This window comes from Aptenodytes patagonicus, chromosome 4 (assembly GCF_965638725.1).
Source record: "Aptenodytes patagonicus chromosome 4, bAptPat1.pri.cur, whole genome shotgun sequence".
NCBI classification, from domain to species: domain Eukaryota; kingdom Metazoa; phylum Chordata; class Aves; order Sphenisciformes; family Spheniscidae; genus Aptenodytes; species Aptenodytes patagonicus.
In genome coordinates, this window is record NC_134952.1 from 81,680,454 (window position 1) to 81,952,119 (window position 271,666).

General features: G+C 41.1%; 1 protein-coding gene across 1 annotated transcript; it reads left to right on the plus strand.

Moving 5' to 3' along the window:
- Window positions 1-111,641: 111,641 nt before the first annotated feature.
- Window positions 111,642-219,808, plus strand: NDST4 (N-deacetylase and N-sulfotransferase 4). The gene is made up of 15 exons (XM_076337314.1): window positions 111,642-112,195; window positions 128,137-129,381; window positions 159,186-159,273; window positions 164,367-164,521; window positions 173,589-173,774; window positions 175,491-175,619; window positions 200,105-200,287; window positions 202,005-202,101; window positions 203,238-203,361; window positions 204,962-205,136; window positions 206,253-206,423; window positions 208,350-208,459; window positions 213,684-213,786; window positions 214,078-214,613; window positions 219,474-219,808. Exons 2-14 carry the CDS (start codon window positions 128,401-128,403, stop codon window positions 214,195-214,197), a joined length of 2,622 nt encoding a protein of 873 aa, XP_076193429.1. The 5' UTR covers window positions 111,642-112,195; window positions 128,137-128,400; the 3' UTR covers window positions 214,198-214,613; window positions 219,474-219,808.
- The last annotated feature ends 51,858 nt before the right edge of the window (window positions 219,809-271,666 follow it).

Genomic DNA, 271,666 nt, shown 5'->3' on the forward strand with positions numbered 1-271,666 from the left:
GCAAAAATTTCACATCTAAGCATTTCACTGATTTTGATAGAATTTTACGTTTTTAAACATTGCATTGTTAAATGACTTTACCACTTACACTTCAGGCTGCTGAGTTCACTCCCACCAAAAAGCTCTTTGGTCTGCTTTATCAGTTTGAATGACCACTTGGAAATATTTTGTGATATATCATGCACTGCACATTGTTTCTGAAATACAATACATCTGTTAGGTTACTTGCAAGATTTTCTCTTTTTCTTAGTACCGCAGTTTGCTTTAGATTTCTGAAATTACTGTCTCAATCCTGGAAACAGTGACTACTGATCTGTATTCCTAAACTTGCAGTGTTTCTCTAAACCTTCTAAAATCAATGTAAAGACTCAATTTAAGAGGATGTTGTATTAATTCCTAACACTCACTAAGCTCATTGCACTACTGATACATAAAGTAACGAAAGGCTTAGACCTTGTTTCTTCTATTTTTTTCTTTATTAATTATTCTTATTTATTACACAGATTTTTATGTAGTCTAAAGTACAGCTGGGAGAGACACTTCCTATTTATTTCTGGTTAAGTTTTTCCTATTATCTTCAGCCTTAGGTAATGGCCACTGATGTCAGTAGAAGACTCGCTTAACTACAACAAGCACTGGATTTGTTCCCCAATTACCAAAGGCCATTAGTTCAGTTGCATCATTTTATGGAAAAGGCTCTATTCACTTTATACGTGCTGCAAAAGCCAGCTGGCCCCAGTTCTGTAAAATAAAGGTTGTTTGTCTGAAATGTACCTTCTCCATTTATCATTACTCAAGGTGCTTGAGAACAGTTTAAATATTTACTTTTAATAACAAGAATTGCTAGCCATATTAAATTACTCTTGAGAAATAGTTCAAAGAGTCGTTTTACCTGAAAAGAAATATTGAAAATGTTTCTGCAGTAATACAGCAAGCACACATTTTCAAATTATTAGTACCAAAGGCACATTTAGCTGCAACGCCTGAAATTCATTAGGACACACACTGAACGATACAGCATTTTCAGCTTGACCAAATACCTTATTGCATCTGCTCATATTTTTAAAATACCTGGGCAACCTAATGGTACATAAATATTGCTCTCAGCTAGTTCTCTTTTTCAGGAAAAAATGTAAATGTATTTCTCATTAAACTAATGAAGGCAGTACTTAAGCGTATTTGAAGGATTGCCAAAATGCCAATACCAGCGTTGAAACAAAATAATTTGTCAATGGCATGACACAAGGGCATGGCTGTTATTAGTAATGATAAATTGGTAGAAAGTCCTTTAGCTATATCCAAAGTCCCAGTAAAGACTGATTATAGAAACACCATATGGCCCTCTCCTTCAAGTCGTATCGGGGTTGTATTGTTTGATTAATATTTTGTTTTTTATAAATAGAACCTTTTGGGCAAAGTCAACTGAGCCTGAGAATCAAAGCCTACCTACTTCTACCTAAAACTTCCTTATGATTATTTGGCAAATTAAAATTATTTTCTGGAAATATTCCAGTCATTACTCCAAGAAAAGGCCGATATTTAACAAAAGTTGGGACAATCAGTTCCGTGTTGACAGATTTGATTTCCTGTATGCAAAACAGCAAACAACTGCCCCCTAAAGTCAAAACTTCAGTGAAATATTGTGGGGTTTTGGAATTGCAAATCACTCTGTGTCATTGCTTTTGTGCAGGGGTGTATGGTTCAGGAAGATTATCTCTACTGTGTGACTCTATGTGCTCTCACTGTCTAGAGGATCCTATTTAAAACACCTAAAGACCACCACCTTGAGCCCGTTCGTAGAAACCTGAGAGACTAAATTACATTTTCTAATGACCTAGCTTACAGCCAATGAATCATAAAATGGTCTTGATTGAGCAAAACTTCACTGGAACTGGGAGAAAAGAAAAACACAGTAACAATTCAATTTGTGAAACCAGAAACCTCCCTGAAGAGACGAGCCACCTTGCTACCTCCCCAGGAGGTAGCAAATGTTCTTGCAGGTACCCCACTTCTTTTTGACTGACAGCAGCTGAATTACTGTATATCTGGGTTTCCTGAGGCCACCCCAGCTTCAGGAGGTCTGTGTCCTGTCAGCTTCCCCCGTCACTGCTGATCGGCCAGTACTATTCACTAACTCATTTTACCATTAGCTACTTACAGTAACAGTATTTGTCTCCCCTTATTTGCTATTAGCTACTCCTATTAACAGCACTTCTTGCATATTTTTCCTGCTGTTTGGGTTATCTGGTAACTTTTAGTACTGTGCTAGTCACAGAAGCCAACGCACTGGCTGCATCTGCAGGCCAATCTCAGACATCTCGCCCTGCCCAGTTCTCCTTTTTGCTACACCCCCGTCCACACTCTTCCACCTCACCACCCCAGCTATTACTAAAGCACTTGCTTTATAAAATTTTCAGCAACATACAGCTCTACACAGAAGAGAGATATCCTGAATAAGCCTTTTCCCTTTAAAACAAGAAAAAAACCCTTTCTGCAAGAAACGTACTTTGAACACAGTTTCACATTGCATTTTTTAAGGTGATTGCTCACACAGTTACCAATTTCACCTTTTTCTCAGTTAGGAATTGGTCCTAGCTGCTTCTAAAAGAAGTGGCCTTAATATTGCAACCTACATGAGGAGATCAGCCATTTTATATCCTCTCAACCATTTCCAGGTAAATCTCTCTATTCTGCAGTGGATGACTTCACAGTTCCTATTCCGGCTAGCATCTCTTCCTCTGGAGACCATCTCCCCTACACTTCAGACCAGCAGGCTTGCAATGGTATAAAGTGGCAATTTAACCATAGTGACTGTCTAAAAAGGGCTTTTAACTAGGTTAGTATAATGAATGCACCCACTCAATTGAAAGTGTTGAAGTTGCATAGCAAAGAAATCTTTGCCCTCCCACTTAAAAGTTAAAAAAAAAAAAAAAAAAATTCTACTTTTTCACCAAACAGAATGTTTGGTTGGTGTTAATTAGCATTTCCATAACTTTTTCTTTAAAAAAAGCCCCTACGTTTTATCAGTCTCATTGATTTGATTTACTTGAATTCTGTTGCTGTTTATGTTTATTCCTAAAACTGAATATCAGAGATAAAAATATGGCTGGCACACAGCAAAAATGCATATCTACTTAGTATCACTTTCACTCAGGCCACCTGAAAGAACTTGCTTTCACGGTGATGATGAGTTTATGCTATTAGAAAACAAAATTGTTAATAAACAAAATTTGAATGTTTAAGAGAGCAAACTTCCACAACTTCCACAAGATCTTCGAATAAACACGGGATTTACTACTAACTGTAATAAAAATGGGTACCATTCACACTTGGAAAAGTAAGTGCAAAACTAAATTTTATTTCCTACTAGCACTTGATAACACAGCCCTACTCATATTCTGTACACTGGGTGCAATTTCAACCCTGACGAAGGCTGAAGTTTTCCATTCACCACTTACATAATAAATAATCCCTATGGCAGAAGATTACCAGGAGGACTGCAGGAAGTACATTTTTAGTTTTCCTTTTTCTGCAATAGTAGATAAACTTCTGAAAGAGGAGGAGGAGGAAGAGAAGAGTTACCTAAACGGGATTTGTCAACCACAGTAATTATGAAAGTGCTCAAGCACATAATTTGGGCCCCAGGTAAAGAGTACAAATTACAGTTACAAGGAAAATGAAAAATCATAACTAAAATTTGTGTGTCTATAGCACATGTTTATTACTTAATATATGTATCTTGTAGTAAGTCAAAATATTGAGATATCACTTAGAAAATTTACTGCGAAAAACAGTTCCTATTTGGACTGAATGATACCGATTATGTTTCCCCTTGGATATATTTCGCCCAGTCATAAAAGAAATCACATAAAAGAAATTGAATATAGTTTAAAAAGAACCTATTTTGAGAACTAATTTAATAAAAAATAGCCACGTCACAGTAAAATGTCTGTTACTGAAATAATGCATGGCATACCAGTATATAAGATTCTAGCTTTGTACAAATACATAGTACCACAAAGAGAAACAAAATCATTCTCTTAAATCATCTAAATGCCAATTAAATCCTAACTTTAAAATCCTTTCTTAAATGATGAAAATACACCAGAGACAGGTAGACACACTGACCTGAAGAAAAATCCAAAGTTATTAATGAAAATACACTGATTTACACATAGCATCGCAAACCCATTCCCCTGCTCTATACTAACATCCTCAGTATAAACATTTCTTGTTTGGTAGGAGGATGTTATTAAACTAGATTGGTATTGACAGCTCTCTACACAGCAAGTTATTATAGGCGAGTTATAGTGACAGTTTTTGTTGGATTGACTGTCATTATAAACTGTCTTTATTTGGTTGATTAAAACTGTCTGAGTCTCTCACTCCACCACATTTTTCCATATTGTTCTCTATCTCAGGTTAAATATTTTCAAATAATTTAAGCAATTTTTCCCCAATAGCAAAAATTTATCTTTTCTCATTTTAAAAAAAGTCAGTATAAGAATGAGGTTTTGTTTTGTTTTTAAATTGTTTCAAAAACAAGGGACACGGATATCACCTTGTTTGCCAGGATTTTCTGCAACTTAATTCACATTTGTAAGAACTTGCAGAAATACACATAACTATGTCATACAGAAAATGACAAAGGTGGGAACAAACTGGAAAAAATACTTGTCAGCCGTATTTACAAGTCCTACCGTCTTCCTGAAAATTTGCATTAACACCTTGTCAGAAATGTAACATTGAAAGATCTTTGAAAAATTCAGTCTTCCCTGCAGAAAATGCTCTGTCTTCTTGCATTATTTACAGATATCACATGAAGTTATTAAAGGAGAACAACTCAAATAGTGGGAATTTCATTCTTTCATAAATTTTATTACTATTATTTTTCCACTTGTTTTTCCACACACACTATTGATTTATGATTCAGTGTAACCGCATAAAAATTTCTGCAATTACATGTTGAGGAACTGTTCTTGTACAAAACTGTGCATATGGAATTTACTTAAAATATGTAACCCAGAAGATGTGATTGAAGCAAAAAGTATGAGATGCTATTAATGTTATAGAACATGTATCATGGATACAGCCAGCAATTCTGTGAGCTACCCTTGGGCCAAGCCAAGGCTGGCATAATGCAAGTCTAAAAAGCAGCATTCCTCCCCCCCCCCCCCCCCCCCCCCCCCCGGAGAGTTTATAACTAAAGATTTGTACATGTAGAAACATATTATCAAGTCGTAAAATTTTCTGTGACCAGAAGTTTTAAACTGAGTTATTGCAATGTCGTTTGCTTGAATAATGAATAATATCCCCACTCAAGATCTGCACCGCTGTCTTTCAGGAGACAGTTACTATAACTGTGCCGTGGCAGAAGATTGCAGGTGATGGAACTCTGAGAAACCCTCATCTATTCATCTTGCTTCATCTTGCAAAAGACCTGTAGTGTAATATTCCCTGGCTATACTCAGTAAAACAGAAGATTTTTAATTAAATCCAAACATAACAAGCACTAAGAGAGTTTGCATTTGCCTTTTCTCCTTTTAAGCTTTCCCAGGAAAGTTTTCACACTGAGCTGCAGAGCTAAGTTTTCACAGGTCACCACTGAGCAAAGGGTGTTGTACATTCCCAGTAATCAGAAATTCAGATTAGTTGGTGGGATTTCAGTTCACAGATAGAAATCTGCCAATTGCCCTAAAGAAGTTTCTGCAAACCCCTGATTGTTTACACAAGTGGTACCAGTGAAGTCAATGACTGGTTTTGCATGAGTAAGGCCACATTTTTTTTAAGTGGGAGGACCCCACAAACAATTCTTTCCTGACTGCACAGATCCTCTGTGGATCAGTACATCAAAGACTGATACTTTGGCAGGATTTAGACCATTTGATTAGTGATAGAAGTAGGCTGTAGCACTCCAAGGACAAGGGCTTGAGTTCAGAATCAGCTAACATAAGGGAGATCCTGCATTGCACGTTGTTTTGCAGAGTGTTGGGTAAGAGCTATGGAGCTGCACACTGATGTCCAGAAAATGGGTCATTAAAAAAAACAAACAAACAAAACCCCCAAACAAACAAATAAACCCCACAGCAACAAGACCTGTATATTCATGCCACCAATAAAAAGGAAGCATTCAGAGGTTAATCATTTAAGAGCAGATACGTCGCTGAATTGCTGTGAATCTGTTATGTCTCCGATACCCAGCAGAGTAAGTTAAAAAGCCAATTTCGCCACCATAACACTTAGTCAACTTTTTTTCATATCCAGTATATAAAGAAGAGATAGTATTGCGTCTTAAGTAGAAATAATTGTGATAGAAACCCTGTACTTGAACATTTGTGAATATCTTTTCTTGGACACACTTCAGGGTCTGAAGGCAAAATTGTGGACAACGAAGAGTCCAGCAGATGTGCAATCTGTAGACCAGAGTTCAATTCCGTGAAAATCTGAAGTTTACTGAAAATCAGCAATGGCTTCATATAGGGATTTTGGGAAATACTATCTGATATTCATTTGCCTCTTGAGGTACATTTGAAATTATGATCTGTCTCCCCTTATGTTGGCTTCCCTCCCCCCCCCCCCCCTTTCTTTTTCTCGTAAGTGGGAAATCTGTATTTTTCTTGTGAAGTCCATAAAGCGCGCTAGTCATAGGGACCAGATAAATAGAGGGATGAGAAGAGGGTATCATTCCACACCAGCAGAAATTTGCAGTTCCTGAAAAATAAGAAATAGAGCCTTGCCCTTAAGCTAACAGCATTTTCAATAAACCACATACTAGGCATTTACTGAAGACTTCTGATATGCATAAATACTCGTGACAATTCAGCTCTCCTGCCTGACAACCATTTTGCCTGAGGGAGAGCTTATTAGATACAATATATATATATCTTTTTTTTTTTAGATAGTTTATCTTATAAAAAAAGGTAGAGCCTATTCAGACCCACGCCCTTCTCCACCCAAATGTCTCTACAAACGGCAACTGGATGGAACAAATGAGAGCGTATAGCATATATTGTTAGCATTTGATGGATGTACACTGGCTTAAGTGAAATGGATTTGTGGTCTCAGGAACTTTCCAGCTGGCAAGAATCCAAGCTGTAAAAAGCCATGACCACAACAAGCACTAAGTAGCATTCTCAGCAAGAGGGGAAAGGCTAAGGAGGCTGCAGTCCCTTCAGGCTATGGCAGGTATGTGCTTGCTGCGCAGCACAGTTAAGATAGCATGCTCATTACTGCTGAACACACGTTTTAATTGTTTAAATAAAACCACGAGCTTTTATTTCTTCGGTGCCAAACTTTATCTGCACTTTTGTTTTCAGTGTTGCACGTTGCAGGTACTTCCCGTAAAGCCCGTGCTGGATTTTCAGGATATCCTACCAAGGCAGTCCTGCCAGAGTTGGATTCTAAAACATGTGAGGCTAGCATGAACATTAGAGTGTGAAACCTCCCGAGGAGCTCAGTGTTCAGCTACGGTGAACTCATAAGAAAGGGAAGTGAAGATAAGAGAGAAGATCTAACCCTGAGTTCAGAATCAGAGCTGGAATGGTCTAATACACGATATTGAGAAATCGCTACGACCCCAAGTTCCACAAGCAGGAGGCTGATTCCACTACAAACAGAATGATAAAAAAAGGCAGAAAAAGGCAAATGAAATGACTGACCGCTGTGCATGAGATGACCTTATGCACCTGTAGCTGCTGTAGCTATTGTACAAGGAACTTCAGAAATATAGAAGAGAGACAGATATTTTGATAAGTAAAACATAAAGGTTTGCAGTTTGATACAGAACAGGTACTAATTCTAACAATTACAGGTGCAGAGAGAACATTGCAGCTACCTATCAGAATTACTTAGCAGTTAAGACATGTTTGTTTTTATGCTTGATACATATTTTTTAATTTTAAAGCAAAAGGTAATAAAATGACCTGAAAAAATGCCTGGGAATTAGAGCAAAACAGACATCTTTAATTACAAATATATACTCAAAACTCATTTGATACATTAGGCAGAGGTGCATTATGTCCATCTCTTAAAGGATGCAATTCATTATATTTCTTGATATGAAAAGAGCTATGATACTAACACCAAGAACGGCAGAAAAAGCCCATTGCTAAATTGGGGCAGATTGTGGCAGATATGTTTTGAGCTTTGTAAAGTTAATGTCCAAAAAAAAAAAAGAGAGAAAAAGAAAAAAACAACAATCTTGTCAGAAGGAATACTAATATGATGAATGATAATTATACAAGCCATTACGACCAAGTAAAAACATTCTTTTAACGGAGGATTGGTAAGTATGCTTCTTGAAGCTCAAAAAACCAGATTAAACTTTTATGACATCATAGGTTTTTTAACATGGCACTGAGTAAAAGCAAAAAAAATAAAATAAAATGAAGTGAAAGGAAAAACAATGCTTGATCTTTGGTCACTGTCCCAAATTGAAAGCATAATTAATCAGCAGACTGATTATTTGAACAGTTCATACAAGGAAAAACCAACCAACCAAACAAACAAAAAAAACCAACAGGTTTTAATTGGATGATATTTTCTTTGCTTAAATTTCTTTGCCACTGGTTTTAGATCTGAATTATTTTACCCAAGACTAATTCTTACATTTTACAACGTAGAAAAAGAGATCGTTGTTCCTTTGCAGCTGAATCTCTAACTTGTAAACCGATTGACAGCTACAAATACAACAACAGAGAGGTACGTTACTATATATGAAGTGAGAGAGATCAACGCAGAAGGATGGGAGTGGAAGCTGCTGATATGGAGCTTAGATTTAATAGGACAGCAATCAGAGGTTGGTGTCCTTCGCAAACAATTCACGCAGGTCCTAAAAGCGTCTCATCATTTGGGCACAAGTTCTTAACAGTCCACCTTTTGTTTCAAAACGGCATGCAAAAACCTGCTTTTCCAGGAAGGCTGCACTACAGCCAGGGACAGCAACGTTATCAAAGAAAATCTAAAAAGAAGTGACCTGGCATCGTAGCTAAAAGCCGCAACTGGGAATGTCTGAAAGCAGAAGTACGCTCCTTGCTTTAAAGAGGGGCAGTGGGGGAATGCTTTGGAAAGTGCCATGCGATGCCATGCCTTGGGCAATGAAGGTGCGATAACACTGCCTGCTTAGGAGCTAATTGGCAAGGAATCATATTTTTAAAAGTATTCTTTAACCATGACCTCCTTGAACAAACCCGGAGGTATTTTCTAGCCTGCACATTGCAGTGCGCTTTATTTTCTCACCCCAAAACACAAGCAGCTGTATTTGTTTTAAACTGTGACAACTGTCATTGAAACAGAGGCTCAAGAATAGATACATCAGCTTTTTCCACCTTGGAAAGCTGACGGACCGCTACTTCAAATGGGTTCAATTTATCTGTCAGAACGTGATACAGATATTTTAACATTATTTATTAAATTGCAACCTGATATTTTATCACCTCTACCAGCTGGTGAGTCTGTTACAGATTCATTCTCTATGTTGGACTGATAGAAGAGAAAAATGCTAAGAATTATAAAATTAATTGTGACCTCAGCAGCCCGACTGCTGCTGATGTAATAAAAGAGAGGAGAGAGTTGGAGTGGCAAGCAGAGGAAAACAAGAAACATAAAATTAAATCTGTAAGATACCAGTGCTAATGAAAAAACTTTCAATGTACATTTTTGAAAGAGATCGACATAAAAATATCCATAAAAGATAATGCTATCTGTTGTTATAAATGAAAGTATGATATTCCCCTATGTTCCTGAAACACATCTGTATCGGGATACCTCACACAGCAGGCTGAAAGCAGTTTCAATGCTATTTCTCAATATACAGGGGGGGGGTTAAATTATTTTAAAACCTCCAAGTTCTTTGAGTTTATTACATGTTAATATCCCAATTTAAAAAATGTGGAAATTAGGTTCCCGTGCTTAGTCCCCATGTGATAAAAGTACCCATGTACATTTTTTAAAAAGCATTAACTGTCCAGCTCCAGGTGAGTAAGTTTGAAGAATTTTGCTTTAGGTGACCCAGTGAATCTCAGCCTTCAGGCACACAAGCCCCAGCCTCCAATACATTAATATTTACAGTATATTTCAAATTTAGTTGTATTAAACCACTTACAGTTAGTCCTGAACATTACCCATGATATTTGCTTATATTCAGAGATTAGCCTGAAGTAATAAATCTGTCATAAGGCATGTTGCTAGAAGAGAGCTCCTTTATGATACTACTAAGAAAATTTTATAGTCAAAAGATTCTCCCATATGTCATGACTGGGAGGTTTTTATGTTTGCTTCCTCCTATCATATTGCACCCCTCCAGAGCTGATTTTTTGACTAGATTAATAGCAACATCATCCTTTGTGGAAAATGTGGTATATCAAAGACATTATATAGATGATCAAGGCCTGAAGACAGTTTCTAAATATCTCTTTCATAAGAGATTAACTGCAATGGAGTTTCTTGGGTTTGTTTTTTGTTTATTTTTAAAAACAACAGATTTATTACATAAAGCAACATCACAGCTAAATAAATAAAGAAAAAACTTACAAGAAGTAGATTTGAAATCATGTTTTATCGTTGCAGACTGAAGGAAACAAAAGAGGTAACTAGATTTGAGAATACCTGTGGACCTTACTCCTGTCTGATAATAGATCCTGCACACCAGCTGAGACACGCACCCTCTGAACATGTCATAAGAGGTGATGCAATACATAATCTAAAGGACAGTCCTAGAGTTTCATGCATAGCCATTAGAATCACACTTCCTAATATTCAACTAGTTAGCGCTTTTTTTTTTTTTAAAGATAGTTATCTTTAATTTAGCTAGCTTTAAGACTCCTATCTGTAATCAGAAGAAAAGCGTTCCTGTCCATTCCAGCAGAATAGCCTCAGAAAGGGTCAGCAGCAGAGCTCAACCGCTGGCCCTGAATTTCGAGTGGCATTTGTCAAGCTCCTTTTTTTTGCTGTTTATCACAATCAGTGGTACAGATGTCAATGGGTGTAATTACTGGCAAGTTCTGTCTCTGTTCCAGGACATATGTCTCTAAGTGGCTCGTTGCCAATATCGCAGCACAGCTGAGGATCCTCTGTTGCCACTCATGCTATGGGGCAATCAGCATGCAGTTGTAAGAGGGTGAAGGATGGATAGCATATGACAGGAGGAAGGGAAGGGTTAGGACTGTGAATGCAATGCCGTACTCCTGGCAGCCTCCCGAATCATCTCTCAGACTCTGAGGTTGGGTTTTTCCTACCAGAGAGAACAGACGTTGTTTTGGATAAAGTGATTTACCTCCAGTCACCAACAAGATCTACGTGGAAGGAAGGTAACTGCATTCAACCGTGTGAAAATGAGCATCCCACAAGGTCTAGTTGTAAGTGCGTGTGGAAACTGTCAATTAAACCTGGGGAGTCTATTTACGGAAAGGCAGCAGGATGGAAAAGCGCTGACAGGGACAGTCTCTTCACTTTTTTTGTCTCTTTGCTGGTTAGCTGCAAAATGTTCCCGTTAAGGTGAGGCAACCTTGTCAAAGTGATATATTTATTACAAAAGAGTTCATCCATTAGAAGAATACATAGATGAGGCACCATGATTAGTGGCAGCAAAGAAACAATGATTTCTATTTATCTACTAGCTTTTAAGATATAATGGAAACGTGCCAAATTCGATGAGATTTTTCTGCCAGGATGCTGGACACAAACCTGCAATCCTGATTTAAGGCTGGACTGGGTTTTGGATGACAAGTCCAACCAGTGCCAGTAGGCAGATAGGAATGGCACTGCAAATCATTTCCCTGGCTCTCATTTGAAGTGAAAGTGAAATTACGGCTAAGAGCACATGGGGCACAGTGACCTCAATATCCACTCGCCGGGGCAAAACCACTGTGAAATGTAGGATGCAGCTTTTTGAAATACCTAATGATAAATCCACCTCTAGTCACATGAATAGCAGTAAGAATTTTGCCAATTGCTTCTATGGGAAACACTAGGTTAATACAGAGCATTTTGAATATTCTTTTCCTCCTGGATAAAGGAACATTTATCTCAAGAAGAACTGAAATCAGTTTTAAGAAAAGACCTTTCAAAGGAGTATATATCTGGAATTCAGAAAGCGGTTCTCTACTTCTATGCACAAGAGCTTAAAAGAAAACATAAAAGAAAACATAAAGATCTTTATGAAGCTTTCTTTGTTTTGTGCTTTCATTTTATCTGTCTTTCCAGTGAATGACTTGGCCTCCTCACACTATTTTTTTGCCAGACTGTTTTGAAGATTTTGATTATGACATACCATGATTTGACAAATATAAAAACTTTAATCCATACTGGAAATGAAAAAAACTGACGATTTATTTACACTCCCAAGAGCTTAATTTTAAAAAATTTACTAAGTCATTTTACCTAGCCTTAGTTTCTAACCTGAGACAAAACCAGAACTGTTGGATCACAATAAGAAAACCTGCTTTCGTATTAAGCAAACATACTGAAAGAATGAATATTTTAAAAATTGAGCAAACCCTGACATGGGCTTATTACTGCTTTTGCTGAAGAGTTTGATCAGCTGTAGAATTCCAAGTCTTATTAGAGCAACGTTTTGTAACTTTTTATTTAGAAAAAGTAATTGATGTTCCAATGACTTTTTGCATTTTTACTCCCTATTCCTAACCCAACAGAGGCAAAAATTATTTTCCAGGCATATGATAATGACAAGGTGGGAAAAAGTGAGACTAAAATTTCAAATTAGTCTCCTAAATGAGTCCTCATATTTCATTCCTGTATAAGTAATTAAGGTTTCAGCTGCACTCAGGTTTTTTTTCCCCAGGTATTCCATTATAAATTCTGTACCTAATTAATAAGTGCTTTAAAAAGCTGAATTAATTAATATTAGAAGCTTGCATTGAAGAACCAGTGAAAGGATATGCGTACCAACACATCATATAAATCAACTCTAGATGTTTCCAAGTATAGGATTCATAGCTGTGGATATGGAGAAAATAGTAAACTTTGCCGAAACTCTGTTTTTAACTTAAGTGTGAACCCCAGTGATTGACTGCAGGTATGTCACATGTTCTTATTTACTGGTCTGATCCCATAACAGTATCTCAAAACAAAATCAGAGAATTATTACAATGATTAACAGAGCATGCTGCAGTGGCAGGTAGAACTGTTGCTATACAACCAGATACAGTATGGCCTCAAACCTCTCACCAGCCTACATATATCTACTTCAAGACAGCTTTTTTGAGAGAGAGAGAGAGAGAGAGAGAGAGAGAGAGAAGGCAAAGTGTTAGAATATTCAGCAGAAAATGCTGGTGATTCATTTACATGAAGCAGAGGGGGAATAGGGAGAGCTTGGGGGGGGACAGCCATAACAAGCATGGAGAGATAAAAGCATAAGGGGGGAAAGACAGAGCTAGACTATAAAACGTCTCATGTACATTGGAGGAGGGGGGGGAGAAAAAAAAAAAATCTTTATTTGGTGTTTGGCTGTCAGCGAAATCATAAAAACTCAGCTATATAATCTATAATAAGATGGTCCATCTTTTTGTTATGGCTCTGCTGACAGGTATAGCAGATTCAAATCTTTCCTTACAACAAACTGGGAAGACTTTTACAGCTATGCTCTCCTTTCTTCCTCTTTTTAATTTGACACCCTTTCTTCCCCTTTTTACTTTGACATCCTTTCTTCCCTTTCTCCAGTTAGAGCTGCCACCGTCATTAAAAATGACTCGCTTGTCTAAGCGACATCTGTTCAACTATGGAAGAAGAGCGGCCAGCGTCACCCGCCATTCGGTCCTCCAGCCCTCCCACCAGCCTGACCGCAACACCCATGAGCCCAGGCAGGCGCAGCAGCCCCCTCTGGTGCAGTGCACTGGTGGGTCTCCCCTCTCCTAACAGCCCCAAGCTCAAGCCTTCCATTACTTTTCATTACTGCCTAATGATGTATCCGACATTAACATGGAGGACTTTTCCTCTTTGCTTTTCTTGGATGTGAAAATAACATAAAATAAACATTAAAAAAAAACAGTCTGGTGACCTGTTATTTTATTTAGTACGTATATGCATATCCATCCCCAACAGTCATTTAGAAATCCATCAAAAATTATGAAGTAACTAATATCTGGATGCTAAAATCTTCCACACATTTGTAGAAGACTGAAGTTGTTTTTTCACCCCCTCTTTCAAGAACGGGGCAATCAGTCATACTCTGGACTAAACTAATCAAGTATCTGACTTCAATCCGTCCCTGAGGATTTCATGCTTCATTATGATGCTGGTAAGAGAATTACTCTTCACTCTGCACTGCCAAGGGGGACTGGACTGCGTGGCGTGCAGTCAATGACAAGAACCGTCATATTTGTATGTCGCATCAGACATGCTTTTATCAGACTTTCTACATTAAGCAGGGCAGGGCAAATGAGTGCTTTTAGAAAGGATGACTAAAGGAAATCTGATCAAATACTGTAACAAGGAAAGATGGTATTTACCAATAAAATTTCTTCCGCAGTGCTATATGCACATCTCACTGAAACACATAGCTAGAAAACCTCTTACTAAATGTTTTGGAAACTACGGGTTTAGATTTGAGTACTGTTTCTCAGGCTGTATCCCATGGCCACACGTGGTCAGTAGAACAGAGGCAAACTGAAACAGCAGCAAAATAAGTGTTTTTCAATAGACGCATTCCCACGTATGCTGACAAAACAAACAAAATGTGAGAAATAAGACTGATAAGGACAGTTTAGCCTTAATTTTTTTGAGTTACAAGTGAATTCAATGTATAAAAAAGGTTGCGTAATCTTTGTAAATACAAAAAAGTTTGAGGAACATTACTGAATGTTGTTGACAGAATTTTCTCTACTGACTCTTAATTTATGGAAAGTGGAGCAAAACAGACATGTTGTAACTGAGTAAAAGGGAGAAAGAGCAACATAGCAGTAACAATCATATGCAATCCTTTGAAAGCACCTGGTCACCAAACAGTGCTTATTTTGTATAAAATTAATTATCAGCAAGAGGAACTATTAGGAATGTTGCTACAAGCTACTGTCAGCCTTTGGGTCAGGGTCTCTGATTAGGTTACATATGTTGTTTTAAACACTTGCAGCTGGAAGAAAGATGGGAAATGCATTCCCATAGCCTGGATAAAGGAATGAACCACTTTGTCCTTTTCTTGAATGAAGGCCCCCTTACTGTCTTACGCGACTCAAGAATTATTTGCCCAGTTTGCAGATTCAGAAAAAGCTTCAGGACAGAATTTTTCCAGTGAGGAGAATGCGTGTCAAAAATACCCTCAATCTAATCCTACATGAGCTAATTTACAATCTATTAAAGCTTTTATAATAGGCCCCATTTACCACAGTATTTGAACAATATTCGGATTAAACTAAAACTATAAATTAAAAAAATAACACTCAATTCCCCCCTAGGTAATGATAACATAGTTGAGATTTTTTTTTTTTTAATGAAGCTGTCTCAGATGTTTTAATATTGCTATACCTAAGTGATAACCATATTACAAGATGGATACAAAGAGCATGAGATTGTAAAAATATTTAGCAAGATGTTCATTACATTTTGGTGTAAATCATTCCACAAGTGGCAGTTAAGTAGAGTGTAGTTTAACCAATGAAGTAAAAGGTAGCATTTAATTTGTTACTTCTAAGTTCTCACTTTTTTTTTAATTATAGTTTTCATAAAATCCATTCTACACGACTACTTCACATGTAAGAGAGTAGCACGTACTTTATTATGCCTGATGTGTACAGATATAAAACATCTGTTCCTGACAGAAATAACAATTGCTGATCTAAATTGTGATGTAGTTAATGAAAACAGCTGGGAATGGTGGCAGGGACAGGGAGAGAAAGAAGAGGGTGGTAGAACACTTCCATCCAAATGCTACACAGATCAACTTTAACCTGATTTAACAAGGTATGTATATATCGACGATGGTTAGGTGACCATCGTCATGGATTACTTTTCAAGAGAGTCAAAAAAAGGTGATTTTGAAAAGGAGAATTAGAAAAACTCTGTTTTGGTGACAGCTAATCTATACAAGTGTTTCAGACAGGAGCAACCTCACTGAAGAGAGATGGAAAGGTACATATGGGACAAGTAGGCAGGGTGAATAGAAAAAAATTGCTCGAGTTTGAAGTAAGAGGAAACAGTCACTACATGTGAAATCTGAGCTTGGATGCTGAAAATCTCTCTCTAAACATTATGTGGAAACTTTAAATTAAATATTAGCTTAGAAAACAAAATCTGATTCACACAGCTGAAAGATTCCCAATGAACTTTACTTTTACTACATCAGTCATCATTCAGTCTGGGATAACTTTTTGGACAAGCAAAGCTGTTGTCAATAAGTTCTAAGATGATAAAAGTAGCATTTTTTTTTTTTTAAAAAGAGGTATCTGTAACTGTATGTACAAATTAACAACTACACACACAAGATATACAAGATGGAACATGTTTTAAAATAGGATCGTTGACAAAAAATTAGAATACTTCCACACACTTGCAATTGTTTTTCCATACGTTAGGTGATATCATGCCCTTCATGTTGGTGCAAACTGGGTAGTACATAATTACTGTCAGTGCTAGTTTCTGTTAGAATGTAGTCTGTGGAGAGCACTACTTGCACTACCTTCACATCTTCAGAGCCCAGCCTGATATGAAGAAAGTTCTAATTAAGTTCACCATCACTTTGAAAACAAGGGCAAGAGTTGCAAAACAGTGATGAAGGCATCAGAAAATGCTCGAGATATGACTGAAGTCAAAGCACAATATCTCCTTACATAAGAGATTTAAACTAGCAGGCAGGTTGAATACATCTTTTTCTCCTGGGAATAAAAAGTTTCTCCTTAGGTACACACATGGTAACACTTGGAAAAAAGGAGCTAAATACTGCATCTTCAGGAAAGTCAATGGGGATTAGACTTCTGTGAGACTCTGCTGCTTTTACTATTTTATCTATAATGGCTATTTGTAGGTTCACAAGATCAATTACTTCCACACAACTGAAACATTTTATGGAAGAAACAGATTTCTAGGTAGAGATACGCTAATAAAGAAAATGAAAGAAAGACTTCAAGAAACATTTGAAACAATACTCGGCTAATGCACAAACTGGCATAAATACATTCACTGTAACAGAGCAACACTAACTGAAAGCTAAGAGCTCAACCAAAGTGACTAACTTGAAAATATACATAAGAGAAGTGACCCAAGGAGCTAGAGATAAATACAATGCCCCTGCCAACCAGAACATGACTGTTCAAAGGTGTAAAAGCATTGCCGAATGCAATCTGGGCTTGATGAGCTGGCAAGTCCATTGGCAAGGCTACTTCTGACTTCAGCGGAGGATTCTTCAGGTATGAACACAATCAGCAAATTAAAAAAAAAAGTTTCAATACATCTAAATTAGGCATAAGCCACATCATGAACAGTGTAAGTCTGTTAGTGCTATGACTAGCACATGTCAAGTGTTAACCATTTACTAGCGCGATAGGTCAAGGCATTCACAGCTATATCCTTTCTACGATGCATGTTTGTTGTCCGAGAAGCCCAATATCCCAATATGATTTTAACTGGTGTGTAAAATACAAGCAATATTCCTACCTTACAAGACATCTCATAAATAAAATATTATCCTGTTACAAATGGCACACTTGAGAGCAAATCTTTCATTGCAGGAAACTTCAAATGCTTCACCCAGACACCTGAAACAATAAATGATGCCCCTTAGGTAAGCTTACGACATAAAAGGTTGGTTGACCTGCCTTGTGAACCATGCTGTTTGTAACGTGTAACCATCTCTGACTGTTTGGGGTCAATAACACAAAAACATGGAAATAAGCCTAGTCAATTTAATTTTTTTTTTACAAATTGAAATGGCAGACTATTTGCACTTGCTCTTCACTCTCCTCTACTTATCTTGACTGCTGTGATGCTAAAAAGAGTACATTGCAGTAAAAACAAATGAGTCAATCATTTACAGATGGCAGTCGATTAATATATCTAGAAGATATGCCGACCAGTTGAGGATGTGTACTTTCTCACCATTGCTAGAGAAGGCTATACAGATTGTTAATTACCTTACTTACTGTAATAATAGCAATAAGTGACAAGAACAACCTGCTAACAGCATCCATTAAAATTAAAACCTTGGTAAAACTGTTTTGAAGTGTATATGGAATTGACAAAAATTAATATGCAATTATTCAGATCTAAAACAGACTATACCACTATTGTGACATTTGACCACAGAACTTTCCTTCTGCAAAGATTTTATAGTGGTGCAATAGAAGCCAGTTATCCAACCACAAAATTTCTGTTCTGTTATTCAAATGCTATGTCATTAGAAGTTGTTGTTGCGATGCTAGTTCACCTAGCAATTATAACTATGTAAGAAAATAAGCAATGCAATGGAATAAAATCAATCACTGGAGGACTGCTTTACATTTTATATTGGTATGAAAGAATATAGGCAAGAAAAAAAACCCAGATGCTAAACAAAATAACTCAGAGAAAGAAATTGTAAAGGCCATTACACAGTGATGTAGACTGTGAATCTGACTTAAAATTGGTAGGAGACTTATTCAATTATCAAACTGTTCAAAGTGAAGCTAAGAATAGCTGTAGGAAGATAATTACATTCTCACGGTTTAGTGCTGCCATTTGATTATTTGAAACATCCTTTAAACTTTGAAAACGGACGCAATATAAGAACAAAAACACTTATCTTGTGTTCAAGTCAAAAGCGCTTTTCAAATATTACATGCTGTATAGTTTAAAATTTATGTAACAGTTAAAGATCTTATTGAGCTGGAAAATAGAGAGACTTTTCTTTTCCAATTTGTTCTTCGGTTATTTTCCAGCCGAGTAATATAATCCTGCTTTAAAACTTATAGCCAGTAAAACCAGTTGACTGTTCACAAGTTTCCAGCAGTACAAATTGACAGTAATATTTGATAAAATATGTGGACCTCTGAAAGAAAGTTGGTTGGACAATTTTTAAAATGTAAATTGTGTAACTTCATACATATTACTGTAATATTTTCCTATAACTGCTCTTTACCTCACAACCATATTGTTATATATTTACATGTGTTTATAGACTACAAAAAAAGGTATTGGTTTAAGTGGAGAAATAAATAGCGCACACACAAAAAAAAGTCCACGTTAGAACAATTATACCCATAAAGAAAGAGGAAAGTAAAGGAAAATGAAGTCATAAATTAATTGTAAATAAGCATAAAACTTATACTGTGTATCACTCATAGGTAGTTAGCATCATATGATAAAATGATTAATACATTGTAAATAGCTTTAAATTTTATTTGTCCTTTGCATACAATTTTGATAAACTGACATAGGAAAATATAACAGCTCCAAGCAGTGTAAGATCCATCTTTGTTGAAATGTTTTGTTTCAAAAGCAGAACATTTCAGAGATGCATCAGTTTTGCCAAAGCTTCAAACATGATGATATCTAAGGTCCAAGGCGAACACTCCCTGGTTACTCCTGACTAGAGAGACTCAAACTGAAAGCTTGACCTTTCAGACTAGTAATAGATATTTCACCAATTCCATTTCACAAAAATATATACATGTTTTTATTTCATTCTCAGACAGAATGCTTGTGAAAGATGGCTGATGTTCTCTAAACATCAGCAGTGAGTCATTTTAACAAGGACCTTTTCATATTCTTTAACTTTCAAAACAACTATCAAATAGTAGGATGGCACTATTTGTTATTTGGTTTTTGACTGATTTTTTATTTTTGTTTTTTAATAAAAAATAGCTGTAAGTTATTTTATATGGTTATGTTTTCATTTTAAATAATGACTGTCCTCCAATTTCTAGAGGCACCCAGTCGTATAACTAGAAGAAACATCTTCTCTCATCAGCTATCCAGGTAATCAATTAGAAAGTTGTAAAACGCAAGTAAAATTGAAAATTTTAGCCATTGTTCTCATATGAGGATCAAACCATTCTCACTTACTGTGTAATCTAATCATGTCAGCTTCCCAGAGACTAAAATGAAGGTTGTTAGAACATGCGAATTCATGAGACACATTGCACCCTGGCACTAGAAAAATACTGTTTAAAGTATTCTGGGCCTTTCACTACCTATCTGCTCAATTCTTCAGCCATTTCAAGCTTACCCTTGTATATTAAGTTGATCAGCAATACGTTTTTATGTCACCCTTTTTGCTTATTCACAACCCAGTGATACAGATGTGATCGCTGAGATGCTGCAGTTCTCTACACCCAGGAAGCAGCTGGCAGATATTCTTCATGGGATTTCCATTATTGCAACAAAACAAGGCAAAGCCCACCTACCCGCAATCAAAGCACAGTACAAGTCTGACTGTGAAGACTGCCAGCCCACTGTTAGAAGCAAGCCCAGGGAGTCAGTCAGTCTTTCATGTCAGAAAAATAAAACCCTATTTCCAATATCAGTAAGAAGTCTCTGAAACAGTAAGGGTTTATTAAGTAACCGACCCAAGTTGGGTTTTGAAGCTTCTACAAAATAGCTACTCAAGAAAGATGAACTGGAACTTGTATTTATCTTTGAAGTTGACAAAGTCTTTACCAGCTTTTAAAGGAGCTTCCATGTGGAAGAAAACATTGAGAAAATACAGGTTTTAAATACTAAAAAGATGAGGCATATATTGTACCTCATTCTAAGCAATCTAGAAGTTATAGTACAACTTCATTTCTTCAGTGAAGATAGGAAATTTTATCAGCTGTAAGGAAAATGCAAGGTCCTAAGCACAATCTCAGAACAAATGGATTCAGGCAAAAAAAGTCTGCAAATATTTATGGAGATGAAGAACAGGCTACTAGTAGAGAGAAAACAAATGTTTACACAGAATGGATGGAAAAGTTTGCAATTACTGTCATGTCTTTTTTTTTTTTGTCTTATGCCTTCACTGACTATTTTTTTAGGTCTATCAAATTTCAGGAGGCTTTTGTTACTCTACTTTGACTCAGTTTTAATTTGTTAGATACATCCTTGCAGATGTAAACAGTGAGTTAAGTTGTGAAAGAAGATGTTTTATTGCAAATGCAGTATTTCTGGATCTGAGGCACAGATCTCCTCCTATCCATGATACAAATCCATATAGATACATGTATATATGTATATTATATATGCACAAATGCATGCATATATTTGTATATACACATAAAAATATACATTTTTAATATAATATTACACGTACACACGCGCATATATATTCTGAAGAGAAAAATCTCACTTGACCCATAGCTAAAATAATTTATTATCAAAACGTTTGAGAAGAGATTGTGGGACATGAGGAAACAGCATTAGCAAACAGTTATTGATTTAAAGTGATACTATTTGATAAAGCACTGCCCCTTTGAAAGTAAACTTTTATTGCTCTGCCAGTAAGCTGCCATATACTGAATTCATTTGGAATAAACACAAACCATTTTAGACCATCACTGTGAAAGACTAAGGCGATATGGCACACATCGATTAGGAACCCACCTACAGCTCTGCTGCTATTGCTTAAATGTCATTCTGTGAACTAGCTGAGATTCACTAACAAGCATGTTTTCCACCTATATGAAACAATTAAATATGATACTATTAGCAGCATCAATTAAGGTAGATAAAGTAATAGTCTAATTGAATGCTTGAGGAGGCTAATGGTTTTGCTTTCACTTTATAATGGATTGCACTCTGTATTCATGTGCTATAAAGCCAGACATGGAATCAATAGTTTCTTCTGCTTAGAAAGCCTCCCTCCCTGGAGCATAATAGACATCTAATTTAAGACTCATTGCTCAGGCCTTCTTCTCTTAATCAAGAAATAATATATCACAAAAAAAAAAAAAGTACTTTTTTAGAGGCATAATTTCCCCATCATTGCATTTTAAGAAAGTTTTAAGTAACTTCCTCAGCTTTAATTCCACGGAAGCAAAAGGTCCATTTATCTTAGGACATATTCCGATTCTCACTTGGTGAAGGAGAATCTCCTGATCAGCTCAACAGCAGAAATGTGTCCGTATTTGGAGCCTTGTGTTCTCAGGGGGGCTCTTTAGAGACTGCGGAAGGCACTACACTAACAGAGTTTGCATATTTAAAATTAAACAAACTGTGAGAAAAAAATTAATTTGGATCATCTCATTGTTTTTCTTGTTGAAGTCAAGCTCACAGCAGTGGAAAAAGTAATCTTCATTTTGTATTATCAGTAACTAGGATGGTGATGCATACTGAAGATAACATCATGTTGCAGCACCAAACACAGGAAAGTGCCAGGCTTCTCGGCATTTCCCGTAAACTTGGCAGGAGTAATTTCCTAGAACAAGAAGAGAAGCACAGAGATCCCAGTCTTTCAGGAAACAATTTTTTTTTTTTTTTTTTTTTTTTTGAGGATGACTAAGGTGAACAAATTTTGTAGCAGTGCAAGCACTTTTAATGTCTCTGACTTTTTCCTTTCAGATCAGAAACAATAGTACTTATTTATACTAGGCCACCAACCAGCCCTCTTAAAAATATACCTTATACTTGCTTGGCAGAAATTGTATTGTTGGCAATATTTGTGGTTCTTAAAAAAACAAACTAACAAAAAAAGAGCTTTGCAATCAAAACAGGACTAAGACATCAGAAAGACATTAAGACTATTATTTAATACATTAAATACATTAAGATGAACCTTTTTTGGGGCAACGAGATAAATCCACATTTTCAAGTTACAGTGATATTACTTCTGTATATTGCTGTTCATTACCCAGTACAGACAGGTAAAATAAATGTTACATAGTTAAGTGCTCCTGGTCAAAGGAGGATATGAAGGCCTAAGAAATATCTGTACTATGGGGTTTTTTTCTTCTATTCTTTTTTATCTTGCCCATTAAGTTGGGCTTTTTTCTGAGCCAAGGTCCTACTAGCTTCACTAAGAGTTTGTCCTTAGTAACAAGAGATCAATAGGACATAACGAAATCTAAAATACCTGCACTTCTCTACACCCACCTAGAAGCCATCTGACACTCAAAACAGCTTACTGAAAACAGGATTATACAGACTTGTGCTGATGTCTGTCTGTGGTCACGTGTGTCATGACCAAAAGCTGAAAGAAAGATATGGATGTTACTGCTCAAGATATATAATGCAAAGATCAGGTTAAAAATTGTTTCAAGCATTGTTCACATCAGCAGTTGACTTCGCAGCGACTAACAGCAATACAAGATGCTCAGCTGAGTTTCTAACTGCACATGCACTGCTTTTGATAAAAGTCTGTCCAGCAAGTCTGAAGCATCAGGATCAAAACATGTGAACACACGTTACACAATTAAATCTTCACCTCTTCACTGTCACAAAAGACATGTCTTTCCTACAACAGTGCAGAGTTGTGTTAAAATGCTGCCAGGACTCATAGAGTTCTTGTCTTCTTGAACAGCGTGCCCCATTGAACGTCGCTGTAAACCACTTTGCTGTTTCAGCTGTTACCTTCCTAGTATTTCAAAATACACTGAACCAGTGTCTTCTTCAGATGAGCGTACCTAGAAAAATCTGCATCAAGAGCCTAATTTTTCCTTTTTTTTATGAACCAAAGGATCTTCTTAAGCTTCTCTCACCTAGAATAAGCTTGAAGTCCATATCTGAGACCTAAACATGCTCACTTCAACATCTACACTACCTTCTAGAGCAAATTCAGATCAAACTTCTTTTAAAATAATGTTAAATTTGTACCGCTTTGGTTCCTACTCTACTCTTTCCATGGCCTAATTTTAATCTTGCCCAAGATGTATGCACAATCTGGAAGTATCTATTCCTTCCCATCTCCTCATTGCAGATACTATACATATCAGCACCTTTAAACATTCCACATCTCTCATGTGCTAGAGGTACCTTTCCCATTTAACACATTTTTGGTTTCTATTTTATGAAAAGGCACATGGCAAACTACACATTACATAAAAATACGTAGGGGTCGCAATGAAAATGTACAGCTTTTATTATTATTATCTTTAAGAATTGAGAGAAATCTTTTTCCTGAGTTTAAAACTTTTTTCCCCCCTAGGTTTCAAAGGTTTGGATCTTTGGAATCAGTTATTTCTTGACACGACTGATGTAACTTAGGTATCTCTTTGTCCCTACGTTAACATGTTTCTGCTCTAATGGATATGAGCAATAAGAAAAAAGGTTCTTCAGTTATTCATATTACCCAGAGTTAAAAGAAATAAATGGTTATATACTAAGCATTGAGTGGGAGAGAAAGCCTGAAAGCTCCAGTAGGGGTAGAAGCATAGAAGACAGAGGACCTCCTTTAGTCCACGTTTCCTGTTAAGTAACTCAACCCAGAAACTCATACATTGCCCACCTTCCTCTAGATGGTGCTTTTTCTCTGTAGCTTCTCCAAAATTAACTAGTGGAAGTACTGATAAATACTACAACACAGCCTGGAAGCATGAGGGTCTCTTCCTCCTGAGTCCCTGCAGAGCTCAAAGAGCACGTAACCATGGACATAAGAAAGAAATCTTGTGTCCTGTGGCCCAGCGCTCGATGAGGAGCTTTCTCCTTACGAATAAACGTGAGAAGAAAGCTGACCTCATTGTATGGCCCATTAGAGATAAGAAGTTGTGTTTTACCATTCACATCAAGGCTGCATATGCATTTTAAATTATTAAATTTTAATATAAGAAAAACTGAGAAATCCTGCACGTGATCTAAAAACAGTCCACCTAAAGACATGAAAGACACTAAAAAAAATAAATATCAGAATACACAAAATGGAGACATTACAGAAAGAGAACATATGACTAAAGTGAGAATAAAACAACGGTATGGGGAAGGGGTAAGAATAATCTTTGAATAGAAATTGAATCAGATCTGGGATCTGAATTTAAACAAGCCTCAGATTATGATTACAGGGAGATCTGAAGTCAGCTACTGACAAAGCAGCAGGATGCACCCGACCCGGAGCAAAGCTTAAGGGGCACGACTGGGAATTCAAAATGTGCAGGCAGGGCGCTAACTTTAGAAAAGCACACAGAGGTAGACAATGAGTTAAATAACAGAATTCACCTAGAGATGAACCATTACAATTGACAAAAGCCAAGACAAGGATAGTATAAGGACAGAAGGGAGGGGAAAAGTGCTATAGATTATATCACTTTGCCAGAGTTATCTCCGGCACCACAATGCGCATCTGTGGCCAAAAAAAGTACTTCAGCTCAAACTGAGATGTGAGCAAAGTAATGGGCAATACAGCCATGAGAGACAAATGGACTCCATGCTAAGCTTATTATCTGTTAGAGAAATGTAGGAGCTGCAGAGCAACATTCAGACCTTAAAATCATACACAACAGATCTCAGATATTTTGTGAATGACAACAGAATTTCACAGAGGGTCATGTTGAGCAAAAGGTAGCCACAATAAAATTTCAACCCTGAAATCAATGCAAAAGAGAGCTCTCTGACCCAAAATGCGTCAAGATACTGAATGCATCACAGAAAAATGTAACCACTTCAATATCATTTAGAGCTCACATTTTCGAGAAGGACAGTAGATATTTTCTATTGATTGCTGGAAAACAGGTCGTCAAGAAAGAATCCGCATAAGTAACAAAGAAAAACCTTCCAGGGGACGGTCGGAGTAGGACTTTTTTTAAAAACGAGTCAAGAAAGAAATACTGGCCTTAGCTACATTTAACTGAAAAGATACTTGTATTAACAGAGAGTAGCCAAACAGTCTAAATGGTTGGTGGTGAGGTCTCAAAATACTAAGCAAATAATGGAAAAAAATGATTTGCATTTAGTACTGAAATTAGAGAGTACCACTACTGAAGAACGGTTTTTCAAAACTGCTGATCCTGCATTCAACAGAAAAATCAGGCAAACATGCTTGCAATACTTGAAACTGATGGTGAAGGTATGAAATTTGTTAAAGACAAAAAAACCACCAAAGACAAATACAGTGTGCTTTAAGATACTGTCCATTCCTCAGAGTGACAATATCGTGGGTCTCTAATATGACTCACTCATTACAAATATCTGTGGTACCCCGAGGGGACCATTCACACTCCAGTGAGGTATAAGCATATGGAGGAGCAGAAAACAGCTCCTCCTGTTTCTAGGTGGACGGCTCGAAGGCATGGTAAGGAGGGCCCTCAGACAAGTGTTGCACAGTCACAGCTGGATAAAACAGACGAGTCCCAGAGCATACGTCTTTCAGAGCAGGGAAAGATGTAATACCTCCAAGCAGCCACTGATAACGCGAGGGACTCCAAGCTGTTTCAGGGACTGAATGCTGTCAGCGAGCTCAGGTAGTGGTTATAAATATTCTAAATCATGTTATATAATGTCATTTATTCACTGTTATTATGGCAAAATTTGACTGGAAAACTGTACATTTGAGACTAACGTTATACATTTCAGAGACAGTTGGAACAAACACTGAATGAAGGAGATCTCTCAAGTACCTGGTCCCAGAGCGATTCCTAAAGACTCTTCAACCATATGTCTTTTCCAGGTACACAATGCAATATAGACTTGAAATATGTATTATTAAAGCAGCCCCTTCAAATGACTCCCTTTCCTACTCTGAGCTGAGGAGTCCGCACTTCTGCGTTATCAACAGTTCTCCCGAGGAATTCCCAGCTGCAGAGAAGCATGCCCATTCCACCACCACCTCGCTCTAAAAAGGTTCCACCTGACTGTTATATTAAACCAAGAGATTTAGCTAACAAATTCAATTATAGGCAATGCAAATAAATAACTTCTAACACAGTAAGAAGTAAACTAATCCAGAAACTTAACTGTGAATATTTTTCCATATATAAAAATTCTGCTTTTATTTCATAACCTAGAGACTCTGTTTCTGAGACAAAGAATGGTTAAAAAGAGTTTTTAAGTGTCAATACAGAGCAGGTTGGCAACACTTTTTCCATGTGTATTTATACACATTTCTAATACAAACATGTAGTAAACCCAGGAAAGTGCATACTGCTTTTTTGGGGTATATAAATGTGTAAATACATATTTCTTACCAACGCTAAGATTGACGTGCATTGAAATATAATGCTATCCTCTCCAGCCAGTAACAGAGTATAAATTGCAACATTACTTCAAGAAACATCCTGCTTAGTTGCTGCGTTTGTTTAGCTCTCTCTTCACTTAGGTATTTTTTTAATTCCAAATTAATCAAAGCAAACCTTTGGCGCTTCTTTCACAACCAAATATTTGCACAGATTTAGAACTCTTCTGTGAGATTTGGACTCCCTAAGCTCTGTACAGTCTTTAGGCAGACACATTACTTACGGATGATCCAAGAACTCATTTAAAAGTACTTCTCTTCACTGAAAAATAAGGTGCCTGTTACCAGGAGGGAAGTGCGGACATTCACACAGGAGGACAAAGAAGTCAGATTAAAAAACCTGGCCTTGTGAGCCCAGTTATTACATTTCTGGTTTGCACATTCTGAGAATGGATACTCGCAACACTACATTCAATTTTAAAGAATATGAATGCTTTTGTGTCAGTGCAGTGAACTCTCCAGAATTAGAATGAGAGAAAAGAGGTACAAGCAGAACTATTTTACTGCCATTTAGCTCTTACCATAGGTGCCCAAGTTCCAAAATTAGACCTTCAAAGCCAGTCTCTCCCCAGCTACTTTCTGAAGTTCTTCAGCACATAAGATGTTTTTCAGTAAGTTCCCAAGGCTTACCGAGACCTACTTTAATTTCTGCAGTCATGCTCTAAACCTAGGATTATCTTCCTTTCTTAGTCCTTTCTCTGCCTATCCATGGCCTCCAGACACGTCCTATTAAGCCACTATAAATCAAAGGTAAAGGAGATTTTTTTTTCTCTCTGCCTACAGCCCCCATTGTTCTCTGCACCCAGCACAACAGTATACAAGCAAAACCACCCATCCATAATATGAAAGTGTACACTTGTATTTCTCCTCTTTGAGGACATTTCAGTTCACCTCTCACTCTCTGCAGACACAGTATGAAAGGGAGGTTTGGTTTGCTTTTCCGCTCATGCTACCCCTATTTAACCGGAAACAATTTGACATTGACTGTGTCAGATAAGGGAGTAAGGCATTCAAGACTGCCAAAATGAGAGGGTAGGATGCTCGGTGGGAAGAGGCTAGCGGTGACTTCCTGGTGTGCCCGAATGAAGCGTCTGACCGGGAAACTCCAGGACAGCTGTGGGCTGGGACAATTCTCTCCTTCAGCCCTTCTTTGACTAAATGCAGATATAAATAGATAGGTGCATTTAAAACAAAGTTAATTGCCACTGAATATACAGAGGAAAAGTTCATATACTGATATGAAATAGCTTGTATATTTTGAAATTTGAGTTCAACAACAAAGTTCGGGAGTAGGAAAAAGCAACAACAGGAATTAAACTGCTCACTTATCCTCTCCAAAGATACTGAAGATAATTGACAATAAAGTGAAAGACAATAACTTATGTGAATTATTTTTTTTTTTAAAGGATGCTTAACACTTTGCCTGAAAGAGTCACAGAGTTTACTATTTTATTTAAGTGACAGACATAAATGACACGGAGAATAGAAACATCAGAAGGAGAAGAAAAAAATCATACTTTATTTAACCACTTAGATTTTACTCATACGAATGCTACCCAGTATTTTCTCTTCTGTGAGTTTCATCACAAATTTTATTAGCTTAGATGGATCAAAAGGATGGTTTGAGACATTGGCATAAAATCTGAAGTACGCTGTCAAAGTTGAAACCATTTCTCAAAAGTCATATGTTTTGCTACCATTGGAGGTGTCTTAACAGCCAGGTTAGCTTTTGTGAATATAGTTTTTCCTGATCAACAGTTACTCTGGACTCTAGGGGGACTGATCTCTATTTTCTGACTGTACAAAGACCAAAATGGAAAGGAGGAACTTAACTGAACAGTAGTTGAACACAGGAATAACACGGACAAGGACATAAAACCACTGCACAGACCTTAAAAATTACAAGGTTCTAAAATAACAGTGTGGATTTATTCAATTCCCAGCTGGATGCATGTTTGTTTGGGGTTTGTTTGTTTGGTTGGTTGGTTTTTAAATCTGTTGAACGGAAGAGGTGCACACATTGACAAACTTCTTACATGTGTCCATGAGAAGAGAAATGGATTTTAAACTACTGGAAGCTACAGTCATTCCCTCAGTTTTCCTAGAGCTAGGACTTAAAACAGAGTCAAAGCATCTTAAGAATTCAAAAAATCTTAAGAATTAAAAAAAAAAGTCTTAAGTTCTGAAGATACGCATGAAGGACATAAGTATTGTCATACATAAGACATCAATGCCCAATTGAACTTCTTTTCCAATGGCCTTTGAAGAGCAATCTCAGATCATGAGTTCTTACAGGCTCAAAACATTGCCTCCTGAAGCTTTAATTTCTAATAACACCACCCTGTCTCTGTGCTGGACGTTCACCTATTGATACAATGAGCGCTCATCATGTCACACAGTTTCTTGAGCTGTGTTGTTAAGTGTAAAATCCAAATGACAGCTTTAAAATCAATAACAATGTTAAAGGCAGAAGAGACATTTCTGAACAGCAATCAAAATTAGAGGTATCTGGCCCTCTGCTACAGCATGTAAAGCAGACTGGGAAATAGTTGTAACTGAAAGTGATCAATGGATTGCAGAATCTTTTTCCAGTCCTTCTAAAAATAAGTATTAAAGTGAAAAACTTGTTCTGTTTCCCATTACCTTGTGTCAACTGAAAGTTTCCTGTTACTTTTTTTGTGTTGTAGGAGATAACAGGAAGCACTAGCTAGCACTGATTTTATTTTAATGCATTTTTTCACCTGCTTCTTACTTTCCAGAATGTTTATCTTTCAGGCAGAAGTACATCATATCTGGTTCCCGAAAGAGTCTGCAGTTTCTACTCAGATTTTGTCTTTATGCCTGCCTTGTACTTATCTAATATGGACACACTCAAAAGCAGGGCGGACGTGTTACTGAATGAGATACCGGATTTGGATTTTTAAAAAACTCACGTTCAAGTGCTGACTCAAACCAGGAGCGCGGTGTATCAGAGCTCTCTGCCTGCGCAGCGGAGGCTGGGACTCTGACCTCATACTGCTGTTGCAAGAGAGCAATAAATATCCAAGCAGCTATGAAATTATCTGCAACAAGAAAACCCTCAGCAACTTCCTGGGAACAACACCCCAACCAGTAAGAATATTCTTTCTAAAGCACTTCAGAACTAGATCTGTAACATCAGGTTTATGGAGAAAGAGCACAGGAAATCAAGGTTTAAGCCCCCATTCTATTTTTGTCCTACAGTGCATAAATACTTATTTTTACTCATTTGGCTTTTGATGGTTTTAGTTCTTTTAAGATGATTTGATTAATAAGGTTTGGGGGTTTGGGGGGGGGGGGGGGGGGTGTCCCCAGTGTAGAATGGGAAAATGTTTGAAAACCTGAAGTTTAACAGAATAGGCAAAGTATTTCCTAGCCCTGTAGAGCATAGCTGTTTCGAAGAACTTATATTTCAATCTTTTGGAGCAATTTATTTCTACCGGTTCAATACAGTTGACTGAAATGTTGGTAAGCCTTCTTAATCCCCTCTAGCACAACTTTGTAGGAAAACGCTCTGTTCTTCCACAGCGCTGTGCTGTGGTAACCCAGCACACCCTATATAATTATTTGAGGTCTTTCAAGAACATTACTTCCTTTTCATTTCTTTTGGTGTAAAACTCTGAAAAGATTTTATATAATTGTGCCCATTTTCTGAAGGTTCTATTTTCTGACAATTTCTGCAAGCCATTTGTACATCTTTTTGGTTTTGATCCAGAGGGAAATCAGGTAATACAGTTACACACAGTTCTCACTCAGGTATAAATTTCAGGATCAAAATTGTACAGATTTATTGCATATCACCTTTCTGCTACTGTTTTCACCCTTCTGTTGTGAAAGATGGGGGATTCTTTTCCCACTTGTTAAACTGCATTGTTTATTCGTTCTGGCTATTTTCATTAACGGCATATTGATTTGAAACACGAAATCCAGATTTTTGCCTTATTTAAAGCTTCTGGTCAGAAGACTGTCCTCCTCTTCCTCCTAGGCTGACTTCTCTGTGTGAGTAGTAGTTTCCACAAAACTAGCAATTTCCTCCTCAATCTTCAAGTGTGTAGAAAATAAGAAAAGACAGCTCCTCCACTGTAGTGTACTTGCACATGTTATTTTGCTTTTATATTAGAGAAAATACTGGCATTTTATGAGTATAACCTGCAGCTCAAGTAACCCATACTTCTGTGAAAGCTCTTGGAAATTAAAGCCCTCAGGTATGCGCTCTGAAAGATCGAGGTACATCCCCAACTATTTCAGACAAAAAGAGAGGAAAAAGGAGAACTAGCTAAAAGAATCGGCTAATATAGAAAGCTATGGAGGATCAGTGCAAACAAGGTATTAGGGAAGAAGCTATGAAAGATCAGACAGAGGAGCTATTAGGCAGTGAGGTCTCTTGAACTAACCCTTCATATATTTGCTCTATAAACAACCCTCACTACAGCTGAATTGCAGTTCCTTGTCCATGGGTGATATATACAAAATATAATATACAATATATTGTATATAACACAGAACATTAGGTCACACAAACATACATGGGGTAGGTCTGTACTGGTTTTGCCTTCCGGTCCACCAATCCAGCCTAACAGTAGCTCTGATCTGCGGCTGCAGTATACCAGAAAGTCTCGGTTACAGCTTACAACAGATGTGTAGTGCAGCCCTATCTTTTCTGAGGGTTTGTTGTTAGTTCCCACACACACACACTTGAATCTAAAATCAGCGCAGTTTGAAGATTTCTGATTTCTCAAGGGTATAAAAAAATTGCCATAACCATGCTGCGAGAACGCTAAGAAGTTGGGTAAGAGGTTTAGCTAGGTTGAAGATTTGAAGGGAGCATATCTGCGACAAAGGAATTTCAGAAGTTGGACACTGGAAAGGAGCACCCAAGAGAGGTCAATCAAGTCTCTGCTATGAGCCTCAGTCACAGGCAAATATCTGATCTGACTGACAGCAACAGAGAAAGAAGCCAACGCTGTACATTGCAGAAAATGAATAGATTTCTTCTGAAGTCTTGTTAAACGTCATGTGGCATAATTCTTATTCTGAAATTTATTTGAATCTCAAACCGGCAATTCCAGCTGCAGTGACTTCTACCCATCAATTTTCCCTTTTCTACGCACAGAAACTTCAGCAGCTGGAGAGGGCACACCTGGGAGACCTACAGCAACAACAGCTCCCGTGAATCACTCTCCTGGTTTCCAAACGGGCACTTTTGTGCCCTGCACTGCAAGCACTGTAATCAAACCTCATGGTAGATTTCTTCAGGACTACATCATTCCTTAGAACTCCTCCTTAAAAATTTATTCTTTGCTGTGATGCTGCCCACCAAATCCCCAAAACAGTTAGATGGCATGCACAGCGTGTTTCCCACCCTGCTAATCAATAGCATTTTATTCCTTGTGCCTCCTTGCCTGTTTCATACGTTCTCTGTAGCACCTTCAGCGTAGAAACAAAGCTTTGTTCTCAGTATAGAACACCAGATGCTAACAAGAAAGGTACACATTTTTCCTTGAAAACAGATTTTCATGTTTATGAGATGTTCACTAATATTTCATTATCTCTGTTACAAAATAACTACAGTAAGCAACATGAAAACATACTCATCTAAAAAGAATAATCTGAAAGTGAAGGTTCCATTGTAAAGGTAAGAAGATAAAGAAACTAGAGGTTGTGACCATATGAATCTTACAGTTTAGAGCACTAAATTATGGTTTTTATTGGAATAGAGTTTTCACTTGAATACCTTGACCAGCTACTAAAAGAGCCCACCAGAATTTGACATGAAGTGTAAGTAACTCTCTACCAAAAAAAGTCAGTGAGAAATGCTTTAAGACTCATGAACGTGACTGAGAATTACACATAGTACAAGAGAGACCCAGCAGGGGAAGGCAAGGCCTGAGTTCAGCCAAGCCAGCACAAGGAACAGCACACACACACAATCCTTGCGGCTAGTGTAAACCGGACCTAGGTCCTACCTACCGGAGAAGCAAGCACCGAAGGCTTGCAGGTGTAAAGAGAACATTCACAGCAAAACAAGACACTCTGTGTGAAATCCAGGGAGCTGCCGTTACTTCAGGAAGAAAAAAAACCAACTTGTGCATCTTTGCCCTTATGACACCAAAACTGTTTGTGAAGATTGTCACCGTGACAGTCACAGCTCTGCAAAACCGTCTCCCAAGCAGTCAGGCACCGTGAACAGCAAAGTGACATCATCTCAAAACTCCCAGGGGAACTGACAAAAGAACGAGGAGCGACGAAAACACAGAGGGCACTGATTTAAAGCCCTGCCGTGATCAAAACTAAACTAATCATCTTATTGCTGCCTGACAACAGTGACGTTGAAGTCTCAGGGGAATGCACAGACCTAGCCTAATCACTTACCACCCACACATCACACCGGATACCTCGGAAATTACTAGAGCGTTGTTATTCTGTATGCTGCTTATACATTTTTAAAATCTTGAGAGGTTAACGTTTTGTTGTTGTTTGGCCTTGAGAGGAAGATGCAGGGAACTGCATCTTTAGGAATCTTTCCAGTGAAAAGCAGCACTACATTGTGTAAGAATTCATATCGCGTCATGCTGAGCATTTAAATCCAGGACACAAAGCCATTCTAGTTCAGAGGGGAAAAAAAAAAAGCTGTGGGCTAAGACTGAACAAAAGAAAACTTATTTTCTGGATTACAGAAATAAGAAACTCGACGCAGCAGTTCTCATCGGTCATATGAACGACAGCAGTAAAGTTGTCATTCCTATTCAAATATACCCCTAACCTAGACAAAGTAAAGAAGTGACAGCATAGGCATGGAGACACTTAGTACTTAGCTGTCACTCAAAATGACACCTTAAGATGCTAGCAAGAAAACAAGTACATTGGCGCGCACATTTTCATAGACAGCTTGGAAATTCTGAGAAATTAAGCAGCCCAAAATCCATATAACCTTGGCAAATAAAAACCAAGTTTTTCTGTAGCATATTAGTTTTAAGAAAGGAAAGAAAAAAAAAAAATGAAGTCAGCACAACATAAATGTTGGCCTGCTAAAATTTGGGACCTTAAATTATGTTCAACTACAATTATTATATGGAACAGGTAAAGTGTTCAAATTTCAGTTCCAGTTACTTGTTAAAATCTTTTTTGGTATACTGATAGAAAAAGAGTCTGTTGTACATTAAATATTTCTTTTCTTGTGTTGAAACAAGAAAACAGGTAATTAAAATGCATTTTCTTAACTCATCATTTATTTGGGTTTTTTATTGATTACAATATTGGTAATATCCTTCCTCTGCAACATTTATCACAATATTATTCTTAGCTCAATATTCTGCATCTCCAAACTACCTTCTGTTGCCTCCCTCACTAATCTTAGTTCTAGCATATTGTCTCAGATCCATATTGTAAAGAGAAATGTTTCAAGGAGCATGCTTTGGATTTTCAGTGGAGGAAAAAAAAAAAATCATCTTCAGTAGCCAGTTATCAGAAATAGGAATAAAAGACTAAAAGTACCAGGGAAAGAACAGTGACAGAAGAAAAACTCCTTGCAGTATAATTTTAAAATATCAATATAATTGAAAAGAAAAACTAATCAAGATAAAGCAGTGGAAAAGAGAAAACACGAGTAGTCAGAGAGCAGAGGGCGAAGAGATATTTGAAATAAATTGAGGGGGAAAAAAATGACAACTTTTAGCTCATTTTTTTTTCCCTATTCAACACTAACCCGAATTGCCTGTAGAAGTCACTGTAGGACTACTCCAGCAGACAGCTACTTTGTCTTTTGGAGTCAAAAAAGGGTCAAACAATACATTTTAGTTCCTTACAAGACTGTGGAGGTAAAAAAAAAAAAGTTTTTTTGTCAAAGTATGGGAGAACATCAGAGATGGCCTCTGGAGCTACTCAGCAGGGAGCGATGCTAAATATTCAACGAACTTGGAAGAGAGAGCAGGCAGAGAATAGGAGGGGCTGCTACACACAGCCTGCAAACTTCAGCACAGGAAAGAGGACATGTTTTTTGTCAGACTAAGTTGGCAAATGGAGAAGGTCTCACACATATAAGTTGATTTTTAGTCCGCAGCTGATGGAAAAAGAGACTCACTTAACAGGACGCAGGACCATTTCCACTTCATTGGACAGGAATGGTCCTCCCCATGGTTCCCTTCCTTCTCCCAGTCTCTGCCCCAGCGCCTCCCTCTCCCTTCACCCATTGCTGCCTGCGTGCACACACATTTCTGTGCCGGACAGTGGCTATTACAGGTGAGGTAAATTATGCCTCGGGACTGGGAAATGCTCCCAGTCCCCACATGAGAGCACAGGCTGCTCGTCACCCCCACTGCAGTGGGCAGCACCAAAGGCTCTTCCCTTCCAGCACAGCCCAGTTTCCTCAGACAGTTCGGCGGGGGAGGTGGGAGACACGGTGCATGCCTCACTGGGACCCACACACCAGATGTGACCAGAGTGAGCTGGAGTAGCTGACACATGCCCAACATCCATTCCCAATCCCAAACTATAGTGTATAGTGTCACTCAGCAAGAAGAAATTTTAATTAGAGCTATATCCCACATTAAAAAGATGAATTAATCTTTTGTGGCTTAAAGAATTATTTATTAACTGACTATAACTTATACTGGGCTTTATGCTAGTTTTGTTTTAGTTTACTTGACATGACTGATGATCAGCCATTATTTCTGAATTTGCTCCATTGATCTCCTTTAACATATTGAGCTCAGAATCATATTCGACCTGCTTTAGTGTATCTAAATTATTTCAGGTTTAATTTGTTTGCAGAGACTTCTTGTTAACTTATGACAAAACTCAAGATAAAAAGACTCCAGCCTGGATTTCTGAACAGCAACAAAAATATTTGATAGATATTCTTCGGAAAAGTCATGTTTCACTAGTGTCACGTCCATTTATTTTCCATAAAAGATGCTGCCATTAGTGTAACCAAGAAATTAACAAGTAAAACCCTGTCAGGAGAAGGCACTGCAAATCCAGCATTCAGAGCTTCTGTAATTCACCAAGTAGCAGAACATGAAGACATGTATTTGAGCTACGTATTTCTACCAGGGTAGTTTCTGAGTAAAAATCCCATGCAAGTCCCCAAGTAAATATTTGAGATGCAGATGGCATATGAACTGAATTTCTGATGTGAATTCAGATTTGACAGTGGCTGCCAACTTAAGCTGAAAGTTGTGCAAACAGAAATTAGTTTTAGAACCTCATTAGAGCATTATCTCGTTCTATCTGCAAACTTAACATACAGCGTCCAATTGTTCTTGCATTAGAAAGCTTGCAGGGAGCCTCACTGCTTTTTTGGTGTTTGTACAGCATTTTTTTTCAATGTGATTCCTGACACATTAATATAAATAATAAATACAGTTTTGATGAGTGGCATGTAACCAATATACCTTTCCTACAGCGTTAAAAAAAAAAATCCATCGCATTAAAAAGTGAGAGTCAATCACAAGGAGAGAGTATTAAGATTACTTTTTTCCAAAGAAGATAAACCTGACTTGAACAGCAAATGTGACCTCTGGGTTTCATTTTCTGTGTTAAATAATCTACTCTCAGTAAAGTTGCTTTGTTTCTGTAGCAAGAAAATATTTCCTTATACACAAGTGGGTGTTATTTTTGTTTTATTTCTACCTCTGCTGAGTGCAACTGAAGGCAGAATTTAAGAATTTGGTCTATAAACTCCTTAAGAAAGCTTGTCAATAATAACCGTTGATAAATTAAGGTAAAATGAGAACTAACACTGCTATAAAAGCTGACTCCATGAATACTCCTTCATTAAAAAGTATTGTAGTAGGCCTGGCTAAATGCATCCTTTGACTACTTTGAACTTATCATTCTTAAGACACGAGCTGCATGTCATCTGTGAAGCATCTTGTAATTTGAAAATTTCATTTGATAATCATTTCTGTCTCCACTATTAACTCTAATGAATTTTTCTCATTAATTTTTCAACAGGCACTACTTATTTTATGAAGCTGATATAAGCTAAAGGATAGCAACATCAGGCCGTTCCTTATCCAGGTTTGAAGAAATCCACACTCTGAAAGGCAATGTGTACACACTAGATTCAGTCCAAAGCCTGGGAACACTGTCAGATTTCGTATCTCAAATCTGTTATGAATAAAGCAATAGATACTGCACAGAAATTACTTTAAAAATATCATTTAGTCCTGCGGCCACCTCCGTCAAAGTGGCATGCAACACTTACAGGTGCGGTACAGAGGTTTGAAAGCCCCGTTATAAATATAAACTCATCTGACTGAGATCTCACTGGATTGCCTGTTGCAATAAGAATATCAGGTGGTAAAGAAAGAGTACTTTCTCCTTTCTTTCGTAGAAGTTGTTGCTGTTATTTTTTCCCCTGATGCTTTCTGTGTGGACTATTACAACATCTTCCTTGTCAACAGCATTTCTGAAAAGCTGGCTGGGACAGTGATTAACAATCCCTGATGCGTTTCTTAATTGGAGCATACGCAACCTTTTTCTGTCGCTCATCCCATGTCTATTTCCAGAGGCAATCGATACCCATTTCCAACAAGAATAGCAAGATCTACTCCTGCAAACTTCCAGACGCACTGGGAACACATTGATCCCTGGCTGCATCTCAAGCTCTCTCTCTCTGTGTTCACAGATGCATATGGACATGCGTGAGCAAGACCTGGCCTCGTTTCAAGCTCACTGAAAGCTGAGTAAATCCAGTTAATATTACAGTGAGAACATGCTAAAACACCATGCTTATACCAGCTTATCATTTAGACTCTGCACTGCTCTAACAGCAGCTTTGACATTTCTCAGCAGCCTGTAGCACAGGCAAGCCTGTATCAAGCAGCGAGAGACTGCCTATATACTGTTCCCCCATCAGAGAAACGTGGGTGCAGATAGCGGGGTGCAGTACCCAGGCACAGCCCGCTCGAGCGGCTCGAGACTCCCTGACACCCGAGCACAGGGAGCGGACGCTCCTCAGCGGCCTGGCTCCACGTGCAGCCTGAAACAAGGCACAGTTCTCACTTTCAGGTTTCCTTTGGGGAAAAAGCTTCTGCAGGATACGTTTCCCTTCAGCTTGAATCCAGCCTCTGATCCTGCAGAAAGCTCCAGCTGTCTGCAGAAACAGTACTGGGGAACTAGCACAAAACCAAAGAGAAACTAAGAATAAAGTCTTGCTAGAATGTTATTACTGCTGGAACTGAAGACAACAGCATTTCCTCCGATACACGCAAGCACGTTAAGGTAGTGCTGTCCTTCCTCTTATCCCTGACAGATGCATGAGATTCAACAGGAAAAAATTAAGTTAGTTATGATGTCTCAGCAGAAGACACATTTAAATGCTTAGGTGAAAAGACCAACTAGCTCTTTATCTCTCACAGGTTTGAACTGTCTCCTGGTAGTTAAAAACACATACATAAATTTTGTAATTTCATTTCAGTTAATAGAACTGTCATCAATTAGTCACCCATGTCACGAGAATGGGGAACAGTGGCAAAAGGCTGAAGCGGACCAAAACCACAACTACTAGCAATACCACTGACGAGAGGCTGAATTTTCAGGAAAGAGTAAACAATGGACTATGGCTGCACACTGAAAACAATAGAAATGTGTAAACTTCTATAAATCAGATGCTGCTAACAGCTTCAGAGCTTTTTATAGCAAAAAAACGTGTTAATGGGAGTTTTAAGCATATAAAATGGAGCCTGAGAGCAGCATATTTGAATTGGAAAGGCAAAAAAAAAAATCATCAAGCTTCCTATAACTAGTTATGATTTCTCATTATACAAATGTGCCTTGAAGAGTCACATTACCGCAGGGTTATTACACTCAATAACTACTGACCCCTGGGTCACAAATTAAAATCAACCAGATCTACAACTCTATTTAAATTATAATACACCTCTCATTTTATGGAGGAATCTCATCATGAAGATCATAATTGCAAATTGCCCACCACACACATTAGGCAGAAGTTAGATTTATTTTAAATTAAAAAGTAGCATTTCTTATACCCCACCAGCATACTATAAGGGTGATTAAAACATTTTGGAAAGCTGTAGTGTTAGTTTGCCTTCAACTTCTCTGTTGTAGAAAAACAAGCTACTTATTTGAATTAACATTCTTGATACATTTTATAAGTTGATGATACCTCTTTTTTTGGCTTGTCTTCTCTCAGGGTTATCAGAAACAGTTAAATTTATCCATGCTACCATAGAATATCAAAAGAAATTTAAAAGTCTATTGTTAAAAATGGATTTGAAAAAAATATTTTGATCAGGTTAGGAGTCATTAAAGTTTATGCTGCAAGGAAAGTAACATATGCATCCAAATAGGTAATTATTCATAAAAAGATATATTAATGGCACTGACAAAATGTAAACTGTTTGATAATCCAAAGTGGTTGCAGGACAGGTAGAATGTTTCCAAAGTATCTTGCTTCTTTAAAGTACTACTCAAACTTATTTTTTTACCTCTCCCATGCATGCCACACAATATAGGCAACAGCACCTATGTCCAAAGCTGCAAAGCCAGTACCGTTTTCCTGCTGGGACGTGGGCATTTGTCGTCTCGTCACATACCCTGGTTTCCAGTGAAAAGAAAACCACAACACCCAGTGGGTAACCAGAGCTCTGGGACTCCAGACGACAAAACAGTGAGCACCTGCCTCCCAGGTTAAGCAGAGATGCTGTGGTCCAACGTTGTCATTGTGGTATTGAAACATGCAAGTCAGTCATCTAGCTTCCCACCCAAGTGGGATCGGTTATGTCAAACAGATTTATATACTGGACATTTGTTTTATTTCCATTTTTCGTGGACTTTGCCAGGAGGATATTTATTCTTGAAAGGATTCATTCAGTAAAGATTTATATGATTATTTCTCGTTAGAGTTTGTTTCATGCAACTTTCGAGTGCCTCTGTATATTTAATAGTTCACAATGGTCTGAACATTGCTGTCCACAAGACTTGGCAGTAACATAGAATAGAATATTTCAAAGAATAGAATATTTCAGTTGGAAGGGACCTACAACGATCATCTAGCCCAACTGCAATATGTATCATCCATCATTTTTATCCCACAAGAACTTAAAATGTTTGACTGACTTTATGTACAAGGATTGCTTAATCCACTGAAATACAGTCCACAATAGCTAAATTAATTAAGGCTAGAATTGAAGACTAGGGATAAAAATTTGAGAGAACGTTGTCCTTGTTTAGAGCATGTAACATTTGTTAAAGGACACAAAATCTAACTATGGAAGAGCACTTAAAAAAAAAAAAAGGGCAGAAAAGTAAGCAGTAAAAATAAGACATGAAACTGCAGCAATATAATCTAGACCCAGTCTCAAAGCATTGGAAGTGAATCAGCACCTGACAATTTCTGTGGATTATACGTTTAATTTTTAGCGATCCAGTGATACGTTTTGCTAACAATGCACATAAATGTAGCAGAGCACAAAATTATTTTTTGAACATTTAAATCTTCAGGAAATTATTTCCATCTATATTTTACCAAGACAGAAAAACATCTATGCAACACAGTAGTTCTACCCCTCAGAGTGTGCAGAGTGTGTTCAATTTGTCTAATGCCATGTAACAACAATTTTTATTTATATCAGTGATAGAAATGTCAAGGAAGCATCACATCCTTGTCTAAATTCTCATGGTGTAAAATCAGGATGAGGTACAAACAAATCCAACATTCTACATAAATCATAAATATTGAAACATCAGCCAAGCATTTTAAGTGCAGTTCAACTATCTGGATGAAATTCTGTTCTCAAACTACTGAAGTCATTCTGAACAAATGCTAATGGAGAATGAATCATCACGAACTGTTAGCTTAATCCCTTTTTGGACAGAGAATTTTTTGTGAATTGCCCCTGTATTGTCTTGGACAAAGTACAGAATAACTTTTAGGGCAACGCTTTCTGATTATGGGATACTAGTAAATTTTTCACTTTGAGCAGTCACCATTTAAAAGGCTAAAAACTGACAGGAGATGAACAGAAACTCTGAAAGAATGAGGCCTACAGATGTTTCTAGAAGTTTTGTTACATCTAATGTGGGGTCAAGATAGGGGAAAAAAGTATACAGAAGTGTCTATTTGAAGAGAATGGACCTAGGCAGAATTCAACCTATGGGTAAATGACAATGTGAAAAGTGGAAAGGGAAGCAAGGTCCTCTGAAGGTGAAGTTAAAACGTTTGTTGTGAAAGAAAATTGGGAGCCTGCAGAGGAATACAAAGAGAAGTTAAAAACAGTCAAAGCCACCAGCAGTACACAATCTTTTGGCAGTATTTTCAAATCATACATGAATTTGTTACAAAAATGGGACATTAAGTTTTGAAAGCCTGCTCAGGGAGCAATAGAGCAGAGCACACATCTTAAAGATGCTTTGGAGAAAGAATCTGTAATGGTTAGAGGCACCTGAAAAGACTAAGTTAAAGCAACATAAGAGAACCTGATAACTGAGGTTATATATGCTCAAATCACAGACAGTTCACCAGAGAAGGAAGCAAGTGACAATGTCCCTTGGAGAAAAGGGCAGAGGCAGAGCAACCCCTTTTAGTCATTTTGAGCTTGATCTAACGGCAAAGAGATGGATAATGGGATAGATAGATCAAGACGTTAGTTCCGAAAGAAAACAATTCTGGAAGAGACCTATATCTAAGGGGTGTTCGCATGAAGGAAATTATGTGAACACACCGTAGCAATTCTTTAAGGGTTTCCCAGAGCTATGATTACAACTCCTTTCACAGGCAGCTACACCTGCCTACAAAACATCATATTTGGAGAAATTGAAAGGATCTGAGTTCTGTATTTCCTTTCCAGACAGCTCTCTCCCTCATATACCTCTCCAGCTATGACAGAAATAAGGAAGCAAGGGCATAGACATCTTATTATACGCTCCCCAGAGCATGCACAATGGCACCAGACCTTTTTTCTTATTGTTCAAATTCAGTAAATGCCAAGCATTCTGCAGACTGCGGTAGACAGTTTCACCTGAAAGACTATATTTTGCATGAGTTTTGAAAGCTAGCTGTTGACCTCCGAAGGTGTGTTTTCATATGGATGTCAAAACAGCACAAATACTCTTCACTCAGCAAGTTACCAAAGATTCTCAAGGATGTATTTTCAAGAGCTCAAACCATCCTGATAACCACAGTGTTGATTACAGTGATCTCTGTTTTCTTATTTAATTTCCTGTAGTTTTGGTTTTGTTTTTTTTAAATCCAGTTCTTCAAACTTGCACATTCAAAGTAGAGATTTTTACAAAATTTCAGTGAGAGTTGTTGGAATTTTTAAAGTCAAAGTTATTTACTTACATAAGTAAACACCTAAATTCATGTTTCAGTAAGGTAAATGCTTTAGCTGAACACACAGACCAGATTTCCTAAATGTGTTTCCTGTGCAAATATTCAACATAAGCAAGTCCACACAGACTAAGTCGGTTTCTCTGCTAGGCTTTATCCATGCTCAATGATTGAACCATGGATAACTGAGGTGGAGTTTCAAGAGTACAAGGTAATAACAAGAATGATTCTATTTTGCTGCATTTTTGCTCTTCATAATTTCCATTGTTGAATCAGCTAGACTACTAACCCAGACAAATACTTTGGTTGGCTGGATGTACCCCATGCCAATCAAATATTTAGGTTTCCATTATGTTCTTAGGTAGAAATGTTTTACAGCATATAACCAACCTTGCAGGCAACTGACTAGAAAGGCTAAATTAGTATCAATTTTATGGTCAAAGACTATCATTGCTATGATACTATCACTACCCAATGCTTCGGAGTTCTGTAGATTTATGTTATTTACATCAATATTCATTACGCAATGCAAAGTTCACACTAAGAACACATAAGGCAACTAAAATATTAGATATTTTGCTGTTTCTAACCTAGTCTAATGAGAAAAGTGGAACTTTAACAGTATTCATGATAAAATGTCTTGTCAGTAACAACCTGGCCATCAAATTCAGTTTTATTTTCTCTAGAGAAGTTGTAGTGAGCTGTTTCATTATACTGAAATTGTTTTGTCAGCACACTGTTTAAAAGAGCAATAGGGCTGTGCTGTACAAAAATATGGACGCTGCTTACTCTAACTTATTAAAAAAAGAGAAATCATATAACCTATTGATCTTTTCAAAGTGTTCAGTACTATAAATATGTCAAAACTCCTGAAATCTCCATATTAAAGAATTTGAGAAGGTATCATGTGAGTACAACACATTCAGTAGGATCAAATTACAATGAAGAGCCTTTAAAGCTACTTTTTACAATGTCATTCAATGAAAACCTAATAAAAGAGATTTTATCTTTCCACGATTATTAGATCATTACATATAACAAATGTAATGGTGTTTAACCCTATTGTAAATGAAATGTACTTTTTCAATGGTCAAAGCCATCTTTTGCCTTCAACCTCCTCTTCAAACCACCACGTGCTTTTGACTGAGCTAAGCTGTGATTTCATCTAGGAATAATTGAGAGGAAAAAATGCTCTCTTCACAATCGAAAAATAAGCAAGTTTTTACGTCAACACTGTATTTGATCCTATAAATATCATTGTGGAAACTTAGCTTTGAAATCAAGGACACCAAACCTTGACACAATTAACACACCATTTTTCTGAGTTAAACATTGATTCTCAAATACATTACTCTCAGATTCCCTTAGTATAACACAGCGGAGAATCTGGGCCAGCGTTTCTTGAGCTGATTGACAAGATTTAGCCCTACCCTATGCGAAGTCATTCTTTGAGCTGAGGAAAAAAAAGTGCATAATTTTCTCTTAGTGCATAAGTTCTGCAATACATATGCTTGAATCAACTCCCTGGTCAGCAAAAGAGAACTGTTTCCCAAAGGGCCAGGATTTCCCCCACTCCCCCCCACCTCCCTGCTGATCTAGCTACAGTCCTTAACTTTTTTTTTTTTAACCTCTCTAGTCTTTATAATAATCACAAAGGGTCATAACAATAGAGTAATATTGCTTGTCACAGCTTTAGTGAAAAGCTAAAAAATCCAGAAAAATTCTGTTAGTATTTGAGAGCTGAAGCCCATGTATTTATGGGTTCTTTTGTCAAATATGAGGCTGTTATTAACATCTTTCCCACTTATTCTGCTTGCAGTATTCTCTTAGATAATTTTTTATCAGCTTGTACTTATATTACCTATCTTGTAATGTTACCTAATCTATAAATAATTAGATCTCAAATAAAGGTCAGTGATATCATCTTTTTCCTCCTGAAAAGCAAACCAAGGGTATAGAAGACTGATGTGGCTTCTCCAGAGCCACCTAGTCAGTGGTAGACAAAAACAAAATCAGGTCTCCAGAGGTCCAGTGGACTGCTACACTTGCAAGCTTTTTCATACATCAGATATACCTAAAGTATGTCTGTGGGTTTAGAGAGATTAAAGGAGTCATCTTTGACTCATGTAATTTTCAGATTAAATGGAGTGTATGAATTAAATGGAACACCTAAAAACATTTTGAACATCTAATATGAAGCAGTGATTTCAAACTCATAGATAGAAAAATTGTAGGTGAATTTTTGTGCCCAGTTAGGCATAGACTTAGCTGAAGATACTAGATTTGTAACTCAACAAGGCACAGTGATGCATACTCTTAAACATTTCTTAAAAATATTTCACTTCCTTTCAAATACCAATCAACAGTCTTCTTTATTCCTCCTGTTCTTTGCTTCTTTTGAATATTCAGAAGGACATATACCTTTCCGGTTCCCTGCACTTACCTTGACCCTCTTCAAATCCAACTGAAAATGCCACTTAAAGTATAAGCAGGCCAGGTCCTTAGAGCATTCAATGTTCATTTACTGCTTGAATTTAAAACTAGCCTTCTCATTTGCAAATTTTTAATGAAATTAGTACTTTTTTCTTTGGATACCGAACTGTTAATGAATTAGCTTAGTTAAAGCTTCCTCTATAAAGTTAACAATTCACGAATACAAAAAAAAAAAAAAACAAAACAGGATCATAGTAATTTCTTAATCCAAAATTTCTAAATATGCAAGTATTTTTCTCCCTCCAGATTCATGACTCATTTGTTTTGATGCATGGTCTAAAATACTCTCCTCAGAAACTCCTCCTAGTTTGTTTCCAACTTTTATTTCTGTATCAGAACTCCAACAGCACGGAAGTTACACTACACAACAAAACACATCTCTGCAAGAAACTGAGCATGTTGGCCACTGTCCAGCACTAAAACACTTGCTTGACTCCAAGCCTGGATAGAACTTCAGCTCCCGCAGTGGAATAAAAGCTTTCCCTGACAACATCCGCAGGGCCAGCATGCTCGGGAACAGGTCACCTCTCAGATATGCCAACAGTGGGGAACTTGATGAAACAACCTCCAGGTTGAAACAACCTATACAGGACCATTACACAAACCCTTCTGTAGGGTACCAATACTCAAAGTCCGCCTCCATTAAGAATTTCACTTTGTGCTGTCTTTCTCTCCCCAAATAACTGTCACCTAAAGCGACACAAGGGGGTCTAAAATGCATTTACCTATGGCTCAGAGATCTTTGAACTCCTTCTCCTGAAACGGTTTAAAAGAAGCAAGCCCTAGAGCAAATGTGGATCGAGTAAGGCAAAAAAGGTCTGAAAGCAGCTGTCAAATGATATAACAGAATTCCAGCAGGAAATTATGTATTTCAAGTATTTCATAGAGTTGTTAAAAAAAATTTCCAGCAGGTCATCTACAGAAAATGCTGCTATATTAGTACCAGAATGGTTGCAGAATACATTGATTGCAACTAATTACTATCTCATTTTAAGTTTTCCTTTTTCTCATTTCAAATTCCCTTGTTCATTTATCTCTAATCCTATTGTATGCATTGATATGAATTATTCAATTGCAGTGAAAAATTATGTTTTCCAAGGTTCATTTTATTATTTCAGCCTTTCCTTAAAATATTGAGACTTCTGTTTTTCAGCATACTTCAGACTGAAAACACTAAATTGCTTGAAAATTTCCCTTCTATTTTTCCAGCTCATGAAATAAGAAAATTATCATTGGGGAAAAACCAAGAACATTTCCTCAACCTGCAAATACTGTGAAAAAAATCAGTGTAGAAAGAAACAATTTCAAAATAGAACCTATATGGTTTTCTGTCATGATCAAAATACTAGATTAGGAATGTATAGCCATCCAAGAGGTCACGTTACCGGAAGTTAAAATGAAAGCCAATGACAATTTGCATTCATATGTTATCTTTGCTATTAAATGGCCCATCATGCTGTATTAAGTTAAGAGGCTCACATACAAAACATTGCTTGATGTAGTACTGTGAGTAGTTATACTATAGAATGCAACCATTTGATCTTACATAGCTTATAGGGCATATGACAGTGAAGTGCTATCACCACCTGAGGTGAAAATTCACCTCACTTTCCTTAACAAACCAACCTGATTTACATCTTTTTTTTTTTTTTGCTAGAGCCATGTAAGAATGACAGGATCTGACCTACTCTGAACTTTCCCGCTGAGGGACAGAGTGCCATTTTTTCTTACTGCAACTTTCATCTAAGAGATGAAGAAATGGCCACTAGGGATGTCAGTTTGATGGCATGCCCTGGAATGATTTGAGATGGGAAGCTCCATTTCCGAGATGAACAGGCAGTTTCTACTTAATGGCCGAGGCTAGCTACAGGAAGTGGGTTATTAGCACAATAAAAATCACGAACGGTTCACAACCATATTCCGAAGTCAGAAATAGCATCCGGATTTATGAGCTACAAATATTCTTGGAGTCAGAAGAAACCTAGCATCCTTTGACTCCGTCCCTGTTGCTGTACCTTCTGTTCTGGGAAAATATGTAATAGAAAAAATGCATATTCAAGTGTAAGTGCGTATGCAAAGGATGGAGTTGCCCTTTCTTTTCATGAAGGGTTTACAGATTGGTATCTACGTCATAGATAAGTGACATCCTAAATTATTAGCCAATACATCTGCCACCATATTCTGGCAATTTGCCACATCCCAAAGTTGCAAGTACATACATCCACCTCAAGAAAAGCTCTTGAAAATAACAGGTTACGCTATGAAAATCGGCATATACAGGCTCACTTCCCTAGAAGTTTAGCTCAAGTTGATTTAGGGCCACCTGAATTTCCTGTCAGATCCCTCACTGATGAGAATTGCCAAATTAAGCTCTTCCCTTCAATTGTCACAAGAGTGCCTTATTTCATCTCCAGCACTGATTGCTCCCTTAAAGTACACCACAGAAATATTTGCTATGCACATCAAGCAGGAAGATGAAAGAGTGTAAATCATAGATCTAGGGTGATTATCCAAAAATCAGACTGCTGAGAAATGAAGCATAATATCAGTTAAAGTGTCACTAAACCAGAGTTATGAGTATAGTCAGGTAAAATACTTGATAATTGCTTATAATTTTCAGTGTTTGGAAAACAATTTCCTGGCCAGATGTTTTCACATTGTATTAGATGTTTCGCTCCCTGTCAAGTGTTGTACATTTTCTCTAGTTTATGATTCAAGGTGTTAATCATATTCAGTCTTTCAAGATGACTACCTGGTAACATTAACATACAAATGTACAGTGATTATCTCTGCTTTTCAGAATTCTTTGCCTTTTGCACAAGGAAAAAAATAATAAAAGAAATAAATCAGTCTCCTTCAACTTGCATGATGCCTATTTCAAAAATGAAATTACTATGAATTCAGAGTCTATGAAAATTAAGTATTAATCAACAAAGTACAGAAAACTTTCACCCAAGCTTGAAAGTAGCAACACAGAGTTACTGTCTTACGATAGGCCAGAGTTTATAGGCATAACTACCTCATAAAACATACGCATTCCTTACTTGTAGTCTCCAGTGCTTTCATATCGTATTGGTAAGACCTACAAGTGCTGAGTATCTACAGCCATTTCTGAGGCATATACAGCAATTTACAGTATACAATCATAAAAAATTAGGATACTATTTCAGAATGGAGAGGAAACTACTATCAAATTTCCAGCCTTCTATTGTGAAACTGTAAAAATTACGTAGTAAAATTGGGTCAAGTTCAACACTACCTGAATCTAAAAAAATGGATGTTATTTACTGTCTTTATCAAATTCCTTTTTATGATAAGAATACATCTCCAGTTTACACTAATTTAACAGAAGTTCCATGAATTATCTAAATTTGTTCCTAGTGGCACTAATAGATAGCCATTCTTGTATGTCTGAATTGATTATGTCCTGCTGTGTAAAGAAAACGGGGAACATCACGGCAACAATACTGTGTAGAGTCATTGCTATACATGTGCTTATGCAAGATTTGCATAAGATTAGTGACTGGCATTTGGAAGGTGCTGGAGAGCAAAAAGACAAGCCCTTTGAACTACTTTCCCTTCCAAAAATTTTGGTACAGCAATGAGTTTGGGCTCCTCTGCAGGCTCTCCAGGTGCCCACGTTCATATGATAGACTATAGTCTGTGCAAAGGGAATTGAACCCTTGTTTGTTATATTTCTTAATGAGTTCATTAAATAAACTTTAGTTTACATATTACATTGTCCTGTAAATTTGAGATATCCAAACTGCCCGTGACAGGTATTCAGAGGGATAGAGCACAACTCTCCTTCATTCTCCCCAGGAATCAGTGGTGGACACAAGAGACCACAATCTAGGCAGGAATACCTGACCTAGATTTACACACACACACCACTAGAAATAATGTGGCCTAATGCCTTGGCTAATTCTTGGTGCTATGCTCTGTCCATTACTCTTGCTTCTATTTTTCTGTTGGGCCTTCCATCTTACAGCATCAAGGTTGGATGATTTTTAAAAAAAAAAAAAAAAAAATCCGATTAGTCTTTCAATCACTTCAGTTCATTTTTATTTCTTTATTCTTTGCTCTCATAGTTGATACTGCCCCGGTCCTTTTGACCCCTCCACATTTCTGGCACTGAAAGATAGTCTTTTCAAAGAATACAGGAGAAAAAGCCAAAGGGAAACATCAATGCATTCACATTTTCCTCTGTTTTTCTGTCACTAAACTCATACATATTTGTACTGCAGACCAACAAACAGCTTCTCTTATCAGGCAGGAGCCAGGATCACCTATTTCAGAGTTTGGTAAATATTATCAGAACACCTGTATTCAAAAACAGAACTGATAAATCATCAAAAGCAGCAAATGAAGGGAAATGTTTCTCTAGGTTCATAAGAAAAAATATAAACGGGAAAGTTTGTATCAATTTCATTATAAATGGGTTCCAGCATTTTGCCAGTATTTTATTAGTTCTTATTTCACCATGATGAAAGTGCATGTACTCTTCCTCATTTTTAGCAGTTAATATATAGTTTGCTTCTTCACATTGAAAGGTATCTTTCTTTGCAAGCAATGCCAAGTTGATTGCTAAGCTGGACTTCAAGCTCCAATGTCACTGATGACTCCAGCATTTTCATAGAGTGCAGTGCCAACAGAATCATCTACAGGCTTCACACCAAACCTGTGCCTAAATCACTGTTTATTCTGTTCTCCAGTTCCAGGCTGGTTCTGATAAACGTTAAGGGTAAATTCCTGGCACTCCTGGACATTTGCTATTAATTTGCATGAAAACAGGGTTTCACTTTAAATTTCGTGCCTCAGAGCCCCATTAAACGTAGAATAAGCTACTGAAAGAAATCCCATAAAGACAGTAAAAAGCCAAAAGAATGAATCCTGCATTTTATTTAAGCCACAGGCAAAAGGATTACGAACTTCATTGGGGCAAGGTCTGCGCAGAGTAGGAATGACAATTAACTTGGGCAGAGGATTTGTATTTAATAGACCCTGTGATGATTGTCTAATGTCTTTAAGCTAATGCTTATAAAACGCTTTTGCATTTAGTATTAATTTTACTTTTTTCTATATTCATTCTATACATTATCTACACAGATTTTATTTTTCATTTCTTCAATTTTTCAGTTTAGCTAAAAAAAAAATAAAGTCTATGTAGAAGTAACACCAAGCTTTGCCCCCACTGATTCACCCAAATCCCTCAAGCATTTAAGCAAACTTGTTCATTTCTGAAGGGTTATTGGGTCACAGCATATTCTTCCTCTGCATATGGGCTTTTAAACTTTATCTGTTGGCTACTAGTGTGGTCTACTGATTTATGATCGTAAAAGGCTGCATTTTCAAGGTAAGATATTAACTTTTGTTTGGTTATAGCGCTTGTAGATTGAAAAGGGGAACCAAATGCACGGTGCTCTAAGGGCACAAGCTCCCATTACTACCTTTCATAAAACTTGTTTACTGTTCCTGGGTGAGATACTACAGGTAAACTGGCATCAAAGGAGAAGATTGAAAGATTTTGGGGGGTTTTTTTAAGATGATTCAAAAGAAGAACCACTGACCTAGTATATATTCCTCATTCTCTATCTCTCATGTTCTAAACTATGTATCTTTGATTCCATATGACTTTTCTTTAGTTATAAAAGTGATATCGTAACAAAATTGCAGGAAAATAATCTTTAATTAGCTCCATTTTAAAGGAATAAATATTTCAGCACAGAATTTGACTTAGAATTTCAAGCTCATTAATCTATATTTACACCTGTTGTTATTCAAGGTATTATTCTGTTAAAACTTTAGTGATTATTTAGAAAAAATGAAGCAAAGTGAATGTTATTTACGGAAAATGAGGTATCATTCAACATTAGCTACGAAAAAATCCCAACAAATGTAACTGTTTGAGACGTAATGAATGCATTTTGTGTCTATTTTTATTGTAGGACTACGTGATTAACGAGCTGTCATAGTCTTAAGGCATTCATTGACGTGTCTCTGTAAGCTTGTTCAGATAATAAGCCTTAAGAGATGAATGAAGCATGTCCTACCAGATCTGCTGTGATGATTTCCTTGTACTATAACTGGGGGACATAAAGGATCTTGGCTATTCTTAAAAAATATCTGTCTCCTCATAAATCAAATCCTGCCTTACACAGTGCAAGTGCCATTATGAAGAAGAGAAGCACATGATACTAACCCACACATAGGATCAAATAATCTGGATTCTTCAGTTGCGTGGACTTCCCCAGGTGAAGGGAAGTTTGCCAAACATAAGATGTAGCCAGCCCCAGAGAACTGGTCCACAGGGCATAGTGTGCCATAACCTTCACACCACAGATAAATCCATAGAAAGCATGGAAAAACTTGCCTTAGCCTGATTAACCATTTTCTATGATCTTTGCAAACAGAACTTCTGTCAGGACACAACATACCCCACCAATCATTATCCTTTCATGTGGGCTTACCTAGGAAAGCATCTTTGCCTAATTTGGGGGGCGGGGGGTGTTTGGTTGTGGGTTTTTTTAATAATAGCAGAATTACAGTGACTTTAGCTCTGAACAGGGCTCCTGAGTTTACTTACATCTTACTGTATATAACACAAATTACTTTCTTGAGAAGTGTCCAGATTTGTTCAGATACTCAGGTAACACACATTTGAAAGCGATAGGTACAAGTTTGTTTCCTATGTTATCAGTACAAACTCTCAGTAAGAGAGCAAACAGCAAGGACTGAATAAATAGGGCAAGTATCCCTCACCCAAGCAGCCAAAAATAGGAAGAGAAAGCAATCTGCGCTTAGTGAGGGTCTTCCCTCTTGAAAAAAAACTGAATTGTGGCTTCCCCGACTCCTGAGATATTGCATCTAAAGCCACAGGGATAGAAGGCACTGCCCACCGGTCTTTGCTCTATGAAGTTATTTGACGAACTCCTGAAACGTACCTGCCGATGTTAGGAAATTATTTGGATGGCTTTAAACAATTGCAGAGCTAGACAGACTGAGAGCTAAAAAATGTACCCTGATGGTCCCTCTATATCTACTGAAAAAAGTAGAAACTCAGTGCAGCAGAGAAGCCATCCCAGCATCTTTAATGACAGCTTTGGGTTATTCATCACTAACAACCAGCATCAAATGCAAAATTGCCGATTAGAAGTGAAGTCCTATCACCTTCTGGGTTTCTTTTTGGTGCTGTCAAGAGCAGAGCTTTCTATTGTCTGAACAAAAAGGATAGCTTACAATACAAGCTGTAAGATTTCACATCACTGTCATATGGAATGAATTTACAGGGAACCATTTCTGGACTGCAGTATATTGCTAGGAAGTTGCCAGGAAACAAAGTATTCCTCCTTTTTTCTTTTATGTTTCTCTAACCTGATTTTCCTTTCCATGTTTCTGTTCATCAGATGCAATGGCTTGTCCATCTTATTTTGTGCTATAGTATTTTGACAGATCTAAAGGTTTTTGATAGTCAGCCAGCAACTAGGTTTGCTAGGTTTCAACTGCAAAAAAAAAAAAACCCAACATTTCTTACAACTTGTCTGGTTTTGTTCTATTTCTTTTATTTGCAAAGCATAAAACAAAGACCAAAACTAGATGAAGATAAATTTCACAGTTCCCTCCAACAGAGCAAGTCATGATGCTTTCTGCAAGTTCTTAAATACCCAGAGCACAGGATTTGGGGGGTGGTTGTTGTTGTTTGGGTTTTTTAAAAGCAAGAAATATAATCCAAAGGATTCATTTGAACAAAGATGTTTTCAAAACTGAAACAGTTATTGTAAGGTCATCTGCAGAGAATCCTGATGAAAGATCATAAAGAATTGAAGTACTTATCTTTACAGAGCATAGGACGAGGGAAACTGGATGCAATGATTGCAGATTTCTTGACTGAAATCTAGGCCAGGAAGAGAAAATTTGAATCTACTAATTTGACTGCTATTTCTGCAACATAATGACCATATGACGACGTTTAGTAAACAGCAAAGTCTGTCTATACAAACTGAAGGAGAACATTTATAATACCTGAAGTAATAAATAGAGGACAGGGGAAATCTCTTGCTATTCATTTTTAAGCTAATTGGCAGGAATGAGCTTTACTAGAAACATTTTTGCAGTAACAGGTATGGTTCTGTACATAATTTATTACGATGCAAGGAAATGCACGTCTAAGTTTACAGCAAGAATTAGGTTCAATATTATTGGATAACTAATGTGACATTGACAAAGTAGCTTGTTGTATGCATGCATGCATACATTACTTAGCAAAAATGAAATATATTTGTCCTCTCCTGATAACCAGCTGTGCAATAAATCACAGAAGCGATTTGTATAATTCTGCGAACTAGAATTTAAGGACTGACAGCATTAAATCAGGTAATTTCTAGCTCCCAGTATCCATGCAATTTTTCTGAACTGGCCATCACCCCTATTGTGGGTTAACCGTGGTAGGCAGCTAAGCCTTACACAGCTGCTCGCTCACTTCCCCCTACCCGGCAGGAGCGGGGAGAAAATTGGGAGGGCATAAGTGAGAGAACTCTTAGGTTGAGATAGACAGCTTAATAAGTAAAAGAGAAAAAGACGACAAAACAAAGGAAAAGCAAGTGACGCAAAAAGCAATCACTCACCACCAGCTAACTGCTGCCTGGCCAGTCCCTGAACAACAGCAAACCCTGGCAAACTCCTCACCCCAACCCCAGTGTTACTGCTGAGCATTGTATTGCGTTGATGTGATATTGTATGGCGTATCCCTTTGGTCACCTTGGGTCAGCTCTCCTGGCTGTGTCCTCTCCCAGCCTTTTGTCCTCCCCACCGCCCCCCCTTGATGCTGTGTAAACACCGTTCAGCAATAGCTAAAGCATTGGTGTGTTATCAACACTTTTTTTGGACACAAATCCAAAACATAGCCCCATACAGGTTACTATGAAGAAAATTAACTCTACCCCAGCCAAAACCAGTACAACCCCACACACATACGTGATGGTAACACCTATCGAGCAAGGTGTTTGGGGTTCTGAAATCCGAATGAGCAAAGACCTCCCAGAACAAGAGAGACAGTCTCAAAAAAATCAACCTCTCCTTTACTCAAGAATTTTGGCTGAATCCTTGTATACTAATCCGCTCACACTAAGGTCACACAATGTGCCTGCAATGCCAGATTTCAGGTGGGATTTTTTTTGGTAGGGGAGAAATAACGTTTTGTAGTCCAAAAAAGAAAACACTATTTGGCATTGTTTTTTTCCAAAATGTTGCCTGCTCCGTAAAAAGCTCATCAATAGGAGACCTTAATATTTGAAGTCAGGTCTCTTAAGATGACTGTCATTTACGGGCATGTACTCAAAGCCTCAAAAAAGAAAGAACACCTTTATTTTAACCACTGAGTTATTAGAGAGGGAAAACTTGTACTGATTGAGGTCATAAGTATTTTGAAATATTTGGACAAATGAAACTGCTCCTAATTTAATATTTTTCAGGAAGTCAATTGCAAGAGCAAAAACAGATATTTGTTCACTGAAAGTGACACAGAAAGACGATGGGAACAGAAGCTGTAGCAAAAAATGTTTGCCAGTGTTCTTTTATTGCCTGTAAAGGAAGTCATTTTCTAAATTAAGAGGAGCTCTGTAGAAGACACATCCAGGAAGGAGTTGAATCTGGTCTATGAAATTTGTTTAGCCACCGCTTCATAAACAGTCAAAAGTCCAAACAGGGTGGTTTCTTGGGTAATCATTTCCACCAGCTAGGTAGCTGGGACACTACCTTCCCCTGGCAGGGATAGACCAGTGCTCACGATGGATGGTCTCTGTCACTCAGGTTCAGCCTCCTCCTAAAAGTGAGTCCTACCTTACTGAAGGAACGCCTTATTTTTAATTCTGAAAGATATCAAAGGTGTATGAGCAAAGAGGAAAAAAAAGTACAAACTAACAAAAGCATGATTCTGACCTATTTCTTTGATGTATGTGCAGTAGCAGTAGTTGTCTTCTATCAAGTCTTTGGGGTACCATCCTGAAAATATCATGTTTCTATAAAAAATACTCTGAATCAGGATTCTTATCTAAGCCTACAGGAAGATAAAATCCCATTTTAGAAACCTGAATTTAAATACTTATTGTGTAGAATTCTGCAAGACAATAACTCAGTATTTTCTACGGCATCTGCTCTTTTTTTTTTTTTTTAAAAAAAAGGAAAGTACATAAAAACACTGCTTGCTTTCTGTAATTTACAGATGACTGTTTTAAGTAGGTTGCCTTTCAGCATCAAAGTCTTTGCCAAACTGAAAAAGTAGCAAGGTGCTGGAGTCTTACAAAGTAAAAATAAGAGCAAAACATTTGCTAGGGAACAAAACAAGCTGCAGCAGTTCAAGAAGGTAAAAGAAGGTGAACCTGGCTGGGAAGGACACCACCAGACCACTGCTTCTGTCACTCTTTAGAGCAGGGTGAATCAGGAGGGTGGCTCTTTGGCCTGGTCACCAGAATCACTTCTCAACCACTACAGATGTGCTACATGCAAGGCCCATACATTAGACCATTAGGATGAGAATAAATGAAGGCCGGAGAACATCAGTGAGCTACTATATCAAGCTGCCTGGAAGAGTCGTGTTGTTTTTCTTTGAGCGAGATCACATGGCGTCTGTTCATAAAAAAGCAAAAGTTTTCGAGTGTTTGTGGTTGCTGTGCTCCACTCCACTTCAGCTCTGCTGTACACCCATGCTATCCAGAAGGTATACTTTTTTTTTTACCCCTCGGTATAACCTTTTTTACAGAGCTAAGTTTATCACATGTTGTACCTTCTTAAACTAACATAAAAAAAACCACTGAAACCTCAAGTTTTGTTTCTGGTCCCATGTGCCCGAGCACAGGAAACCCAGGGTTTGGAGCCAAACAGGAAGCGGTGCTTTGTACAACACAATGAGCCGCGCGGCTTCGCACACCCCTGCGCCATGGATAATTAAGTAGCCGGCAGTAATTGAAAAGATCCCTGCTTCTTTCATGGTAAGTACCTTGCATTACTGGTTGATGTATTGTAGCTACTGACACATGACAGAATAATTTGTCTTTTATTCAACTCCAGCACTGAATTATTGGAAGTTGGAGTTGTCTGTGGCCTAGAGGGAGACATTGTGCCAGAGTTTCATTTGCTGTTATTGAAGACAAGAGGTTTATAAAAGTTAATGAAATACAGCCAGCAAAGAGACTGTAGAGGGTCTGAATCTCAGAAGCAGCAGCATACAGATGCCTATTGTTATTACACAGGGCAGCAAAAATGCATCAGTCTTTCCAAGCTATGATACCATAGAAAATATTTAACATTTTCATTGGAACTGCTACTTTTCTATCATTTGACTAACTGCAATAGCTGTTAAATTTCCTCTCTTTTTTTATATTTTAAGTCATGCGTAGCAATCTTATACAACAGAGACACTGAAATGAAAGCAACGGACCAAAGTTATTAAATATTTTCATGCCTTTAAGAGACTGTCTCAAGCAGTCCACAACTGCAATTAGCACACTTCAAAATCTTCAGTAAAGATGTGTCCTGCACCAGCCAGCTGTTAGGTAGATGGTCTTTACTTAATGAGCCAGTTGCATATGTACTCTGACTACAAAAAGTGCAAATCGTTTCTGAAAAAATACTTTTTGACAGTTAAAAATTTAATCCTATGTGAGGCATAGAAACTCACATAATCCTAGTATAAGATGAAAAGCATTTTGACAGAAAAAAAATTAACATTACTTTAGAGCTCTGTAACAGTTGAGCCATCACTAAAGGACTTAACACCTGTTTACATGGCTTGGTTGTGGGGGTTTAAAATAAATCTCACTAATACTTTGTGAAAAATCATGATGCTATGTGCTTTCTGGGATATAGAAAGAGACTAAAATGTCAAGAAAAGCATCAAGTTTTCTAAGATGCACTATTTACCGATAATGGCTAAATAACTTTCCCTCATTACTAAAGAACATTATTCTATAGCAAAATATCCATAGATATCTGCATAAGCAAGTCTGATGAACTTTTTTTTTTTTTTAAAGCAGTAACATTTTCCACCAGTATAACTTGAGGAAAGGAATTGTTCACACTTTTTTCTTTTAAATGAAACAAAGAAAAAAACATTGATCTTGAATGTCCCTTTTATTACAGCAACTCCTTTAGCTTTGTCATAAACCTCCAAGGTTACTAGTGCTCTGGAACCAAATTACACTGTACATTGCAACCAGTGTTATTCTGGCTGCTGAACTGTTTTCTGAACCTGGCATGGAAAGATCAGGTTGGCTCCAGAATAGTTTCTCAATGTCTTTCCTATAAAAACCTAGAAGCCTGTCTCTATAATATTGAAGCTGCTGCTTCCACGACTGAGCAGTGACTGAAGTTGTCAGGGAAGATCCTTTGCTATAGTGCACAACATTAAACTCCTTTTTTCTTCACTGAGCTCTGTCTCCATAAGTCTTCCTCATGCTCTGCCTCTTCTACACTCATCGTAGCAGAGCTACTGCTGGAACACCACCTAAACCCTTTTCCATCCCCTGCATACAGGGCAGCTGATTTCCTAGCGCACAGGGAAGTTGCATGTTACAGTAACTCTGGCTCTGCTTTCCTGATCATCTCAGTGGAAGAGATAAATGAATAAATAGAAACAAAAGGACAGGTGTAAATTGAGAAGAAAAGTACCCCTGACAGGAAGCCAAAGGGGACAACAGAAGAATAACTGTTAGAAAGAGCTAAAAGAAGGTGAGAGGAAGGGAGAGTGTACCTCTCAGAGGGGAGGGGAAGGAAGTGGCTGAGCAGCAGTGCAGGTAAAGCCTTCCTGTTGCTTTTGATTTCTGTTCAGTTATGAGCAAAGTTTCTCTGTTGTTAAAAAACAAGATCCCTTAAACTACTACAGAATAATGTCCTACCCACGTAATCCCTTGAAATTCTCATTCATCCTTTGGTGACCGCTTAATTCTACTGCGGTCAGGTACTACCGTTACAGCATCATCCAGTCAAAAAACCTTGACTCTAGTTCTCTGCCTTTGTTACCAATACCAACAGCTTGATACTTTCAAATATATTATGGGTCCCTTTCTGTCTACAGTTTTTCTTCAGCATTAATAGCAGCAAGTATCAAGCGTTACGGGTTTTAACTTGAAGGCTACTGTATGTCATAGTAGGCATACTCTTACCTTTAAAAAAATTGGAGGCTGTTCCTCACCTGATAACATTAGGCCTTAAGTCAGGATGAAAATTTTCATTGCAAAGACCTTCCAAGGCAAAAAGCTTTTTAGAACTTGCAAGATTTGCAACAAGTTAACAGTACATTAAGAGCAGATAGAAGTGAAAATCATTCTACTGAAAACTGACTTGACTTAGGAGCAAATAAAATTTGAAGAACAACTTTACTCAGAATTTGACATTCTATGAACTATTTTCTTTCATAGTTATGCTGCATTGCAGATTCCCATAGTACTTAACAGCTACTCTTTCCTCTGTTAAGATGTAATCCTATTCCCTCCAAGTAAAAAGTAAAAAAGATTTTTTTTTTTCCCCCAGAATAAGTAGGATTGGACCTTTGCAATCATATCACCAAGAGTTAACAATGTATATTAAGCACTCTTGTTAGAAATAGTTTTGTCAGTGTGTCAGTTTATAAAAGACTAAAAGCTATATAAATGCATGGAAATGATTGTGTTAAACATTTTAATACTCTATATACTCCATTTTCACTATATTGAAGAGTGCTGCATGCGTATTTGCCATAAGAATAAGTGTTCTGCGTGAAGATGCTTGCTAGTTCTGCACTGGTGGAGAAACATCCTCAGTGAGTCAAACAGGTTTCTGAAAAAATGCTTCTCCTTCAAGTTTAAAGCGTTTGCTTTTTCATTCCTGTTCATCCTTCAGTCCTTTGACACACCATGTCTATAAACTAGCTGCTTGTATACTGCTCTCTAATCTCGTTCAAGCATTTAAGTTCGGTTTAGGGGAGTTTTTAGGGGGTTTTTTTGTTTGTTTTTTGGGTTTTTTTGTTTTGTTGGTGGTTTGGTTTTTTTTTTGCTTCTACCATCCCAGTTTTGGCTTATTTATTCCAAATTGTGTAGGTTTTTCTTTCTCGCATTTTCCCCATTTGTTCCATCCATGGAACCAGGCTGTCTTCACATTTTCCATGTGAAATGCTACAACAGAAGCACTGAAATCATGGGAGACTCCTGCACATTCCTTAGGTGTGGAAGCTTTTCTACAGTTGTACAGAATTTTGTTTGCCCTAAATAATACTTTATTAAAAATTCTGTAGGTTAGAACATGCTCAGAGCTGATGTGATACTCAACATTTTTTTTCTGTTAAGCCAAGCACAAATAAACATTGAAATGCTTTTCAGATTATTGAAAAAAATCTGATGGTCTTCAGTGAGCAAAACTCACCTTTCAGAACATTACCATGAAAAAAAATCTTCCAGGATTCCCTCCTTAGCTTTATTTTATCATTAGGAAAAACCTGTTTCTATAGCAGTCTGTTGATTTTTTTATTATTATTATTATTTTGGGAAGGTCCTCCAAAGAAGAATAAACAAGCAAGTCTGAATTCAAACTCAGATGCTTAAAGTCTAGTAAGCAAGCATTTGTGAAGCAGAAGTAGGGTAATTTCCAAACAATAGAAAATGGTTCAGGTGCTTCTAACAAATGCCCATGATTGTGTCTTTAGCCATATGTTTAAAGAATTTCACTTATTCACTGCAGAAAGACAGAACACAGCTTTTCTGTTCTTCTAAAAGTTACGTAGAAAACCATGGTATACACGTAAGTTTGAATATATGTCATCAACCAGACACTATACACTGAATCAATAGCAGTTTCTCAGTCTTGCACAAGGGATAAGGTTAATCCTATGTTCCTCATTTAATCTCATACTAAATGCTATGCTGATGTGTAACCATGGACATTAATAGCAAAACCAGAACAAACCTTACAGGCAAGATAGCAAAATAGGCGATTAAAAAAAAAAACAAAAATGATGCTTTTATTTGATCACCCCAGACTCTGGGGCTGCCAAGTAGTTTGCCCATTTCCACCTCTTCCCCCTCCCCTTATAGGGTGCTGTTTACCTCTAAGAGAAACGTTTAATTTCTCATCACTGTACACAACAATGGAAGTGCAAGTGTTTTACTGGAGAACTTACTACTCTCTGTGGCTAATACTGACTGACACTTCTCAGTGCTCGCTGCTGATGATAGTCTTGCAAAAGCTAAACTAGTTGGAGTGTAATAGTCCATGCTCAACAAGCGCCGCAGGCCAGTATTTCAACTGGAATTTCCAGCTAGAACAGCCTGTCATTTTCAAGAAAGATAACATTTTTCTCTTCACCTTTGTGCTGGTTTTGGCTGGGATAGAGTTGATTTTCTTCACAGAAGCTAGTATGGGGCTGTGTTTTGGATTGGTGCTGGAAACAGCGTTGATAACACAGGGATGTTTTCGTTACTGCTGAGCAGTGCTGACACAGAGTCAAGGCCTTTTCTGCTCCTCACCCCACCCCACCAGCGAGCAGGCTGGGGGGGCACAAGAAGCTGGGAGGGGACACAGCCGGGACAGCTGACCCCAACGGACCCAAGGGATATCCCACACCATATGGCGTCATGCTCAGCACATAAAGCTGGGGGAAGAAGAAGGAAGGGGGAGACGTTCAGAGAGATGGCATTTTGTCTTCCCAAGTAACCATTATGTGTGACGGAGCCCTGCTTTCCTGGAGATGGCTGCACACCTGCCTGCCGGTGGGAAGCAGTGAAGGAATTCCTTGCTTTGCTTTGCTTGCGTGGCTTTTGCTTTACCTATTAAACTGTCTTCATCTCAACTCAACTCCACAAGTTTTCTCACTTTTACTCTTCTGAGTCTCTCCTGCATTCCACCGGGGGAGTGGCCGTGTGGGGCTTAGCTGCTGGCTGGGGTTAAACCATGGGTTTCTCCCCCACCCTAGCAGACTTTGTTTTGTCCATAGTGAAACAGTTATTTTTATTCAGCTATCATCAGATTTCCATACACATGCACAAGGGACTGGAGTTTGATGGTGTATGGTAAAGGTCACCTGGCTACAGATTAAACTAGTTTTTATGTCTACAAGCATTCACCTAAATTCAGAAAAGCAGAGAGATTTTTTTTTTTTTGGTTTGTTTGATCAGAAGCTTTAAGTCTACTTCCACTAATTTCCCAAAGCACTAAGCTTTTTTAAAAAATTCATGTGCACTGGACATATGACATCTCAAGGTTAATCAACATTATTTGCAATTGATTCTCCCAGGGAAAAGAGGGAGGCTCTTATAGTAAAAAATTGTGTATGATCAGCATCATCAGGCAGAGTTGCATTTAAGTTGCACAGGTAACATGCTAGTTGATACTTCCCAGCTAGATATGAGTGTCAATGTTTCAAATAGGTGAGCAATCCAGTTCACCTACAGTTCAACATCTGTGTAACTGACTTGAGTGCTGAAAAAAATTCAACGTGTGGAATGCAGCCTGAGTAATGCTGCAAAGCAATGGATATTCACAGTTCACTGCTTCTCTCGTTTCTTCTTTCTCCCATTCCTTCCCTCACCCTTTCCCTGCCCTCACACCTCCACTCATTTCACCCTCCCACAAGTACAGGAAAAGCCACACCTGTTAATTCTTTACGAGGAATATGGTGACTCAATATACAGCCTCAGTGTCTCTCTTCCCATTTTTGGAAAGTCAGAGAAAACAGTATTTTAAAAAGCATAGGAACTCAAGACAAAGCATAGGCTCACTTTGAAACCAAAAGATCTTTTGCTACGTTTGACTGAAGTTTTACAAGGTAGAACATAGCTCAGGGTAAAACAAAGTACAAAATGCTTCCCCCCTGCCCTAGGTAGGCAGGTAGCTCATGTTTTAACTTGTAACTTAGAGACGGAGAATGTTCAGTCTAGATGAGTAACTACGAATAAACTTGAAAATTAGAATAATCTGTTTCCAGTTTCTTTAGAAATTTTACATCCTTGTTGCTTACTGTGGATTTTTTTTTTCTGGTTCATGCTGAAGTTTGGGAATACGGCAAGAGTAAGAAGATAAAACCTAACTAATCAGAGCTACCTAAAAAAAAAATCAAAAGAAAAAAATCAGGAATTAATTTGGTGTTTGGAATAATGTATAGCAAGATCTCTGAACTAAAGGGTCTCTGAAGGTAAAGAAGTTGACATCTACGTCAGAAATCAAACAGCCAGCAACACTTTTCTTGGTTTTTCTGCACTGGTTTTTGAATGCTTCCACACCCGCTCTCTGAAGCGGACACTAGCCTTGTAAAAAACAGGCTTTTCTGCAGTTCACTCCTGCATTAATTATCTAAGAAACGTTTCTGATTTTCATTAAGCTTTCTTAGAGCAACTGAGTGGACAGTGCCTGGAGAATTTCATTAAGACATTGGCATAAGGGAAAAAACAACTGACGTTTAATATTCAACCAAAACTAGATTTCTCATTTGTGGCATACATTTGTCAGATGTCTGACAAAACACAGCAGGAGAGAAAAGTTTTCAGAAAGAAGGCTTAAAAAACAATGCTTTTTTCCCTTCTATGCTGATTTTTAAAATCCCATGCATATACTATAGGCTTACAGTTATCTCTAAGAACTCTTCCTATGGCTACACATTTGTGCCTGAAACAGCTTTCATTCATAATTGAGCGCAGCCAGCCTTACTGGAAACTATGTTACCTCTTATCTAACTGATAACAAACAAGATACCAGGTTTCCCTTAAAATTAAAGCAGGCTCATATCTTCATTTGATGAAGGCTTGCGTGCAGAGGCTGGCAGATGACCTTACCTGAGACCCAGCACTGCAAGAGTTAGCTACTATCCTGTCATCAAGGAAAAGACAACCAGGGTTACTCCTGCAGAGGATTCTGACTACATTAGCTAGGAGCAGTTCTGCAGGGGGGGAAAAAAAAAAAAAAAAAAAAAAAGATGGTGTTCAAGATCCAGTGGCTATCCTATACATATTTTAGATTGCTTAATATGCATTTACTCTAGTGTTACTCCAGCCTTTCTGTAGACACAATAAGCTGGAGGAATACGGTTGTACATTACAATCCAAATTATATCAGGAACATGTTTTTAGAATGATCTCTAGGTTATCCTTGCTTATTGCAATCACTGGAACAGGTATATCATCTGTTTAATCAGACTAACGAGTCCTTAAATCTTTTCCTCCCAGCTCTTCTGTATCAGATACATGGTCTGAAAGAGAAGCCCATGATTCCCTTCTGGAAGGGTTTCCCTTATGGGACAGTTGACTGAGGATTCCTTCAGATTCCTGTCCACTCTGAAGTCGATAAAAGGATGGGAGGTGACAGAGCTGCACCACATAGTCCTTCGGCGTTAGCACATAAGAATAAACTGCCTGGTGTAATCAAAGCCTTACTTGCCTTACCTGCCTCTGATCTGCAGCTAGGGCCTCTAAAGCTGGCCAGAACCGAGAAGGATGCACACCAGCAACCAAAAAATACCTTCTGACTCTCTGCATGGTATACAAGGCTCAGTACTGCCTCTTCTAGAAGCACATTGTGTAGCCTCACTCTTTCAATCTGAAGTGTGATATTTACAGAACTAGCATCTTTATTATTAGATCATTTAAGCAAAGGTACTGACACCAGCCTAGGACTATCAGACAACACACTGCACCCTTTCACAGCATGTAACATACTTCATTTTTTGGGCATCTAGAACATTAAAGTGTGTTTGTCCTTCTTTAATAATTTATTATTTGCTGTTGTGTTATTTGCAAAATCTAAGAGAATTATTTATTGGGCAAACTTTAATGTAAATGAGGAACTCGCAGCACAAACATTTTAGAACAGCTGAGGTTGCAGACAGAGTAAACTATCCCATCATTGAGCAGAATTTGCTTCCTGAAGATGAAGCAACTGAAAGAAAAAAAAAAAATTGTGTAGCAAGCATGCTTGGAAAAGAAGATTTTGGAAGAAACATTAGCTTCTACCAGCTCCCACTAATAGGACTGCAAAGTAGTCCATACACATTTGCAGAAAAGCCATGAAGAAAACTGTTCTTTAAGCTTTTCATTAAGTGCTATACCTAGTTTAATTGAAAGTGAGTCTTCTACACTATAATGGACATTAAATTTTCAGTTACTGTAGCTTTTAGACTGCATGTCAGAGGAGAGCACTCTCATGATAGACATTCTGTACAGCATTGTGTGCATTTATTTTTTATATTAAGCCACTGACAAACACCAATGCACGAGTTTCTAGCCAAATTCACAAGCTAACAATGAAATATATCTCCCTACACAATAGAAACAATTGTCATTTTCTGTTCCACTGGGGCAAATAAGGAAAATCTTTAGGTTCAATCTTAAATAAGATGGGAAACACTCAAAGTTATATGATATGCCCTTCTCTGGTACGGGTATTGTTTAGGCAATGGGGTCAAAGAGCTGTCGGTTCCCATCAGTAGAGTATTTCTTTTCCAGAGAAAAACAGCCTGCTGCAGTCTACTTGAACCGTCTCCTCTCACCAGGAGAAAGAAGGCAGGGTCAGAAGGAGACAAAAGTTTCTTCTAGCAGCTTTCCCAGGCAAGGATTTGGAACATTTTATCATCACCCATCATTGGTTCAGTTCAGTCAATACTTTATATTCTGGCTCTCCAGAATTGTATCCAAAAGGGAGTAATATGTTTTCTTTAGATAAAGATTCATTTTGCTATATCAAACCCGAGGCCTCGTCCCAACTGTGCGTAGATCTGAGGCAGAACACAAAGCAGGGTTTGTAATAGGATCTGACCATGGGGAAACCAAGCTGCTTTCAATGAGACCTGTTAAATTTGAGAGGCTGTGAGCCTGAGCAGCCCAAATCTTAAAGGCTCCTCCCCAGCATCTTTTAAACTGATTTACAAGTCTGACTTGAAAATTCCCTGACATGTATTTACAAAGAAGGTGGTAAGCCTTTATGGAATGTGAAATGGCATTACAGAACCCAGGGCTCAGATACTTCAAGGCTCCAAGATAGTGGTTTGTTGACATGAAAAGAAGTTTCTTGTACTAAAAGCTTTAAAAGCTTGCTGTAAATTTTTGTATTAATTCCTTCCCCCCCACACCATACACACTTCAGTGACTCAGCCTGCAACAGTTACTTTGTACTTTATTGTAACATCAACTTTTTTTGGAAAGAAAAATATTTTCACAGCCATCATACAAAATATTATGTCTTCCTCACTACCAATACCAAAAGCTCATTCTGTCTATGCTTACAAAGGCTAGTTTTCATTTCCTTTTTTCCTCATTGTTTGTAGTTACGGCATTTGACCTAATTCTTATCACATTGGCTTGAGGCAATGTAAAAAAAAGTATTCCTAAGCAGACATTTGTATGCCAGTTTACAGAAAACGCAGAACCTCCCGCAAATAACTTAAAAATATTGGCCTTAACTAAAGACAGATATGTACCTAAGAGGAAGGGACAGGCAAAAAGTAGATATGATGTTACTCAGTTGAGACAGATGCAATTTGGTGGTTTTATGCTGGTAAAACAAACATGCATTTTAGAGTAATTCAGAAGCCAGCTGCAAAAGTAATCAAGACAGCCCAAAGCTGCTCCGGAATTATCTAAAATAACAAGAAGAGCTTAAAAGCAATGTATCTAAGAGGTCAATAGTTATTCAACATCATGAGCCTCATCCTTTCTCAAGAACTTTTTTTTTTTGTTTAGGTATGAAAGTCTCTCTAAGAAAATATGTCAATATAACTGTGCAAGTTTACATGATAGAAACCAGGATGACACTAATAAAGAAACCAGGACAAGGTAATTCTTGAAGTTGCCCAGAGCCCCGTGCCCCTACAGCAGCAAAGATCAGCCTGTGAATGTATGGGGCTGCTTTTATTTTAGGTTCATCTGAAAGACCTGACTGACATTCGTAAGCATTTCATCTCTTGCCTTCACGACGGCCCAAGCATTCCGGTATTAAAGTTGAAGATGCCAAACCGAACTTGGGCAGATATACCAGGATATTACATAGTACTGCAGATTAAAAAAAAAAAAAAAAAAAAAAAAAGAAAAAGTCCTTTCAGGCACTTTCTTCAAATATATTTAATACATATACTGAGTATGTACTTCAGGGACCACAGGTACCTGAAAAATAGATGGCGGGCTGCCCCATTACTAGAAGATATACAAGAAGCCTGTGTTAACTGTGAGGCAGAGGGAGAACCAACTAGACCGTTCAAATGTGCAAATTAATGTCATCCTCTCGATACATTTAATACCTCATACATGGATAGCTACATTTCTGATATAGCCACGTGCTATTAAGAGATGCGTTGGAACAAAAAAGAAGGAGCCCACAGCTTCAGGCCAAAACCAAAAATCCTCCTTTGGCCCACAGGGAAGCTGACAGCACCACAGAGAGGTGAGACCGTACCAACACAGACATCCCCAAGAGACCCTGACTTGCTGTCCCCACAGCCCAGGCTGCCTGGTAGCTGTGAAAGCCCCCACACTGTGGTACTGCAGGGCTGTATCCAGCACAGCCCACGGGAGAGGCTCCAGTGCCCACAGCAGAGAGCAATCATCGCAACCCCATAGCAACCCATAACACCTCTTCCCATGAACTTTAACAAAACTCATATACCAGGCCAATAAAACACACGTACCTCCAGCATTATGAAAGGTCCTGTTCATCCTCGTCTCTCCTCTGATCAACTCACACCACATTTCCCCTAAGAAAGCTACCCCCCCTCCTCCTAGCCCTTTTGGAACAGCCCCTCCTAATTGCCTGACGTCCCACAACCGGGCAGGCAACAAGTTACCACAGCTGGGGTAGGTAATCCTTAGGCTCCTCAGCAGCCCTTGCCCAGACTGCTGCTCCTCCTTGTTATAGGGAGGGGAGAACAAAACCACCATGTGATGAGAGCTGCATTATTTGCATTTCAAACACTACCTTAAAGCTCTCTGTTTCCAAAATTACTTGATCTGGAACAGTCAATGTGCAAAGTCTTCTGCAAACGTGCAGGATCTTTACAACATCTTTCATATCGATAAATGCTGCTCCTTGCCTGTCCTTTAGGACTGTTTTGCAGGGAGAAACAGCCCTGGTGCTGAATGCTGATGCTTGCATGAGGATTGCCAATGCTGAGTTCATTCAGCTGGTCTGCACACAACAGGCACCATCTTTGGTGGGGTTTGTCCAGCCATCTGTCTGTCTGTACAGCTCAGGTCACATGCCTCTTTACCGCAAAACACGTAAGTTGCACCAGCAGAATACTCCAATAAAATATTAACAAGAACGGCATAGTCAATTTAAAATGCTTCTTACACTATCCTCTATTCAAGGACTTGCATCTAAATGTTTGTGTGACAAGGGGATATTACTCTCTCTGTGAACGTGTATAACTCCTGTAATACTAAGAATACGCTCCATGGTGTCACACTGACACATTCATTGACTATCCATCAGCACGAAAAGGAACTGACTCAGGAGATCGAAACAGAATGCAAATATAAGAATTTTCTAGCTGTTAGGAAAGAATAAACATCCCAGAGATAATCCCTCTACCACCCTCTGTCCTTCTATGAGAGTTCACCTGGGATGTAGTGCAAAGTCACATAACAGTTTTTGTAAGTGACTTGCCATTTTCATATGTGGTAAAAAGCCAGAGACTTATTTTAGATTAAAGCAGGAAAACAGGGGAGGGTCAGAAGGGTGCTCAGATGACTGTCCCAAAAATGGACTAGCTGGATATGAATATTTTTATCAACCTCTGAAGTTAAAAAACTGACCAGAATCATGGAATCATTTAGGTTGGAAAAGAGCCTTAAGATCATCAAGTCCAACCGTTAACCTAGCGCTGCCAAGTCCACCACTAAACCATGTCCCTAAGCACCTCATCTACACATCTTTTAAATACCTCCAGGGATGGCAGCTCAACCACTCCCCTGGGCAGCCTGTTCCAATGCTTGACAACCCTTTTGGGGAAGAAATTTTTCCTAATATCCAATCTAAACCTCCCCTGGTGCAACTTGAGGCCATTTCCTCTTGTCTTATCACTTGTTCCTTGGGAGCAGAGACCAACACCCACCTCGCTACAACCTCCTTTCAGGGAGTTGTAGAGAACAATAAGGTCTCCCCTGAGCCTCCTTTTCTCCAGGCTAAGCAACCCCAGTTCCCTCAGCCGCTCCTCATCAGACTTGTTCTCCAGACCCCTCACCAGCCTCGTTGCCCTTCTCTAGACACGCTCCAGCACCTCAATGTCCTTCTTGTAGTGAGGGGCCCAAAACTGAACACGGTATTCAAGGTGGGGCCTCACCAGTGCCGAGTACAGGGGCACAATCACTTCCCTACTCCTGCTGGCCACACTATTTCTGATACAGGCCAGGATGCCATTGGGCTTCTTGGCCACCTGGGCACACTGCCGGCTCATGTTCAGCCGGCTGTCAACCAGCACCCCCAGATCCTTTTCCGCCAGGCAGCTTTCCAGCCACTCTTCCCCAAGCCTGTAGCACTGCATGGGGTTGTTGTGGCCGAAGTGCAGGACCCGGCACTTGGCATTGCTGAATCTCATACAGTTGGCCTCAGCCCATCGATCCAGCCTGTCCCGATCCCTCTGTAGAGCCTTCCTACCCTCAAGCAGATCAACGCTCCCGCCCAACTTGGTGTCATCTGCAAACTTACTGAGGGTGCACTCGATCCCCTCGTCCAGACCATTGATAATGATATTAAACAGAACTGGCCCCAATACTGAGCCCTGGGGAACATGAAACAGGCCAAAGTCTGCCCTCTGGAAGTCCAAGGGAGTAGTTCTGCTGACCCCTCCTCCTTACTTCTCCAAGAGTCGAAAATTCTATCATTTTGTGATCGCTATACCCAAGACGGCCTCCAACCATCACATCACCCACAAGTCCTTCTCTGTTCACAAACAACAGGTCCAGCGGGCGCCTTCCCTAGTCGGCTCGCTCACCAGCTGTCTCAGGAAGTTATTGTCCACACACTCCAGGAACCTCCTGGACTGTTTCCTCTCTGCTGTGTTGTATTTCCAGCAGACATCTGGTAAGTTCAAGTCCCTCAGCAATCGTGAGACTTCTCCCAGCTGCTTATACAAAATTTCATCTGTCTCTTCATCCTGGTTGGGCGGTGTATAACAGACTCCCACCGTGATATCTGCCTTGTTGACCTTTCCCCTGATTCTTACCCATAAACAGTCAACTATTTCATCACCATCGTCAAGCTCTACACAGTCAAAACACTCCCTAACATATAGGGCTACCCCACCACCTCTCCTTCCTCGCCTATCCCTTCTGAAGAGTTTATAGCCATCCACTGCAGTGCTCCAGTTGTGCGAGTCATCCCACCATGTTTCCATGATGGCAACTATATCATAGTTTTCCTGCTACACAATGGCTTCCAACTCCTCCTGTTTGTTGCCCATGCTGAGTGCACTGGTGTAGATGCACTTCAGTAGGGCTATTGATCCTGCCACCTTTTTTGTGGGAGAAGCCCTAATTCCTATGTGACTGTTTTCAGGCGCTTCTGTGGTTTCTTAACACTTCAACAACCCTTGCATCTTTGCTGCCATGTGGATCTCCATCCCCTGCCTCCACTGAGATGGCTAGGGTGCTGCATGCTTTAGTACAGGGACATTTCAAATGTGCTCCAGTGTACTCAGCACATTGTGGAGCAGACCAAAGGACCTCGCTAGCACACCATCCCTCAGACATTGGCATGCTGCCCACAGGCTTATCTCTCGTGAGCCTAGTTTTATCCCTTTCTCCCTTCAAATCTAGTTTAAAGCTCTTTCAGTGAGCCCTGCTAACTCCTGTGCAAAGATCCTTTTCCCCCTTTGAGACAGGTGTACCCCATCTGTCACCAGCAGGCCTGGTGTTCTGTAGACTGACCCATGATCAAAAAAACCCAAAATTTTGCCGGTGACACCAGTCTCAGAGTCAGCTATTGATCTGCTGGGTCTTGTTGTTTCTTCCCTCATCATTCCCTGCAACTGGAAGGATAGAGAACACTACTTGTGCTCCTGATCCCTTAACCAGTTGTCCCAAGGCCCTGAAGTGTCTCTTGCTTGCCCTCAGACTTCTTATCGCAACTTCATCACTGCCTACATGAAAAATCAGTAATGGATAATAATCCAAGGGCCATACCAGGGCAGGAAGTTTCCTCATCACATCTTTAGCCTGGGCCCCTGAGAGGCAGCAGACTTCCCTAAGAAGTGGTTCTTGTCAGCATATTGGACCTTCTGTTCCCCTCAGGAGAGAGTCTTCTATGACAATAACTCACATTTTTTTCTTTATGGAAGCAGTTTTGACACGGTGCATAGGCCAACTTAACCTTGGCAACACCTCCAACCTAGATAAACCATCGTCCTCGTTATTGTTTGGTTCCACTTGCAGATCCTCATACCTATTATACAAGGGCATCTGGGAAGGTGGGGTAGTCACAGAGGAGACGTGCCTGCTGCGCTGGGCAGGAACTTCTCACCATTGCCCCTATCCCTTAAGTCACCGTGTTCTGCCGGGTGGAGGGAGGACAGGGAATCCCCCGTATCACGCGTCCTGTCTGCCTGACAGCCTGTCCCAGGGAAGGTAGGGTACAGTTCTCTCGCTCTCCCTGATACTCCTCAACCTACTCACCTCCTCAGAGGAGTTCCTCTCCCTGGGCACACCTCCCACAGGCGTGCTCACTGCTGCCGTCCAGTCCTTGGCATGAGAGCAGGGCACATCCCGCGGCCTGACACCTGGGCGGCAGCGTGTTCCCACCGGAGCTCTGCCTGGGAAGCTGCATCAGTCGCAGAGTTTAGAGAGGACATGGTTTTCCGCCGGGTGGATACCATCGCTCCCTGGTCGAGCCGGCAGTTATGGAGCCCTTCCTGCGCGAACCGCCGCCCCACAGCCTGTTTGCCCGCCCTAGTCGCTCCCGCTCCCCAGGGATTTCTTTTATACGCGGGGGTGGGGGCTAGGCTGCCGTCGCTCCTGGTCCCGCCCAGGTCTCCTCAGCCGCGGTCGCGCGAGCAGCGGGCTCCTGGCGGCTCTCTCCTGAGGCTTCCCCAGCTCGGGAACCCCCCTGCACACCGTGCTAAAGCGCTCCGCTGCCCGTCGTGCCGCTACCGGAGCCCCTCGCCTCGGCGACTGAACGCCAGTGTCGGTTGCAGCCGCCTTTAAACCTCCCGCCGTCGCTCCCGGCCCCGCCCAGGTCTCCTCAGCCGCTGTCGCACGAGCAGCGGGCTCCTGGCGCCTCTTTCCTGAGGCTTCCCCGGCTCAGGAATCGCCCTGCACACCGCGCTACAGCGCTCCGCTGCCCGTCGCGTCGGAGCCCCTCGCCTCGGCGACTGAACGCCAGTGTCGGTTGCAGCCGCCTTTAAATCTCCCGCCGTCGCTCCCGGCCCCGCCCAGGTCTCCTCAGCCCAGGTCTCCTCAGCCCAGGTCTCCTCAGCCGCTGTCGCGGGGGCTGTCGGCGGGTCTCTCCGCTCCCCTTGAGGCTTCCCCGGTTCAGGAGCAGACACACTCCGCCGATCGTACCGGCACCGGAGCTGCTCGCCTCGGCAACGAGTCACGCTACAGGTATAATGACAGGCGAAACCCTTTGAACCTGAAAAGATAAAGCCACAGTGATTACTTCTAAATATACAGCAATGCGGCCCACTTACTTTTACGAAATGTTACAAAACTAAAAAGGTCAGTGACATACTAAAAGAAGCAACATGGGGACAGGTCAAAAATTAACGAAAGTTATTTTGGAAAGGCGAACAATTATAAAACAGAAACAATAGCAATGATAGAGACACTGATGAACTTGGGGGAACTGTTTATCTGATCTCTCACTTTCTGATAATCTGAATCAAAACCCTGATGACCTGTACCTGTTTGCCAGTACCTGTTTTTATTCTACACAATCTTGGCTACCTACGCCCAACTCTTAATATGCTTCTCATTCTGAAAAGCAGCATCAGAATTTACATTTACTGTTGTCCTCAGAAGACTGAAGTGACTTTCATCATTCCCTAGTTCCTTTATGAAATGTTCAGATTTGCTCATTTTACGAAGATTGTATATAAGAAGTACACTTTCTCCTCCAATGGGACAGATATTTTTATCTAACTCTTCCACTGATACCTATCTCTGAAATGTTTTATTCTAGAGATGTCATTTTCCAGGTTGCGCTGAATTTTTTTTTAGGCAAGTTTTCTGTCACTCCTAAAACTTTGTCGTAGTTCCTTGCCAATACCCAGCTTCTGAAAACCAGGCATTTCTATATTGCCATTGTTGGTCATACCAATCTTCAGTCTTGAATTTGTCAGAGTATGGTACATACTTGGGTACCTGACTTTGCTCAGTCACCTACATCCCAAACACCACAAGTATCTTAATGGACTTGTGCAAAGACACAGAACTGAGCAGAACTCGAGAGCAGGATCCATTTTGGCAAAACCCCCAAATGACCCAGCTGTCAGGGCCTGGCATCTTAAGCCGAGGGAACGGGTTTGCCAGAAGGGTGCCCCATGCCAGCCCGCAGTTTCCCTTTAGTGATGACAATGGCTGTTTTTTTCTCTGACTTCCCTTGTATCTAGGGTATTTATGAATTTGCCCTATCTGGAATACTTTTTTTTTTTCCCCCAAGCATTCTGTCTTTGTGAATTATCTGGTGTGGTGGGCATGCTGACACTGGCTGAGTCTTTGAGATCGTAATTTTGTATCTTGGGCAATATCACCGTTCAAACTGTTTCAGCTTTATTAAATCCCAGCTATATATTTAAAATCATATTTCCTAGATTGTTATGCCATAATGTCATCAGTAATAACAATATTTTGAATCTTACTATCTGTAACCTTACCCATATAACCTGGAGGTAACAATCGTCTCAAAGTGTGGTAAGTGGGGACTGATTGCAAAAGGATTCATAATCCACTCTGAGAAAAACGAAAAGTCTTCATGCAGCAAAAAGTCTCATAGCTTTAATAGGGAAAGATTGCAGGATTTAATAGTGTTTTGCACCCTGCAAAACTTGTTTTCTACTCTGTGTTTTGCAGTGCTTTGCACATTGAGGAAAAGCAAAATTATTACCTGTTTCCATAAGTTCCATCTTGAAAATCAGTAATAGGAAGACTAAACAGGATTAAATAGGGCAAAATAAACCTGAGAGAACTGTGTTATGTGAAGGTGAGAAAAATTAGGCCCAGTTTTGAAGGAAAGATTTACCAAACTTTCAATCAATGCTTTTCACAGCAATTACTAGCATAGTTTTTATGAACAACTTTAAGATTAGTTTACCTCAAAAGGACCGTCCCATTTCTTTGGAGATAAAGCTGATGGGATTAAGAATAAATCCACTGCTGTGAATAATACATCATATGATGAGTTATATCGGTTGAGTCTGAGTAACCTCTCTGTTAGAGGTAAATTTAGCACAGGAAATACTGCCTACCCACTTTGCAGAATGGAGTTCAGTTACATTAAATTTAATGTGTTACAGCAGAAAACATCAGGCATGGCTTTTCCAGCAAAAAAAATGAAAAAGAAGATTGCAAGTTATGAATGTTTCACATAAGTCAAGTTAATTCTAGCATTAAGAACTAGCTTTTCGTTGGTATGATGTACAATAGTTAGATTTCAGCCTGCAGCACATTAGGTATTCATATATGCAAGAAAATACTCCATTAGTCAGATCCTAGTAGGCCTCTTGCTTATTCCTATGTTAGAGTATTTTTAACAGCATATTTCTAAGTACAGTTTTCTCTCAGCCTTCAGAACGTCACAATTTGCAAGAAAAGCAGTTTAGGGGTTAACAATAATTGGAGGAAAAGGTACACCCATTGTAGTTCTTTAAGGTGAAACAAATTCGCCACATTTATCATATGTTGGTGCTGAAACCTTATTTAGGTGCCTCATTATATAATTCATAATCTATATAATATATAAATTTATAATTTATAGTTATATATAAGTATATAAAATATATAAATTTGTAATTCATAATATATAATTATATAATCAATTTTTAGCTTCTGAAAGGAAGAGTTCATTTACATTATGACTAGGTACCTCAGAAATTTGAAAATTAGCCTGATCTATTTTGACTCACATTATTTATGGTATTAATAGATGGCAGCATGTATCTCCTGTGATATGAAATATAAGGAAGGATCTAGCACACGTGAAAGTGATTTTGTTTAATTCATACAAGTCTGTAGGTCTCGGGAATGGGTTTAAGATTTTCTTCATCTACTTTTATATTGCTTCTTCCCATTTTATTGTATTACTGTGCTCAAGGGGCCACAGCCCAGTGAAAAGTGGTTCTGTTTTGTTCATGGCATTTGAGGCTTAGGGCCAAATGGAGCTACACAGGTGTAAATAAAGAGCGGGTTTTTCTTCCCAGTGTCCCTCATACATGACTTGATGCTTAACCCATAAATAAGAGTAAGGAAAAAGCAGACTGAGTTCCTGCCGTATTTAATTCCCCCAGTGACTACTCTATTGTTTAATTACATTTATATAATTGCAGAACCCGGGGAAAAGTCTTAAATTTAGTCCGTTTGACTGGAGTTTGTGCTCTTAAATTTAGATCACTGACTTGTTAAATACGTCCTGTAGTTCAATGGCCAGGAACTGACTGACTGTTAATCTATTGGACATTATAATTATTCCTGTCATTTAGTTTACAGCTTATACTTTGAACAGATCACTTCAGAACGATACCTGCTCAGAGACTTTTTTGTTGACCAAGTATATCGTTTAGAAGGTCTACAATATTACTGATATATGAACCAGCAATTAAGTTCTGACAATATACATACTGGAAGCCGTTGACTTATCTTCAGCAGTGGCAGCAGAAGCATGCCAAGCTGTAAGTCTGTGGCACTGCAGAGCCGCAAACCACTTGCATGTTCCTGCAGACACTGAAGGATTAGTATGAAGCAGCTTGCTAAGATTGGTTCTTTCCTCAGGTTTCTCTCAGTCAAATAATGCATCACGTATTAGGTTGCTTTCAGTATGTAGCCTTTGTAACAAAACCCCTTTATCTTCGTTTTCAACAAGTTCATGAAAAACAGCATGGAAATGGTCAGGGTTTTAATTTTGTTCCAGTGTTCGTCAATATGGTTAACGCAGCCACATTTGTTGTTGAACTCAGCACAACCGAGATGGAGTTTCCACCCTTAACGCTGATAAACTGTGTCATGGTGGTAAATAGGACGCACAGCATAAATTGACTCCCTCTTGCACATCTAGGAACCTAGGGGCATCCTCTGCATAACAGATGCTCATAAATATTAGAGGAAGTCTTCTCCATTAGCGTTATCACACTGAGTGGTATTTCTGCTGCTGCTGAAGAGATGGTGCTTTTAACCTTTTTATTGAAGTTTTGCTCAGAGGTTTCCCATTGTGTATCCTATGTCCTTTGTCATTCACCAATACTTTGGTGTATGAACTAACCATAAGATCCTGGAGGACATAAATCGGTCCCACAGGTCTTCCGCTCTTCTGTCGTTCTACTTTTCTAATGGGATCGTCTCTTCTGGAGTCCCGAGTCCAGGCAGGCACAAGAAACTTCAAGTAATTTCAAACCAGAAGCACTAAAATCTTCCAAGAAACCTACTCGTTTGAGAATTTGCATCAATTACTACCGCCTAAAACAAGATAAAAGGGGGAAGAAAAGGCAAACATACACAATGATCCTTTTCCTTGGACGGATTGAATAGTAAATGTCCGTTTATTTTCCCCAAAGGAAAAAAGGATATCAGAAGAAACAGGCTTTTTTAGTTTTTGCCTCATAACTACATAGGAGTTTTCAGTTTCAGAGAACCGCTACTGTTTTTATTGAAAAAAAGAACTTTAAACCCCATCATTCTACGTCACTGAGCAATGTATCCTTGTGCCAGGTTCTGCCAAAACAAAAGAAGGAAAATATTCTTGTATTTTAGAATTTGCTCATTATACATAATTATGAGATAGCAGACTCTGAACTTGAGCTATAGAGGAAGCAGAAATGGCTTCAACACCACCCACTGCAGCAATTTTGCTCCATGGGTATTAATGTAGACAACATGAAAAAATATTTAAAGGTTCAGAACTGAACTTCTTTTCTTGCCAAAAGAAGTAATTTAACTGTGAGAGCAATTCATCACGTTTTCAAAACTGGATCCTGGTCTCTATGCCAACAGGATGCACTTTGCTTTTTTAAATGTAAACTCCAGCCAGTCTCTATTGAACAGGTACCTGGACTGCCTGGCATAAAAGCATATTAACTGGCTGTAATGCAAGACATCTTCATCTTCATGCAAACTGTTAATATTTAATTTAGGCATACATGGTGAGCAAATATGTAAGTGTATTAATTCCTTTGCAGTCTTCTGATGTATACAGCAGCTGTGTGATTTGATTTGAATTGATTTTGCTGCTAACTCTGGTGACCTCCAATAAAAAAATGGTTGCATTCACCACAAAGTGATTTATGATGGCAGGACTCTCTATTATATAAATACTTTCCAATGCATTAGTCAGAAATCCACTATCTTACTTCATTAAACCAACAAATATAATCAATTCTTATCTGATTTACAGTTTTTTATGCAAGGAAAAAAGACTCTACCTTTATGCCAAATGGAGTTAAAATGTAGATCATGTAATACAAAATGTCTCTGCCTCAGTGTGTAAGTGCCACTAATCAAAATCAGAGTCCGCGTTCAACGTTTTAGCTCTGATCAAACTCTGGGTTGCACATTACAAGAATTAAATGCAGTACTTCAGCACTTACAGCTAAACATGCATATGCATGTTTTGTTAATAAATAGTGCTGAGCATTAACACTGCCATTTTGTAGTTAGCCACCTAGTTTAATCACAATGGAAAACTAAAGGCATGGCCTAAATATGAGCATTGTACAAATGACGTTAGGAGACTAGTCTTTACTAGCAATACATTAGTAACTTGCCTCTTATTTCAAAACATCCTGAAGCACTTTACTATCTGTCTGCACATGCTTGTGCATGCAGATACGTGCATGTTAAAAGTATTATACACAGGAATCACTTCAATCATATCTGAAATGCAGATATAGACCTTGCTTCCTGTACATATGGAGACAGAGGATAACACATTGTCAGAAGTAATGCATTTTTTTATTTAAAAGGATAGATGTGCTACTGAATCTATGGCTCTTTATTGCAACACAGAGTCAATAAAAAGAGCTCTCCTCCAACTACTGTGCGATCCATCGATAATTCTGCCAGGACCACTAAACACTGCTTTGCCTATAGCGTCCCTCTGGCCCGTTTATTTGGATAATAATTTTGAAGTAAAGCTTGGGGGGGGGGAGGGTGTTATTTGGTCATTTTTTCAACACTGACCCTAGCCCCTTGTGTTTAAAGTGTGGGGAACAATGAAGGTTTTAAAAACCTAAAGCAGAAAATGGAAATGAGTCTATGTTTTCTGAGCCTGAGTGATTTACTTATTGAGATACTGTAAAGAGGTGAGTAGGAGAGGGATAGTTCCCTAACGTGTCCTCTTCCTTTGGTAGCTATGCTTTACAAAGAAATGAGGGAAATCATCTCAGCCCTCTGGAGATGACCTCCAGGTTCATCAGTGGAAGGGGGCACTTTCTTGAGGAGTAGCTTCAACATGACTAAACTCAGCATCTCCTGTACTTTGGATAGCTCTCAGTAACTGTGCACCGGCCAGTCTTATTTCAGGGGACTTCTTCTTTAGTATGTTGGCTGTGTTGAATTCCTTTAGACAGTCAGCCAAATACCGTGTTACTGGAGTACTCAGCTCATGCTCACATCTCTCTGAGATACACAGCACAGGCACATCTTTGCTGTAACCTTGCACTGTCTAGAAAGCCTAGACAACCTGCGTAAGTTCTGAATGCTAATGCAAGGGCCCACTACCCAAACACAAGGCATTGTAGAATCTAAGTCCTTTTTAAGATTCAATGCAAAGATGAATGATTAATAGCAAATCCAAGTCATGCTCGAGATTCTGCTGATGCACATACACCCCCCACTCTCCCATACTGAGCATGGCCCCAATGTAGGAAAGGGTCCTGCCTGCTGCTGTGAGGGGTCTACATTTCTGTAACATTAATTGCATATATGCAAAGAGTACAGCACGTAAAAACGTGTCTAAGTCTAGTACAGTGAGCAGCTGCTGGCTGCGTGCATACCCATATCAGGCTCAGCAGGAATCACCTACTTGACTTTCAGCAACAAAAAACATTCAGCCATCAACATCTGAGCTAAAGGAACAGCTCACGTAACTATCACTATAACTTCGAGTTCCATGGTGGTTTTTTTTCTGTAATGGACTGCAGGACCCTATATAGATACCTGAAATACCACGGGACAGACACAGGAATTAATCTGTCTCTCTTTCAGCCCCTCAAGCTACAGCAGTAACTCTGCTAGCTGTCAAGAAATAACAAGCCCCTCTCCCTCTGAAGCAAAACATCTGATCTTGATCACAAAGTCCGTGCCCTACACTACTAATAGAAAATCCAGGAATATTTGATAGCTGGGAAGGAACAAAACCAGAACCCTTTGTGGTATTTAAGAACTGTGCCTTCAGTTTCTGTTCTCTCTTCCTATGATGCAACAACAGGAGGGAAAGGATAAAAATACTTGTATCAAAGGATTTTTCTTTTCAGAAAGGGTGCATTATTGTTCTTACTAAAGGAATTCCAAGTGTTTTCGATTCATCTGGACAGTTCAAGGATATGTACACCTACCACACCTATCGACTTTTCCCAGCTGATATATTTTTATCAGCTGGTAAAATGTTGGTATATCTTCCAGGAGTTCCTAAACACTAAAATTATGTTTCTGGAATTAGAGTTTCTTTAATACATACTAGAAGAGGCTCCTTGCTGATGTTCCACTCATTGCAAGGTACCTGCAGAACTCCAGTGCAATATACTATGAAACTATCTTCATAAAGATACAGTTAAGAAAGACACCAGATGAATACATGGACAAAACCTGACTTACAAAACCAGAGTCCCTTGTAAGAAGATATTTCTCCTAGGCAAAGAGATTATTCAGCCTCATGCATTGTCAGAGGATTTGCCTGTAAGATTGTATTATTTTTAGGTTAATTTCATGTACAACAGAGTGTATCGTACATAGGTCAAAATTATTCGTTTCATCTTTTCTTATGTGTGTCTCTGTCCTTTTGACACCCATTGAGCCATGGCTGAGCATTCTGCAATGTCACACAGCAGGCATTGAGGTGGGACAGAGATCAATGACACTCCCTTGATTACAAGGCACTTGAGGAGTGGATCAGGTAAGAGTGCAGTTTTGTAAGGACTGACATCTGCAGAGATATCAAGTCAGAACAGGAATTTACTCTTAATTTGGCATCCACAACTTTGCAATTTAGTCCTATTGCTGAATGGTTAAAACAAAAAGCAATGACATAAATAGTCCCCAAAACTCTTTAAGCTGAGGCTGACCAGCTGTTTCAAACATAGCTGCTCATGGGCAGAGGGTAAAGAAAACGGGAGAGTTTTTTAACTGCCACAAAAAGCCTTGATTGTTGTTCATCTGGCTTTATTTTTCGCTGATGAAAATCTGTACTTGGGAGTAACAAGCACTGCACGAGCTAAGTACATGACGCTTGGCTGCCATTGTAACAGCAATGGTGGACAGAATTTAGATAGACATGGGTCGCACAAACCCTGTTTTGACAGAGTCCATTTTTGGCTATGCATGTACTGCAAAATGGAACTTGCAAAAAATAAATCTTCAAAAGATCTTGTTGGTTATAGAAAAAAGTAAGAGTTTGTATATGTTTTCAATAAGAGAAAGGCTTACTTCAAAGGTCTCACCCATCTCATCACTGACAGCCCAGTAATAGGTATCTTTAGGTATCTTTACCCCTGCCTAATCTTTTCAGGGTGGGTAAGCCACTTAGCATGTACTTAAAACACCCTAGCAAAATAATGCAATAAAAAGGGTAGTAAAGAAGTTTGACATCGGTTGCAAAAAAGCAAGTATTCATTGTGGGACTATGTGGGTAGCTTACATTAGCAGGTACAGTACTATTACAGAGAAAGAAATGGGGTTTTGAAATTATAATCCACATGCCTTCTTCAAAGCAAATAGTCAGGGGTACAAAGAAAATACCCCAATGAATAATGAACCTCCTATTAGTGCAGTGTGCCTTGTGTTTAGATGTTTGGCTAAAAAGATGAAACGATCCCCTCCTTTGGTGGAGTTGTTTTAGCACAGTGCTTAAAAAATCACACAGAAGAAACTTCTTGGTGGTCTAATAGTAAGTTGTAGGTAAGCCTTGTTTAAATGATATTTTGCTATGTGAAATATATGTTTCTAAGTACTGTCTGTAGATTTTTCTTTCAAATGTCTTTTCTCCACCTTTTCTATTTTCTACAAATGATTTTGTCCTCAGAATGAAGTGAAACCATTTATCTATTAGTTTCAGGCTTATCACATGAAATTAAGCACCAGAATGCTCAGTAATTAGAAATCACCTCACCCTGGAAAATGGGATAATGACAGAGTCCTTGAAATCAAGGAAGGTTAAAGCTGCGTGTTTATAATAACGTTTCTATAAACCCAAGACAAGATGTTGATTAGGATATTATATCAGCTACATAACAATTAAAAGTTATATTTAATCCTGTAGGGAGAGTTTATTTTGAGCATTGCATGACCTCACAAACGTATCCAGCAAATAAACCCCCTACTTTGATGCCAAAGATAACAAATACTGTACTTTGTTCAAACTTGTCCTATGTCCACACACTTCTCACAGTTAATCGTTCAGGGACATTAACTACATGTGAGGTGTTTCTGAAAATAAATAACAGTCTGCAGAAAATCAACGAGCCCAGAGTTTTTTTCTAATAGGAATGTATAAAGGAGCAATATGTCAGCCAAAGCACAGACAAAAGTTCCCAATATAATAGCTACAAATTGTATGTAGGTCAGTTTTGGATCTATTGATTATTAAAACAAATAGATCTGTTCTCCCCTTGTCCTATCTGACTGAGAGGCTGCCTAACACACTTTTAACAACCAAAGACTACTTCAAGATTTAGAGGAATCTGGGCAACCTCATCTCTAGCATCTTTTTCCAGGAAACCTGACATACATAATCCTCAGTAGTGAAAAAGTAAAGACAAAGATTTCTATTCTCTAGAGCATCAGATAATGGCTATTTCCTACCAAAATATAATTATCCACGTCAGCCTTAGACTGTTAATCTAGATTCTATACAGAAGTCATCAGCGGGACTTCTATTTAGTTATTACTGAATAACATGATATAAAAAGTAGTCACAAAGAGCTAAAAAAAAAAAAAAAAAGCCACCAAATTTATACATTTTGCTTCCCAGTCTTCAGAATGGGTTGCTCGTGGCCTTTGTGCAGTGAGGAAGACCTTGAGAAACACAGTTACTCTTCCTGACCAGGGACCTGATAGTACTTGCCTATCTCCAGAACGATTGCCCGGAGAAGGAGAAAGATAAGTCATGACTCCATATGCCTCTGCCCATTGCAAAAGGACAGAACACAACGTAGGACTGGGAACCCTTCGTGCATAAAAATCATCTTGCTAAAACACAATTTCTTGTTGCCTGACTGGGGCATTACTAGGACAAGGAAGGGAAAAACATTGATCTTTTTTCTTCATTAATTTCCTTAAGGTTAGCTTCTGTCACAGCCCTTCCTGGGGAGTCTGCACAGAAAGAAAATTGCCCAAAATGGAGGAAGGAGGAATTGAAACTTCCCTGCATACCAACATTCAGAGGAGGCCTGGGATACCAAAAGGGCACACTAATTCCCGATTCCAGCTGTGTGCATCCTTTTAAAGGATTCTAGCTCTAGACACACAGCTACTTCTTTGACTATCAAAGGAAGAAATTTTTTCCGACATGCTTCCAAATGTCACGCCTTGTCCAAGTACTCAGAATATTATTTTTCTCCAACAGTTTGTAGACAATTAGTAGTATATATGAGTATATATATTTCTTGCAACTGTAGTGCCTGAGTTCTGCAAGGCTATATTCCCGTCAGTGCATCAAATTAATATACCCCATGCACCCTGCTTAACTTCATTTGACCAGTAGGCTTCAGCAGCAAGAACTGTTTTATTCTACATTACTCTGGAAGGATGCAACTTAGCTGATGTCAGAGGGTTTTCATGAATAGTCCAGAATGTTCAAACTAAGAGAAAGTTAGCGACCTGCCAAATCGTCTAAACTCCTTCACCTTCATACTGCTGAAGACACGAGACTTTCCATATGCTCAAAGTAAAGCACGTGCTTTTCTGAATCAAAAGCTGACTTGAATTACATCTGGCCTTTTTACTTTTGGCTTAAAACCATCTATTTGCAGCCTTGCAATACTTAAAGGGGGCTTATAAGAAAGATAGGGACAGACTTTTTAGTAGGGCCTGTAGCAATAGAACAAGGGGCAATGGTTTTAAACTAAAAGAATGTAAATTCAGACTAGATATAAGGAAGAAATTTTTTATGCTGAGGGTGGTGAAACACTGGCACAGGTTGCCCAGAGAGGTGGTGGGTGCCCCATCCCTGGAAACATTCCAGGCCAGGTTGGACGGGGCTCTGAGCAACCTGATCTAGTTGATGATGTCCCTGCTTATTACAGGGGGGTTGGACTAGATGACCTTTAAAGGTCTCTTCCAACCCAAACTACTCTATGATTCTGTGATCTTCCCGAGTGGCTTACTGAGGCAGCAAATTGTCCATATGAAGAATGTTGCTTCCAGTAATCACAGACTACTTCTCTTCCTGTTATTTTATACAGCACTAAAGACAACTTTCATCTGGAGCATCTCTCGAAGTTTTTTCCTTCAAGTCAGATCCCAAAGAAGTAATAGTTCTAGGTAAGAAAACCTGTCATTCTTGCCAACTATAACAATAGCAATTCTACATTTTCCTGAACAACAGAATGTTTGTTACCAGTTTTCCACATCTGGAGCCAACCCATCTAGATAAGAAAAACAAAAAAGTTGAACAGTGTTCTTCATAAGAGTGTTATATTTTTTTCCTGCCCTTGATCTGTTCCTTTAGATCAGCTCTCGTCTCTTTGTTTCCTTTTAGTATTAAGTCCACAATTTCTGCAGACAAGAGTGTGAAGCTAATCGGAGGTGGTGGCAGCTTTTTGTTAGTATGTGGGTATGATTCCACTGCAATAGAGAGGTCACTTCAGAGCCTCCTGCAAAGCCATCCTTCTAAATATCCCATCAGATCTTCCCCTTCTTTGGCTCCAAGTTTTACATAGCATACATGGCTAAGCAGAAACTGTTCTTGATCTTTTTCTCATGAATTCTCATTATTAAGAAATTACAGCATTTGGAAATACGGTGGTTTAAGTTCTGTTTTTAACATAAGTTTTGTATTTATTTCATGATTTTGCTTTCATACAAGAATTCTTGGATCAGACCCTCCTTTGTTTTGATCTCACAAACAGTAAGGTTCTCCAAAATGATATACACAACTTCACATTTACCACTGAGCAAGAGTGTTCACACAGGCAGTACCTAATGCAATGTAAACCTACACTCTGATTTCTGTTTGTGTCCCTGCAATTAAACCTTAAATGCACCTTTAAAATGTTAGGAAAGGTCAGATTTGCTTAAAATTTGTTGCATGCTATTTATAATTAGTTAAAGATTTTGGGGGAGGTGGAGTTGTTTTAGTATTCTTCAGGACCTACAAGCACTTGGGTTTTTGCAACAAGAGCTGTTTTCTTGGTCAATAACTGAAATATAAAATTGTGAGGGGGGAAAAAAATCTGACCTTGTAATTTGACAATGTAATTTTAGTCACTGTAAATCAGATCTACCTTCCATTACATCCACACAGCACTGTCAGCATGTACACGAATAGGAAGATGAGTTCTGAATCATTCTGAGAAGTCAAAGTCCACAGATTTGTACTAGATCTTCCTTTGCCCTGGTTGTCTTTTGTCTTTAAATTTGCTTTCATAAAGAATCTGTGAACTATAGAATTTGATATATTATTTTTCACTTGTGGCTGCATTCAACTTTTAAAGTCAATGCCCTGATCTAATTTTTGTGGTTGTGATTCATTTCTGTGACTGAAAAGAAAATCACCAGAGAATTGTATTGTATTGCCCCATCTCTTCATGAGCAAAGATAGCGCTGCTCTAAAAAGTTCAAAAGTTAAAAGCACCAAGGTTTTGAGTTTAAATAGTCCATATCGGCCAGTCAAGGACTTCTTTCTGGCAATGATGTGGGGGTGTCTGGTTATCAAGGCAACAGAGGCTACCAGCCCGCTAATGCCACCTCCTCCCACCCTGTCATCCATGCCACTGTTGGGGAGCCTCTCCCCGTGCGCACAGCTGTGGGACCGGCCACCCAGAGCGTCGAGCTGGCCCCAAACCCTGCAGCCAATCCCCCAACACAGAAATAGCTGGGAGAAAAATGTACTAATGCCTAGGAAAAACTTTAAGTTTTGGACAATCAATTCAGCAAATGGACAAGCATCCTGATGTGTAGACGCCATTCCAAAGGACGTCCAACCGAGCAGCGAATAAACAGTGCGTAGTCTGAGGTTTTATAAAGCTTGCCCATAATTTTTAGGGGTCTGCAAAATTAGTTGGCATATACACACATTTCCCTGAAACTTAAACATACATTAATTACACAAACTAAGCATGATTCAGATTTAAATAAATAAATAAATAGCTAACAAAGCAAATATCCTCCAGAAAGAAAGATTTTCAAACTGAAATGCTGTTGTGTTGAATTTCAAGCCAAAATATATGCCCTGGGGTAAGCAAAATCCAGCTCCTGAAAGTCAGGCTAGTGTGGCAGTAGCCTAGGCAATAAGGTTACAGTTCTGATTGGTACAGGAATCAAAAAGACCACTTGGTACGATTTAGAAGGTATTTCAACTGCTTTTGAGCTCCCCTAGGAAAACCAAGCTATTTCCACAGATAAACTAGCCCAGCTTTAAACCTCTAAAAGAACCTGCCTGACATTATTTCTCCATCCTGATCGAAAAGTCTCTGGGTTACATTTGCAAATTATATTAATTTTTGTAATTAAACATTATAGCAAGTCATTTCTTTGTAAACTTGGCAGAACTTTTAACTCTGAGGGCATGTAAAGCATTAGAACCAACAAACAAGAGAAGGGTTGAGTCAACAACCTTAAATGCTGCCAATCTATAAATTACCAAACCTGTTAGATGAGAACATACTATAGACTGATCTTTATGAAAAATGCTGGATGATAATTCTTTCCAGCTCAGCATAACTCCGTTATTATGCCTTGTTTATGATTTTTAAGCCAGGGCTCATCTGTGCTTCTAAAGTGAATGTAACTCAGCACTTGCAGCTAGAGATAGGGAAACTTTCTACATTGTGCCTGCTTCTGTGCCAGAGAGTAAATAACCAAACGTTCCTTTCTCAAACATACTGTGCAGAAGGTTATATTGTTTAAACAACAGCTTTAGACCCAGACAGATAAAATCAAAATAAAACACATTTGTTATTTTTTTCCTCTTAGCCTTAGTATCTGGGTAATAATAAGATTCATTCTCTCAAATGAGTCAAAGCAGCAGGCTTGTTCCTTGTGTTTTTTCTGCTTTTGTTGGGTGGTAAGTTGGCAGCATCAATTGTATTAGTGTTTCTGTCAGCACCCACATTAAATATGTTTTTTTGTGGGAGAAATCACATTCCAGCCTACTCTGGACATCTAAATTTGTATCTTTCATCACATCCAGATTGAAATCCAGCTACCACCTGGATTCCTGTAGGGTTTACTTAGTGAAATGCTCAGAATATTTCTGTTCCAAATATCAAATTAAAAATTAACTGAAGTTTATATTTAGGCAGAACAGCCAGTAAACCACAGGCACGTTCCTCTTTTGCTTCTATGTTTCTGCTTTTTTGTAGTGTTAGAGCAGATTCCCATAATCCAAATCAGAATTTGGTACATCCCATGCTTTTTTGGTACTACTTTAAGCTGGGTTTACTTGTTTACAAGTTTAGAATGCCTTAATGGTACTGCAGTCTTCTGCACTGTTTTCCATGTCCTGTGAAATTTAGAAAAGGATACAGGAATTTCAACAGGGTCTTCTGGGATTTTCCCATGTATTGACTGGAAAGCTTGGGACTAGAATTCCAGCTGAGGGTTAAATTTCCTGATGTCCATACAGTCTCTGTTCTGGCTTATTGTCTCATTCTAGGGAAAAATAAACTGGCTTTATGGGCAGAGGGCCTCACGGAAGAGACACGGGTTCCTGCTTGATCTCTGCCCCTCAAACCTCTGTGAGTGTTCCTGGATACAGCCGGTTCTACAAACCAGAAACCACACACAGTTTAGACGTAGCCCTATGGTCTGTGCAGAAAAGTATTCAAAAAATGCAGATCTGGATCAGAAAATATGTGGGCTTCATTTCTGCAGGAATCTAGACAACAACCTTACAAGAAAATCCCTCATCAATAAATTTTCAGTACTGCCTTGTTCTTGGTTGGGAGGAAACTGAAGGGGGACTCCATCTATCAGGCTGCTGCATTCTTTCCCTTCTAGGTAAGAGTGAAGTCAGTAACCACACTTCCAGAAATGCAGATTTTTTTCTATTTAAGTTATTCATATGCTTCAGGATGATTCTTGTTTCTAATTTTACTCAGAAGATCTGACTTGTTTTATTTTTCTTGTCTTTCATTATTACAACTAGAACATAAACATCACAAAACTAATTCAAGCAGCATTTTGGGCAGGGTACTTGTTTTTTCTTCTGGCAAATAGTAGTGGTTTCTGCTGAAATGGAGTGACACTGAAACAATGTCATCTAATCACTTTGAAAAATACTGTATATCTTCCTTTAGAGTACAACCATGTTTATGGATCTACAAGCAACAGGAACCATTATGACTAAATTATATTAACTCCTGTATAACATGTTAATTTGGTACTGAGATCAATAGCTTCAGTAAAGTGCACCTTTGCAAAAATAATCAGATTCAGAGACATTAAACAATGGGGAAGTTACTTTATCATTCTGCAAGTGAGTAAAAAAAAAATATTATTACTTGGAGTCTTAAAAGTATGTTCAGTAGTTTGTATTTGAGTTTTGTGAGCTCCAGATTTTAGCCATAGTTCTTGCTTTGGCTTTGTATCGTTTAATAAAGAACACTGGGGGATCAGATTTCATCTTTTCCTATAGGTAACTAGTTATGCTCAGACCCTGCTTTTTGGGCTTTAGGAAGCAAATATATACCATATACACCAATACAGCAGTCTGAGATCTGTATTTTGCATTTCACAATAGGCCATTACTGATTTTTATTCTGCCGTATTCAAGATTTCTATTTCATTGCAGATACCATTTATTCTTCAACTTGAGCAAAGTTCTCTCATTTATCTGATATGGCCACAATCATTAACCACAATTATATAAAAACTCCCAAATCAACTCCAAAAGGAAAATACTGCTGCATATGGTTTGTGGCTGATTTTCTTTTTAAGTTTTTTGTAAGACATGACACTGTCAAAACTCTCCGATTCAGGCCAGGCAAAGCCATGACAGGATTGAAACTAAGTTGTAAATTCTGTTCTTGTGAAACTCTACAACGCTATTAAAATTCTAGCTGAAAGGCAATATTAAGCACATGCTTAATTTTAAACATTTAAGTAGATCTGTTCTGCTGAACTGAGGTCTAAAGCTCCCTACTTATAATGGACAACATAATTTAACTTTAAACTCAGAATCACTATGAATGAGCTAATGCAGAAATCAATGGTAAAACCTAATGGAAAGTGAGAACATTTGAAGTTTCATTTTTTTCTTTTGTTGCCTTTGAATATAATTATGCCCTTTTAGTACTGTTTTTCCTCAGTCCTCTCCGCCTACTATGTCATAATTATAAACCCACATTTTAGAACACTAATTAAGAACATATTCACAGCAAGAATAGTGGATGGGTGGACACAGAGAAAGTGTTCAAGCACCAGAGAGCAAATTAATACCCATAAAAAAAGAAACAAAAACAGGAGGGAGGAAAGGAACGGGGGAGAAAAAAAGATAGCTTGCTCTGTGCCAGTAAGTAAAAGTAAACTGAAAATTACATTCTCAGATGTATACCTATAGCCTTTTCTGTCAGCATTGTACCACTATTACTGTCATGTGATTGAACGTTATATATATTTCTTGAGGTTTAGAAAATTTTATGTAAGCATCTAGGAAAAAAATTAAGCAACCCCTCTGAGCTTCACCCATAAAAGTGCTGTAGTATCTGTTTTTGCAGTATAATAGGGTATTAAAGTATCCCTGGAAATGCCTGTTTACCTGCTAAATGAATGTGTGCAGCCCTAAGTGTACATACAAATCCTCCAGGAGCAGCTTTTCAGGTGTCATTTTAGCTGACGTTCGATAACAGCACAGTGTGGCTGGGCAGAAGCCCAGTTGCATTGTGGAGGCTGAACAGATGCAGGAGACTGACTACAATTTTCCTGTCGTAAGGTCAAGAACCAAAATGTCTAGTGTAAAAAAAAATTATTGTAGATAGCCAATACATCTTAATCATTGTAAACAACACAGCTACTTTTAAGTAATTCTGATGAAAAAAAGTAGTCTTTTGATTATCCTGAAGAAGAGCTTGCTTGCTCTTCTTGCTCTGAAGTTTTATTCATGTACACAGGTATTTGTATTCAGGTATGTTGATTTGCTAACATGGGATGAGACTGCTGCATCGTGTGGTTATTAATATCTGGTTAATGGAAATATTAAAATGTGATGAACACACACGCTATCCACTTCTCAGGAAATAAAGAACAACCCCATTTGATCCTATTTGATTTCAAGTCCTTTCTTAGCCTGTTCAAAAATATGACATACCATATTTTAGACACCCATGTAATCCAGGGGATTTCAGCTCAGTCATTGTTTCACATGAGATTTAGAGGTGGAAACCAGCATTTTGTTAAAATTTAAGTGCTTGGGAAAATACCTAAAAGCAAAGAATCATATGTAATGTAGAAACAGTGGCTCCCTGTTCATACTCAACAAAGTCAAGTAACAGGCACTGTAAAAACATTATTGTTATTTGAAATGCTTTTGAAGTCTCCAAAACAATTTCATAGTGACCCTTACAAATTTATTAGCTCTAACAAGATGAAATGGAAGGTCAATACTTAGCGGATTATGTGTGAGAGATTATTAATATCACCTGGGTAATTTTTATCCATTTTTAGGGACCTACGTATAAGAGAGATTATGGGAGGCAGTGCCACCAGAGAATACACATGCAAAGGGCAGCATGCTGTAAAAGGTGCTAAAATGTGCCCTGAAAAAGCATTGAAGGTTTGGGTTAGCAGCTTGCCTAAATGCTAGAGCTGTGAGCTATCAGGAAACCCTTCCACCTAGTTCTCTGTGTCTAAGGTTGCTTTAAAATACTGGTGGAGCTTAAATAACAAAATCAGTTGAGCTGGAGCTGTGTCCTTAGCTGGAATTAAAGCTAGAGGTCCTCTTACACAGAAACAGTTTTACTTTAGCCCCATTTTCTCCTAGAAAAACTGATGAGTAAATTCCCTTTAGGGCAATGACATCTATAGGTTGAGCAGAGTAATAGACCTTGCTGTGTACTATTCTAGCTAAACAGTCCAGTAGTAAGCTTCCCAAGGAATGCCAAACCAAACAGAAGAGACCCTTGTAATGAAAATACAACCCTCCTTACTGCCACTCGGCATTTTCCATACCGCACTGATACGTTCATGTTCATTTTACAAGAACTGAGACTGTCTTCAGCAAGTGATGGTTTTGAGTCCCAGAAGTTTTGATGCCCAGTTTGTGAGATGTCGTAGAGGCCTTTCAAAAGTGCTGGGTGTCCATTTCCTGAAAACCAGCTACTTGGAAAATGCTTTAAGTTGAGGAGCCAGAACCACAAGTGTCTTAAAACTTGAGGAAGCTACACTTTATTTAGTTTCTAATGGGGAATGCCAAATACAAAGTTTTTGCAATCTTTACTAACAAGTACATTTTTATTGCAGTTATATTGGCAGTAAACTTTTTTTTTATGCTAAGCCCGGCTCTGGAGAGCACGTGACACATAGAAATTAGCAAAACAAACAACCTTGATTTACTCCATACGTAAGCTCTACCAAGTACCGTGGTGAGTTACACAATGGAGAAAACGCAGCATGACTCTCTAATATTTCCAGGCTCTTTGCAGGAGGAACTCAATTTGAAGTTAGATATTTGGTATTCAGTCTTGTGGATAAAATGTTTAATTCCTCAGCTTCGGATTATTCGTGAGCAACCAATTTCCAACATGAAGAACATTTTGATCAAACATTTGGCGCTCTCCGGATTGGTTTGGTTGCTCCCTGACTGTATGCAAGTTCTTAGAAAACCAGAGCCCTGATGCTTGCATTCACAATTCCGAATTTAATTGCTGTAACTGTACTGCAATTGTTGCTTTAAACGGTCTGTTTTGACTAATGCTCATTGCCTAGCTCATAATCCCACAAAATGAACTTAACACAGTTGGCTCAAATACAAAATAGCTCAGTGATGGAGGGTGAGGAACATAAAATACCCTCCATCAATTTTGATGGCAGGTTTCTACAATAAAAGTAAAAGTCCAAGGGTCATATTCACCAGGTCTGGCACACGAAATCACATCCGGCAGCTCCAAGCACAGATTAATCTCCGAGAGGAGGTTCACTTGTAACTGTACTCCCTCCACTTTCCCATTTACCCTGTTTCCTACTTGCGAGCGCGTGCTTTGCTCAGACAAGGAACATACCCAACTGATGTGTCCTCTGGCAGCTTTCAATGCAACTGCTCCTTCTCGCATCTGGACAGCAGCAGCTTCTCAGCTTAATGTTTTTCAACACTGTTTCTACCTTTTTCCCTTCTACCTTTCCCTCCATTTTGAGACTTCCAGTATGAATACGACTTCGGGTAGCTGGTGGAAAGGTGAAGTATCATTAAATAGTTTTGCTGTACGACAATAAACCACAATTCTCTCACCCATAACTCTTCAAACATGCAAGTAAAGTAGAATAATTTGGAATCAGGATCCTTTCTTTTTCTTTTCTTTTTTTCCTCGCTCTCCATTGTGCTTTATTGATAGGTGAAAGGGTAATTTAGTCTCAAGAGTGTTCTATGTCCACCCCAACTATTTAATTTCAATAAATAACCTTGCTGTGAATACACTTTAATTAGTGATTTCATACTTGGAATTGCACAGTTGTAATACAGTAGGCGTAAGGATCTATTGAAACAGTATAAAAAAGGCATAATTATTTTCAAAAGCTCTGTTGGAATAATGCAGGTAAAAAATTCCCCTGCTGGTGTCTGTTCTCTGTGTCCAATGTATCATTAGCACTTCACATTCTCTCTGTATTTATAAAGGGGTAGATGCTTGGACTTGAGGTTATGCAGGATGCCCCCACAGTCCTGGAGATTTTTCATTCTTTCTTTGCTGTTGCTTGCTGAGATCATTGTAATGAAGACAAGATTTTGACTTCATTCAATAATTTTGGTCTAATTGACTGAAAGATATTACAAAGAAAAATAAGAACAAAACCATGAGATTCAGAAGGATTTTCATAACTCTATGGGCCTGGCCTGGGATCTTCTCATGCAACGTGGAGTAAAATAAAGGAGGGGCCTAGGAGCAAAAAATCAAAACCTTGTCGTAGGTGTTACTGTTGAAGGCAGGCTGGCAGAGGAAGAGTTCTGAGGAGCGGTGAAAGAAAAATTTTTAAGAACCATAAGCTCATTTCAGAACCGAATCCAAACTCACAAACAAGATGCTGGGCTTCAGCCTAGAGGAACACGGTACAAAATTAAAGGGGGTGATAATATATAATGTGATTAATTCAGGCATTAGTTACATTTACTAGGAATGCTGCTTAATTAATTTGGCCGTTGCTCTCAGGACACACACTGTGGCACAGAACAAAAAGAATGATAAAGGCCGAATGGATTTTTAAACACTGCATTAAGCTGCATTTGATGTGTGAGTTCCCTTGAAGGGCCTCTTTTTTTTTTGTCTGTGTGCAAAATTATCATGTTTAAGAAAACTACCAGAAATTCACTGGCACGTCAATGAAAACAAGAAAGTGTTCTTAAATTGTAGCAATTTACACCTACTTACAGTTAAGTGACTATAGTTAAGGAACACGTACATATAAGCTGTCATATCTGTTCCCTTCAACTCCCTCATAATGTCGATGCGGACATTTTGGCAAGTTTTCTGACCTGCACATAGTCTGAACGAGTAGGCTGCCTTCAGCTGTCGTACGTGCTGGCATCTGAGCCAGGCTTTTCAGCCCAGGGAAGAGGAACCCGTCAGCAGAGGACGAGGGGAAAGAGCAGCAGGGTCTCGGCGACACTCAGTCTCTCTGCAAAGAAGAGAGCGACGTGGTTTTCCCAGGCCGCTCCTCGTTTCTGGGAAAAGGATGACGGTGGGAACAAGCCGCAAGAGCGTATCTTTGCGTTTCCCATCTCCCTTTGTTTTTTGTTCTCTCCGATCTAGGATTTAAGAGAGGAAGTAGCCGCAAAACTTGGATCCCATCTGTGTCTAAGTTCAGACCCTTCTCTGACACAAATACTGTAGTCTCAATCGGCTATTGAGCATGACGGTGGTTGAGAGGGGGAAATCTGCGGTCTGTGCAGCTACGCTTGCAGCTGTTGCGCTATGGAGGGAGCGTGACAGTCCTCAGGCTCTGCTCAGCAATGGGCTTGGAGTGGCAGCTGCCACTTAATGTAGTGTGGTAGCATCACGTATAATGCAGCTGACTGTAGTGATGTTTTAGCCCGTGGCATGGTTGTTTTGTCACAGAGAGATTGTGTTGATAGCTCTAGTGAAGTACCTAACAATAGTCAACGGGGAGAGAAAAGCTTATGGTCTCAAAACAAATTCGTAGGAAAAGCAGTGAAATGGGAGTGTTGATACTCCATTTGAAATTTTACTGGTTCAGAAAATGAGACTTTTAAAACCTTGTAAAATTACAGATTACAAAAGCAATTTACTGAATCTGCCATGCCTTTAAATGTGTGTCTCACTGAAAAGGCTTCACAATGTCTCTGCTTACACATCCTGTTGCAATGCAGACCCGGCACGTGCTTTTTTCATCCCTCATTTGTATTCCATTATTTCACAATTTCTCCTGACCAGTTCTTAAATCTTAAACACCAGCATCTCCAAATGAGGGGAGCCCAGCTTCCAGGGAGAAGGAGCTTACTTGTACGTAGCCTCCTCAGGCAAGCACAGCAGCATCCCTCCCTGTGGCAGCATATTGCTGCTAATTAATTACCTATACATTGCTCTAGGCAGGAAGGAGCTTTCATCAAGAGCACCAAACAAGTAGTAGTTTTGTTTCCAGAGAAACCTCAAGGTATAATTATATACAGAGGGTGTCATGAGATCACCTGTCTGAATTCATCATTATTAAGGGCTTTGGAAGAGAGGAAGGGAGGTTGGAATATGAGGACTGAGAGTTCAGAAAGCAATCGGGTCACCTGAAATACAGCAGCCCTACAACCTGGGGTTAAAAACAGGGGAAAAGGCTAAAATTAAAAAGGAGTCCCATGCATGAATGTTTAGTCAGTGATGGAAGAAATTAAGACTGAGGTGTATATGTCTGGGCTTTTCTACGGGGTGCTCGGGAAGAAATCCGAGAAACCTACATAAACTTGAAAGGAACGTGTAATAACGTAACAAGACAGTAGAGAGTTTAAGGACTGCAGAGGGGTGGATGAAGAGATAACATATGAAGGTCACTACGCAAGGACCTCACAAATTCCGTACTGTATGCATTCTTGACAAAGTTTTAAAAGGGGAGAGAAGTATATTGATGTTACAAAGTGGAACAGAGTCTGGTCTGTTTTGTGCAGATAAAGCTTACAAAATGTTGTGTATCACTGAGGAAAACAAAGCACAAAAGAAAGTTCTTCTGGGAAAAATAAAGAGTGAAATCAAGAAATAAACAGGAAATAACAACATTTATCTACACCTGCTGCCTTGCAGTTGCTGGAAATTGAACATCTTGGATGCGTCTATCTGCACCGGGCAAATAATTGCTGTTTACCGTCCTAGGGTTTCGTCTGGAAAGCATGGGGAGATCAAAATCCCTGGGGCATATCCTTCTATTTCATAAAGTATAGTCAACGAAGCTGTGATCACTTAGAACACCTGATGATATGCCTCCCCTAGTAACCAAACCTCTACTTTTCCCAGATACGGCAATCTTAAAAATAGAAGAGCAGGGAAATTGTCCATTCCATTTATACTGCTGAAATCTGAGTTAGAACAGATACCTCTTATCCCCCAGGAAAATGGTTTCTGTTCATATCTTAGTAAGGGATTCACCCTTGGGAAGCGTGCGCGCTCCACAAAGCTGTACAAGAAAAGGCAGAGGGACACGCTGCCTTTTTTCCACCTCCCACTCTCTTCTTCATTTGGCTCACTGTGCGTATTAGGAGTAAAAAAGAGAGGCCAGGTTTTACTCCTGCCTGACTTTTTCAGTTTTCCAGAGATGAGCAAATACCCAAGATTGCACACCGATCTTAGTTCAAAGCACGCTCTGGTCCTATGTTAAAATTACTCCCCTTCTCCTTGCACTTTATCAGTTGAAGAAGTAGATGATGGTCCTGTGTGGTTAAACGCAAGGAAAGCAGGTTGGTGAGGCGCTCTCTACATTAGCACCGCTATACCATTCGGGTCTCCAAATTAGGATGCAGAAGAAGAATGCAGTCTCTGCCTTAGCCAAATGTAAAGGGAACGTTTTTGCATATTTTTGATATGTGATCTTATCAGCAGACAGCTTTTTCTTCTCAGTAAAATAAATCCTTGTAATTCCACAGTACAGAAATCTGACAGTACAGAAAGTAATCTTTATGATGGCTAAAAGTCTTTGCACAGCATATATTGCAGCTTACGATAATTATTTATTACTGGTGTTACCATTACTGAGTGTTTAATGCAGTTGTGGCCAGTGGGCAGAAAATAAGCAATACCTGGTGACAACAGCAAGAATGCACTTCTTCACATGGCAAGTAACTTTTTAAAGTTCCTGTCAGGCTGTAATATTTTTCCCCTCCATGCAAGAGTATTAAAATAAAAACTTTGGATATATAAATCAGAGCAGGGTGAGTTCTCTCCTGTGCCAAGAGGGAGCCGAATGAATCCTGTAGATGTTAAAGCTGAAAGGGGGCTCCTAGATCATCTTGTTCTGCCTCCCTTCCCATTGCTATTAACAACTGCTAGTGTCACAAGAGCAGAATCTTAAATAGCAAAAGTATGGAAAAGAAATACTGGGTGCTCTCCTCCGGCTGCTCATCAGTGCATTAACGTTTTCTACAAAATATTTACTACAGCTTTATTTTTCTATACCTTTCTATTTTCTCACATACCGTATCTAATATTCACATCATCACCTCTGCAGTGATGGTGAACTTTTTCTAGATAAGTTATTCCATTGTAAGACTGACCTTCCCTTAAGAATGCCTTTTTCTCCTAATGCATAAAATTAATTTTCTTTTTTCTAGTTTCAGTCCATTACATCTTCTAAGTACTCAATAATTCCTCACCGTCTTTATTGTCACTATAGTTAGATATTTATAGACAAGTACGTCCCTTCCTTATTGCTTCAATATGGAGGCATGGAAGTGACAGCCATATGATAAATAGCAAATCTACTTGATAAACTGAGGGATCACATGGGAGACAACTTTCAAAGGCATAAAGAGGAATTAACAATCCCAAGTGCAAGCACATGTGTATGCACACAGGTGTGTAAAAGAGGAAGGAAAAAGAGAAAGGCTTTTCAGCATGACTAATGTTCCTCCGTGAGGAATGACTCTTTGAAAGTGTTTTGAGAGCAGTGAGATGGATCTATCAGTATGCAATTTTATTTGTTTTCACTTCACAGAAACAATCAACCTGGAGATGAAATAAGGCATATGAGGTGATCTTGTCCACCTCTTTGGCATTACGCATTGCATAATAATGCTTCATGTTTTCTGCATTTAGCTGCACAAGCCTTAAACAAGAGGATTTCCTTGCTTGTCTGCGTTAGAGCCTGAGCCCATGGTTAAGCCCCAGGGCTCTAGGAGAGCGGGTCGACGTGAGCCAGCAGAGTGCCGCCATGACCAAAGCTATGCCATGCCTCCTTACCTGGCTGAACCAGGACCAGACATGCACAGGTGTTCATTATGAGCTTCATCCCCTTTCCCTCTAAGTCTTCTTCAGCTCCAGCGCTCAAGTCTTTTACCATCATTTCCCCTTATGTGGAATTCATCATTTCACATGTGACTCTCCTTCCTTCTGTTTTAATGCTATCTTTATTTTCCCTAAAAGGGTTATTGGAAATGTGTCTTTGAAAGGAATCTTTCACGGCAATTTTATGCTCATAGCTGACTGCGTTTCCTGGTTTTCCAAAGGGTGCTCTTTCTTTCCCATATTTCTTATCTCACCAATATGCTTATTAAAGCTTTTGAATATCTTTAGACCATTTGCCTAGTATTGACTTTCTGCATTCTGAATACCAGAGTACTTGCCTAGCGCTCTTGTGCTATATCATCTGAATGCAGGCTATTTTTTTCCTATTATGCAAATTTTTTTTTTACTGAGAGTTTGATCTGGTTTCATGTATATTAAAGGATATAACAGCTATTACAGTTATCAGTAGCTGCAACTTGCTTATATCCTGAAACAAATAATGTTAATGCTGGTGGTATAAGCTTAGTAAAAGATATTATACGTTAGAAGTGTTGGAAAAACTTTTTGTTTCGGTTGGCCCAGTGGGCTGGGAGGAAATGGCTAGTTGATTCCTCAGACTGACTGATTTAAATATTCCTGAATATCAAGTTTTACCCACTATTAAAACTTTACAGAATGGTGTCACATTGGTTTTCAGTTTAGTTCAGGCCTGGTTTTTGCAAAAAAAGGCTCTTTTTGCTACGGTTCAAAGCACCATAAAGTAGGTGCAGAGACAGTAGCATAGCAACCACAAAAAAGTAAGTTTAAACACTGAGAAAATGAGCTTTTTGCTTTCTAATAGCAGAACTTTCATGTTCATATCTTCTTGCTGGGTTTGAAACACCTGTTTCTATTTCAGCTGACTTTGCTTCATTCTTTCAGTACAGAAAGCTGCATGGCAGTCTTGAATTACAATTAAGCAAGCCTGTTTTCTGTGAATATTCTCTGGTCATCAACAAACGGCAAGCAGAATTTTGAATGGTGAGGAATTAATTTAGGTTTTAAATTAAATTAGCATTTCCTTGAAATTGAAGTGTTTTTTGGTATGAAAAAGAATTGGTTCCCACAATGGGCATGAGAATAAACCTACTTTTGGCTGCTGACTCAGGAAAATTTTAGTGATCACATCAAATAAATCCAAGCAATAACCACTGTGATTTTTTAAATCCGTTTTAAGGCTATGTGCCCTGTCTGGACAGCTGAGGGACTGAGAGTTCAGTGTTTTGGCACGTCATTGACTTTTCCTCTTTACCTGAACTGAGTTTGAGGCTGTGACTCATCTCGGATTTGCATCTTTGTTTTACAAGTTCTTGGTGTCTGGAAAAGTGGATGTGAAATGCTGACTTAAACAGCATCTCCTGCTGGTAACATCTCCTCTGCATGCCTGTGTAGCCACATAACAAGAAAAGTAGTGGAGAATAATCAGTGAAGACTCTTAAGCTGTTTCTTTTTTGAATCTTTGCTGAGTTAATCTTGACTCCTTTTCTATTCTCTATTATATTTTTAATTAGAATAATTTTTCCTGCTGATATATTAACTGCAACAGACACAGAAGATCTTTGAATCGTAGAAAGTATACCACACCAGGTACACCCTCAAACTGTGATTTATCCTGAAATGAAACTATTTCTACCAAACTGGAATCTCACTATCCCCACACTGCAGTTAATGATGAGTGATCTTTTGGTCAGATTTATCTGTATTTTCACCTGTTCTCCCTTCCGAGCTGTCAGCCTCCCAAACATACACTAGACAGCTTCTAAACCTATACTAGAAAAAAAAGTTCCAAATGCATCATTGCAGATTTTGCAATTGTGTTGGCTTTCCAATACATTTCAAGTATTCTGATGTATCTGTGGTCAAATTATGTGATTTTCGGCCACCTCTGTGCTCCTTGTTAACATGGGAATGCATGGGGCAGAAGAGATGTGCTCATGAAAGCTGGATCTCTGTCAGACGTATTGCGGTGCCTATGAAAGGCAAAGATTAGGATAAAAAGGCAGGAAAGACTGAACAGACCTGCTGGTTGTTAACATGATGGCTTCACTTGTCTATGACCTGGAGGGCTTCCAACCACCAGCGTTTTGAATGAGAGGCTGAAGAGCTGACAGCTTGCTGTACTTGACCCCGCGCAATTTCCCTACCGCCTGGAGGGTCCCAGCTGGGGCGAAGGGTGCTCAGGGCCCCCCCGGGGCGATCACACCCCGACGTCCCCTGTGCCAGTGGGGCCAGAGCTGCAACACAAGGGTGGGGGGACAGGTGGTTTTCTTCTTCTGGCAGGGCCACGAGGCAGGACAGAGAGCTTCTGCAATGCCCCCAAATGAGTGTTCGCCTCCAGACTTGTGCAGAATGAAAATAATTCCCTATTCTTATACCATAAATACAAATATTACACTTTCTCTCCAATTTTTCCAGCCCTGATTTTCCACGAAAAGCAAGTCAAAATGAGAAGTTCTTAAAGAGACTTTTACCCCACCATTGCAAAGTGAATATGTGCTATGACTTTAAAAAAAAAAAAAAAAAACACAACAACAAAAAAACCCCAAAATATATAACTTCAGTGACTCTTTTGCATGAGTAAACTTCTAGGACACACTTTACTATGTAGTTTTCTTCCATTACTAACCCAATCTCTCTTTAAGTTTTCCTCTTCCAACTATAACTCTGTTGGCAGCATTTCAGTTCTTGTAGAAGTAGTGCTATAATATTGCACACCAGGCTGTGCAAAGCCTTTAAAATTATGGAGCTTTAGAATGGACCTAAAATTCTTATGTCCATGTTACAGCAGGATTATCCAAAGCCTAGAGGTTATGCAAATTGGCTATAGTTATGCAGAGCAGAGCTCTGAAGAAAATACTAATATCCTTACTCCGCAACTCATTCATATCTAATGGAAGATAGATCCACTGCCATAATTAGTGCTCTTATTTATGACTTACATAATTTTCCAATACATGCTATTGACACGTCTTCATTTTCCATATATGTTTTGTGTTGGAGTGTCATTACTGATGGCTTATTAGCAGTAAAATAACAACAATAAAAAGAACAACAGTGCTGGAGAATTATTGATTATTGAATAATATGCTGTTAAATGTGCAGTGTTCATGTTTTTTCACAAGTGTATTAGAGCAAGTAGTTGTTCTATAGTTAAAGCTGGAGTTTCCCATTATAAGATTTATTTATTTTTCAAATTAAATCTATCTTGGAAAGATGTATGCTTTGATTAGCTGGAATTTACTAAAATCTGCCTTCTGTCAAAAAAAGGAACAATTTCATATGTTTATATAGTCTTTGGGATTTTCTCATAGATCATTACATTTTCCACACAACTCTTGGAAGAGGGAGAAAGGAAAGAGGATCAGAAAGTGATCAACCCAGCCTAAAGTAGGAAGGGAAAGGTTGACTAGAGTCCATTAAAGCAGAATCCGAGACAGAAAAAAAAGCAGACCCTTTTTGATTCTTGTCTCATTTAGCAAATCAGGAGTAAAGAAAGAAGGAAAAAGGAAATTGGGAGATTTTGTACGTCAGGAAGCTCTTTGTTCTTTTTCTCTCCCATGGCTAAATGCTAGAGCTACCTGTTGCTCAGTGGTAATGTGTATTTCTGTCAACACCATGTTTGAATCCAGTGCAGTCGGATGCAATTCCATTAGTGACACTACATTTGAAATGTCAGGCCTGAATTTAGCCCTAAATAGAACAGAAATTATACTTGCAAATCAAATATTAAGCTTCCCTCTTTCTCATCCTCCCTTTCAGTAGTCTATGTGACCGTAAAAACATGTCATTCTAGAAAGCCTCAAATAAATTTATTGGAGTTCATTTTTTATTTGTTATTTTTGATCTAATGTATGTATTCTTGCATTCCCCAATATAGAGGGGTGTTTGGAAATACTTATTTTCCCTATTGTATTTATAAAAGTTGAAAATGCTGAAATTATTTAACCAATGTTAAATAATATGTCTATCGAGAACATACAGATATTCAACTCCAAGATGTGATTGTACAGAAATACTTCACTGCTATACTGCATTAAATAAGGGTAATATAGATTGATGGATACAAATGCAACAAAGTGTCGTTAACTCACTTTTAAATAATCATTGAACATGCAAATTAATGAGACAAGAACTCCACAGAAGTGCAGAAAAACACAATCCACCAAATACTGAATTAGTTACGAGCTGAAAATTGTCATTTACAGAGCATAGGCCCTTATATTAACGGCAAGTTTCTTATAATTCTTCTCTTTCATTGAATCTACTTATATTTGGATCCTGACAAGTACAGACAGCCACAACCTGCTCTTTCCCACCCTTTCCAGATTCCCAAAGTAGTGGAGGGCAGAAAATGAGGCATATGGCTGGCGCAGACTTACACAGCAGCAAGGGGAGAGGCCTATGGTTGCATCTGGACCCCCAGGTGGAGACCAGGCTTCAGATACAAGATCTGAATGGAAAATTTAATGCAGAGAGAGGGAAAAAAAAAAAAAGAAAAAAAAAAGCATTTATATGCCAAAATATTTGATAGCCCAGATTCAAGTTCTGGACAAAGTTCTTTTGTTGTTTTTTTTTTTCCCCACTGCTGATTGCATCCTCTGGGGTGTCTGCAAGCCCACTATTAGGAACAGGATTAATCTTGGCATTTCTCATTATAGAAGAACAGGTCTTCTTGGACTTTAGAGCTGTTATACGAAAATAAAGAAAGAATAAGAAAAAAGAAATAAGACTAAGAAAAAAAAAGAGAAGAAATGCTTCTTCTTTATTGTTAGTAGATTTCTACAGTAGACATCTTAGAATGTTTTATTCAGTGCGTTAGCACTAATGGTACTAAATACCATTAGTATTTATTGAATAGAATACCCCTTATAACTTTTCCTTGAACTAGTTAGGAGATTTTGTCCCTTTTCTGGTGCAAGTTACATCGGACTTACCGCTGTCCCTGTATTTGTCAGTAGATTGCTCTTGCCCGTCACAGTGCCTCTGCGTCCCGACATCGTGTGGAGTGCCCTACCTGAAGGCCACACCGTCCCTGATGGGCTCTACCTCTTTACAGTCAATTCACACACAATATTCTGCATTCAGACTGCAGCTTCTGTCCGTCTTCAATGAGCTATGGCATCCAGTAGGATCATACCATAGATGCCTAAAATACTGTTCTTTCTTCTAAAATACTGTACTTTCTCTTCTCCCTTGTTTTGCTGCGGTTCTTTGGCAGATGGAAAGAGGCTTCACATCCCTATAGGGGCAGTGAAACATACGCAATGGGCAGGAGAACTACTTTTGTATCTGTTCCTGTCGGTTGCTTTTCTTTCCTACTCCGTGAAGACGTCTGAGATGACAGCAATGAGAAACTACCGTAAGCCTCCCTGGACCACTTATGTTGGTAAACAGTTAATGAAACAAGTAGTGCCAAGGACTTAAGCCTCACTGACTCAACTCCAGGGTTAGTATAGTGTTTACAGTGGGGCTTGTCATTAGTATCACTACTGGAATATAGATTAAAAAAAAAAAAGAATGTAACCATCACTGTACTTATACAACTTAGGTGAGATAATACAGGGGAGAATACACATATTTTTTCACATTTAGCTAAAGCAATCTGCATTAGTCCCAAATTCTGATAGCTGTGTTTACATCTGAGAAGCATCTTTTTCCTGGAAGGGCTCTTTGTGGGCACACCCGTGCTAGGACCACAGGATGCGTTTCCCATCTTGCAGCTCAGCTGCATCATGCCAAGTCGAGACCCGAGGGACCACCTTCCCCCCCCCCACACACACACAGTATGAGCTCAACTGCAAGCCAACTCGTGAACAGAGATGGGGAAGCAACCCAGCAAACTCCAACAGGCTTTTCTATCCAGGTGATCAAAGGACCTTGAAGTGAGGTATACTCACCTAGGTGTTAGACTCAGCTAGTGGTTTTACTCTTAGAAGGCGCTACTTGCTAACATTAATAAAAACACAGAATCCTGGCCCTAAGTGACCTACACACATTTCAAAGACATCTCATTTTCTGCCTAAAGTCAGTCAAGCGCAGTGAATTGAAAGAATAGAGCCCCCAAGTCTTAAGCAAGTATTTCTCATTAAACAAACTTAATTTTTAATGGAGGTTTGAAGATAAACATTATACTATTCAGAGCAATAATTATTACTGTTTAATTCAGGAGGCCTTCATCAATACATCAACCAGTCTGATTTCAGTCGAAATCTGGGAACTTCTCACCTCTTGAGACTTAATCAGTCATCTCCACTCCGACTCACAAATGTCCATTTAAGGACATTTGTAAAGGATTTTTCTTCATATGAATTTTATTGTCATTGCCTGAAACTATATTACCTGAAACACTGGGGACACTTAATACTTTTTAATTGTAGACATATAACTACGAGGCTCCCACTCCTCTGAAAAGGGAACTCGCCTCTCTCCAATCACTACACATGAACTTAGACCCCCATACCCTCGCTTATGTCCAGCGTAGACAACGTGAACAACGTACTGTGACACAACTCTACAGAAATGCTCGTGAAGCAGGTAAATAAGGATAGGAGAGAAATTTAATGTATGAGGTTATTTTAAAGGGGCATGGATCTTTCAATGCTTCAACTACCCAGGAGGCTGAGAAAGATTGAAGTTCAGGGCCTTGTCAAAATCAGCCCATCAAAGTCAGAGTAGCACAAAAGTAAATTAAAACATTATGATAAGTTCACCCATGCATTCCACAGGAAAAAAATACCAGCTACAATACAGAAATGCAGACAATTTCACTGTACCCAAGACACATCTCTCTACAAATCCTACTCCCAGGACTGACAACACAAACCTGTGTCCTTTTTCTTACAGGTTTGTTCAACCAACTTTAATAAAAGAGAGCACTTACGGTGACTCGGTTACTGAACAGAAAATTGTAAGCCAAAATGTGACAGTTTTTCCATTACAACCTACAATTAGGTAATCTACAAAATTAATTTCCTTCACCTTTAACGAGGTTCTGTTATGTGGTTTGGTGTGCATTATTGCGTGTATTAGTCATAGCCTGACTGAAGGGAAATGCAGCATCAAATTTATTGTAACAGCAATTTTCCTTAAAGTGTATTAACACAGATGAATTGGCAGATCCCTGATACATGGCTTAAACCTATCTTTTATACAATATTGCCCTCTATGGGAGCACAAGATGTAACAGATTTGAAATAAGCATGCTGCTGTTCTTCTGTCTTACTAATTTTTTTTAGTATAATATCTACTTTCTTAAAATGCTTTTCTTTGTACTATAAAAGCTTTATGCCATCAGGAGAATCGACCTATCACCCCCTCATCACTTAATCTATTTCTTTTGAGCCTACATTTCATATTGTAACAAATATATCTATTACTGGTGTTTAGCTTTTATATGGTAATTTCAGTTCACAGAGTCACTGCTCGAAGTGTGTATGCCTTTCTGCCATGTTTTAAAAAATAAAACACCACCACAAACAAACAGACAAAACCACAATACTTAAACCAAAATGCACACAACCCAGGAGTCAGATCAGTGGTATAAATAGGCAAACAACATTTTGAATGTTATTTCTAAAGTGCCCAGAAGTCTCCAGAGAGCAAAGAGGCAACTCCAAAACATCATTATAGATAGAAACAGATACTTTCAAATGTAACCTGTTGAGGATGAGTGGCATGAGAAGAGAAGGAATGAGCGTGGTAAAGAAGTATAATGGTTAAGTCAAGTATCAAGAGCTTATTCACTTGGAGTGCTCTCACCCTTGATTACTCCATCCATGTTTTTCTCTGATCATTTTAATTAAGTCACGTTTATTTTCTTCCCATGAGAAAAAAATATTTTTAAAAGGAATCCGAATCCAAAGATGATTGTTTGAAGAACAGTGATCACTGTGCATTGTTCACACAGAACAGTACCTTGTCTTCCAAAAAAGCCATTCCTTCTGCTGCCCTCCTGATTTTTTAAGAGCAGTGCTGAAAGTCTGTAAGTAATTCCTACCTCAGGAAAAATGAGTCAGTAGCAGTTAGACATTAAAAGCATTTCTTTAGCTTATTAACTCTGTTCTCCTTACAGACATTGCAGAGAGATTTCACATTTCTAAAGTCAGTGCAATGTAAATACAAAATCATGATCTTGATTTCCTTTGTCAGACGACAATTTCTTGAAGTACGTTAGCCTCCCTTTTGTTGAACCCGGGTTTGTGTGGGGTTTTTTAATGTTGAGACACAGCATAGTTGCATCAGTCTAAAAACAGACCTCAGAGGGAATACTTCCATTTCCCATTTTAGTGTGTCATGTTTCATGGTTTGGGGTGGCTTTTGTAAAGCGGTGCAGTTCAGCGTAGCATGTTGCGGCTCACGAGAGAAATGAAGAGACCACTCCCAGTGTACCAGCATAAGCTAGAGCTTTTGCCAGACTGGAGAGGGTGCCAAAATCCCGGCATAGTTTTGAAAGTTATGATACTGAAAGTGTTCCCGTAATGAACAGCTAGCACTTACTGTAATGTAAAAACATTGGACCCAGAGTACTTATTTTATTTACACAATTAATCCCACTGAAGCTAACAGATGTACTCATCTTAGGGAGACAAACTTGTTTGCACACCTAAAGACAAGCACAATTCCTTAAAACAAAAGGCTGTACAACACATTCTGGAGACCTTTCAAGTGCAGAACGTTCATGTATCCAATAATCACTAGGAAGGAAATCAATTTTCTTAAAAGAGGAAACACCAAGTCCCTCCAAGTACTATGGACCTGTCTCAGAGCAGTGGCAATTTGCAAAGGAGAAGGGCACAGAAACTGATTTACAAAAGCTTCATTCAACATCAAGATTTCCCATGCCAGCTGGAGCATTAGCAGAAGTAGCTCGTAAGCATGAGGCCTCCTCCTATAGGACTAGATGAAGCAGAAAACAAATGATAATGGGATTATCTAAAACAAAAGGAATTTACTAAGAGGTGAAACAAAACACTCTGTACAACAGGAGCCAGTTATTACAGTAATGCTAGAATACCAGTTTGAAAGTGGTTTAGTAATGGATTTTTCACTTTGAGGGTTTTTTTTTAAGTTTTAAATTAGGGTATAGAAAAAGCTATGCTTATGAGAGCTAACCTAGAAAAAAGTTATCCTTAGAATGTAATGGAAGCTTGATATCTAGATCGCAAGGACAGAAAAGTAAAAAGAGAGATAAATGCTCTTTGTAGTTTCTCCTTTGAAAATATCATTCCTGGTTTCACCTTTTATTCAGAAGTGGATTAGAGTATTTAAAGAGCCTCTGTAGACATGTTGAAGGGGACTCCCATAGGAGCTATGGTCTAATTAAGCTACTTTATGAATCATTCCATGGTTTGAATAACTCAAAAATTTTTTTTTAAAATCACTTAATACATTAAACCAAGAGTTCAAGCTTCTTAGTTTTCAATAATCAAGGAAGAAATGCTTAGTTTTAAGATTTGTATGCTATCGCTTAGTTTTATGGATGATGTTCTTTGTGATAAAGGCTTTGCCAACAGTTGGATTCCTCTTTATTAGAAGCCACCTTCCTCTAGGCATGTTACCAGCCCTACTACAACGTCACTGTTTATACTGGTTGTTCTCTTGCATGAGCTGTTAACCATTGGATCCTCAAAGAATTTATCTGAAGTACTGACTTGCTGATTTATCCATCAGGAAAACAACATACTGCAGTGATACAACCCCATTACTCTCTCTTTACTTAGAAAGCCACCAAGGCTCAGATATGCAGCTGGCACATGACAACCAAATGTTGATATTACACAGAGATAATTGTTCTCATGGTCCCAAGTGTTGTGACAGAGCAGCGAGAATGAATTACCTCTTTCTTTCCCAAAGTAATACCATAGTTTGTTAGATAATTGCTGTTTAAAATGCAAGGGGAGAAGAGAGAAGGATATATATAACTCCCCGAAGGCCAAGTTACAGACCTTTCCTTCGAGCACATCCTGGTTTCCTCCCTTAGTTCTATTTTTTCCAAACATAGTCCCACTAAGTTTGGACTGGGAGAAAGCAGAAAGGACCTCAGCAGAAGAGTGACACAGCAGGGACCAGTCCCTCCGCACCAGCAGCATTGCCTAGTCTCTTGGGTTGGCTTCTTCCCTTGCTGGATGCAGAGTGGAATTGGGCTTTTTTTGCCCGTTCCTCATTGCAGCACATACTCTGCAAGTCAAGGGGGATTCTTTCCATTTTATGGAAATCATAAATCAGTGCAAATCATGGTGGGTTTTCTGGAGATCATCAGGAGCTGGTAAATAGGTCTGCTAACGTTCCTGCCGGAGAAAAGAAGGGTACTACACAGTCTTCTCGTAAGGAGTTCCTCAAGCTGCTGTAAAGCAATGCTGCACAAAACATGTTACCCATTAAAATAAATCACTTCCCCAGCCTGAACTCGGGTTGTGAGCGGGCACTGGAGAACAGCACCTCAGCTGATGCACAACGGGATGACAACACTTCTGCTGTTTGCAGTACTGGGGGTGAGAGAAACTACATGATCTCTGGTGAAGGATAACCTTTGTGAGTCACACGGGAGAAAGAAATCCAGTAAATGAGTCTTCATACTTCCACAGAAAGGGGAAATGGGAGCACTACCAGAGTTTCTAGATCAACAAACGTCCATGTTAGCAACAGTTGCAGTGCAGCGGAGGTAGCAGCGAGCTTTTCTAAGCGAGGCAGTCATTGGATGAATTGGACCTGCTTTTAGTCTAGTTTTTGTGACAATTTACAAATATAGATTGACTTGCTTATCAGCAGGGAGGTCACAAGAACAGTGTTCATGAAAACAGACCAAATGAGAAACTGGAAGCTCTTAACTGAGCTCCAGTACATTGCTAAGGTGTTACAGGTGCAAACACAAATCACAAGGGGGCTGAGCAGAATATAAACCCTCTCTGGTGCTTCAGCTTCTCCCATTGCATGAAAGCGTGGCTTGGGAAAAGCTCTTTTCTTTCTAAGCTCCAGTCCTACCCCTGTATACTTCCGAGGAGCTTTCTGCTGACTTCAGGCCAAAGCTGAACCCAGGAAGGATTCTGTAAGGAAAATTGTGGGAAAGAGCCCAAAAGGCTTTATGGATACACAAAGACATGCTTCTCTCTCACACAACATGAACCCTTGTCTCAGCATCACAGTGAGCTGATAACTCAGGAAGCGGTGACACCGATCAGACTGTGGATTAAGCAGAACAAACTCATTTTTTGCTTTGATAGTATCTTGATAACAGTACTTAAAAGACCAGAGTTTATATTTTTACAGTTGAGTAAGTACTTAAGACCTAAAATAGTAATGTAATTAGAGAGACGTGGAGCAGCTCTAATGCTAGATGTTAATGAATGTATGTTGGTTTAACAAATAGTTCAACATTAGTTTATATCAACACACTCTCTGAAACTAATACATCCGAAGCCTTACAGGAACAAAACCACACTAGGATATCAAAGTTATTTTACAAAGGAATAAAAGTTTAAGATAAAGGTCATTACAGAACTGGTATGCACTGATTTGCCTTTATCATCTGCAGAAGAAGCGTGTCCAACCATAAACAGGGGAGGATAATAGAAGCTGAACAGAAACTGTGTAGCTTGAGAAAGTCAGCAGTCAGGGAATCTAGTTCATATTTTTTGCATATTTTTGTTTTTATTTTGCTCGTAGGACTTTGCATCATTTTTGCTGTTGATGTTGTTTCAAATGAGTGCTTCATGCTTAAGTGGACTACTAGCAGCGTGTTCTCCACTGTCATCTGGGAAATAAGAATAACCTGTGACAAGGCAGGCACTTTCAGTAGAAGACATGAATGTCTTAACTGAGTGGTGATGCGTGAAACTCTGCTCCAAGTGTATCTATATTTCATCCCTACATTTCTAAGCATATAAAACCTCTAGCACATTTTGAGTCAGAGCCAAAATATTCAGATTAAAAAAACCTAATAACTTGTTGAGACATCAAAAAACCCAAACAGACTTTTCTTAATGAAATATATGTTTGAATACCCTAAAAAAGCACATTCTGCTATGCCTTTATGTTTCTTGCACTTTTGATGTGAGTGTAATTAAGTTCTGCATATCTTGAGGAGCTGCTAGAGAATTAGAGACTAATCTATAACTCTTCTAAGTTGTCATAGTTCCTCTGAAATCGATGGATGTTTTGACAATTTACACCAGCTGAGGAACTGCTCTGTGTGTTTAATAAAAGACACACTGTTGTTTAATTACAGGGAAGTTCATAAGAAGTCTCCACAGCTCAAGGAAAAGCTGGTCCTTTCAGCAATAGTCATTTTTTGTTCTTTTAAACTCATTATGAACTTAAGTGTCAAAAGCCATCTTTCTTTCAATAAAGACCGTAAAGGTGTCTTTAGCTAAAAGAGACAGTTATATGTATTGTAGTCAACTTAATTTTGAAGTGTGGCCTTTGTGCTGCAAGGTAGTTTTTAAGAGGAGAAGTAGGGAGTACCTATTAAAGTGTCATCAGAGCACTGTAATAACAGGTGAGAAAACTGGGGGCACTCAGAGAAAACAAAAGCTCAACATAACAGCAACAGAACATCAATCCAAATATTTCAGTGGAAGTTTTCAAATAGTCTAGAACCAGGGAGATACCATATATTATACGTATTAATTTCTGAAAGTGTTTGCTTGCTCTGTCTCGTGTTTCTAAGCATGGAACTGCAGGAGTTGTGTTTTTCTAGCTCATAATGTGCTGTGAAGATAAGTACATTAAAAATACATGCGCAGAAATTGTAGTGATAGTATAGTACTCCGAATAGATAACCGAGCATTAGAGTCTGGATTTAAGCATCTAAATAGGAAAAGGATGCTGAATTTTCAGCAGTTGCCTTCAGTGTAAATGTAGATGCCCCTTTAAAAAAAACCCCACCTGCTTCAAAGTCTTGTTAACTTACACAGTGCTAAGCAAAGAGTCTATGTGAAAGCACTAGGTTTAGAAAAGTAAAGCATTTGTATGTCTTGTAATGTGTGTAAGCGCCAAGAAAATCTGGACAGAACAAAGCAACACTTACTTCCACTAGGGAGTTTGAAGTAAAAAAAAAAAAAAAAAAAACAACAAACCAACAAAAACAAAACAACAACAACAAAAACGCAACAAACCCACAGTTATAAAACCAAAAAGTCATGTTTCAGAAAGGTAATACTAATTTTGGGCAAAGTACTGGTAGGTTCCATCTATAACTTTTCAACTACTGAGATAGGAGGGCTAGGCAGTTGTGATTGCCTACCTATACAGGGGCAAAAATAAATCACACAAGTATTAACTAATACAGAATTTCCACCAGCTAATACAAAATCTGTGCTGCAGGCAAGATTAGAAAAATATACATCGAGTGGCAAGGATTTCAGCATAAATGTGGTACCTCATTAATATGGTGTTTTATTACTAGAATTTCCCTTCTTTTACTGTTTCTCTCCATCCATACTTCATTTCTGTTTCTTGCTGTCCTATTTTCTTTCTTGTATGTTTTTCCCTAAAGCAGAGCATGAGAATAATATCATGATTGGAAGGACATTCTAGGTAACTCAAGTGCATTTGCGTCCAAGCAAGAAGAGTTCAATTCTCACTACTACCCAAAGTAGAGAGAAGTGAAAATTCAAATTGTACTGTCTTTTTCCCCAAGGGTTGGTGTGCTCATTTTGTTACGTAAAGAGAGTTGGAGCAATTCTGCCAACTGATTTCCACGCATTTCTAATAAGGGCAGACCCTGGCATAGCAAGTCGCCTGATCCTCCACTTAAAATGAATCGCTAACAAAGCAAACAGGTATTGAGGCAGCGTGAATCAACAGCCATGCTTCTTCATGTTGAATTCATCTAGCATGGCACGCTCTTAAGACAAGGATTTAAGTTCAAAGAGTGACTTCAACATCTGAATTAAAATACACTCTCAATGGTATGCGTAACCACTTGGCCACTGGCCCGCCCTGGGAACATCTGCGGCAGCGGCTTCAAAGGGGCAGACCACTGCTCCCATCACATCTGGCGGCAGCCGAGAGCCGTCCTGCAGCACCCCCGCACCCTGCGGCCAAACCCTTCCGCTCACAGGGATGTCTCCAGTGCCTGAAGTACAGCTAGGAATCAAGTATACAAGTAGAAAGAGGAACAAAACAACTGGACTTTTTCTTTTCGCACCATCAGATTAGTAATAGGAAGCTCTCGCATTTTTTGCGTTTTTCGACCAATTGCACCAGAAGTCTGCCTTATGTTGGGAAGAGACTCACTCACTTGATTTGGAGGTTTTAATTTACAGCCTGACTTAAGTTCTGACGTTCACACAGGATGCAAGGAGACACCCACTCGCCATCCAGTTGCAGTGGGAACCCCACACCCAACCTTCGCAACAGTCTTTGGAAAACAAATCCCAAATCCAGAGCCCGCCATAGGTGTAAGGCATTTTTAAAAGACCCCCAGCAAGGGCTTTGTAATTAGAAATTGCAGGAAATGACTCAGACATACTTTGAATTTTAATTTTCCCTCCATTTCTAATTTAGCCAGAAGGAATAAATTAGTCCCCAGTTAGGAATATCTACCATCTTTGAAACTTGGATATTCGCAGAGAGCAAATAGCTCTTCATGTAGAAGGTCCCAGCTGAAGGATGTAAATGGTGAACTGCATGGAACACCATTTATTTATACTATTTTGGAAACACGAAAGGTTGAGCTGACCCTCCTATGATTCAAATCTGAGTTTACAGCGTCATTCATCATCTCGGAATGGGTTTGTTCCAGTCTCCTTGAACAAAACTATTTTCTCCTCACATTTGCTGCACAGAATTGGCTGAATTTCAATTCCAAGGTGTATCGTACGAAGAACAGTTTTGGAGTGAAAGGTGTCAAGCTGGCAAAAATTGAAAATTAGATTGGTATAAAATCTAATTTTTTTTTAATATAGAATGTGTTTAGTTTTTCCTCTGTAATATAATTTAAAGTCGCATAACAATCATATTTCTTGGCTATGGAGGTAGGTTTCATCTCTAGCTGGATGAGATAAAGGATTTTAATAAGAAATTATGCAACAAATAGGTGGAATTTGTGTCGCATACAGTAGGAAAATACTTTGCACCTCTGAGCGCCACAAATTTGCTGGTATCCACCCAGAGGTGGTGTCAGGGACATCATTTGTAACCAACTTGCTGGGCAATGACCTCTGCTTGATTTTGGTCATGCATTAAAAGCCACTTTTTGTTGTACCAGGTGGTCTTATCAGTGACCTAACAAGAGTAGGAACCAAAAAGTCTTCTAGTATTGTGATTTTCTTGAGCCTCCTTTAGCATCTGGGGATGGTGTGGGGGGCTGGGGACTCAAGCATTCTCCTGCCAGAAAATGACTCTTTCAACTTTTCCTTTTTCCCAGGCTTTCAGCTGCAGGCTCCAGGTGTAAAATCAGAAGCTGAAAGTGGCATTTTCCTCCCGCATTTTGGGCGGCGGGCAGGAGGGGAGGTGGTCCAACTGCACAATGACAGATTATGCAAATCCTCTCGGAGCATCTAATCAATCACGGCGGTGGGAGAGGAATGCAGCTCATCTCTGAATTTGCCTCCGTCGCCGAGTCCTCGCGTGAAGCATCCCCCCTCAGTTGGAATGACATCAGAGCAGCTCCGAGTCCTTGAAAGTCTGGGGGTTGATTAGCTGGAGGAATTGGCCGCTTCTGCCAATCACCACCCTGCAAAGCCGCCTCGATACTCCTGTAGATATGAGGGAGAGGGAGGCTGACTACAGCAAACAGGAGGCACGACGGCAGCACCGGCAGTAGTAACGGGAGCAGCTGGTATTTGGGTGATTAAATAGTTCTCGCAGCCTTTTTGCTGTAGCCTGCTTGCTCCCCGGTGTAATTCCCATGTCCAAGAAGGAAGCTGCATTTTTAACGGTGTGCTGAACAGAGGTTTGAATCATTCCAGCTGGCTGCTTGTTTTGAAAAGGACCGTCTGTGTATAAATGAGATGTGACTGTGCCGGTAGAGTTCAGTTACTGGGGCTGGAGCAAGAGGAACCTTCCCGGGATGCCGCTCAGACAGCTGCTATCAATTGAAAACTCTCCCTAGCTTACCTGGAGCCATGTGAAGAGATTTGAATAGCAGATGTCTCTTTCCTGCACGCTAGGAAGAGAAATTCTTCTCTAGGTAAGCTATTGTTCAGCTTCTGCACATACTGCTATGTTAACCTATACTTCTGGGTATATATTCATATGACTATATAGACAGTGCCTGTATTCAGAGACAAGAAAACAGTTCCTGAGCAGGTATAAATATCCACATGGTGTGTAAAATGGTTTGCCTAGAACCTAATTATGTATAGTAAGTACTTCAGAAAGCTGCCTAGAGCCTGGCATTCAAAGGATTATTTGAAAGTTTGAGATAGTCTTTGCCATGTTTGCATGCAAGTGCCCTCGATGTAAACGGATGCGCGCCCTCCGAGGGGAAACAGTTGTCTGACTAAATGCATGAAAGACCACAGAAGTTACAGCACGGGAAGTTATGTGAGGGAAAAAAAAAAAAAAAAGAGGATAAGGTTGCAATTCTTCTTTAGTCTACTCCATATACTTTGCTTTTATTTGCTACCATCTAGCAAAGTTAAGCAAAACTAGCGTATTAAAATGACAACGTTGAGAGCTTTCCATGGATATATAGTAAACATGCACTATTTAAAGTAAGAGTAATTGTACTGTGAGGAAGCCAAGACCTGCAGATCTGCTCTCTTCCAGCAGTTTGATATCCAAACAACATCTGTCAGCAACATTTCTTTTTTTTTTTTTTTTTTTTTAAAACAGCATGATCATTCATAGTGTGGAAGCAAGGACTTTTTTCAGGTAGTAAGAGGTAAACTGAAGAAATCAGTGTTTGCTCTTCAGATGACTACAGTCAGAGCACACCGGCAGCCCAGCGTTTTTATCTTACAGCTGACACACAGGCTCCAAGTCATTGCTGCTGGGAATAAACACTCAAAGGAGAAATGTTTCGAGGTGAATAGGTCTTTTCCTACAAGCACTACACTAATGTAACCACACATACATACAAAACCCACACTCATTAAGTTCTCTTTCCCCAGGGAACTTACCATATCATTTTTTACTAACTTCTGCAACTCTTAATCACATTGATTGGACCCTCCCTCCATGTGAATAAATGCTGCAGAATCTGGCCTACCCCGTGCAGCAGGTTATTCTGCCTTTTCTACCTCTGAATGTTACCCGAGCAAAAAGATTTCTCTTTTTAGAGAAATAAGTCATTTTCACCCTGTTTTTTCAGTAGTTTTTAATTATGAGCCTCCTGATATAAGATGTTCAGCTTGTGGAAGAATAGCAGAATCTCCTTGTTCGTAAAGTTTAAATAGTTGGCAATGTTGCCAGGCGCTTCCCTGCCTTGCCCCATCATGTCTGTATACTTTCATCATGCACATTTTACCATCAGCCAAGCTGCACTGCCTGACTTGCTTTCCAAAATGCTGCTCTAAAGAAAAGGGAGGGGGGGGAAATGCCAAGTCGCAATTAACTAAGGAGATTCTTGGCTTCCAGTTTTCTTCTGAATCTTATCAATTCAAATAATATGATCTGCTCAATTAGATTAGATGTTCCTAATGGCATTGCTCTGTACAGAAGTTTAAGATTGTGTATTAGTTTTTCTGCCATTTCCTCAGAACATGGCCATTTTTTTGATTCATAATAAATGCCTAATGTCTGAAAGCCTCAGAAATGAAAGCAGGAGTATCTTAATGTCTTGTTGACACCACTGTTTTCCGTGAGGCTGGAGAAATGCTCCTCTAACTTTCATTTTATTGGAGTAAATCAAATCCAAAGGGTTAGATTTAAGCACAGAGCAGGATGCTTGACTAACTGACCACTTGTACACACACACATATATATATGCCCCCACATATACTTCCATTTCAGTCTGAACAGCCTGTTAACTCACACTATAAAGTTCTGGAAGTCCTATTAAAACTTTATGGATGTTTAAAGGTTGTGATATTGCTACATTGCTCTTTGTAATAGCACTGATCAAACTTAGCTGATGTTGCAGCATGCAGGGAATCATGAGCTTCTCTAGAGTTCAGCTATCACTCGGTATGAGTGGGAGAAAAATATACTAATAGTAAAGATTTTTTTTTTTTTGGAAGGCTTACAGTACAGGAATTCTCAGGGGTATAATGAGATACTTTTAAGGAAAACATGGCCACATATTGCAAACCCAGGGCAATACTGATCAAAGAAAATGCTGATGAGTTACTAGTAGTTGTGACTACGAGTTTTCAGTTAGATAAACAAAAAATAACATTTAACCATATGCCACCAGAAAAAGATTTGTTTCTCATTTTATTTTTCTACAAGCAATAAGGGAAAGAATATCATGATCTCTTACCAAAAAAAAAAAAAGAGATAATTTCTGTTCCAAATCTTTCTGATTTAGCCCACAAACAATTTTGATTTGACTGCCTCTATGACCATAGGGCTGGCTGAGCTTCAGCTGCATGTATACGCTGATGTTTGCTTCCATCAAGTGTTTGCTTTGCAAAGCTTTCATAATGCTTCAGCTTCTGAGGTGCATGCAAGAAACTGCTTTCCATGCCTGCAAAATGGGCTTTTTTGAACAAAGCAAACCCTGGGCTAAGAGCAGCAAAGCATTTCAAGCTGGGGCCTGGGTGGCTGAAGGAAAGGATAGCTCAGAATTGTGCAGAAATCTGCAATTTCCCCAGCCTGTGGAGTCATTTCAGGAACAGGGCACTGAGCTTAAGGTGAGCCAAGGGCTCTCCACACTTTCCACGGTGAGGGGAGCCTGGGTTTGAAACCATTTGCAAGGATTAAGGAGTACAGTGTAAGGTGGCAGTTTAGCAGATCCCTTATTCTCAGGCCTGGGATGCAGCTGAGGACCGTTAGAGAAGGTTGAGGGGCTGGACTATGGGAGAAGGAGGGTCTCTGTGCTGGAAATTGCTTGGAGCATTAAGTGTCCTATCTCACATTCTGAGAAAGGCTGAAGAATGCTCATATCACAGCAACAAGTCTACTTCTATTGAGATGTTAAAGCAATGCCCCTCATTAAGTGTAAGCCACCCAGAAGAGTGCTAGATACAAATACAGAATTTATTTTCCATCTATGTCAACGTTTAAATTAGAAAAATTGTTTGGGCTATAAAAAAAAAAAAAAAAATCAGGTGCTGGAAGAAAGTGAAAGCCATGCACGTCAATCCCAAACATTTATTACAACTACTGTCAGTAATAATTACAATGAAGTCACAGATTCTTCTGAAATTAACAGTTGCTATAGAAAACTAATAATATTTTATCTAAACAGTAATGCCACCAGAATCACATGGCAACAGCACAACAGTGTAGAAACCATGTCAGTATTTGATGAAGAAAACACATTGGCACCAGAAGTAATGTATTGTGATGAGATGGCTTAAACTCAATTCTGAAAGGAGCAGAGAAGTATTTAAACCTATTTCCTCCCCTCTGGCTACAGGAAGGGTCACAAGGGCCTTCCCCAAGTGCAGGCCAGTGGAGCAAATTAATCCTCCCTCCTCTGCTGTAAGGATGGGTTTTGCAGAGCCAGAGCAAACACAGAAGTAGAAGCCAGGGCAGGGTGGGCTTCTTTCAGGAGAAAAGAAGCAAAAAGAAAGGGGTTCCCTCTTCTTCCGTGGAAGCCGGTGAAATAAGAACTGTACTTGGCTTATTCAGCTTGGCCAAGGGAAAACCTGCTGAATCTCTGGTTTGCTTTTCACGACCTAGGTAAGTCTTTGTTTTCCCTGCTTCTTCATGTCACACAGAGGCTACCATGCAAGATTCTTTCCTCCCCCAAAACATGGTAAGACAAGATATTCCGTAGCACAGCCCCAAAACAGACAGTATAACGCAGACAGTGATTTAACATCTGTACACGTATAGCTGCTGATGCATTTGTCCCAGACCACAGTATAGCTAAACTTACAGAGCGCATGCTTTTGTACCCAAGGCTGCGGTTGCAGAATTTCTGCGAGGACAATCTTGCAACTTCAGTGTTAGTCCTTACACAGCCATGGGATGAGAGGAGCATCTGCCATTGTGTCATGGCCCGCAAGAGCACTGAGAAATGCACGCACAGCTAATGCTCAGGGCTGATGCATCTACAGCTATAGAGTTTTACTAATGGCTGGGTTTTAATCTCCCATACGTATATATCATTATCAGACACACAGCAGACAGAATAATGTGAACAGGCTCTTCCCTGAGCAGAACTGTGCACGAAACGTATCCTCCTGAAGGACTATCCACAGCTACTTATTTCAACCCGCACTCTGCCAGGCTTCCACTGAAAGGATTGCATTTAGCTTTTAGTGTATAAATAAGTGTTCTGATAAATAATTAATAGTAGCTCCTGGCCATAAAAGAGGCAAATGTTTGGAAAGTTAAAACAGTCTGTCATGAAATATGCACCCACCTCTATGTTCTAGTTTCAGGGGATGTTTATCCAACATCCTTTCCTTTTGCATGGGACCATACTTTCTAAGGAGAAGGCCAGAGCTTGAGTTCCAGAGCCTCGGGGTATTCTTTGAATTTATTCTCTCTCACTGGGATATTTATCACCCCCTAAACCACCAGAGGGGAGGGCAGGTGGTCGGTGATTCACAGAAATTTTTGGAAATGAGAGGAAAATGCAGTAGTGTCTAGGCTTCTGGGTAAGATAGAGAAATTACACTTACTGGTCACTTTTGATTTTAAAGCTCTCATAGCTTTTTTATTATTATTATTTTATTTAAACAAAAGCAGGGCCATCTGCCTTGATGCTTTTGCCAGACTACCTGCACTCTACCTACCTAAATAGCTGGTATAATGGACTAGGGCATTTTTATTCATTACTAGTCAGTAGACTGTATTTGTTGTGCCATTTTAAATGGTTTCACTATTCTACCCTCACACGATTGCACTGGTAAGGGTGGAACCATGCATGCACACATAGTATGCAACCCCTTCCTGCACAGGGCACTGTACAAGCCAGTAAATACTGTTAGCAACTGAGGGTCCAGGTTTGGTTTGGATTGATAGAGTGACCATTCCTCCTTCTTAAGGTCTATCTCATTAGTAACTGAAAAGCAGTGATTCTGGAACTTCATCTCCTAACACAATATCAACTGAGTCTTGTTTCCCCATACCTTACTATTTCTAAATTACCTGCAGGAGTAATTACAATCACAATTAAAGATCAAGAGACCTCTGTGGTACATACTGCCTGCACGACAAACGAAGCAAGCAGTGCATGCCTCAAAACACTTGACACTCTCGGACTCCCATAAGACTAACTCATCAGCTTTGGAGCAAGCTCCACGTGCCAGCATGAATCAGCAGCAGTCATTCTGCATATTCAGATTTTTAACTAAAGTACCTCCGAAAAGGCTTTCTCCTCCATGGAAAATATTTACTTTCAGGAAGAAAACTAAATATCTACATATATATTGTCTAAAACAGAACTTTATGTATTACAATGTATCATCGTGTCAACTAATGAGACATCATTTTGTTGGCTTCTAAGCCCCTTCCATAAACCAGAATGCCAGGCTGGATTTCTTCTTCCAAGATGCATCCTGGAGATGCATATTGGAAAACACAGTATAGTTGTGCACCCAGTCCACAGGAGAGGATAGAAATGTAAAGAAACGTAACTAATTCCAGCCTGGTGCAGGGGCAGTATGTTCAGAAAGATTTTGAAAACCGGTTGGATAATTTTTTCATCCCCCCCCCCCAAAATAAGTTAATGCCTCAGTAGTTCAATAAGCAGAGATTTTTCACTAAAACAACAGGTTAATCAAAGCCTCGCTGTTCTATCACATAGCTCTAATGGTATTAGTTCTAGTTCCAGTCTCTGAGCTTAGCGTGACTCAACAAAAAAAATCCCTTGAATTCCCAAGTAGGACCCTTATCCTACTAGTGGCATTTCTAAATTGAACTTTATCTAGACAAAACAAAGATTAGATCTTTTGAAAGGAAATATTTGTTTATATTTTGAACCAAAAGTAAAACAGTATCTATAGGTCACAGATGACACACCAGAAATCTCAAAAGAGATCTTTCACTTGACTGACAGAGTGGCTTCTCTCAGAGAAACCCCATAAAACAGTGGCAGAAATAAACACAAAGACATTTAACCAGGGTATGAAGAATAAAAAGAAAAAAGCAGCAAGCAAACACTGCAAATACATTTGACTGCACATGAAAGTATGAGTTTTGCACTGGCTTTCTTAAATGCACTGTTTGCAATATCCATGCTATATACATTTGAACCAAGCAGGAATCATCTTAGAACATTTTACAGCTAGTGCCCACGTAAAGGTAGAAGAGGGTATTATTCCCACAACACAGACAGGGAAACTGAAGTGCTGGGGGGAAAAAAAAAATTAAAAAAAAAAAATCAGTGGCCTCCAGAGGGCAATACATGATGTTGGTGGCAGAAGGAGACAGAACTCAAAGTTCCAGCTCCCTGCCTTATCCTCTCACCACTAGGCATTTTTCCTCTTGATAGGCGAACAATACCCATCCAATCATTTCAAGATAAAAAGGAGTTGAATTTGTATTAATATCTTCCATAAAACTTCCTTGGACTATCTTGTCTGCTTGACAGTGTCTGAAATACTTAAATACATTAAAGTGAGATATAGTCTGTTGGGTATTGTAGTATTTTTAGTACATGATGAAGTCTCTCTGTCTAGATCAGTTTTACTGACAACAGTAATATGTGCAGCCGTAACTGGGTCCCACAAAAAGCTAATCTTTCCAGTTTTAAAGAACTGGTAATGAGACAGAGAATTTTCTGAAGGACTGCCTGAAACCTGGTCTAGGACTAAGACACTAACTTAAGCAATTTAAATATATATGTGGAAAAGACAGGAGAGATATTATAAACTTAATTTCCTGACCCCAAACTGTCATGTAATAAAACAGTGATAAATGCAAGTATTTTATGAGCAAGGTGGAAGTGACTGTTTGAGTTTTCCTCTTCAGAACAATGCCATTTGGAAGTCCAAGAAGCACACATACACATACACACACACACACACACACAAAAGAGGCCTGTGGAGGGTCACCCTGTCTTCATTCCCTCTGCTTGCCTTTCTTTGCTTGAAAGCCATTACTTGCCATTACCACTATTTGCTGGCTAAGACCTGCCAGGTTGTCACCAGTGCTGATGGCTTAGATGATGCTGTAGCCCACACACCTGCTCTAATCAGAGGTTGCTGGGACCACACTCACTCACTATGTGTTTACCCATTTTTCACCAAATCCTCTCAATGATAACAAAACCTTTCAGCCAACGAGGATGAAGGTGGGGAGAGGGGACTCCAGTAGAATTTACTTAAAGAATAAATATAGGGAAGCTGTTATAATGAGTGTTAATGTACCCAGAGCTTGAAAACGGTCTCTGGCTGGCTGGAACCTGGCTTGAGTAAACTCAGAATAAACCTCTGTTTAAACTTCATGTGGTAAACGTGCTGCTCTAAGGATTTAGGTACAAAGCCTTTGTTATCTGGGTTTAAATAGACTTCCTTTGCAGTAGTAATAGATCATTACTATGTGACAGCAGTAGTCTCTCTGAAATAAGTTAGCGGCCTCCTTTTAATTCCTAGCACAGATGTGACCACATCAGACTTTCTCACAACTAGTCCCTGTGACAGGATACAGACACCACAAAACATGTTATTCAGTGAAATATATTGTCCTTGATATAAGGGTGGAGACATTTTAATTATCTTGTATGGTGGCAAACATTTTTAGGCCCCATAAAAGCAATAGGAAGACAGAAAGTGCGGGAAACCATTAACTACTAAAAAAAAAAAGTATAAAGACCAAAGAGTTTAGCTTCTAATAAGCTATTCCAGAGCCTGTGTCTTGTAGGCAAAGGGCCTCTTCATTAAAAAGGGAGCTTTTAAACTTTTTTGTGTAAGAAATCTCCAAAAAGTAAAGTTTCAATAGCTATCCAGCAAGTCTGTAATCCTTGGTAAATTTTCAAAATAGATACAGAAAATCTGCAGTTATTTAGATGCTAATAGAACTATAAAAAGACTTTTTAAATTTTTTTATGCCTTAGCTTTTATATATGATCAAACAAGATGTACAGAGTTTGACTATTGCATTGATTGACTTTAAGGAGTTCTGGTTAGGCAGCCATTACATTGCACAAATGTTGTCTCTCAACTGAATTCACAACACAAATCATTCTATTGAAACTGGATAGCTAATTGACAGCCTTAGAAAAGTAGAAAACAGTAACAGAATAGATGGACTGTAATAAAACATCTGATATAGCATCTCACAAAAGTTTTATTTGAAAAGTTAAATGAATTCAAATTGGCTTCCATTGAAGCATTAAACTATGAATTGAACAGTGATGAAGAGCCATTAACCAAGCAAGATCAGAAGATTTTTTTGCATCAAGTCAGGAGGAATGTTTTGCAGGCTGCCTCAGGAAAACATGCGAAGCCTGTTTTTATTCACCAGCTTTATTCAAAAGGACTGGGGCAATCACAGGATGTTCATTACACCTGCACTCTTCATTAATCCCACTGGGAAAGTAAAGCATCAACTCCAAGGACTCAACCCTGTAGGTCACACACAACTTTTTGCCATGACATTTTGGCTCTGTCATCATGGTTTAAGCAGTAAGCTTCTGACATTCAGATCATCTCTCAAAACCTTCTCTTCATCCTTGGTAGCTCACTTACTTTTCTCCAGATGTCACGAGGGTTGTAAAGACACCTATCTGTTGAAGGGCATTATGCAAGAGCAAGTGGCTATTGCTTCCAGCCCAGCCACGGGTCTGCCAAATGACCTTGGAAAAGTCAGGGCTGTACCCAAGAATAATGCTATTTAGCTTTTCTGAATTTTCAGTGAGTTACTGGTGAAAAGCAATAGATCTTATTACCGTCACTCAGGCAAGATGGACACATTTATTGGAAACGGCATTGCGACGATACTTTAAATTATTTTCTTAAGTCTGGCCACAAAGCTATGGTGTTTTGCCTGATGACATGAAAATATTATGTGTATTTTGGTATATTTTGATAAAGTGCTATATCTTGATATCACTACGCAACATTCTGGCCACATATGGAGCTGCACAAAACATGATTGTGGTCATTAACACCTACCCATTGCAATGGTGACTAGAGCCACTCTGTCAAGAAACAAGAAATATATATATATATATATATATATATATATATATATATATATATAGGTTCTCTCTTCATGCATGGTCATCTTAAGACTATGCTTAAATTATTACTGATTTCTAGGAACTTCCACACCTGACACTCAAGAAAAATCAGCAGTCAGTGATTTGTGAGGCAATATTACAACTACTTATGTTGAAAAACACTGACGTGTTAGAGACTGATAAATTGTGACAATTGGAGGAAATGTCACTGAAACATCACAGATGGGATATTTATGTGCATTTCTGGGTGGTCCAAATGACCGTGGGACTGTTAGAAGTTAATGGGTCAGAAGAAAGAAGTGTTGAGGCTGAACATCAGGCAACATTCACCAGAAGTGTGGTCTGGTTAAGTTGTAGAATAAATTTCTACTAAGAGTTAAGCAATGTGAAGTGTTACATATGGGCTGGAGAATCAAAGGAGGCAACAATTCTATGAGGGAGGATTTGCAGAAAGAGCAATACCTTCCTTATAGTCTCATTAGTTCACATTTGTTAAAGCATCCCACCAATTCACGTAGAATATCTTTGTGGGGGGTCTCATTAGCAGAGGTTATAGTTATCTGTCTAAAAGCATTAATAAGAAGAAAAAAACCACAACACTTGGTGAGTCAGCAACTTCAGATCACATATGAATTAATGAGGACAAAATATGTCTGCTCACATGCTGTTACGACAGTACATCTATCATATGTGTTCAAGAAAGTGGGACTTGTGGTAAGTCAGTGGTGGCTGTCTGCACACCTTCGGAAGTATTAAAGGAATAGAAGTAGTTATTACAAGGTTTTCTCTAATCACAATTCCTCTACTCAGTCAAAAGACAAGTAAAACACTGAAAATAAAGAAAACCACTCCGTTAGTATGCTTCAAATCACACTTGACAATACTAACCATGTGTCGTGGTTTAACAGTCAGCAACTGAGCACCACCCAGCCGCTCGCTCACACTCCTCCCCGGTGGGATGGGGGAGAGAATTGGAAGAGCACAAGTGAGAAAACTCGTGGGTTGAGATAAAAACAGTTTAATAATTGAAATAAAATAATAACAACAACAATAATAATGTAATAATGATAATAATAATATACAAAGCAAGTGATGCACAATGCAATTGCTCGCCAACTGATGCCCAGCCAGTCCCCACCAGCGGCCCCCCCCGCCAGCTTTCCCCAGTTTATGCACTGAGCATGACGTCCCATGGTATGGAATGTCCCTTTGGCCAGTTGGGGTCAGCTGTCCTGGCTGTGCCCCCTCCCAGCTTCTTGTGCACCCCCAGCCTTCTCCGTCGGTAGAGCATGGGAAGCTGAAAAGTCCTTGACTAGTGTAAACACTGCTCAGCAACAACTAAAGCATCGGTGTGTTATCAACATTGTTCTCATCCTAAATCCAAACCACAGCACTGTACCAGCTACTAGGAAGGAAATTAACTCTATCCCTGCCAAAACCAGGACACCATGATAAAAACAGATCAACTTTGGTGGTCCTGGAGCGAGACAAACTGTTAGCTTTGCATGAGTCTGTCTGCAGCAATCAGATGTTATAAGTTTATCAAGAGTGAAGACTTACAGACTTCCTAAGTACCTTTACACCATGTTTCCTAACTATCTTATATACATAGTAAGGGGGGGAGGTGTGCATATGTGTACATATGTGTGAGAATATGTATGTGTGTAAAACCTATCTCCAAATATGCCTTTAGCTGCCTTTCCACCAGGGAGCCTTTTTTTCTTCAAAGCTCAAGTTCTGAAATCATCTGGCAAAGTTTAAAGCCAAAGAAAGATAGAAGTCAAAAGGGTCAAATAGCTAGCTTCCAAGTATTGTTTCATGCATAAGATCGTGCCAGCTTTCACTGAGTGCACAAGTTGAGGTATTTCAAACACTTTGCTTTATATTCATTGATCATCAACTTCAACCTCTGGCATCATTTAGCTTTCTGGAATCACACAAGATTATATGCGCACTATAGACTGATCAAATTGCTGAAAATACTGGAAAATTTGTGTTTTAACTTACAGATGATTATGCATTGAAAACAAACAAAAAGAGGTGAAAGTGCTGAGGAGCCTCTCCACTCAGAAATTATGAGAGAGAGTTAGAACAAAGTTCAAAGACCTGCAGCAGCTTTTACCAGCTAAGCAGCTGTCCTCACCCTAGGTAAAAGAGTTTTCTAAAACCTGTGGTAAGCTGTGAGCAGCTGGCATCAACACCCCTCATGAGCAAAGCCACATTTATAAACACAAAACACATTGCAACTTTGTTAAGCTTGAAAAAAGAAAAAGCTTACTTTCAAGAAGCACCCGAGTTTCATGAGCTCTGTAAAAAAGTCTCTTGGAAACTTTTCTGAGGAAAAAAACCCTGTTTTTTCCTCTGCAGTGAATAGAAACCCTGAACTTTTGCTAATGGTCAACAGGAGTCATTTTTCACTCAAATCAGTTTGCTTGTTTCTGTATTGAATGAGCAGTCATAAGTAAGGAGTAGCAAGTAGGTATCATGGACCATTGGGCTGCTAATAAATGGCAGGAGTCATACAAGCTTAGAAAGGAAGGAAAAGAGGAAAGAGTTGACATAAATTTTTTTAGCCTAAAGGGAAGTTTTATATTCAGAAAATAAGGACGTTCTGATTCTGATTTATGCTGGAATAAGATGAGAGGAAACCTCTGGCCTGCCTCCAGATGAATTACCCGTAGAGCATTCCACGCAGCCTTGCACGCTGGTGCAGGCAGGAGACTAGAAATGACCGTATTGCAGTGATACAGCAAGTGTCCCGCTCCTCTACCCAGCGCCGTAATTGGCGACACGCTCTTAACTTGCTGCAGATGTGAAGTCTCTTAGCTCGATCCGTAGGGTGGATAAACACAACTGTTTGCTTAACATCGATGTCTCTGCTTCCCATAAGCTGAACTAGATCAGCGATCCTTAGCCTACCTACAAGGAGAGGTAAGGAAAGGAGAAAAGCTTACAACAGCCCTGTGAGGCAGTGCTCACCCTGCCCTTTGGTCAGGCTGGCAGCCCCCGCACCAAGTACTCGCCACTGGCCCCCTGCCAGAGCCAAACTGCTCACTTATCACCTGGTTCTCCTGATGGACGATGGAAGGCAGCAACTCTCACTCTTAATGGAGTTTTCCCTATTTACCCAGGCAATAACTTCGTTATTTCAGCTATCCCTCATTAGCAATTTACAGCTACCTTTGCAATATGTTACTGCCTTCTGCAATGTCTGTATTCCCCCCACTGATTAGTTGCACCTAATTTGGTCAAGATGCTTTTTAAATCACTAAGCCCTGTGAAAACTGGACCATGAGAGAATCAGCTTTAATTCCTGATGCAATGTTAACACATGGCATTAATAAGAGGCTGTTTCTCTTCACTATTGTGCTATCAGTTTTAAGTAGTTGAGTCCACTCTCCCAATCAATCATCTTCGAAATCAGTATGCTTTAATCATCAATCAAATGCATTTTATGGGAAAGCAGGAAGTATTATTTAGCAAGGAGGCAGCAATTTTTAAACCTCTGTTTTTCTTTGACTGCCTGAATTAAAGAAAAATTGCAGTTCCTGCGGACAGCTATGGCATCACAACAGAGTTATATTGCAGAGCTCTGCTCTTTCTGGGGAAAGGCCCCATGTCTAAGAAGTCAGCTGAACGCAAGATTGAAGATCTACTGAAGGACCAACTCTGGATGAATGTATCCTTGATTCCTTGATCAAATGTACCCAGCTTTGGGCTTTATCCCTGAAGAGTCAATGAATGCTGACCAGTGACCACAGAAACACAGGGCCTCAAACACCAGTTTCTAAAATGAAACTACATTAGTAATGCTAATTATGAAATACGGCCTATTTTCATGTTCTTCAAATTAATATAGCACAGAAATACTCCAAAGATATTTGAATTTCTGAGCAAATATAAAGCTGTTGAACTTTAAGGGGGAGAGTTTCAAAGGCACAAACAGCACTTAACTTCCAATTATGCCTCGGAAAATGTCCCACTAATGGCTAATATAGCTGATTTATTTTCATAAACTTTAATTACTTCACACTATTTTTTTTTTTACTGAACAGTGTAATCAGTTCAACAGAGCAGTTCAAACACAATGCGCAAACTAAAAAGAAAACGCGCTCCAATGCCAGGTTTCCATATGCAAGTTTAAATTCCTTATCAATTCTAACATTTAGACATCTAGATAAGTGTGAATACTTGTACTTGTTATAACATCTGCATACAACAGATGTACTAGTTTACATTAAATCTGGTTACTAATATTTTTAACTGGAAGAGATTTTACCAATGTTATTTGGATCAGGTCATTTGGGATGAAGACCATATTTTTGTTTTGGCTAGTATAAAGTCAGGGGCTTCTCACATTTTAGTAATGCAAGCAATAGTAGCAGCAAAGAGCTGGCTCGTGAAGTGTATTATTTTGAAAGCCTGCAATCCCGGTAGCTGGGAGATCCAGCAGGACAGAACAGTGAGGAAAAAATGTGCAATTTTAGGTCTCCTTGCAGCCTATTCCCTTGTGCTACAGGTGTAGGCTGAGACATTTGGTAAGCATTCAGTGTGATTTAGTGGCGGATTTCTTAGAGCAAAAGTCCTGGTTTTTTTACTTATTTTTAAACAACAGAGTCTTAATTAAGGTGTTTTACCTGGCCCTGAGGATTTCTGAGACCCTTCTGGAAAGAGCCTGCCTGCAGGCAGGGCTGTCTGCTCTGTAAGTCGCGGTGAGAGCAGGTGCTGCCTGCTAAAAAGCAAGAAAATATTGCCCTCTAGTGCTGAAAGCAAGCAGAGGATGCAGAGTCCAAGAGGGGTTTTTAATTAGTGTTTCCAAGATACCTGCCTATCTCATGCTAACAAAACTACGGCTTGTTGCAATTAGCTGTTTTGTGGGCAGATGACCCACCCAGCGAGGCCGCCCTTCCCAGGGAGAGCAATTCTCCCGATCTGATCAACCCTCCGAGTCGGGCTGAGTGACTCATCGACGTCACCAAAACTGGAACACGGCCTCACAGAGGATGCTTCACCTGATCCAGTTTTATCTTTTGATAAAATCTTAATTGGAGGTTTAATAAGAAACGAGATCCCAGCAAGCAGACAGAACTGCAGAACACGGAAAGCACCAAAGGGGGGGGGGGGCAAATACTCTTACAATTATCAGGATGATTTTGACTTCCTAGTGATAGCTGTGATTTCTTTTTTATTTCTTCTCTCATGCATAAGACATTACCAAATACAGAACATTTTTTCTCATTTCTGTTCAGTTCTGTCCATGGATAAGCTACCCACCTTGCTCACCTTTTGGCCAATTGCTGTGTGACACACAGCAGGGTCACTGATGGAGTAGCCCACAATACAGGGCTACGAATCGCCTAGCAAGCTTCCAACCGAGAAGGGTAAAGCAGATAAAAATCTGAACCTGGCAAAGTCACAAATGGCCTCAGCAACAGCTCCCTCTCTCTAAACTGCGAGAGCAGCAACAAGCCTCTCATGAGCAAGTAGACCTATTAATTCACAATTCCTTCAGCATTCTGTTCATTGCTGGATAAGCTCCCAAAAGCAGTAGAGCACTCTAATACTAGGAGAGTGGTATACGAGGCGTTTAAAGCAAAATTAAAACTTTTCACTTGCGTTTTTAAGATCCTGAACTGACACAATCAAGAGGTTCCTTAGAACTGTATACCAGAGTCATAAAATATACTGCTAGACAAATTTCTTCAATACCTTTCTTCAAGCATTTTCTGGTTTTACGTGTAAAGCTTAAAATGAATGAATAGTTTTCAGAATGAAACTCAAAAGTGTAATCTGAGTTAATGGAGGAGGACACATCAACTGACAAGTATCTGCCCGGAAAGAATGTTTCTTCCTTGCAGTTCAAAAGTCATCCGTTGTTTACAGTCTCACATTGTTCTAATAGGTAAACAATATAAATAATTCCAAAAGATGTTAATTCCTATTTAAATCCATAGAGCAGCATGGGCTGTTTATTTAGTTAGTTTTAATTGCCTCCGAGTCATATGGTTTATTGTTACCAATGGTAATTTTTCATGAATTTAGGTAGAACTACCAGGAATTGCACAAGGGCTTCAGAGCTGGCCAGGCAGTCAGGTTTAAGCACCTCGTACTTCAGCCATACAGCGCAGCAGGGACAGACCGAAGCCCCAGTCCTTTAGCGGGATGGGGACATGCCCACCCAGCACTCACTGAACAACTCCCTTGTGGTACTTTTCATGCTATGTACCACCTCCCTTTCACCCCTGATGGAGGCAGAGGCACGCACAGCTGCGCCCTGCAGTTTTAGTAGCCTACTCATTCACTTGGAAAATCCACGCACAATCTTTATCATTCCAGACAGTCCTTAAATGGGCTGTAAAGTACCGGTCACTCCAGCTACAGAATGGAAACTGGAGAGAAAAATCCTACGAATCTTTCCTTAAAGTCCTCTTGTGTCTTTCACTTCGGTTTCATTAGTTTCACAGTCCAACACAGAATTTATTACCCCCTTCAAAATACTTAGTAGTTTGAGTTTGACATGGAACATGGCCCAATATTTAACAAATATTTACTTTGTGCTAATTTTGTCCTACAATCTTCAGTCATTCCCATTTGCAATAGCAATGAACCATTTTAGATAAGAAATGCCCATAAATTAAGAGATACACGTCCTCAAAAAGTTATGTTCAGACTTCATTTTTATACCCTAAGAAAATGGAAGAGCTGTTTAATGCAGCTTATCTTAATACATCAAGAAAGCAAGTGACACTGAGTGCTCCTTGAACTGTTCATAAACTTCCCTCTTAACTCAGATTACCAGTATCAATCACCATCTTTATTAACGTGTGTTTTTAATTGCTTTATGGATTTTATTTTATTTACTCTTCTTTTACTTCTTGTTGCAGATAATGTTAAGAGTCCTCTTCATTGATTATTGGCAGCTGCTGCATTCTGAGAAAACCTCTTTCACTTTAGCTTTCCGGATCCTTTGACTTCCCGCTCCAACAGCTTTATAACTTCCCCGACAGCTTCATAAATGCACTGCAATGGTCACATGAACGTCTTGGGAGGGGAATCAGCACCTCTGCATCTCCTCGTTCCTATGGCACTTTAGGAAGAGAGAACCAAAAAAGTGGCAAGTCTAACAGAAGTTGGAAGTCCTGCGAAAGATGAATCTAATCGTGAAGCTCCGCAGAAGTTTCAGAACACTGGTCATTCTCCTGGCAACCTTCTGCCTGGCAAGTATCATCATTTCTGCCTATTACCTCTACACCGGCTACAAGCAGGAAATGGCCCTCGTGGAAACCACCGGAGAAGCGGAGTGCGAAGGCCTCAAGCTTCTACCGTACAGGTCCGTGGAGCTGAAAACAGCTAAGCCAATTGATCCGTCTAAAACTGATCCCACTGTCCTCCTGTTTGTGGAAAGCCAGTACTCCCAGCTGGGGCAAGACATCGTAGCCATCCTCGAGTCCAGCAGATTTCAGTACCACATGGTCATTGCGCCAGCTAAGGGGGATATTCCCCCTCTCACAGACAACGGAAGAGGAAAATACACGATTGTTATATATGAGAATATTTTAAAGTATGTATCCATGGACTCGTGGAATAGAGAGCTTCTGGAAAAATACTGTGTGGAATACAGTGTTAGCATAATTGGTTTTCATAAAGCCAACGAGAACAGCTCCCCAAGTACAAAACTGAAAGGATTGCCATTACATCTTTACAATAATGTAGCCCTCAAGGACTGTGTGGTAAACCCTCAGTCTCCCCTGCTGCGCATTACCAAAGCGCCAAGGGTTGAGAAAGGTCCACTGCCTGGCGAAGACTGGACAGTCTTCCAGTTTAACCATTCCACCTATCAACCTGTGCTTTTAACCGAACTGCAGACCTCCAGACCGCCCCCCACGGCATTGCCAAAGGCTGCTCTGTATGCAACAGTCATCCAAGACTTGGGGCTTCATGACGGGATTCAGAGAGTCCTTTTTGGAAACAACCTGACCTTCTGGTTGCACAAACTGATCTTCATTGATGCAATCTCTTTCCTGTCGGGGAAGAAGCTCACACTGTCCTTGGATAGGTACATTCTGGTTGACATAGATGACATCTTTGTTGGGAAGGAGGGAACGAGGATGAACATCAACGATGTGAAGGTAAGGTGAGAATTGGGGGATACCATCCCAGATACATGTATGTGCAAATGGGTATTTAAAAAGAGACAAAGCTTGAAAAAGCTGGCAAGCTCCATTTCCTAGTAAAGGCTGAAAGTGCACAAGTGTAGCTGGCAGATAAAGAAACCATAACCTGAGATTACTTTAAAAGTCTGTTTACCCACATACATACAGAGATGCGTTCATGCATGTGTATATACGTTGATACATAGAGATGGCCTCATACAGTAATGCATATAGTGAACGTACTGGCTGCCTCTTGCTTATATAGGTTCTGCTCAAGGGCTTCACCCAGAGCACCTGGGTAACAAAGGAGACTTTTTATAGCTCACATAACAGAGATCTTTCTTTAAACTAAATAAAAGGATCTCTGTTTCTGGAGCAAGTTTGCTGCTGAGATATCTGAAGTTTTAGATAACAACACATGCTTTACACTGCATTAATTTGTTTTTCCCTATGCGCATACAGACATACACATACATGTGTGTGGCATATATATAAATACCATTTATAGGCATTTTCTGTATTCTTTCTTTTACTATTTCTGAAAAGTAGACAGAACAATAGAAGATGGTTGCCTTTTTAAATCTTACATAACTATCACTATTTTTAAAAAGAACAAAAAGAGCAAAAGCAAAAAAAGCCTGAAAAAGTTAGTCACATTTTGACTTACAAGAATTAACAGGATAGTTTTCATTAGGAGACAAGCATTTAAAGTTACCAGTGACAGGATGGAAGCATAGCCTGCACTTCAGCAAATGACATAACCATCTGCTATGGTGAAAAGCCCACAGACTGTCCTTCGGGGGCTCTTTCAAACTTATTTTCATAGTCTGTAGTATCCAGGGACACCATTAAATTTGTTCAGAGTAATTTTCAAAGATGTGTGCAACTTGGAAAGAATAGACAGAACTCAATTGCATGACAGTTATTTCCTTGCAATTTTCCACATGTGGGAATCATCGTATGCAGAGATTAATTGAAGTTCCTAAGCATGCAACATCACATTCTCAAGCCTTTATTCTAGAGGCTTTTTCCCCTGTAAATACCCCAATGCTTTCATGAGCAATAAGCAAGCCTTTTGTTTTTAAACACAGACTTCTATTTTGTTTCTTAATTCTTATTTCTGTTTCTACAACTTCAGTGTTCATCTGCTTCCTCATCCAGATCATTAAGAGAAGGACTAAAATACCCAACAAAAGCAGTAGTCTCATATACAATTAAAACAATTTTGCACATCAGAACAGTTGGGGTAATTCTATTAGCCAAACCAGGCATATGAATGCTCATCAGGGCTGATTTCTAGTACCAGGCACTCCAAGCGCCTGGTGTCTTGAGATCTGAGCACCGTGCACAAGCTCAGTGATCAAGTGCTCTCCCTCCGGAAATATATGATAAAATGCTCTGAGAAAGGGCTTGTCTACAAGAGGAAATTAACTGAAAAGGCAATTGTGGAACAAGTTTTTCAGCAATAGCTTTCCGCCTGCACATTTTTGAGAGCGTCTTTTTCTGATGTGGTTTGCTCCACTAAGGAAGTCTATTATTCTACATTGGTTAAAGACCCCCTATTACTATAAGAAGAGTGTCCACGCAGAGTCACTTGGAAATTCAAATCATACTTTTGACTGGAATAATCTCAAGTCAGCTCCTTTATTACCCAGTGATCAACATTACTAGGCAAACCTTTCCACCTGTGCTTGGCAGAGCAGCCATGCTTCATTGCTCATTCTAGGAGACACAGCAGTAAACTCCAGATCCAGGGGCTTGAGTAGGAGCTGGGTGGCAGAACCGTAGCTGTTAAAAGCATTCAGCATCACTTTTATATGCTGCACACATTTACCTATCTGAAAACCAAGCAGTCCACACTGCTGAATACCTTGAAAATAATGTATTTGCTAGGATTCAGAAATTTTTTTTGTTTTTTTTTAAAGGAATGTGTGGTGAGCCTTCTTTCTATGGATTATGTTTGAGTCAAGGTATGAAGGGAAGCTTTCATTCTTCCCTCATTTCTCCCATGCACTTCCATTGCAAAGCCACCAGTAGTGCCACTCACAGGATAAATCCTCTCTTTGCCTCAAACAAGAAATCATGCCACAAACACCCACCATGGGGAGAAGTCTTTTGCAGGCACAGGCTCAGAACCAGCCTTCCCATCAAGCTCTCTTTTGGGGACAATAAAAAGTTTATCTCCCTTTTGGACGATGTTCACATGTAAAGCCACTCTGCAACTTGACCATCCATTGATATTCTGTCCTTAACATAGTGGGTTTCATTTCAAATCAGTTACGTGGTACAAATTTGTTCCTCAGGGTATTTCACAAATGCTTGCTACACAAATCAGTCCATTCTTATAGACTGGACATTCCCAGAATACATTAACATTCAAAACAGGATGCTTGCTAATGAACGTAACACTGAAATCAGAGAGTACTTTGGTTAGTTTACAGTAAAGGATAATTACAGCCAGTTAGAGAACAATCTCCCAAGTAAGTCACTGGGGGAAAGAGGCAATTAAGAACCAGTGGGCCTGCCTTCACCCCTTAAGGCAGAGCAGCTTCTTTGCTCGAAAGGCAAAATAGCAAAGGGAGACAATATTTAAGAGGCTGATATTTGAGTGATGTCAAAGTATTGCCATGCATTTTGAAGCAGCAGCTGTGGCCAGCTGCTCCGAGCGCGTTGCGTTTTCACAGCAGGTGAGAGGCTGTTTCTGACACACGGAGGCACCGTGAGATTTAGGGGCAGGTTGTGCTTGTCCTGTAAGGGTATGATAAGGGTGGAAGCATGAATGGCTCTGATAGCTAGTGGGATTAGCACACGCTCTGTATGTTGTTCAACAAGAACGTGGCAGAATTTGGATCATCTCCTTTCTTTCCTGAACTGCATATTACAGGTATATTTAGCACCAAAAAAACCCCCAACCCCAAAAAACCAAACAAAAAACCCCCCACAGTCCACATTTATAATGTCATGAACCTCAAAACTCATTTCATCCTGTCCCCTGCAATGCAAGTTTAAAACATCAGCATCACCAACATAAAAGAACATATTTGTTATTTATAAAGTGCTTTCAAAAACAAAATGAGAGAACCGTATAAAGCAGTGCTTGTAATGAAACAATTTCTCAACACAGTACAATCCACTGCATCATGCCACATCACTGCTTCTCCAGTTCCTTCAGTTCTTAGCATTTGTTACTGCAAACAGCATAGGTTCGCTTTGCAGAGTTATACGGACTCTGTTAGGCTCTCCTAAGGTGCCACGCACACCGGTGTCCCTTGGGAACGCTTTCACACAAGGCAGATTCCCAGGTGCGTGCAAGAAAACTGCAAATGAACGGTTACACACCTCCTAAACTGTATTAAAAATACAACTAAATAACCTCACTCTGCTCAACCTCTTCGGCATTTCCTTCCAGTGACCAAATGTATAACTGCCAACACAAAGGACACATGACTAGAAATGAGTCTTCTGATAACAGTATTTATATGTAACAATAAAGAGACGAGTAACACTGTTCCTGTGTAATTACTTCCTGCAACTTAAATGTTTTTATCCCTTCACAAAGCCATTTCTCAATTAGGTGCTTCAGGGATATATATAGTTTTATAAAGGGCGGCATCAGCTAGAGAAACAGAGATTAGAGAGCGGTGTTATTATGGGCTCTGTTTAGCACAAAAGATCTCCTAGTCCCTTGTATTATAGAAGTTGTGCAAGGTCATATCTGGCTAAGTAATTAAACAGTAACTCAGCAGAGCCACAGAAAGCTATTTTCCCAAGCTTTGCGGAGATCTCTCTTGAGCCTAGCGAGCCTCTGCAAGTGAATTTCTCCCTTTCCTTCCTGCCAATATATTATCTCGCTGATTGATTTTAGAAGGCAGAAGACTCAAGAATTCATCAGTTAATTTGCAGAATTACTGAATTCGTGTACTTGCAAATTATATTGGTTCCCAGCCACACAACAAGTCCAGGATCACTGGCATCAGTTGTTATGTTGATCAGTTATTAGTTACTAGAAAGGCCTGGTTATGTTGTGTCTGCGACTGCCGTACAGAAAGAATACAAAACTTTTACCTTTAAAGTTTCCTTTTAACTGAGCACAAACAAAGCTGCATTACCCAAACAGGTAGTAAGAACTTGCTAAAGTGTTTCTTTTTTTTGTTGCTGTAGTATGAGCTAGTACAATATTTACTCACCCAGGAAGAGCTCAATGCAGCGACCAGGGCTTTTTCAACATCTTTCACAAATACACTTTCTATTGTTAACTCAAAAAACCCTGCAAGATCACAATACAAGCTAAGGCTCTTACTCTTTAATAAATAAATAAATAAATAAAACAAAACAAAAAGCATTAACCTTTCACTTTCTAGCCTCCTCTTAACTCTAGGACTCACACTGCAGCACAGTTTCCCTTCTATAGTCTTCTTCCTGGTGGAGTCTCTCAGGAGCCACCTGCTTCCCCCTGTTCCCCCACTCTCCCAGCTGGAGCTGATCACCAAAGAGAAATCACTAGTCCCAGCACCATCATATCACAAAGCCCCTTTCTCTAAAAGCTATGCTTCCCTTTTCTGTGTTCCCTCTAATTGCTGCCGTAAAGGCAGGAGCATCCTTGTGGTTTCTGAGATGCTATCAAACGATGGAGCAATGCTTGGGAATGTCCTTTGTGTTGCTGTTGACTGCAGTCCCTCCTTCTCCATGCAGCACCAAATAGCCCCCCTGCATACTCCCCGCTTCTTCCACCCTAAGCTTCAGTCCACTTACTCCAGTGGAAATAAGAATTACATTAGTCTCTGACACCTCCTTACTTCTACAGGTCTGCACGTTGCCTTTGACCTTCACCATCATTAAAGTGCCTTGAACACTTAAAGGCTGTGATTTCTTGCTCATTTTAGTATTTTGAAGATGAGAATTCATGTTGGAGTTGCATCTTTTCTGATAATTCCAAATTGAAGCGTACTGGCTCAGCAGGAGGCTGAGCTCAATAACTGAATCTCTCCAGCATATGCTTTTTCTGATCTTTCTGCAAGGACAATTGCTTTCAGGTGGAATAATTAGAAATGTCTGGGCCACATCACCAGGCATGGCAGAATGATAGGCAGTACAAAGCTGTGGGTGGGCACAGGGTGGGTAAAGCTCTCCGTGCTGCTGTGTGCAAACCCTCCTCCCTGTCCACGCAAAGTCTAAATGCCCTTTGAAAGAAGGAATTTAGTAAACTGTTGTAGACCAATGCTCGTTCCTACTTCAGTTCTGCTGGGATGCCTCACCTCTCGTGCTGTTTGGAGTTGGTGGTAGAGACCCAAGCCAGGCATGTGGATGAGGAAACTCTATTTAACAATGGACAATAACACATTTCTGCATCCCTTTGCAGAATTTGGCATCTAGTGTCATGGAATATGCCCAGCTTTCTGTAGAAATTTGCCAGCAGTGGTCAAGACCAGAATTAAGACTCAGGGAGGATTATAACAGATACCTGGATTTCCAAGTCGGGTTTCTGAAGACTTTTTCTGGATACTCTACTCCCTTGTACCCTTCCTGTACTCACACACAACTGTAGGGAAGATTATGATGGAAGTTACAGCAGCCCAATACCTCAATTTGCATCCAGTTAGTTCCACATGTACTCAATACCAATCCCCAAAATCCCCAGTGCTTGAGCAAAATTTGAAACTCCTAATGCTACAAATAAGAACTAGAAACAAATCTTTTTTTATTGTTCATTCATCTGCTGCTTTTTCCTGCAGCAGAAGCTGCAAACAGCAGTTGCTTCCTTGCCGATAATGTGAGATACAATAGTCATCCCTATAGCCTTTTTATAATAGTAAACTCCTGCCAGTAAAGTAACCACACCGATGGACAGTACAAGGAGAAACTAAAACCAGAAGACGTATGAGCATAGGAAGCTAGAGGAGACAGCCAAGCATTAGTCATTATAGGCTATGTTGCCCTTATGTCACCTTTTAAAGCACGTGAGAGTGGCAATGAAGAACACAATGATGCGAAATTCTGGAGTTCCCACTTTCGGATGGTCTTAAAGACTTTGAAAATTAATTTAAAAAGCAGCTGAGAAGGCATTATAAGACAAATTTAATAATCAGACAATCACTTTAAAAATGGGAGTGTCTACTCCATTCTGCTTCAGCAGAGATGACAGTTCATTCAATATTTCCCTTGTTCAGGTCTCTTGAATCACCCAACTCTTTCTGCAATAATTTGAGTGTTGAATACTGCTCAAGCGCCTTGTCAAAATACATCACACAAAATGTTTCATACTTTTTTTGTTTCAATAAGGCCTGTTCTTTCATTCAGAATTTCAATACTGATGTAGTTAAAAAACACAATTCCTTTGCCATCAGCAAAACATTTATTTTTCTCCTTGGCCGCCTGGCGGATTGACTGTCTATCCGAGTACCCTGCCTGAATTATAATAGATTTGGGGTTCTCTCATCGGCCACATTTCCCACTGAAGATATGGTAGGTCTTGACAGTGTTTTATACAGTCTTGCCAGGAAAAAAAAAAAAATCTGGTGGCTCTAGTTTTCTAGCTCTTTCATTTTGTTAGTTTAGACAATTATGTTCCTTCCATGTGTCCCACACATTAAAAGGGTACCTCTATCACATGGTCCAAGCAAGATTTTCCTGAATGTTTGAAAACTCACTCGGAGTTCTCCTGTCCCAGAGGGCACACTGTTTTTTTGTCTGCAGGGTTACAAGACTCCAAGCAGTGCACTTCGATATTGTTCGTACAAGCACCACAGAATTATAGCAAATCTGAATGGTTTTTTTCCCAAGAAAAACAGTTTAATCTTTCACAAAGCAACCAAATGAAGTAAAAAAACAGAGACAAATCATCCTTTGTTATTTGCAAATAGCTGTAAGAACTTGGTAGAGCTTAATTTTGAAAAAGATAAACAATTCTGAAATTTTAAAAAACAGCACAATACCTTTTAAAATATAGAAGGGCAGGGGGTTTTAGTTATTGGTCTAATTCAGAAATATCTAGTGCTCGCAGCCTGTGCTCAGCATCATTGTCTTGTGACACATTCCTTTGTCTACACTTCTGCTGATTTCCTGGATTTGTACTGATTTCTCGAATCCCTTCTCCAAAATAATTCTGAAGTCGTAGGTATGTCAGTCATACATATATATATATGTAGCCATACATACCAGAGTAGCTTTTCAGGATGTATGTGGTACCCTATTTAATTTACCTTCATTTAATTTAATTTAAATCATTTTCATAACATTTAGGGAATCCGTAGGAGCCAAAAACCATGGCTGCTTTATATCAACCTCTCAAGAGGCCCTCAGTAACCTGAGTTTTAAACCAATGCATATTAGTTACAAAGGAGCAATAATAATTGCTTCCTGTATAGCAGAATAACACTGTGAAATGATCAAATACCTTTTTAGAAAAGCTAGCCAATGCAGACTTAAAGAGCGGTCATAATTATTGCCTTAAAAGCACGTGATGCAGCGATAAACACATTACCATGAATGCCATATATAATGCAGTTACTTTAGTAGCAGTGTCACTTAAGTAATTTTAAATATGCCTTTGTCATCCAAATGTGAGCAGAAGAAACAACACTTAGAGCAAAAGCTCAATTTAGTATCATTAGCATTATTCAAATGATTTGAAAATGGTGATGCTCAGAAAAAGGGTGACTAGATGGAAGGATGGACAAACAGATGAGAGAACAGAGAAAATCTCAGAGAAAAGGAGGACTTTGAAACTTAAAATATTTAGCAATAATTAACTAGGACATTTTCTGCCCACCTCTGTATCGTAATGTAGTATGAAAACAAATCTTCATCTATGCCTGGTTTCAAATTCTTAGACAGATCTATCTATCTATCTACTTATACCTATATACACATACACTCACACAAATTAAACCTTATGATCTTTGTCTGTTCTATGAATATGGCCATAGACCCCTTCAATTAATACTTTTACTTCTAATGCTATACATCTCCACTTGTCTTCTTTCCATACAGGCAGAATAATGTAAGGGCTTTTAGGTAAAAGTTACCAAATTCCAGCTTACGCAGAGGGCAGAATAAGAGTCTAGTAAGAGCTGCACCTCAAACGCTGGGCTTGGTGTCCCTCTAAAGCGCAAAATTACTTTCTAGTAGATGGGCACTGTCTATTAATTTTCATTCCTGAAGGTAAACATTACATGCCAGCATGCGGAACTTCAGAACTGGTAAATCGTAAGCAGATTACGATACCAGATCATAGGATAACCTTCAAGCTAAACCTCCTGCTTCATTTCAGAAAAAAATGCCTTTGGTCAAAATCTAGGACGTGACCATTGCTTCTAGTGAGCTGTGCATTCATCTACGGGAAGATTTAGGCTTTCCCCAAAGGGCTGGACAATTTTCATAAGGTTTCCTTTTCCTCTGGACGTACAGAGAGTCCAAACACTTTTACAGGGACATAAGAACAAATGACCTTCTGACTCCATCATTCAACATGAGTCATGCATAGCTTGGAATAGTTAGAATGAGTCATATATTGCTTTCAGCAGAGTTTGTCGGAGAATATTGTTTTGCATACAAACACATTGATTCATCTGGAGAAATTCGCTTCACAGGAAGCTATTTTATTTAGGAAATTTCATATGGTCTGTGTGTAGCTACTTTAATAAATAAACAAAAAAATGAACGATTGCATTGAACATTTGAAATTGTGACAGTTTGATATAGTTATTTCACCGCTGACGGGGATGTCTGTGCATCAGAGAGTTTCTTGGTTTTTTTTGCAGTGATCATAAGCACACACACAAAGAATCAAATTTGATGAGAAAATCATCCTGCCTTTTATGTTTATGTCACCAGATAATATTCTGGTGACTGGCCAAGCAAAAGAAGATAAAATCATGCAAAGCATTCAGGGTTTGCTGTGAAAGCACAAGCTGTAATAAAACACTATATGATGCATTGTGGTTTTCCATCAGATGCCAACTCGTTAGACCTGATGGTCAGTTTTTGACCTATGACCATTGGCATGGCAACTCTCCAACCCTTTGTGGAGACTCAAATCAAGGCTTTCCAGCTTAAAACCAAGAGCATCAATGGCAGGTGATGGGTAAACCCTTCATTATTTGCTAGTGTTTAATGGATCTCTCGGGACGGTCTGGTAGGTACACCTGTCATAGCTGTAATGCCAGCTCCTGTGAACAGGTACACATTTGGGAGACTTGGGCACCAAATGTTGTCTATCAGTCTCTCGCTTTATACCAGACCCTGTGGCAATGCAGTATCGCTAGGGCTTTCCAAGGATGATGGTAAGAAACTGCAGATGGTTGGCTCTCCAGATGCCAATCTCCTGAATAAGGCTAACATCTGTGCACACCAGGTTAGCACTGCACCAGCAGTACTGAATGCTGATCCCTCCATCTGTATCGTCAGGTTCCAGTACAGGTTATAGTTTTGGCTGATTCTAGGGTTTTTTTTTTGTTGTTGCCAAGATATATAGCAGGCTGAACCAGAAATACATGGGAGATCACCTTGTTCTCCATTACCATGGCCCATGCTACAGGTGTATGCCACTGCCAGCGTCCCAGGAGGGAGAGGCAGCCTGTTCTCTGTGCTCAGAGAGCAGGGCAGTGCTCACAGCCATAACTATAAAGCTCTTTTTCAATTGCCTCAGTTGTTTCCATAGTAGGGTTGATTGGGAATGTTTGTACCAAGACACGCTACAGTGCTGGCGTTATTTGGGGCTAGAAGTTTGCAGCACCCATGAAACTTCACCCATGCTCACATGAACTTACAAAACGGTGAAAATGTGGACACCATAGTGCTGGGAAGTTCCTGAAGAATCTTCCCCTTCCATAGACTCCCGGAGCCCCCTTAGGAATTTTATGAGATCACTTTATTTTTTTGCTGTGTGCTGCATGCATGCCCGGAAGCACCTGCTGGGGGTTAGACGTTAACACGTCTCAAATGCAACCCCCCAAGTTTGCTATACAGGACACCCCAACTCCGTTTGCAAAGATCACTGTTTAATGCCCCGCTCCTTTGAACCCCCTCACAGAAAGACTCACTTCTTTCATGCGTTTTTGCTGCCAGTACGGATTACTCATTCGCCAGGTTGGGAGAGCGCCCGTCTATTTACTGCCGCACACACGCTAGTAGCAACAAGGTTCTCCAGTAAATCCCCCTGCTTCTTCATTGCCAGCCTATTCTCAGTTCGGTAGCGGGATGCCAACATCAGCTTTAGCTTACCCGTCATTTTCATTTCGTGGCCTTTAATGTCTTATCCGTATATTTATTAGCACCACTATCTACGCATCCCTTTTACGGCGTCTGTTCTGAATGCACAGTGGTACCCTTTCCAAGCGATGTACATGGATGCAGCCTAGCTTTGTATCCAACTGCAATCTTTTTCTGCAGGCAGCAAACACAATTACTACATAAATACAGGAGGTGAGAGGAATAAACCTTTGTTCCTTATGGGCCAAATGCACAAGGCAATGTTTCTATGAGATTTTCTTAGAGATAAGAAGCAAAAGTAATTTGAAGACTACTGCCCGTAGAGCATCATCACCCACAGAGAGGAAGCCACACATTACATTTTTATTTTGATGGCAACCTTTTATTCTGGAAACATTGTCCAAATAAAGTAATATTTCTCCTTACGATTAGTCTTCTATCTGTGCCAGAATATGCAGTGATCCTAAAATCAAGGTTTCTAACTGTTTATGAGATTCATCTGCATAGGATCTTACAGCATAAGTGTCTTTTCATTTATTAAAATCATATTTCTTTCACATTCCTGTTTTTATTATTGAATATGACGTCGTAAAAAAACCTCGCTAGTTCTACAATACTTACATAAAAATTATTTTTGATTGCTATTAATTCATTTCTCCAAAAAAAGTACAAAATAATTTTTTGGTCTCATGGGCAATTATAATATTATAATATAAGACTATTTAGTGATTTAAACATGTCATTTCACGTGGACAAAATGTCTACATTTGTAATGGAAATATTAAATATGATCAATTATAATTTCAATAGTTACAACATTTTATACAGAATATTTTATAAAATAATTTCTCTCAAGAAATGCCAGGATCAAAACAAAACTTTTTTTTTTAACCTTAATAGAATTTCATTTTCAAAATTAACAAGAAAATGAAAGGATAAGTTATTAATAATTTCCTGCAAAGCAGCGTATTAGTAAAAACACTCTGGAGCTTTCTGAACAGCATTTTTGTTCATTAGGATTTGATTTATTGCAACACATTGCATGTATTAAAGTTTTGTGATTTAAAAGTCCAGCATTTATCATTGATTAGTATAGCATATGATAAAAAGCTCTTGTATTTCCAGTTAAGGTTGGCACAGAAAGACTGCTAGGGCAACGTGGTGTCCTTCAAATCTGAGAGTTTCTTTAAGAGCGACTTTGCCTGTTTAGAGTCCAGAGTTTGTCTTACCCAGGTCTGTCGCCCAAGTCCATAGAGCTCACAAGCGTTGTTCTGTGGATGGGTTAAAGTGTACGTGGATAGAGGTTGGGAAGAAAAGTAGTTGCAGCAAGTTGAAATTCTTGAAGTTGAGTGAAACTCTTATTTTTTTCTTAATTTGTTTTTTGTGAGACAGGGTCTCCTAAATCCTGGATTCCTTTAAAAAAAAAAAAAAATTCTCCTTTTTTATTTAATTAGCAGTAAGATTTACCACAAGCTAGTGAAGGTTAGAATAGCCTGTTCCTTTCTGAGGCCATTAAATTTGAGCAGTAAAGGCATTATCCCACCTCTGGCTCATTTTAGAAAAGCAGAACCAGTGACCGGCTGTTTTAACTTTCACCTGAAAGAAACTAATGCCTCCCCATCCCCAAACATACTCTATTAGCAAAACATCACCTCAGTGTTAATCTCTGATAAGATGTTTTCTTGAGGAAATAAAGCCACAGATGATTCCTCCCCCCCCCTTCAGGAGCGCAGATTATAAATACCGTTTACCAAGCCATGACAGTTTCTCTAAATATCTGTAAACCTTAGTGTTTTCTACATTTTTGTTCTTTCTTCATATTACCAGCACTCTTTTAATCTGCTGTTCACGTTTTCATCCAGACAGCACCCAAACAAAAGTGGAACCTATGGTGTGATATACACTCAGCTTCTCTAGCACATGACATCCGCGCTATTTTTAGCACTTCTGATTGGAGAAGGCTGAATTAGTTATCTGAGAGTGTTTAATTTTTTAAATTGATTTAGTCATTTAATTGGCATTTTTACATTTATTTTTTAAAAAATAACAAATTAAATATATTAAAACTAGTGCCTACTTCCCAATACTTTCTGACCAAGGTATGGTGAAATTCAAAGAATTAGAGCTTAAACTTTTAGTTTTCCTTCCTTCCAACTTGTTTAGCCATTTATCCTTGGACTAAATGGGTGAAAAATCCTTCCAAAATGGTGAAGTGGCAAGACAGGGGAAAATGAAGTTTATATTCTTGTTACTCAATCAACTTGGACTGCTCCAGTGAAACAGTTTCCCATGGCAAAATGTTGATTTATTAAATGCAGAATGTTCCACTGGAATGTGATTTAAACAAAATTATATTCTGCCAGCTCACCTGCGCTCTAGCAGGCTGAAGGAAAAGTGGGCAGTTTGAAGAATATTAAAAAAATTTCCAAAAGATCATAATTAAATGTAGCTTTGGAATTGCTGATCTTCCAGAAATTAAAAAATGCAAATAATTCACACTCTGCTCAGAGACTTTTTTAATATGAGAATATCCCAGGAAATGGATATTTCAGATTTTTACTGCCTCTTCATTTTATGTAAAAGCCAGAATTATTAATGTAACTTTTACATTACGTATTAAATCCAAAATATCACCATTTAAGCAATTTCTAAAAGTTGTCTCAATATTATACTTGAACTGCCTTGATTGAATCAGACTGAATCGAAGTCATGGCCTTCAAGGACATATGTTTTTCACCCCAAAACATCAGACCTTCAAGTAAAGACTGTATAAAGAATGTTTGAATTCACATTTTTGACAGCATACCGTATTTGCTTGCCTTCCCCAAAACTCATGAAATATTGGCTCTTAAAACTGTCAGCGATTCTTGAAAGCACAAGTGCTTTTTTGGTTGAGGTCCAATTGTTTTAACAGGGTAAATCTCAGTATAATTTTCCATTCCCTGGGTTTTTAAACTCCTCAGAAGTCTGTAGGTCTGTACATTAGCCTGCTCATTAATAGTTTAGGTACAAAGCCAAGATCAGGATCGTTTTAGTTAATAGACGTTTTGATATTGATTTCGATATCGAGGGGGTTTGGCCTCAAAACTATTCTCTGCAAGAGCAGCTCCGACCGTGCTCTCAGGGCTTTGGAGAGGCGGGGAGGCGACAGCTGGCCATCTCTGGGGTGCCTGGGTGCTCCCCCCACCCTCTCTCCTATAGCCATAGGCACAGATAAAATAGCTATAAGCAAAGACGACAGGCCAGACCCGCTACCTCTGCCTGGTTTGTTCCTGTGAATGTGCGAGGAGAAAAGAAAGGCAGGAATCCTAGATGGGAAAGGGGCTGTAAGATGCCACGGGCAGCAGGTTGTACCAGGGGAAAAGCAGCGTGGTGAAGAGCAAAAGAACATGGGAGAGGGCTCAAGGGATGAGGATCAAAGCGGACCCTGGATCAGGGCTATCCTCTCTCCGTTTTCCAGTAATATTTAATCCCTCCTTTGTAATAATATTTACTGTAGGGTTTTCAACAAATTAGCACAAATGTTTGGAAATCAATTGAATATACATGGATAAATAAGCATTAATCTATATGTATCTATAATTAATAGAGACTAAAGACTCTATAATCTTATAAATTTAGGAAATCTTTAATGGAGCTCCAGGCATAAGTGTGAACTGCTGAGGCTACGCTCTGCATGGTTAATAATAATAATGCATTTCTTTTTAAAAAAATAGGTTCAGCTGCAGAATGAGAATTCTTTAATAAAAAAGCTCTGCATGTGTCCTCCTAGTAACATATCCCAAGATTTATGTGCATCATAAACAAATATGTCTGTGGTATTATAAAGTGTAATTCCACTGTATTTGTTATTGGGCAAGGGAATAAGGTTTCCCATATGCTTTCACTATTATTTCTCTTGTAACTGGGAACATGCTGCCAGTACATTATCAGGAAATAAAAGCTACCCATCACCGCTGTAAATATTGCAAGATGGGTGTTACAGAGCAGCTCTGTGTTAAAGACCAGAGGGGATTTACTCTCAGCCTTCAGGCAGCAGGTACATTTCAAAGCTCAACAGCAAGAGGCAAAGCCTCGGACTACTGACACCTTGTCATTTGTTTGCTTAATATAAGGAAACGTTTTGCGTTGACGATACACACATTGATTTCAGGAGTTTAGGATGACGCCAAAGGGAGGTTTAGAAATTTCCAAAGACCAGGATCTCGGCTGAGACTTGGAGGTAAAATTACCTATGCTCAACTTACTCTTTGTCTCTCCTTCCAAGATTTCACGAAGGGTAAAAGGAAACTCCCTTCTCTTCCCCCATATGTCGATAGCTGATACTACAGTGGACTAAGCCATAGGGGAAAAGAAAGTCTCTTTAGAAAAGGGAGTTTATTACTCTTTTACCATTATTGTTATGGTTTACGTTGGGGGGCACAGCCAACGAGCCCCTGTATATTGCACTGGGCATTCTCCGAAGGCAATACAAAGTCCACCCATTGACATGGGGGTACAACAGGGCAGCGCAGTGCTGGTTGAACACCCTCTGAGCACTCGCCAGGCTAGAGTAAAATCACTTGAAACCATTTTAACTGACTAAATGTGTTGGGGGAAAACTTTTGGCTGGATTGCGTACTTTCATAAGTACTTGTCCTCGCTTTCCTCTGTTGCTGTATCGGACAATATTCTGTGCTATGCCAACACAAGAGGACGAGCTTGTAAATGTGAAAAGCTACAGTTCATCGCAATACATATAGACAGGTATGTGCCCGTAGATCTACATGTATGTAAAAGGCTGGAAAGAGCTCACTGTAGGATGGTTAAAACCAGTCTTCTAATATTCTTCTGCCATGAAACTGATCAAACCCAGCTGATATTCATCATACAGAAATATTCTGTGTTTAGTAATTTCAGTGGCTGGGTGCTGGTGCTATAACCTCAGATGGCAAAGGTTTGAGGTGTGCTAAACCCCAGCAGAGGAGAGAGGGGGCAAAGAAGGAGGAAAGCATAGAAGAGCTTGAGGAATAAGGAAGATTTTCCACAACGGAAAATTACCACCTATCTTTTAGCTATTTCTCATCTTACAGTTGCAAATTCTTTTCAGGATTTGAATGTACACCTTGTCAAACAATCCCATTTGGGTAGCAGAGCATTAGCCAAGTAAAACCTATCGGAACAATCCAGTATTTATGATTTTTAAACAGCTATTCCCATATAAAATAAAATTATGGCACTCCGCCACAGCTAGGAGAGTAATAGAACCTCTCACTTCAGAAATGAGTGGAAATTTAGTGTAACACCTATAATTAAAAGATTGATACTTTGCTGAACATATTTTTCTCAGTTTAACGATCCTGTTACATGGATTCATACTTTACACTGCAAGTAGCTACACAGTTTTCAATGGGAATATTTAGAGACAAAAGTACTACCTATAATGACTAAGATCAAAAGCAACTGGATTTAAAAGTTAACTGGCTCAGTAATGTCACTTTCTGCCTGCCACCGAAATGCATGTGAGTGGCTTTGAAATAGGAATATTTTTTAAACAAAAACCAAACATCCCCCCCCAAACCTTTCTGTGCATCTTTTGTTTTCTGAGATAATAGTATGCAAGCATTTAATGTGCTGGTGAGCTTAGCTTTCTTCACTGTTCCTAAGTGCTATAAACTTATTCACCATAAAGACTGACAGCTGGTGTTCTCATATATGTGACAACAGAGAAAAACCAAAAATTTCAACTATTGTGAGACTTACAAAAGGATCACAAACATTAGAAACACCTATTTTTACTGTAGTATTATTATTGTCATCAGACATTATTACACTTAGAAGACATACCCTTCTTCTAGGGTGTGGGCTGAATCTTTCACCAAAAACTATTCTCTGTGGAAGGCTCTATATACCACAGGAATGTGTTCTCATACAAATGATAACTTGGGAAAAAGAATAAGAAATTTCAAAATTATGTTCCCATTCTCTTCCAAGCAGCCAAGAAAACACATCGTAAAAGACATCAGTAAACACTCTCTGATTAAAAAATGCTTGCTAGAAATGTTTACTCTCCCTTCCAAATAATTCACTTTGTGTACTTATGGCATAGCACAGCATTTGTCCTGTGTAATTTAGAAAATCAGGCATGAGGAGCTTGAAGAGAGCGCAAGCATACCTTTCTAACAGGAAATACTTCGCAGATGCACAATGCTTGGGGAAATTCAATGCATTCCAATACCAGCTGCTTGTCAGAAGCAGTTTTAGAAGGCCTGGGGATAAGTCATCCCTGTCAATGATTTAGCAGTATCTAGAAAGGGGTGGGCTCCATGAGACGGTAGAAAATTCACCCAAAACCTCTTTTTGTCTGGTGGCTGAAGTTCCCTGCCGGACCTCCCACTGATGGGGCAAGGGAGCAGCTACTGTCCTCACTCAGGGTCTTCTCCAGAGCCCAATGGGCCAGCCGGGCCTCTTCCCTGCTCAGGGGGCTTGGGATGGGCTGGCTGGTCACGAGCACCTACACAAGGTTAAGCTGGGAAGGCCAGAGGGGACCGTTGGGATAATTTGGTGTGACATCCTAAATAACACAGGGCATAGAAACTCGTCCAGCAATCTGGGCATCCAGCTTCATCTGTCACAACCAACAGAAGCCTGGACTTACCTGCTGCCCCTGGATCTGCCTTGGGTTGTGGTGCTGGGTAGAAGGGCTTCCTGTTATCAGAAGTTTCCTTCCTAGGAAGTCACTGGAAGGGCTGAAAGACTTCTTCATACTTTTCGACAATTGCATCGTACCACTTGAATTTCTCAAGGGTGCAGGTTTGAGGTTTTTTTCAAGTCTCTAATCCAGAGTGATCTGAAGAAGGGCAGTACTTCAGTTTTTGCTCTGAGTATAGTTTTCCCACTTTTTGGAAAGGTGTGGTGATACTTTTTCACCATACATCTATGACCTGAAGCATTTTCTCCGGCTCTTAGAGAGATTTGTTCTCAATTTTACCTAAAATTACTTAGTTTTATGGAAAAATAACCTACTGGAACCTCTGAAATGGTTGATTTTAAATTTGTCAGCCTCATTTGGTGATCTGGCTTGATTTTATTGGAGAACATACTGGCCTGTAATGTTTCTATTCAAGAGAATTGAGTAGAAACCTACCATGGGCGTTGCTATTTTGCTTTGGGTCTTCCAGCTTCCTTCTCTGGACAATTTACTATGCTGTCTTCAAGCTGGGAAAGATAATAAAGCAGTGGTAAGCAGGAGGATTTCTGGGATGAAGGGATTTTGAACACATCCTCGAGGACAAAACAGGCTTTATCTCCCTCTAAACTTGAAGGATGTGGCTGTGGCAGAAGCAGTCTGACCTCTGGTAAAAGAGATGAGCGTGGTGTAAAGCAAGAACATTTGCCTTGCAATTCCCTTTTCATTTTACAGAAACTTACAATTCCAGTTAACAAACACGATCAAAACACTGAAGTGAGCTCCCTGGGTAATGCAAGACAGCGTCACAAAGAAGGACAAAGGGTCAAAAAAGTTAAGTTCTGCTAGACAAGTATCAAACATCTCAAAAATATTAAAAAACAATACCTAATCCTAGTGATTTTTAAAGCACATCCTTACCTGTCAAGATTTTGCAAACTCCAGTTTTCAGAATAACTGACAAAAACATGGTAGTCTCCACAGCACCACCAGGGAAAGCTGGGTGATAGGAGTTTCCTAGCGAGCCATCCTTTTGTTTGAGAACAAAGAAAAATGTGGCGCTGGCACAGGTTTCTGTGAGCCTACTCAATTTTAGGGACTCCAGTTCTAGCACACTTTTTACAGACTGCAGCCAGATGTCTAATTGCAATCCATTGAGGATAAAAGGGGACCTATAAAGCTAACAGATTGATTAAATACAATTTGGGCTTTCTGTAAAACAGAAACATTCCTAGATCACTGGAATTAAATGCAAAGGAGACTGTGTGGTACGGGTACGTTACTTGTAACTCGGTCGAGAAATATTCCACAATAATTTAAAAGACAGCCCTTTCCCAGTCTTAAGGCATTTTTTACTTTGCCCAAAAAGAATAGCAGAAAACGGTTTTATCACTTTGCTGCAAGGTATGCTCTCACTTACAGTGCAACTAAGTGTGACCTTTTCTACCTGTTCATGATCTACCTTCCTCTCCCCCACGTACAGCACAGTGAAATAGATGGGCAAGGCTAGACTGGGAAAGGACGACGACTGCTGCCTGTCTTCTTGCTCCCACCTATCTCCAAAGCTTCTGGGAGCACCTCAGCACAACCATCGGTGTTTATGGAGTCCACAGGGACTTGGGTTTTTGTAGCTGCTGGCAGGAGGCAGAAGCGCTGTGCCTGCCCAGCAGCTGCTCTGCGCTGCCCAGGGGAGTGGTTGAGTTGCCATCCCTGGAGGTATTTAAAAGACATGTAGACGTGGCACTTAGGGACATGGTTTAGTGGTGGACTTGGCAGCGCTAGGTTAATGGTTGGACTCGATGATCTTAAGGCTCTTTTCCAACCTAAGCAATTCTATGATTCAATGGTGCTCCTCAGTATCCCATTAACTTAGACTCCCTGGTTTCCGATTTTTGTGGAGAGGGTGGGCAATGGACAGACTTGCAAAGGGGAAGAAAAGTAACGGACCACAGACCCGGCTGGTGTATAGGTGCTAGAAGTGATGTGAAAGGTATATAGAGACGATTTGAGTGAATGATTTGAGAATCCCATTACATACTTTAGAAGGGGTTATAAGGAAAAATAGCAATTAACGATAAGAAAGACAACAAAATCGGGAAAGTCTGCACACTGAGCGTATGAGTTTAAAAATAGTATCTGTTCACAGACAAAGAATGCCGAAGAGAGGCATGTTTCTGCTCTGTCCTTCTGCATTTGAATATTTTGGACATTCCTATTTTTTACCACTGACAGCAGGAACAGGAACAGAGAAATTAGTAACTGCTGTGGTTTCCTTGTTCCCCCTCCCAGTCCAAAAGCTTTAGAAGCTCTTCATTTAAACATATGGAGGTACCCTCTTAAAGCCGCTAGTTATATCCATCATCACGCAAACACGCCCATTCTGAAAACTGAAGGACAGACCTGAATTTTGAATATATCACCTCTGTCCCAATCTCTCCTTTATAATTGAATGTGTGTTGAAAAAAAAGCTTAATTCCAACAAAAAGCATATACATCAGTTAGTTTTTAAGCAGTAAATTTAAAGTAGAAATTTGAGATTGCTGGTAGGAGTTCAGAATTTTGAGATAAATGTCCATGATGAGAATGTTAAGGAATTTTTATTTTTATGACAAGTTACCCAAGTAAATGATTTCCAAGGGCAGTAAAGGAGCAGAAAACCACTCTGATTAAACCTTAGTACATCCAAATCTATAAATTAAAGAAGATAAATAAGGTAGCCTCCATTACTCCAGCCCTTAAATAATTTATAACAACTGAGTGCCCACCTATAGCAGGTTGGGGGGTTTTTTGTTGGTTTTTTTTTTGCTTAAAGAAGCAATTCTGAACAACCAAGAAACAAAAGAAAGAAAGATAGCATATACAACTAAAAGAAAATGCAGTTGTTGATGTTACTTGTCCTTTACTCTGTATTTGTGTTGTGCCAAAGAAGGGGAGACTTTGATCTTTTTTTGGCACAGCCTAAACATTACTTGAGAGGAATTGTAAATACCAGTCTCTGTGTTTTGCTGTTAGTGACATGCAGCACAATGACTGACACCAGTACAGTTTGCAATACAGGATCACAATTGCTGAACATGAATTTTAAATCTTGACGTTGTCCCTTTAAAGCCTCAAGATGGTTTTCCCATTCAAGACTTATTTTGGGGGGGGGGGGTGTGTGATTGATCAGAGCTAGATGATGGTTCTACCTCTGCCTTTCTGGCCTCTCATGCTAGCACTCCAACAGAATTACAGACAGACAAACCCCACCTGCCTTGTGCAGACGTGGATACAGGGCAAGGTGCAAGAAGCATCTCTTCTTTCCTCTGTGTGGCTGTTGTACTGGCCAAGCAAAACCAAAGTCGTAGGCAGCATGGGAGCTGGGACTTTTTGCTCTTTAGAGACCACACGGCCTCTGGAAGGAGTAGAAAACAGCAGAAAACAGCATAAGGCTGTACTCGGTGCTCCCCAGGCAGCAGCCAGCAAAATTATCAGACTGCAAAGAGAAACAGCCTTCATCTCCGTGAAGGGTTGGGACATTCGTCTTGGCAGGGGAAAGGCTCTCACGGCACACCACGCAGCGGGGCTGGCTGCCTCCACGCCGGGGGAAGCACGGACCAGCTCCTTCTCCAAACTGTCATTCCAAGCCTGCGCCGGGTGCAGGCTACAGGGAAGGAGAAACCAGCATAGCAACGGGGCAGCATCCTGCTGCTGAGATCTGCCATGAACTCAAAGTCTGAGGTGGGAGAGTATGGGACCCCAGTTCAGAGGTAGATCCAGGCACAAGACAAATAGACCCTTATGCCCAGCAGAGAAAGTTGCAGACCCGACCTGTTTTTCAGATGAACATCTCTTAATGAAGGGCTGCCTTTACTGACTCTGCTTGGAGGCAACCAAACCATTGCAGCTGAACAGATTAAAAGAGAGAGACAGTGGGGAAATCTCACATTTCAGCATATTTTCCAGCATGGTCTGCAACAACAGGAGGAGGAAAGGTTGATGGACATCACGTAGATTCTTCATTTCTTTCCCAGAAAGCTGAGCTATTACTACAGCCGTTAAATTCTGTCTCAAATGATAAACGGTTAGTTGCGACTTTGCTAATGTTGATATTGCTGTCACATTACAAACGAGGAAGAAGGGGCCGTGCCCTTGCAAGGACACTGTACCTGGCTTGTAATCTCATTCAGAGAGCAAAATACCACAGTTTTCCGTTGAGTGGGCAGGTGGCCTGGGAGAAGATGAGAGCGCTATTTAAATTAGACTAAGACTAATAAGACTATTCCTGATCATGTTGTTTGTTTTAAAAAAATGGACCAAAAATCCTTCACCTACAGCTGGCAGATTACCTCCTCCTGATTCCCAAGCCTGAATAGCCTTTCTTCGAGAGATTTCTTTTGCTGAAAATGCTTAAGCTTTTGAAAAATCAGAATTGATAAGAAATAAGCTCTAAGCCCCTTCACTGCCCTGCTGAAAGTGCCACCAGCTCCTGTCCCTGCTGCATGCAACCTGCAGGGAGGGACCTTGGTCAGCAGCGGGGCTAGTGCCAGCAGGCTCTCTCCCCCCCACAGCCACAGGGAATCACCACTCGTTCTCAGCTTGGGCACGTGCTGGTTTTTCCCCTTCCAGGATTTGTCAGCAGATTTGGTTAGTATTCCTAAAAAATCCTTCAGAATCAGTAGTGATTTATATTAAAGACCCTCAGTGACTTCCCAAATAGGCCGTAAATCTTTTCAGCGGATAACGCTGACACAGAGCAGCAATCACTGCTAGCAGGTAACCGCTGCAGCCATACCCTGCTCCGACGGTACCAGCAGCAGGTCCCGTGGCTGCTCACTGCCGTGCCTAATGCCTTTGATCTTCCCCAGCCAGATACTGCTGGAGAATTGGAAGCAATTCCATTGACTCCTCTATGTGGTCCTGGTTAAAATAAACCTTGCTTCTCATTAATGCTCTTTATTTTTAATTTATACTTTTTCCCTGTTAGAGTGTCCCCTTGCTCTTCATTTGAGCTTTTTGTTGCTAGATCTTCTAACAGGTACAAGATGGTTGGCTATGAATTCCTTTTTCCAAGAAGAGAGACTGAATAATTGCCACGGCTATTTAGATACGTGCACCCACACGTATGCGGTTGGTCAAGGCGCTTTCACTGCCAGGGTATCTGTCACTGTCGTTCCATCATCTGTCCTATAATCCTTAACCAAAAGCCACCTTCTGAGTTCTCAAGTGATGTTATTAGCCAGTTAGTCATGAGTAGCTAGTAAATTTGGTGTAATATCACCCCATTCATCTCATTCAGCTGAAAGCAGCTGAACCTTTACTGGAATAAATGCATTCCTCTGTACTGAATTAAATGCAATTAGACTCCTGACAGTTTTCTGACTTTAGGACAGAGTTACGAAATAGCAGCAGAAGTAGATCTGATAAATTGGGTATTTCATTCATAAAGGAAAAATAAATTCTTCTGTTTGCAGTAAACAGATTACATATGAGCGCAAAACATGACTTTTTTCTTGCTTCAAATAAACCCACATATCCTCTCAGACCTCACACTAAGACAGCTACTCAAGGGAAATGCTGAACAGACTCAAGTAATAGCTCTATAATAAAAAATAGATCTGCAGACAGAGCTGGCTGTGTTCAGCACCATCAGAGACCTTCCTATTAATTATTTATATGGCACTATAGATTAGCATAGTACTTCACAGAAATAAATACAAAAAGAAGCAAAGTCCCGTATCTCAGGAAGAGAGGGCAATGGCTGAAGCCCTGCTTGCCTGCCTGGGCGTGGTGAGTGGTCTGCAGCCAGCTCTGGGAATTACACCATTTGTATAATGCACTGGGTGAAAAGTGTCTTAAGAGGGAATGCAAATCTGTGAGGGTTGACAGTTGCCCATTGATCCGGGGCCTGGTTAACAGCTATTCAAATCGGTTTTGGTGTAGGGTAAATAGCACAAGTGATTTCAAAATCCCATTAAGGATCTGACTAACTTTAACCCCTAAACTCCATTCAAAATCTAGCCAGTAAGTCAATAATGTGAATTCCTTAGAATTCCTACACTATAGTATTAAAGAATTTTCTATTAAAATTCTATTATAAGCATGTGAAGTGGGCTGAAATCCTCACCACACAGAAATCAATGACTCAGCTTCACTGGGTTTATAAATTCCTCATCGAGTTGCATTTTAAGAAGTGCAGATAAAGCTGATTCAATTGTCCCCCTTATGGTAGAAATTTGTGCTCCAAACCAAAAGCTGAAACTAAGGAATCTGGAGTCCTGGTCTTGCAGTGACCCTGTCAGTGATGTCAGGCTAGAGATCACTTTTTTTTTTTTTTAAATTCAGTTTTCCTATCAGAACAACAGTGACTAGCTACTTCACGCCCATCCTTATGATGGTTACTGTGATTATTACTATCGTTGCTATTTCGTGGTAGTCCTATGAAGATTGCATTGGCTTTGAAGATTGCCAAGACCGCATGAGGCATTGTCAGATTTTTTTCCTAGCATAGATTTCAGGGAGGGAGCAAGAGCGGGAAGAGGCAATCAAAAATCACATCCTGACAGCAGCTGCTTGCAGTGGAAAGAAACACTGCTGAAAGTATTCTTCGCTTTTTTTCTTTACAAATTTTCAGCTGGAAATCAAGAGCAAAACTACTACTTTGTAGTCCTCCAACTTTCCACAGACCACCAGCAAATTGCTGCACAGAACAGCTTGGGAATGAACCTCAGGGCTAAATAACTGCAAAAGCATTAAGGACAGATGCTAGGAACAAAAATGAATAAATGCATTGAAAGACTTCCTGGTATTAATAACTAGTACGTACCATAGAAGCCTGAGAAAACTGTCTTGAAGTGAAAACTACAGGGAAAATCTTCATCAAATCTTAAAGTAATTTTGGTTGAAAGAGGTTTCTGGAGGTGATCTAGTCTAAGCCCCTGCTCAAAGCAGAGGTAACGTCAAAGTTAGATCAGATCATATCGTATCCCAAAGGACAGAGATTGCCCAGCCTCTCTGGGCAACCTGTCCCAGGCAAAAATCCTATTTACAAAGCAGTGTATATAAACATCATATATAGGCCAATTGACTGTGAAGAACATCTACATTTATATATCTGCACATATTTCATATCTACAGTACATATAAATACGTAGTAATGTGTATATATAGTGAGCATATATATATTTTATGCACACACACACAAAAGAAAGAAAAAAACTGCAGCGGTGGAATCACTACCCAGCACTAGGATCCATTCCCAAATGAATGATGACTTTGAGTAATGGCAAGTTAGCCCATTTTTGACAAGATTCTCAGTCATATCCCTCAGATGGTGATGGGGCAATGTAACCTTGGCCATGTAGCCCTGGGATGCCAGACGCTGGCACATCCTCCCGCCCCAGAAGCACTTCCTAGAATGACGCTGGGAAATAAAATAATTCATGATGACAGCAAATTATAGATACACTGAAAAGCAGAAGCACCTAACTTGCCCTCCTTCCCTTGATCTCCTTCCAAACTACATGAGGAACTGGATCCTTTCTCATCTGTCCTCCACATTGTGCAGTCCTCGTGTAGAAACTTGGGATCATGTTTCCTTGGGCAGATCTACCTAGTGGGGTGCCCGATAGGCTGGGGACCCTGGGCACCATGACTGTAGAGATCCCTGCCACAGAGACAGGAACCTCCAAGATACTGAGGTTTTGCTGGTTCCCAAAATTCACATTCACAATATTGCCTCTGGAAGGCCACATGTATGACCAGGACCCCGAATGAAACGTTGGGCTTCCTGTTCCACACTGGGGTAATGTTGAGTCCTGCAAATCTTGGGTCCCTCCTAGGCTTCTCCTGATGCTCTCAGACATGTTCAGCAAGTTCTGGGAAGGTCCCTGAAACATCTGCAAGAGTCAGGAATTTTGGTGCAGTTTTACAGAAATAACGTTTAGAGCTGTATAAAGGACATTTTGACAGTTTCAGTTTTCATGCTAAACAATGTCTATGTTTCACGAACTGTTAGGATTTTCCTGCAAAACCAGATTTTAAGTTTTCACCAGCTGTTCTCACAGACACTGGTCCCTTCTTTCCCAAATACTCTTCCTGCCTCTAACACTATTACCTGTGATGTGAGCAGCTTCCCGAATGAGAGGTATGTGAACCGATGTTTGTTAGCCTGCCTTTAAGATGGTGACGAGGTATAAAACGCTAGACAAAGGACAAGGATCTGTGTATTAATTCCTTTAATGAATCCTTTTTTGGTTTGACTAAAGTTTCCACTCTGTATTTTCAAAGAAAGGGATTGCCAATCCCCTTTATGTGCATTTGCACACACACAAACACATGGTTGCATATACCTCTGTCTCACTACAAAGAGCCCCCAATATTGGTCACATTTGCCTTACTTCCCCCGATAAGAAACATGAGATTAGTTTTTGTTGGCTCAATTAATCTGGCATCTGTCCTCTGCACCCTATAAATCATTGCACATGCAAAGAAGGGCTCATGCTTTAGCAGTAGTATTGATCCACACAGACCTTTGGGTTAGGAGTAAAGCCTCTTTAATTACTTTGGCTGACTTTCGGGTTGTTTTTTCTACAATGTCTTGGGAAGACTAGCACCACGTTTTAGCGTTGTTATCACTTAGCTTAGATTTGGAGTTTTGGTCCCCAGAGAAACACCTTCTACCTCAGCCTGGCCTGCCCATGCTTGGCATCAAAATCAGAAAAAGTCATTCTTTTACCTTCTCTAAGGATTTGATAACCTCTTCACTTTCTTTAGCCAGAGGTGTTTTGACCTTTAATTAAAAGGAAAATTTGTTGTCTTCCACTCAGAAGGCAGCAAATAATGAACTCATTAAAATGAGGTTAGTGTTCAGGCCTTAGAGCAGTAAGAGCCGAAGTCTCATTAGCAGCTAACAATCCAGAACATAGCACATAAATAAACCTAATATGGCAGAGCAAAATGCCTTGGTGCATTAAATTTGAGCAGAATCAAATGTTTACAGTCAATGATGTCTGGGGCATGAAGTTTTAATGTACTTAATAAAGGAAAGCAAATTGCTTCCTATTAGGCATGAAATGTTACTGCAGAAATTGCCCCAAAAAGTTTATTATGTAAATTAAGAATAGAGTTATAATTAACAAGGACATAGCAGGAAAATATCACTTCTGCTTAATAGATGCACCAATTATGAAGAATAAAGACACAGCAACTTCAAATCTACAAAACATAATTATATGGATTAATGTAAAAGACTACTGAATGTAAATGCAATATAAAAAAGAAGCCGTATCTTGTGGATGTCACAGAGAGAAGCCTCACTGACAAAGCAAAGAATCAATTAATAAAATGAAACCCATGAGTTTTGAGAGATTCCAGGCAATTAAGGGTTTGGATTTGAAAGAACAGCTTGGATTACCTTAAAAAAACCCCGCACTTTGCTTAGCCTGGCACTGAGACATGCCTGTTTGTCCATGTGCAGGTGTGCTCCGTGGTTCTTTCCTTGGAGAACAAAAATTCTTTAGCACGATCTATTTAACTGTCCAAAAATAAAACAACAGTGAGTTCCAGCTGTTGCTTTAACACACTTAAATACTGTGGTCAGACGAAATATCCAGGAGAAAAATCTTCTCTACAAAATAAGATGTGTCATGCTTTTTTTTAAAATCCACATTCCTCTGTATGAATTTCCCTTCTGCTGAAGTTGTGGGCAGCCCCTACCAGTTCCCCCCTCAGGGAAGGCAGCGAAGTCCTGAGGTCAGCACGCAATGGGGCTGGGGATGGGGCGGGTGAGTCCCCAGGGGAGCTGGGTTGCCAAGGGGAGCTGGGGACAGCACGGCAGGACCAGGCAGAGTGTGAATAGCTGTGTTAGCACCTGGCGTTGGGCAGGATTTCCAGCTGTTAAAATTCAATAGCCCTTCCCCATCCTGCAAAACCCTTCAGAATAAAATAAATACCTTCCTCATCGCGCGAAGGCTGCGCAAGTTCCAGAAAGGTTTCTGGCACTGGATGCCAGGGATGTGCAGCTCCTCCACCCTGCACGCTCCAGGAGCCGGAGGACTGCCCGAGCAGCGGTGTTTGCAGCTATCCTCCCAAACAGCAAACAAGCAGGCGTTCACCCACCCGGGAGAGTGCGAGAAGGGTGATGGAAGAAAGTTGTTCTCCTGCTGCGGCACTTTTCTATGCTGCGTGTTGTTAAGGTCTGGACCTACAGGAGACAAAAGTTCTCATTATTTTCTGTGCAAAATTACCGGTGAAGGCAGTATGAGTCATTAGCAATTTTGTTTGAATATATATTTATTAAAAATAGGGAAGGCAGACCCTAATCACCTAAACAGAGATTGGTTTTTTTATATTAAGGATGTGGAGGACGTTAACCCCCCCTCTACAAACAGGCAAGTAGTGGCAAAATGAGTTTGGACTGACTTAGCTGACAATATCTTCTTAGTATTAAAATTAGGTGAGGTCATGAAAATGAAGTGTAGCTGCATATTATATAAATTAATATGCATATATGGAAATTGCAATTAAAAAAGTCTTTAGGACCAAGCCAAATCCAGTTTGAGTGACAGATTTGCCCTTTAGACAGAGAAAAATGCTTGACACACTGCAGGTTACAGGATTTACATCTTAATCCTCTCTCTGTTTTTAATGAGACCTCACTGGGCTGGAAGGCTTCTGCCTATCCCGCAGTTCTGTCATCTTATTGAGACGTGAGCGTGAGGGGAATCAGAGAGAAAAACTGAAGGGATATAATGATGTTTGTTTCGTGTACCTTCTTATACTATATTTTAAGTGATGATAATTTCTCTAGATGTTCTTTCCTCAAAGGAAAATTGAACTGATTTTGCTCAGCCCATCAGTCTTTCTCAACGTATATAAAATGCTCTAGATAGCTTGGAAAATTATGTTCTAAAATATAACGACTCAGATTCTATGCTTGTGACTTTAATGGTGTCAGTTTAGTGCCAGTTTTTACCGACTGGGGATTTTCCTCAATGTCCTAGCTAACAGTGGTGTTGATCTTTAAGGTTTTACATTTTAGTGAACATTTAGTGGTTATATATTATGTAAATATAGTCCCACATGTGAAATTGTCACGGGATTGAAATAATCAACTTATTAAATGTCTGGCAAGATAGGCTGGAAACCATACTGCTATCTTAATATTTAATGCTAAAGCAGAAGATTTACTGCCATTAGATTACTTTATTTCCTTTAGCAAGGAAAGGAATTTGCTTGGTGACTGTTGTAGCCGAGAACCGCTATCTTTGTTTTACATCTTCCTTAACGCCCAATAAATGTTTCTATTTAAAAAATGAAGGCAGATGCACACTGTCTGACAATCTTTTGTATCACACTCCCGAGCTGCCTGGCACCCGAATGATGCCTCTTTAGAAGGCGGCTGTTAGCAAATGATGCTTCAGAAGAGGCTTGTGCTCCTACATGCACGGTGCCCAAATATCTGCGTAATTAGGAGGGAGTCAGTAACTTAAGAAGGTAACGTCCTACAGCAAATGCTGACAGTAGCTGACAGCACCTCCCAACCCATTGCAGTGCAAAGGAAATGTGATAAATCATGAGACCACAGAAACCTGACCTGCTTAGTTCTGCTCCGCTCTGGACTAGGATTGCACAGGCCATCAGTCTGCATTTCAGCTGTTTAAACCCCGGGTTCATCGTTTACGCTGGACTGGCGATACTTTTGCTTTATGGTCACAAGTAGAGTTTGTTGTTGTTGTTGTTTGAATTAGACCGGTGGGTTCAGCAAAAAGGTAAAACTATTTTCCTGTAACGTTAAGTGAAATTACTAATGACCACACAAAATGTAATTTTTTTAAATGAAAGGAAACATTATCTGGACTTGGACTGTGTGTAAACCACTGCATTCATTTTGTCTTTGAACTGTGCAAGAACATGAACATTCGATCAATAGAAATGGTATTAATAGATAATGGAAAAAGTTCTCAAGGGCCACATAATGGAGACACGGAAAATTGATGAAAATAGAGCTTATAACCCATTCAACATTGGCAAGACCAATAGGGAGATAAATGCACTATCCATCTCACATATGTAGCGTGTCCAAATTACATGGGCCGGTGATTGAAAGCAGACAGATATCTGTGCAGCAAGGACTATCTTTAGAAGCAGTGCAGAGCTGACAACTAACAGTAAATGTAGATAGCTCACACAGGCTGAACCGTCTTTTCTCTTTCTCTAGCGGTTGGAAATATGTCCAAGAAAAAACGGATAGGCCACCAAGACTACACCTATTTCTTTGATAAGCAATACCCTTTTCCTCCATTTCATTTAGATTGGTCTTATCTTTTGCTTGGAGGAGAGAATAAAAATAAACAGGGATTTAATTTCTGACATGGACACTACTTCCACCATAGGTCAAAACTGGAGTTTTGCTCATTCACGCTTAAGCCTGAATTTGGTATTCAGACACAAGCAAAAAATGTTTCTGCAGGTAAGTAAATCCCAGTGCCTCCACATCTGGATGGCAAGTAGTATTCCTAATTTTACTCTGGGTTTTAAGCACATTTTATCAAGCTTCCTTAATAACCCGAAGCATGGGTGACTTAGTGATTTAGTATATTGCTGCCTCTGAAAGGGCTGGATTCAAGCCCTGCCATAGATCACTGCAAACAATGTATAGTATCTTGGTCCAAGTTACAGAACCATCACCTACTTCGGTACTTAGGTACTATTACTAGCATTGCTACACCATCAAACTCTGATGGAACAAATTAAGCTCGCTGTAATAGTCTTATAAAAAAGAATGAGCCCAAAATAAAATGTGAAACTTTTAACAGGATCTTCTTTTTTGTATCTCCTCAGTTGGACACAACTTTTAAAATGAGGCATTCCAAAAATTAATATTCATTTTTCTAAATGCATGTTAATTTCTTATTTATTTCAGGCTTTACTAGAGACTCAAAATTTACTGCGCACTCAGGTTGCAAATTTTACCTTCAACCTTGGATATTCAGGAAAATTTTACCACACAGGTAAGAAGGAACTTCATGCTCTCAGGTAGCTGCAGTTAAATAGGTGACAGGATTTTAAACCTAGCTTTAAACATGCCCTTTTTAAATAACACATTGACTCAGTGGAGCCGTGGGAAATACATGCTCCACCATTTTAGTATCCAGTGTCTAATTCAGTGTCCAAAGGGGCAAAGGTACACTACAGATGAGCTTCTCAGGAGCATGTAGATGCCCTTGGTGCTTTTCTGAAAGATGTGTGGTAGTAAATCTTAGGGTTATAAAGGAGGCAAAGTAGCTGCTAAGATCTCTATAGTTCCACAAAAGACAGGACAGCACAGAAGACATACTAAGGTTTTTCCAGTATGATAGGTATGATGAAATATAAAAGATTGGAAAAATTGTGTCTCATAACCTTTGAAGAGGCAGAAGTGTTTGAATGGGATGCACAAGTTTTTGTTATGACTGTAAAGGTAATTTATCTCAGTGGTCTGCAAATCAGGAGGGATCACAGAATCATAAAATCATTAAGGTTGGAAAAGGCCTCTAAGATCATGGAGTCCAACCATCAGGATAAAAGGAAAACAAGATGAAAAGAAATTTGTATTGAAATCCTGCTCCTTACACACTCTATGCAGTAACAAGTTGCACACTTGCACTGTGTTTCTGTGGAAGATTAGGCGCTTTTACAACTCCTCCTCCTCCTCCTCCTCCTCCTGACTCCTTTCTCTCTTTTGCTCCATTTCTCCACGGCACAATGCCCCCTTTTTTTTTTTCATTTTGCTTTTTTTCCTCCTCCTTTGCCTTCTTAACACTTTGCTGCACCTCCACTCAGGCTTGCTGAGCCATGGTGCTCCCTAGTACTGCTAAGGCAAAAAAAGACATATTCAGCGACTCACTTCAAAGGAGACACCTCCTGTCCTTCTCCATTCCAAACCCTATACCCTTCCCACCTTTGAAGACCAGCTCCAAAATCCTCAGCTGTCAATCCATTCAGCCACATTTAGTGACACTCACTGAGTGATGCTAGGGAAGCCGAGAAGCTTATCTGGAGCAGAGGAGGAGGCATCACAGCAGCAAGAGGATGGGAGGGTAAGTTTAAAAGCTAGGAACGATGCAGTCCCAGCTGTCACAGGCCATGAGGTAGCTGTGGAGTAAGGCAGGTCACCCCTCTCGGCGCAGGCATAGCAGTACTCCCCATTTCATTGCCGGTATTTGAACACCAAACAGATGAGCTTACCCAGTTCTTATGTCTCCGTTTCACTACCTGTTAGGAGAGTACAGAGGTCCCTGGGAGAAGGGGAGACGAGGAAGCATTTGAGGGATGAGTAGAGAGAAGGAAACCGAAATTATGTATTTGTATCACTGTCGCTTTCAGAGTCCAGGCTGTTTTCCCCTTGTTCAAGCACATAATGCTAAGCAACTGCTGCCCAGGAAACCTTACAGACTAAAGATATAGGCTGGAGAGCCTGAGAAAAATGAGAGGTAGAGAGAGATGGAATTACTTGCCTGGAGTCATATAACAAGCCAGTGGCAGACCTGTGATTAGAGAGCAACTTCGGAGACAGAACTTGAGTATTCTCCTCACTTCATCTTGACCTGCCTGTGTAGTTATTCCTTCTGGAGATTAATTGGACACACACGTAATACAGCAAAATAAAAAAAAAAAAAAAAATAGCCCAAGGCTCTGAGCAGCTCTAAAGTAGGATGCTGCTTGGTTGTGGCCATCTACAGAGTAAAGCTGGTATCAGTCATTACAGTGTCCACTGCAGAGAAAGGTAATTCAAGGAGGGGAGGAGGTGGAGAAAGAGGTCATTTATTATAAATACTATGACGTACTGAACAGTGGCTGGCACAAACCATGCAGCCTTTCTACAAAATCAAACCCCTGACCTGCCAATACGTTTTTTCTTCGCTCATCCCAACAGCCTCCATATTGCTGTCACAGGTTTTCTTGCCCAGGTGATACAATGCTGACCAATTTCAGATTTGCTACTGCTGTAGAGAGAGAAAATAGGAGAATGTGCATGTGTGCCTGTCCTCCTAAGGCTCTCAAGGCTTACAAAAATAGCACAGAACTACTTAATGAGCTGAAGCATGTCATTCCCTCCATTAAGGGACCTGCTGCTGCCTGTACTCAGCGATGCATCTGAGTTTTTAAGTTAACACTTAATTTACAGGTTGGTGGCGGCATTTTGTCATATCAGCTTAGTGGAAAGGTTTCAAAGTATTCTCCATGCAATATACACTTTATTGACTCGTTATAAATAAAACATGGAAAGGTATTCTTTAATTACTGTAAACATGGCTTGTTTACCCAGAGAGGCTTTTAGTATCAGATATTCAACAGGTTTTATTAGTGCGCTGCAACTGCTGTGCCTTATTGACTTCCTTAATGTGTGATTTTGCTCTCCTTTCCAAAACTTGGATCATTTTAAAACTACAGGAGGGAGATGAGCGTGGGAATGTCTTGGCAGGTTAAACAGTTATACATTTTCATCAAAAGATGTTGCTGACATCTGTACTACCAATAACCAATTCTAGTTGGTATGCCTGCGCACAAGTACAATAGCTGACACGTCAGTCTCACTGCTCATCATCTCACCACCGCCATTCCCTTCTGTGGCACTGGTAAACTATGCACTGTAGACGTAACGCTATTAGCAAAAAACTGAGTAGACCTATTAGTTATGCAGCTTTAGCAAACACTTTCTACTTGTTCACGCTGTGGCAATAGAAATTAAGATGTTCTCAGGATTTGCATTTAAGATTTATAAGATTATTGGTAGCAACTTCAAACTTAGTTTCAGTTTTGAGCTCAAAAGAGACCTCTAAGTTATGGTTGTAGTTTTAAAATATGGGCTTATTTATTATATGCAAACAAACTTTCAATTACAACCTACCTGTGTAAAATGCACACTGCATCTCAAAGCAGATCTACGTTCACCTCCTTGATTGCAGGTCTACTGCGTTTTTCTGAGTTCACATTAAAATGAAGATAGAAAGTTACATAAAGAATGTTGATTGTACAAGAAATTAAAACCTCAAAATCCCTTGTTTTGCCTCCAATACTCTGAATAAGGGATTGGGCAAAAATATTTAAGCAATGTAAGCACTCATCAAATGGTCCATTAAACCTTTGCATGAGATTTTTTGGAAATAATGCTACTTAAGAATTTATAAAATCTAGCAACACTCTTTTTAAAGACTTGTAAAGAAAATTATCCTCAAAAGCGACACCACCACCAAATGTTAAACTTCCAACCTTTCTGTTTCAGCTCTGCCATTACAGGGTGGAGTTGGTTTTGTTTAAACTGGAAAGTGTTATGCTTTCTCTTGTTTGATTTTTGTTACGGTAAAAAAAAGTGCAAAGTTTGATTAGTTGTATCTAAATTTTCAAAGAAATTAGCAGGAAAAAATAGGATTTTAAAATACAGTTTTTAATAATGAAATTATTTCAAGAACCATACTCTACTTCAAATGTTAATATGGCACTAAATTATACTTTAACCTAAATCTTATGTCGAATGATTGTAGTTCTTTATATTTTTCAAATATCCACTTTTTTCCTCTTCATCCCTACCTTCAGTTTTCTACCTTTGGGTTACCAAAGAGATCTTCAATGGCTTCACAAACTCCTACCCCTTTCTCTTCTGTCCTATTTTGAAAGCCTCTGTAAAGTTTCTTCCTGCAATCACGTTTCCTTTGCATGCGCCTGGGTGACTGCAAGTGAACCACATACCCCAAAAAAACAAGAGCGCGGTCATTCAACAGATGCAGTACACAGAAGTTTTGCATGAAGGAGCAGACGTTCACAGAAGAGCAGCCATCGGTCCTTTCTTTTCAATAAGGAATCACCTAGAAAGCAAGGCTGTTTTCTTTTTCCAGCAGCACTCCCATCAGCGGGAGCAACTTACTTAGAACTTGCAGAGTGCTGCAAAGAGGAGAGTAAAGTGATTCAGTGACACCAGGAGGAAGTTTCAAAGTAATGCTCTCCTTGTGTAGTAGCATTCTTCAAAAACCACTGCAGAAGTGAAAAATAAAAATAAAGAGCTGAAGTGCATGCACCGAACAGCCATCTCCGTACGTTCCTGCCTCGTGCCACAAAAGTAAACAGTGACATCCATGGAGCATTTTCTTCCCATGAGTTTTGCAAAACATTGAAAGGCTTGTAAGAAGAAAAGATATTTGTGTTTGCATCAGCAGACTGATTTTGACAATTATTTCTTTGACTGAAGTCAAATAAAAGCATTTAAATGGTAAAGGAACAAGAAGGAAGGCTGCTAATAAACTGAATATTGTTGAGTAATTTGAAGGTGAAGTTACCGAAGTGTAACTTTGCCTTTCCAATTTGAAAAAGCACTGCAGACATATGTCTGCAGATGGTGGAAGCAGCATTGTATCATTTCTCAAATGGAAGGTTTTCTTTGTTATAACCACACATGCTTGCTTCTGCCTGAAGCAGATACTCTTCACTAACACAGTTTTTATTGTTCTTACTTCAAGATTAAATCTGGCAAAAATTGAATACTGAACCATAGCAAACAATATTTAGAACCCCTTTGCCACTACAGCTTCATGTTTTCCATCTAACTGTATTTTGAAACTATTGCAAACTTGTTTCACACTTTATCAAATTTCAATTTACTGAGGCTAATAATGAAGTAGCTATGAGTTGGGGGGGGTGGGGGGGTGACGGCAAGACTCTGGCACCCAGCACTCGGTGATGCCGCCTTGGCCAGCTACAACTGCGCAGTGTCTGGCAGGACCAAAGCAGGTGGGTACAAGTCCATCCAATCTCCACCTTCATGGGGAGCCCGAACTTCTAAATACTCCTAGTGCGTCGCATAGCACAACAATCAGCCCTTGAAAACTAATTCTTGTTAGAATTACTGTCAGTTAACACCATGCCAGGAATAGAAAGGGATAGCTACCATCCATGGTAATTCACCTCACTCCTTTTATGATATGGTAGAGCCTGTCTGCAGCACAGTGAGACATCCAGGCCAAGGACATTAGTTTTATGGCAGCCTCTTCTGTGTTTAAAAAACAATTACGGGCATTTTCCGCTATTGCTTTTCTATTACCTTTTTTTTCTTTCTTTCTTTCTTTTGCAGGGACTGAAGAGGAAGATGAAGGCGATGACCTGCTGTTGAGATCTGTGGATGAGTTTTGGTGGTTTCCCCATATGTGGAGTCACATGCAGCCTCACCTCTTCCACAATGAGTCGTCACTGGTGGAGCAGATGATCCTCAACAAAGAATTCGCAATAGTGAGTAGAAGTTACCAAAAGGTTCGCTAGGATACCTTTGCATATTATAGCTATGCTTTCCAAGCTGTTTTTATGTTTATCTATATTATACATATATATATTTACATAGATATGCAAATAAGGCAGCAAGATTGGAAACTCAGCCCAAAAAAAGCCTTTCTGTGACTCAAACTTAGGCTGAATTTTGTCTTAGCCTTTTTCACTTACACGGGCTTTCTGGAAAGGTAGCAGCCCTTCACCCAAGCAGCCTTGCGAGACCACAGGGATCAGAAGCAGTGAAATCTCAGCAGATATCAGCTGGCCTTTTAAGCTTTAGGAAGGGATTTATACATGGGTTTTCAGCTTCCTGAAGTCTGGTGCAAACATCCTCAATAGGGGAGGGAGAAAGTTGCAGCGAACCCTAAATGTTGTGTATGGTTTGTGAGAAATCTTGACGCTAATGAAGCAAGTAAGTGAAGCTGCTGGATTTCACTGTGCTTTTTTTAGATGACCTGCTTGAAAATATGCTTTTTACGTAGCTAACCTGTTGCTAATATTTATAGATAATGTTGTTTCATTTTTGCTCATTTGCGTTGTTAACTTACAAGAGCTATCCTCCTAGCATTGCCCAGAGCTCAGAGTACTTGCACTCCAAGGTCAGGTGGAAACCATTTAGAGTCCTTTCAGGGTAATTCTACTTGCTTATCGAGCATGACAAAGAAAACCTGAAGTCTATAAATGCTCACTTTGGAAAAGACTCTGTGTGGTCTTTGACAAGGCGTAGAAATGCCAAGCAACCAGAGCCACTCAAAAGAGCAGAGTGACACAGTGAGGCTTTCTCTGCTGCTCAGGGAACACAAGCCTCAGCCCTTTGCAGCTCGGAAAGGCCAGCCAGCAGCTGCCCCTTCCTCCCATCCCTCACATGAGCCAAGGCGCATCAGGAAACCGGCAGAGGCAGATGCCTGAACGAGCAGTTGGAAGCAAATTATTCCCTTGTTTATGAGAATATTTTCCTAGCAACCTTTAAAGAAAATTCATTAAAAATGGCTTAACTGTTTACTCTTCTTGCCAGACTTGTCCCCTCTTCCCATCTCCTGCTTGGCAGGGTGTTAGTACAGAGGCATTTTGGATTACTTCTTTTCCTTTCTACCGTTCTGCTTTACTGTCAGCCTTCATTCCTGGCATGGCCTGTTCTTGCCTTTTGTGTAGCCTGGCCCAGAGACCAAATATAGTTGAGATTTCAAACGCAAGAGTAATTTTTTAAATAATCTGTATCTCAAAAATACATGGTCCGTTCACCTTTAAACCTATGGGGAAAGTCTCCTAGTATTTTCAGGAAACATGAAGTCTTCTAGGTCAAACCACCTTTAGGAGTAAAATCTGTAGCATAGCCTGAAAACAGGGCTTGCAAACAGGTTCTATTACAACTTCAACTACAGAAAGATAAAGCCCATGTCCCTGTCATCACTGAAGGGTAGAGACTCCTTAGGGTGCCTATAAATAAGGAGCTGATGTCAGTGAAAGGCTGCTGTTATTACAGTTTTATTTCCTTCTAACATTTGGACAGGGGTTATACCAACCTCTTAACCTTGAATCTATATGAGCTGTACAATTTACTTATGAGAACATTTCTTTTCAAAAGGCTTCCTGTGAAATCCTCTCTGTGGGAGAAATTTATCTTCCTGATATGACAACCTTCCTGATAGCTATCAGAGAGGTCCCAGCCATGACTTCAGGGTAGTTCTGTATCCTCCCCTGCTTTCTCACCCTCAGCATCATATCTTACTTGGGCAAGGAACTCCCTGTTCTGCAGCTGCACTTCTGTAAGTCCTCCGAAGTTAAAGCAAACCCCTTTTCATTATTCTTTGACTTCACAGCGTGGATCCAAATTTAAATTAGAGATCTAGAACAATACATAGAAAATCTACTTGATGTTATACGTGTTTTATTTGCGCTCTAATATCTTTATTTAGTGTTATACTCAAGGGAACACAGCTTGATGCTGACGCCATTTTCCCTTGCATTTCCCATTTATTGACCGTATCTCCCCACCTCCTGTTTTAGCCGCAGGTAGAGACAATACTTTGTGTCAGTTTCTGCAAGGAAAGATGCAATAATTATTTGGAAGTATGATCACATTCATTCGTCACCTCCTGTGGTATTTCTTCATTCATTTTTTTAAACATGGGTAAGAAGGTAACAGGGTCTTCAGGATGGGAGAGCACATCATTATACCTGAGAAGAACAGTCAAGGTTGCTTTAAGATCCCAAATACCACAACAAAAATTCTGTTCATTAAGACCTGTTGGCTCCTCCTGGCTTTATCATTGTAGAAGAAAGCTAAAACAGATCACACTGTCCAGAAACCTGCACTCAAATCCCATCACAGACAGCAGCTTCTCCATGCAAGACAGTATCAGGCTTGGGATTGACGTTCACCGGGGGAAAAGGTTTCATGAAAGGAATGTCCTTCTCTTGAGTACTGTGGATTAAAGTCAAGCTTAATAAACACAAACCAGTGCACCTGAAACAGTATTTCATGGATATTATCGCATGGAGCTATAAACGTACATAAGCACAATTTTTATTGGCTCTTGTATTTACACTGCATGCACAATCTTTGGTTTGCAGAAGCTCAAGTACACATACAGTCAGGCAAGAAATACAGGTGTTACAGCTGGCAACTAGATAAAAGACCTCGTTCTGTTTTACACAGATATATCCATATCTCATAATGATGCTCTATACAATGGGGGCTTACAGTTGCAGCCTGCCTCAAACAGCTGTATCACAAAATACTTGTCGAAATCGGTTATCTAAACAGTTTTGTATACATACAACTAATTGCTACCTAGATACCTAATTAGGTATCTAATTGCCTTGATTTCAGTGCAGATACGTATACCTCTCTGTATCTGGGGCTTAGTAAAATCAACAGTCTTTAAAGGATTCCCTTACATGCGAATTGCTTGTGAACCAGGAGACTGCCTTTAACAAGAGCCCTCCAAATTATTGTATTTTATGTGTCACTGAGATATTTATCTTTTCTACTGTTTCATGCCTAGTTGGTGAGAGGAAGAGACTTTCTCACATCTTTCATAAATGTTATTGCCCCGCTGCTCTGGATCTGGCAGGCAGTGTGGGAAGTTTTGCCTGGCAAAATCCTTGTCCCCGCGTGCCTGAGCGATGGGCCCCACAGCTGCCCCCATCCATAGCTCCATTCCCACAGCCCTCGCTGCCAAATCTCTTCTCAAGCGCTCACGATATCCTCAGCTTCAGAGGAACAAGAGCCAGAGATTTTAACTGCAGTGAAGTAAGTTGCAGACTACCCAGAACTTTGCTGTCCCAGTGTCATCTTATTTACGTAAATATGGATGGTATGCTTCAGAGCCTGGCTAAGGAAATGGCAAATGACATTTTTTTGATTATCAGTTGGGTTTGACTTGATCATGTTTTGTGGGGTTTTTTTTTCTATCAGAGGATCCCAAAATCCTTTAAAGACACTAATGGATTAAACCTTGGATTAGATTTTGCAAACTGATAATATCTCAAGTATTATTCTCCTTGTTTATAAGCAATGCAACTGATACACAAAGAGGTAAACAAATTGCGCAGACAGAAGTCTCTGATAGTACATTTTCCAAAAATAAAATGAACCAGGTTTTCACTGCCATCCTTTAATCACAAGATATCCTTTCTCCCCTCTTTTGTACATCCTTATCTGACAAAAACAAGTAGAATATATTTAATCCAAAGCCTGTAGCTCTTTATTTTGTCCCTCGATTTGTTTGCTCAGTAATTATCTTCTGCGCTCATTTGTGAGCACATGTGCCCAAAGCACGGTAGAGATAGGGCAAAAACTATCATCGACTGTAAAAAGGTAGCTGTGATCTGATATGAAGAAGTTTGAGAGACGTATACAAAACAAACAAATCTATTCAGAGGTGCACATATACAAAACAAATCAATTCAGAGCCTGTCTAGTAACACTCCTTGGCTTCAATCTCCGGTTTATAAACCAACTACAGATGCACATTAGCACTTCCCCTGCCTAAAACTTTTGAGCTGCCCAAACCACAGAGAAACCATGAGCTTTTAATATACCAATTAAATACCAAGAATATGAAGACCAGTGACCACATATCAAAGGCAAAGTATCGACATGTGATGAAAAGAGAGTCTAATTTGTCCTATTATTATTATCTGTAGTTAATGTTGGGAAGGAGAGATGCCCACTAGAGATTGCCTCTAAAAATGGTCTGTAAGTGGTCTTCATATATAGGATAACATTGTCCTGTGCAGACAGGATGAGATTTATTCTGCCTACCCTTAAGGTCCTTCTGAAATAGTCCATCTTCATTAGTGCTTTCATCCGTATCAGGAGCGTGCTTTAACAGCACATCTCTAAGACCACCTCTATTTTCTCAGCTTTACTTGGTACCACACGCATGCAGAGTCTACGCGTTTCCTAGTCGTATAGCTTCCTCAGTGCTGGACTGCCTTTCTTCATTTCACATCCTCAGAAAGCTAAGATCTTCAATCCCAGCATCTTCTCTGCCTCTTGGTAGTCTGCTACGGTGTGAAGCATTCCTAGAACAGGAGTCATGGTGATATCTGGGAGACTCCTATGTAAGACTGATGAAAAGCTGGTTTTTCCCGTGTCCCTGTCAATCCTGGCTCTGACACCGACACCGGAAAACCCGCTTTGTTAAGACCCCTTGTACTTTCTGCTTGGTGCATTGTACGGCCACGTGGCAAGGAAGCACACCACGGAGATGAAAGAACAACGGTGAAAGCAAATACCAACACACAGAACCTCTATATCTCAATAACGATCACCTCTCGTTTGCTGAACCGTCTTCTCTAGCTAGAGAGCTTTTAAGCAGATTTTTAAAGTTAGAGTTGAACTAAAAGTAACTGAAAGCTGAAATATTTATTCAATAAAAATTATCCAGAAACATAAACCTTGAGGACAAAAATCATGTGTCCATAAAGGATAAAACACAACACAACATTTTTGTGAGTGCTGACAAGCAAGAAAGTAGCAAATTCATTTACCAAATGAAAGAAACTTTGCTAAGTATTTTAAACAGACATAGTAACATATAATCTCTTATAGGAAATCTCACCCCTGTGCAGCAATATTTGAAATATATCTCAGTACTAAAAATATGGAAAAACTTTGTAAATCTTTTAACTTTGGAAGGTAACATCTTAAAAAGTACTAAATTTACTCTAACACCAACTGTTGGACAAAGTCAAAAAGTTTAGCAAATTTATCTGGGGCTGTATTGTTAACTTTTTCATCTAATAAAAGTCTTCACACCAAAGGGAATGCTGCAGTTCAACTGACTCTGTGAAAAGATCTACAGTAGACATAAGATTTAATAAATTAAAAGGTTGCTTTTTTATTATTTCTCTGACAACGGCCAATACTAGATGTTTCTGTAAAACAAATCACCAGTGATCTTTAAGAACCAGAATGCCAGTTGTGTTATAACAGTTTTAGGTTTTGTTTCATTTTATTTCTAAGTGCATTTTAACAAGGACATGTAATATTTGGTGCAGTCAAATACTGGGTTTTCTGTCGGACAAGATACTGCTAATATAAATAGTCAATCTTCCAGATGCTGGTTTTTATTCAAATTTCCAACATCTGCTCACAGAAAATCTGCTATAGGAATGCAAACTTACTTGTTGAGAATATACCTCCTTCTGGAGAGCAGTGCTCATTCTGCATTACCTGCCCTTTCTTTAGCAGAGGGGTTTTTTTGCAAATGCAGAATAAGTACACGCAGCACATGCTGACTCATGGCGCACACTGCTCATTTCCGTACAAATAGGAAGGTCAAAAGAGGTTAGGAGTTTCAAGCAAATCTTCACTTGCTTGAATGAAGCTGATAATTGAGAGAGATAAGCAGCCTTGGCAGATTGCTTCAGCCTTTCGGATCACCCGTAAAAGCACCTGTCCTATGCACAGGCTCTTGGCAAGGTAGCTTTGGCGGGTGCGCAGACGAGCCAGGCTGCATTGGTAGGACTATGAGTTTCCAATTCCCATTGCTCTGGCTTGGGTGCGTCAGCACGAGCGTGAGACAGCGACTCCCTGGGCTCCGCCATGTGAAGAGGTTGCCGCTGGCCAGTTGTGCTGGCCACACGCAGGCGTCAGAGGGAGGGTTATTTTGAGCTGGTAGTAGTCTGATCCGCGTACCACGTGCTCACTGGTGCCTGGAGGACATGAGGTGTGCTCCTGGAGAGCATCCTCTAGTCTAGTCATCCTCTGGTCTAGCCCTTTCAACAAGGCAGGTCGCGTGCTTCCAGACTGCTCCATGATGCAAACCAGTGCATGGGAAGTAGTGACAACTCGGGGAATTTTCTGCCAAAAATGCAACAACTGTTTTAATAGTCTTCCCCCTATCTCACAGGTTGTAACAGTGATACTCCTTTAATATTGAACTCATCCACTGCTGCAGCTTCAGCTTACACTGCCATTTAAATTAGAATTGAAAGTCTCTTAACGCACAAGTAAAAGAGGAATACAAATTCAACCTGTCCAAAATTAATGGCTCTGGGGTCCCAGCTTAAGCGTGCAAAGGAACATAACGCTGCTGTCCTCAGTGCCAAAAAAGGCCAGAAGTTTTCTAAACTAGGCAAACACACGCATACAATTTTTGAACAAATTTTGAAATGAAAAAATCAATGGAAATCTTGAATGTAAAAATAACCCAATAAAATCTTGTAGGAAATTGCTCCTTGGAACATATAAGAAAATATACTTGCTACAGGCATCTCCCATTTTGCCCAACAGCTTAGATTCAAATGTATACTCCTCCTTTAACACATTAGGTCCCAATCCCAAACTAAATTTAATAACACAATGAGAGGAAAAAAGGAAACAGAGCAACAGAAATCACTAAAAGAGGACATACAATATGTAATTTACCCAAGTAAACTGAACGTGGAACTGACCAAAGAAAATCTGGTTATTTGTTAGTTGTTTCTTCTTAAAGTCATATTGGGTATCTGGGTGACTGACATGTATTTGTGTGATGAACTATGTAGTGTGCAGGTTTTATTCCGAGGCTAATTAGCTTTTTATACAGAGAACTTATGAAAGGCTGCCTTATTTTATTTGTGAGTGACAGATTACCATTTCACCATTCTGTTGCTATGGCAATACCAGCAGCAAATAGTAAGTAGATAAACAGGATTTTGCATGTATTCATCCAGATATCTACTTTGGGACATATCATTCAGAGCAGTGTTCATTATCTAGCTCAGGACACACATGCCTTACATTTATGTGCCTGTATACTCCCTAACACAGGCTTGGTGAGGGTTTGTCGATTCAAGTTAATACAGTATATTTAAGTTAACACAGTATATTTGACAGTGTTAGCATGATAGGCTACTCAGGCAGAGTAATAAAGGGCCAGATTTTTCAGAAACATTCAGATATAGCTTTTTCCTTTATACATGTTCATGGCAAAAAAACAGAGAAAAGAGTGATTTAACACTTCTCATTATAGAGCTGTTCCTCATTTCACCCTTAAAAATGACTTATGCCTTTCAGGTGGGTAACAACATTAATAAGCAGAAATTACATTTTGCTCTCAGTAAATTACAAAACAGTGAGTTTGGGTTTCTTTTTTTTTCCAAGATCAGTCAGCAACCTAAGATCTTTACTAATAAGGAATGGATAATTTTAACTGGTTGCATTATGTGATGTATGAACAAGCATTCCCCACAGATTTAACTTAATTTTTGTCAATGAACCAAAAGCCTTTCTTTGCAAAGTATTTGAAGATGCTGTTCCTGGAATTAAAGTAATCAACAGTTCTTGGATAATGTGGGCAAGAGGAAGGACAAAAAAAAAAAATCATCGTCTCACATTTTAGCCATTTCCTTCTGAACATCAATTTTATATGAACAGAAAACAGCTGATGTATCCTGTAGTACCGGGAGTAAAATGAATTCAGTAAACACCCGGAGCGCGGGAAGGGATCCAGCGAGAGCCACAGAGAGCCTGGAGATGCCATGGGAGAGCTGAAAAGGGTTTTTACTGGACCTGCTGGAAATGAGCCTCGGCAGGAGAAGAGGCAGAGCGCAGCCTTTCTTTCTGCCAGTAGCTTATGATAAATGCTGGATGCGTTTCTGAATAGTCACTCAGACCAATAAAACTGATTACCTCATTTTCACACATATAGCTTACACTTCCAATAATTTGCTCTCTTTTAAATATACCCCGGTCTATAGATGCGGTTATCAGACCTCATCATCAGATGGGGTTTTCAGACAGCCCATGCTAAGTCGGGAGCGGGAGGGATGAGGAGCAGAACAAAGGCAGGAGAGCGTCAGGAGTGAAGGGAACGTGCCCAGTTAAGCTTCTTCCTTAATTCCTTCTGCCTGCACATTAACTACCTCATTGTGCCGCCGGAAGATATTTTCAAGATAACCTGTAGATTATACTCATGAAAATGCACGTATTTCCTCATAGAAATGGAGCTAAATGTTTATGAAATGAAAAAGATGCCTGTCAAAGTCCAGCTTTTTTTGCTACTATCTTAATACCGTGGAAAACACATAAGCAGATTCAGAAGCTATGGGGGATATTTATTTATTTTTTAAACCAGGAAGGAATCTTGCTCTTAATTCTAGAAATAGGAAACAAAAAATCCCACATATGTCACTGCAACATTTTTTTCCATCTGTTTACTGCTCTAATGCTGTTTGATAGCTTAAGTAAATAAGCAGCATCAGCTTACCGGATTACCTTCACAAAGAACCAAACAGGTAGGACGCATATTAAAATACACACAATATGTAATGAACAGGCAGGCAAATCTATTCCATATAACAGTAACGCAATGTAATCCAAGAGGATTATTTATCACTCTGCAGTTATCAAACTGTAATTCCAGTTCCCCTCATCTCCCCCCCATTTTTAGCTTGTGCTACATACAAATAGATACAAGTCTGTCCAAGGACAACAGCTTCTCCGATGGCGCTGTCTGCAGTAAAAAATAAGCTTTGAATAATTACATGTTCTTTTTCTGTTCCTAAACGTATTCCTCCCTCTGCTGTGTTGCAGGAGCACAGCATACCGACTGGCATGGGGTACGCAGTAGCTCCGCACCACTCCGGGGTCTACCCGGTTCACATCCAGCTGTACGAGGCCTGGAAGAAGGTCTGGCACATCCGAGTGACCAGCACAGAAGAATACCCACACCTGAAGCCTGCACGGTACAGACGGGGCTTCATCCACAATGGCATCATGGTACACTGCATTTCCATGCTTCATAGCAATAGTACTTTAAGTGACTCAAAAGTATGCTATTTTTACCAAACGTTTCAAGTTTTACAGCAATCATTAAAATTCTCTGTGATCGAGGATTTGTAAGGATGTCAAAATAGTGCATTTGTTATGCAGCCAGTTTTAAAAAAAAAAGAAAAATCACACAAACTCAGGCAACTGCAGATGTAATCCTCAGAAACTAAACGTGCTTGTAGTCCCATCAACTATCAACTGAGTTATAAATGCATAATTTGCAATTCATTAAACTGCCTAAGACCTATGTTTCAAGCTCTGGTTCATCTTTATGCATGAAAGGATTTAGAAATCCACCACCTGGGAAGGTGAGCAGGTGTAAGTAATCTCCTCCAGCAAGTATGACATTTCTCTGAGGCTGAGGTTTCATTCTGAGCTTTGCTCCTGAAACTCCCAGAGCCAGGGACTGGACACATGCCCGACTCTTCCAGACCATGCGTTGGTGCGAGGAGAGAGAAGGTTCCTCACATACACACTTCAACTGCATGAAGGGCAGGAAAATGTATAAAATTATTTGGCCTGTCTTACCAGCCAGCTGCAAGCCGGTAAAACACAAAAATTGAATATGCATAGGTGAAGTTAGAAATATTTCAAGGGCAGATCCCGGGAGGCTTTAAAGCCCCAGCTGACTTGAATGCAAGATTTGTCTTCTATGCATAGAAAGACAAAATTGTGATCCCCTAAACAAGACCAAAGGAATGTCTTAATCGAAACCAAGAAGTTACTGCACAGGGTCCGATTACTATTGGAACAGACTCAAATTCAGCAGTGCATTTACACATGTATTAAAATGCTTTGCTGAATGTAGGTTTCATTTGTTGTTTTAACTGAGTAGAAGAGCGAAAACACTGACTGGAGGGAAATAAAAGGCCTTCCCCAGGTGAACGATGTCTCTGCATGGATTAGGCAATACCCATAAGCCCTGACAGTTGTTGTCTTTTCTTTACCAGAGCCCTTTGATAGTACCTAGCTAATAAAGTAACTAAACCACCTTGTTCTCCAAGATGAGTTTGTTTTCCCACACCTGCTGGCTTGCTTCTGACATGCAGCCTCTTGATTTATGACAGGACGGGGAGCTGACCTCGGGCAGGTCTCACGCGAGCGTCCCACCAGTCCTGTACGCATTTCACAAACAGGAATGAGGGGCTCAGTACGGTTTGCAGGACTGAGAAAAGTATGAAGCAACAGGTCTTTTATGGTCCACAGCCTTGAATACAAATTCAGTTCAATGTCTCAAGAACAGTGAGATTAATTGCCTGAGATAGCAAAAACAGCCAGGAAGCACTATTTATCTGCTAATAAACTAACCTTGCTAAGGGAAGAGAGGTTTGGCGTTTTGTTTTCTTTCTCTTCCAAATGCCAGGAAACAAACACTTATTATGCGTGTATGAGCTGAATAAAATGGTCTGCATGAAAGCTCAGCGCATGTGTGTCGCAGCTTTTCAGAGCTGGCATCTGGAAATCTCCACATCTGCAGGACCGCTCTTGCTTACCACGGGAGTACAGAAGGCACAAAGGAGCCCATAAACAAACACGCCAGAGCACAGGGGCAGAAAGGGTTGCAGTTTTGTTTCTTTGAGTTGCTGGAGGGATTCGGGTGGCTGCGCCAGGGTGAGTTCGCAGAAAGGAGTTAATGTCACAACGGCGCTGTTATTTTGTTCTCAGGTGCTCCCTCGACAGACCTGTGGCCTTTTCACTCATACTATTTTTTACAAGGAATATCCTGGGGGTCCTCATGAGCTGGACAAAAGTATCCGAGGAGGTGAACTCTTCCTCACCATTCTCCTGAATCCCGTAGGTACCTTCTTTTGCTATTTTTTGGACATGATGCCTAACGGGGAGGAGGGAGGGAGGAAGGGAAGGGGATCAGTTTCCTTTGATCTTGTTTGGAAAATAAAAAATCAAGTCCACTTGTTGCTCAGAGGTAACAAGCAGTTTAAGAGGAAAGGAGCAAAATGTCTTCTGCTAATTTCTAACTACAACTGTATGCAACAAGTTACTAGAAAGTGCATTAATTTCAGCTCCATACCGTTTCCCTGAACCTGGGTCCCCGTGAGAGAAGAGTGTGCTGACCTTGTCTGACTGAGACTGAAAGAAACCAGTGAGGGTAGAGAAAACTGTGTGATCTTATTCCGCTTTTCCTTTTTTCCATAACCTTGGCTCTTCAGGCACGCCTGGTACAGCTCGATAGAAACCCCAGGGCTCAGGCCTGATATCATTCCCCCACCACTGGCTCTTAAAAATACTAAAAAATGCAGCTAAAAAAAGTGCAGCTAAAAAATACTTCAAGCAGTACATAGCCTTCTAATGAGCATTTTTGCTTTGTGCAGTGCTGCATTTTTTTCTCTGTCAACATTACATGAACAATAAACGATATAGATGTATGCATGTGTGCACATATAAGCAACCTACATATGTATAAACACACACATATATATGGTTTAATCAAAAGTGCCACAGACTTTAAGGCTGATTTGCAGAGCTATCACGCAATTTTGTCTCTCAACTAATAAAGCGGTCTGAACCGCGCCGTGCTAATATACACATGCACACACACATATGACAACACGATATAGGTGGATGCATAAGTGTGATTGGGCTTACCAAGGATCGGGGAGGAAAGCTACCTGACTGCAAATGCTATATTTTGAAGTCACAGTTCTCTTGCCTGTGAACAACAGTCAGGTGCCATTTAAGACAGCAGCCTAGAGGTGGAAGGAGGAAGGACAAGAACAAAAAAAAAATCATATATCAATTTTTTTTTTGCCATTGTCCTCCCTTCTTCCTGTTCCACCCAAACAAGCTATACTACTCACAAGATAAATGCCTTGTGTCTTGCCAGGTGGCCTAATTTTCAGCAGTTTTAAATTGCAGTACTCATTGACTTCTCTGCAGAGTTACAGAAACTTTAGGTGGAGCTAACTCTCAAATCCAGGTCACTTTTATTTAGAGACCTATAGATAGATTTTGGTATTATATAATTAGGCGAAAATTTTGGCTGGGGAGCTAAGTTGGCATCTGAGTCAAAGATTCAGCAGGCTTAAAGAAATGGGACATTTCTATTAGGAATTTTTCTGTACGATGCATGTGACACCTAATTTGAGAATAAAAAATATCATAGAATAGTTTGGGTTGGAAGGGACCTTTAAAGGTCTAGTCCAACCCCCCTGCAACGAGCAGGGGCATCTTCTACTAGATCAGGTTGCTCAGAGCCCCGTCCAGCCTGACCTGGAATGTTTCCAGGGATGGGGCACCCACCACCTCTCTGGGCAGCCTGTGCCAGTGCTTCATCACCCTCAGCATGAAAAATTTCTTCCTTATATCTAGTCTAAATCTACCCCCCTTTAGTTTAAAGCCATTCCCCCTTCTCCTGTCGCAACAGGCCCTGCTAAAAAGTTTGTCCCCATCTTTCTTGTAAGCCCCCTTTAAGTATTGAAAAGACCAAAAAGGTCTTCACAAAGCCTTCTCCTCTCCAGGCTGAACAACCCCAACTCTCTCAGCCTTTCTTCACAGGAGAGGTGCTCCATCCCCCTGATCATTTTTGTGGCCCTCCTCTGGATCCGCTCCAACAGGTCCGTGTCTTTCTTATGCTGAGGGCTCCAGAGCTGGTCGCAGTGCTCCAGGTGGGGTCTCACCAGAGCAGAGGAGAGGGGCAGAATCCCCTCCCTCGACCTGCTGGCCACGCTGCTTTGGATGCAGCCCAGGAGACGATTGACCTTCTGGGCTGCGAGCGCACATTGCTGGCTCATGTCCAGCTTTTCATCCACCAGTACCCCCAAGTCCTTCTCGGCAGGGCTGCCCTCAATCCCTTCATCCCCCAGCCTGTATTGATACCGGGGGTTGCCCCGACCCAGGTGCAGGACCTTGCACTTGGCCTTCTTGAACCTCATGAGGTTCACACAGGCCCACTTCTCGAGTTTGTCCAGGCCCTGTTCTTTATCCTGTCTCTCCATTACCTGCAGTTCTCCCTGGCTGGCCTTTCTTGCCATAGTTTCCTTAAGTGTAACTTGGCTCATCACTGTCTTGGGATGCTGCTGGAATTTATCCATAGCTTTCTCATACTTTGATGAATACCTGTGCATCTTTCACTTATCTGAAGATTTCCTCAGATTTAGGCAGTGTATCAGTCTGTAGCAGAGTATGTTCTTACTCCACGAGAGATGTTTAGAATAGACCCAATTCCTCAGTCAATCACCATGTCCAAGCCTGTGAGCATGCTCAGACCACCCTGACTTCCTCCCCTACAACTTGCCTTTTCCCTAATTTCAGGTTTTTCTTCCTTACTGACAGCAAATAAGCAAGAAGGCACAAGCTCACAGTTGCTTATTAGAAATTTCAGCCTTTGGATCTTTTAAATGATTGCATCCAAATGTTCTTTCCAAAGACAGGCTGAGGCTATGGGGAATGGTAGCTCTTCAATGAGTCTAAAAATTATTTTAAAGGCTACTATTGAACTCTGAATGAAATCAGATAGGCCTATGCCACCATTTATTACACTCTCCATAATTCCTTAGCCCGGGGTCTCCAGGCAGCTCCCAAGCAGGACCAACCTCTGAGGTGCCAGAGCATTCTCCTTCTGGGAGCTCCAACAACCCCAGCTGCTTGCGCTGGCCCTGCAGGTGGTTTCCCCCAGCCGAGTCCAGTTGCTTCCCCTAGGAAAGGGCCAAATCCCTCCCTAGACGGGTCCTGCAGTACAGACGGGTGCTCTTGGTGCCCCGCTGAATGTGACACAGAATATTTGAGAGAAGCAGTTCTACCATCTGCCTTTTAGGTTTCAGGAGTGATGCAGCAGAGATGGGACCTTTCCTAGGAAGGCAATATGTAATGGCCGGCAAAGCATTCCAGATTTAATCATGCATCTGTGATGTTCATGACAGAATTAGAAGATCGTCTTCCAAAGAAAAGGAGGGGCAGAAGATTTTCTTCCATTTTCTTCAGTACATGAAGTCATTGTTTTGGCCAAGCTATGTTCCAATAACTTGAGGGTGCAATATGTATTATTGGGTGGTATTTGAAAAGAACAGCTTTTGTATACTGTTAATGTTTGATTCCCCCCTCCCACTTCTATTATTTTCTATCTTTACCTCATCAAAACTGGTATTTTACTGAGCTAAGCGACACAAGTGAAATACTGACATGCACTTCCCTAACTCTGAGTTAAGTATGAATCTGTTCCAATATAAGTGCTTATTCAGACAGGAAGAAATATAATTTAATCATGTGTGAGCTGAAGTAAGATATACCACAAAACCCCACCATCATTCAAGTCAGGTTGGTACACTACCCTATGAAATATGCACTGACTGACAACAGTAAAAGCAAAATCTAGCCTTATCTCAGAAGGAAACTGGTGTGAGTAGGAAACACAATCATCTATATTCATACACCCTTTTTCTTTTTTTAAATACCACGTTTGGACAGCACACAAATGAACAAACAGGAAGACCTTTCTTTTATTCAATGTAAGAGGTGGTGTAGTGTTTTGGTGGTTAATTTGAAAAAGTTTACAGATTATTATCTAAAATCTATGGTATCTTCTAAAAGGATCAGCAGAGTGCCTATTCCACTGGCCAACTGCAAATTCAGTTGAATTAAAAAAATATGCTTTGAACGTGATATGTTCTCCAATCTGGCAGCAGTGCATAGTGGAATAGCAACAAGAGACTTCCTATCTTATATCCTAGAAGATTTTCACACACCTCCACTCATGAATAAGCTTCCTTGGTATTTGGATATCAACCTGTGCAGTTCAGGGCTTTACCAAGAGCACAGTTCAGGGGTTCAAAACCATAATTTAAAATTTTGTTGTTGAGTCATGTTGAATGAGATGCCTAATGTAGTCCCTGGATAGAAACCATATCCATAAAATAAAATCCTAACCAGAACACACCGTCCCCCCCTAGCATGTAAGCTGCTTTACACATTGTTGCAGTTATCCTACTTCAAGTTTTGCAGGAAAGGGATTGCCTGTACCATTGTGTATTTTTGCATTATTGACATTGTTTAAAAATATTTTTCGTTTACTCTTTAAAAACACCGGCCAGACTCTTTCCTGGTGTGGAGGAGATTCGCAGAAATAGAGTAGCTCCTATTAATTCTACTGCCACGTGGTTGCACAAGTCTCCCGCTCACCAGGCTCTGGTCTCAAGCAGGTGTGCAATTGCCACCGGCAGTAGTGTGAGTTATGCACATACAGCAAGGGGAAAGGGGAACCCCTCCGCATGGATGGTGCGCTCTTCTGGAGGGTGAAGATGGTATAAAACTGTTTCTGCTTGCAGAAAGAGAACGTACGCATGTGCACTCTCACAGCGCTGCCAGGCTACCATGAGAACTGAAGTTACATACAAATTGTGTGTGTTATTACCATAAAAGATCATATTCCAGAGTCCAAGATTGGGTTAGAAATCTCCTTATGCAGCTAGTTATCTGCCCTGTGGTGCACAGTGTCATTCACTACACCCGTCTAGTTCGAAAAGCACAGGGGCAACAACAAAAAAAATGAACAAAAAAGGAATATCTGGTTTCACAGAGCCCTTTCTACAACTACAGCAGACGATTGTTTTGTTATCATTTTATGAGGTGCCTTCTTGATCATCAAATAGGCTAGAAGGTAGAAGAGGGTCTCTGATCAAGTTTGTGATCATTGCCTGTCTGTCTCATTTCTGTGGGGTTTTTTTGCTCCCTTTGCCAGTTTTTACATTGGTATGTTTCTGCAGATGAGCCTAGCAATAGTTGGGCAACAATTCCAAGTTAGATGTGATATATAACAACATTTTGGCTTTAGACGCTTGAAAAACTAGATGCTTTCCCTATAAAAACAAACCAACCCATAAATAATTGCTAATATACTTTTTAAACTGAAAATAAAGTGAGCTGTGCAGTTCAATGACATCTTCCCAAAGCAGCTCTGGTAAGGGCTGGTCTCCCACACATTGCACAAGTGTCTGTTTGCTCCTGGCTTCTCTTTTGGAGGCAGCTACCTAGTTTTCTCCAAATCAAAACCCTGGACCTGGGTTTTGAGGATGGTTTACTTTAGGGGCTGTTCCCAAAAGCCAGTCCGGAGAAGGATGCATTGGCTTTGGCTCTCTGCAGATCTCCAACACCATTCCCAGCAGGCTTTCAATCCTCACATCTTCCCACTCTTTTGCTCTATGTCATTGAGTGTGCAACACGTATTACCAGTGTCACGCATAAAAACGTCCCTCTAAGGCAACAACATCATTCTCACACTTCAGACACTTAAAAAACAGACGGACAAAATAATTGTTATATTTTTGAGCCTATGTGCAGAAACGCTATGTGGTGGGAGCAATGTAGGCATGAGCTTACTCCATGAGTGGATACGGAGGAGCAGCACACCCCACATCTCATACCCCCACCTACACACAAAGCATCGCTGCTGTAAGGCATCTCCTACCGCTGCAAGAAAATGACCGAAGCCGTTGGAGCACTAAAACCAAAAAACTTCTCTCACTTTCAGTTTGCCTTGTTGAAGAGACATGTAGGTGAATCTATTGCTTAAGAAGTAGACTAACAACACTAGCTAAAAAAGTGCAAAGAGGTGCTGCACAGTTTGGCCCCTCTTTCCCTTCACCATCCAGCACCAGCTTCCTTGCTCAATTCACTGGCTTCCTTGCTTCATCTTACTAGTCCAACAGTTGCCCCCCTTTACACCAACTGGTACCGTATATCTTCACTAGTTAGGGAGGACGAGTACAGCTGAGAATAGTTCAGTTCATGTCCACGGTTATTCTGAGGCAAGGCTTCCAGAAGTGAAAAGCCATACTTTACTCGCCGGTACATAGAATTATTACAGGTTTCACACACACACACTTCAAGACAGTCTTTTTCAGACTGTTTCAAATTTTAGAAATAATCACAGTGCCTTGATTAAAATCAGCACAACACCAGCTTTTGATGTGGATTACAGCTATTTAGCTGTCTAAAAACAAACTAAAAGTCAGCTATTTCTGGCCTTCTAGCTTAAGATGTCAGGGGCAAAGGAAGAGAAACCTGAAAGTCTATGAATAAGTGGTGACACAAGCTGTTCTGAAGAGACGCAGATGCATGATAAGTGGATGAATAAACTTTAGTGTGAATAGCAGCCCAAGCACAACAGAACCAAAGTCAACATCAACGCCAGCTTCCAGGAGAACTACTGCCTGCTTTTCGACCCTATAACCACCGACCTAATGCTCTCTCTGCATTGGCATCGATACATTGAACAGGTCAACCACATCTAACCGAAACAGCCCCCTGCAGAGTTAAAAAACAAGTAATAGATCACAGTTCCTTTCATTGCACGGGCATGGCATCTGCCCTACAACCCTGCTTTGTTCAGGAAAATGCCTCGCCTGGATGATGTAGACCAGAGTTTCCAGGCCCAAAGCGGTGACTTGATTTGTAGCTGTGTTTTTAACAGGATTTCAGCAGTGAAGACGGGTTGTAAAAGATAGCACAGAGAAATTCATGTTTCCTTAGGCTGTTATGACATCCATTTATAATATCCCATCCCCCCAAACAAGTGTAAGTAGGAACACAAATAATCAAGTTATGACTAAACATTTTTTCAATTAGTTTGATTACTGAATCACATTTCAAGAATAATTAAATGTGGGGAAGAAAATTTACTAAATAGGAATAATGTATCAGATAGGAAAAATTTATTTACAACTAATTTAGGGCCAGACTGCAGCTCTCTCAATGATAATGGCGAGCAGTAACACTGACGTTGCAGTACACTGACTGCGACACTATTTCTTCTGTGAGTATATATTCCATGTACTTCACATGTGAGAAGTTCACAAAGTGGCCTCAGCAGGGAGCAGGTGGGAGATAATGCAGTTTTTGCATGAGGTGAGGAACCTGCAGCTAAATCTTGAAAAAGGTAAGAACTGAGTATCTGCTAGCCTTTCCGAACTTTAAAACACACCACCAATAAAGGCTTCTGGCCAATTCTCCTTTTTCCCCTCCTGAGCCTAGACAAGCAAGTGGTTTACAGGAACCCTATCCATTACTCAGGTTTGAGTTAGCAATTACAGCAGATGTATTAACAAATAAATATTAAGCTCATATACCAAAAATGTTTGCACTTCCACGAAGTGATACCACGTAGATGGTTAAATTAGAAAATGCCCAAGTGACATTGTCTTAGGATAAAGAGTTTGCAGAGATTGTCAAGGGGATCTTCTGACGGATTTTTTTTTTTTTAATGGCTTTACTGAATACTCTGTGGCTCAGAGAGATATTTTCACTTTCTAATTTATGAATCCTAAAGATGAGTCATGTCTGGCAGAGATGATTTAGTAGTATGCAGAGGAGGGATAAATTCCACCAAGACAGACAGAAATCAAACCAACTTTCCTTTGAGCGCTAATGAGGGTTACACGAATCCCAGCCAGACCTTTCCAGGATCCAGCTAACATGGAAGGCTGCTCAAGTCTAGAGTTTGGGGTACTTATTCTTTGCATAAACACTTCAAAACAAAGCTCATTAAAGTTAGTGGAAAAAGTCTCAGCGAACAGACTGGGTTTGAAATAGTGCAACTCTTTCAAAAGGTATCAATCTAGCTCCTTTCTGAAGGGCTTCGTTCATTTGGAGGCATAGAACAATAACAAGGAGTTTCAGATGTATTTACAAATAAGAAATACACAAACAGTTTGGGACAGAAAATGAGACATTACTTGCTCTTGGAGTTTTCCTTTACTATTTTATACAAGAAAAGCAATGAAACATTCAACTGAAATATTTTTTTCTCCCTTGCCAGACCAAAGCTAGATGTTCAATCAGTGTTATGTTATCATCATCGATGTTATTTACTTTGTGGTTGGACAAACAACATCAAAAAATCAGTTATTCACTAAATCTTAATTGGGACAGAACTCATAAAAGTCGTATCATCAGCACTTCCATGTCAGTGGTGAAAATAAAGCAGCAAAACCACCACAGTCAGTAGAAATAAGCAAGGGAAGAGAGAAAAAGACATCTAGAACTTCAATCAAAAATGTAAAAAAAGCTTTACAAAACTGCTTTTGGGCCTAATCTAATTTTGATAGTAAAATAAACCTTTTTGCAAGACTAAGATTCTTATCACTGTGCTGGGACAGCATGTATGTCTATTAATTGTAATAAGATCTTAAAACAAGGATGTACATTACTAAAGAAAGTATGTTGCTACTAAGACATATCTTCAAAGCCAGGAATTTAATACCAAAGAGCATCAGACAAGAAGAATACCATGTCCTTAATCTGAATATAACACTACCCAGCTACATAAATGTGATAGAAAATTCTCTGGCTCTGACCAGCATTGTAGCAACCCGATCCCTTGTGAAAAAATATTTGGGTTTTCTGCAGGTGTACAGCATTCCACCGCTTCAACAGAAAAAAACAAAGTCAACCTAAGACTTTTCTTAATTTATTTACTTTTTAAACCATTTTGAACAGCATCATTTCCTTTTCTCTCTTCCTAAACCTTGCCAATTCTTTACAAGCTTTTTGCAGAGCTTTGAGGTGCTTTCAAAGATTTTTTTTTTATGTTTGCTTCATTGAGTTACATAACTATAAAAAAATTTATGGCATTTCAGGGAGTTCAACATTTCAGTCATTTTCAGCATTTATTTTTTTTTATTCTGCTTCTCATTATTCACTTAGCTTAATTGCCCTTTAGAATAACTTTATCCATTCCCAAAATATATTTGTAAAATCCCCCTTCCTCTTTGTTCACTTCACCAGTGCTGTGCCATATTCCTTTTCTTTGCCCCCCCCCCCTTTTTTTTTAAATACCTTCCCATCAAACTTTACATGCACTTCTGTCTTTGACATACTCGGTAGAGAAAGACAAGTTAACTGGCATTAAAATCAACCTGCATTAAGGCACCTTCTTTCTTTTGAAAGAGAGCTTTGGTATGAAAGCTGTGATGTGCCAATCAGAGCAACACAATTTCTAAGGCACACTCATGGTCACATCATCTGCTATCAGGAACAAACACGGAGCATGAGGTGGAGCGAGCAAAATGGGATGAGCAGAGCAAATCCCTTGCTTTGCTTCAAAATGTAAACCATGAAAATTTATAATTAAAAGAGCGTTCAAAACATACAGTTCCCAAACTGAAATACTTTTGCAGCAAAAAGCAGGTTTCTCATACGAAAAGTTAGGGAGCGCTCTCGGAATTTAAATTTAAGGAGGATTTTCCACATCCAAATGTCAGGCTCAAAACTAAGTGGGTTCAGTCCATGTTCTCTGACCGTTGCCCTTCATTCAGTCTCCTGAGAAATGCTCCGACATATTTAAAGCATGCTTTTACAAATTGTTCTATATATCACATCTTCAGCATCTGCAAGGTCTCCCAGTGTTGGTTTTCTAGTTCGTCTCCTTTACTCCCCTGCTTCACAGACGATAAAGAGCAGTCATAAACATTTAACAGCCAAGATAAGCTAATAAATACAGCCCTAAATATTATGGCCCCTACAAACAAGAGTGAGAGAGTAATTTCTCCTAAAAAAAACCTCTTTAAACCAGAGAGCTTTTTATTAAGCCAGCAAGTGACAGCACAAAAGGCACCTCAGTCGAACACTAAAGCAAAAATAACTGCATCAGGCTTTAAGAAGAACCAGCAAGACCCACTTGCTCAGTTGAGCAGTCAGTTAGTTGGATTTACTTGCCAGTCCGGTGCATGTTTTTCTCATTATCTGTTCACCTTGAAAAGCTAATGGATAACCCTTAATACTACCACCGCCTTTCCTGCAGTGCCCTTCCTATTTTCTGCTCCGCTCTAGCCCCATTTCAGGCCTGCAGCCACCAACCCCTTCGGAGAGACAGTGTCAAGTTAACGCTGAAACCAAAGCAGGTGTAGACCTTGCTGTGTATGCAAGGACAAAGTTTCTCGCAAAGTACGACGCAATCTTTGGCCACATTCAAACAGTGGAAAAGCTTGCAGAAAATGAAACCTAATATGAGACCCCCACTGCCTCGGGACATTCCCATCTCTGCCCTGGTCACGGCTGAACACACTAAGATTTTCTGTAGCCTGAACCGAGAAGGTCGGATATCCCTAGAGAGGCAGTTAAATTGAAGATCTCTACCAAGGATCAGCCTGTTACTTACATCCAGTGTCTTAATTCTCAAGATACTTCTCTTTTCCTGTTCTTCTTTCCTTTTCCTCCTTGTTACACACATGAACTTGGCTGGGCTGACTCTTCCTTTCCCCTTCTCGCAGGGTGTTTTAATTCAGTCTCCCAGCGTCTCCTTTTCATAGCTCCACCATAAAGAACCTGCACAGGCCATTCCTGCATTTTATTTTTATATATATAAATCTCTTTACTCTAGATTTATACTTGCATCACCACATATTATCCAGAGACACGTGCATACCCTGCATAAAACGTTTTTTGTCCACAAAGCCAACAAAATAAGACATATTTGCAACTGACAGATCAAGCCGTTTTTAAAGTTAGAAAAAGAGAAGTAGCAGAAAAAGGGAAAAATTAAACACTTTTTTTAAACTCCCCTTCCTACTTCAATCAAACATCCGTAAGAAGCTTTAACCTGAGATGAAATGTGGCATATGAATTTCAGGAAGATTAGCTTCTTTTGCGGGAATTTGGTTGTCGAGAGTGAAATCAGACTTGTGATTGAAAGGTAACTTTGAACTCAACTCCAGAGAAGCTACAGACAGTCCATAATAAAGGTATGTTATTATTCTGACTTTGAACAAGGTGTGATCACATGTTGCAGGGGTAGGCAAATTCTTTGTAAGTGTCATGGGGCACTTTTAATTGAGGGCCACTTAAATGCCTTTACATTTTTAAACTCTCACAGTAACTAAAGGGTTATTGTTCATTTCCAGTCTGCTAGATCTAGATTCTGCATGTCCCGTATGTGCCATACTTCGAACATTTTGTTCTTGTTTCCTGTTCTCACTCATCACAAAAACAGATGAGAATCACACGTTATTGCTTCAGAATATTAAAAGTAAATGCAGAGAGGGGTTAATTTATACCTTCCACAAGAGGTTTGGGAGTGTTATTATGAAACATCTTGAGTGTTAATAATATTTTTCTTTTTATTTGCTTTGTTTCTCTGAGCATAGCTGTAGAAAGAATAAAAAATAACCTTGGGTATTGTAGGAAATACGCTGCAATCCAAAAGTAATTCACAATGCAGTTCTGCTAAGGACCCTGTGAATAGAGCATCTCAGCATGTTTCAGGAACAGGAAAAAGAAAGCAAGTAACCTTCCCACTATAAAAATGCCAATACTTGTTGAGCCACAATTAGCAGGCTACTGCCTATAGGGACAGGCACGTCCCTCTCCAACACAAGAGGGATAGGTTTGTTTTACCAAATTAAAAGGGAGTTTTGTTATTAACCAGCTACAGCAGAATTTGTCTTAATGGTCACAAACATACCAAATCAAATGAAAAAAAGAGCTGGGCCTTATTCTTCTTTGTACAGGGGCCCATTAACCTGCCAGGACAATGTAAAGAACCGTTTTACTGCATTAAGCGAATGTTACAGTGAAGCATGAGAGAGTGGCCAGGCGCTCATCCCTGTAGAGAGGACCATGGGGTTGCCATCCCGGGAGCATCCCAGCCAGAGCTGCCCGGGCAGGCGGTATAACTGCAGGGCACAGTCATTAGCTTTCGCCTGAGGAAGAGCGCAGTATCTCTTCTTTATTCAGAAAAATACTTACATCCCATGCACGTTCGGCATTGTAAACACTTCTGTTTTCTTCCTGCCACAGCACGTATTAAGGTTCAATACAACAAACATACATTTGTTTTGAAAGATGCACACTGCAAAAGTGCCTGTATCTACAGCACAATTGCCCCTTCCCCTAAAGATATCTCCTTTTGCAACTAAAGTCCTGTAAGCACTGATAACATGATAGAAATATTATTAAGCAAACATAAAAGTTGAAGCCACTTTTATCTTCCAACTCCAGGTGTTTGATTAAATCCACTCCAACCTTGCTCAGACTTTGGAATCTTTTTTCCCCTTTGTAAATCATTCTTTTTTCCTTCATCCCACATGGCTACCCCAGCTGCAAAGAGCCCGTATAGGAAAATATTAACCCATGGAAACTCAAGCCTTCAGCAGCATATTTAGAAACTAATTAGCTTGAAACTCGGAGCACGAAGAAAATATTTCAAGGATAACACATCTCCTTCCTTTCTTTCATGACATTTTCCTTCGTTATGAAAGCTGATAGTCCACACCATGCATTTAGGTACTTTATCAGAATTACTTCCCAGCAAGTTAGGTGATGGCAGAAATAGTAACAAATGACTGTGTGTCAACAAGGGGGTTATTGGCTAAAGAGAAAAAGAATCTGTTACCTTCAAGCACACACCATACGATAATTTATTAAAGTGTCAGGAGCAAGTCTTTAAGGTAAAAATGAGCTGACTCAGAATTCTCCGATTATTGAAAATGAATCCTTAATAGAAGTAAATGGACAAGAACAAAATTTCCTTGCTGTGTTTGCCATTCAAAATTAATTGGAAAGTGGCTGATTTGAGAATATTATATCCTCTAGTGAACTGAAAATGCTGGGGTTTTTTTCTTCTAAAACCAAGAGTAGAGAATTAAATTAACTGAGGTTTGTTTGCTCAGAGTAAGCCACCAAAATGGATTAATTAATCATCATTTATGAATACTCTATAACATAGAGCAGCCAGGTCTTCATAAAACTGCAAGAATAGCAACATGACAGTAAAACAGTTATAAAAACAAATGATAAATTTCCTGCATCTCTCCAATCTGTATCAACTTGCCTGGCATTTCTTTCTTTGCAGTTTGAAAGAAAGTATCCTGGTGAAAACTCTTATTCAGTGTTTATAAGAAGGCTCAGTTTAAACGGGGTGATTTACAGTTATTCTACAACTGTGTGCGCTGTGCAGGGTCCTGGGCAGTAATTTCCATAGGGAATGTCAGTACTGCTCTGAGAGACTTTACCTTCCTCTACCTGGATACTATGAAGTGCCACATTAATGATAGACATAATTCATTCCATCATTCAAAACAGTTAGAACCAGATCTGACTTAAGCACATCTATAAAGAGAAATGTCAAAGAAAGTCGTTTATGGACTCTTATCCAAGCTAATAATCATTTTGACCATTATTTGCCATTAGCAGATATGGGAGCACATTTCTCTCTCCCAAAGTTCAGCCGGCTCAGAGGACTATGTTTTAACTCATTGATTGGAAGGATAAATAGGGAGAAAAATGACTGAAGATCCAGTTAAAAAAAGCAATGGCACTAGGTCAGGCTACTGTTGAACTTACCAAAGCCCTATTGAAGAGTATAGGGCAGCTTGCATCTTTGCCTGTTGTATTGAGCCGTGATCTGTGAAATACTGTGCTTCCTCTATGGGTATTAACACTGACTGCCCCCAAACAACGTTATGCACCTGCAGTGCTAAAGCAAATGCTTCGTTTCTTAAGGTGGTCAGTCCAACAACATTAAAGTCCACGTTTACTTTAGGACTAGTTTCATCCTGCCTAGAAATATTTTCCCTAGAACCTGCCAGAGCAGTCAGGGGACATCTCCAAGCTGTGAGATGACAAAATTTAACCCTGGGTCATTGCAAGTGAACAAAATTTGATGGAGCATTCCCAGGTGACCCGCAGTGTATATGCAGAGAGACTCGAGTCAAGCACACAGCTTGGCTCAAATGCAGTGTTCATAAATATTTATTACCACTGTTATTAGCTATTTGGCAGCCTGGCCACTGCTGGCTCCCCTGGTTGAATGCTGTCTAGTTGTTTACACAGATTCCTGAGTGGCAGAGTCTCCTCCTCTTATCCAGGAACTGCAGCCATGCAGGTACTACACACTTAGAGCAAACTCTCTCTTAATTATATCTCATCATATCCTCTGCTGTCTACATAACTAAGGTTTGATGTTGCTTAAAACATAAGCATCGTATTTAGATTTTTTTCAAAGTGATGAAAGCTGTTTATTTCCATTAAAATAAAAGTCCTCTATAGCCCTGCTCCGTGTTGCAGAGCAGAATTTGTGATATATCTGGAGCGTGTCCAAAGAAGGGCAACAAAGCTGGTCACGGGTCTAGAGCACAAGTCCTGTCAGGAGCAGCTGAGGGAACTGGGGTTGTTTAGCCTGGAGAAAAGGAGGCTATGGTTGGATATCGGTTGGATAGTCGGAAAAATTTCTTCAATGAAAGGTTGGAAAAGACCCTTAAGAACATCAAGTCCAAACGTTAAACTAGCACTGCCAGTCCACCACTAAACCATGTCCCTAAGCACCACATCTACACGTCTTTTAAATACCTCCAGGGATGGTGACTCAGCCACTCCCCTGGGCAGCCTGTTCCAGTGCTTGACAACCCTTTTGGGAAATAAATTTTTCCTCATGTCCAATCTAAACCTCCCCTGGCACAACTTGAGGCTGTTTCCTCTTGTCCTATTGCTTGTTACTTGGGAGAAGAGACCAACACCCACCTCACTACAACCTCCTTTTAGGTAGCTGTACAAGGTGACAAGGTCCCCCCAAGCCTCCTTTCCTCCAGGCTAAACAACCCCAGTTCCCTCAGCCGCTCCTCATAGGACTTGGGCTCTAGACCCTTCACCAGCTTCGTTGCTCTTCTTTGGACACGCTCCAGTAGTACCGCAATGTCTGTCTTGTAGTGAGGGGCTCAAATGATCAGTGCTGTCATCATTTCACTCCCACAGACCCAAAAGCAAAAATTTTACTTTACTCACCTATACAGGGGAGGCACAGTGTATTATTTAGAATTATTTTTGCACTTTTCCATATTGTGATAAATACAAGGCTTGTAAGACAGCACTGCCTACGGCGCACCACTCAAAGGCACTGCAGAGGACCTTGGACTAATGCTGGCCCATGGCCGTCATTCACCCGTCAGCTCAGGCCAGCCCTCCTGCTGCGACGGCGGTACTGTCAGGACAATATTTGCAACATTAAGAACAGTAAGGGAGAACTATCATTATTTCACTGCAGTAATAGAGAAAGCTTCATGATTTTCTGTAGATGCAGCCAGAGCGAGATGTAATTTGGTATCAAACTGTTGCCAAGGAATACTCACATTATTCATTGGCACAAAATAATTGAAGCTGAACTGATTTTTATCTGCAGAGGATTATGACTAAAGAGGTTGACAGCCTTGACCAGTATTTTGTAGTTGCTTGATAGAAGTTAACAAGGAACATGCGACATATACTGTCAAGGAAAAGGGTTATTGATAGCTATCTCCTTGTACAAACTCCTTTGATCATCTTTGAAAACTGAGGACCAAAACCATCTGAGACTTCTCAGAGCTGTGTCTTTGATGATACTTTTATTATTCTGCCAGAAATGGTTGGTGTACAAATCTGACTTAAGACAATAGTACCCAAATCCGTTTTCATCTGGTTCATTTGTATAATTTGAAGTTGGGTTTATTCTTGAGTCTGAACTGAATAGGTTTTTTTTTTAGAGGAAGTTTACAGCCTAAGGAAGTCTTTCCAATGAGAAAACACAGATGGCAACAAAACAAATTCCTATATCATGAATTTCACTTAAAAATGAAAATATTTCCTTATAACAGGAGGATTGAATTGCTCTAGACTTCTGCAAAGACTTCATGGGGCCCACAGATGTAACTGGTAGCACTGCATTTGTGCAGAATTCATTAAACTTTAGCCGCAATTAGATGTACTGCTGATCACTTATACAAGTGTGACAAATGAACAGACAAAAAAATCCATTTAGTTTTTCCACCCTACTGCAGCTATGCACTGATTGCATAAAGTCATCAACAACAGCAGTTATTTTTTCACAGGCTCTGAAAGCATGCCCTAATAGTAAAAAAAATAAACCACTCTAACTGCAGGCTTAAAAATAATATATATAACTAATGGAGTGGAAGCTCCTGACTAGCTTTCTTCATCTAGGACCCCACACGTCAGGGATATCAAAGATGTATACAACATGGGAAACAGTTGCTGCATTGGAATGTGGTCATGATTTAGCCTTCATTTTAGAAGTGAAACTTGGGTAGATATTAGAAAATAAAAAAACAAGCATAGCAACTTTATTCTCATAGGGAAAGGAACAACGCACAGGATTTTTCTGTCAATAATAAAGAATTCATTTAATCATACCAACTAAATAATGGAAAAGTAGAAAGCGTTCCTGGGTAAATGAGAAACAATTTTGCTCTTTGAATAGGGAATGTTAAAACAACATACACACACTACAGTATTTTTATAGCTGTCCCAAGGCCACATACCGCCATTGATCGACAGCAGCTTCCCCTCCCATCGCTGGGAGTACTTTGGGTGGAACACAGACACTGTAATGAATATGGGCATGGGAAATAAAACACCATTCAACGTTTTTGTTTCCCCTTCAAAGACAAAAATGTTTCTTTCCAAACACTGCCTTTGTTGCTTTCTTTAGAGATATCACGTTTGGAAAATATTTGATTATCCTGTCAAGAATGCTAAAATATAAAAAGATGTGCAGAGTGGAAATAGAGTAAAAGTAAAAAAGCGATTTTCAGGCATATAAATGATTTTGCTTCAGTAACAGAAGGGTCATGAATATGAATAGTGCTGAATTCTAGAGAAACAATTTGTCATTATTAAAATTAGTGCTTTGTCAACACAAATCTCACTTCCAGCTTCCTTTTTGTGCTGCTACACAAACAGCTGCATTAAGGGCCCGAGTATTCTGGGATTCATTATCAGTGAATGGGGCTCTGGCTCACAAGGTACAAGAAAAGTCTGTAATCCATAATAGGAGGCTGTCAGAATGTGAAATATATTAAACACTTGAAACTGAAGGAGGTATTTCTGTGGTCAGCCTAGCATAGAGCTACTTGGTATTAGTAAATGGACACTTGACAGTTTTGCCTTTCTCAGCCATGACATCCCATTTACACATTCAGAAATACAACATGCTGCCATCTAGATCCAATTATGAGCATTTGCTCTTGGAGCAACCGCACAGCATTTTCTGAGCACAATGGAAAAAGGCGGAACAGCAAAATTCATTTTTCTGGGAAACATTCATGCAAGAGAGGAGCAGAGAAGAGCAGTAAATATGCTACCACATTTCTAAGAGAACAGGATGCCTGCACCATATATATCCCAACATGTCTTTGTTTTGCACAAGGTTGAGCTGTACCCCTGGTTTATTTTGCATGCATTAATTCCTCCCTTCTTGCAAATTTTATTTAAGAGGTGCAGAAGCAAGGAAAAAAGTTGTTAAAGTCAGTGAACAATGAGTTCCTCTTAGAGGAGCAGGATTCACACACAAGACCTATCTCTGTTCCTGGGCTTTCCAGCAATGGGGCAGGGCCAAAGGACGAGCAGGAGGGAAGGACCTAAAAGGGAACACTGAGCCTATTTAATTATTGAATGGCTGAGAGGATGAGGTGGAGCATGTTTATACTTAAGTTTTGTAACTGATTTTTTCATTGCAAGTGCTAGATCGATGGCTAGGCATAGTTTCAAACATCAACGTAAAGGTATCGGCCAATATTTGATTCCCAATATTGAATAGCCATCCTTGAGACTGGCCAGGTACACCAGTGAGAGTGGTTGGGTTACCCTTCAGCTGGAAGCTGGAGCACTAACAGTCTTTTTTCCAGCAATTTCTGTTCTAGCACATAGGCACATGTTATTCTCAAGGAGAAACCAGAAGCTTTGTGCTAATTTCATAATTGTTTTGATTCACTAGGGTAGACGGGAAGGACATCGGTGGCTATGGAGCACGAGCTCCTGGGGAACACAGAGGAAGCAGCCTTATTTAATATCAGCTCCTGTACAAATCAACACAACTGCAGATTTCACTCAGCCTGGAGGGATTCACACCAGCTGAGGGTAGGACTTACCCTCAGTCATCCAAAGGCACAGCTTTGAAGTGAAAAGTCAAACACTCCTGCACTCAAAGCTGCATACATAGCATAAACTAAATCCCGCAGTAAACAAATGCACACATGCAAAGGATAGCATTTTAAAAGCAAATATGTCCTGGTTTTGGAAGTCACTTCACCCTTTGACCTTCATGATATTTGCGTTCCTGGTGGTCACATATAGTAAGGAATTTAAGCCTCTGAAAGCATAGCTAAATGGCCAGTGGGATCTTCACAGCTACCCGGCTACTGCTAGCACAATGTGGGTCACCCAGCCAGTCTGAAAATCCCACTCGAGTTCAACACTTCTTGCAAACTTCCCTTTAAATCTATGTCCACACTGCAGGATCTACAGTGGTTTGCAGTTCTCTGGGATGATCCTCCCAAAAAAAGACAAATATGATTTCCAGTCTTAGAGTAGACTAGCATCCTAGTGCCCTCCAGAGACAGGTGGCTAACCTTCATCCAAAAACAAGTGCTTTTAGTTAAGACTGTACTGAGTTTGGCACTTACAGGAGGAAATAAACCTCTATATTCTGCATTAATAGGTACATAGGGCTGTGCGTCTGGAGAAAGTGCACTAACTCCAAGTACAGGATGCAGTTTCTGGGCACTTCAAGCAGATCTAGCACGGTTTATGTTCCAATAATTTTGAAACAAGCCCTTTATTTTTCTCTAATCGCTAATCTAGATTTCATTTTACATGTATAACACAAGCATGCATATACTAACATTACATATAGAGAATACGCTGTATATCTATAATTTCTGGATATAATTGCTTTTTAAAAGCCCTGGAAACAAGAACCAGATAGTAAAATGGCTCGGTGGTGCTGTCATTAGTTTACAAACAATCTCATATCATAGGTGTGACCAGCTCAGGTTTGTTAATAAGTTGCTAACCAAATATTATGGTTTAGGAGCAGAGGAGCTGGTAAATAGCCAGTTGCAGGATATAGCTTCTGTTGGATTCTGTCAGGTGGAAGAAGTATAAAATACCCTTTCTTTCCCCCTGCCCACCCAGCCTAATGGAAATAATATGATTTATCAACCAGAATGGCATATTAACTGCACAGGTGGTCTGAGAAATTTAGGACCACTGCTCGCCTCCCACCTCTTTTCTTTTGAGCAGAGAAATTGCAGACCATTGTGGACATCTCTGAAATGGTAATAAGAGCAGGCAACAGAAACCAGGAGAAAAAAGCCCATTACAATCGTAAAATCAGAATTTCCACAGTCTGTGGGCCACAGCTCTCCATTTATTCCCATTGAATATAGATATAAATAAGATGCTCCTGGAAGTGCCGCACAGGTCACCCTGGGGAGGGTAGACCAGCCCAGCAGCAGGCTCCCCTGCGGGAGATTAATTCTTTGCAAATCACACCATCCATCTGTGCTGCAGTTTTGTCACCAGCAAAATGTAAAACTCAGAATTCCCTTTTTTGTGCAAGTCTTTGAAAGCCATAGCTAAAAAGCTGTAGATGTTTCTTACAATAAAATGGGGGATTAAAAAAATTATTAAAAATAGTTTCTGTAACAAAAGGACCCCGGCTGCAGAAAAGGGAAAGTGATTACGGGGTATGAGAGGGAGGCAGCGACTGAGATCTGGATCAGAGGGTGGATGGAAGAAAGAAGAAAGCAAAAAGAAAGTTTTCCTACCTACACCTTCAGCATTCTCTCCCCTTCACGCCTCTCAAAATATGAGTGATCACAGCAACGGGGACAGAGGGAGAGATAAATTGCCAAAGCTAAGAAGATACTGCATCAGTACAAACTACAGCATCATTTGAACACTGCCGTCCTGCAAAGCGTCTGCGTTCTGGCACCAATGGGTGAACATGACCAGCACCAAAATAACACACAACCGACCTCATTTCCCATAGCGTGCTGGCTGTGGATTGTATAGTGACAGCAAGGGATTTTACTCAGTGCCTCTCTGCACATTTGTGTAACACACATTGCTTATGCTAGTTTAACCTTAAGAGTAATGCGATGCAGCCAGAGCCCTTTCCCCAGCCTCAGGAATTCAAAACAATTTATTGCCTTTGCACCACACCGTTGCGCAGAGCGGCATCCTGCCTCCCTCCTAAAAGCATTATCCCTACCTTGATGAAGTGCTGCCTGCTGGTTAGTGTCAGTCCGTGTGCGGTAGCTTACTTTTCGTCACAGAAAGTACGAAAAAAGGCGCTCTCTCTTTTATTCACCAATTTTGCTCAGAGCACTGCAGGAGGGGACAGTCCTTGGTTTTCACTGGTTTCCCTCACTCTTGCCCTCAAGGTTGGTTCTGAAGCCTTTTTGGGTCCACCAAAACAGCACAGCAAAGCAGTGCGACGGCGTTGTGTATCCCAGTGCCAGCCTCAAGGCACGCAGCAGCATTATGCTAGCTCAGCACATTTCTAGACTATTCCATTTTCTATGGATTGATGCATCGGCATGAAAACAAACTTTTGTGTCCATCCATACTGTAAACATGAACAGTTAATACCCATCTCCTTTTGCCTCAACTGATTTGGAGATAGACAGCAAAGAATTAAATATGGTTTTCTTGTGTATAATGCATCATATTTGGTTTTTATTTTCCACTTCAAAAAAGATCAATGGAGCAAAAGAAGTCAAGAGAGATGTCCAAGATCTTTTGACTCCATAAAGAGTGATCAGTTGAATCTTTTGGATTGGACTGCAGCCTAATGAAACTCTTAAAATAAGCTAATATCCACCTCATATAAGTACCTTTTTACATTGAAAGAATCTCATTCAAATTCAAGTGTAAAAAAGCAAAAAGAGCAAGTAGATTTGCTTGCATACTTTATTTGCTGCAAGAATATTAAATTGCTGCAATAATATTAAATGTCATTGACAGACCCTTTAGCACTTATCAAAAAACACTTCAGAGACAAGATGATATTCTCTATCAACATTTCCTATAAGTGTTTTCCTTTTCATCATTTTAAAATAGTTTGCAGGAAGCATTTGTCACATTTTGAGGAGTTGAACTCTAAACTAAAAGAGATATGTTTGTGTTGGGGTTGAGGAGGGGGGAGGGGGGCGAGAAGGTCAGTAGACTGGAAACCCAAAGAAGATTCATTACCTTGCTTATAAGTTTCTGGGGTATGACATATGGACACGCACAAAGTTCAGGGCAATTTTAGTGTTCATTCCAGTTATGTCAAACACTTTCAGTCATAAAATGCATAGGCACCGGAATCCACAAAGTCAAGCTGACAGAAAAAAGATCTCGTACAGTTGCTGATCTTTGCTCAACAGAGGCTCAGAACGGAAAAAAGGTGAAGAATAAACTACCTTTTGTGGAATAAAGTGGGCACAGTGCAAACACACTGCAGATGGGCCATAAGGGACGCTTTCTCCTAAGCTCCATCCATCTTCACCTTATAGAAGTACTAAGAGCCTTATCAATAATTTAACAAACTAATGGACTTGTTCTTAAACATTGTGGGCTGATGCTTAAAGAAGCACCACGTTGGCAGAACAAGATGGTGAAAGTAGAAAGCTTGTGGCTTTTTATTCTGTGGTTATTTTGAAAGTCGGAACAGCATGGTATGCTATGGACACAGTATTTTTGTCAGCAGCAGTTTCTTCTGCTAGAGCTCGAGCCTGGGACCGCAAAGCAGCAATGTACTGAAGGGCAAACTTCATCTTCAGATGGTAGCAGCTGTTTGCTTTGGAAAGCTCTTCACAGTCAGCAGGACAAAGCCACGGGGATCAGTGATAACAACCTTCCTGAGACAGACCTGGGCATTTTGCAGCCATTTTAGGCATGAAGGTCCTGAGTTTTGAGACTCGGCACTTCCCACCAGTTTAGTTGCTGGGGAGCCTGGTTGCCACCCAGCTGAGACACATGTTTCCAGGGCTGTAGCTCAGGGACCAGGGTGGCAGGACAGCCCACCTGGTTTCCCAGCCATAGCCTGCCCCTGGCAAGGAGAGCATACACCTTGACATCTCCAATGTACCTAACATACACTTCAGGCTTTGAAGGACTGCAGCCTAAACATTGTGCCCCATGTCTGGGTTGTGCAAGGCACCACTCAAACTACATCCAGCTTCCCACAAGGCACAGGGAAAAGAAAAAAAGCTCACTGACCTGAGCATGCACCCAGGGTGCTGGAGACCCAGAGCTCCTGCTGCAGCTCTCAAAGGAAGAAGATGAAGATGCACACGCTCCCTCCTCTCCTGCAGCCCCTTCTCTGCTGCCTGCACATCACTTTATAAGCTCACACCCAGCCCCCAGCTGTGCTGTCAGTTCCCGTTCCTAATCATCCAAAAAGAGACTCACCTGGATGTAGATAGCTATCTGCAAAGCAAGCAATTTACCCGTGAATCAGGTGTCCTCACTGCTGATGACTAATCTCTTCAGAGTCAGGTGCTTCAGACCCCAAAGTATGCATCGCTTATACCCCTACCCCTGCCTGCAGACCTGCATCCTAGCTGGGTAATGCAGGTAACACAAGTGGCTGAGCAGACTGGCGATTGCTCATGCCAGTCTTCAGGCACCAAGCCCTCCCGAGGCTTTTACAAACCAGCTACCTAACCGAAATCAGGCACAAAAAGGCTAGGAGATAGAGTGCCGAGCCTACGTCCCCCTTCTGAACCCAGTCCAACCTGAAGGTGAACGGACCCCTGCCCATGGTCTCACAGGGTGCACGTGAACCGGCTGTGTAAAACGAGAACGTAAAACACTGTCAGCACGTTGGGAAGCCAATCTTCCACGCGCTAACGCTTGCGGCTCAGCGTGGTTTCCTCTTGTCATCAAGGCCACGCTTTGCTCTCAGGCTGAGGTGTTCAGTGTGGCATGAAGGGGCACCTCCATAAAGGTCATCCATACATCCTTCCTATATGGAGGTATTTTAAACTTCACGTGAAGGAGGACTTCATGTGTAAGGACACTGAAGATACCGCCTTTGAGTGGATTCTTCATCTCTCCTGTGAAATTCATAGCTGCGGTAGATGCGCAAGGCTTTGGGAAAAGGGAAACTCCTATGGACCACGGATGTATTTTTCTTACCAAGAGCAATCACTGAGTTCACAAAGCCGACGCTTTAGTTTCCTTTTCCAGAAATTTCCCGCATTATGGCAGGACAGCAAACTGCTAAACTTCCCACCACCATATTCTGGAGTTCTCTGTCACCAACATTATACCTCTAATTTTTTACTTCTCATCAAGGCCTCCTTGAAGCATGGTATCATTACTAAGAAGTGCACTGCCTGGCATGCTGTTCTGTTTAATTGCTGTGGTCACGTTAGTTAATTTGTACTTTTTGCAAACTGCCGCATATTATTCATTGTCAGCTTCAGAGATGGTGCTGAAAAAGAAGAAAAATATACACTGTTCAGTTACCACTGGTATGTTATTTCTTGATAACAGCGTAATTAAATTCCACGGTCATTGCGCATCCTATCTTAGGCCGATGTACTGAGTAAAACAGTCAAGTACCAACACTCAGTTTGATAAAATCTTCAGAAAAACAAATAATGACAATCTACAGATAAACCAGGCCTTTGCAGCCGCAAAACTGGGTTTAATCACCTCATGTAAAGAAAATACTGGGAAATATATTCTTCACGTTATTCTTACAAATTCTCTTTATCCCTCTGAAAGAAATTATAAGATCTACAAAGCAGTGGCCATGTAAAGGAGAACCATAGCAAGGCTGATAAAAAGGCAGAAGTTATATTGGCTTTAAGGAGAAAACGATGATAGTGATATTTAGCCGAGATATCATCACTCACAAAGGCTTGAAATTTTTACATTTCAGACCTTATTCACCTACTCACAGCCATGCCTTTTTAAACAAACTAGCCAACCTGCATTCGGCGGAGACAGCGTATTAGCCAGATTTTCAAGTTAATTCCATAAATAGCAGCCCCGAAATTAAGCTTTGCCTACACATCCAAGGAGCGGAGAGCTGGCTCCCTCGGAGGTGCCAGGGTGCTGGGGACTCCTAACCGAGGGGTCACATATGCCAGTGCCTCCCGGAGGCCTGCCCGGGGATGAGGAACCATGAAGTAAACAGGAGGCATGCAGGAAACAATTTTTATGTTGTTTGCAAAAAGAAGTCAAAACAGAATAATAATAAAAACAAAAATATCTCTGAAAGCATCTCCTGAATGCCAGTCCCTGGAGAGCCCGTGAGTCATACATCCCTTCAGATAAGAAGGGGGATTTTAAAGAAATGGCGCATACGTGACAAGTTTGGAGATTTGTCCCTCACAGAGGGGCTAGGAAGTGCAACTAGTTTAACGGTTTCATCGTCTTCTTTTGGGTTTGGGTGGGGGAGAGAGGGTTCGGCAAAGCTCCTGGGAGCTCCCGTGCCTCCTCTTCCAGCCAGACGCTGCCACCTCCTGACGTCCTGCAACTGAAAGGTTTCTCTTGCCTCCCAGATCAGCATCTTCATGACCCATTTGTCTAACTACGGGAACGACCGCCTGGGCTTATACACCTTTGCGAACCTAGCCAACTTTGTTAAGAGCTCGACTAACCTGAAACTGCAGACGCTGCCCCCAGTTCAGCTGGCTCAGAAGTACTTTGAGCTCTTCCCAGAGCAGACGGACCCTCTTTGGCAGGTAACGTCACGTCCTTTTCCTCCTCCAGTTACAATCCACTTGTTGAAATAAGAATCTTTTCCTGTTAAAAAAAAAAAAAAATCCCACTTCACATTCAGATATGTTATTTCTTCCTGCATGCCTTCTTAGATTATTTAAATTTTCTTGGGAGGCCACCGCTTTTGACTGGAAATGGATTAGCTTCCACTCACCTCAAATCAGGCATGGTAAAAGCACCTAACTGCCATTTATGTGAGAGCAAGCTTCCCTTCCCGTCCCTCCTGTCTGTAGTTTTGCTGATGCATCGTGTTGTGTTAACTAATCGTGTTGCACTATCGGTAAGATGCCCTCAGCCAGCCGGTAGCGAGAGCTATCTCGAGGCAAATGATGCAGATTCATTGCACTCCTTAATGGGGAATCACTAACGTTGGATCACTGCAGCTACAAGGAGAATTTCCCACCATCTGGACCCCCTTTAATGAAACAGCGAGGAAGAGGGAGGGCAGGAGGGGTCAGGGCAGCAAACACAGAATGGGCAGCTATTCTTAAGAATGGAAAAGGGTTTCTGCACAGACTGACTATTTTCTATCTCTGTTTCAAATGCACAATAGTGCTGCTTGTAATCTCAACGCTCTAATCTCCTAATCATTGTTACGCATATCTGGCTCTTCTCTTACTCAGAATATGATGTGCCACGCTGTGCAGGCATAAATCCAGAGTGACACTGTGCAGTTATTTTGGGCTTACACTGGCAAAAAGGAGCAGAAAATTTCCCTATTATTTTTGGCCCAGATGCAAAGGAAGTATAAATGTATAAGATTTCCATTCAGTTTAGTGGAGCTGCAGTGATTCACATCAGTTAATTATTTTCTCCGTTATATTTTGTTAACTTTATTTGCAAACTGTATCTTCTATTACCGGTCAATACTATGCAAAAGCAGTATCTATATGATAACGGCTTTAAAGAGCAGTCAATCCTAACCTTTTCTGTGGGGTCTTTTGTTCACACGTTTTTATTTTGCATTCATAGGTAGTAGAAAGATAAGGAGATGAATACCCCACATTTCTATTTTGTCCTTCCTTTTGGGTTCTTATGTAAATTAAAATTGGCACTAAGTCCTATGCATCTGAAACCATTTTGTCACCTAAGAAAGTAATGCCTTGAAGCTATTCAAACAGAGGTTTCCATTTTAACCTCAAATGAAAACTTGATTAAATCAATGTTTTAATCTTTTTTTTTCTTCTTTTTCTTCTCTTTTTTTTTCTAATGACTGAATTTAATCCTCAGTCATGCAAAACCATTATATACACATTGAATTTTAGTCAAAGGGACCACATACGTGCCTACCTACGTGCCTATGGACTCAGTTTATGAAATGAGCCTGACTAACGGAGAGAAGGAAATGCAGTAGTCTCACAGGGTGTGGATTTTGACACCAATCCTTCCAGGATTTGCACAACTGTGTAGCGTTACTGACTTCACTGGGACCCCTGAAAGGATTGGTCTGGAAGGATACCTAGGAGTTTGGTCCCCGTGTACCTGAATGCTTCCATGGATCCGTACCAGAGTGCTCAATATCTGTCAAGAGTAAACTCTTATGAGGAAATGTGGGATTTTACTACTTAGTGTAAGGCTCTGGCATTAGTGCATAACATTGAGAACCTGCAAAGACTCGCGTGCATGCAAACATTTAGGATACCCCCAGCGTGATGTACACAGCCGCCTTTTCTTCTTCAGAATCCGTGTGATGATAAACGACACAGGGATATTTGGTCCAGAGACAAAACTTGTGACCACCTACCCAAATTTCTCGTGATAGGACCCCAGAAAACAGGTAAGAAGTAATGAATTTGTAACTGAAGCTAGCCCCCCGGTTTTGTATCTGAGTATTTGTGTCCTGTAAACTGAAGCCAACTCCCTGCTATAGAGATGGTGCACTCCCGATCCCTGCAGGGTAACGCCTTCACTGTCAACAGAAAGGGACAACTGTTTGTATAGTAAAATTGCATTCATTCACCATAAAAAAACCCCATGCCGTCAGGCTGCCCAAGTGTTAAGATTGTTATTAAGTTCTTTGACAAATTATTTCAACATCGTTTGAGACCCTAATTGACAATAAATGTATTTACCACCTTGCAGGCCTCTGAGAGTCTCAGGGCGTTATTTGAATTAAGCCACATATTCCCACTCCCAAGATAGCTATTACTGTTGTGGACATATTACAGAAAGTGGATGCTGAGGCAGGGAAATAAATGACTAATCCAAGATCATATAGAAATTCTGCGACAGTGACAAAGAGACAGCAGGTCTTGATTCATAGTCCAATGATAGCTTGTGTAGCATGAAACCATCGAAGAGCAAGTTTAAAGACACATTCTCCAAAATTTCGTTTACCACCATATATCATTTCCAGTTGTTTTTGTCAAACAAATAACAAAAAAGTACTCTTACTGGGATTTTAAAGCATACTTATTACATACAGGTTTGCTAGCATTGAAATAGACAGTTTATTCCTCGATAGCAGACCCCCAGGAAAAATACACAGAGGACAAAAGTGCAGTTCCGGGAGCAACAAAAGCATAATCCCACACTTAGGGCTTTGGGAAAGTTTTGCGCAACATAAACAGTTTGAAAACAAACGTGTTCAGGCCAGATTCCCTCACTTGTTAAATACACAGTCAAGCAAGCAATGTCATCAACAGCAATACCGTGCTTGCATTAGAGAGCAGAATTCAGAGTTTGGAAATGGGAAAAGTCCGACGAGCAGAGAAGTCTGCATGTATTCCCCCCCTCCCTCTGAAAGCCCCTTGTGCTTACATAGGCCTTTCATCAATAGGCAACTTTCTTTTAAAAGGTAATCTGATTTTCCTGTACATCTCAGCGTGCGTTGATTTAAAGTACTTTCTTGAATGAATAAAGTCAAAGGGTTTTTCTTCTGTTTCCTAACGGCATCTCTTTTTGTTGTCGTAGGAACAACAGCGCTTTATTTATTTCTTCTGATGCATCCTTCCATTATCAGTAATCTCCCTAGTCCAAAAACTTTTGAAGAAGTTCAGTTCTTCAACGGAAACAACTACCACAAGGGAATTGACTGGTAAGAATAACAAAAAAGAAGTGTTCGTTATTAATACATGGTAAATCGCAATGGAACAATTACAGAAGCATGTATGACATTGACATAATTACTGGATGAATTTGTTATGCTTGGCATTGTCAGACAGAAAAAGAAACTAATTTGTAATGATGGGACATTTAATCAAGTCCTTAATTTTGTTTAGATATCACAGTAACAATTTTCATATTTTTTACACAAATGAATACAATAGCCAGCTCAGTCATGATGTCTGTCTTCATGCTGAATAGCATCTCTGTCTTTTCATAACTGTACCTATACTGAATTTTACTCTTTTTCTTCAAAAGCGGCTTTTCATGAAGTAAGATTCGATTCTTCTCTTCATGAGAAAAAGCCCCCACTACAAAACATTTCAGCTGGTATTCCTATCACAATTTTAAATATTGCTTTTACTATTTTTGCTTAAGAAAAGCATTTTTGTAAGGCTTTCGTTTCCACAGGGAACAGCAGTTCTCATCCTCGTGTGAAAACTGAAATATAAGACAAATATCACACTACACAGAAACAGGTTAATCTTGAGCGGTTTTCCTTGCCCGCGTATGGCATGGAGAGCATGCAGAGCAAATGAGGCTGACCGATAAAAGCAGGCTGTCCCCGCAACTACGAGACCAGCTTCTCGGCTCAAGGTGTCACGAAAAATAAAGGGAAAGAAATGCTTGGCGTTTATTTTTCCATACTGCATAAAGAGATCACCCATGGCTATCGCAGAGGACATGGTGCAATAGACTCAGAGAAGAAGGAGCGGTGATACCGGGGGGGTCTCTCCTCTGCAGCCCTTTGCACAACGTACAGAGGAAGAGGCTGGCCTCTCGGAGACCTCTTCTGCCACGCTGCACCGAAATTGGCTTGCAGGTTCCAAAGTCAGTAGGGTCCTGTGTGCAGGGTGAGGCCCCGCACACTTCGTTTCCATGGAAAAAACATGAAAAATGGTTAGTCCCACCAAAATTGGAAGTTCCCAGAGTACTCAGCAAAACTAAAGGGACCGAAGGAGGCAATTTGGAGGCAATTGCCTCCAAAACAATTTCACCTTTTTGCTTCATTTGAATTCTTCACCCTTTCAGCTGAACCTTCTGTTTTACTTACTTTTACTTCCAATCCATTTTAAGTGGAAAAGACTATTCAAAGCCAAAATTCAAATCTTGCATTCTGAAAACGTCTAAAAGAAAAGATTTGTCGGTTCCAAAATTAAATATTTCAACAATGTTAAAATTAAATGGTTGACATTTTGAAGCTTTTCCCATTTTTTTCTGCAGCTAGAACTGAACTCACTCCAAACTGGTGAAAGATATCCCTTTGACATTGAATTTATTAGCAAAAATCCCATCCATCAAAGGAAAAACCTAATTACCTGATTTCACGGAGGCTTTAGCTATTACCAGCACCATGTAAGAGCCAAGGTGTGTTCCCCTTATTCCAGTTCTGGAGTGAGCTGAGAAATTCAATTTTGCTTCTTGAGAATTATGTCTGAAAATTCACCTTTTCACCTACCATGAAATGGGAAGCACAGGGATACGACCCTTTTGTGATACTGCTAATTCTAACAAGTTTCTTCACCTCCCAGGTACATGGATTTCTTCCCCTCTCCTTCCAACATCACCACCGACCTCCTCTTTGAGAAAAGTGCCAACTATTTCCATTCTGAGGAAGCCCCTAAGCGAGCTGCTTCCCTCATCCCCAAGGCCAAGATCATCACCATCCTCATCGACCCATCCGATCGGGCGTATTCCTGGTACCAGGTACGGACCTTGCCTTCGAGAAACGGAGAGTGAAATCAATGGGAGGGGATGATGGCCAACATCAGTGGGAATTTGTGTCCTTGGGCAAGAATGGGATTTATTGCAAAGCATTTGCATTGTGTAAAAGTGGAAAGATGCTGAATGCCAGCTTTTGCAGTTGGCACCTGTGACACCAGTGTCATAAATGATGAAACTTCTCAGCACAGAGCTGCCATCAGCTGTAAACAAACAGTTTAATCTCAATTACAGCTGACACTGCATAGAGGAAAAGCAGTGCTCCTCGCCCAGGGAGATACACGGGGGAAAATGAGCACGGCCTAGCTAGAAAATCAGAGCTCTTGATGCTGAGAATCTGGTACCTCATCCCATCCTCCAGCGTGTAAGCTGAGCAATACGTGGTGGTGTACAAATATACGCAGTGTCTTCTAAAGTTTCCAAGGAGTTAAAAAGAGCTGTGTCTGGAGAGTTGGGTTTTTTCTCTCTCCTTGGAAACAAAAGAAAGCCTGTTGTTTTTCCGAGGAAACTCTAGGATGCTCTTTCTTGCCTTTTACTGAGCCGACACCTTTCCATAGCAAAGTCTGAACTATTTAAAAAAACTCTTTTTAAAGAGATGTTTAAGCATGCATGTAAGATATGGTGTAGTCATACAGATAAAGGAAATACTAAAAGCAGTGTTAAAACAGACACAAATTAATAATGTTGCAATAAGCATAAAATACACCATTTCTGATACTGTTATTATAAGTTCTGCAAGGAATAAAACATGGCCTAGGGCTGCATTTTGCACCCTTTTTAATATCTCATTTGCACCTTTACAACTGCCGATGCGAGATGCAAAGCAGTAAAAAAAATTGTGCCTACTTTGGCAGAATTTGGCTCCTCAGCTCCCCTCCCGCCTGTCCCAGGGGGGCCCTTGACTGAATGGTGGCCCCATCCTGCTTCCTTGCCCTCCCCCCGGCTCCTAGCCGGCAGAAGCGGCACTGGTGGGGAGCCGAGGGGCTGTTGCAGGCTGCAGCCGGGCTGGCCGTGCCAGCACAGCCCTCCCGACAGCTTTCGGGAGGCTTACGGCTTAATCTTCAGCATCCTTGTGATATGTGTCTAAATATCTCCCGTTAGCATCAGCGATCCCACGAGGACCCCGCTGCCCTGAAATTCAATTTTTATGAAGTCATTACGTCCAGCCACTGGGCACCCTCGGAGATAAAGACTCTCCAGAAGAGATGCCTGACACCCGGATGGTACGCTGTCCATATCGAAAGATGGTTAACTCATTACCCTGCTTCACAGGTAATTTCCAACCTGTTGTTTCACCAAGCTCATTGACTCTTGGAAAGTCCCAAAATGAGTATGGCCTCATGATTAGAGGTGATGAGACCCTTCCCACTGGAACTCTTAGGAAATGCAGATTTGGCAAGATCCGGATATTTGGCAGAAGTGTGTTGATTTTTCTGTCTTCTGATGGAAAAGATGCAACAGGAAAATGTTAGGAACTGTGGCCACATGGGTTTGATGGGGGACTTTGGGGTTTCCTTCCAGGATCAGCCAAGGTTGTCAAGGCTTCTGGGTCCCAAGAAACAAGCAGCTGCAGCATGAGACATTGTGGGAAGGTTTGACAAATTCATTTAGAAAATGCCAGGGCTTTTTCTAAAAAGAAATTTCGTTCCGCTTCCCACTCACTCTCTTTCATAGAAAAATTCACATTTGTTTGATCCTGATATGGAATTAGCCTTTCTCAGTGTTAGAGCAGAAATTCCTTCTTTTGCCCCATCTTCCTTCAGGTGTTTTATTGAATTGTCTTTTATAATCTTTCCCATGAAAAATTTAGGTAAACACATAGACCTAAAGAATATTCCCATTACTAAAAAAAAATTGTTTACAGATATAAACCTAAAGCAAACATTTTAGTACTACAAAATATATGCATGGGCACTCTTTACCCATGGACATGGTCCATAGCTCAGTTCATATGTCTACCTACTCTAAGAAAAAGCTGTAAAAGGGTATTTAATGAGCAAGCATAATGAACAAGTATCTCCAGAGATTGCCGTACGTGGGACAGAATTTTGCTGAAAGGAGGTAGAACTGAGTGTTGCCTATTTAGTCAGGGACCTGGAAAAACAAAAAGAAATAGAAGGGCTGTCTTTTTGCAGTCCTCACTTTTCTTTTTATACAGTCCCAGCTGTACTGCGAAGAGGAGAAGCAGGTCAATCCCATTTCCAGGAGAAAGGAGAAAGTCTTAGTTAGTCATTTACTTTCTTCTTTCATCTCTGACCCTTCTACTCTTTCATAAATGGGGAAGGAGTGCTGCCTAAAGCAGCTGAGCTTACAGCAAGGGCCGTCCCCGGGCAGTATTGCCCTAGGAGCAAACAGTGCGTGTCTCCTCATCGGCCACCACGTCCCAACTTGTCCCTCCGAAGGAGAAGGGGCTGTCCCGGCAAATTGGGAGCACGAAAAGGGTGCCAGACATCCCGTGCCCTGTTACCTGTGCTCCTTCTCTGCCCTTACCCAGGGCTGCTGCCCCCTCTCATGACGATTTCTCTCCTTCTCCTGCCGTAGCGAAGAGTGCAGCCCTCTTACTAAACATTCAGGGGCACATTGACATATTTCTTGTAAAACCGGTAACCACTCATGTTTCGTAGTTATAGTGATTAATTTTACAAGATATACAACAAAATGCACTCATTCTTAATCGGGAGCACACAGAGAGTGCACTCACGGTGCTTATTAATGGGCACTCAGTAATGTGCATTCATTCGGCCTGTGCACTCAAAAACGTAATAATTCATAATAAGCCTTCACAAAAAATATAAAACGCGTCTGCCCAGAATAGTTATTAGTAATACTGCTTGGTACTCCAGTAGACTTTTGAAACATTGTCTTAACATTTGCTTGTGGAGGTCAATGTACCTTTACATCACATCAATCTTTAATTAAAAACAAAACAAAAAACCAAAAAAAACCCCCTTTGCCTACAATTTTGCAAGCCTATATGGTTGATAAGCTGGTGGTAGGTTTCAAATAAATTGCCACAATATCACTTTTGAACACGTAGTTGTACAATTTTTGAACATTTAATTCTAAGGTACAGATGTTATTAGCACTGTACAAAGTCACATGCTAATTTAAATCCGTGTTGTCACAGAAGGGTAATAATGTCATTCTTTCGTTAACCTTAGTCGTGTTTCTAAATAGCTAGCATATTTACCCCTACAGTTGCTTATTATCGATGGACAGCAGCTAAGAAGTGACCCAGCTACTGTGATGGATGAAGTGCAGAAGTTTCTTGGAGTTTCTCCTCATTATAATTACTCTGAAGCTCTAACGTGAGTCTGTTCCTTTATTATCTGCCCTGTGGGATCACGGTGTACATCCCATCCTACCAAGATCACTTGATCGTTCATTACAAACAAACAGACAAAAACCACATTACAACAATGATAATTTTGCAAAGCTTGGGGTTTTCTTAAAGTCGTGTTTAACACCCATCCAGTTTTCCCTTAACTTGCATACATATAATACCTTACAGAATTTAATTGCATGATTGCATACATTTCCACATGCAAACTCTACTTTGCACAACATACAGAACAAATGACTGCTCAGTATTTTGTATTAGACGCAGAACAAAGGCCCAGATTCATGTAAAAAATGTCTGCTAAGTTTGAGTGTTCGATCGGAGATGCCCAGGACTTGTTTTCTCAGGGTACCTAGTTTTGCTTTCATCGCTGCACTGCTTAAAATATACTTTCAGTTGATGAGAGTTGTGCGTGTGAGAGCTCAGCACACATTTGCGCATCAGACTGTTGAGCCTTATGACAGTCTCTAGAAGCTGAAGACCATGTAGTGTCAGGTGTGAAAAGTTTGGCTTAAACATTTTTATCACATTCTTATAGGAGTCTAATGACAGAGATTGGGTTAGAGGCACTCAGTATGATGAGATTAATCTGGTCACATGGCTTCTTTGATTGTTTGCTTTTAACGCGGACCAAATATATCGTTCCCTAATCCCATCTTCATATCTGGTCGAGCCAATTCTGCCGACCTTTTACCTGGTAGTAGCCAGACACATGGCACAGAAGAATATAGTCTGTACACTTAAAGTCTGGTAAAATTATAAGCTACTAATAGTAGATCCCTAACCTGGGAGTGCCGGGCTCAAGCGCAGCACCTGGAGCATGGGGAGAAGCTCGTATTTGCCTATGAAGCACAAAAGCCTCAGACTGAGCAGCCGGACTGTTGGTGGGCTGGGGTGTCAGTGCCAAAACTGCAGGTGCTCTGCAGAAGCCCAAGTCAAGGTCCCCTGACCTTAGGGAAAGCCCTCCCACAGCCTTTGGTTCAGATCTAGCAAAGGCAGCTGTGATGAGCCCGGATCACATTTCTCACCCTCGCTGCCCAGAGGGTGAGGCTTTCCCCATGAAAGGGGATTAACGGCCTGTGTGGCACTCTCTCTTCGACATTTCTCACTTCCCCGCAGGAAGGCAGAGTCTCTGCAGGGGCGGGAGTGGGCTGGATTTCTCTCTCCCCTCTTAGTCCGGCAGAAAATTGTAAGAAGCTTTTGCACTGAGCCTCTCGGCGTGAGGAGCATCATCTCATTACAGCCAGAAGCACTGGGCTGGGAGAGCCCTGGGACATCCATGGGCTGAGAAGCCTGGCACTGCGGTGGAGGTTTTTCCAAGTCAGTGTGCAAGCAGAAAGCACGAGCCTGCACGTGGGGTGGGAAGTAGAAAAGCCTGTACCTTACCTTCCCTGCAGGCTGGTACCAGGAAAACTGTGGGAAAACGAGACCACGGACTTTCCACCTACCCCACACTGCCTCCTCTCTGCTTATGATTATTGTTTAATGTCTTCTCCGCTGGGAGGGTTATGGTTATTTGTATAGTAGGTATGAAGTGAGAGTTGAGTGCTTGTCGTTCTTTGGGTCTTAAGAATGTTGCTCTGCCAAAATCTTTTTCTAGAGGAAAAATTTTGGATTTCAGAATGCAATTTTTTAAGTCATTGGTTTCCGAAGCAGATGAAATAGAGGAGGAGTTTGAACACACAGCTGAACTACTGATGTTTGAACAACTGCTGCTGCACATCTGCGGTGCCTTCTGCTAGGTTTTTAAAAATACACACCCACATACATATATCTTCCTTTCTGTAACTAAATTAAAGTTAGTGGAGTCACACACCAGGAAAAAATTTGGCCTCTCATACTTGTTTGGACAGGAAGAATAGATTGTAAACAGATCTATAAAATTATGCAATCACTGTTTAGAGGCATCAAGAATGCAAATGTGCTGTGGAAGCACACACTTCTGTACGGATTTAGGATGGAAGAGAAAAATGCGTTAAACAATGAAGTTGCTTTACGGTAGGACTGCCAAAGTAAAAAAGATTGCATAGGATTGTTCCTAGTCATTATTGCCTAATACCTGTATGCCACACATTTTTAAAGTTGTCACAAAGCAGCCTAAGGACCCAGTCCTGCAAACACTAGTGAGCAACAGGTTCATCACCCTGAGTAATTACATGAACGTCCTATAGGAGAGTAAAATCAATCCAGGCAGAAGGAAGGTACTAATCAGAGCCATGGAAAGAGAGCAGAGGGGAGACAGGCAGGGCTCGGGCATCTGGAGAGCAGTGCACATCATGCCGGGTCAGTAAGAGCCACAGCTGAGACAGGCAACTAGGTCGTCGCTTCTTACACACGCTGCTAAAGAGGACCTAGACTCAGACTAGATATAAGGAAGAAATTGTTTACGCTGAGGGTGGTGAAGCACTGGCACAGGTTGCCCAGGGAGGTGGTGGGTGCCCCATCCCTGGAAACATTCCAGGTCAGGCTGGACGGGGCTCTGAGCAACCTGATCTAGTTGAAGGTGTCCCTGCCCACAGCAGGGGGGTTGGACTAGATGACCTTTAGAGGTCCCTTCCAACCCAAACTATTCTATGATTCTATGACCTGCACTTTTTATTAGAGTAGTGAAAACAAAGGGAGAAAATCAACTAATGTTGCAAGGCTTTTACACATAATGCCAACAACAGAAAGACATTGGGATCCCCACACAAAGTGCTAGGAGAGGGAAACGAGTCAGTGGTCTTCGTGAAGTTCCCACTACGGCACTGAAGAGATGTTTTCCACCTCTCCCCCACCCACTTGTTTTCACAAGGAGTGACCAAGGGCTTAAATTTTTTAAGTATCTGAACTTAATGAACAGAAACCTAGGACACATGGGACTAAAGTTACAAAAGACCTTTCCTTTTAATCACAGGATGGCCCTACCGAAGCTCCACTGAGTGCTAGGAAGATATATTTCATGCCCGACATCCTCAGATGACTCACACTCCGGGGTAGCGTGGGCCAGTGGTTCCCTTCTTCCTTTGTTTTTTTCATCAGGCAGCAAAGGAGGGAGGCAGGACAGAGCTTGGCTTTGGCAAAGGGCAGCCAAAATGCCCCTTCCTCCAACCCGGCTCATTATGCCACGCTCTGCCCACAGAGGCAGCTCCACATCCAGCCTCACAGGGGAGATTTCCCTCGTTTTCCCTCGTGTGAACAACAGGAGGGAAAGGAAAAGACAAGATGAGGGGAGTGTGCTTAAGTACATGTTTTCTCTCGGAGTGCCGCTACATTCTGTCAGAGAATAAGAGAAAGATCCTTATGGTGGCATTGCTCAGCCCTGCCCTCGCAAGAACCCTCCCCGCCTCTAGCATCGGGTACTGACTTCCCGAGAGGTGCGGTGGACGTACGGGTGTCCAGGTTCAACCCTGCATCTCCCACAGGCTTACTCTGCAAGAGAAGAAAAGATAACCAGGCCTGGAAGAAAGGTTTTTGCTGACTGCTTTAAAAAGCTCACTTGTAACTTTAGCCTTAAGGCTATCACTAATTTTAAATAAATACTTCCATTGTGCCCAATTATGTTTTCAGGAGTCCTGAGAGTTTTGTAATACCTGAACGCAATGGGATGAATTCAGCCCAAGCTGTCTTACCGTCTTTTCCCCTACCCAAATTTGCACACTCTCTTAATAATGTTCAGTATGCTCCTTCTGAGGCAGAAATATTGTTTGGGGCATAGTTTTGCAGTTTTCCTTTTACCCAGCACACTATATTGCTGCTTCTCTTGGGAAATTAGTGCAAGCCAGCTAAAGTACTTCACCATGCAATGAGCAGATGGAAAAGGCCAAAGTAGAAATGAATCTATCATCGATATATCCCTTTAATCAATGATTTATTTATTTTTAATTGACACAGCTACTGAGACAATTTAGAAAACAAGGGTCAGGCCTGCAATAATAGGCTGGGCAAGAAAAAAAACGTGAAGAAGGTTCACCCTTCTCCAGAAATTAGTTCACTTATGTACAGCAGCAAATTGCAGGTGCACCCGTGTTGTATGGAGAGACCCAGGGCAAAAAGGTAGTCTGTAACTAATTAACTCCATGTTCCAGCCAATTATACTTCATCCTTTCCAAACATCTGCTGAACAGCAGAAATGCGAACCTTTTCAATGTTTTATGCATGCTGCAAGTCCCATAGCAATAAATTCAAAACTTAACGCTGCGTGTTGTTCATTCCTTGGCGAGTACGTGTTTTAAAGCCTTAATCTAAAATTCCTATATCTTTGAATTTTAGACATCAAAATCAAATTGCGTATTTCAGATAAGACTACTAAGACAGTGTTTATGCTGTAATGCCATCTTTGGAATGAAAATGATATTTAGATCTAATGATATGGAACAACCAAATTCTCAGGTGCAGTTAAATTATCAACAACCAACCAGCAGTTCTTTCAGTAGACCTGAACGCTGCTTATTTCACTCGAAAATCAACATAAAACATTTCAGTATTATATTTCTCATCGTTTCGCAGTCACGCAACAATCGCACACTTTTCTGTATAGACAGACTTCGGGATTGAGTCTGTGCCTGTTGAAGTCAGCAAATAGATCCGCTTGCCCTTTTTAACCCCTCTCACCTGGACAGTGCTGACCTACAATAGCATCGGCTCCAGCTGGCCATATGGAGAGCTTTCCTCGAGCACAGCTGATCGTGTCCTTGAGAATATAGCGCATCTAATTCCAGGAAAAGAGCCGATCACTAATTTTTTCCACAAAACGTTCTTTGTTCAAGTGTCGATTGATCAAAACATTAGCATCCCACAGGGATACACGGAGCAGTTTGACATGAATAAAATCTCTGACCAAAACCAGACAATAAAATATGAGTCACAGTCTGGAGTGGAGCCGTGTAAGATCCTTGAGACCAAGGCTCAGGACCTTGACTGGCATCCTATAGATCAACGCCTAAAACGTGTACCCTATATGCTGGACAAGTAGAATAAAAAATTAGCTAGTGTAGGTAAAGCACAGTGTGAAAAACTTCTTGCCTTGAGCCACTCCCAAGGCAAATTTGTGGAACAAATAAAATCCCAGAGTTTTCACAAGAGAGGAAAACCATTTCCCACTCTGTCCTCAGTATTTCAGTCATCTAGAGAGATGTGCGCAGCAATAATTGTTGTCTTAGCTGGGAGATTCTTCTGTAGCGAGGTCTTTCAAAAAATATAATCCTCTATAGGTTTGACCCTCAGAAAGGCTTTTGGTGCCAGTTATTGGAAGGAGGGAAAACAAAGTGCCTGGGAAAAAGCAAAGGTCGAAAATACCCGCCAATGGACCAAGAGGTAAGGGCTGTCCAGAGATTTAAGTTAACGTTTTTTAATATTGACACTGTGTTTGACTCCTAAAATAAACACACTGATTTCTTTTTTTTTTATTATTTTCACTGGCTTGATATTTTTAAAAATCAGAAACTTTTAATGAACTTTGAATGACAGGAGATTAATTGCCCCCTCTTAAGAGCCCCTCTCTGGGAGCAGTGCATATCTCCCGAGTGGGAGCACCTGCCGAAATCTGCCGTCGGGTGGGTTTCCGTCTTTGACTGTTGTTGTTTGGTTTTTTTTCACCCTTCTCAGTCTCGAGCGTTTCTGTCGAGCTACTACAGAGACCACAACGTGGAGTTGTCCAAGCTGCTGCACAGGCTGGGGCAGCCCCTGCCCTCCTGGCTGAGACAGGAGCTGCAGAAGGTCAGATAGCACGCAAGGGCGGGGGACCCAAATAAGGACGATTTCCTTCACCGTCAAACCCCTCGCTTCTCCGACTCACTTGTGATCATCAGTAGAGGACCTCATGAATAACGCTCTTCCTATTAAAAAAAAAAGGAAAAAAAAAAAAAGACAGAAAAGAATAAAAAAAACAATCCCAACAACTGTTTATATGCACGTGCTGACAGTTATTAGCATCGACCCCTTTTGTCAGCTTCCAGGAAATAATACGGAGCTACGTGGCATTACTCTTTATCCAGACCGGGATTCGTGCATAGCCTAGTTCCTCTGTTCACCAGGAAGTACCAGAAACTGTGTGTAGGACGGATTGACTTCAGTGTAGATGGCAAATTGCAGTCTGTCAGGACCCGAGCAAAGGATGGGAACATCTCTCGCTGGACTGTGAGGTTGGTCATCCCCTGAGGTTTTTCCACGTTTGTTTTCGCTGTTTTTTCCCCCAACCCTGCAAGTTTTCCTATCATTTTACAGGGAGACATTCAGCACTTTGCAGTCGGGATCCCTAATGGTTATGATATATGTAGTATTAATGCACCACCATTGCTCTCTCCACAGAAAGAGGTGGGCTAAATTCTCACCTAACCTGCTTCCCTGGGATTCCTGTAATAACTGATGACAGTCTGTGCTCTTTCTTCTGTTGTTTTGCTTTGTTTTCCCTTCACAACAAGATCTATCCTGATTTACGGGAGTCGTGAGGGTTGTTGAGGTGCAAGGCAGCGAGGTGGCCCTCCTCCCAGATCTCAGTGAAATCTATTGCCACCCTGATAAGGTTTTTCATCGCATCTGTTGGGTTCCTACAGCAGCTGTGACAGCTCTGAGATGTGAAATCATATCAAAGATTTTGTCATGCCATAGGACTCCTTAAAACACTATCAAAACCTTTTTAAATTTAAGCAGGCCATGCAAGCAGTGTACTGACAATAACCTAGTATCGACAATTTTGTTTCTATCTGGAAAGCAATGTTTTTGCTCTGAATCCTTCAAAGTAAGAGATTGGGTTAGTCATTTAGGGTCTCAGTCTGCAAGCTATTACAGGAAAAAAAAAAACAAACTTTAATGGCCAAAGGTATTTGTTAAGGTTTTGGAAAAAACCTACAGTCTGTTGAAGAATAAACTCTTTCTATAGACTTAATGGAGTTGAAAGAACAAGCGTCTCCACTATATATCACATTTTCATACATGATGCATATATTTTTATGCCTGCATATCTACCTACTATATATCTAGATCAGACATACACTTAGTTTTAAATATCTGCATTTTGTGCCCATAGGTAAATGAAAGGGTGGTTCACCAAAAATATGATATTATGAACTGTGCTTTCTTCTCAGATCTGTGTGGGCAAGGTCAACAGGCCTGGGCAGAAACTCGCTGGGAAATTTAAGCTGAGGGAACAAATATCATTTAGGCATTTTAGCCTTGTAACAGGTTTTCTCAAGAAAACAAAAGCTGGCAAAGCTTTGCCACATGTTCCTTATGCAGCACAAAACGGAGTAGGTTTTAGTTTTCAAACTTCCCCACCTTAGTTCCTAGGCACAAGCCATTTCAGGTGCTGCAGAGGCTTTGTGCTTTCCCCTCCCCATGAATTTGATCCTTACCTCCTAGCTCAGGAGACGGAACTGGACGTTGGGGTCGCACCATGAATTCAGACTAGTGAGAGCCAGCCTCAGGGAGCACAAATCAGTACACATCATGGACTGCGGTATTCAAGAGCACTTAAATGAATTAATTTAGGCTTCAAACCAGTTGATGCATGTAGATATCTTTCTTAGCATTTCCAAACTCCTAAATCATGAGCCTGTCCGCCAAGGTCATGACACTAGCTTATTTTGGATTGACTAGTCCAGTGCTTCCCAGAGCTATCCTGGTGCCACCCGTCCTGCTCCCAGCTCGGCAGCAGCGGCACTTGCTGGTGAGTGTCCTCTGGCACCACCTGCCTGCCACAGTGTTTCCTCTCACCTGGCCTCCATCACTTTCCTCCACCGCTGCCCATCTGAACATGCCCGGCTGCTTCTTCCCTCCGCACCGTTCCAGACCTTCTTCTCAGCCCCAGCACTGCCCTGGTCCCGGTCCCTCATCCACGTGAGGAGCCGGCACTGCCCTCCTTGGTCCCACACACACAGCCCACAGGGTTGCACAGAGGAGAGGCTGAGGTGCAACCAGCACCAAGTCCCGGCATGGCCCCTTGTCCTCCTGCTCTCCACCTCAGCCCTTGCTTCTCCTGCGGGAGGACCCACAGCAGGGGTGGGAAGAGGACAAGGACAGGTACCCCCTGCCCAGCGGCTGCTGGCTGCTGCAGGAGCATAGCATTGCCCAACCCCACCAGTGCCGCACTAGCCTACTCACGCAAGGATGTACACGAACATACAGGAAAGCCCGAAAGACAAACGTTGCCCAGTCTCATGTTTGCTTTTAAATATTGAAATGGGATTCATCTCACACAAGCGAAACATCTACTTTATTTTATAGGTGATGAAGGGAAATAGAACTTCTAGGACACCATTCATCTCATGACAAAGCAGACTTCTTAAATGAGTGAGATTAATCTTGCCTCTTCCTCTCTATTGATTGTAAAAGGACAATAGACAACTCGTTCAGAGGAAGAGCTCAGCTGTATAGGTCTAAAATTAGGTGAACTGAAAAGGAGATGGTATTTTATCTCACAGCTATAGTTGTTGAAGTTGAGAGGGAGCTGGGAGGGTCTGAGGGAAGGTTTTGATTTTGTTTTGTTTTCCTAAAGTAATTTTTCTAGTTCCTATATTTCGACCAGGAGGACTCTTCAAAATGAGCTAGGGCAAACTAAATGCCAAATAAAAGGAACCTTACGTGGGGTTTTTTGGCTTTTTTTTTGGGGGGGGGGGGAGTCAGTTACATACTTTGTTGCAAATTCACAGTCTTTTAACTTTTAGCACTGATAATACCAAAGATGACAAGTTTGATGAGAGTTTTGGATAACTAAGGCTTAGTCAGAGAAGAATATCTTAATCAACTATTTGATAAAATTTTAGCTGTTAAAATGCATTAGAATTGGCTCATCAATAATTAAAAGATGACTTCATAACTTCTTGATTAAAAGCTAAATAAACATGAAATTGGTTTCAGGAGTTTTTCAAGGAAATGAAACAAATACTGTAAAATCCGGAAAATTATTTCTTGTTCATAGCTTTCCATTTAGAAAAAAAAAGAATCAAGTCCTTCCAACTCTCAGCTCTGTAATAGCATCATGTCCTTAAAACACACTGGATATTTTTATACCTCATTGTTATTTTTTAAGTTTGAATGGGTATCACATTTCCGAGAGATCTCGTGTTCCATTGAAAACTGACATTTGAATTGACTTCATTATGTGTCATATAAAGATGAAATAACAGTATTTCAAAGTTTCATTCCTTCCACTTGTAATAGGACCCATCAACACAGAATTTCTCCGGACCGCTGTATTATAGAGGAGCCTTTGTGAACTAGCTGTAAATGATCTCGATTTCTTTTATGCCTTTCATCACTGACCACGTAATTGTTGGGATTCTTAAAGACCAGCAAAACAAATTTAATAAAAATGAAACATTTATTCATGGCAAGGGGGCTGTAGCTGGGAAAGATAATGCTGGCCCTTCTTTCTTATTCATAAGCTACAGGATTCATCTCCACAATACCTCCATGTGGTGCAGGCTGTAAATCAGTAAGAGTTTTACATAGTAGAGGGCTGCAGCTGCAGTTTGCTCCCATTCCCCTGGAAATATGGATTCCTGCAGAGGTTTGACGGAGCCTTGCCGCACTGAGGACCTGACCTACTGCCCGTGGAGACCAGTGAGAGTCTTCCTATTAGTTCCAGCAGACCCTGGTTAGCCCCCAAGAGCCGGTTCCATAAGGCACAATCTGTGTGGTTCAAGCATCACGTAGCCCTATCGCCGTTGGAAATCCATCGCTAGTTTGATTTCTATTACCGAGCAGCGATTGATTCCCCCCCATCTCTCTCGGCTGGTGCTCTACCATGGTTGGAGCTACAAGCCGTCCCCCACCCCCAGCACCCCGCGGGGCTGCACCACTTCTGGTCTCGCTGTACCAGGCAGGTCCCTCTCTGCTCCATCCTCCCGCCTCGCCGGCTGCAAGAACTAGAAAGCCCTACGGGCCAGACACAAGCGTCAGGGTCTATGGCAGCATATTTGATGATTAAAGCAGGACTTTGGCCCTCAGAAAACCGAGCTTGTATAATTGAGGTTGTCTTTGAGCGAGAAGCAATCAGAACGGAATCCAAAACCTTCTAAATTATGCATTGACCTCTCAAGGTCTAAAGTAAAGTTGCCGGATTAACTGCTCATAGATGTTTTCTAATAAAATAAATTTTCTCTCTTGATAAGGAACCAGACTGTGTCCCCAAAACAAATTAAGATGGCGGAATTATAAATTCTTGGGGGAGGAAAATGTTGCGTAATGAAAGCGCTGATGGGTCCATACTCTCTGATGTGATAATAAGGCAGCAGGGACATGCCCTGAATACAAAAGCAGAAGCTGAATATTTTCTCCTCTTCCTTCCCCTTCCTTCTTTTCCTTCCCATGCGTGTTAAATTTTGAGCCAGCGGGGTGCATCTGAAAAGCATGCGACGGGCAGAGCCCGTGAGACGGGGATCATTATTCATCTCCAGAACGATCGTCCGAGAATAAATTGGGTGCAAGGTGCTCATTTCCCCTGAGCTGGGCCACCTTAAAAGTTAGACATCAAGTCCAAACTAGTCATTTAGTTTCCATCAGTAGCAAATTATGTTTATAATGGGTTTAAAATTGATGTTTATAATAGGTGTGTGAGCATGTGACAGCTGTGTAAAACAGGTACAACATAGGTATATAAATCAGCAGAGACTAAGTGTCTAATTTTATTGTAGTTAAGTAAGATTAAGTTCGCCGCTGGTGTCAGGAGAAGCTCTCTTTGCACATGCAATTTAGCTTTGCCATTTTAGCTCTCGGATTGCAGTGCCATCTCTCTTACCGGTAGACACTCTCTTTCTCAAAGAGCTGAAATCTCATATGATCACCTCACTATATTTATCCCCATCGACATCGGATCACGAAACTTAGCTTTCACAGTTAGTCTGTCCATTATATTAGTTCATACACCTCTGCATAAATCTGCCAGAAATTGTTGCTTCAGAGACCTTTTTTTTTTTTAATTTAAGTGTATGTTCTTGGGATAGGAATTTCCCTGTCAGACAACATTTCTTACATTGTCTTTGTTTTCTCTTTTTTCCTTCCAGTTCATCCTTTTAGCACGACTGCAAAGGTGTGGACCTGTCTGTGGATTCGACTCCTCTATCACTATCCTATCTAGAAAAGCTACCAAAAATAAATAAGGATTTGCAAGCGACACAGATTCTGAAGTGTTCAGTGCTCCAGTGACTGGATAACTTTTATAAGACTTATTATCATTTCTGTAATATTTCAAAACAAAAGACGTCCTCTTGGTAGAGCTGAGGAAAAACTTCACTGTCTTGCCCAAGCTCTTTTTTTTTTTTTTCGTCTTTTTCTTTCCCCTCCTACATGACGACAGCAAATCCAGTTGAACAAATACTTGGTGTTGAAGAAAAAGGAATCAAAATACATTTTGATCACGCAAAGTATTTTTGTTGGGGGGGTGGTGAGGGAGGTCAAAGTCTGTATTTGCTGGAATTGTTTTAAATAATTGATGTGCACACACCTTATTATCGGTTCTTCTCACTGCCGCAGAATAAACACTTCTGATGGTGTATTATAGAGAGAGCTTTTCTTCTTTCCTTAAATCCTCTTCCCCATTTTCTGAGCCAAAATCTGCTCTTCAGTAACCTCTGCCATATATTTCAAGTCGTGCACTGACTCAGCTTCTCCTGCCTCGGCAACTCCTCGAGGCTTTCACCCGTCCTCGCCACAGCGGCCCCGACGCCGCGGGATTTACAGCGCCGGCCACACCAGCGCTAGGAGTGCCATCGACCTTGTCCTTTGCCTCCCTCCTCCTCCACCTCCCGGGCAGGGAACATTAATTCAGGCAAGTCTGACACTTATATGTTTGTTACGCTGCATAACGCGCATTTACGGGCCTGCCTTTCAAAAGTATTACCCGCCTGCACCCCGTGAGAGCTGTGGATATTCGCACAGCCCTATGTAAGCTCTTTCTCTAATTATCGCACCAGGCTTTTTCTCTGCTGTTTGAGGAATCTTAAAAGGACCTGGTTTCAGCTGATGCAAAGCTCCTTGAGGGTGGCTTAAACCATGCGCTCAGAATTACGAGATACTGATTTTTTTTTTCCCCCCTAAAATATCATAATGCTTCTACTTTTTGTTATAAAATATTCATTTGTTTTACAGATCTATGTCAGAATGATGTTAAATCATATCAGACTCAAGGATTCTTAGTACAAACCTTACAGAATAGCAAATTACGCCTCGCTAGAGCTTTTATCATTAGGCAAATTAGAAATGACATTACAGACGTCCTAATACCAGTTTTGGCTTCTTTCCGGATCTGCTTGACGCTTTCAGACAAGGGAGACAAGGTAGGTAAAATTTTCAGAATATTTTAGGACTTTAAGTCTGTTTTTAAAAAAAAGTTACTTGTAGGCCCTTAAAAAGCAATCGGCTTTCTATCATAATTATTTGTTATCAATTGAGTCAGACAGTTAGGCACTTTTAAAAGCCCTCACAGACATTTGCCTGATCCCAAATGCCTTTATACATCTACATGAAGAGATTACTGAAAAAAACCCTATATATATAGCCAGTTTTTTCCCCGTCACTCACAGATCCCTGTCCTTTCTTGGGCACCTCTTGTATTTCCTTTGTGTTCGCTGGGTGGGAAAGGAAGCCACGTGGAAATCGCGGCTGAAACCCGCCAATGAACCTGAATGGTTTTTGCCTAAAGCAGAAATCTTTCCAGGCTCAGTAGAGTTTTCTGCCCAAATCTTATTTAGTAAAAGGATATCAGAGTTCTTCCAAAAATTTACCACTTCTATTAAATCCGTTAAGGTTTGCATTTTCCCTTCTAGCTTCTGGAATCAGACTAGTCCCTCCCAGACCACTGGAAACCTGGAAGCACTAAACAAACTTCTGAGCTCATCCATTTGTGAAAAGGGCTTTTTCTATATGCAGTTTGAGAGAGGAAGACCGCTTTTTCATGCATGTAAATATCCAAATTCCAGTTAGAAATTGATTTATGGTACTACAGAAATGAATTCTACATATAATTTATACTCATATTTCCATTCATGAAGAATTAAAGACTTCCTAGGGAAACCAGATTGATATTTGCATTTCGGTCGGCTGCAGCTGTTGGGTGGGGAGAAAAACATTTAAAATATCTAAATAAACCCATATCTGCCACTTTGGGTTTACAAAGCCATTTGTCCTGATGCAGCTAACTCTAACCAAACACGGGCTAGTTTTATAGTACTCCTATTTCTCTGGGAATAGGAATGTGACATGTTAATACACAAATCTGTTTTCATCACAGAAGGTCAACTAACTTTATGAGCTGGTAGTTAGAATCATCCTGGGTTTTTTTCAGAGGTTATTTTCAGCCAGAGGAAGGTCAGCAGTGGGTGGAGTGGGATTCCTTAATCTAACTTGCAATTCCATAAAATGCTATGGGGGTTGAAAAATGCGCTTTATAATTTGGGAGATAATTGCATGCCATTCAATTGGCTTTGTACTTGCTACTTTTCTAACTCTGGTGTGTGCTCCGCTGTCTTGCAGAACTTATCTGTAAGACACATTCCCTGTTGGGTAATTTAACTTCCCTTCACAGTATGATCTGAACTACAAGAAAGAGCTGGATATACGAGGGGATGAGTTTTTACAGAACTTACTGTGAGGCAGATATTTATTTACAGAATTTTTCTTTAATATTTTTTGTTTCACTGTGTTTGCCTTGGCCAGAGAATCATCTCAGCATTAATCCTCATGGCCTCCAAAGACACACAATTCCCATTAGCATCAATGACAATTAAATATTCTCATGAAGGAGAGAATAAACCCACCAACGGAAAATGTTATTTAATGACATTGTAGTTACAGCACATCTTCCTGCAGAGCTTTGTGTAATCACATCAAGTAAGCAAAGAAAAATTGTTCTGCAACGTGAAGCGTTTAAAATTTCATAAGCAATCTGGTTAAAAAAGAAAAAAAAAAATAGGCAAGCAAAAAAAAAAAAAGTATCACCTTTTGGGTACCCCATCGTGACGAGGGACTGAAATAACCCAGTGATTTTATTGATACGAAATTCCCCATGCACTGCGTAGCTGGAGAGACGTTAAGATCGAGATCCAAAGCCAAACTCGCTCTTGTTCAGGTTCATTGCTAGGCAGGGAACCCGTGCCTTCCAGCAGCCCAAGGCACACCTAAAATGGCACAGCGCAAACTCGTGGTTTAAGAGGTCCTATGTTCAGTGCCCTGGCTGTATCTGGCAGTCTGTGTCTCTGTTATCAAGTGATTACCCCCCATACAGCACCCAGATGTAAAAGTCACCGGGGCGGTTGGTTAATGCTCGTGCCTAAATCCATGGACTGAAGGTGGATCCCCTTCTGCGAGGGGACCGCTGATCTGCTCCTCAGGGTTGGGAAGGAGATTAAAAGCCTACCAAGTCTCTGAGAGTTATCAATCTGCTGCATGAGATTTCCACACTGCACCTGGCAATAAAAATCAATAAGAACTGAAGCAAGGCGTTTTTACACAGGAAAATAAAAATATGTGTTGAAATAGTCTTCCCTTATATTTGCTTATTATATGGATATACAGGGCTCATGAATTTTTTATTTAAGGAGAAAGTTTTGTCTTAGATATTTGTTGTTTTCTCTCCTCTAAAAGGCCGTCTTCCTTGCTATACTGCAGCCTGCTTCCCCTCCATTTCTTTCCACCCACCCACCCTCCTTGGTGCTACTTCTCATCATCAACATCTATTATTCTACCTGTAAATCTCAATTCCAACTGAATTTCTTTCTGTACTAATTTCTTCTGCTCCCAGCTTTCACAGAGGAAAAAACGCAAATCTCCCAAGCATCAGCTTTCATTTCCTAAACCATACTCGCTTTAATTACTTTTAAATATCCTAGTTAATTAAGACAACGTGTACTAGGAGCGTGCTGAGGTTTTCTTTGATGTTGCTAGCTTTTCTGCATTATTTCCACACTTCTTCCATTGTTCAGATGCCCAGTACCAATTCAGGGAAGCTACTCAGTTATAAAGCAAGGCAGAGTTGGATGGCACCATGTGTAAATCTGCCATCATTAAGTTGGAAGCTGCAGTTAAATTATAAATTGTCATCTTAAGTAGGAAGAACGTTTTTATGGATCCCGATTCATCCTCTGCAGACTTCGGCTATTTTCAGTAACTGCCACACAGAACATCCTAAAATTTGTCAGCTGCCTGGAAGAAGAGAGAGTTGAGCCTGGAGACTTAATTCCCTTCAATCTTCTTAAAAGATATGATCCAATACCTCAAGATAAAAACACTGCCAGCTTAGGAAGATACAGGGAGGCAATCCAAAGCAGCCGGGACAATCGGAATGGACAAGCACCTTTGCGCAACACTAAAGCTCATTTTTCCAAAGGTCAGATGCGCAGCCAGGAAGCCACCTCTCTTCTTTCCCTCCACGTTAGGAGATCTGGCTGAAGAAGAAATATTTCAAGGCTTGCCTGGATCGCTGTAGGAAGCTATAGTGTAAGTGCTATAACACAGACCATGTTGTCATGGTCTTTCTAAAGCCCATTTGACGAGAAGCAAATTTCTTTTTTCCCCCCACGTGGGACAAGCTGAGATACAAAATTTTGACAGACGTGTTTTATATCGGTGACATCTTGCAGCAGCGTTTTTGCTCTGGTGTGGAAAACAGCCGTATAACGGAGAATTTTTACGACCGCAGGAGCCTGCTCGGCAGCTGAAGGTTTTAGTGCGGATCCTAAATCACCGTTTCTGTAGTGCTGCAGATTTTTTTTTTTTTTTTCAGAATAGCTCTACATTTTCATAAACCCCAAGTACTTTTACTTAAGTAACGGAGCCAACCACTACTCAGGCAACGAGGTGAATTGTGCAACGAGAGAAAGTGTCCCAAAATCACAGAATCACACACTAACAACCACATGCACTCCGGCCCCGTAGGAGAGGTGTGCGTGGCGGCCAAGCGGTGATCTCACAGGAAAAAGAGGATCAGGGCTGAACCCGCCCTACTGCTGCAACCGGCGAGAGAAAGCTACGCGCACTCTTTGAACCCCAAAACAAACGTGTTCACGCCCCGGGCTGGCACAGAGGACCCCCCCAAGCCCAGGGTTGCTGTGGCTGGTCCTCTGCTCCGGCATCACTGGTGATTTTCACAGGTTGAGTCGATAAATGAGCTTAGAACAGAAGCAGAAATCAGAAAAATGCTCCGAAGGGGATTTTGCAAATCAGAAAAAAAATGCTTATTTTAAAGGGAAATCCTTAAAGAAGATAATTGTGTGTCCTCTTGGAAATTTCAGCTGTGTTTATAAAATTTACGCAAAGACTTCACTGGTTTACAGCTCTGACTTGTCTGAAAAGTAGAGCTATTAGAAATTGTCAGGAAACTACATGCTGTGAAATTTATTACCCTTCTCTCTGCAGTCAATTGCTGATGCACCTGCACGTGGACCCGTGCTATTTTCATAGCAGTCATTACGCTGTTCCTTTGTAAATGAGAAATTAATTTTTGTCCTCCTTCAGAAAGACCAACCCCAGAGAACTAAGCTCTGAGGAGAATGAAGTGAAACATTTACCAACAGCCCATTCTTTGCTCTCTATTTCCCTGTCTTCCATAAGACATCATTTGACAAAATACCGAGTACTAAAGCAGAAATATTCTTTGCAGGCTTGTCTTTCCCATGGACCTGTTTAATACTGGCACATTAAACACAGTTTTATTTTACTCGTTAAACAAGAATAATTCTGGACACTTAACAGTGACACAATGAAGACATCATAAAATTTGGTAACGTGCAATAAAACTACTTTCATAAAAGCCCAACCTTAAGTACATCCATTTTCTGGTTTTTGTCCAATGATAAGCTTTGCACTCTTGCACCTTCAATTACAAAGCTTAGAGCCAATTTAAAATGACTTGTTTGTCCACAGATAATTCCATTTCGTTTTGGCTGCCTTTTTCATTTGCCACCTGTTGATTAATTATCTTAGTTATTATATTAATTATCTTAATAATTTATTCCTTCATAGCTCTGTTGTTTTTCTGATAAAGGACAAGTTGAATTCCGGGGCAGATAGCCATCCTTCTTCCGGGTAATAAAAGGGCAAAAGAAAACGCTACAGTTTTGTGTGTCTGGATTTCAGAAATCTTTCCCACGACGCTGTCCCACCTGCAGAGGCTGAGCATTGCAGGAGAACGTCTTCTCACACCTGAGTAGGGAAGCTAGGAGATCCAGTTCGGACCAGTCACTTCCTTTGCTGCACTGCTAATAATCGTCACCATAGTCAGAGATGTGTTAACGAAGAGGAGACCATAACGCCAGCAAGAAGTTTTTGAAAACCATAATGAATAGGAAATGACTAACGCATCCTGAAACAGAAAGCCCTTCTTAGAGAGAGGATTTTGTCTGTGTTAAAGAAAAAGTCTTGAGCCCTAGCAAACCATCTCAGGAAAACCAAGCCCCACAATTGTCATGTTAAAGCCAGCTGACAGACCCGATACGTGTGGCATTTCCCAAAGAAAAAAGCATACTCCAATCTATCCTCACAGCAAACGGGCTTCGTGAACTTTGTTAGAGGGTTAAGCTTGTGTCTAAATTAAGAGGCGAGTGCAATGTATTATTTTAGCAAGTGAGAGTAGGAGAAAATTGGTGGCAGCATGAAGTACAAGTCCTCAGCAAAGGGAATTTAGTGGCAGACAAATCAGATGTCCTACCTTAAGAGGTACTTTTACAGGGACTAGATCAGAGGAGCAATTGCCACGTTTAAATACTCCATATTATTAAATGCTTTAGCAGTGTTGGAGGAGGGAGCTGGTTTCAGACGCGAGCCAGCCTGCTGGAAGCAAAACCAGCTGGGCAGAGTTTCACCAGGGATTTCCATTGCTGTGGGAGCTCCTGGGGTCCACCGCGAGGAACCCAGGGCAAGGGACAACCCTGGAGGTCCTGACCCACCTGACAGCTTGCAAGGGGGGTTCTTTTTTTTCGGTTGTAGACTTCCTGAGAAAACCAAAGCTGGTTTTCTCCAGCAAGCTCTACTCCTTCCAGTGTGAAACCTACGCTATGTATGTCTCACTGTAATTAGCTCGATGAATCGCACCATCACTCACCAGCTTCCCAAAATAATCAAAACCCGTGGGAATCCAAATCTGATTTCAAAAATGCTTCTCTGAAGCTGGAATCGTTCGGGGTATAAAAGCGTAATCCTATTACGGTGGCAGAGTTTAAATGCTTTCCCTTAGCTGCCAGAGCAAAGATGACAGCCAGCACAATGATCGGATCCCTGCAGCGCAGGGGTCGGACCGGGCTGGAAATGTTTTGGAGGAGCCTCCTGAAAACTTGGAGGAGCCTCCTGAAAACCCAGCCATGTGGCTGTGGGTACAGCTGGGGCAGAGGAGGACCACGTCCAGATCTGCACTTCTAGCGCCACGGGAAGGAGAAAATAGGGATCAAAGGAAAAAGCCGCACTAATCTCAAAAATCCCAAAGCACCGCTTCAGGAATAAGAAGCGTTAACGCCCTAAAATCCTTTGGCTGATCCCAAGAAGCCAGGATGACTCAAGGGTCTTGAGTCATAGACAACGTAGGAAAATCCACTCTTCTGAAAAGAGCTGAATAGAATAAAACTGAAATAAGGTGATTAGAACTGAAAATAACTGCATGTACTTCAAAAATTTTAAAGAGTTTTCTCAGCTGCCTCAGCTGAAAGTTACCAGATAAGATAGATACGAATAACACAGACCTCAAAGCCAGATATTGTGCCTCCAAGCAGCTGCCAGCTCAAAATGTAATGATCTATGTAATGCCAAAAGTACATTTCCTTTGCTTTGTCTCCTCGCAGCATTTCGTGTTGGTGGGTAATCCAAGAACCACGTTTTAATCATATAATTAACTTAACATACTAGAACACTACCTAGCACATAGCTCTGACAAAACTTGTTTGAAAGCACTTGACCTGAACTACTTATTACGCTGCATTAGCTATTATTTTTCTGAAGACAGCATTCTAAACATTTTAGTATGAGTTTGTGAAATAACTAAATAAAACCTCTCTCTTAAATCCGCGGGCTCTTTCCCACGCGTTCACGTACATTGAATATTGGCTGGGCAAAACCACTGTAAACGGTGCATTTACGAGACGCAAATCAGATCACTCTACCAACTTCGTCTGCGTTTAACGCCATGGATTTCACAGCATTGTGCAGGCATTACGTAGCACGGGTTGTCATCAATATTTTCCATAAAGCACTGAATTTAGGCACCAGGGAAAATTTTTCCTTGCTGTAACTCTATTTGGCTGTAATGGAGCTGCACAATACACGAATTTGCCCCAGTGTTTCTGAAACCGTGATTTTCTTGTCCGCTGAGGCATCCTGCATTCAGCAGAAATACCAAACACACTCTGTTTCTCCCACCCCGGCACAGAGACCTCTCCATAATACAACGCTGGTTTGCACGCAGCAGTTCCCTTCACTTGCCCAAAGACCTTTTTAATTTTTTTTTTTTTTTCTCCTTCTTATCCCCACGCCAATTTTTGTGCTTTACGCGAAGTCCAGCAGATCTGCCCTCTTCTGCCGGGCACCCAGCTCTCAGAAAAGGGTCAAGTGCTGCTGCTTCTTCCACCTCTGCTAACAAAGTTGCTTTCACAGTGGAAAAAAAGGTCAAAACCAAACTCATCGCTAATCATAAAATGCTACTATTAAAAGAAAAAGGGGAGGCGGGGAGAGCTTTGCCAAGACATTAGCTAGAATTTAGCCAAATTTAGCTAGAAATTAGCACGGTATTCAACTTTTTCTTTCTTTGCACCTCTAAATATCTTGCAAATGTTGAACAGCAGATTTCCAGAACAACCTTTCACTTTTTCAGACTTGTGATAAGCATTTCTTTACACAAGGGAAGAATGGAAACTGGGATAAATACATGTATTTTTGCTCCCAGAAAACAAAAATGGGGAGCCAAAAACCGAGATGGCCCTTTTTGTGTGTGTGTGAGCAGTTGCAGGCATGCCAAACTTTTGAAAAGCTGGTTTCCCTTGAGGTGCCTAAAAACCTACTAGTCAAGTCTGAGAATTTCAGCCATTGTCATTTGAGAGGCATGTCTGAAGCAGACCAAGGACTGGGGTGGGGGGGGAAGAAAAAAGAAAACTGAAGATCATCTATGCCTCGTGACATGTGTTGTGAGTAGACAACTTTCAGGATGTTTTGATGGCATCTATATTATTGTACACCATGACTGGCCGATATCATTATGCTAAGCAATACGGAATAGATGGGATTTACATTTACAGAAAGAAAATGAGGAAACAAGGCTTGGTTAAGATTAGTACAACGGCAATATGCTATATGTTAAAAGGATCTGCCAGAGGAAAACTTGAGTCCTCAGCCGGCGCAGAGCCCTGCGGAGGTAGCTTCGGTCCCACGGTCTGGCCAGGGGTCAGCCACCCACCCCGCAACGGGGACCGTGACCAGCGAAGGCTGCCGTATCACCACCAGCTTCCCCGGCAGGGGTAACCGGGGTGGTCCAGGCTCTGCTACCCCAGCACCCTGCCAGCCTCCAGGTCTCGCGGGTCGGTGTCAACTCCCCCTTATTTTCTGAGCCCTGGGGGGCATCTGCAGTTACAAGTCTAAAGAGCAAAACCCAGCAAAACCCATGTACAGCACTGTGGATTTTGAATCACTTTGGAAGGTGGGCACCATCTGGGACAGGTCTCCGGGGAACCTGATCCAACCTTTCGGCGACGCAGGTGGGACAGTTTTCTTGTCAGATTTCACAATATTAGATTAAAAGTTCACCCACCAGGAGCCCCGTAGGTGCTGAGTTTTAGAGGTTAAAAATAAGATTCCTCCAGATGCAAAGTTCCCCCGTGTGACAGCCTTAATTTCACTACCAGCCTAGCAGCGAAGGAGGCACTTTTAATTAAGTGCAAGACAAGTATGGAAAACTGAGTTTGAGAAACAAGGAGGAATAGGACTATTATAATCCAATGAGACATAATTAAATGCAGAAATCAAAGGCTCTTAGTGGCACAGAACTTGTTAGAGCCTTGAAGTGGGTATTTGCGCTTTAATCTGACATGCTGCAGCTTCTTCAAAAAACAAAGCTTTTTCAGAAGGAACGAAACGATGACAGAGATGTTCATAAATCATTTAGAAAAAAGGCGAAATGAGCAAAAAATCCATAAAACAACATTACAGCAAAAGCCTGTTCCTCAAAAAAGAAAACCAAAAAAAACCCTGGCAGCACTGATGATGACATTAGTTTGAAATCTATGTTCCTAATTGTATCTTAATAATTATCTCGATGTATCGGTATTAGGTACCAGAAGGAAAGTAGCATAACTTTGCCTAAATGCATCCATCTCTAGTTTCCAGTCACCCTGAGCGATCAGTCTGGTGGACTCGGTGAAATACAGGCTGCCGGACCTCATCCAAAGTTTGCTTCGAGTCGGTAGGATCTTACTGAGAGGGGATCAGACCCACCCCGACACCGCTGCTGGCCCGACTCTACCCTCTCGCACCCAGGGTCGGACGTCCCCGTGAAAACGCTTACAGCTCCGCACCCCTCGAGCCTCCCATCCCACCCTGCCTCCACCTCCTACACGTGCTTTTAGGATTTGCGGTCGGTGTTGAAGTTAATGAATACGTGGTCCAAAACGGATCGTAACAAAAACATGAACGTCTTGAAAAAAGGTAGTTTCTAACTTTACGCTTTTCTGGGTAGAAACAGCTCCCAGGATACTCCAGCTGCTTTTATTCCCTGATAACACAGGTGGTTTATTTTTAGTAGCTGAAGCGGTCAGATTGGGGAATATAAAGGGGCTGTGAAAGGGCAACGCTTTCCCTCGGGAACGGCAATGAAAACGTTTCAAGGAGGACTCTACGATGGGAGATGATGTAATTTCAAGCGGGCCGTGCTGTAGACCAGAGTCCTGTTGGGATCAAACCATCTTAAAAAAATTATACACATTTCTTATCCTTTTTTTGGAGGGGAGGTTAAGGCTTAAGCTGGATTGCTGTTCACGTCCCACCAAAAGCAGTCCCTCGCACAGAGCACAAAGCAAATGAGAGCTACTTCGTTCAGATGTGCGAGGAGGATTCTCCCACGAGGGAAGAGATGTTTGTCATTGCATAGGATTAAACAAAGCTTTAATTTTTAATAGCCGTGTTGCCACTTAAAATGCAATGGCTCAAATTCCCCTTTCTCTCACGGACATGATGCTATGGACATCATTACCATACGTATGTCTGTATATGTGCTTTTCCACCGTGCATTTCCAAAACCGCATGAAGCGGCCCAGGGCCCCCTGAGCCAGTGATCCCACCCTCCTTCATTCCCCCTGCCTTGGGTGAAGTCCTAGGCAGGGATGCTGCAACCAAGAGTTTTGTTTCTGCAAAGGTGATTCGAGGGACTCCCTGGGAAGTGGAGAATTTGGGACGTAAAGTGATAGAAAACTCTACACTCATGGATTTGCAGGTATATTTTGTGCCCAAGCTCCAACTTTTGTTGGAGTTTTTTTTTGACAGAATGGCCTTAAATCACTTATTTGGCTCCTGTGTGATGCCTCTCTCCCGTGCTGAGGCTGTCATCCCAGGAGAGCAGGAGTTTCCCGGCGATGCCCCTAGGCAGGGCAGGCAGGGGCAAAGCACCGGCTCTCCTTCCCCCCAGACCCCAAAGGGACGGTCGCCTCTGCACCTGTCAGGCATCCCTAGCCCCCTCTAACTCCCCACGTGCGCCCCCTTCTTCTGAGAGGCGATCTGGCTCTTTAACACGCAGACTTTTTCTCTTCTTTTATTTTTCCTTTAAAGCCACGCCTGACTATTTCCAGCTGGCGCTCAGAGTTGTTTCGTACAGGGCTGGAGGGTGATTTAAAACAGGGTTGCTGTGTGCCCGTCTCTGTGTCCGCGGGGAGAAAGGTTGAAATGAATATGAGAAGAGTAATCAACAGTAATTCTTCGGGAGTCTATCATTAAATTTGTCATTAAACAGAGTCTGCAGCTACCTGCCTGCCCAGCCACCAGCAGCAGCAAGTCGTGCACGCCGCGTAATGGCATTTTGATAGACTGTCCTTCCCGCAGCCTTCCCGAGATTGGACTGCATAATTTACACCACAGCACAGCGTTGCTTCACTGTTATTTGAGCAGTGAGACCCTTGTCCTGGTGTGATTAGACTATGATGAATTGGACGCCTGCCCGTGGAGTCAGGGTATGCCGATGGGGCCGATTGCCAAGTGCCTGGCACGGAGCTCGCCGTCCCCGGCTAAACAGCCTGGGGGCCTGTGCTGATTCATCCTACCTCACCTACAGTGTGAAAAAGCAGCCACCCTTTTTATTTTGTATTTATAGCATGAAAAAAAGCAAGGGTGGGGGGATTAAAACGAACACAGAGCACTATTCACAGCTTATTTGCGACCCCAGCAGAGGATGGGTGTATCTCGGGGGCACAAAACCTCTCAGAAAATTCTCACGGGATCTGGAAGAGCACCGTCATTTTTCCCAAGCCCCATCCCTAACCTGAACCTTTTCCCACTACTGGACCTCTCCGGGATCTGCAGAAGAGGGGAGGTCCCTGAGCTGGCTGAGCCCCCTGTACCCCGACACCTCACCCCTTCTGCCTCCCTCGCCACACACATAACCGCTCGCTTCAGAGACAGCCGCTAGCATCACTCGAAGTAAGATTACGGCACGTGCTATTTATGAGAGGAGAGAATAATGCATATTTTAAAAGTGAATACAAGAGAAACACACGATCTCCAGGCAGGCTGCACGGAGCACGTGCTAAAAGGGTTTTTACCCAGGTGGTAACCCACAGACATACACGTGCTCACAAATGCCACACAAGGGATTCACCAGTACCTCCATTTTGAAGGATAAAGCTGATTTGGGGAAGGCTTTTTAGGTTTTGGTTGATTGCAGATTATCCTCTGCAAGGGTGATGATTTTGGCAGATGGGGCATACTTCCTCACCCCAGCTGGTTCCAGCGTTTTCTTTTAATTCCAAAGATCAACTCAGTCAAACAAAGTGATTCATTCAGCTCCATCGGCAGCCTCTCATTCACCCAGATTTCCGAATTCCTCCTAACACTTCGCCGTTTTCAGCATATGCATGTAAAAACCAAAATGAGGTGATTTCACCAGGTATTAGAAGACCACGCGCTTGACAGACAGGTTTGTTATTAGAGACTCACAGAAACACCACTGGCAACCTCTACTTGCAACCCGTGGAAATGTAGAAACCTCTTTTTTTCCCCAGCAGACGTGGATATTTTTGGGTTTTTTTTAAACCAGTGCCTTTCCACTCACAGGTAGCACCGAAGCCCTCCTATCCCCCTGCACAGCCCTGCCCATGGTGGGGATGCAGCCACTTCTCATGCCACCTTACAGCCACCACCGCCCCGTTAGCTGACCGCAGGGCCATGGTTATGCCGGATGGCCACAGCCAGACCCGGAGGCACAGAGGATTTGATGGGGGGGGGGCGGAGGGGTGCAAGGGCTAAGGTGCGAGGGCAGGGATGCAGGGATGCTCTGGCTGAGCGCCGGCAGGTCCAGTCAGGGGTGCAGGACTGTAAAGTGAAGTTTAAGGGCATTGCCGCGACACCCTTGAAAGATATTGTATGTACTGCTGCTTCCTTAGCTGATTAACGTGGCTGACTCCGGCCAGAAACACACGCTGGCTCAGAGAGCTCCCCTTGCCAGGGGATGACGCCGTGAAGCTCACTAACTTGTCATAGACACAGTTATTTTTTTTTCTGAGCATAATTTTCTCCATAGGGGCAAAAACTTTAGCAGATATAACCCAGTGAACAGCCACACAGCCATACGTGTTTTCATCGGGAACTTTTCAGTGACAGGCAATATTGCACAGGGAACTAGGAACCAGAGCACGAAGCTTCGGCTCTTCCCTTCCTAAGGCCTCGCTAGGCAAGTCGCTCACTTCCCCGGGCTTCATCTCTCTAACCCGATTTATTATTTGTATTGCTGCAGAGCTACGATCCCCGGACACGAACGCCTTTTTGATAGGCAAAGACCAAACTCACACCCAAGAGAGATGGCCCCTTTTCCAAAGAGCGCCCGGTTTCTGAAACTTGGCTTGTTAATCTGGGGATGCATGAACCAGCCTGCTTGTGCGCCCCAGGCAGTACAGGTAATTCAAAGGATAAGACAGAGTCAAGGTTTTCTTTCTTCTCCCAAAGCAGTTATTTAAAACAAAAACAAACAAAAATGCTCAATTTAACAAAACGGCTAAGAAAACGTTAACAAAATAATCAAATTGTGACCTCCGTATACACATGCATCATTGGATCATTTTCAGTTTCCAACATATGCGCTGGAACGGCAGAAAAAAAGGAGGTAACATTAACTGTAGCTGGTTTTATAAGAAGATGCTACGGCACGCTCTGAATCTTGAAAGATGGTACGGTAATGCTTTGCTGACGAGCAAGGGGCATATCTGAAGAACAAGCTTTGTTTTATAGATGTCCTTTAGTAAGCTCACTTGTTTTCTTTCCCTTCTCTGAGAAAGGGCAGACATTAAGGACCTGACGCCGCACTCGCACGCTGCTCCGATCGTTGCTTTCCCCGACGAACATCTCGCCCAAGAGCAAGGAGAAGTGGCTGGTGCCTGACTCAGACGGGAGCAGCACTGAGACCTCAGGATGTTGTGTTTGCGTAGAGCAGTGCAACGCTTCAGCGTCAACCCTGTCCCCACACACCCCCTGAAATTTAACTGTGATAACTAAGTTTTATGAAGATCTCAAGCTCGGAATATTCCACTTCTTTCATTTGTGTCCTTCACTTATCACAGAGCTTCTCCGAAACGCGAGAGGTGCTTGCTGATGGAAACAATTCAGGCTTCTGCAGCGTAATTTGGGAGATAAACCGGAGACGAGTGTCCTTGAGTGGGTGGCCTTCCTGCTCGCCTAACTCTGCAATATGCTGAGCACACCCGGCGAGCCCGCGCTCCCACAGCCTCTGCATTTTGAGTGGGAAAAATTGTGCCAAATAAAGGTCTCGAGTGTTTGCAGAAATAAGGTTAGATCCGGGTGCTACAGAAGTCTGCTGTACACAGCTCCCACTTTCCATAGCAATGGAAAGTAATTCAATTCATTTTTTCAATAATTCAATACTAAAACAAATACTGATTAGATTCATAAAAGAATTTCAGGAGTCGTCTTTTCAGGTATGGGATTTTTTTTTTTCTTCTCTCTTTTGGCATTCTTTCCCTTTTAGCTGTCACCCCAGTTTTCTCTCCTCCCAAGACAAAAAAGACGACAAAAAGTCAAATAAGAAATACGTTAGATTCTCCCACTCTCTAGAAAAATAAAAGACGACCCAACATCCCCAAGCTCTTGCCACCTTTTTTTCATGTTCTCAGAAGAGAGAAATAGAAAAGAAAAACAGGGCATTTCTTTCCTTTTAACAGGCTCACAAACAGAACGGTAATACACAAAAATTTATCGTCATCCCTTTCTTAGCAGCTGGTAATCAATATACCTGAAGAAGTGTTTCATATTGATCTCTAAGCTCCTGTATCCTTGTGCAGGCGTCAACACTATATACAAGGATCCTGGGTGGTGTATAAACAGAAAATAAAAGGCAATATGTCTGTTGTGATTAACTAGCTATAAAACCATTTTGGAAGAGTTAGCCGTAGGCGCCTGTCTTTTATTGATGTCGAAGGCACGGTACTTTGGTTGGAAGCACCTTTGATACTTACAGAGATCTGATATTTAGGGAAGATGCAGCCCTGGGAATAAATACTATGGCTCATTTTAGCTGACTGAATATCGGACAGATTTTTCTTTTGCAAGCTTTGTTTGGAGCGTGAGATATAGTCTCTCTCCGATTGTGGAAAATCTCCTCTCCTCACAAAATAATACTGACAGGTTTACACTGGAGTACTTGGCTGATCTGTGACTATAGAGGTGCACTGGATTTTTGTGGTGTGTTTTTTTTTTTTTCCTTTAAAATATATAAGACTATGCCCACACCAGAACACTTGGAAACGGGTACACTCATCTCCTGCGCCCCAGAAGACACTACCGAAACACCAGCGCAGCACGCACTGGTCCAAGAAAATCCACGTGGTTACATGCATCACCAAGTATTGCATCTGCTGAGCAATATCATGATCCTAATGATAAACACCTACCCACGTGGCACAAGCAGTTCGACTCTGAACGTAACGCTGATCGAAAAGCTTGGCTCCTTTTCAAAACTACAGGATGACGATTCACTTAGCTGAACGCTCAACGTTTGAGAGGATGCCTGCAGCAAACCATAGACGCTACAGCTTTGTCGCAATACATCAGAAAAGCCGTGGGGATAACGGGGAGGGGGGGGGTATGGAATGGGCGACCCATTAACATAAATGGGGAGACAGCCCCGTGGCTTCACGGACACGCAGGCGTGGGCAGAAAGGAAGGGACCACTCCATGAATTCAGGTATTTAAAGCTGCTCCTCCCACAGGGCTGGCCAGAGCCCTTTTCTATTAGAAATGAGAAGCCAGCAGGAATTTACCCATGATTATCAGGAAAAACAGAGGGCAAAAATGCCCTCGAAAGAGGACTTTTCCTCCACTCCCCTTGCCTGGGCTTACGTCTTTATAGAGCTAGCTCAGCTTGCTAAGGTAGCCATCTTGTTATACAGAAGGGCCTTAACTCTTCTGTCTCCACCTTTAAAAGCTTAAATACTCTCAACTGTGCCTTCTTTCCTAACCGAATTTATTCAGGTTCAAATACATTTCCTCCCCCTTTTTTTTTTTTGGGGGGGGGGGGATGAACTGTGTATTTTAGATATATTTCATGTAAGATAAGAGATGTAGCAGTAAGTAAAGCGGAAAAGCAGAGCTAAAAAGCCACATATACCTTCTACTCCTGCTAACGCTATCAGGCATCCAGGGTAAGAAGCTCCACAGTGCCACCTTGCCCATTTATTCTGCAGCAGCAAGAGCAGCTGCAAGACACACCGGAGAACTGGACCATTTTCCTCCAGTCTCACCAAGCTTCCTGGTGTTGCCACCGAGGCACAAACACGAAGCCTTCCTCCCCCACAACAGCAGGCACGCCTCTGGGAATAGAGCTTAGCACTGTTATAACTTCTGGGTACACATAGCCCTTTCCCCAAAAGGAGGGGAAAACTGTTGGCAGCGATAGCTTAACCTAAAACCAGATATAAATTAATCCATATGGTCCAGATTCACATATGCATTTTACTGCTCTCATTCCTGCTTAGGGATGCTAATGATTACTTCTTCCTCCAGCAGCAGGTTACACCATGGGAAAGCCATCAGCAGTAACTTTGGAGGCCACCCAAGCACACCGGGAGCCACGTTCACGCACACAGGGTTTCACACTAGCCTCATTCCTAGCAGTAAAGCACCTAGACTTACAGGAACCTACTCCCTTAACGAGCCTCTTAATATTATTCTTGTTAAATCCCTGCTACGCCTTTTGCTGGGTGACCTGCCTCAATTTCCCCGTAAGCACCCTGGATACGCAGATCCAGGCTCCGAACTTCTAAAAGAGATTTGCCCTTCCTAAACAAGCCACCATATCCTTCAGAAACAGCCGTCTCTTTCAAATAAGGGCTGTGTATTCCACACACACACTCCACTCCCCATACTATACATATAAATAAATAAAATTAAAAAACCCAAAACCAAAAAAACAGACACACACACACCCCCCACACCCCCCCCAAAGGCACTTACCTTCCACCAACCAGCCCTGGTGCAGACAACAAACTTTCCCCTTTCAGCCCAGGGAATTAATTACCTGGGTAGCGTTCCCAGGATTATAAAAGCTTTCAGGTGCTGCTGTCAGCTAGCTTTCTCCTGTTACAAGCACGTATGTTTTTTCAGCTGTGTTGACCTGCGAGAGGAGGGGGGCAAAAAGTACCCAGGGGGGTCTCGGAGAGCTACTGAGTATGACATTCATATGCTTTTTATATATATATATATATATATATATATTAGAAGGGAGCAGGGGAGAGCAGCCATGTGAACAGTTTATGACCTAAAATCTTGGTACGGACAGGTTCCGTGTATTCTCCAGGTGTGAAATGTGGTGGTTTATGGACTTTCACTACAGAGTTCACCTCCCTCCAGCCTCCAAAAACCTCCTCTGCCATCCTCCCTGAAAGCCACTGCCGTGCAGCTATACATCGTCAGTATGCAAATCTGGGAAGCTGAAAGCATAGACTAGTTGAATATTAAAACCCAGCAAAGTAACACAAGGCAGTGAAGTAATTACAGGTCAGGCTGTCTTATTCATTCTCGTAAAAAATACAGGATAAATAAAATTGTCCAATGTGTCGCACAAGAGGGAGACAGGATTTAGGTCCAGCCTGTGGAGGAGCGCAAAGCCATGCCTACGAGGGGACGCAGCGGAGGAGGGCTCCGTGCAGCATGGCTAACCGGTGATGTATAATGCAACAGAGCTCCAAGTGTGTATTCAGTATGGCATTTATGGGTAGAAGTAGCACAGTGGAGCTTACCGGATTTATTGAGTGCAGCATTCATTGTATTCATTGAATTTCCTGGTTTTATATGGCACTTCTAGTAACAATTTCATTCCAGCCCTTACGTATTAACATATCCAGAATTGCCTATCATGGGTTTTCGCACTACAGAGATGTGAAAGACAATACTGCTCACATTTAGAGCGGCGCAAAGGAAAACAATAATACCGATATCACAAATAGCTTAATGTGGAAGCAATATCCAGTGCAGAACAAAAAAAGCTACTAAAATGTCACCCAGTCTCCTCACGTGCAATCAAAGAATCAGAAAGCCAGCACCGAAAGCGGCCTCAGCAGCTCGCCAGGCACCAGTCGGCTACAGCAGCAGGACCAGCCACACGGTGGTTTTCACTAGCAGATGTCAGCCCAATCCTGGTTTTGCAAGCCTTCTGCAAAGGACACTTAGCAGCATCCCCAGGCAACCCGTTCCCTGTCTTATTACACCCCCCCCCAGCAAGTTCTCCCTAAGATCCCACCGGGAAACTGGGGTGACGGGAGGGTGGGCTGCAGCGGAGCTGCCCCGGCAGGACCAGCGCCAGCAGCAGCCGGGGGCAGCTGCCACTTTGCCCACCCGCGTCCTGAAGTCCTCCGAGGGGGGATCGCATGGCTGCTAGCCCTCCACTCCACCCTCTCCAATTTCTCGATAAACTAAGCTCATGCCTCCTCACTGTTCTCCAGCGTCCGTGGAAAACAGCTGATTTTTGTCCATTTTATTACAGCCTTTTACGTAACGTTACCCCTTCCAGCTTTCCTCTCTCTCCCTGTACTTTGCTCCTTCCCTGATAAAAATCAACTGATTTTCTTCAATCTTTGCTCCGCCATACTTTCTAAACCTGATTTCCCAGCCACCCCACACGGAGGACAAACCGATGGGACAACCGATGAATACCAGAATCAGGCTTCACTTTTCAAGAGAGTGATCTTCACGCTGTAGGCTGCACGCGCGTGTGATTGCTGGTCCAGGTGCTCCTGACTTTTTTTTTTAACAGATATCGCTGCCACAGCCCTTGGCAGCAATGTTGTTTGTGGCCGTTCTTAATGTAATTTAGTGCCGACAGGCAGCCAAGACATTGAATTAAAGCTGGAAAGGATTTATCGCTGGCCATTAGGTTAAGCAGAGCACGATACCATGTAGAAGTAGTTTGTTCTAGTGAATAGGTGCTGCGAAGAAGACAAGAAAACCAGCGCCAGCATTGATTTCCAAGTCACTTCATATTTTGCTCCTCTTCCCCCTCGTTGCACGTCTGCCTAGGATTTCTGGGGATAGGAGCTGTCTCCGATAAGACTTTTACAGGGCCGAAATAACAGGGTCACAGACCCCATCGCCCAAGGTAGATAACTCTACTAATGAGGAGGCCGAATTCTTAAAATCCTTAATATAGACAACATTTTTGCAAAATGTCACCGACAACAGTGTGAATACCAGCTTTACAGGGTGGGTATAATCAAACCAGAAATGCCTGTTGCCTTAGTCAGTATTACTGTGAGGATATCCTTCCTTACCCTGTCAGACTGGCAATAGTATCAGCTATATTCTTTATTACAGCTGGGGCCAGTGGCGTGACACGTGGTGGAGGTTACCCAGCACTCCTCTTTAGAAAATTGCTTGCAACCTTGCCGGGCTTTAGCATTAGGAACAGAAACTTTCCACGACAGATGTTTGTCCAAAACACTTTTGCAGTGGGGAAGAGGGATGTTTGAACTAAAACACTGTAGTCATCCCAATACCAAAGCTATGCATTGCTTTTGCAATTCCTCATTCAGACAGAAGGGCAGATGTCCCTGCTCGGACAACCCACGGCTGTATTCTGGGCTGTGAGCTACACGAAGCAAAAAGTTCTCCGACAAATGAAATCCCTATTTGATACTCGAAATGAATCAACTCGTCTCGACTCTTGATTTCTTATCAATTCATCGTGAATAATAACAGTCATTGTCAAACAAAAGTAGTCAGTGTATGCAGCAAGTATCGCTTGCGAGGGAGTTCACATACTGTTGTGATGCTTCAGTCGCTGCGGTGTAGCGTCGTGTGTTTGAGTACACACACCGCAGGGAAGTCTCTGGGGAAATCATTCCCCTTGTAGCAAATTCACACTGGCTGACGGGCTCCTCTTCCTTCTGAGCACAGAGTAAGCCAGGACACAATGCAGGCAATGCAATCTTTAATTATGTCATTGCAACCTAATATATACAAGTAACGAAACCAAACTATAATTGCTCAATCAGTCTTAATGCTGAATTTCTTCATTTCTCATGTTGGACTTGGTAGCTTCCATTATTTTTTAACGTACAGTGCATATATGCAGAATAAACAAATATATAAATTAAATGTTTAGCACACTGATAACTAGAATTTCTGTAACTTCAGAAGTGCATTTCTGGTTTTAGCAGGTTTCCGATTATGGAAGACTGCTGGATTTCCACCCTTTCCTCCTCCTATAAAAGGCACAGCATTCTGTAGCCTGGCCGTGACCTCCAGGCCATGCCCCCAGCCTCCGCGCTGGCCCATCCACATCCAGCGGGAAGCTCCCCGGTGGAAGCACAGACCCGGGGATGGGCAAGCACAAACGTCACCGACCCGGATTTGGGGAAATACAAGAACACGGGGCAGCAATGCTCTTAGTCCTCGTACCCGATCCGTGTCCAGCCATCGCACTCGCTGCTCTGACTGAAAAAGGCACTGAGCGAATGCGTACATTTTCGACTCATTCCAGAAAATTGCCCTCGGGCTGTTAGTTTGCATTGCAAATCGCACTCAGCAATGGCAAGCATACATTATCGTTAGGTGTTTGACACACCTCCGATTATCCCAAAGGTGCTAAACAGCTTCTGCCTTTCACACCTTCCCCTTCACTTAAAAGAGATTTTGATAAATTGCAAGCAGGTGCAAACCAACAAACTAACACTGGATGATGAAGCAAAGGCCTTGGTAAACCCAGTTCCTCTGGGCCAGGCAATATAGGCCGAGTTATAAAATTCACAAAAAAACCACTGCGGATAGTTTCAAAATAAATATCAGGACCAGGGTCTATACTGTGACTATCCAGGGCAGCAATTCCACCCTAAACACAGAGGAAAGAACATCAGGTAATAATAGTAATCTGTTTAAACCTGGCAGCACCCGTCACCACCCAGCCGCGTCCCCAGGCCAGGAGACCCAACCCCAAGACCCTGGAAGACATCCATCGCTACTGAGTACAGGCAGAGTCCAAAAGCACTGTATTTCCATTTTGTGGATGGGGAAATGGGACAGTACAAGGGGAAAAGTCACACCGGGGGTCAAGAAAATCAGTGTCTTCTGGTCTTAATTCAGTAGGCCAACTGCCTTGATACCTGAACACGCAGTGCTCCTCAAGCACTTTCCATGGAAAGAGGTACTGCTGCCTCGGCGGGGAAATAGTACAGGAGCAAGGAACTTCGCTTCCAGCAGAGAAGATTCATTTCCCAAAAATTACCGTGGTACAAACACAAGTCCAAAACAATGAGAAACTAGCGCTGGGAAAGAGTCTGCAGAAACATGAAAGAAGCAAATAAGCTACCTTTAATGCATTTATTCCTCTAACTCCAGCCAGACTTGCAATTTTCACCTATAGAGAGCACCAAGCAACGGGTGTGTTCATCTCAACTAAACATTCCTTAATATCACCACGCTGCTTTAAACCTTCCCCCTTGAAGCAGGGCTCCAGACTTGTTGGAATCTCAGCAGGGGTCATCACCTTGTACATCAAAATGGTCTTTTTGTCTTATGCCTTCCCTCCATCTCCTCCCACTCTCCCTGCTGGTAAGTGCTCTCAGCAGTGTGCAAAGTTCCCGGTAGCAGGAATGGGTGCTGGTAACAAAACCGGCATGATGCAGTGTTTGGTCTGTTATAGCAGGCTGAAGAGCCAAAATGGATCCCCGGTGCTGGGAGCGGCATCCCGGGTGCGGAGGGAGGAATGGCTTGGAAGTGAGTCCTTTAGAGGTGCAGGAGGTGACTCTGCATCCGCACCTTTGCAGCTCTGTTGTGGTTTAACCCCAGCCAGCAACGAAGCCCCACCCAGCCGCTCGCTCACTCCCCCCTGGTGGGATGGAGGAGAGAATTGGAAGAGTAAAAGTGAGAAAACTCGTGGGTTGAGATAAAGACAGTTTAATAGGCAAAGCAAAAGCCACACGTGCAAGCAAAGCAAAGCAAGGAATTCCTTCACTCCTTCCCACCAGCAGGCAGGTGTTCAGCCATCTCCAGGAAAGCAGGGCTCCATCACGCGTAACGGTGACTTGGGAAGACAAACGCCATCACTCCGAACGTCCCCCCCTTCCTCCTCCTTCCCCCAGCTTTATATGCTGAGCATGACGCCATATGGTGTGGGATATCCCTTGGGTCCGTTGGGGTCAGCTGTCCCGGCTGTGTCCCCTCCCAACTTCTCGTGCCCCCCCAGCCTGCTCGCTGGTGGGGTGGGGTGAGGAGCAGAAAAGGCCTTGACTCTGTGTCAGCACTGCTCAGCAGTAACGAAAACATCCCTGTGTTATCAACGCTGTTTCCAGCACCAATCCAAAACACAGCCCCATCCTGGCGTCTGTGAAGAAAACGGACTCTATCCCATCCCAAATCAGCACAAGCTCTCACTCCCTTTACTCCATCAAAACCAGTACAGACAAGCGTTGCTCCCACCGTGCTATCTATACTATACAGTATAGAAAGATTCAGCATATAATCAACAGGTGTGAAATAGCCTGAAGAGTCAAATAAGGTCAAAAAGGTGACTGAAGGGTTGCTGGCACTTCATGATACCTACCATTCAAAAGCGCCTACCCACCTAGAATAAGAATATGCGTATACTCCAGGCTGCATAGCCGCTACAGACTTATAACATCTGTTAATCATTTATATACTACTTATACATATGTTAATATCAAGTTTCATCATAAGGTTAATAGCAACAATCTGTTCTTGCTTTGAGACTGTATGGATATGCTCAGCAAAACCAACCTGAAGGGCAGGAAAAATGTGCCCAAACATTTCCTACTGAAAGATTGCTCTCTTAGTAGGAAGGTCAATTCTCCGGGGCGATGCTAGAGAAGATAGCTATCTTTTTTATGCCCTTTAAGAAAATCCCACAAGTAGGAAGGCAGTAAAATCTTGAAACTTATTTAACAAAAGGCTATTCCTGGATGATATGGCATTAAATTGGTGAACTTCAAGATAGTTAATGAATCTTAATATACATCCTGAGGACTACAAAAGTATCTATGTTCTTATTATCTACCCACAAATAAAGCAGCAAAATCTTGCCTTGTTTCACTGGTGGTTCGTTGTTAATAAATAACTATATTACTCAGAGCGCTTACGAGGGTAAGAGCTAGCTCTTATCTCTAAACATTTGCACAGGGAATCACATATCATGAGTTCAATGCACTTATTTCCTAAAGTGTTGCATCTGAAAATTCCTGATCATTTCAAGCAATCCCAATTAGTATAATAGAGCATCTCCTCGAGTTTAATACTGACTTACCACAAGCTTAGGCTTGGTTTAATTTGGAGGATCACATCCAGCGGTAATAAACCCCGGCTATTAACACACCCTTTGCATTGGGCTCGTTTGTTTAGGTCTTGCCCTTTCCCGTGCGAACACAGAGGAAATGGGCAGCAGACCCTGGGGTCTTCTTTGTTACCGCCACCGCTGAGCGACGCTTCCTGGGCTGCAGCTTTCTTGTCTATAAAATGGATATATGGCTTCAAAGTGCTCGGAAAAAAATTTCTGGAAGGAATTCGGAGAATTATTGTGGATATGAGCTGCAATCCAAAGAAGAGTATCGGATAATACGCAGCATGGACCCTCCTCTCCCCACACACCTTATAGTGCCAAGGCTAGTGACCATTTCAGGAAGAACTGGGAAAATAGCCACTCTTCGCCAGTACTTCTAGCTGCACACGGGCTGGCTGATGTGCAAGGCACGTGCATGGAAATACAGGACTTACATTTGCTCAAAGCCTGCCCGGGTCCTGTATTTTATGCGGGAGGAGAGAGGTTAAACAGGCGCTGGCAGGCCCCCTGGACAGGGCTGGCCTTCGCGAGGGAAAGGAGCACTCTTACATCCAAGCACGTGGTTCAGGTGTGACCGGTTGATATCTAAAAGCAGTATTAAGAATAAATTTAGAAGAAAAAAAAAGACCGTGCCCATGGCAGCGGCGTGCCCATGGCACTGGCTGACTGTGCAGCAGGACTGCAGGACTTTGCCCCTCTGCCCGGTGCCATCTATCAGCGGGATTAATTTATCTGATGATTTGGCTAAGGCTACCAGTAGTTGTGAACGTGAGCACTTGGTAGCGTTGAGCAATACGCTCTGTGTTCAAGGAGCCCCATTTCTCAGAGGCACCGAGGAGCCATGGCACCTGATGAAGTTTCCAAAACCTGCAAACCTTCTTCTGTGCTCAGCTGTAAACAATTTCTATCTCTACCTACCGAGCCTGAAAATGCTGGCCTGGGGGGCATGGCGAAGTCACCGACCTGTCAGGAGCATCTGTAGCAAAGGGGAGAGGTGCAGCGAGGAGCTGACCATGGCCTCTCTCTCCCCTCTGCGTGTGCAAGAGACTTTTAGGTGCACCTATCCTAAAACTATCAGCACAAAACCAAGCCACCAAAAGCTAGGGTTCGCAGGGGCGAGAGGCCGGCTGCCTAGTACATAGCCAAGGGCAGGGAAGAGACATGACTCCCCACGCCCGCTCCAAACCCTCCGCCAAATTGCTGCTCCGAAAATGTAAGGAGAAAAAAAAATGGTAATTTAATGTTTAAGGCATAAATAAAAGTTAATTTTAAGCCGTTCTTATCTGCTGACTCACAACAGGCTCCCGTGTGCACGAGCCTTGATCCCTGGCCTGTCACCGATGTGCTGTAAGAACAGGCGACTGACAGACCATTTTCCCTGGCAAAAAGAGATTGCACAAGGTCACGCCGGGGCTTCTCCTGGGAGCTTTCCAGCAGCGGTTCGGGAAGTCACTGAACTAGGAAATCTGCTGGTGTTTAGATCATTGCCAGGAGCAGAATACTGATGAGCCGCTACCGGAGCCTGATGGCAGGCTCTTCCTGCCGGCAGCATCCCATCGCGTCACATAAAGCCACAGAAGTGGTCTTCTTCTGGTCTTCCCCTGAGCCGTCCCTATCAATTTTGTAGAAGCTACTTTGCACTTACACCGATTCATCTGAAATCAGAATCAGGCCCCGTTTTGGGGGTCGGCATTTCCCTCCACAGGTAGCAAACACCATTGTGCCGGACGGGCAGAGATTGAGACCTGCTTTCCGCAGACACCGCACAAGGTGCAAGGCAGCAGAAAATCTCACCCTTGGAGTTTATAATCTCTAAATGCTTAGAATTAAATTCTTGACTATAGATTTTTTTTTTTAAATTCCTTAAGCTCAAAGCTGTCATAAAGTATATGACATTGCAATGCCTGGAATACTTATAAGCTGCCAAAGAGAGAACCTGACTTTATTTTTTATGTATTAATTACGTGCTGCCAGGTAGGAGGCTTTGCTCTCGTGGGGCCACCTGCTAGTCTCATTATAAAATGTCTTGTACTGAGTCAAGAGATGTGATAAACTATCCAGTGACTCCATACAGGTACATAGAGAGTGTTTATATAGACAGTGTCAGGATGTGGTGATCCTCATTCTGCTCTCTTTACTCACCTCTGTGACAGGCAGTGATTAGCACTTCACCAGTATGATTATATTGTGATTTTAAACATATGCCACCTTCAGCAATTCCAAAATTATCAGACGCCATTTCCGATATCTGCAATATAGGTGACACGCGACCTGCTTTGGTTTGCTGTATTCCTGCCCCTGCAGGCTTCTCTGCTCCAGTGGTGGGGAAGGACAAGGGCACACCAGCAGCACCTCTCCCCAGCCTCTTCCTGAGCAGAACTGAGCTATGGTCCATGTGGCATCAATCCCAGGACAGCAAGCTGGGGAGAAATCCCTGCTGGGTCCTACCCGTGGTTTTCCTGCGCCACAGGCTGGTGCAGCGGGACGAGCCCCCCAGGCTTTGGGGGTAAGCCCATCGCCCCTTCCCTCCCCAGGGAGAGCAGGTCGACTGAGATCAGTGGAGCGAGGTGGGAGGAAAGGAGGACCCCCATACACGGCCCCCTGAAATCCTGCCAGCACTTATCCAAAAATATCCACGAAGATTGCATTTTTTTAGTGATATTGCAATGCCTTTTGTCATCAGCGCTAGGGAGAGATCAGACGGTGCCATGTCTCTTTATTGCGAGTTGGTTGCTCCTGCATCTCCCGCTGCGAGCCTCGGACAGCCCTTACACACCCGGAGCAGAGGAGTCAGCAGGGCAGACCCCCGACCCAGCCCTGCGTCTCGCCCTGGTAAGAAGTTGATGTTGTTTGTCCAAAGAAGCATAAACAACAGGGGCTTTCAGCAGCACTGGTTAAACAGACTGAGCCTGAGTCATCTGTATGAAGCTGTCATCGGTACGTCACCCTCTCCGCCTCAACTTCTGGCTTTTGCAGGCTTAGCATATACACATAAACTGCTATTAAAGCACCTCTTTTGTCTTCCAGTAGAGTCAGCCAAAACTAAGATGAGCGTTTACAACACTCCTCCTCTTCTTAAAATTGCCCAGTGAGAACTTCATTGGGTTTATTTGGTCTCTGATCAAGCAGAAATTTAAGAGGGGCTCTGAAAACAAAGTCACCTTTGTGGCACTTGTCAACAGAGTTTTATTACTGCTTCGATCCCGATGGCTGTCGAGATAAAAGGAGGAGTTCTTTCAAATCGTACAATGGATGTAATTTAATAAGCGGTCAACAAAACTGCCATGAGCAAAGAACTCTTATTGTTCCTTTTTCTCCCTTTCCTCTGCGGTCGAATTATTAGTCTCACATCCCTCGCAACTCCCCGTATTAATTCTCGTCTGCGGCAATGGTGCCTACAGAGCAAACACAAGGGTGCTGGGGAGGTGCCACGTCTCCCTCGTCCCCTGTTGCGGCCACAGCTGCTGCGAGCTGATTGTCTTCTGTCCACGAGACTCCATCGGAGCTTCCTTCTCCTCCACACTTCATGGGGAGAAAAGTTTTCAACGGGCACATTTTCTCTTGAGGGTCGCTGGGTCTTCAACCCGAGCAATCTGTCTTTGGCCATACATTTTCAGACTGACCTTTTTTTCTATGCGGTCAGCCATATAAGTTTTATCGCCATTTTCCAAAGCAAGGCACTTAGGTTTTTAAGGACATACTTAGCTTAAAGGAAGAGAATATGTGACAGTGGAATATTCCTGACCTTAAATTTTGGTCAGATGGTTAAATGTCTACCTGAGTCATGATCTCTTATGGAAAATAAAGATGATTTTCTGAAAAAGAATTGGGTTTTTCACATTTATTTTCCTTGTAATTAATTCTCTCTCTTCCTTTATATATCTTTGTAATACAAAATTACGATGTCTGGCGTCCTCCTCTGAGAAAAATGTCATGACCTGTTTTTTTTAGCATCATCTGAAATCTTCCACTCTCAGAAATGAAAAATAAAACCCATTTTAGACTTCTTATTAACAGGAAGAAATGTGCTGACAGTTTAGCAGTACATGTGAATTATAAGAGCAATAGCATGAAGACAAGCACTGAGAGATTTATAGCCGAAACAGAACCGTCCACACAGCCCCGGGGCTCCCTTTTTCGATCCTGATCCAAACACCATCTGCCTTTTTGCCATTGCTTGGGAGCATGGCTTAGCATCAGCTATATTCATCAATATTCTGCCACCTCGTAAAACACCTCCTTAAAAAAGAGGTTTCTGAATGTCTATCTGGGTTTCCTTCATCTGGGGGATTTCATAACCCTGATTTAAATTATTCCGAGCTTCTTTTTCCCCCAAGTCTCCACCAACAGATCCAACTGCAGGAAAGTACCGTATACATTTCATAGTAACTCTTCAGCAGAGGAAAAGTTACGAAGGTCTGAACATAACTAAACTACGTTCCAGCAAATCAACAACTAAAACAAAAACCTAAACTCTTGAGGAGGAGCAAAGGTATCTTGTGACGGACAACAGCCGGCCATTGCTATTTAAAGGTAATAGTAGAAGAGCCTCACAGGCATGCAGCATAGCTGCTGGATGCGTCAATATGTAAGAGATGGGTAAATTGTTCCCTGAATAAAACTAGTTACCTTGGCTTGTGGTAAACAGACCTATTATCGTCACTTCCACTGACAAATGCTTTGTTTCTTACCTATTTTGTCACGTCCAGCTTGTCAAACAACCCTTTCCTGAGTGGCAAATCTACCCGCCACCCCCCGCCATCGGACTGGGGTACTCGGTAATCCTAGGTAAACCAGTACTCCAGCACACACGGGAGATAAGAAACATTACCCTTTAATCGAATCGGCTTTAAAGCCACTTGAAAATCACCGATCGGGAAGTGTCACTGGCGGAGAGGCTGAGCAGTGCCCATTCCCACACGTTTTGGTTGATGACCAGGGTCTACTGCCGCAATTAGTGGCCATTAGCGGGCACACCAGCAACAGGCTTGCAAGGGGCTCAGGGGAGGTCTCCCCAAGCCCGACCGACAGCCGCTGGGAGAGACGAAGGGGGCTTTCAGATGGAAGCTGATGCCGAATCTCCTCTTCCCCCTTCTGCGGGGCCAGGCATCCTCCCCAGCCTCCTCGCACCCTCGCCTGCAGCTCTGCTGACTTTGGCGTATGCTAATTGCAGCCTATTGGGCCCACAGATGATCATCATTCAATGTAATTTGCAGCTAGGCCAATTTTTAAATTATTTTGGGAACTATAATACTTTGTTCTGTAAATGTTTACCCGCTAAATATCAGATGTGTTAGTTTCCCAGCGTATCGCAAGAGAAATCTGCATATGAATGAAAGGGAAATAGAGACGGCCTCTGGTATACAGATGCACACAAAATTGCAAAAGCTTTGGATCCAGACACTTGGAAGACATTATGTCGTTTCTCTGATTTATCTTGTGTTGTTCTAGCTGTAGAAAATAAAACCTTAAATAATTTCATAATTTTTGATGTCCAGCTTTTATGAATTCCCAGGAACATTTGTGGGAACATTTCCCACTCAGCTTCTAATTTGATGGAGGTTATTTGAAACATGTTGAATATTTTTCCCTTTACAGATAAAACAGCCCCTCCAGGAGGACGTGGAAATAAATAGCAAGTGAGGGAGCCAAACTTGCAAACTTCAGTCACCGGGTAAAGACGAAGATATGATTTTTGCACGCTACAATTTTTTCTATAGAATGAAGACTTCTGCAACAGATATAAGTGCATGAGAAATATGAAAGCAGTTATTATTTTATGGAAGGGGTTTTAGTGACCGCACTGATAAAATTACTCTCCCAATAGAAAGTGATCTTACACTGAGGCATATAACTGGTACCAGTGCAGGCTGGGTGATCAAATGAGACGCCCAATCCTTGTTTGAATTCCTCCATTAATTTAAGATATGTCTTGAACTACTTTTTGAGGAGAAGCGCGCTGTCCTTTGCCTCCTTTGCTCCCATAGCTTTTGTTTTCCATCTTTCTTAGGATGATTCATAGCAAAGGGATGAACTGGAACTAAACTGAGGCTATCTGCAGGATAACTGAAGGCTTTACAGAGCCATGAAATCCCAAGGGGAGCAGCACCAGGCGCTCAGAGTTACAGGCTGGTAAATTTAACACGCTTTGCTCCTTCACTATGTTTAGCGAGAAAATCCCTGCAGGTGCAAAACGCGTGGCCTTGCCAGGTCCCAGTCATCCTGAGGATTGTATGAGCTTCAGCTGGAACAAAGCAGGAGAGTCCCCTGAGCAGACAAAGCACTGCTCTGTTTTAGTCATTAGTACAGAGGCATTTTCAATCTTATGATCTCAAAAACTAGGACTTCTCCTGTGTCCATGGGAAAAGCAGCCCTGCTCTAAAGGAGAAAGACAGACTTGGGACCGTGATGGGAGGGGAATACAAGTCCATGTTCTGAAGGGACACACCAGCTGTGCGGTTTTGAAACAAGGGAAACAACATCTGGGAAATATTACTGCTGCCAGGCTGATGCACCAGGGCTGTCCTTCTCCGCCACGGCAGTATGAGACCCCACGTGCGGGGTCTCAGGGCTGATGGGTTAGACAGGGCAAGGAGCTCCAGCGGTGGGGTGACAACAGCCTCATGCAGGACAGTAATTTCGAGACTCACCAGACAGGACTTGACTACTTTTTCTTAAAGGCCTGTCAGGGTCAAGAAATACCGAGCAAATGCCTATTCTTTTCTTGAAAGTAGATCCTTGCAAACTGATGACTAGCCTGGGACCTATCTGCTCCCCCGGGGCCACGGAGCAGTGCCCGAATAACAGCCACGGGGAGGACCTAGGTTGTCTCCTGCAAGAGGAGATGGGATTTACTGCTGCCCACAATCCTCTTCTACCCAGTGCTTTCGGACAAGTCAGTGGGGGCACGGCTCTGCCCCGCCGGGGGCTAGGGTCCTCAATGGAGGGTTCTCCCAGGGAACTGATCCCAGCGGGCTCTGGGCTACGTAGCAAGGCAGAGCGTGGGGTTTATTCCCACGTATTGCCTTTCGCAGCCACCTAGGGGAAATACCAGTTGTTGTTTTGAAGGGGATTAATATTTGAAATGCGTTAATGCTACAGCAGGTGACCTGCTTGTAAAGGACCACAGGAGATCTTCCTAGGTTTAGGCAATGCTTGTGCTTTCTTTCTTTTCACTCTTCTTCTAACTGGTAGGGTACTAAATCTGTACAGGTGATCATTCCCCCAAAACCTGAAGAAATTCTATCAACGCATTTTCCGCCGAATGATGAAATAAACTCCAAAGAAATAAACCCACTGCGATTTCAATAGCTCACAACAGTATCAGTTAACCCTGTCAAGGGGCCCCAAAGCTTCTGCAGTGTCTGATCGGCTGTGGTTCATCCACCACGGGACATCTTCAGAGCAAGGGTCCAACAACAGTAGAAAACAAGCAGATAGTTTCAAAAGTGGTGGCTCCTCTGGGCCACGGCAGCCTGACCAACTCTGGGTGAGATACCTAAAGGTACACAGAGACCGCAGGGGTCCTGCAACCTCTGGAGAATTAAAAACATCAAGGGTTTTCAATGCTCACGGCCACCCGCTTCGCCCCTGCCACCAGGGCAGGAGCAGCAGGGAGCGCGGGGATCTTCCTTCACCGTTGCTCGGCAGATTGCCCTCTGTAAAACCACAGGTTTTCTGTCGATTACCGGGCGAGGCCGAACTCTCCGTAACCCAAATTCAGGCCTCCGGTGGCAAAGCGCCTCTCTAGGCCAGAGCTGGGTGCATCAGGCTTTTGGCAAATGATTTCTTTACCTTTGTCGTGGTTTAATCTCAGTCGGCAACTAAGCACCACGCAGCCGCTCGCTCACTCCCCCCCCGGTGGGATGGGGGAGAGAATCGGAAGGGTGAAAGTGAAAAAAACTCATGGGTTGAGATAAAGACAGTTTAATAGGGAAAGCAAAAGCCGCGCACGCAAGCAAAGCAAAGCAAGGAATTCCTTCACTGCTTCCCACCAGCAGGCAGGTGTTCAGCCATCTCCAGGAAAGCAGGGCTCCATCACCCATAACGGTTACTTGGGAAGACAAACGCCATCACTCCAAACGTCCCCCCCTTCCTCCTTCTTCCCCCAGCTTTATATACTGAGCGTGACGCCATATGGTGTGGGATATCCCTTTGGCCAGTTGGGGTCAGCTGTCCTGGCTGTGCCCCCTCCCAGCTTCTTGTGCACCTCCAGCCTTCTCAGTTGGTAGAGCACGGGGAGCTGAAAAGTCCTTGACTAGTGTAAGCACTGCTCAGCAACAACTAAAGCATCAGTGTGTTATCAACATTGTTCTCACCCTAAATCCAAAACACAGCACTGTACCAGCTACTAGGAAGGAAATTAACTCTATCCCTGCCGAAACCAGGACAACCTTATTTAGGGTTACAGGGAGTTTTTTGTGCACAAATAATTTGCAAGAGGGTTTCATTCCCTCATTCCCACAAATTACTCGTTGACAAGAGGATTTGTTTCCCTAAGCATGTCTATGGTCTACTGAGGGCGAGGTTTCCGCAGACACCCAGGAGTGCTGCTGGCCATCGCAGCTCACACCGCACGATCGCTCCGCCCTGGCTCTGTCATTTTCTAGACAGTGATTCAAAGATTGACAAGACAAACTAATGTAACTTGGTATTTACAGGGAGAATTTAAATACTGTGTAGCTACCGGTGTGATTTATTATAAAGGCCTCTGCCATGAGAATGTGCTTCGGACAATGAATAAACAAGGTTATGCATTCTTTCCACCAGCAAAGTTAGAGAATTTGGTCAAAATGTGTGGTTCCAGGCATATTTTCTGTAGTGCAAACCTAAGTCTACTCAGTATTACGCTTCTTTGGGATTGCATTCAAATGTAAAGATTGATTCTGATTTAATCTTCATGGCACACAGGCAAAGTAAAGGGAAAAAATAGTAACCTATGTTAAGCTCTTATTATCACTAGATTTGAATATGTTCTTTATATATTTAGTGAGCAATGAAGGAACATTTTAACAGAAATTTTTGCATCTGCTACACTGGGAACTAACAGCAATTCATTTTGCAAATATTTATACATTTTATTTTGCAATTACTATGTGTTTGGTGATTATTTAGAAACTAATAATTTCTGTAAATATTTATTTGTAAAGATAGTGATTTGGTGATCCGTTAGGGAAAAAAAAATGTTACTTTTCTCCATTTGTGCAACTCTTAAAAAAGATAATGGTATATCTCTTCAGAGCTGGAATAACAGAGGCAGCTGCTTCCCCTTTTTTGTCAGCAGTCTCAGCCCTGGGTCTGGTCAGGCCATGTCCCATACGCTCAGTTCAAATGAGACAGCACCCTCCAGCTGGTAAATTCATAGGTTCACCACACTGTTCCCACTTCTCTCAGAAACATGGAAGAAGTGAAAAGCCTAACATTTGCTTTTCGGAGTCATTTGTTGTCTTCTGGTAGCTCCAAGAAAGACGTCAAGAATTTAGACCGTGAGCTGGTGGCGGGTATCCTTAGCTACTTTAGATGGAAGACCCCTGGTTAATGAGCATAACACATTTGTACGTAAAGGAATATTTGTTTACCCTAAGCTATCGTCAAGAATCCACTCCAGGAGACGTGGTAGCCCCGCGGGCGCTTGGTGTTCACCGAGCTGCTCTGAGCACTTCTGCAGGTATTAGCCAGGCTTTTGCCACGTGAAGTGATTTTTGCAATGAGGGCGGTCTTGCTTCCATGTCCCCAGTTTGTTGCAGAAGAATAATTTGACAGGGTTTCATTATACCACCTGTGAGGCTCTTGACAAGTAAACGTACTATAAAGTGAAAACAGTAGGAAGTGTCCTGCAGACTGTATCTCTTGTTCATTTTGCATTTTGCATTTTCCTGGCATGCTGCGTAGTGGTAGCCCTTTGCAATAACGAAGACTGTCGTCTTTCTGTCACTATTCTGTCAGCTGCCTCTGGGGAATCAAGAATCAGACGAAAAAGTACAGCTTTCACTAGCCAGTATTGGCATTGCCCTCCTTCTGCCTGACAGCAAATCCCCAGATCTTCCATATGGGTTTATTATCCATATCAGAAGTGTTTCCATTTTGCAGGCAATGATTCAGGGGAGCAGGACGTATGCAGTGACACTCCAGAAGATGGTGGCAGGCTGGGGAATGAACCGTGAAGCGCGGGTCAATGCACTTAGCATGTTTGTCCTCGTTTATATATGAATTTTGACTCATGTTTTTGTACACTTAATTTGTCTGCGAATAAAACCACTGACTGAACTCACTCATCAGATGTCGATCCCTACTGCCGATCAGCTACTCCACAGTATAAATCCCAGCAGTGACCGATGCTACAGGCTTTTGAGAAAAAGAAATTAAGAACTCACATAAATCTTAGTCTTAAGGAAGCTTTCCCCCACCCTGCCGTGCTTAAGTTTACTCTTCACCACTACATTCAACTCCCTACCTATTTCCATCCTATCTTCTCTCACCATTTGATCCCCAGGTGCCTAAACGGGCTCACTGGCACACATACCTTTTGTGCTTTCCTCATGTTTTCCTCCAAAACATAACTGAAGATGGGATTATTAAGGAAGTACCACTGGAAGAGTGCAAAAAAAGAGTTTCTATTCATTTTATGACTGACTGAAAGCAAAAACGTGCAGTAAATGCCATCCAGCCGATCCCTTTGCAGAGCCTATCACCAAGAACTGGATTAACACCAACACAACTCTGGTGACCCTCACAAAGGAAAACATGCTGGGCATTTTCTCATTGCTGAAGTTTAAATACGCAGTGGCGGAGCTTCCTTAAATCAGGGCTTGATCCTACAAGAACGAGCATTTAGACCCTATTCTAGGAAGAAGAAATGCAAATGTGAGCTCAGGCATGTAAATATTCCCCATAAAGGCTGTGGGACTGCTAGCGTGCTGGAGGGCAAGCATGCCGTGGATCAATACTCCCTGCTTGGGGAGGCTGAACGACTTCTGCTAAGGTTTTAAATGCACAGAAACCTGTGGTATGGTTTCGAACACATTTTCTAGACTCTTTTCTAACTGGTCTTGAGCTCTGTCATCCTTAACTGGTGGTGCCAGGAGTATGAAGGAGGAGATGGCAGAGGAGAGGAAAATGCACCTCCCCATGTTTTTATCTATCCTCACGAAAAACATTAGGCAAACTGCCCCAAACAGACTGTGAGGCCACCAGACCCCTGGAGCACGCTCGTGTTGCACAAATACTCACGCAGCGGCTGTGGGATGTGCTAAAGCACCGAGCAAATAGCTGCAGTATGTGAAATTCTGGTCATCTTGGGAGACCTGCCAAATTGCTCAGGCTCGGAGCTCCAGATTCATCCATCGTGAAGACCTTGTCTACAAGGTAGCTCTGTGTCAGATAAAAATCTATCTGATGACATTTTATTTTAGAAAGCGCCATCCATCCAGAGTAAATGAACCTTTTCTTTATAATCTGTTTGGTCCAGCTCCAAAATGTGGCAGAACGCTTTGTAAATGGGGATGTTACCGAAAACATCTTCCATGTGGAAACTTTTGTATTCCCTCGTGTGCCTCAGCTGCGAGCGCCACAGGCTCCCATTTCCTGAGCAACATGAAATCTCTGGTTTACATTTGGATTTAGTTATATGTCAACTGTCTTTCTAAGTTCTCCTTTTGTAGGAGAAGAGTGATTGAAATGACTTCTGTAATTGAGGAGTGCAGTCTATTCTGCTTCTTTGTTATAATCAGGAATTTGACAAAATATTTTTCTCAAAGCCTTTGGCCACTAAAATTATTTAAACCGTCAAGATTTCAGTCAAGCAGCGTAAGAAAGGCTGTTTTCCTAGCTTAGAGTAATGTCCAGAAAAGCCTCTATGCATCGCTGTTTATTATACACCTCATTTACTTTGATATAACGTTAATACTAAACCAAAGTTCAAAACCTGTGAAAGCCACGTTTTCCTACACCGGGAAAGCAAATTTTGCTCATCTGAAGCGTCTGAGAAGGCACAATATAACTCTGGCAGGAATAGACAGTGCCCAGGACAGTTTCTGTCCTCCCACATCTGCTCAGGTGCCCCCCCCCAGCCTCGCTTGTGTCTCCTTCGGAGCACCACCCAAACAGGCGGGGAGCTCTTGCAGAAAGTCTCAAAAAAAGGGCGCAGAGAAGAAGAAAACGGAGACAAAAGGATAACACGTGCCAGAAGCAGCATTGAGCGGTTTCCATTCAAAGAGAAACAAAGCAAAGCAGGGCTCTTTGGCTTAGTAAAAAGCCCTGAGGTAACCTTTCAGTGGCCAAGCAAGACTTCCACGGTCTGGAGAAGGTGGCAAGGGAGCAAATACCTGCTGATGACACAGGGACTGGGGGGAACTTGTTGAAAGAGCCATTTGCAGGTTGGAAATCACAGGGAGCATTTCTTCACAAACAATCCAATGGGATCAGTGGAAGTTATATTACTCCGGAAAAAAATATCAATAGCTGCAAGCAGGAACTACACAACTGTCAGGGGGGCCATCAGCTGGGGGTAAACGCACTGGGGCACACGCGGCTTGATGCCTAGGAAGATGTTAATGCACGGATTGACGGACGTGGCATGAGCAGGATTGTCTGTAATAGCTTTGTTTCCCATCCTATTTCCCAAAGCTTCGGCTACAAACTACTACTGTTACTTAGAAATTTTGCCAGGCCTAGGTTTAGCTTTCTGCATATACCGAGAGCACAGAAAACACCACAATTACATTATTTTAATATATGTGACTGACTTCTCCAAACTGTGATCTATCTTCTTCATCTCTATCCAGCATCATTCTGCTCAGGCTATCCCCTTGCCTTCCTTCACTTAAAACTTTGGGTCTTGATTTATCTGTTATCCAACCTACAGATCACGAGCGCTGCGGAGCAGGATTATTTTTCTCGGTTTTTTTTGCAAAATAATCAGACAAATGCAATATGTTGTTTTAACATTAACATAGTAAGATAATAATGAAAAGACTTGAAACTCACCTGTGCGGAAGAAAGCTACAGACATGCAGGCCCTCGCAGACAAAAGACTCGGTGACACTATTGGATATTGGGATGAGCAATGGCCTCTAGGAGAGAGGCCAGGAAAGTCCCTCCCTCATCATCAAGGAATTGGAGAAAGAAATGGTCCATGGGAGGTCACTTAATCCATCCTTTAGCCCCCAAACCAAGTTCAGATGCACTTATGGCACTGCAGAAAGGTGCCTGACCCATCCGTCTTGAATAATCAAAGATGATTCCCGACACCAGAGCCCTCCCTGCAAGCTCTCGCAACGCCTCGCTCGCCTTGATGTTACACGGCTTTCCTCACGCCTAGCCAGAACCTTTCTCGCTGCAAATTAAGCCCGTTCTTTCTTGTCTGACCCCCACAGTTCGCCCTGGAGGGTACCCCCGATTCCGCCTCCATGGGGAGGGGGTGCCACCAGTGTGCCTGGGCAAGGCAGGGAGGGCATGTGTTGAGGAATGTTTTCTGCCTTGCATTGAAAAGCAGGATATTTCAAATATTTATCCTTCCTGAAGATGAAAAAGATGCAGAATCCTATATGTCATTTGGATAACATCTGGATTTCTCGAGGGCTTTTCTAAAGCCATACCAGACTCCTGCACTCTTTAACTTCCTTCCTCTAGCTTTTCAGCTTGTTTGTTTGCTTTTTGTCTTTGTCACGGGGGATTTCTTATCTCTTTGGGTGTCTTCATAAATTGAATATGTCCGCAGCAATGGAGCTCCAAGAAATGAAAGGCAAAATAACAAGGTTGCAAAACCATGTGTTTAATTTCACAGTCCAGTTCCTCAATATGGAAGACAGAAATGTCTCTCTCCTGCTTCCTCCAGCCTCACAGGCCTATATCGTTCAGCAATTTATACTCATCAACCACTTGACACACATTTTACGGATTAAACTTTCAGCCCGGAGCCTATTAAAATGCCAACTGACAATGCAAAATTTGTTAAGTCTAAAAAAAACTGTATCACCAATTACCTGGCCCCATGCAGTTTCACTGCAGGTAACAAACGTTTAGTAACCGTGGTTTAATACGCACAGATAGTACCCGCACCTAAAAACTTCTGAAGGGTGAATTCACTTCAGAAGGACGAGGATTTCACTTGTGTCAGTCAGGAACACCTCCACTGAGGTCAGCAGAACAACACTGTGGCAGGAGAATTAGGCCCTGTGTTTTTTCGAATCATTCTATCCTCTCCCAAATGCGGCAATGGACCTGCATGTTTGCGGCTTTTGTCTTTGCACTGCAGCTTTTCTAATAGGCTAAACGTTTTTCTGAGTAGAAGCTAGCCCCTGGAGCTTCAGGCTATACCTAGGATGTGTTTTCATCTTCTTTGCAATAATTTTTCCTATACATAAGCAGTCAAATAGCACGGTCTGGTACGGGTAAATATCCCACTGTATTAATGAAGCTTGAAGCAAAAAGCACTGCTAGAACAAAATCACATATTTACAAACAAAATCAGGAGGAAACGTGTCCTGGGGGGAATCATATCTGCCACACGAATCGTCTCACAATAAACTGCACTGATAAGGCACGATGGTTTGTATACGGATCAAATCGAAATAAGAAGTTGGAATTAAAACCCTTCACTTCTGTGATGGTCTGATTCATCTCTGCTGATAAAAGACCTGAGGTGCCGCTTAAGCTATAAAACCTGGAGTACCTTCCCCCCACCTTGTGGGTTCAAATGCATCCAAAATCTCAGACGAATGGTTAATCATGGAAGATTTTCCCCGTTCTGTCTCAAAAAGAGGATCTCACAAAATCCTGGCTGTTGAGATCCAGGCCTGGAACGCAGGCTGCTGTCCTGAACCGCCCCGGCTCCGGTTCCGCCGAGCTCTGCAGCAGCATTCAGGATACAGCCTTTAGAGAAGGAGCAAACTCTGACTGCATGTTACCAGCTTAATTTGGTTTTACACTACATTGACTAAACTATTGCAGCTGTTTTGTCTTGGTGTAAAATAACAGTTCTTTAAGAGGGCATGTCTAAGAAACAAAATATCCCCAGGTACTTTGCAACGAGCAAGGTCCAGCCAAGCAGAGTTCCTCTTGAGCCTTCAAAGTATTAATTCACTTTTTTTTTTCTTTTTTAAACTATTGCAGAATCCGTTTGGGTTGAAGATGAATGTCATAGAAGAGCAATTCAACAATGCCACCGACGCTTTGAACAACCTTCAAAGTCGCCTTGAGAGTGTTAGTGTGTTAATTTATCAGGAGCAAAATATTATTCGCAATATTCGGTGACTTCCACTCCGTGACTCATTTGCATCTTTCCTGAGTAAGGGCAGAGGAAAGGAGTACACTAAAGTCTTGAAATGGCAACTGTCCTTCAGTACTTAGTACCTGATTATACAATCTACTTGACGCAATCTACGCTATTTTTGCATCCGACAGCAAGGGAAAATACATTGAGAAAACGCGCTCATTTCTCACCCAGGAAGGTCAGGGATTCCTCAATAAAAAAAAAAAAAGAAGAGGGTGGCAATACAGTTTAAAAACATGCACACCTTCTTTGAGAGTGAGGATGCAGCATAATTAAGGGGTAAGGCACAACCTTGCATACCTTAAAATCGACCCTGCCAAAGGAGACAGCACCACACCTCACCCTTATTTCTTAAGGTTGACTTCCCTGGTAGATTAGAGAAACTGGTAACTTGGGCTCGTGCTTGCATGCATGGACGTGATTCCCTCGTCCAAAATAAATCTCTGCCTGCACATCCCGGCTATATTTTTATATCACATTTTTTTGCCATCAGTAACTCCTTTCACAGCTGCATTTACATCCAGATTTTCTTTTCTTCAGATTTAAAACCGAAAACGCTGCAGAGCTGCAGTAGATTAGCAACACAAGGCCCCATCCTCGGCACAATACACGGGCTGCAATTTCATCCCCAAGATTCAGCTGCTCCACTTGAATTGTGCTTTTGTGTTTTATGGCATCAACAGAAACATCCCACTGAATTGCCGCCTTGTATTTGGTTACAGACAGCACTCAGTATTACCCGGCTTCTTGCAAAACAGCATCTCTGAACGTATCCCCAGCGCACTGGGAAGAAAAGCCCGGACAGGGCTGGACGAGGGAGCAATGCTGTCTTTTTTATTTTTGCAGAGCCGGAGTCAGTGTTATTTAGTCCCCAAACTTCCATTTCAGTGGTAGCGCTCATTCAAAACCACAATGGGGTACATCGCAGGTCAACGGTGGCTGTCACAAGGTGCCACGGGCTGATGCAGGCTGATTATTTAGGATGAAGCAGACTGGAAACAGGAGTGATCCTGTCTGTGCTTCGGAAAGACGGTTGTGATTCATCCCTCTGTCCTGGAAGTTCACCCTGAGCACTGATTACTCAGGAGCAAGGCTCTGCCAGGATTTCGTACGAGGGACAAGGCTCATTCACTCTTTGGAGATGTGGCACCATCCCAGAAACCAGCAAGACCCAAAACCAGCAGCTAGCACTTGCCAGGCAGAGTTCTTGTAAAAGAGAGTAATTTCATACTCTGCTAAGGAAAAATAAATATTATCCTTATCTTTCACCAGCCTTCAACTCCAAAGTCAGGCATATTAACGGCTATAATTTGTGCCTCTGACAGCAAAGGCCTAATTCTGCCCTCGGAGACTTGCACAACCCAGTTGATGTAAATATGAGAGATTAGTCAGAAAGCAAATCTCCCGTACCACAGTGATCCTTTGGTAGAAAGGTAACACGTGGACGTGGAGGGCTCCACTTTATTAACTGTAGATATCGTTCACATTGTCCGTATTTAATTTTAGGTACATTTCACAAGCGTATCAACTCTCTAGAAAACATTACTAGCCCAAAGTAGGAGGACGAAGCACTGCCCCTTACGCTGACCGCAGGGGTATTTCATCTGCCGGCAGCAGAACTGGAGCAGACACCACGGAGGCCCCAAGTCTGGACCCCCCCTAAAACCTGGAGTGCCTTGGCCTGCAGCTGGGGTGGCACCAGCTGGGGGGTGCAGGGAGGCAGCCGGGATGTTTGCGAAGAGTCTAGGCTGTTAGGCAAAGTGTAGGGATAAGGATAGGGGTAGGGAAAGGGAAAGGGAAACAGGAAGAAAAAGGGATAGGGAGAGAGAAAGGGAAAGGGAAAGGGAATGGAAAGGAATAGGGAAAGGGATAGGGAAACGGATAGGGAGAGGGATAGGGATAGGGAAAGGGATAGGGAGAGGGATAGGGAGAGGGAAAGGGAAAGGGAAAGGGAAAGGGAAAGGGAAAGGGAAAGGGAAAGGGAAAGGGAAAGGGAAAGGAATAGGGAAAGGGATAGGGAAAGGGATAGGGAGAGGGATAGGGAAAGGGATAGGGAAAGGGATAGGGAGAGGGAAAGGGAAAGGGAAAGGGATAGGGAAAGGGATAGAGAAAGGGATAGAGAAAGGGATAGGGATAGGGATAGGGATAGGAAAAGGGATAGAGAAAGGGATAGGGATAGGGAAAGGGAAAGGTAAAAGGAAAGGGAAAGGGAAAGGGAAAGGGAAAGGGATAGAGAAAGGGATAGGGATAGAGATAGGGATAGAGATAGGGAAAGGGAAAGGGAAAGGGAAAGGGAAAGGGATAGGGAAAGGGATAGAGAAAGGGATAGGGATAGGGATAGGAATAGGGATAGGGAAAGGGAAAGCGAAAGGGAAAGGGAAAGGGATAGGGAAAGGGAAAGGGAAAGGGAAAGGGAAAGGGATAGGGAAAGGAATAGGGAAAGGGATAGAGAAAGGGAAAGGGAAAGGAATAGGGATAGGGAAAGGGATAGCATGCTGCAGAAGGGCTCAAATCCCAACTGACCTATCTAATAATAACATATGGTAAAGAATACATAACAACATCTAATAAAAACCTCCTCCAAATGAGGCAGGTCCAGCTCTCTGGGAGACGCTGACAATGTCGTTCTGCTTCAATGTTTCGTTTTGTTTTAGTTTTTTCGGGGCGGTTATTTGTTTCTTCCTGTGGGTTTGGGTTGTGGGTTTTGGGGGGTGTTTTTTAAGGTTTTGGAGTTTTTTGAAGGTAATATCGCCCCGAGAGGCCGAAGAAAAGCACTTTTCGTAGGGAGCGCCGGGGCCGGCGGGGCTCCCCTGCCCGGCTCCCTCCCGCCACCGCGACGCCAGGTGGCAGCGCAGCCCCGACCAAGGCCAGCGGCGGGGAGGGGGGGAGAGGGGAAAGCGGAGCATGGGGGGAGAAAGATGGAGGCAAAAAAAGCAGCGGGTTTCTAACGGGCTGCCTGCGGGGAAAGCAGCCCTGCTGCGGGAAGAGCCCCCGTGGGATGCTGGCGTTTCCAGCCCCTGAAAAGCGCAGCTCCAGCCGCCGCGCCGAGGGGCTGGGACGGAGGACACGGATGCGCCGCCATGCAAAGCTTATTTCTAATGAGGAACACGAATTTCAACAAATGCCATAAACGGGGAGTTCAAAGAAAAACATCGGCTTGGGCCGATCAGCATGTTTTGTTTAGGTTTAGGCCTCTTAAAATGTCTTTTTAAAGCAAAATAGCATGCATTTCTGAGGAAAGCTATCCTTTGAAACAGATAGCAGAGAGAAGCAAAGGTTCCGCTAGGAAATACAGGAGCGGACTGTTTCAGCACTGAAAACTTTTTGCCAACTTATTTCCAAACCCAGCAATGCCTGGAAGTCGAGAAGTGGAAAGGGTTTTTCAATCCGTGTGTGTGTAAACTTGTAAACTTGCAGGCTGCAAGTTTATCAAGCTTCAGGGTGAAACCAAAAAGCATTTTCCTCCCGTAACCCCATTTAAAAGACTGTTCTGATCCTGCACGATAAAATCAGGAAATTGCCAACCTAAATATTCTCCTGGCCCATTTCTACCCATCTGTTTTTGTCTCAACATCGTTCTTTGGCTAAAGCACCTTAGAATCATAGAATCATAGAATCACTGAGGTTGGAAAAGACCTCTAAGATCATCGAGTCCAACCATTGACCCAACACCACCATGCCCACCAAACCATGTCCCTAAGTGCCTCATCTACACGTCTTTTAAATACCTCCAGGGGTGGGGACTCCACCAACCTTCCCAAGTCCTTTTTTCTGTTACGCGGCTGTATAATCTTAGCTCCTCCTAGCCTTTGTCTTTTGGCTAGATTGACCAAGCTGGGAATTGGCCTCTCCTTTCCTGAAACTGATACCTTCAATGTCAACAAACTCGCTTTTTCCCTTTCACGAAATGTTTGGTTGCAAGTTCCCAGCCAGCTTCTGCCCTGGGTGCTCCCGCAGCCGGGGATAGCCCAACTTCTCCTGTGGCTTGTCCCGGCCCTGCCTGAGCTGCACAGAGGGACAGAACGGACCCGTGGTTGTCACCACCTCGCAGATCAAGGGTTTTGGCAATGCCTAGAGCAAAGAGCAGCATTCAAACGCCATGCGGGCAACATGCAGCAGTTGTGCGAAACAAGGCAACCTTGACCCCAAATGGCCGGTCAAGCGTAACCTCTTCCACTTTAAAAGCGACTATCTTGCAGCCCATCTGGATCTCTGGAGAAGAGCTTTCCTGAGACCTCACCAACCTCAACTCCCATAATACCTTAGATACCATAACTCCCCAGCCATTGCCCCTGGACCACGCGGCCCCCTCCACCTCCGTTCGCTGAGGATTTCAGGGCTCGTTTCCTGACAGTTCCTTCCTCCTGCAATTCCAGCAAATCCAAAGATTTTATCTTGCACATCTCTGTTAATAGCCCTTTTAGGGGAGCTGGATATTGGCCAAGCACTTCCTCGGCTTACTGATCTGGTCTTAAGTTTGTTAAGCAGCGAGCCAAGCGTACGCTGTAGCAATCTAACCACAAAACCCAAGCAGCACAAAAGGCATACTCAGTATTCAACACCTCATTTCACAACCTAACAGACGAAGGCAGCACCCTTTTCCTCCTTTCCCACACGTGTAACCTCCCTGCATGCTTTCTTCCACATCGGCATTTCACAGCATTGGTGCTGGGGAGGTGGAGGTGAACTCCTGTTGAGCAGGGACTTTTCTAGGAGGTCATTGTGTCTCCTGATTTCTTATGGAGTGAGGCCAAGCATGAGGAGGAAAACACAAATAAAGGCAGTGAGGAGAGGGAGAGGGCAGCAACACTTCAGTATTTGTAGGAATATTGGTGTTCAGCTCAACTGAATTGAATAGGGCTGACACACACAAACAAATTGTAAGAAAGAAGTACACTGGTTTGCTTTGCGTGACTGGTATCTTGAAATGGATAATAATCTCTCTAACACAACACATGACATACCTGTTAGTGGTCCTGTATTTGCAGGGACTGGACACAGTGTTCTTGCAGATCTCCCAGCCTGAGAACTAACTGTTCTGTACTGAGAAATTTCTGAACCACGCAGAGGTGGGAGGCTTAAAGACCTACCTCTTGACACCCAGATCTCCAATGGACACTGAAGGTGAACCTACAACTTTGCCTTCATTTTACGAAGGTCATGGTGATTCAGGTAACTTGGCCTAGAACATAGTTGAAACTGATAGTTTACAGAGGGCTAAAGGCTTGGGAAATGAATCTTGAGAGAGAGTGGCAGAAATTATATGTTGCTTAAATAAATAAGTACTCTCCCGAAGCCCTTCAGCCTGAACAATAATATTTTCCTTTTAACTTGACCTGAACAGCTGGGCAGTCTCTGGTCGTGCTCACACGCCATCCACACTCACAGCTCCTTTATTCCCCACTCCCGTGCTGGGATTTAGCCAATGTTCCCAACCATCGGTACGAGAACAGGGGTGTCTCCTCCCAGCAGGAATCTGCAGCACGGCCGTCCCAGCACCCCATCCTCGAGGGCTCCCGCACGGCACAGGGCACCTGCCTTCTCCTGCATCACCCTCAACAAGAGGCCTGGCTGCTAACGACACTCAGGGAAAGACAGAGCAATGTGGCGATATCGTTAGCATATTTCTTGGTAACATAAGGAAATGGATAAGCTGATAATTCCCAGAAATGATGCATCTGGCAAGGCATTGCACAGAAAGATCACATTTTAATAGAGGTGGGACAGCAAGCTGGTAAGTTGCAGGTACATACATAAAAAAAAAGTTGTTGCACAGAATGGTACAGGTCTCAATCTCACTAAACAGCTCAAAAATGGCAGTCAGGAACATCTGTGGCAATATTTGATCACAGCTAAGAGCACAAGGGAGCGATGTGGGTGAGAGAGGGGAGGACATGAGGGGGATCCATGAGGACCCACTACACAGAACATAACATCGCCCGAGATCAACCAGAGTGTGGTGGAAATAGTCCCTTCTGTCCTGGAGCAGAATGGGAAAAATTCTGCACACTGCTGAAGATTGCGTCCCGAAATAGCTTGGCTGGAGGAGGGCCACAGGGTGCACTTTTCTGGGAGGGCAAAGATCTGAAAAAGGGTTCAAGGACATAGGGGGAGCATGAGGCAGACAGACTAGAAAGACACCCAGTGCCATGGTGGGACAGCCCTAGACTTGAAGTCCCGTGAGCTTTCACAAACATGCTCCTCACACCGTATGATGGAAAAACAGAGAAAGGAGAAGGTGGCCACATGCTTGCTCTTCCTCCCTCACCCCTCAAGAATTATTTGTGGTTTCCTCTCTTACAGCAACAGCAGCATTGCACATATATCAAGGTGTGCCCTCAATATGGGAAGCCACGCAGCTGGACATGTGTCGGCTTATATTACACAACTAGAAGCGTCAAACTTTCCCAACAGTGTAGTCCTTTCCTCCCACACCCAGGAAAGCAGGACTGCCCAGAAGCTGTCCGTAAGAACAGATCTGGTGAAGTTGTTTGGGTCCATACCCAAAGGAGAGACAGGTTTCCCTGCAGCAGAAGATCCAGCAGTAAGTCTCTGCCTTTCCTCTTACTCCTGAGAGGACATGCTTGCTAGGGAGCCTCAGCTGCCTCCTGCCACCACCACTCCTCTGTCCCAGCTCCCCCAGCTTTGAAGCCCTTCAAAATAGCTTCCAGAACAGCAAGTTACACAGGCTACGTCCACCCAAAAAAGTTTCCTGGTGGGCAAAGGTGGAGAGGGTAAACTAAGGTTGGGATCCATTCTCCTCCCTGGATTACAACCCTTGGGTCCATTTCCCACATGAGGGGCCTTTGGTCTCCAGGCTGATGAAAGAGCAGTATTTCTGAGGAGGGGCTGCTGGCCAAGCCCAGTGTGGTGGGACTAGACCGTCTCCCTGGAGCTACCTTCCAGCAGCTGTTGCTGATGTTACCAGCACAGGAACGGCCCTGGGTTGTCCGTTCTTCCCCTTTCCCCCATAAAACAACAGATGGAAGAAGCCAGGGAGAAGGTTGAGAAAAACAAGTGCTCACTTGACGTACTCGCTCCCAAAACATTGACGTATGGCCATCCTGGCCTGACTGGGCACCATGATGAAAGGCAAGCAGGAAAGCAGCACCAGCCATGGCTAAATAGCTGCTTCTCGCCCCAGAGTCACCCAGAGGTCACCAGCGGGCTGTCAGCTCTGCCAAAATACACCCACAAAAGCAGAAGGCATTGCCCTGACTCCATTGGTGTGATCTGAGAAGACGCTCGCAGGAGGCCAGGGGATCCCAAGGGCTGCCGGCAAGAGCTGCCTGTGGCCCTTCCCCACCCGAAGGACCCCAGCATGTGGTGGAGGAAGAAGAGTCTTGGTCTCTGATCTGCACAAAGACTCTCCAAATTTTCTCAGGACGCTGTAAGCCAAGAATGGGATATTTCCTGAGGATTAGGTAATGATGAAAGAAGCTAGTGGCAAGGAAGTCGGTCACAGGTCTGGGAATAACCTGTCCTAAAGGAAGTTGCTTTTATACAGTCTGATCAGTGATGACAATTTGTTTATGGCTTAAAGAAAGTTGTCTTACCCATCATGTTACTTTAACCTTCTTAACGAAAAGCTTTTTTTCTTCACACACTTAAAAACATTCTACAGCAATCCTATCGGTGGTTCCATGGATAGGCTGGAATGTTTCCTGTTGTTGGCTTGAGGTGCTCTTCCCTTTATGTCCACTAAATATATACTTACAAAAATCAAAAAAAAAACCACGAAGGAAGCTGATGAGTTTTTCAGGAATCTTAAGTGCCACCCACAGGTGTGGATTCATTTGCCTTTTTGGCAAAAGCACAGAGTCATACGGTCCCTGCCTCTCATTACATGTCATTCCTTACCCATTGCTTCCTTCTCTGCTCCTTCTGCTTTTGTAAGGCTGCTCTGAGAAAGAAACAAACCAACAGGGAATGACCTAGGCTTTATTTCCGCAGGGTTATTTTTAACCTGGATCTTCTCACTGCTTTTGTTTACGGTGCAGCTCCACAAAAAAGGTGTGTCTGCACAAATGAGGAGGCAGCGAGCTGCAGTTCATGGCAGAATGAGTTCGTGGCAGAATGAGTGGCCAGCGGCAAGGAGTCATTAAAAAAGAACATAAAAAGCTCTTGCATCTAAGTCACGAGTGATGGGATCCAGGAAAAAAAAAATGTTGCCTTTGCTGTACCCTGCGATCTATCACACTACAAATTCTATATGATTTTATCTAAAAAAACCCCATAACATTTCTCTGTCTTTTCCCAGTAAAGTAATGTAGGTTTTTAATTCATGCATCTTCTTGTTGTCATGCTTTTTTCAGCGTCACCAAAAGACCCAATATCGCACCTTCCTCTGGACCATCAGACAGAAGCTGCAGCGCCAAAAACAACAGAAAGGAAAAGCAAAATAAACATTTATTTCATCAGGAAGCTTACAGATGAGGCTCGCGGCATTGAAAGGTGTTATCTGCAGTGAAACCAAACAACCAAACTTATGGTCTTAGATCTGAGCTTGGAAACCTTCCCTGGGGCGACGGTCCCCCTCCACCAGAAAGCCAGGACATAAGGGGTACATAGGAGCTACCTAAGCTTTCCATACAAACGGAATTGGGATGGAGCTATTGGGACAGCTTCTGGCATAGTTATGGTACCACCAGGACCGTTATCCAGGAAAGCAGTACCAGAAGGACTGGCAAATGCCAAGGGGCTTCGGCAAAGTGGTAAATCAACACTTGATACGCACAAAAACTATACACACTAAAACTCCAGTGAGAAAGGTTGCTGCACTAAAAAGGAAAGACACAGAAACATATAGAAAAAGAGGCATAAAGGTTAAGACTAGAAAAGCAGGGCACAACAGAGAAGAACCTCTTATAAATATAGGCAAATGCTTTAATTCCTTGTAGAGCTCTATTTTTTCTAGATACATTTGCTGTCTTTATAGTGAGTTTTCTCAGTGGGTGTCTCCTGAGGCTGAAAAATCTTTTCCTTGCTCTAAATCTCACAGGAGTGGAAGAAGGGAATTTATTCAAAGCCTGTGTCTGCGATTATCACGTATCTGCTGCTTAGCTTCAAGATGTAAACAAGTTGTTTGTGTTTTGAGTGAGAACATTTTCTTCCTATGAAGCTGCCAGAGGAATTCAGTGCATCTATCCACAATGAACTTTGAAAATCACCGTATAAGATTTAGCCATCCTATGAGAAGTAAAAGTAACAGGAAAGAAAATGATAGAAGCATCCAAAGCGGAGATCTAGCACCTCTTTCCTCGCTTTATGGAAGCTGAATATTTAGTCCAAACTTGCCACGCCAAATCTGACTAATGATCTTTAAAGCCCAGTACAATACCACTGCAGATTCAGCTCATAACTGAAACTTAAAAACCAAGCCTGGCGATTCGTCTCCAAGCAAGCGATACCTGAGATACCAGGGAAAAGGACAAAGCTTTGCAGTAACGAAGGGGAAACTTACTTCCCAGTTCTGGTTAGCTATTTCTTTTCTCATGTCTTGAGCAGATAGGAAGGTCTGCAACCTTTTAACCTCAACCAGAATATAATCTGGCATATTCATCATGTATCTGCAACATTTGGGCATCTACAACAACAAAGGGTTGTCCCTTCCAACCCAAACCATTCTATAAGCGTTCAAGGTCAGGTTGGACGGGGCTCTGAGCAACCTGATCTAGTTGAAGATGCCCCTGCTCATCGCAGGGAGGTTGGAGTAGGTGATCTTTAGAAATCCCTTCCAATCAAAACCATTCTACGATTCTTGATTATTGCTGAAGCCTTGTATTAAATCACAGAATCATAGAATAGTTCAGGTTGGAAGGGACCTCTAAAGGTCATCTAGTCCAACCCCCCTGCCGTGGGCAGGGACATCTTCCACTAGATCAGGTTGCTCAGAGCCCCGTCCAACCTGACCTGGAATGTTTCCAGGGATGGGGCACCCACCACCTCTCTGGGCAACCTGGGCCAGTGCTTCACCACCCTCAGCGTAAAACATTTCTTCCTTGTATCTAGTCTGAATCTACCCCCCTTTAGTTTAAAGCCATTCCCCCTTGGCCTGTCGCAACAGGCCCCGCTAAAAAGTCTGTCCCCAAAAGGCTGCAGTGAGGTCTCCCTGGAGCCTTCTCCTCTCCAAGCTGAACAACCCCAACACTCTCAGCCTTTCCTCACAGGAGAGGTGCTCCATCCCCCCCCTCATTTTCGTGGGTGTACAGCGCAGTGTACAGTGCTGCTCTTCTAAGGAAGAATTCCTGAATTGGCTCACAATGACATCCCAAGGAAGTTCTGGTATTCCTCGTCTCTCCATTATTCTAACTCCTACATAATACCTAAATAATATAAACCTAGTGTACCCACATGAAGACAAGAGTAACTTCCAGCAAATACTTTGAGATTTCCCTAACTATTGTTTTTGTTTCATTACAGTAACTAAGAAGACCAAGACAGAGATGCATGACGTGCTCTGATTTTTGTTACTTTACAACGAAATAAAATTTAGCATTGGTTGTTTTTTGTTTGAAAGAGCAAACACACCACAGCCCTAGATAAATCAGTGTTGTACCACCGAAAGGTACAATTTTCATTAGGATGAATAAGCCTCAACTGGTCTGCGGCATTTACCAAACAATGGCAGAAGGCTGCCCCGGAAGATTAATTCAGTTTCTTTTAAGACTGTCTTTTCTGTTCAATGCATAATAAACAGTATTGATCAAACAGGTGAGGAAAACCGCAGACTTGGTATCGTGATTCGGTATGCAGTCTGGAGCTACACATGTATTTTTAAACATGCCTTTTTAACATTCCTTCAACAGTCTGGCTGATTTCAATGCTGGCCGAGCACCAACACCAACCGCTGCTAGATTCTTCGTCTTGAAACACAGAAGATTTGCTTGCTATGGCGAAGAGGGAAGTTTCCCCGTTGTTATCCACAGTACAGATTTGGAGTACGTGCCAAAATATACCCGGGGGATGGTGGTGTTGGTTTTGTTTGGGGTTTTTTTAATAATTGTATAATTATCCAAATGAAAGGAAGGAGTTATGGTCTTCCCAACTATAGCTACCTCTCTCCTACCAGTGCTACTGGACCAGAATAATAAAAAGTATTATTTGGTTTTCTTTACAGCTCTGTAATAAAACAATTCACAGAAGGCTAACATGAAATTTCTGAGGAAAATTCCTCCTACTCCTCCCCCTGTCCTTCCCCTCACAAGATCTTCATCCTACTTGGGAACTGTTAAAAAAAACCCTGAATGCTGTTCTTCAAAACCCCAGTGCAATAGGGTAGCTTTCACCTTTGTTCTGTAACACACCTGGACCTTTAATATGAAGGGCAGCAACACGACTTCAGAGACTCTTCTCATATTTATGTAACTGAACCTTCTCATTAAAGGTGTTGCCTTCTTTTTTTGAAATCAGAAAGTATTACCATTCCAGGGAACCACAAATGAAAGTATTTGCTAGTACTACAGCCCACTTTCTTTTTGCAAGCACATGCACTGTTTATCCCAATACACAAGCTAAAACAACATGGGCATTTTCTTGTGTAACACTGGATTTGTTATATCCATATTTAAACACACATTTCCCCTCCCCCCCCCCCAATAGAAACACATCTCAAAAAAATGTTATGTGATCTCATTGCAGGAAAAATTACAATATCTTTATGTCAAAAATTACATCACTTGAAAGAAGAATCACACCTCATATTTGTTGGCCACTAGCCATCTCTAGTGATGCACAGCAAGGAAGATCGGAGTCATTTGTCAAGACACCAAAAAACCCCGAGAGTTTATTAAAAGTGTTGACATCTTCTGAAGAAAAAAAAAAAACACTAAAGCAAATGAAGCACAGCTCAGCATCAGAAGGAATCAAATGGCTGCCTTCTAATACAGGTGCACATGTGTAAGTGGGTTTATTTGTATACGAAACCTAATACAGGTACCCACACAAATTAAGGGGGAAAAGTTAGCACCCTGGAAATAACAGGGCTGAAGTTTTGCCTAAATGGATGCATGCATACACTAGTATTTTAGTTGCGTCTCTTCGCTACAGGTGTACAGATCAGACTAACTACAGCAAATCCTGCATACTTACCATGCCACAGCATGAAATCAGAACATAATCAACTCTATGAAAAGTGGTACCTTTCGAGAACATCAAAAAGATTAACACAGAACAGTACTAAAAACCTGATTTCGCAAGTGACCTGGGGAGTAAGAAAAAACTGCTAGCACATTCATTGATTTCCTTAAACTCTGAATACTTGATAACCGTCTCCAGAACCTATTTCTGCAGGTGATAATTAAACTGTCTTGTTTTTACAGCTGCTTTCTTCTTGAATCCTTGAGCTATTCAAAGGAAATCAGAAAGCAGAATACCAAAACCTAGTGCGAGTGCCCAAGCGTCTCAAGTTGCTTTGAAAATCTTTACGCAAATGGCACATGTCTTCTATACTCCTTCTCGTGGCTATTTCTTGTCTGCTAGTTTTGCCCACAGAATATTTTATCTCGGTTGCTCCAATTACCTTTCTTTTTATACACAGATATTTGGGAGAGCAGTGAAGCCCATTTTAGAAGGCTGCATGCGGGCTGCAGGTTACACAGCTGTGCTGCCTAGGGACTTCTGCACACCTGCCCCAGAAACAGCTAAGAAGCAACTAATTTTGCACCACTTGTACTCTCCCCCCCCGTCAGGCACATTCTGTGGAACTGTTCCCCCCACGCCACTCTCCACCCACTTCGTCCAATACAGGTTCCATTGATACTGCAGGGAGCTGAAATGAAAGATAACTACAATAATCAGATCATATTTGAACTTACAAGAAAGTAACTTTGAACAAAACAGGTATAAGTTCAGGTGGATCAGACCCATCTAGAAGTTTGGCAATACAATTAATAATGTGGCAACCTCCTCTTTTTGCAACTGAATTAAAGCATGTTTATAGCTAAAGAGACTATTCGGAAATC

What these genes read in the sequence shown, in the direction of transcription:
- NDST4 (XM_076337314.1), top strand. Translation starts at nt 128,401, where the DNA reads ATGAATCTAATCGTGAAGCTCCGCAGAAGTTTCAGAACACTGGTCATT. An exon ending in TGAACATCAACGATGTGAAG is followed by an intron (nt 129,382 to 159,185) that starts GTAAGGTGAGAA and finishes TATTTATTTCAG; the next exon opens with GCTTTACTAGAGACTCAAAA. An exon ending in TCATCCACAATGGCATCATG is followed by an intron (nt 173,775 to 175,490) that starts GTACACTGCATT and finishes TTTTGTTCTCAG; the next exon opens with GTGCTCCCTCGACAGACCTG.